Raw genomic sequence first — 284,468 nt, 5'->3', positions numbered from 1 at the left:
GGCCCCCACTCATGTCTCCCACCACCCCCACCCCCCAGCAGTGCAGGGGCACCCTCCACCAGGCCCCCACTCATGTCTCCCACCACCCCCACCACCCAGCAGTGCAGGGGCAGCCCCCACCAGGCCCCCACTCATGTCTCCCACCACCCCCACCACCAGGGGCACCCTCCACCAGGCCCCCACTCATGTCTCCCACCACCCCCACCATCCAGGGGCACCCTCCACCAGGCCCCCACTCATGTCTCCCACCACCCCCACCCCCCAGCCACCAGGGGCAGCCCCCACCAGGCCCCCACTCATGTCTCCCACCACCCCCACCCCCCAGCAGTGCAGGGGCAGCACCACCAGGCCCCCACTCATGTCTCCCACCACCTCCACCCCCAGCAGTGCTGGGGCAGCCTCCACCAGGCCCCCACTCATGTCTCCCACCACCCCCACCCCCCAGCAGTGCAGGGGCAGCACCACCAGGCCCCCACTCATGTCTCCCACCACCTCCACCCCCAGCAGTGCAGGGGCAGCCTCCACCAGGCCCCCACTCATGTCTCCCACCACCCCCACCCCCCAGCCACCAGGGGCAGCCCCCACCAGGCCCCCACTCATGTCTCCCACCACCCCCACCACCCAGCAGTGCAGGGGCAGCCCCCACCAGGCCCCCACTCATGTCTCCCACCACCCCCACCCCCCAGCAGTGCAGGGGCAGCACCACCACCCCCACCCCCCAGCAGTGCAGGGGCAGCCTCCACCAGGCCCCCACTCATGTCTCCCACCACCCCCACCCCCCAGCAGTGCAGGGGCAGCCTCCACCAGGCCCCCACTCATGTCTCCCACCACCCCCACCCCCCAGCAGTGCAGGGGCAGCACCACCAGGCCCCCACTCATGTCTCCCACCACCTCCACCCCCAGCAGTGCAGGGGCAGCCTCCACCAGGCCCCCACTCATGTCTCCCACCACCCCCACCCCCCAGCCACCAGGGGCAGCCCCCACCAGGCTCCACTCATGTCTCCCACCACCCCCACCACCCAGCAGTGCAGGGGCAGCCCCCACCAGGCCCCCACTCATGTCTCCCACCACCCCCACCCCCCAGCAGTGCAGGGGCAGCACCACCACCCCCACCCCCCAGCAATGCAGGGGCAGCCTCCACCAGGCCCCCACTCATGTCTCCCACCACCCCCACCCCCCAGCAGTGCAGGGGCAGCCTCCACCAGGCCCCCACTCATGTCTCCCACCACCCCACCCCCCACCATCCAGGGGCACCCTCCACCAGGCCCCCAGTCATGTCTCCCACCACCCCCACACCCCAGCAGTGCAGGGGCAGCCTCCACCAGGCCCCCACTCATGTCTCCCACCACCCCCACCCCCCATCAGTGCAGGGGCACCCTCCACCAGGCCCCCACTCATGTCTCCCACCACCCCCACCCCCCACCATCCAGGGGCACCCTCCACCAGGCCCCCACTCATGTCTCCCACCACCCCCCAGCCACAAGGGGCAGCCCCCACCAGGACCCCACTCATGTCTCCCACCACCCCCACCCCCCAGCCACAAGGGGCAGCCCCCACCAAGCCCCCACTCATGTCTCCCACCACCCCCACCACCCAGTCACCAGGGGCAGCCCCCACCAGGCCCCCAACTCATGTCTCCCACCACCCCCACCACCCATCCACCAGGGGCACCCTCCACCAGGCCCCCACTCATGTCTCCCACCACCCCCACCCCCCAGCCACCAGGGGCAGCCCCCACCAGGCCCCCACTCATGTCTCCCACCACCCCCACCACCCAGCCACCAGGGGCACCCTCCACCAGGCCCCCACTCATGTCTCCCACCACCCCCACCCCCCACCATCCAGGGGCACCCTCCACCAGGCCCCCACGCATGTCTCCCACCACCCCACCCCCCACCATCCAGGGGCACCCTCCACCAGGCTCCCACTCATGTCTCCCACCACCCCCACCCCCACCATCCAGGGGCAGCCTCCACCAGGCCCCCACTCATGTCTCCCACCACCCCCACCCCCCAGCAGTGCAGGGGAACCCTCCACCAGGCCCCCACTCATGTCTCCCACCCCCCCCACCCCCCACCATCCAGGGGCACCCTCCACCAGGCCCCCACTCATGTCTCCCACCACCCCCACCCCCCAGCCACAAGGGGCAGCCCCCACCCATGTCTCCCACCACCCCCACCGCCCAGCCACAAGGGGCAGCCCCCACCAGGCCCCCACTCATGTCTCCCACCACCCAGCCACCAGGGGCAGCCCCCACCAGGCCCCCACTCATGTCTCCCACCACCCCCACCCCCCAGCAGTGCAGGGGCACCCTCCGCCAGGCCCCCACTCATGTCTCCCACCACCCCCACCCCCCAGCAGTGCAGGGGCACCCTCCACCAGGCCCCCACTCATGTCTCCCACCACCCCCACCACCCAGCAGTGCAGGGGCAGCCCCCACCAGGCCCCCACTCATGTCTCCCACCACCCCCACCACCAGGGGCACCCTCCACCAGGCCCCCACTCATGTCTCCCACCACCCCCACCATCCAGGGGCACCCTCCACCAGGCCCCCACTCATGTCTCCCACCACCCCCACCCCCCAGCCACCAGGGGCAGCCCCCACCAGGCCCCCACTCATGTCTCCCACCACCCCCACCCCCCAGCAGTGCAGGGGCAGCACCACCAGGCCCCCACTCATGTCTCCCACCACCTCCACCCCCAGCAGTGCTGGGGCAGCCTCCACCAGGCCCCCACTCATGTCTCCCACCACCCCCACCCCCCAGCAGTGCAGGGGCAGCACCACCAGGCCCCCACTCATGTCTCCCACCACCTCCACCCCCAGCAGTGCAGGGGCAGCCTCCACCAGGCCCCCACTCATGTCTCCCACCACCCCCACCCCCCAGCCACCAGGGGCAGCCCCCACCAGGCCCCCACTCATGTCTCCCACCACCCCCACCACCCAGCAGTGCAGGGGCAGCCCCCACCAGGCCCCCACTCATGTCTCCCACCACCCCCACCCCCCAGCAGTGCAGGGGCAGCACCACCACCCCCACCCCCCAGCAGTGCAGGGGCAGCCTCCACCAGGCCCCCACTCATGTCTCCCACCACCCCCACCCCCCAGCAGTGCAGGGGCAGCCTCCACCAGGCCCCCACTCATGTCTCCCACCACCCCCACCCCCCACCATCCAGGGGCACCCTCCACCAGGCCCCCACTCATGTCTCCCACCACCCCCACCCCCCAGCAGTGCAGGGGCAGCCTCCACCAGGCCCCCACTCATGTCTCCCACCACCCCCACCCCCCATCAGTGCAGGGGCACCCTCCACCAGGCCCCCACTCATGTCTCCCACCACCCCCACCCCCCACCATCCAGGGGCACCCTCCACCAGGCCCCCACTCATGTCTCCCACCACCCCCCAGCCACAAGGGGCAGCCCCCACCAGGCCCCCACTCATGTCTCCCACCACCCCCACCCCCCAGCCACCAGGGGCAGCCCCCACCAGGCCCCCACTCATGTCTCCCACCACCCCCACCACCCAGTCACCAGGGGCAGCCCCCACCAGGCCCCCAACTCATGTCTCCCACCACCCCCACCACCCATCCACCAGGGGCACCCTCCACCAGGCCCCCACTCATGTCTCCCACCACCCCCACCCCCCAGCCACCAGGGGCAGCCCCCACCAGGCCCCCACTCATGTCTCCCACCACCCCCACCACCCAGCCACCAAGGGCACCCTCCACCAGGCCCCCACTCATGTCTCCCACCACCCCCACCCCCCACCATCCAGGGGCACCCTCCACCAGGCCCCCACTCATGTCTCCCTCCACCCCCACCCCCCACCATCCAGGGGCACCCTCCACCAGGCTCCCACTCACTGTCGGCGCGGGAACTTCCGAAGAGGGCATCATACTGCCCCAGGACTTGCTCCACCAGCACACCAACTTCGGTGGCACAGAAGCTGGTGCCCCTCTGCCTCTCTGGCCGGGGGTTGTCAGTGGTCACAGATGGTGTTTGCCCCGACATGACAACCCCAGAGGCAGGAGTGGGTGGGCAACTGGGTCCTGGGGCTGGGCTGTGGAGCGATGGAATACCAGTCGGGAGTCTTCGGTTCCAGCAGGGGTGGTCACAGCAACAGCACCTCTGGCTGAAGTGCAGGCAGCAAATGGCAGTGCACGTGGGCAGCAGGCAGACAGGCAGCAGCAGATGGCAGGTGGGAGCGTGCTCGGGGCTCTGGGGGGCAGTAGTTCGGCCTTCTGGGCAGGAGCGTGGTCTTCCATGTGCATACGCGTGGCCAGCTTGATACGGAGTGATTTGGCACGTGAAAAGTCTGCACGTCAGCGTGAAATACGAGGAAAGGCCCTTAGCGCGTAAGCGCGTCAGCACGCATACGCGATTCTATTGGACCAAAGGCCCTCAGCGCGTAAGTGACGTGACCCGCACGGGTGTTTCCCACACAGCACGTGATGACAGAGCACACGTGGAAAGACTGCACGTCAGAGTGTCATCGCGTGTAATTGGTGGGAATGGGCCTAGCGCGTACACGCGGCAGTGACAAAGCGTGTAATTGGTGGAAATGGCCCTAGCGCGTACACGCCGCGTAAGTGACGCTGGACGTGTGGGCCTGTATAAAAGGTACGTGTAGAACACCATTTCCTTATACGTGCTTTTCGTGGAGAGCGAGTGGGTGAATTCTGTACTTCTTGTCGTTTCACACGCGATTTACTTCACAGCGTTTCAAGTTCGTATTCCCTGTTACCTCTGACAGCTTTTTCTCTTTTTTCTCTTTTACTGGTTTACCTGGGCCTGTTCCCTCAAACAGTGTTCCCTTCTACTGTTGTCCTGTCTCCTCAGACAGCGTACAAATCTTCTTTTGGCGGGGGTGTTGCCAACCAAACGCGCTCCTTTTTCACGCTCTTTTACCTGGCAGACGGTGAGTCACGCACGTATCTAACATCTGTGCTTGCCCCGTGTGTAGCCTACCCCTTCAGAGGTCATTCTAGGCTGCGTGTGACACACATACGTTCTTTCTTGTGTTACTGGGTGCCACAGCGTAGTGCAGGTTTTTCTTTCTGCACACGTGGTCTAGGAGGGGTTGCGTGCACGTCATCTCCCTTTTTTGGGGCTCCTGTGCGTAGCGTGACCCGTCATCTTTCCCCAGGGGTTACATTCAGCCTTGCAAGAGCACTAGGGTACAATTACCATTTGGTACCCAACCCCTTTGACCCCCAATTGCCCAGGACAATAGTTTACAGCCACTCCCATACGCACATTTACATCAGTGCCATGGCTGGGAGGCGAGGATTCCGTAAGGGTGGCAAAGGTGGAAGAGCCACAAGTGGTGGCCGTGGTGGATCCGGTAGGGGACGTGGTCGTTACTTGCAGGGTGAGCCTGTCCCCCCATGTGTGGAGGACCAGTCAAGGGCACCCATAATCCCCCCCCTCCTCTCCCCCTCCCGTGAGGCTGATGTGGCTGACACCATCCATGCTCAGCCCTTGTTGGACCAGCCCATTGTGGCACCAGACCTGGCTGACTCCATGGCTGACTTCCAGGTCAGCAGGCCTATGACACGTGCGCTGGTGCACGTTGATGTCACCATGCCACGTGCATCTGGCCCAGCAAGGTCATCTGCTACCCCAAGTAGGCAGGGCGGAGAGGCTGCAGGGGCAGCTGCGGCTCCATCCACCCCAGCCCTCACACACCCAGCCAGGACAGTGTCAGTCCTAGTCCATCCTGCTGACATTCCCCCTGACACCATCACACTTGAGCCAATGCCTGCACCAACTCCCATGCTGAGTGTGCAATACCACACTCCTGATACAGAGTCCACCAGGGCTCCTGCCCCTAGTGTCCAGAGCGGCGCAGGACACTCAGGATCACCACCACCTTCCAAGTGGAAGAGGAAGAGTGCTCGTCCGGCACAGGCTGATGCCCCAGACACGGCTACACAGTCCGGCCCGTCCAGGAAGCCCAGCTTCACGGATGACGAACTGAATGCACTTGTCGAGTATGTGTCCGCACATGACAACGAGATGGTCATTGTTGCAGGATCCAAGACCACACCTGCACAACGCCAGGCACACTGGCAGACCGTTGCGGACATCGTAAGTGCCCTTGGAATCGTGAGGCGCACAGCCAATGATTGCTATAAGCGCTGGAATGACCTAAACCGCAGGGCAAAGAGTAAGCTGGCCTCAAGTCATGCCGCAACTCTAGTGACTGGAGGTGGGTCTCCAGTAGTAGACATGGAACTCACTCCACATGAGTCAGTCGCTGGGACCTACGTCACGGAGGAACAGATCCAAGGCGTGGGAGATCTGCCTGATTACGAGGCATTGTCCGGTGAGTGCAGATGCATGTGTGTGTCATCCATGTGCATGGTGTGTGTGAGGGCTTCTGTTTGTGTGCCAGGTGACAGTGTGTGCGCCTGAGTCGTATGGGTCAGCCATGTGCTTCATGCAATACATACTGCGCAGCTGCATTTGGCCATAGCAGTATCCCTTCTGCCAACAGTAGACATCTAGCCCAACTGCACGCCAGTTGCCCTTGAAGTGTCACCTTGCCACAACATTGTTGCTTATTTTTCACAGTTCATTCAGTCAGATTGTTTGCATTCCACCACTTTTACTAGGCATTTCGCAGTCCTCTAGTCACATGTCTGACATGGCTATGGTAAAGTGGAGTGACTTTGTTACCTGGATATCATTTGTTCACACATGTCCCTGTGCAATTGGACTATTTCGGACTGGCAGCTCCAGGTGAAAAATCTGACCTGTTTGAATTAGAAAAGCTATTACATGCGGGAACTGGACTGAATGAATAGGTGCTGCCCTCCTCTCCATCTTCACTCAATAGCAATGGTACATGCCATCTGTGTGATGGCATGTGTGTTTCACCTGGCAATCACAGGCCAATGTGTGATGCCATTGCCAGGCAGCATGCAGAAAATGTGTTCATCTTCCATCTTGGTGTCATCAGTGTGTGCCATTTGCCTGCCCTTCATATGCAGTGAGGGTGCATGCATGGGAGGGTTTTAGTCATGTGGGACATGTGTCAATCAAGTACTGGTTCTCTTGCTTCTCAGCCCTCATTGTGTGCCATGGTGCTAATGCCTGTTTCCATTTCTTTGTTTTTATGTCTTTGCAGGGGAAGACGCACCTGATACTGCTGGGGTTGTGGAGATGGTGCAGACCCAGGAGGGGTCCGAGGGCCGACCAACCACCAGTGAGGGACGTGGTGTGGTGGTGGGAGAGAACCCACAACTGCTGCAGGTCGTGCTCTCAAGGGGTGTCTCTGGCTGCACCTCCCCCGAGCTGTACTCAGGTGTTGATTCGGATGAGACCTACGTGCCGTCGCAGGTGAGTGTTCCAGGGAGGGATTCTGTTCTGTCCCACCCACCTGCACCAGGGTCAAAACCCTCAATGGGGATGTCAGTGTTGGCAGCTACGCCTTTGGTGGTTACGGATGCAGGGTCACACTCCGCGACATCTGATCCTGTTCCTGGGCCAGCAGATCAGAGGGGGAATGCAGTCCTGCAGCCTCAGGCAGTGCCGGCACAGCAAGGCGCAGTTCGCCTTGCCCCAGACAGGTGTGGTGCCTGCCGACGTGGTGGCCGTACGCCACCTGGCAATACCGCATGGGAGCAATCCATTTACGGAATGGCAACCCAACAGGCAGCATCATCCGAGATGATGGCTCAGGCCATGGATAGGGTGGCCACTTCCATTGTCCCCCCTGAAAGGCTGATGGAGCGACTACAGCAGGCAACCGACTCCATCTGCCAGTCACACAGGGAGGACATGTTGGCGTCCAACAGGGACAGGCGGGCGGCACTGGCGACTCTGCAGGAGGCCATCTCCATAGAGTCCCAGGGCCACACGGAAGCCCTGAGGCAGGAGCTCCTTCACCTCAGGACGACTCTTGTTGAGCTTGAGGCTTCAACACACCAAAGGACAGAACAGCAGCTGGAGCGTCTCACCCGTACGCTCTCAGCTGAGATGCAGGCAACAAGGGCGGAGGTCCGGGCATCCCGTGAGTTGTTGCATGGGGACCTCCGCACACTCATCCTCCAGAACCAGACCTACCACACCCGCATGCTTGCAGCCATGGAGGAGCAGACTAGGGCCTTGCGTGGGCTGCCTCTCATAGTGCAACCACCTCCCGATGCAGCTGCACAGGGTGATAATAGCGACAGCAGTGATACTCCCACAATAGGGTAGCCGTGTGGGCCATGAGTCCATGGAGGTGTTTTATTTTCCCAGGATCCACGCAGGTGGGTTCTGGTGTGCATCCTGTCCTCGGACCTCCTGGGTGGCCTCCCCAACCCCACCGGGCCCATCAATGGCCATTTTTTATTTTATTTTTATTTTTATTTTTTATTATTTTTTCCCAATTTTTTTGGGACAATTTGTTGGCTTCCGTGGTTCCTGTGGGCATACGCTGCATTGTGGCTGGGCACATGCAGGCTTGTCATGTATTTGGTTCAGATGCTTGGGTTAGAGTCACACACACCCCTCCTGCTTCCCGTTTCCATGGGCTTGCAAAGGGTGTGCCCAAGTGACATTGACGTACATGGTGACATTGGACTCCCACTACATGTGTGGGTAGTCTAGTCAATACTGTGTATACATTCCTAGTGCATATTGCTGTTGTGTTGTACACTGCATGTTGCATTGATGTGTAACTCATCATCTGTGTCTACCTCCCAATTTGCAGGTCCCGTCCTCATGTCTACACAAGGCCCTCTAGTTTGGAGATGGGGTCCATGTTGGCAGCAGTGCACCTACAACTCTACATGGCGCCAACACCGCACAGTTGGTAGTGGTGGGAGTGCAGGCATTTCCAGGTGGTGAGACTACTAATATATAACATTTGTGATGTCATGTTGATGGTAGTACCTGCTCAAGTTTGTTGTTGGTCCGGCATTACTGTGAGCATTACAGGTGTTGCAAGTTTCAATTAGGGACACTCTACATTGTGACACTAGTGTCATGTTGTGGGGATTAGTTTGTTTATCTGCAAATAGCATGACATGGCACGGTGTGTCGTGTGGCGGTGCTGGGGATGGGTTGGCTGACATGGCACTGTCCTCTTGTTGCATTTTGCAAGTGGGTATTCATTTTAGCTGCTTGAATGTGTTACTTCACAAAACTGCATTGGTGGTGTCTGTGTGGGTAGGGATGCACACATTGTGACACTTCCAGGTGAACAATCTCAGGCTGATATGGTTTTCACGGTTCATTCTCCAGACATTCAGGATCAGTGTCAGGTTGAGTCATCATTGATTGTCAGATGGAATGTGCCAGGGCAGTGTGCACTCCACAGGGGTGTGATTTCTATGTGAAGTAATTAGCCACTAGCTGTGTACGGGCTGCCTCCCCCCGTGCCCTTTCCCCTCCCATGCGCAGCGGCTGTGCATGTGGTTGGGGATGTGGGGCCACCACCATGTCCACGGCCAGGCCCCGGCGTGTTGCAACTTTGTGCAGGACACATGCTGCCACTATGATCCTGCACACTACTGGGGGAGCGTACAACAGCTGCCCGCCAGAACGGTCAAGGGAGCGAAAGCGTGACTTTAGCACTCCGAACGTGAGCTCCACTATGCCCCGGGTTGTAATGTGGGCTGTGTTATATCTTACCTGGGGTGGCGTGGTGGGGTTCCGAATTGGCGTCATCATGTGGGGGCTGAGAGGGTAGGCACTGTCCCCTGTGGAGGTGGTGATTGGTATCATTGGTGGGGTTGTGACCTTGCTCAGTATCTGACATGCATGCATGTGCAGTGGCATTCATACTCACCAAGCAGCCATGTATCGCCATGCCGCCCAGCTTCTAGGTCCCGGCTTAGGGTGGACATTCGGTAAATGAAGCTGTCGTGGGTTGACCCGGGATAGTTGGCAAATACTGAGGTGATGATTCCCTTGGCATTACATACTACCTGCACGTTGATGGAATGCCAGTGCTTGCGGTTCCTATAGATGTGCTCTGATGCCCTGGGGGGACGTAGAGCCACATGGGTGCAGTCAATGGCACCTAGCACTTTGGGGAATCGTGCCACACCGTAAAAATCCAGGGCGGCAGCATGCCTTTCTGCAGGTGTTCTGGGCAGGTATATGTGCCTGCGGACTGATGGGCGTGCAGTGATGATGTTCAAGACCTGGTGTAGGCAGCGTGACTGGGTGGCCTGTGATACCCCACCCACAATGGCACTTGTCCGCTGAAATTATCCTGTGGCCAAGAAGTGCAGTACATTGAGGACCTTCTCCAGGGGGCTGAGTCCTTGGGAGCACAGGGTGGGTGATGTGAGGTCATCCTCCCACTCACTCACCAGGTCCAGTATAATGTGTGGTGGAAACCTGTACCTCCCATGCACCTGGTCATCAGGCATCCCGAAAAGGCTGGTTCTGGGTGTGAATATTCTGGCCCTGACTATCCTCCTCCTCCTCCTTTGGTAGCCCACGCCCACTGCTGCTAGGAACGGTATGTTCATCCTGGGTCTGAGCTTGTTATTTTGTTAGCGCGCAAATTAATGCGTTGCGCGTGTTGTAGGCGAGCGTGTGACCCGCGCACCCCTGAAATCCAGTACCCAGTCCAATAGCGTGTGGAAATTCCCGCGCACCCCGGGATACAGTTGCGCTGACGTACTTGCGTGTGTAAGTGCCCGCGCACCCATGATATACACGTACATAGGCCAATCGCGTGTATGCGCACTTTTGTCCAATTACACGCGATGACACTCTGACGTGCTGTCCAATAACACGCGATGACACTCTTGACGTGCAGTCTTTCCACGTGTGCTCTGTCATCACGTGCTGTGTGGGAGACACCCGTGCGGGTCACGTCACTTACGCGCTGAGGGCCTTTGGTCCAATAGAATCGCGTATGCGTGCTGACGCGCTTACGCGCTAAGGGCCTTTCCTCGAATTTCACGCTGACGTGCAGACTTTTCACGTGCCAAATCACTCCGTATCAAGCTGGCCACGCGTATGCACACGGAAGACCACGCTCCTGCCCAGAAGGCCGAACTACTGCCCCCCAGAGCCCCGAGCACGCTCCCACCTGCCATCTGCTGCTGCCTGACTGCCTGCTGCCCACGTGCACTGCCATTTGCTGCCTGCACATCAGCCAGGGGTGCTGTTGCTGTGACCACCCCTGCTGGAACCGAAGACTCCCGACTGGTATTCCATCACTCCACAGCCCAGCCCCAGGACCCAGTTGCCCACCCACTCCTGCCTCTGGGGTTGTCATGTCGGGGCAAACACCATCTGTGACCACTGACAACCCCCGGCCAGAGAGGCAGAGGGGCACCAGCTTCAGTGCCACCGAAGTTGGTGTCCTGGTGGAGCAAGTCCTGGGGCAGTATGATGCCCTCTTCGGAAGTTCCCGCGCCGACAAGGAAGGACGGACTCGGATCTGGACTGACATCGTGACTGCCATCAACGCGGAGGGGGTGGCAGTCCGCGACTTCCAACATGTCAGGAAGCGCTGGGAGGACTTCAGACAAGGCCCGGCGCCTCTTGAAGGCAGCGGATGCCAAGGGGCGCCGGGGCCACTTGTCGGAAGAACAGATGAGGGTCCTGGAATGCATATCCCCAGCGCTCCACGTCCAGGTCCTGGAGAAGCAGACCCGTCTGGAGTCGAGCGGTGAGTGTACATGCATCCTGATTGTGAGCAGTGCATGTGGTGATTATTCGGTAGTGTGCAGGTTGCACATCTGTTTGTATGGGGTCGAGTATGGGTGGGGGTGTCCAGGGCCGTGGGGCTGACACATGCGAGGGCTGTAATGTGTGAGACATGGATGGTGCTTGTGTGTGTAGGCTTGCATGCCAAATGCAGTTGTGCGTGCACACATGTTTGGATGAATGTGTATTTAAGTAGACATGTCCGTGATGTCACGCATGTATGTTGTTTTCGGCTGCATGTATGAGCACTGTGTACATGTGCATGTGTGTGTATTTGACAAGGGTGCAACAGTGATGCACCATGGATGCATGTGACTGCGGTATGTGTAAGCCTGATTGGCAGATGTGACATGGATGCCCGTCTGAACAGTGCGAGACTTGGCAGAGGTGTACACATGCATGCAAGTGTGGTGGTGTGTGTACATGTGTGTTGCACTTCCTGTGTTGCATGTGATGTCTGGGTCACCTTTGGCTGCTCATGCTGTTGTATGTGTATGGATGGTGGTGGCAGTTGCGATATGGCTGTGGTATGGCTCATGTGTGCGAGTTGCAATGACACGTGTGTTGGGGATTGTGATGACATGTCTGAGGTTTGCCAATGCCACTCATGTGCAACTGTCATGTGTGTATGTGTCCATTGTACAGTGCCCTGATGCCTGTGTTTTGTTTCTCCCTGTCTGCAGCGTCAACTGATGAAGAGGGCGGAGAAGGTGCTGTGGAGCACAGCGGCGGGGATCCCACCGCCAGCCGGAGACGCAAGGCCCGGCTCCCCTCCCGTGTTGTCATCTCGTCGGGGAGTGAGGAGTCCGGTGCCGCGTCCCAGGCCGCAGCTGCCGGGGGGAGGTCCAAGAGGCGGAGGTTGGAGTTGGACTCCTCGGCAGCAGAAGGGGCAGCTGGGACCCCACAGGGCCCAACAGGGGAAGATGGCACGGAGTCATCCAGGTTGGTGGGGGGTTTGGTGGAGGAGGAGGCCGTGCAAGCACCAGAGACGGGGTCTGGAGGTGGGGATCCCACTGGTGCTAGTGGTGCAGTCCAGGACCAGGGACAGGAGGCAGCACAGGCCGCCGCGGAGGTGCCTGTGTGCAATCCTGTCCCCGATCCTGTCCCTGCATCATTTTGCACCAGCAGGGATGCCTACGTCCAGACCCGTTTTCAGGCAGGGGATGAGCTGACGTCAACTGGCCTTCCTCTGCCTGCGGACGTGGCTATCCAGGTCCGGGTTGAGCCTGTCCTGGCTGGTGTGGCATTGCGTCAACGGGCCCTGCGAGGTGACCTGCAGTCTTTTCATGGAGAGACTGCACGTCATCTCGAATGGCTCATTGACCACGTCAGCCTGCTGGGACAGGTCACCCAGACCGGATTCCTCCGTCTGATGGGGCTTGCTCCGACCCCCTCCTCATCTGGACCCCCTACGCGCCAGTCGTCCTCTGTGCCATCTTCCCACCCATCAGTCACCTGGGTGCCCTGTGGAGCTGCCTCTGACAGTGCGGCCAGGCTGGTGGAGGAGGCATCCCTGCCACAGTCGGGAGTCGGACGTCCAGCAGGGGTGGCCACATCAACAATTGCACCCCAGCCGGCGGAGGATGTGCAGGCAGCAGGAGGCAGTGCACGGGCAGAGGCAGAGCAGCAGCAGCAACATGGTGGGAGCCATGAAGGCTCGGGGCCTTCGACATCGGAGGGGCAGGCATCGGCCGGAGGACCCAGGACAGAGAGTGTCTTCCGTGTGGCAGCGGTTGGGCCACGCCATAGGTGCGGAGCGGCGGCGGGCGGAAGAGGCGCGGCTCACAATGGTCAGGGCGGAGAACTCCATGCGGAGGGCCCTGAGGCGGGCCGAGTGCCTCGAGGCAATCCGCAGGGGGTTGGAGGAGGACACGGCGTCATCCCTGTCGACCCTCGGGGCCATGGAACTGGACCGCCTCCGGGACATCGAACAGGAGTTCGATGATGCCCTGGCCGGAACACCACGGAGTGAGCCGCTGGACTTGCCCGCCGCCTTTGTATATAGTTCTTTAGTTTTAGGTTTCCTTTGTTTTTTCTTATGATTTGGAGTCGACGGACACTGCTCCACTTTTTGTATATAGTTGCTTTTTAGTTAGGTTTTCTTTTAGGTTTCCTTTGTTCAGTTGGGCTCATGGACCCTTTCGAGTTTTTTACATAGTTCTTGATTTGATAGATAATTTTTTTACATTTGACTTTGGGGGACATTTTTTTGGATTATGATTTGCAGTTATTTATTTTTATGCGGACATGCAGCTTGATTTTTTTTACTTCCCATTGTAGTTTGTTTCATTTCTTTAGCATTCTTTCTTTTTTTCAATACAAATTTGTTTTCATGCTTCACTGTGTGGTATCATCTCATTGGTTTCATGCATGTCATGCTGGGTGTTTTCCCATTCAATTGCAAACATTGTGTGTGACGGACATGGGTTCATTAGCTTCATGAACATTGGGGTGAATGGGTTACTTGGTAGGGCTTTTTGGCTGTGGAGGCTGACCATGACCATGACGCACATGATTGGGGATTGTGTGGACCTGGTGGAGGCTGCCCCTGGTGGCTGGGGGATGGTGGGAGACATGAGTGGGGGCCTGGTGGGGGCTACCCCTGCACTGCTGAGGGGTGGGGGTGGTGGGAGACATGAGTGGGGGCCTGGTGGAGGGTGCCCCTGCACGGCTGGGGGGTGGGGGTGGTGGGAGACATGAGTGGGGGCCTGGTGGAGGGTGCCCCTGGTGGCTGGGTGGTGGGGGTGGTGGGAGACATGAGTGGGGGCCTGGTGGGGGCTGCCCCTGCACTGCTGGGGGTGGGGGTGGTGGGAGACATGAGTGGGGGCCTGGTGGAGGCTGCCCCTGGTGGCTGGGGGGTGGGGGTGGTGGGAGACATGAGTGGGGGCCTGGTGGAGGCTGCCCCTGCACTGCTGGGGGTTGGGGGTGGTGGGAGACATGAGTGGGGGCCTGGTGGAGGGTGCCCCTGGTGGCTGGGGCTGGTGGGAGACATGAGTGGGGGCCTGGTGGAGGGTGCCCCTGCACGGCTGGGGGGTGGGGGTGGTGGGAGGCATGAGTGGGGGCCTGGTGGAGGCTGCCCCTGGATGCTGGGGGGTGGGGGTGCAGGGGGACATGAGTGGGGGTCTGGTGGTGCTGCCCCTGCACTGCTGGGGGGTGGGGGTGGTGGGAGACATGAGTGGGGGCCTGGTGGAGGCTGCCCCTGGTGGCTGGGGGGTGGGGGTGGTGGGAGACATGAGTGGGGGCCTGGTGGAGGGTGCCCCTGGTGGCTGGGGGGTGGGGGTGGTGGGAGACATGAGTGGGGGCCTAGTGGAGGGTGCCCCTGGATGCTGGGGGGTGGGGGTGGTGGGAGACATGAGTGGGGGCCTGGTGGAGGCTGCCCCTGCACTGCTAGGGGGTGGGGGTGGTGGGAGACATGAGTGGGGGCCTGGTGGAGGGTGCCCCTGGTGGCTGGGGGGTGGGGGTGGTGGGAGACATGAGTGGGGGGCTGGTGGAGGGTGCCCCTGGTGGCTGGGGGGTGGTGGGAGACATGAGTGGGGGCCTGGTGGGGGCTGCCCCTGCACTGCTGGGGGGTCGGGGGGGGTGGGAGACATGAGTGGGGGCCTGGTGGGGGCTGCCCCTGCACTGCTGGGGGGTGGGGGTGGTGGGAGACATGAGTGGGGGCCTGGTGGAGGCTGCCCCTGGTGGCTGGGGGGTGGGGGTGCAGGGGGACATGAGTGGGGGCCTGATGGTGGTGCCCCTGCACTGCTGGGGGGTGGGGGTGGTGGGAGACATGAGTGGGGGCCTGGTGGAGGGTGCCCCTGGTGGCTGGGTGGTGGGGGTGGTGGGAGACATGAGTGGGGGCCTGGTGGGGGCTGCCCCTGGTGGCTGGGTGGTGGGGGTGGTGGGGGACATGAGTGGGGGCCTGGTGGAGGCTGCCCCTGCACTGCTGGGGGGTGGGGGTGGTGGGAGACATGAGTGGGGGCCTGGTGGAGGGTGACCCCGGTGGCTGGGGGGTGGGGGTGGTGGGAGACATGAGTGGGGGCCTGGTGGAGGGTGCCCCTGGTGGCTGGGGGGTGGGGGTGGTGGGAGACATGAGTGGGGGCCTGGTGGGGGCTGGCCCTGCACTGCTGGGGGGTGGGGGGGTGGGAGACATGAGTGGGGGCCTGGTGGAGGGTGCCCCTGCACTGCTGGGGGGTGGGGGTGGTGGGAGACATGAGTGGGGGCCTGGTGGAGGCTGCCCCTGGTGGCTGGGGGTGGTGGGAGACATGCATTGTTGATCAGTAGTGCAAGGTGACATGTGGGTTGGCTGGGGGGCATGCCCATGGTGGATGGGCTGCCTGCGGGACATGAGCAGGGGTGCAGGGTAGTCCCCCGTGGTGTGGGCTGCCTGCAGGGGCCGTGGAGGTTGTGGAGCGTACACCTTGGAGGACCCACACGGCCAATTCACGTGTAGTACTCCCCGGAACCCCTGGAATTCACATACCCTGCTGAAATCGCGTGTGGTACTTCCCGCGCACCCCTGAAATGCACATACCCTGCTGAAATCGCTTGTGGAACTTCCCGCGCACCCCTGGAATTCACATACCCTGCTGAAATCGCGTGTGGTACTTCCCGCGCACCCCTGAAATGCACGTACCCTGCTGAAATCGCGTGTGGAACTTCCCGCACACCCATGTAATACACGTACCCTGCCGAAATCGCGTGTGAGACTTCCCGCGCACCCCGGTATACACGCACACGTAATTTTTTGTCAGCGGGTGTCCGTGTTTGTGGGTACCCCTTTGCACATCATTTGTCCTGGAGGGCCACAGTATAGGACATTCTTCATGGCTGTATATAGGTGCTATTTGTTGGCGCACCTTTTGGCGCACATTTCTTCCAGGCGCAGAGACGCTACCGCCTGCTTTCTTGTGGCGGTCGTGTTTGTGCCTGTGCGCTGGTTTGAGCGTGCGCTTTTTTGCCCTATTCTATTCCATGAATACGTGTTGTAGGCGAGCGTGTGGGCGTTCCGCGCACTTGTACCCTGTACTTCCCGCGTGACGCCCACGTTTTGGCAAGTTGTTCCCCATTCCGAGTGTTACGCCCCGTGTTCCGCCTACTTTTGTTGCGTGCGCCGCGCTATGTGCGATTTTCGCTGTGGCCTGTGCGATTTTCGCTGTGACCTGGCGCACGCTGTTAGATGGCCTGTGCGCCAACGTGCGCCGCGCACTTTTTTTTCGCACATCCGATGGTTTTCTCGCGCACGGCCTTCCATGAATCGGTGTGCGCTGCTTTTCGTGCGATTTTCGCACTTGCACTGCGATTTTCGCTATTCTACTGCGATTCGCACGTTTTTGCCCACTTGCGCCGCGCTAATTATTCCATGAATCGGCCTGAAAATCGGGTGTTTTCACCCACCTTTACAACACAAATGGTTGAGAGCTATGAGATTGTCTATGCCCCTTACCAATCTGCAAATGGAGGTACTATCTGCTCTCCCACACTGGCATATATGGGAACAGCATACTTGCCAACCCTACTGATTTAGGCAGTAGGCTACTGCTTTTTTTAAGCAGTCCTACCACCTACAAATTTGGGTGACAGATGCTACTGCTTTTTACAGTGGCAGGCAATTTATGTGACTCTAAGTCAATTCATTTGTCTGTCCACTGACCTGACAGCTACATGACTCTGCCCTGCACTCTTGCCGGTACAGACCTTGGGTGAACCACCAATGAAGGCAAGTGGCAGAGCGTACCACCATTACACAGCATCTGCCTATCAGACTGAGGAGGGTATCAGTCTCCATGTTGTTCAGTTATTCATCCTGCACTGCAGGAATAAATATGTACTGCCTGGGCTGCTGCTACAGAGCAGTGGCAAAGTTGCCTACGAGCCCTGTGTGATTATTTTCTGTGAAGTAAGGTAATTGAATTTGATGTTAACTTACCATTCACAATTATACATTTGAAACATTTGAGCATCTTTCCACGTTGTGCTGTTTAAGTTGTGCATTTTAGAATGCTCCAGTGGTGCGAGCAATATATGTTTTGTAATTTCCTGTGATGTCATGTTATGCTAGGTATTATTTTTGAAACTTGAAAAATCCTACATCTTTTTGGTTACAGAATATTGGCAAGTATGGAACAGTTTTGATCACATGTGTGGTGTGTCACCCCTCCTGGGAGCATGGCATCTCCCAGGGCTCTGCTCATGTCATGTGTCAGTGACCATGTGACTGAATCAATAAAAGTAAGGCAGACATTGCTAACATTCTTAAGCCTCTGAGTGGGACATTTTCCCACAGAAATCAGGAGAAGGTAATTTTCCCAATCGGGTTAAATTGGCGATACAGTTATTTTAGATGGGAGACAGTAACAGCGCTATTTTTAGTTGAAAAATCGCGAGTCTCCCGCCTGAATCAGGAGGGTTAGCATGTCTGGTAATGAGCAGCTTCCCACTCATCAGTCTTAGACCAATTGACTACTGTTAGCTGTGTCATTCTTGGCAGCATGTGGTGCTGCATAGCAGGCAGAGGGCCTATCGTGCAAGGCCCTACACCAGGACGGTGCCCCTGCTGGGCAGCGCTGTCCCAATGTCCCTCTGCAGTAGCAGAGCCCCTGCAGGGCAACTCTGTGAGTGTGGACTGGTGCCCCTGCTGGGCAACTCCAGCTCCGATAGCCTGGGTGCCCTCAGGCCATTGTCTGGGTCCGTGTGATCACAGCCCATCAGGGTGATCCCTGCAACTCAAGTATTGTGGGTGCCACCACCGCCCCATGAGCTGGCCAATTTGCCCGTGAGCCAGCCCAAAACTGGTGATGTCAACGTGTGTGGTGGGTGCCACCAGCGATGGTTAGACTGGCCTGCGTGACCGCAGGTCCAGTCATAAAAATGGCAACGAGGATGGGATGAGACCCTGTGCTCCGTGCTTTGAGGAGGCGGCGTCAGCCACCAGGAAGAAAGAAGACACTGAGCGGCCCCTGCCGCGTTATAGAGAGAAAGCGATGCCGGCAACCCTACCGCAATCTCACACCGGAAAGTGGAAGGAGTGGCCCTGCTGTTGGTTTGGCATTACTTTGTTTAATTGAAATGTTATCGTCACTGCCAACATATGTTCAAAGACATATTGGAATCTGTACTGCACAAAAAATAGTCACTCATTGTAAATTAGCATATGAAACATAACATGGAAATGCTGCATGAAAAATGCATGGAATACATAAAATATGGATCGGAACGTAGAAATCCAATACATAAATTAACATGAAACTCCTAGAGAAAAAAGCATAGAATTACGTTGTAAGCTACTAGCATGGCATCAAATGTCACTTGCCTGCTCCGTAACCACATGCACACAGTACACAATTTCTTACTCATCAAGAGTCAATTATCACTAGCGGTGAGTGCACTTTATGACTCCTGAAACAGAACATGGAAATGGTGGATAACAAATCCATGATATATCATGGTAAATGCAACTTTTGTACGCCTTTGAGTTTGTGCTCCCATGGGCCTTGTAATAGTCCCAAGCCACAGTTGTTGTCTTTACATTCTCAGGTGATGAATAGCTATAACAAGGTTCACTGTGAGGCCTTTTCATTTGGAACATTAGTATCGAAGGCAGAGTTCTATCAAGTGGCAGACATGGGTGACATTTTGTTTTATTTTTGGACATTCTTGAGTCTACCCATTCCTCATCTGCATTGCTCTTTGGCAATGTGAAGATTAATTTGTCCACTTTTGCCATAATTAAAAACTTGTTCCCTTGGCCTCTAATGATAACTCTCTCTAGTCCCAGTCATACTAAGTCTTTCCGTAAACCTTAAAATTGGTAGAAAATCTCTGGACCAAGAATATTACACGGTTGTTTTTTTTTTTTTTTAAGTTAAAGATGCTTGAGAACCTCAACCCTGATTGGCATACTTGCCTCCAGCCTGGTGAAAATTACACACTGCGGTATCAGGTAATAATATCGCCATATATATGGTCGCCGTAAATAATATCACCGGGAAAATGTTGTGGCGATATTATTTAGGTGACCATATATATGGGGACAGGGGCAAACATTTTTTTTAAAAAAAATGCGGGGTTTGCGGGGGTGTCCCCCGCATGTTCCATGCAATAATGTCGCCACAAAAAACGACCATTTTTCTGCAATATTTTTGCATGGCGAGATTTTTGTGGTGACATTATTACATGGAACCCACACTGCAGCATAGAGAGCACTGGATCAATATTTTCTCGTTCAAGCATGTTCTTTAACTTTCCATGCACAATTACTCCTATATAGTGTGAGAAACCAAATGGTGTCTCACCCGCTAGTCCTCAGGGATTTGTCATCCTGGTGGCCAGGACACGGCCATCGCTTTTGGATCCAGTTCCTGCGGTTGGACCGGTGGGGGAGGATCACCTCTGTGAGGGGTCTTCAGGCAGTGGGGGTTAGATAGCCCATGGTGAGATGTGGTATTTCCCCCTCTTTTGTTTATCTACCCCATCCTATTTTTTAGGATTCTAAATCCACCACCCCTTTTTTTCACAAACACTGGGCCGAGGAAGAAGGTGACTAAGAGTAACCAGACAAACTCTCACATCGTACTGGACATGTCCCGTTGATCGGGTCAGGCAAAGTCAGGCACTTTACCCTAAGTGCATACACCTGATACCAGTTAGCTCTCCTCACACGAATACAAGGCAACATCTAAAGACACACTCTGAGAAAGGCGGAACGTGAGAACGAGCAGAACTTCCGGGACGGAGGCCCACCTATGGGAGCAAAGCAACGGACTAAGGGACGAGAGCAGAGGGCCGAAAACCCCAAGGCTTCACTACTGGAGGTTATTGCCTTCGACAGACTGCGAAAGTCACATGGAGAAGGGCAAATCCCACAAGTGAAGATTGCATAGTGTTTCAAGGACGCCAGCAACCCTCCCATGTGATCGGCAGAGTTGGGGAGGTGAGGCCAAGCCTGTGGTACTAATCTTGACTCGAAAATTGGAAACCGCAAAATAAGAAAGAAGCACACACAGCCAGTGAGTTGGCAAGCAACCAGAGAGACTGGTGTCTGTTAAAGTGAATCCAAGTAGCAACATCATATCACAAGTAAAGGCTGCATGCATGTGAAGCGAGACAAGAAGAAAGGCAGATCTGTGAATTAACTTTAAAGTAAAATGCAGCTGCGAGATCAGTGATACTAAGTAACGGAGTGATCTGGCGAAAGGAAGTAACCCATTCGAAAGTCTCTGTAAAAGGTACATTGTTTGAAGCTAAAAGCAAGAATGAAAGTAAAATAAGTGAACGTTGAGTGGAAGTGGTCCTGCAGTGGTCTGCAAGAAAACCATGCACATTCAAAAGACTTCCAACATCCGAAAGGGGTCCGAGCCGATTGAGGGAGACCCGAAGTATACTAAGCTTGGGGAAGGGAGCCCCTCTTGCAACTTTGTGTTGAACTTTATCATGAGAGGTCTGAGCCCGGCAGAGGGCTACTTACGAGAACTGTGTTGTGAAAGGTCTGAGCCCGGCAGAGGGGGACTTACCAGAATTGTGAAGTGAAATGTCTGATCCCGGCAGAGAGGGACCTATGAGAATTGTGTGGTAAAAGGTCTGCACCTGGCAGATTTAGACCTCTGAACGTTTTGGTTGGAACATTAATTTTGAAGCAAGAGAAACCGAGCCAGTGTGTGCCATACTGCCTACAAGGATCGCCTTACCCTATGGCTCATCCACATTATCATTTTGAACACCGATCTTTCCTTTTGCATACATTTCACCTTTCTACACTTTTGTACTAGAGATTGGGAAGACATTAGGTGTTGTTAGCATAGGCCATTTTGATTTGGCGGACTTCACGAGGACTGTTTTGTTTATCGTTTGATGGTCAAGACTACTCCCATCTTAGTTATGGGGCAACATAGGAGTTTTTCCAACCCCGCCATTTTCAATAAATGTTTTACAAATTGTATCCATTGTGTCAGTGTCAATCAGAGACTGGCATCGGGGAATTGGCATTCATCTGACGACAGATCATTTAATGCAGCACTTAGGTTTCTTTTGAAAGATTGGACAACTTCAACATTAACCGTTCTACTCAAAAGTAAGGCAATAAGATCTATCGTTGAATCAAATAAAGATGAATGACTGGATCTTCCCATTGAAGCAAAAGTTTAAAATTAACACAGTCTGAAAAAATAAACAATAGATCTTAGTCATAGGGTCCTTAAAGCATTGAACAAATCTTCTGACTGTCACTATCAGGTGTCGACAGAAAAACACAAGGCGTCAAACTGAGGGATCAGTCTATCCAAACATGTCGACATACCAAGCCATCTAATAAAAATGAACTTTAGCATATTGGGATAATCAGAATCAATAAATTCATAAAATTCTGCATACATGTTCTTATATTTAGAGGAGTAATCAAACCAAAAGTAGACATCTACGAGTAATTCTACTTCATAAAAATCTTTAATGCAGGAGCAGCGCATGAAGCTGCATGGTGTGCATTATAGCACGGATAAGTCATAAACAGACGTGGGGATTTAAAGCATGCACTCTAGTTTTTATCGAGTTGTGCCGTTCAACATTAACTGAGGCACTGTCTACACCAAAGCCAAGACAATTTCCCTACGGCATGGAATGTTTTTCAATAGCATTTGAGACTGCAGAAAAATATATATTTGGCTGTGCTTTCCTTTCTTGAGCACATATCAAGAAATTTGCAGCATACCATATCCTGTTTCATGACAAAGATACGGTCTGTAATTGGATGCATTTTTTTCAGTGCCTTGGTCATTGCTACAAGCAATAGAGACTTAAGGTTGACAACTTCATGAGAGCAACTGCATTAAATAACGACTCCGGTGCAATTGCATGGTTTAAAATACATGTTGCTTTTATTCCACCACAAGCATAAGACTGTGCAATTTTAGAGTGTGGGAAAAATGTCTGTAAGAGGCTGCCCAAATGATTGGCATCAGCTAAAGGAACAATGTGCTCAGCCCAAAAAAACCCGTTGCCTTTATTATTTCTTCTCTAGCAACCCAATCTTCACAGGAATGTCCCTGTACTGGAAATGCAGCGATGTTCTTGTTTTTCCTCTTTGCCTCTTGCAGGGAAGTAGGGATTTTGCTAGTAAGATGGAGTCTTGCGTCACATTCTCCTTGGGGGCACTCTTCTCACATATCAAACAACGGAAGGCATAGGCATCATATTTTGCAGGAACAATGATAAATAGTTCTGAAGAATTTCTATAGATCCAATTTGTATGTAGTGGCTTTTTATTTTTTCAATGTCTTGCATTCTGAGAGATATTTGAGGAGCACCTGAGTTTGCAAGTGCTCTTACAAGCACACAACTCAGCAACAATACTGCTCACTTATTTTCAAGACATATGTTGAGTGCTACACCAAGCACTCCATGTTAATAAGCACATTTGGCAAATAAGGGAAGTGAACCTAGGGAGAGGGAGGTTTGTCAACGATCACAACGGATAACATTTTGGAGCCATATTAGTTATTTAGTTTCTTGGATCCACAATTCTTAAATTAGCTACAAGGCAGTATACAGCTCTCCTAAGTACTGCAGAATAATACACTTGTGAAAAATAATTAGAAAGAACACCAACGCTCTCTAATGAAATGCCAGAGGTGTAGGATCTATGGCCTGTAGACATATTTCACCAGAATTCCTACACATGTGTGAAATCAATGCTTAAACAGAACATAACTAAAAGGTAGCCCCGTTTGTAAGCAATGTATGTCACAGCAGGAGATATACAGTCAGTAAATGTATACATTTCAATACCTTTGTATGCCTCTGTTGGGATTCAGAACAGGTAAAATTTTCATCTGTAGCACAGTCCCCCACATTTCTTCACTTTATGGTTCCCTTGGCGGTGGAATCCCAGGTGATCGGGAGGGCTCACTGTCATCAGTATCTGACATGAATCTGCCAAAACAGTAGAGAAAATGACTAGACTTAGCCACCCCTGAACTCATGCCCTTAAAGCCTTTACCAGAGCCATCGTGAGGAAGAAAGAGCATGTGGTTGATACACAGCAGAGCCTGGCACTGGTTCCTCTCTGGCTATTAGGTGTAGCTAGAAGTGCTGCCTATAAGCCGAAACTATCATCATGGGAAGGGAAAATGGCGGACAAACGGGATGTGCGGCAGGACAGAGCCTGTGGGGATTACCACTTTTATCCACCTCTTGGCAGCCCAGGGCCATGCTAGTCCCTATAGCCATGCTGACCCACTACATGTCCCACATAAATCCCCCTGGAATGTCTTTCAACAAGCTTTGTGCTTTCTGAGCAGTCTTCCAAAAGTGAATGGCTTTCTTGCAGCTGAAAACCAAATTGACTGTGTAATAAAAATGTCTTAACCAAACCACTTGATTTACTTTGTGCTGAATTCCTGTTAAAAACAAGCACTGACAAAGGCAACCGTTTGGGCTCTAAATAATGTGCAAATAGGTGTACAATTTACCTTCGAACCTGATCATCCCACTGAGTTGCTCAGCAAAACTACAAGCTGGCTTCAAATCTGATCATATACAAGTAGATCGGCAGATTTTACTCAGGGCAACATACCACGCCTACTCCTTGGTGTGAAGGGGGTCATTTTCTGCCCTCTACCAATTGCAGAGAGAGGACCATTATCTCTAATGCTGGCATGTTAGCAGTCCCATCATGCAATTTTGACTGCGTGCACCATGAAACACAAATGCAAGGACGTTCAGGCAGACTTGTGTTTCAGTGCATTCTTTGAACTTCGTAGTGCAATCGTACATGCCTCCTGCCATTTATTTGCAGCGCTCTGCATCACTAAACACAGAAAGGGGACTGGCCACTACACATAACCAGCCTTCACATTTGTAAACGGACGCTGTCGGTTATCTCTGTCGGTTATCTGGAAACAACTTTACAAATACATTGTCCTCATAACTTCCAACACTATCTGGTGTCATCCCCAAACTCAACACTTTTTTGATTTGCCCCCTGGGAGGAGCACCAAATGGTGGGGGACCCGGACCTTACACCGCTGGCTCAGCTTGCCGTCATCCCACCAGGGAAGATGATGTTGGGAGGCTACGGCCCAGCGAGCTAAAGCAAGGTCAAAGATTCCTGGTGAGGATATTGACCCATAGTGAAGCTCCAGTGGCAAATTCATATGCCGACGAGTAGTATCAAGAGTGCTAGTGGTGAGACCCGTTAGGAAGGGAATCGAATAAGCCAGTTTAGCAACTCTCCTAGAAAGCCTGAAGTAGAAAGAGGAGTCCAAGAGGACAGCAAGTAAAGGGATAAGGAATACATCCAATCGGGGAGGAGGCATTGATAAACAGATTGAGGATACAGTCCATGGCGTGGGAACAGAGGGAAGCAGGATTAAAGAAGAAGAACAGCGCAACAAAGAGGAGATTGAAGATCATGAGGTAGGTCGTTTGACTCACACAGAAATTGAAGTAAAGTAAGGAGTAAGGCAAACATTGTTTCAAGTAAAAGACGAAACCAGTGAGAGCAAGCTTACGCCACCGGGGCTTGAGAGCCTGGAACACAGGGTATCTTGGGCTTTTCCACTTCACAATGGTGGCCTCCAGTGGTGGATCCCAATAGCATACCTCATTTATCTAGGAGGCTGAGGGATAAGGTGGTGGGACCTTTCCATGTTTACATTGCTACTCGAAGAGTGTGATGAAAGGAGCCTTGCAGTCACCAGAAGCATGGGTGGACCTTGAAGAAAAAGCCCCCAGGTGATGTGCGTCACACACCAAAAGAAATTAGCATAAAGGTTAGGCATCAGAAGGCTGATATGGGAAGCAGCTGTCCCTTACTTAAGGGAGTGCCTCAACCAATTCAAGGACCCGATTCTGAATTTTCAGCACAGGCACAGAGAGAACTGGTGATACATTTATGATAAACAGTTTAGGTGGCACAAAGAAAAGAGCCCAGGCATTAGCTGGACACATTTACACAATGATTACACGCTAGAAGTAAGGGCATTTTGGCTTAACAGCTCTTTGCAATCATCCCTGCTAGAGGTGCAAGTAAGGAGCAGTGGTAGAAGTGTATCAAAAAAAGTAGTGGAGGTGTGACCCCTGAAAGGGACAGAATAGGCAGTAAAGGTGCAACACATTTTTCAAGGATTGCAGCCATGCTGGTTGACAGCCAATTGAGTTGAAACAGATCTAATTTAAACTGGAACTGCTATCGGGTGTTAAAGTGGAGAAGTGTGAAAAAGGTAGTGGAGCTGTTAACAGGAAAAAATAAAACTAGTGGAACGCCACTCCTGTCCGTTCTGGCTCACTTTGACCACTGGTAAGGAGAGTAGGCCAGATGGGGAAGGGAAATAGGGAAAAAACAAGTTTTGCTGGGGATTTCAAGCATCTGTAACCTGAGGCAAAACTGTAGATATGCCGGTAATTTTGAGGAGGAACCATCCAACTGCATCCAACTGCGTGGGGGGGGGGGAGAATAGTGTCCTGAAAGGGAAAACTTCACACAACAGCAAATTGTTACCTCTTTTGTCGCTGATAAAGCAAAGAGGTGACCAGCAGTAGGTCACCTGTGAGAAAGTAGGGCTATAAGGAGGTGAGTGACCTACATAGATTGGTGGGGGGGGCACTAACTGGTACAATGCCACACTATACTATCAAGGCTGATAGATTGTGTTTACTGAAGCGGTTCATTGAAGCTTTTGTGATACCTTGCAGAGCCCAGAGGAGACTTGCAGGAAAAGAACTTGACGCCAGCAAGGGAATTACCATTTGTTTTACTGGGGAAGATATACAAGTTGGATAGAGTAGTGGGAGCATTTACAGGCCCACCATTGAAAGTGTGATCGTTGGAGACTGGTGACTACAGGCTGATACATCACCTTTCATTCCCAGATGTGAACCTGGAGTATCACCATCTTGTCAGGGAGAAATGTACAGTGTATCGTTTGAAGAGGCGGTATCATGGTGAAAGAAAATGGGGTTGGTGCCATGCTGACAAAGGCAGACATGAGGTCAGCATTCAGACAAGTACCTGATTGGGCCTGGCCAGGTCAGCTCAGACCCCTACTTACCAGCTTCAGGAAGAGCACCTCATCAGCTCATGGGAAATAATGTTGGTGGGGAGGGCAGTGAAGAGGGTGCAATGGAGAAAAACATGGTTACTTTGAGATCCAGGGGAAGCCACTTGGTAAGTGATGCGACCCCTGGAGATGGACCAAGTGGGATCTCCAAGAGTCCACCCATCCTTTCTTACCCCAATCTACAAGGAACCTCCAAACACCTTCACTGAGGGACACCCATCACATATGTTATTTACACAACGAATTGCAGTCCTCTATTCCAGGATCAGAGCTAAGGCATGCCGCAGAGATAAGGCCCATCCACAGCAACATGGTTTACAGTATGTCACAAACCTCGGGTTTCAAACTGTCCAACATTTATAAAATTGGGAAGCATGCAATGTTTGAGTCTAGAAAAATATACACACAATGGAATGTGTACACGGCCATCTGTTCCAATGCTGGTCATTGACTGTGATAAGCATGGGGTGTTTAATTCGACGTGGTTTTCAACTGATGATCATGTATACAGTAGCTCTAAAACTCTCAATTATTTGAAGCGTCCTCTTGTATTCATGTTTGTGCCACTTGCGAGCATAGAGTACAGGAGTGTGAATACAGCAGGTGGTTAAATTGTGTGAGCAATGTGATTGCATGGCAACCGCAAAGATAATGGCCAGTGCCGCGGATTAGGGCACTGACTGAGCTCGCAGGCACCGGGGAATAATCAGGGGGGCCAGGGCCAAGGGAATGTACCATACAAGCAAGGCTGCAGTGAGCAGCCATTGAAAATATAAGGAGGGCAGCTGGGTGCACAGATAGGCAATTCTTACAAACACTTGCCACACAGTAGGGAGGCAGCAACAGGAGGGCCGGGACCAGGTACCACCGCAGGACAGGAAGGGTAGGACAAAGGCCACACCCAGGTGTGAATGGCCGTCGGCGGCAGCCGGCCAGAGGGCAGAAAGCCCCTGGAAACAGACATGCCTGCAGGGAATGGCAAACCAAATGTAAGGAGAGAACTGGTGGGAAGAAATCCGTTCTCTGTGGTACCGAGCACCACCCGTCATACACATGCAGAAGACTTTTCTTTTCTATGATCCTCCATTCCCCTACTTCTGTTTCTATCTCAATCCCAAAGAAAATGATGTGTGTGTTAGGATATGTGGCTTTCTCCCTTGCTAGCGGGATTCCCCAGTGCTCTGCCATTGCTATCATTTTGCCCAGTGCCTGCTTGCAGTCCGTAGTTCCAGATTGTCCTATTAATAGAAAATCGTACAAATAATGAGCCACCTGTGCCCCTGGATTTTCTTTTAGCAAGGCCCACTGAAAGAATGAACTAAATTGCTCAAAGAATGCACATGATATGGCGCACCCCATGGGTAGTCACTTACCTGCGTAAAATGTACTGTCAAATGTGAGTGCCTCCTGGAATTGTGTGTATGACACTGCTGATTCCGTGGGCGGTATCCCATCGTTTGCTGAGTTGCCCCTTGGGTATGAGAGATGGTATATTAGTCTATGTTGTCCTGGCTCTTTTTTGGGTACCAACCCCAATGGTAAGCAGATCTACTCTACAAAAGGCATTTTAACCCATGGCCCTCCAATTCTTCCTAGTTTTGATTCTTTTTGTATTTTCTCTCTTTGTTACGCTCACCTGGTATCCATGGGGACGCCACTCAGCCCGGGTTGGTTGCCGGAATCTTCTCCCCAGTTTCCCTGGATGTCGTCTACCGAGGATATTCAGCCTTGTGGAATTAGGCGTGTTCTCCGTCCTGCCTTTTTAGCAGGGGCGCATTATCTTCAGTGGGCGACCAAGTTACTTCACTGGCGCGTGCCCGTTCAATGTCTCTAAGGTAGGTCTTATTGCAGCAGTTCCGCATAGCTCTGTTATCCTTTCATGCCTTTCTTTTGGTTAATAATGTCTTTCTTTCTCCCTAGGTGTGCACAGCTTCAGTGTGGCGAACTGGTCAAGTTGGCCCTCGCTGATAAATGATGCCGCGTGATGGGCGCTGTAATGTGGTAAGTAAGCGCTATGTGTGTGTGGAATTCCAGAGCGATGCCGGCCAGGAGGCATCCAGCCAGGTAAGCTTCTTGTGCTGTTCGTAGCTTAGCAATGCCAGAATATGCCTTTTCTAATATTGTTTTCTCCTTTTCTCTTTCAGGTCTTTTATCCGGAAGGTATGCAGTGTCCAGAAAAAGCCGTTCACTAGAGCTGGGAGCGTATGACAGGATGGAGATTGCAGGTAAGATGCTGCTAACGATGTCCCTTTTGTCTCCTCTGCAGGTTCTCTTCTCCGAGGCTTGTGGGTAACACAGCACACGGTGAGCATCACGTTGCAGTCAGCAAAGTAACGCGAAGCGTGCTTTGTTGCTTGGGTGTGGTTTAAATAGCCTCAGCAAAGTAGTCCAGGTAAAGTAGTCCCCATGCCACCACACCCAAAACACTATACCGCTTAGCTTGGTACCTAGTAACCAAGCTACGCGAATGCCTCCATCTTAGCTGCAGGCCCTAATAAAAAAGTAGTCCCCTTTTACACACGTTCTTCAAAGAGTGGCTCCAAGAGTGTCTTGGGAGTGGGTGCTAGGCCTTCCAGGCCTTAATGGAGCCCCAAGCCCTGATCCCACCTGGCTAGTGGACTTGCCAGTGGGGGTCTGGGGTAAGGGTCGTGACACTCTTACTCCATAGGTGCCCTACTCCGTGGCACTGGCCATAATCTATGGAGCCCAGAACCGGCTGACCGGTTACCCTGGTTTGTTGTTGTAAAATGACGACCCGAGGCATTGTCTTATTGTTGGAAATAAAAAGGCTGTGGTTTTTATTGAACAGTATAATCATACCACACATTTTGGTAAATGTATTTATCCAAAACGCACACCTGCACCTCTTCATATTCTCACTGTGTCAGCATACATCAAAGTGCTCCTCATTTCATCTATTTACACATCATTGCCTTGACCAGCCTGCTCCAACGTATCTTAGCTGCTTCCCAAATGGCCTGGCGGCCTCCTGCCATGTGAAGGGACAGCCCTTTAGTGAACCGATTGCGGGGTCTTCTCCCCCCCACACCCCCCCCGCACAACAGTCATCAAGAAAATAAGGGCGCCATGTCAATGAGCAATCATTATGTCTTCACTCTTACAAATAGGCATAAAGCCGGGGTTGCTTTTGTGTGTGATGGTGCTCGGATAATATATTTCCCATCAGAAAATGAATTGCAAAGTAGTACATTCATTTGTCTTTTTAAATAGTTGGGTTTCAACAATCAATTTGTCAAGACAAATTAACATAACATAATGGGAACAGAGGTCAAAGTGTGTGGGGGGGATAAAGGGTACGACGTTCCCTCACTTTTTGGGGCAACCGGTCATCGTTCCCTTACTTTATGCACCCATATTATCGTTCCAGCACGCCAACTTTAAAAAAAACACTTTTTTTTTTCAAAATTGTATTTCATCCCTATTGTGGACCCGAACCTGAGCCCTGCTGATATTGAGCCAATGCAACATTGCACTGCGCTATCTCTCATGTGCTGGAAGCGGATTATTTATTCCAATAGGCTGCTTGGGATACACAGCTCACTCCCAAGCCTCTAAAACCTATCTCTGCATGAATGGCTGTAGGCGCAGCCTTGTTTTCAGGCAATGGGAGGGTTCTGTCTATGGCTGGCCACGTTCTTTAAGAGGGGCGAACAGAGGATGAGGAAGGGGAGGCTGCATGAAGGTGCATGCTGAGTGTGACAATAACACACTAATGTTAAATGCATTTTGTTGCATTGTGTTTTCTTTAGTATAACTTGAACTCTTGTAAAATACAATGTTGCCGGGTGGAGTGGAGGAAAGGAAGGATCCAGGTATGGGGTTTGAATGGTGGGGCAGCGGGGACATAGTTCCACTACTATTTTTTTTACACTTTGACCACTGAACGGGGTCACTTTGTGATAGTCCCTTTATGCTGATCCTTTTTTAGAGATCAAAACACATACGCTCCCATCAGTGGCCTTGGTGTAATGGAACAAGCACAGAAGCAGGCTGGAAAGGAAGGCTTCGCAGTGGTAGGGCCCTGTGTGTCGTATCATTTGTTTGTATAAGTCACTGGCCACCAGGCCCTCTCCACTATATATGCCAATCCCAGGGTTAAGATGCCACGCAGGACAGCGAGATAGGGGGTGCCTATTTAGGAGTACAAGATTTACATCATTCATACGTGAGAAAGAGGACATCCTGCCGACTACTTATCCAGGGACCCCACGCAGATACACGAGAAGCCCTCAGCGAGCTTTACTTAAATGATGTCACATGCTAAGCTGGCGTCAATTGCGCTAAAAGACAGGGAAAAGGCAACACAGACTGATCCAACACAAACATAGATCAATAGAGTTTACACACACTTGTGTTATTGGGAAATGAGCACTCGATGTCCTGCTCAGGGGTCCTGCTTATGTACGATGAAGTAATAATTCTATTACCATCACAGACGGGCATCAGAGCACCCAGTGGTACAGCTCCTGCAGACCGCTGCACCACATGGATAGAACATTTGCTGTGTATGGTGTTACAACCATAAGAGAAGATTACAAATCTGTTACATAAAAAGTAAGCATTGGCAATGCCAACAGTTTGGGCTTTTGTGTAGGCATGTGAAGGCACTTGTCAGGCACTGCCGTAGTGGTATTGATTGGCCATCGATGGTAGCAGGTGCAAAATGGTATGAGCAACCCGGAATCTAATAGCAGTGCCTGGCAAATGCCTAATACTTATACACAAGCCAAAAGTGTTGGCTTTGCCAATGCTTGTTTTAACAGGGCTTCCATGAAGGACACACACAGTGCTTATAAATCGAGTGGCTGAAGGCAGACCTGGTAAGAAATTTTTATTATACCAGTAGCAGATTTACAACTCCAATTAAGTATTTAACTCTCAGAAGACTGCTTTGAAAAAACACTGCCAGACAGTTTGAGTGCAATGTTTGATGGTAAGCAGTGGCGGCTGGTGAACTTTCTAAGAGGAGGGCCGTGAATATATCTCCCAGATATGCCACAGTGACTGAGCGTAGCGAGGGAGCCCCAAATAATCAAGGGGAGTTCGGGTGGGTTCACCCAGAAGACATTGTTTTAAATAATGTGTTAAAATTGAATTGTACATTTTGGAGCACACTTTTAAAAAGAAAAAATGGGTAAGAAGCCAAACAGTTTCCAATTGGTTTTGTGGGGTAACTTATGAAAAAAATCCAATAGATGCAAGACACTAACATTGCACAGGAGCCTTTCTCCAACACATTTTCATGATGCTTTTGCCCACAATATGTGCCAGTATAAAACATTTGCATACTAGCTGTGTCTATACATTTCCATGCTGACTGCACCATTATACCCTAGTATTCCCATACAAGAACATACTCATGTTTGTTTTGCGCATAATACCAGTAATGATACTATAAGAAAACATGCCCATGTTTGTTCTGCCAATATCTGCAGTATCCGCACTACAGTTGGCTATAACATTAGAAATGCACACCACAATATGAAAAAATGCCCAAACTGGCTGCACCAATATGCCGGTCTAGCTACATAATAACACTTATCATGCTTGCTTTATCAAAAATGCCCAATACAAAATGTCATGCCACAGTATGAAATAGCTAGACTGGTTGCATAAAAATACCAGTATTGCTTCATAATAACATGTATTATGCTTGCTTTACCAACGATGCCTGATACAAAATGTCACATCACAATAAGAAATGGCTAGACTGGCTGCATTGAAATGTCAGTCTAGCTGCATAATACCACTGATCATGATTGCTTTACCAAAGATGCCTAATACTCGTCATACCACAATATGAAATGTATAGACTGGCATGCCTGCCCTGTTGGGCCCTGATCGCCTAATAGGCACACAATCAATTGTGTGCATGCAAGGTGCTAGAGGGTGGTCCAGGAATTAATTTATTTTACTGGGCAATGATATGCCCATTGATAAATGGAATGCCTTCCCACTGGGCTCTCCAGAACCTCACATGCACAGATTATCAATTGTGTTTGCATGCGAGGCGCTGCCGGGTTTAGAGGTCAGGCATGACATTGCATGTGAGGTGCTAGGAATCCCAGCAGACAGGGCTGGCATTCTTTACTGGGCATACCCAGCAAAACATGCCATGTCTGCCTCCTGGGCCCCAGTGCCTCACACGATGAATATGATTGTGTGTATGCGAGGCGCTGGGGGTCAATGGGCTTAGGCATGGGATTTGTATACTGGACATCTGTCCTAGATGCCCAGTAAAATAAATGACCTGCCTGCCCTCTGGGTCCCCAGCTCCTCACACGTGCACACAATCCATGTGATTATGTGTGCATGCCAGGCACGGGAGGTCCAGGGGGCAGGCATGGGATGTCCAGTAACAAAATGCCATTCCTGTCCGCTGCCCCCCCCAGCACTTCACACATGCACACAATCAATGTGATTATGTGTGTATGCGAAGCGCTGGGGGGGTAGGGGTCAGGCATGGTACTTTTTACTAGACATCTAACAGACGTCCAATAAAAAATACCTTCACTGCCCCCTCAGAAGGAGAGCTGAATTTTTGCTGGTGGGGAGGGGGATTTTGCAACAAAGGCCTTTTTAAAATGCCTTTTTTGTACAACCCTCCTCTCCCCTACTCGCCAAATCAGCTTCATGGACCAGCACAAACACACACAACAATCACTTGATCATTCACACAAGCACCAATCATCATACACTCAATCATAATACAAGCATACAGGCATCCATACACATATTTAAATAATAAATAAATGAACATACAAACACACACATTCACACAGCATGCACCAAATAAACAAACATAAACTTACCTTCTGCTCCGGTCCTGACATTCTCTCCCCAGTGCTCCAGCTCATGCAGCATGAACAGGAAGCAAGAGATTCCCGGTTCCTGCACATGTGTGCAGGGGCCGGAGCCTGGGTGACAGGGGCGTTGCTAGGGGGGGGCTAGGGGGCTATAGCCCCTGATCTGTTGGTTGTAGCCCCGGATAGAATCTCAGGAGCTACCGCCAAAAGACTAGCTAGCCCCCAGTCCCAACATTTCCGATATCAGCTTAGCCCCGGGTCTTTTCCAGACCTAACAACTCCCCTGCTGGGTGATGAAACGCCCAGCTCCAGCCTGCTCTATCTGAATGTGCAGGGAGGCGCAGAAGCACCCCCTCGCTCATACAGACATTCAGTTGAGCTATGCAAGGCTGGTAAAGCAAAACACTCCCAGCCTTGCATGGCTCCTTGAGCATGCACGGTTGAGGATCTGAACTGAACTGTCAAAGCCATTCCAGGAGTGCTGCCTCAGCTGGAAAAAGCAGAAGAGGGATTGCTCAATGTTTCACTGGGCTGGCTCCTACACTCACTGCTTCCCCTCATCCAAAGCGCAGGTTCTCAAGTCAGCCTTTCAAACAAGCAGGCTTCATTTCTGTGCACAACCTAGAGGCACCACGAAAAAGTAAGTGAGTCGCCCTTTTTTGAGGTAGAGAGTCTGTATTGAACTTGGATATGTGTTCCATCTCCAGGACTCAGTACAGTCCACTTGGCTGTGTTTCACTGTTATTCAGATCCCTTTTGTGTACGTCAACCTTTTGGGTAACAAATTCGTATTTATATATCCTTACACAATTTGGCATTACTCAGAATGTTCAGCAAGTGTTATTAAAACTGAGACATCTTTTGGGGAATCGACCATAGAGTAGTTCCTCCTCTCCTGTAAATTACACTGAAAACAACTGTAGAGTGTGCCCTTTTTTTGTCAGCCATGTACGGGCCACTACATACCCATAGATACATGCAAGTGCATACAAGTGAGAATTGAACACACAGAATCTCTTTAGTTGATTAATAAGATATGTATAACAAGATGTGTTTTTGTTTTTTTAAGAAAAATAAAAACTAATAAAATGCAATAACTCATTCTAGTTCCAGATTAAGCAAGGACCTGTCATTTGTTGAGTTAAGAAATAGTGATATCCACCTAAAGTAAAAACAGGTCACCGTACTTTGCCCTCCATACTGAAATAAAAGGGAAAATGTGTTTTTGTCGCGAGTATGTTTGATTTAGCCTCTCTGTTGCACTGTTTAACCTAAATTCCAAACTGTTAGTAATCTGAACCCTTTTAAATTTAAAATGTTTTTCTGATATATTGTCTTTGTAAAATTTACCACGTTGAATATCAAGTGGGGTATAGAGTCATTGACCAACCTTTGTGGAAGAAATTGTGTCCTGAAGATGGCCCAAAAGCATGAATGCAAGGCACTAGGGATAGTGTATAAACTATTATAAGGCCAAAAGATGTCGACATTTATCTGTAATACCCACACTAATTGTGTGTGGGATCACTGATGCAAACAAAGTAGTCACAAATGTACATCTTGTTTTGCTCATACCTGTCTGATTATGTTCATTATGTGTAACATACCCTGTCTGTTAAAAGGTTTGTAGAATATCCTTTGTAATATTGTTTGTGTTTTGTAGTTGTGGCACTTTCCCAAGTGTGCCATTATTACCCACGGTTCGCAATGCATTTTTGTGCATCTCGCATCTGGTTGCGGGTGCTTTACTGGAAGGTCTGTGCAGATTGCAATTGGGGCTGCGGGTTCTCAGCAGTGTCTTTGTGTGGACATTATATAATGAAAATGTAGCAAGAGCACTGAGAATATCGAGACTGGGCATGTGAAGTAGAGGAGCACAGTGTGTGCCAGTGTGCGCGCCATAACAGCGGTCAACGAGCAACAAGATATAATCCTTTAAAGCAGTGTCTTCTGCAGAAATGGAGCCACTTTGATGCCTCGAGTGCAGTGTGTCCCTTTCAGGGCAGAAGAAAGAAACAGGCTGAGCAAAAATCCTGCAAACGCATTAGTGACGGCTGGGGAAAGGAGGACAGCAGATTAGATCACAGAACCGACTGCTTCCCTCAGCGAAGCTGGGGGCTTGAGCTCGGGAATCCCTTGTCAGGGGCAAGTTACTCGCCAAGACCCCAATTGGAATTTCAACAATCGACGGCCGGTGATTTAGAAACACTTAGATTAACAGTGTTTCTACCATTACATATAATGGCATAACAAGGCATAAAAGCAGAAGAAAGGCAGTTTTTCAGTGAGGTAAGGAAATACCAACTGGGATGTTTCCAAATGGAAAAACGTTGTCCGCAGTTATTAGGTGGCCCGTTGAGCAAGATCTGGTAATACCGCCTGAAATCATTCTACATCCAACCTTAAATAACCACACTTGTCTACACACACAGCCCGCCCATCCAACCCCAAACCAGCAAAAGTTACACATTGAAATGCACACCACTCTAAACACACGTGCCCATACCAAATTTCCCTAAATAGCCCAGTAGCCCATCACAGATGCATCAACATGACTCTCCAGTTTCTAAACACCACTCCGGCAGCACACACAATCACAGAAACAATTTACCTAGAGCACACACTAACCATTGCTCCAGGCAACTCACAAAATGTATAAAACTAGATACCACAGAGATATGCACATATCAACTTTGCAACAAAATAATCTTATCCTGCTCCTAAATTAGCCACATACGCCACCTCTTGCAAATTCTAAAACTCCTAACCGTGAAAATTGGAGACATTATGCTATACCAGACTGAATAACATAGCATAACGGGGCATAGGATAGAGTTTCACTAATTCTCCTGTGGGGCAGTATTCTGGACAGCCCATGCCACTTCGGGGAATGGCAGCAGAAGGGGAAGAAAATTAATATTGGCTCTGCTGAGGCAAATCTTCTGAATTAGAAGAGATTACATTATTTTCCCAGGATCCCGCACTTTGGGTAAATAGTGAAGGTGGGATTTTAAAGCATTAAACAGTTTAGGCACTTGAACACATGCCTTCTAAGCTGCACCAGATCCAATCATTAACCTTTTAGATTTCAAGGCCTACAATAAGGTCTTGTTGAAAAGCGCTCTAAAGTTTCCCATGGCCACGTGTGAGAAAGCTATCTAGTCCTGATTTTGCTTGGGAATCTCATACTTGCAGTTTTTTCTTAACCATTTGAAATTTAGGAAAACTACAAGTTCCAGAATGAAAAGGGAAAGAAACAGGACTGGGTGATCTCACGCATAGCCACGGGAAACTTGACAGCTCTTTAGTTGCAAAATACACATCTTGCAGGAAAGCAAACTCACAATGTTTACATTCTTATAGAAACATGTTAAGCCAAAATAATGTCGTTTTAGGTTTAGTATCCACATGCTGATTGGCAAGCTAGAAGTCGCAAAATACAAAATAATGCATGCCGACTAATTGCTTTTTTAACACCACTGCTATTCTTTAAATACTTTGAGAATCACCCATAAAAATGTGTGGTAAATAATTTGGATACAGACCACCTTTGTGACAAACTGCCAGCTTGCTATCACTGTTAGGAACATTTGCTATCTATGCAATGGAATCCTTTTTTTGCATGTCAATCACAGACATGACCACTTTAGGAGGGGCCTTTCTCTTCTTTTGCTTATGTTTGGGCATTTGACACTAATGGGACCCCTTTTGGACAGGTACACATGTGTGAGGGGTATTTCATATGTAAAGGTCCCATCAGTGGTAAATGGCTAAACATATGCAAAAATAAGAGTGCACTCAGTTTGGGACTGGGAACAAAGGAGTAATTGTACTGCAGGCAGCTCTTTAACGACCTGCAATAATTGCAGGTCATTAAGGGCTGCCAGCAGCCCTTTTCAGGACGCTCTGTGGCTGTGTGTGATGGGCTTGGCTGCTTTGTAAACACGTCCAATTACACTTGGCAACACTGCAGACAGCACCACAGAGAGGAGGACAGGTAGGTGGGCGGGGGGCAAAATGGGGGCACCGGGTTTCAGAGGAGGGGCCAGCCTGCCCTGGCCCCATCCTACCGACGCCACTGCGCCCCCTCACCCATTATGGACGAGCCACCCCTGATATTAAGGCTTGATTAAAGTGAGCTCCAAGAGTTCCCAGGAGGCGGTGTTTTGGGGCAGAAGTGGCAGGCTCTGGGTGAGAATGGCCGTAGGGATTAGCATGGCCATGGGCAATCATTGGGTGGGCAAACAACTAAACACCACCTACAGACTGAGCGTCCCTCCTCATATGCCATTCCTCCCTCTCTGTACCTTACTGCAATAGTTTTGGCTTATAGTGTCACAAACAACACTGAATAGCCCAAACTAAGAAGACAGTCGAACAAACCATCTGCCAGCTTTTAAGGGGCTATCATCTAGTGCCAACAGGTCACACAACACGACTGAACAATGTACTTCTGAGCGAATCATCTTTGAGAGGAGAGCGCGAACACATCCGCAGATTCCGTGTGTGATGAGCGAGTCTACTGAAGCTCAAGACCTCAGAAGAAAAGACCTGTCACACAAGGAAAGCAGAAGGAGACAGCAGATCGAATGACAAGGGCTCAGAGATTGAACTTTGATGTCAGGGAGACAGTGCTGAGGAGACAGTCAATGACTCGGAAAACCATTCCTCCGTTTGACCGTGTGCCTTTAACTGTCACTAATGCAAAAAAGACTCCTTGATCACTGCCAAAAGCACTGGAAAACACCACCAGAAAGGCTTCACTTTTCAGGGCAACAAGCGCTTTTCCCATTGGCTAGTCCCATGATCTGACCAACAACAGAGCATCTTCAGTTTAGGGTGACCTGTCAGATGATGACTATGCCCCTGGGACTCAGGTGCAAACAGATGATGGAGTGACTTCTCAGCTTGCAGCCCGCTCTCTAAGAATGGTTAAACAACTCACAAGATGGATCGAAGAGATGGAATAATAACCAATGTCTCCTTTGTGATGTTGTGTCCTAGTCCTGTCCACATCGTTACGTGGGCTAGAAGAAGTGATGTGAGGGAAGGACTGAGGTTGAGGGGACAGCGAAGAAAGTGACAAAGCAAGCAGATAAAAAGTTATGGGTCGAGTTATGAGTAGGTGTCCGAAGTGAAAGCATTGCCCAGAGGTCAACCAGTTCAATAAGAACAGGCAGACCACCCCCATTGTGTCAGTGGAATACCGCTGATGCTTTTCAAGGGTCAGTGGTCCCTTAGGAACCATGAGGACCTCTGAATGCCGCCATCATGAGTGCAGCATGAGTCAGGCCCTGCATGTGTTGGAAGCACGAGGCACAAGATGGGTTCCTGTTAGGAGTACACTGTTATTTTTCATTTTATTTATGGATTTAGCTGAAATTAATCAACTTTTCAATAAGTATTAACAAAAAGATTTGTAACTATTATGTTGTACAGTTATCAAAACTAATACATTACATCTAAAACTAGACAAATTCATGATCAACATAGTAAAAACAATCAAAATGAAAATAAAAATAAAGATAACCTTGATACCTAAATATGCAATCATGTGTAGACCGATTATCATGTAATTGACAATTTGTTATAGTAAGGAACTCATGTTCTGCAATTAACTACTGTACAATGAGCAGGCAACATTTTGTTACATACATAAATGAAATGTGTGACACAAATCAGTTGTGCGTTGTCAATAAAGCCATCCTAAGCAATATGGTTTTATTTCTATACTTTTGATTATTATTGCAGAAATTGCGTTGCTTTAAATACCTCACAGCACTCCTCATTCTCATTTCGTTCATGCAAGTCTAAAGCATTTATAAAATTGCAAGTGGCAATCCAAATACTGATAGAAGGTGTGGACAGGATAGTTGGCAACCTGTTTTCAGTGAGCATATTTCTAAAATAAGCTAGATGTTTAGAAAAGTGCTTCCCTCTCAGTTGTATTAGAGTCGGACAATCCACTATGAGATGTTCCATCGTTTCTTTTGTTGTAATGTCCTTGCAGAAGCGATAAACGCGTTGTCTTGCTTCCAAGACAAACACCTTCCCCCTGAGCTATCCTCCCGGCCCCCCTCAGAGTATCAAGGGGACAATGCATGAAGGCTCTGTGTGCTGGGTACATATAACCATGTGATGGTCATCTGGGGGTCTGTCTCCATTGTCCCTCCTCGTCCTTGACAACACCTGCCTAAACCTGGCACTGCCCCAACTCGTAAAACAAGGGAGAGGCAAGGAGAATCGTCAGCTCCCCCACGAAGCCTGGGAGACAGGACACTACTGGTGTATGTATTTATTACAGTATATTATAGCCTGTTGGGGATTTTTATACAATCAATCTTAAATGTTGCACATGAGTTATCTACCCAAATGGATAACTGTATACATGTCAATACATAAACACTTTAAGAAAAGAACAAGTTAGTCATATGGGTCAAATTGCATGTCGATTACCTTCCAACATGCATTAGTATATGCATGTCAATACAATACATTAATCAATAAAAGATCACATTGTAGTCCCATGGTATATTATAACTACATCGTTCCCTTGATCAAACATTTCCCATCAGTTAGTTAATTCACCATTGTCTACTTGCCACCCACAGTCTAGTGGCATTTTGTTTCTCCTAGCTGGCCAAGTGACACATTCTAAAATTAAGTGTTTGGTGGTTTCCAAGGTACATTTTCCACATAATCTGCACCATTGTTGCTCCTTATGCACACCTCTGCGCCCTGCCATTACTTCCAACGAAGTTACAATATTAAATGCAAATGGCATATAGCATGCCGCTATCCTATTGTACGGATACTCATTAAGGTAACTCTGCATTCCACTATGAGGAGAATATTGACTAATATATGCCTAAGTGACTTGCCAGCTAAATCGGGCAGTGTCTGTTCCATGTGCATTTCTAGACACCTCTTCTTAGCAGTGATCTTAAATCCAAGAAGATAACTCTGAGTATTGTATCCAAACAGAGGCAATTGCACAATTGGAAAGCTTTTTTGCTTAGCACACTCAATATGGCACAAGCATAGCCAGGACATTCAGTTACCATAGCATAGTTTGCGTGTAATAACGTATGTGTAGAGGCGTTAACATGTTTCCAGTATAGCCATGTACTATTACGTCTATATGAACATTAAATGATAGTTAATAAGCTTAACCACATAATTAAATATTTAATCGCTGTGGAAAGCGGGAGTTTGGTTGTAGACTTCAAGCACCTGCTCTCTATCAAGACAATTTTATGTGGAAATGTACCACTCCATATTGCAGCTCTTTTACTGGAGGAATCGTTCCTTTATTCGGTCCACAACTGGTTGAAGTGAGGAACCAACCTTATTAAAGGCACATCGTACCCCTCATGGAATACTTCCTCTCTCTCACGGTCAGGGGGCGACCACAAATTTTTATCATATAAAGGAGAGAGAAATTACATTTCTAAAAACAATGCTGATCTATACATCCAGTATGGTGTGAAAGTCCCTCCCTGTACAATTGGTCTTGAAAAAATACACTTAGTACCTAATAATTTTCCACAGTATCAAAACAGTTTATTTTAATAAAGTATATCACAACAACCCTTTTAAAACAACTATTTAAACAGATTTTTCTTAAAAATGACACAACAACACAAGGTAGATGTAAATACAGTACAAATCACTAGTTACACACACATATATTCCCATAAAAATACAACACAGTACAAAAACATACAAAAATGATTTTGACACTTCTTCAACACACTGAGTGTCATTAGCTCAGGTAAAACGATCAGGTAAATAGTGCGCCTAAAGCCAACTGGCAACTGACTGGCAACCATGCAAAACTGAGCAACTTAGCCACTTACGGCGGGTGAAGCAGCGCAGGGCCTCCTTTTCGGAGGGACCTTTGGCAAGGAGATGGGGAGGTTCGTGGGGAACTATACCTCTCTCGAAAAAACACAAGCCTCAATCAGGAACATTTTCCCGAGCAGAGTTTTTGCCGGGAGCAGCCGCTACAGAGGTCGAGCCGCGGGTCGCTTTTAGGGAGTGAGGAGACCTCAGAACAACAGGGCCCACTACTGGGAAAACAAACAACAAGACTCCTTCTTCTCCACCACAGGACGGTTCCCGAGAGGCCGCAGAAGCAGAGGCACAGGAAGAGGCAAAGGCCCCTCCACAGGTGAGACCCTTTATGTACCGACCTGTACAGGGGAGGACACAATTTTGGCAGAACTTTCACGCGCTTTCCAGCGTTGCTTGGGTACTACAGACAGCCAGAGGGTTGTGATTAGATTTTGTTCAAGAGCCGAAACAAGAGCACATCCAACATGTAATACATATGGCACAGGCAGAGAAGGAGAGCCCGCACTACAAGCTAAAGCAGTTTGAACGGAAAGGGGCCATTGAGCAATGCGTAGCGGCTCCAAGATTCATAAGTAATATGTTCCTGGTGCACAGGAAAGAGAAAGTGAGGCCAGTTATAAACTTGAAAGAATGAAAGGCTGGGTGATATACCATCACTTCAAGATGGAGGGTATCCACCAGCTGAGAGACACCTTAAGGGAAGGGGACTGGTTAACGAGGATCGAACTGATAGACGCATATCTCACGGTACCCGTCTAGGCAGAGTTCCGACCCTTTCAGACGTTCATCTGGGACGAGCGGTTCTGGCATTTCAAGGCAATGCCCTTCAGACTAGCATCAGTTTTTTCACCAAGCTCATGAGACCAATAGCAGCAGCGATCAGGGAGAAAGGGATTGACATGGTCATATATTTAGACGACATGCTGTTAATAGCAGATGTCAGAGAAGCACTGATATATCAGACGGCATGGGTGAAAGAGATCCTCGCATCGCTAGGATTCCTTTCGTGCTAGACACCAAATCAGTAACTCTAGAGTTACCAGCCAGGAAGATCCGGGACATCAAGAGAGATATCAAAGTATGTCTCGACAAGCAAGTGCTATCTCCGATAGCCCTGGTGAGAACAGTAAGGTTATTGGCCATTACTGGGCCCTGCAAAGACTGGAAATCAGGCACCTGCAGCAGGGACTGAAATATCGTGAGATGGTCCCTCTAGACCATGAGTACATCACAGAACTGTAGTGGTGGTTGAAGAATATAGATGCTTGGAATGGGTGAGCCATCTTCAGAGACTGCCCCGACATAGTGATAGAGTCAGACGACAGCAGAGTAGGTTGGGGAGCACGATGCAGCTTGTTAGAGATAGGGGCAAATGGAGTGCAGATTCTGGAGGAGTGTTATGGGAGAACTGCCCTGAAATCTGGATTGTGCCATAAATATTCCATAGGTGCAGCAGCTGGTATTGTCAATGGAGTTTATCGTGGAAAAGTTAAAGTGGACCTCTTCAACCTTGGGAGCCAACCCTACATTATCTGCCACGTCCAACCAATAGCACAGCTGATTTGTGAGAAGATCCTCATACCAGAGATAGAGGAGGTAGAAATATCAAATTAGACAGAACAAGCTGCTGCCTGGCTTAGAGAGAAGACAGATTCACAAGAAGGTAGCACTTCACCCAGGGAAACAGATCACTTCTAGAACAATCTCAGGAAAACTTTGTGTTAGAAGCTGAGAGTGTACTCTGAAGACACTGCGCTTTATTGACAGGAGGGGACTTCTATATTGATTTGATGTGAATGCATAAGGTGAAGAAACAAGCTTCTCCCAACTGTTGATCCTGAAGCAATTCTAAAGGGTGGTTTTGTAGTTGGCTCGCTCCAAGTTAAAGACGGGACACCTCGGGTTAGAAAAAAAAGCATTCTTCTCAGAAGGTTCTATTAGCCAGGGTGTATGCCGAATTCAAGTAATTCTGTGCCAGCTGTCAAATCTGCCAAGATGTGTCCCCAGATGATGTACCCCTAGCTCCACTGAAGCCACTAACGGTCATAAAGGTGCCCTTCTTCTGAATAGTCATGGTCATAGTCAGAACCTGTGAGCCTTCACAGTTTGCAACCAGTACATCTTGGCAATCCTAGATTGTGCAATTCAATATACTAATGTTTTTCCCTTGAAGAGCAAAACCAGCAATCCTTACGTTTCTTATACCTTAATTCACTCAGGTATGCTTCCAGGGCAAACCCCTGACCGACCAAGGAAGTAGTTTCATGTCAAAGTTGATGGGGTCACGAAAGCCTTGATGTACATAAACACCCTCCAGATCTAGATCTACCACCCCCAGACTGATGGCCTCATGTAACGGTTTAACCAAACACTAAAATGTACCCTGAGACGGCTGGTCACCAAAAATGGGAGAAACTGGGATGATTGATTTCCGTGCGCTCTATTCGCCATTTGGAAGACGCCACAATCCTCTACTGATTTCCCTCCATAAGAACTGGTGAATGGCTGGAACCCCCATGATGTACTGGATATCATGCGAGAGTAGTGGGGATGTCCAGGCAGCCACTGACTACCAACCAGCCCAATAAAACGAATATGCATGAATATAGGGAGAAAGTGAGGTATCTGGTCAGAACCCACCTGAAGGATGCCCAAAACCAGCAAGTAAAGGCATATAGTAAAGTTGGTAAACTATGTACATTCCAGGTTGGGGACAAAGTGATGGTGTTGCTTCCCACCACACAAAACAAACTACTAGCTAGTTTGCACAGGTCCGTAAATCATTGCAAAGGTTGTATCTCATCTCACCAACTAGTTACAGAAAGCCAATGAATGAAAGCCATCTCAGTTATATCATGTGAAAAAAATGAAAGCGGGGAGGGAGAGTGAATAGTCATCTCCAACTCCTGCTTCTGCAAGCCAATGACAACTGGAACAATATCAAAGTTCATTGGTACCACCATGGCAGTTGGCCTCTCCACATCCAGTCACCAAGAACTAATCCAATTGCTAGAGAGATACCCAGACATCTTCTCCACGAAGTCAGGATGAGTGAAGGGAGTCATCCACAAAATCCAGACACCTCCACGAGGGGTTATACCACTAAAACCTTACTGGGCACCGGAGGTGAGGAACAAATCATTAAAGAAATACTGAAGAAAAGGTTAGACCTTGATGTAATCGAGCTGTCCTTTAGCAAATGGTCTTAAACAATAGTCCTTGTCCCCATCCCAATAATATGTAGAAATGCTGCACTGACTTGCAAAATCTCAGTGAAATTTCAAAATGTTATACATGTCCAGTGCCTCATATAGATGAAATGGTAGAGACTCTAAAAAAAAGCAAAATTAATTGCCACGATAGACCTAACTAAGGGCTACTAGTATGTGCCCCTGTAGGCGGAAGCCAAACTAAAAACTGCCTTCTCAACTCCTGAAGGCCGTTTACAGTTCAGAGTTCTTTTCTTTTGATATTTACGGGGCACCTGCTACCTTCCAGAGACTAATGGCCCTTTTAGTAGCCCCATGTCTGATATTTGTTAGAACATCTCTTGACAACATCTTTGTGTACAGTACAACCTGAGAAGGCCATACTGTTAATCCGTAGAGTGCTCTTCCACCACGAAAGAAACTACCCAGTGGTTGAACTGGAATGCCTTGCAATAAATTGTGCCATATTAAGCTTGAGATAGATACTACCTAACGGGGCACCAGTATAAGCCCCCCACCGATCACACCCCATTGGTCTGGATGGTGAGAAATAAAGACACCAACTCCAGCATTCTGAGATGGTTCTTGGCCTTACAGCCATACTCCTTCTGAGTTGAACAAAGGGCTGGCACTAAACAAGTGAATGTCAACTTCCTAACAGGCAGCTAGTGGCCCAGGGGAAGAGAAAGGCTGAAGGTGCGTGACAAGATCAGTAAACTGACCTTGTCAAGAGGTGATTGTGACCCCTCTCAGCATGGGGTGAGAGGACTACCAGGGTGGAGGATAGAGCCATCCCTACCCAGAGTTGGAAAGTGGCAGTTGAGAGGGCCCTGTTCCTGTCCCCTCTCTGAGTGCAGTGAGAAACCTAGGAGTATTCTCCCATGTAGACCCTGAGAATCCTCTATTCAGGTGGCCAAGGAAGGGCCATCGCTTTTAGAGCCCAACCCTAGACGAGTGAGGGAGGATCACCTGGGTAGGGGAGTTTGGGGTTGTGATCATGGAGATACCGCAGGAGGGGCGCGGTATCCCAACAGGATAATAGGCAAGGAGGAAGAAGTCCTTGCAGCCTTTATGGGGTAGGCAGGCCCCGTGGTGCCTGATCCAAGAGAGAGGCGGGAAAACTGTGTTAGAACAAAAGCAGGTAGGGAGTTCGGTCAGAAGAATAATCAATATGACTTTAAACATAGCGCCTATTTATCTCCTCAACCTTCAGACCCAAGCGGAGGCCATCAAGATCAGTACCTTTATGGCAGGGGACCAGGAGTAGGAGACAATATAACAAAAAGGGAATCACCCCAGTGGTATAAGAACAGAGCCAGGGGATTCCCCTATTTCCTCTGTCAGTCATCCTATAATTGTTCCACCCATAAAGGGTATCTCTAATCTCACCCCATTTCCCGCGCTCCATTTCTAACAAATACTGAGATGAGAAAGATGCAACTAAGATCAATACAGATTACCCTTAGGAATAACAGGGGGAAAGTAAGGGTTACCTACCATAGAAAGAACTTGATTTGTCCCACTAATAGAGTCAGGCAGGGGCAGGCAGTTAATAGTGGGCATTTACACCTAGCTCCACTTGACTGTTTTTTTCACTATAAAAGTTGTGGTTCAAGACCGATGGAAGAGCGAGCTGGAGAAGCATTTTGGACCAGAGAAGCCACGAAGCTAGGATCTGCAGGAAGGAGGATCCGGAGGAGAGTGGCTGGCCCGGTGTGTGAGGAGGGCTGCAGTGTGACTCGGGAGCTGTGTTTCCTTAGAGCCAGAGCAAGGCCGCTGGGAACCTGCTTTCAGAGTCTGTGCAAGTGCTTGTTCCCTTGGGCTGTGTGCCGGGCCTCAGGGAGTCTGAGGGGAAGGTGGTGAGACCCTGACCTCGACCCAAAGCATTCCGGAGAGAGCGTTTACCAGCGCTACGCTACCCGGTGAGATTCACATGACAAAGAGAGAGAGAAGCTTGGGCGAGAGCGGGTAGCTGGAACGGGAAAGGGAAAACAAGGCAAGGTTAAGAAAACAGCACGAAGCGGACAGCAAGAAGCAGAAAGTAGAAAGAAAGCAAGCAGAAGTAAGAGGACAGAAAGTAAGCAGATTTAAAAGAAAGGTGCAGTGCTTGAATCAGAAAAGAGGGGATTGTAGCTATTACGTGGTAGGGTGCTTTTATATCTGATTTTGTCCATTCTATTCTGTGTTTCTAAATGATAAATATTCATTTGTCCAACTTTCTTCAGCTTCCTCCCGGTTATTGGCACCTCGCACATCTATCTTCTGAATAGATTCAGGATATCACAGATAGAAGGGATGCATCCCGTGGGCAACGAATCCAAACAGAATACAGGGGAATGAAGAAGAAATCATATGTCCGAGGTCAGTGAGAGAAAACTGGGTGGCAGGGGGATTTTGTCAGGTGCCTGTCTCGAGAGGCAGATGTGTAAACACTGAGTCGAGGAAGAGCAGGACTGGGAGTAATGAAGATTACCAGTAAGTAATCAGATGATTATACTGTATACTTCTGTGATTGTGTCATGTGGTCATGTAAGGAAACGGACAGGAACCTGCTTGTCTAGAAAATAAAGCGAATACGGGTAAGCAAGGACAGGGCGCGTTTCCAGTGGAACGCTGCTGCGCTCTTTCGACTGCCAGAATTCTCAAAAACAGGCTGGACGAGTTTGTGAGAGGAGCTGCGAGACCTGGGCTGATACCGGGTTATTTCTGTGTGGCATTTGGGCACGGAAAGAAATTAGTTTTGCACTTACCTGTAGAAGAAAACAAAACAAGAAAGTGCTGCCTTCCCTGGACCACTTCCAATAGAATTCCTAGAGATGCAATTACCCACTGTACGACCTTACTTACCATTCCCCTGCAGAGGAGAGCCCAGATCACATGAGTCACCTTCAGAAAGGCCTGGATAATTCTGGCCTACTTAACTCTGGGTAATGGGAATTGTAGTGGGCACAGTTTTGGATTAAGAGTGAAATTACAAGACCAGGAATCCAACATGTGCGCATCTAAAAACCGGGACAGGGCAACTGACATAAAAGTAGGACTAACCTGTGAACGTGGCTGTCAAGGCACTACACTTCAGAAGCGGTTGGAGATGGAGAAGGGGTTAAGTGTTACTGGTCAAAAACATAATTAATGTATCACTAATTTATCACAAAATGCCAATATCTTAAATTATAAAATACAGCCTTTCTTCTGTGCGAGCTGTGTCTGCCAGCTATGAAGACCTACTACCAAAAACCAGCACAACTACAGTTTCCAATGGAAACATTTTCTTTACAAATGGGCACAGAGCACCAAATTCCAAAACAGACCCGGCAAAACCGGGACGTCTGGTCACCCTAGCTGGTGTTCGGCTCCGTCTCGTGAATGGAGCGCGGGGAATCTCAGTGGGGGGCGGCGCAGCAGCGGCGGCGGGCGAGGAGGTGCGTGGCTTCATTCATGCAGAGAATGGGCGTGGAGTTACCAGGGACGCCCAGTGAAAAGCAGGTGGAGCAGTGACTCGGGACTTGCTCGCCCAGGGAGCTGCCGGCGCAGCGGTCCGGATGCGTCTTCCTCTGTAGAACCTTCGGGTGGATAGAGCCTATATACGCGTCCATGAGCCCGAGTTCTTGGGCGCACTACACTCCGTCTTCTAGGAGCCTCGTTCTTCAGATTCTATGCGCTATGTCCTCCAGCGTCTAGGAGCCTGGAGCTTCACCTTTTTGCACACTATGAACCTAAACTACTAAGAGCCAGGCGACTCCGCTACCCCCCCACCCCCCCCCCAAAGTGCTTCCGTTGTATATTAGCCAGAGGGTACTGTCAGATTCGGGGTCATACAGGCTACTTTCCCAAAGGCAGAAACTCTTTGGGCCGTGCAGTATATCCCCGCCTTCTAGACCCTGTACCCTCCAGCCTGTAGGTGCTATACCATTCATCTAGCTCCTCACAGCTACACCTGCCAGATGCTCTGCGCTGCAACTTCTGGCTGTGGGTGCCATGTGTGAGCGCAGCGTCATGGACACGGAGTCTGGGGTCGTGGGAACCTCGCCGGAGATCCTTCTGTGCGGGTGCTTCACGCAAGCCCCCAGTCATCGCGATGTGTACACCTTGGCCCTCACTACCAGCGAGCTGCGCGTCCAGCTCCTAGAAAGCCCGTCAAGGGCCCCTGCAGCGCTACAGCTGGCCGACTGCCTAGGGAGTCGCGCCTTCCGGGGACTTTCTACCGACCCTGGGGGTCACTACTTCTCCGTCACTGCCTACCCGACCCTGGAGCGGCGAGGGAGACGGAGGGAGGTGAGCTGGACCTTCCGAGTTGGGGCCTCGCCGGATCCCGAGGAAGACCGCAGGACGGCCGAAACGTGGGCTGCGAGCATTTGCCAGCTTGCGACACCCGTTGTGCCCGGGCAGGCCGGTAAGTGTTCATATGTGTGGGGGCTATGGCGCAAAAAACACGCCTTGCGAGACCTCCGCTAATAAGCGCTTCAGCTGGCCCTGGGCAGCCACGAGTATAGTTTGGTCAAATTTGTAGTAGGTACGTTTTGAGTAACTGGTATATATAGCACCGCTTAATTAGCAAGCTCCAAAGTAGACTCTTACAGCACCTGTTTTATAACTTAATCCTCTTTAGACCCTTTAGGCGAAGGGTCCGACAATGTACACGGGCTTCGAAAATAGGAGCTCCCATGGGGGTCCGATTGGGTAGCTAAACTCGACATTAATCAGTGTTATTAAGAACAAAAAACAGGTCCCTGCAAGGTAGATTATATCCATAATAGCGCAGGGTAGTCAGTCAGTCGATATCACAAAATCCTTAATTAGTAAACAAAAACGGGTTTGCCAGGGCCATCTTAAGCAATTATGGGGCCCTGGGCACGGACAACTTTGGGGCCCCCCTACACCAAACCAATAGAATGAAGTGATCAAGAATATCTGCCCCCTCCAAGCCCCCTGCCGCGATCACAACCCATAGGTTGATGTACTGCCTCACCGCTTAAAAATAAGCATGTTTACTCCCTTTTAAATTCCCTTACCCTCTTCATTCATCTTCTAATCAGAATGATAAACACCATTTGAAGGCCAACATTAGCTGTCTACGAAGAGGTTACTTCTGTTCTAGCATAGATACAGGAGACTTTTTCAGGGACGTCATTTCAACAAAATGCCAGGGGTAGCGGAAGTGACATCACATGACCCTTGACCCCTGATGACATCATAGGAAGTGATGTCATTTGACATCACCCCGAAGTGATATTGCGGGAAGCGATGGAACACGACCTTTCAACCGTTGACAAAACAGGAAGTGACATCACATAGCATTGTACACTATGAAAAATATGGTTACGATATCACTATAATGTGATGTACATTTCATGCAAGAATGGATCGCCATATGTAGCGTTAAGATCAGTGTGTATAGGCCCATGTATCAAATTACTGTGAATGCAAGCAGACGTCCATGACCAAATGATAATGAAATGATGTGTTACTATATAGCACTTGCGCTTAAGCGCTTTATATAGAAAAAATATACACCCGATATCATCCAACCTGTGTCGGTACTCATTTATCGACCTCAGAAGGAAGGCTGAGTTGAGGTGTTTAAGAAGAGACTAAATCAGTGACTCACCCCCTGAAGTGCGCCTGAAATAAACCTTTAATGAGTCTAGCAATTATTGTACAGAATTCCAGAAAGACACATTATTTGGTTTCCTATTCTTTCTTATTTAGGGTCAGTGCTGAAAGTGTTAGACTTGTGGCACTCCTGTTCTTATTTTTCTTATTTTTTTTTAAAGGGCCTGAACATGAAAGCCAGCTACTCCAGGAGCTTGCATTACAAAAAACGAAAAAAAAAAAAAAAAAATTTTAAAACATTTTTTTTTACAGAGGTCGCAAGGGAGACCACAGAGGTCGCAAGGGAAACCTCAGAGGTCGCAGTTGCGACCTCTGGCGACCCCCCAAATGACGTCCCTGGACTTTTTATCAATAGCATCCAGGAAGGTGTGCAGCCTGTGGTATTAATGCAGGACTGTATGTAAAAGGTACATGTAACCCAGAATAGACAGAGAACTCACATTTGCTGCCTCACAGAACGCAAATATGCTCAACCATGGATAGAGCAGACCAATTGGGAGGAAGGAGAAAGCTACACATATCATAGCATGGCTAGTGGATGAATTAATTAATTATATTTTATTTATATCACGCTCGTACACAAGTGTTAATGTGATGCAGATTAGAAGCCACCAGGAAGGTGTCAGTATCCAGACAGACTGAGATTATAAGTGGGACATGGTTTTCAAATTGCGTTGCCATTAGAGATCAAAAGAATAAGTGCCTGTGGTGTGCAATATATCAATGCTCACTATTACAGTGGAAGCAACACTATAGCCAGTGAAACCATGAGCGAGGCTGTTTTGAAGATCATACCCTGAGAAGGAAATCTCTCTAAGGGCTGACAATTTTGAAAGGTTTAGGGACTGGTAATTTCGTGAGGCTAGGCAATACAAGATTACATTAGATGCCCACCATTAAACACACTGGTTAAGGGGTGAATCTGGGATTTGTGCCAACTCTGCAATTTCTGAATTTGAACACTTTCATTACCAGTTCTTACCATGAACTAAAATAATCTCATTTTATAAAACTGACTTGGAAAGTACACCAATCACATTACCAAACATGACAATTTTTTAAAACAAAATAATATAGAAGGGTGTAACACAAAATGATTCTAACTTCATTCTCTCCATCATCAAGGGTATATAAGTACCAGCATACCAATCGGTGTGATTTAACAGATTGAATCTGGGTATGTCTTTTGTATTTTAAAGCTTTACATACTTCCAAAACACTGGCCTGTAAAATTGTCATTTATAAACGTTCAGAAATACTTTGACTTTTACAAACATGCAAAGTGTTTTTTTTGTGTCAAATGAGCAGACTTTAAAATATGCTTGCCCGAGTCCTGCACCATCTGGTCCACTCCCTTCTGTCTACCACCCCTTCCACTCAAATGGCCTACATAAGAAGAAAGATCAAGTAATGGGCCAAACGATGCCACCAGCACGCGAGAAGGCAAACTTCACAGAAGACAGTACAGTAATGTATGAGATATTTGATGATTTGACCAGGATCACTGTATTTTCTGCTGGCAAATCAGAATACAAGCATGAATGCTTTGTTTCCAAATTTGGATACTTATTCATCTCTTGGACTAGGTTTTACAACACCCCATCTGAACAAACCAGTTTCTAGACCTTCACCTTGAGGATGACATGTTCGTTCTGGTTCAGGTGCATTGCTGATAATAGCACCTGTTGTGCTGCAAGGCAAAATACATATGCAGACAGGTTTATGAACGTCAGGCATAGGAAAGGCTCAGCCAGCCTTACAGGAATGTGCTATTCTAATCTTGCATAGGAACACATATCTCTGCAATGTGTGCTTAACTGACTAAACTAACTTCTGAACCATTGTGGCAGTGCATTTACCAATATGCATTTCAAATTTGGCTATTACACATGATCAACATAATTCCCACAGGAAGGAAAAATGCTACAGGAGTTGAGCCACAAGGAACACACAAACTATACATACCACAGTGAACACAAAAAGCATTACATGAGGAATTGATCGAGGCAGAATGTACTTGCCAAAACAGATGGGCAATGGGTTTAGAGCCTCAACACCATGCCATAAAATATCATGATGTATGCTATTTAAGTCTTGTGAACAAAGGAGTCTTACTTCTTTAGATAAGGCAGCCTTGTGGGGGGCCCCTTCCAAGGTGAGGGCCCTGGGCAAGTGCCCCTTTGGCCCTCCCATAAAAACATCTCTGGGGTTTGCACGGGTGAAGTGAAGTCCTGCCCTGTTAGGACTACTCTGGCAAAGCTAGACATGTGTGTCACTGGCAATGGATTAATCAATTTAAGACCTTTATGGTGCCATGTGTATGTGTCCTGCTGCTGAATAGACAGGTGGGCGGCCCTGCAAGCCATCCCAAATCGATGCTTACATTATGTGTGACATCACGGTGGACTATAACACCTATTGCTTGAAATGCATTGGGAATGCACACGGGCCCGGTTGTTTTTGCGAGGTGTATATTAAACCATTGTGGGGGCAGTCTGGAGGGGCCCCACGGCCAGGCTGTACCATCATCCCCAGTGCCAATCTCCACGCATGAAGAAATGTAGAGGCAAAAAGACTCTAAAACGAGTCTTGGCTTTACAGTAGGATGCAACCACCCTGTTATTTAAGTTCGAGGGTTACACTATAGCTATTTGACTCAAAGACGATTCCCACCTAAAGGGACACCTTGGCCCATATCAGGGGCGCCGGGTACGGGGGGATGCGGGGCCCGGGCCCTCCCCCCCCCCCCTGGCAGAATGAAGTCAGAGCTGAGCAACCGCCCCCCCACCCCCGGCCGGAGAGAAGAGAAGCAGTATGGATGGCCCTTTGTTCCATCCATACTGTCTCTCTCTCTGGCGGCCCGGGTAAAAGCCGGGGAAAAACTATGTTTAGAAATTGTGGGACAGATGCAAAGCAAGAGGCTCTTGCTTTGCATCTGTCCCTCAATTTCTAAAAATCGTTTTGGGTTAGGTATACTTCTACATCTGTGCACCTGGGTGAACAGATGTAGAGGTACACCCAACCCTAAACGATTTTTAGAAATGGAGGCACAGATGCAAAACAAGTCTGTCCCTCAATTTCTAAAAATCGTTTGTACATCTGTGCACCCTTCTTGGCAAGAGGGGTGAACAGATTTAGAGGTGCAACCAACCCAGAAGGATTTTTAGAAATGGAGGTACAGATGCAAAGCGAGGGAGGGGGCAGGGGCCAAGGAGAGGGCAAATGAGACTGTTTGCATATCTCTGAGTGTGCACGTGGTGAGGGTGAATGCTATGGGCGGGGAGCGGAGGCGTATGAGCCAGCACTTTCTAGTAGAGCTGCCATATTTGAAATGGGGCAATGCTGGTACTCCTTAGTTAGCTCACTATACTCTATACTCTTGATGGGATAGTACTGCTGTAACAGGGCTTCTATAATTGTTGAATCTTCTCAGCGATAATACTATGCTTTTGTTGAGGCAATGCTAGTTCATCTTAGTGGGGCTGCTATACTTTTGATGGAACAACATCAGCACCTCTCAGTTGAGCTGCTACACTCTTATTGACAAGGCCCCAGCACTTCTCAACAGATGTATTTCTTTTTATTTTAATTGGTTATTTATAATGCGTGTAATACCCAGAGGTTTCTAAGCACGGACTGAGGGAGCAAACCTGTGTTGCGCGGACCGAGGGAGCGAACCTGTGTTGTGCGGATCAAGGGAATGAAACTGTGTTGCGTGGACCGAGGGATCAAACCTGTGTTGCTCTGTGTCGTCTTGCTTCCAAGGCGAGCACGTTGCCCCTGAGCTATCCTTCCGATACTCTAAAGATCTGAAGTACATTTAATGATACAGAACCAGAACTATTGAGCAAGTCTGTCCTCACCAGAATAACTCAACACTGTCGTGGTTATACAAGAGCTCATATATTTAAAGGGATGGAATTACTCAGAATGTAGCAGCACTATTCAATAACCCAAAGTTCCTAAGCATAGTTAATGTGAAAATACTACACTTCTCACCGTTGGGACAGTACTGCCACTTATCATAGAGGCTTCTACACCTTTTATGGGGCAGCACTGATCCAGCCTACTGCTCACATGCTCAGAATTCTTATTTCTCAGCATGACTGCAACACTATACCATTGTGTTCTGTATGTTGAGTGCTTCTTCACCACCAATGTGGATTCATGGCTCTCACCCAGTGTCTAAATAGTAGATCTGTCTACATTCATTTGGCAACAGACATGTCCAGAGCTGCCTGCTGTTCATAAGCTGCCGCTCAGGATGTTGGGAGCCGTGATGGGGAAAGGGATAGAAGGCTCGAGCCTGTAAGATATCAGAATCAGCAGGGTCTGTTACTCCTTTATCTCTCCTGAATGAAAGAATTAGCTCTCTCAGACACAAGTTATCACCCCTGCACACACATTGAATGAATATGGTATGGATCTATAGATCGTGAACACTGGAGTGACAATTCAGACTGAACAGAAATATAATTGTCTTCCCAGATGGCAGGCTGACTCCATTAACATACATGCGGTCACTGAGATGACCAAGAGTGAAACTGTACATTCAGTTGTGTGATTACCAGCAACGGTTGATACTATGCTCCAAGGAGTGAGGTGCCCACTCGATATATCACACTGTTTATAGGTGTGAGACCCATCCTGAATGCTTGCCCAAAGAGCCTTGGACAGAGTTTCACACTGAAGAAGTGAGCATGTGATCTGGGGTCTGCAGCCCATACACACACGCAGGGGATTCCCATGCTCCCACTTGCGAGATTTGCACCAAATTAGTGAGATTGTGCTCCAAGGTAGAAGGCACACGCACAGTCTTTGCTCTGACGTTTGACACACCCACAGGATGGGACGGCATTTCGTTCTCCCATCCTAGTTGTGTTGCTCTGCCTTTTGAGGGCTACTACAACCAGGATTATTATAGAGGGGTGGAGTAGGGGCAGTGATGGCCTACTGGAATGCAACTCGAAGGCTTAAATCTCCTTCTTACTTGACTTTAGTATATGCAGTACATGCTAGCCAATGTTTCCACTGTTCTGCGCTGCGTGCGCCTTCACCCTCTTGCGCCATTGCACCAAGTTGGCGACTACATGCAAATTTGTGGTCCTATAACTGCCAGTGATGTAACTTCTTGTATTTGCCCCCCCCCCCGGGAAATTCATAAGTTGGCTCCCCTGGCCCATATCATATTTGTGAGAGCTTCTGCGTTTCTTTCTGGGTGCGGTTCGGCCCCTCTTTACCAGCCGGCCAAGGGTGCCGCTTTTCTTTCCCCTAGATTGTCTAGGTTCGCTTAACGGGTCCAAAAGCTGTGGAAACGCTCGCCCAATGGGACATACACTCTATACAGTAAATACATAAAACAATACGCTGAAACTTGTGTCGGCAATAAAAGCTCTGTGGCTTTTTATTAAATAAAATACTAATACAAACATAACTTAGTATTATGGGTGTTCTCTAGCAAATAGGTCTGGAGTGTTTTCTTAGTTCTGTACTTTTGGGCACTTGGGCCAGGAGCTGGAAGTTGCCCTTCTTTGCTCACAGGGTGCCGCCAACGTGGGCTTCCGGGTCTGTGTGGCTGGAACCTGTAAATTGTCTGGTGAGCACTCTTGTGCCTGATGGCAGTTTCCTTCCAGGCCCATGCCGCCACACCGGAGTGTGTCCACGGCCACCCCAAAAGACCCTTGGCTTCCCCTGCTGCTAAAAGTGTTCAGAGTCCCTGTGTGTAATAAATCCATCCCTTTTACTGCAGGTGGATTCCGTCTCTGTGGAGTAGGTCCGGGTCAAAAAGACTGTACTCCGTTGCCCGCTGAACTTCAGGCCCCTGCTTGTGCAGAATTATTCTATGCTTTTGCTCAGCTTTCTCCCACTTATGTCCACGGTTCTGTTTGATGAGCCCTGTTTTAGCACTGACCCCCTGGGTGGCAAGAAAATCATTTAAATGATGAATAAATAGCAGGTATGCCCCCATCTTCAATGCCATCTAGGTTGATCAATCTGTCTTTTCCTATTCTTGTTTTCCTTATCCTTATCTGTCATGTAGACCTGTCTCTTGCATGCATGTAACATGGCCAAATCATCATTGGCTCTTTGTATTAGAGGCTATCGGCTCGCTGACCCTGAGGGCCCTAAAGTAGGCCAGCGCATAGCTGCCCAAAATACTTGTTCTCATATGTGTGAGCATGTTCTACCAAGTTTTAATATTGTTTTTAGCTTTTCAAACTTACAGGGACTGTCTTTTGTCTTTCGCCGGCCCCTCTATTTCGCCCCACCCCTTAAAAGCATAATCCATCAGTTGCTGGTCCAAAAGCTATTTTCTTTTTACAAAATATGCGGGGGCTGATGGGTACGTCCTGGCCCATGCTTTCTGTTTATTCTGGCAGTAAGCCCCTGCAACACATTTGTTGACCTCTATCTTATTTATGTCTTCTGTGATTGTGACATTTGTACCTTCTTTCACCATGGCCAGGCACTTATTGTATTGTTTGGCCAATGCCTTGTTGGCAGCTCCATCAAGACCCTTGTGGGGGACTTCAGGGGGTGTCTGACAGGGAGTGGGCCTCGGTACGCACCTAGCTCTGAGGTGCGTTTGTTACCCGCTGATTTATTCTCCTGACCTCGGCCGTTCAGCGTGTACCAATCAGCTGTTTTCATGAGTTCCCTGTCAGAACCTCCCAAACCTCTTTTGGCACTTCGGTCCTCATCTGGTAAGGGAGATAAAGCATCAGCAACATCGTTCTCTGCTCCTGCATTGTGTTCATTCCAATGCTGTTGTTGAGAGGCATTGTGTTCCTTGCCCGTAGTTCTTTCAGCACCCATTGGCATGACGTTGTTCTTTTGTTGCTGATGCTAACTCCTGCCATATTAGCCGGGCAGACTACTAGCTCTTTATTGCTCAACTCTGCGACCCCTAGCTTTAAGGCAGACCATGTGAGCAAGGTTTCCAGCAACATTCCGCTCCCGGTCAACCCGTGCTTGTGCCATGCCTTTGGCCAAGGGGCCACAAGCCAACTCTTCTTCAACATTTTTGTGGTCCCTAGTTTTTTTAGGGTGTTTCCTGTGGGGAAGTTTTCCAGTATTGCCATGGCACTAGCCCACCTGTGTTTGTGCCAAGCCTTTGGCCAAAGGTCAGCCTCAATGTTTACAGGCTTTTGCTGCTTCACTGTGTGACCCATAGCTTTAAGGCCATGTATGTGGGGAAGGTTTGCAGTATTGCAATTTTATGTTCCCACCCGTATTTATCGATTTTACTGACGTGCGCCATATGCCGCACCCACTGTAATTCTTCTTCACCTCTACTCTTAATCTTGTGTTTTAGTTATGATTTTCTAACCCTTAGCCCCTAAACTCTGATCTTCTGGAAGAAAACTTTCTTTGGGGTATGACCCTTGCTGCCAAGTTGGGCCTGGCAGTCACTGTAATTCTCAGACTGTCCCTTCTCTTTCTGCTTTGAAACTTGACTGTTTTTCGGTAGTCCTTCTATTTTGACTTTTGGAAATCCTTTATTCCCCTAAGTTCCCGCTTGCCTGGCACGTTCCACCATTCACTTGTGTTTAGTTATGTAACTTACTCTGCTAGATGGGGTGCCTGGGACAGGGCCTTTAGACGCCACAAACGTGAAACCATGTGAGAAGGGCACCCATCTGAGCCCATCAGCACCCCTGCCGGTCTGCCCTATTTCTACCTCTATCCTATTGTTACTGTTGGTGTCCCCTATATTACCCTTGTAGCCAGGGTTTGGGGTTGAGGGGCGTGCTGGGAGCTATTCAGCTCCTGCTTGTGGTTTACCTGAGCCTGGTTTGCTTGATGCCCACATACCAGAGTGGCGTCCCACTTGTGCCCCCATATGCTGGGCTTGAAACATGGGGGGGGCACTGTATAATACTTGCAAGTAAGAGAGACTGGGCCCTAGAAGTGGAACACTCCTGCGCTTGGCTTTAGCTATTTGGTGCTGTTGCCGGACTTGCTGCAAGGTCACAGGTTTGTGTTGAGTTGAAGCCCACACCTCTTTGTATGTGTAGAAAAAGGGGGTTCCTGGCTACCTTGCAATTTTGATTTGGTTGGAAAAATTGGATTTTCCATGCTTGTTACGGTTTGTTACAAATGCAAATGAAATAAATTTGCAATTGTAACAAACCGCAACAAGCGTGGAAAATCCAATTTTTCAAACCAAATCAAAATTGCAAGGTAGCCAGGAACCTCCTTTTTCTATTGTATAATACTTTGCTTTTTCCTAGCAGCTCCTGGTTGGTTTTGTCCCGACACCTATCGGGAGCTGCTTTTGGCCACCTGCATTTCCCTACATTGCTGTCCATTTCTATCCCAAAGCACGAAAACACTAACTTTTAAATGAGGCGCAGGTAATTGCGCACACACGGACTGAGCCAAGCCAATCAGATGTTGAAAGCTTACCAATTTGATGCTGGAATGGCGTGACCCGTATGCCCCTGTGCCTCTTTTTATGGGATTATGCATTTGAAGATGACCCATCATATGTCAATAAAATGGACGAAATATAAATGAATAAACTATATTGAACAGTGTACATAAGGTGGCTCTCCTGCTATTTACACCAGGGGCGTCTGCCTACCCAAACTACTACGTGACAGCATAGGTCTGTATGTCTTACTACTTGCGCGCCCCAACTTTGCCCTCCCAGCATCATCCAGCAATGCCCCGTGGCAAGCTTTTACCTGTACCCTTATTTGCTAGGATAGTTTAGGTGAAGGATGAAACACTGTTCACCCGTATCGATGAGTGGTATGCCGAGGGTTTATTTACCATCATGTGGTGAGAGTACTAATCTATTTTATGTAGCACTTTAATCTAAAGCGCTTTAAATGATGGGACCTTTTTAGATATAGAACTATATTACATTACCCAATCTAAACTGGTACTCATTTCTTGACCTCAAAAGGACGAAACTGTTGAGCTGGCCTTGCTGGGATCTAAAGCCTGCACCCTGCAGATCTAAAATGCAAAATCTACTAAATGCAAAACTACTCCCCCTTGCCATCAGAAATTGCACTGCCCTCCATGCGGATGCCTTAACCAGCCATGCGTTCCCCTCTAGCTGAAAAAAGGAAAGATTGCCTCCTGCATGGCCCATCTCAACTGAACAGTGCTCCTGCTTGGACTCCGCCCCCCTGGAGTGGTAGGAGCTAGACCGATGCCTGGTGGATCAAGAAGGCTCTCATTGGCTGCCGACCTGCTACCGAGGAGAAACCCTGTCCTTCTGCTCCAAATACTACCATCAAAACAGCATGTAGCAGGGCACTACTCTAGCGTGCATCTAAATTGTATTTCGGCCACTGTCAGAAATTTCGTTTAATCTTCCCAAGCCATGTGGCAGCACCATGAGTGCTTTTCTACCAAAAGCGCAGACCAAAGGGTGTTGTGATGAGCGCTCCAACTTCGTTCTCGAACTGCGAGGTTCGAGAATGATGCCGGAGTCAGTTAAATTGAGACCTTGTACAGAGCGCACCACTTGGTGGCTCTCGCAATAAAAATACTTAAATATAAATCTATAGTCTGCAGTATCATTAAACCTAACAAGTGGAAACAACAAGAGTCTCTAGAGAGCAGATGGTTGCCTGACGCTGTGCAGGCAGAGCAAGCGAGAAGCTGCCAATAGAGGTTCAGAGCAGAGGAGTCGGCGGGCCAGCTGGACCAAATAAGGAGTGGCAGAGGCAGTACTCCGCAGGTCTCTTCCCCCTACCAATATCAAAACGAACTATCAGCAGGCTAGTAAACCGAGCCATACTAGGCCACCATTGCCACCCCATACAACCAATTCCGATGCCTGCCCAATTCATAATAACAAGCTTAAGCTACCTACATCTACTACTAAAGACCCCACCCATCGCAGGAGCACTCCTCAATGTGAGATCGCTCGTCGCCCATGCCCTTGACATAGCCGACCTAATCACAGAAGGTAACCTTGATTTTCTCGTGATTACTGAGACTTGGCTACATAATGCCGCAGGACCGTCGCTTATGCTAGCCATCCCTGATGGTTACACGATAGTCCAACAAGACCGAGAAGGTGCAAGAGGTGGTGGTATCGCCATAATTTCCAAAACAAACCTCTCCCTCAGACTAGTCCCTACCCAATTGTTTCAATCCTGTGAAACCTTATCTGCCAAATTCCAGATAAATAATAACCAATCACTCACTATTCACCTATTATATAGACCTCCAGGCCCTTTAGGCACCTTTGAAGAGGATCTCCATAACCTACTTACCAACAACCTCAAACCCTGCTCTCAACTAATCCTTGGGGACTTCAACCTAGGTTTCCATGACACTGCGGATACTAATGCCTCAGTGGTAGCTAACATGATTCACGCACTAGGCCTAACTCAAAAAGTTGACAAACCCACACACCTGAAGGGGAGATCGCTAGATTGGATAGCAGACTGCAACTGCTCAGCCACTATTTCTTCCATAATGCCCTTACCATGGACAGACCACTCATTGGTGTCCTTTAACTTAGCCACTTCCAGACCTAACCCTATGGCCCCCCTACTAGCACCCACAATAAACTTAAAAGAGACTAGAGGTAATATTTCCTATGACCGATAGTGAACAGCCCTCTATAAACAGAACTCTTAAACAATACACAATGTTCACTCGGTCCCTTGCTTCCCCAAGTCCATATTTGGTTGAACCTTACGGTATGAGGTTAGTAGCCATTAAATTCACATACTACACAACATTGTATCAAAAAATAGTATTTTATTTTTCATATTTCAACAGTAAAAAAACTTTTTTTTCTTTTATCTTTTCTTCTTCACAGTTCCAATTTTTAAATCTTTTTTAAAAAATGTTTTTCAGATAGTATGCAAATCACAATATCTGCACCATTGCCATACAATATTGTTGTGTACATTTAATCTCATGTAACAGTTGACCATTTTACAATTAACAAAATTCATCTCTTAACCTGGATCTACAAGTTGCTCATGCCTATCGTCGAGACAAGCAACCCAGTCCGTAAAAACCTTTCACTTATTCTTCCTAAAACTCATGCTTACTTTCATACCACATCCATACCATACCCTCGCACTTTTCTTTAAGGTCCAACCTTCAAAACGAATACACTGTGAGAAGCAAGTGTGGGATAATCGAAATTTAATATTCGATATAGTATCCCGGTCGACATTTATATTATGCACAACCTGCTATGTGTCAATCATCAGCGGAAGGGTGCCATTACTTAGACCATCACCTTCTTTACATCTGTTATATCTTCACACCTCAACCCCTGTCTGCATCTTGGTCCTTCAAGACCAAACCCATGCTGTTATCACTTCAGGTCTAATCTTTAACTACGGAACTGAGTATTTCACAACTTTATGCCTACCAGTGATCGCAGATAGTGTTATCCAGTTGAGAGCCAAGTATACCCCAACATCAGACAGACTTGGACTTGGAAGAGGATTGTAAATCTAGGGGGACCCCCTAAGACGACACATAAGAAGAAGTCAGCCTGTAGAAGGTAAAGCAAATTCATAGACATACTTGGACAACTTAACTGTACCTCGTGATTGGGTTAATTGATTATAAAGTTGTGAAATACTCAGTTCTCTCAGACCGACCAGAGCTGTCAATTCTAACTGTTTGATAATACCTAACTTCAGACTCCCCACGATCGGAGGAAATAGTTTCCCTGTAAAGGCTGCAAAATCTTGGAATTCACTGCCACAAGATTTGAGAGTGGACTTGCCCTACCTTCGCTTTAGAAAAAATGTCATTAACTTCTAACTTCTACTGACCTTAGCTGACCTGAGTCACCTACCTCCCACTGTATTCATTCGCCTCAAACTCTACTGTATATTTCTGTAATTCCGATTGACCATACCTTGAACATTGGATATTTTGTAATTATCTGTGATCTAGAGACCTTTATTGTACACTGTACATCATTCTATGTTGTAACCCATGTAAGTTTTGCATTTTCTTACTGTTGCGCCCTGCTACCCTTGGGTCTGACGCGCATAAAAAGTGAATAAAACAAAAAAACAAACAAACAAACTCCAAATATAAAACTAGATAGAAGCGCGAAGGAAGGCACTTACCACACATCAAGAAGCAGCATTTTTCAATAGCAGGACCCTGTGCACGCGCCCAACACCTATCCCTACAAAGATTAGAAAAAAGGACCTAAAGACGTTCAGCAACTTTTTGTTGATGCATCACTTTTGTTGATACATCACCATGACAACGCAACATGGAGCGCAATGATCGTTTTGTTGTTTAAAAGGCAACCAACTTTGTTACAAAGTGCGGCAACACACTGACTCATCACGCTGAACTATGAAAACCACACAGTAACCAGGTCCCACAACGTGTTATGTGATTAAGAACACAATATATGCTTCATAAAGTCAATGAGATCTCAACGTTTGCACAGTGTGTTATGCTAAGTAAATAAACACACCTGCGCACAAAAAAGGGGGAAGAACAGCAAACAGAACTAGAACAATGCAGATCATTCCTGCTCGTTGCCCCTTCCTCGCAAATCCTGGCAGCCCCACCACACCTTGGGAACAGTGGGTAGACACATTCCAGGTATATTTACCAGCCATCGGTGGAGCAAAATTCAACAAGTATTTTAGAAGCCACTCTATTAAATTGCATAGGAGCTGAAGCGCTCAGGATTTTCTGCACACTACCCAACCAGAGTAATAGTGACGAGGGGGCAGGAGATTCCGCTAGTGCTAGTAGCAATAATCGCTACGAAACTGCACTCCATAAACTATCCATGCCTTTTGTGAAGAAGACGAATGTGGTCCTAGAGAGGTATCATTTCTTCTCCTGAAAACAGAATAAGGGAGAATCGGGATACTTACATTAAAGCTTTAAGGGGGTTGCTGGCAACGTGTACGCTCACTGGCATTGCAGATGAATACCTAAGAGATCAATTAGTACTGCACACTGCCGATCCCCACATTCAACAAAGGTTGTGGCAGACAAAGGACCCCCACACTGGACCAGGCAGTAGAGATTCCCAGGACAATGGAATTAGGAGATCGAAGCACGAAGACTGTACAGGTTGAATAAGATATAATGGAAATTAAGAGTGTGCAATTAGAACGGGATGAAGATGGAGAAGATTCCATTGTAACATTGTTAAAAAATACATCCACAGTGGCTTCCAAAATGAGACCTATTGAGAAACCTAGAAAAGAAAGATACTTTTAATAGAATGCAATGGAGATGCTACAAATGTTGTCGGAGCAATCACCCTAATGGCGACAGAGAATGGCCAGCATATGCAGCAGAGTGTTTCAAGTGCGGAAATATTGGACATTTTGGAAAGGTGTGCAGGAATAACAGGAAGGGGAAGAATAGCCTCAAGTAGCAAAACATACAAGGACGGTAACCAAACCAGTAATGTCCATATCAGAGCCTTGGAAGAAAAAGGCAACCCAAGCAGCCTGTTATCCGTATCAAATTACAGAGAAGAACAGGAGGTACACATATTGACAATCTCCTCAGAAGGAAAGAGTGGTCCATGGGTGTGCATGAATATCAATAAGATAGCTATACAAGTGATGGTGGGCACAGGTTCACCCTACACAATGGTGGATGTCCAAACATTCACAAAAGAGTTGAATGGGTGATCTGAAGAGTTGAGGACAACCAATATCAGAGCCACAGGGTATGGCACAAGTCCCATTAACATCATGGGTTATAAATGGGTCCACCTCAATTTTAAAAGGTAGAGAGACTTGCTGTAAGTTATATGTGGCAGAAAATGGATAATCGGCGGGAGAAACAGGCAGCCCTCCGGATAAAGGTACACCCAGGAGAGGCGACCCCAATATTGTGTGTCCAGTGAAGATTATAATGCCAATGAAGGGCTTGCGAAGATGTTTCTTTTAGTAGTCAATAAAACCATTGGGATGCTTAAAGGTTTCAAACATAGGATTGTAATGAAGAGAGGTGCCAAACCCATCGCATACAGAGTGAGCAACATTGCAGCTGGGACAAAAGAAGAATTACAGAAGGAGTTGAAGAAACTTTGTGAACAGAAGATCATAGAATCAATCCCGCTCAGTGGTTATCCCTGATTGTAATTGTATGCAAACCGGATAATTCTACAAGGATGTGCGTCGACAGTGTATACTACTTCCAGGACGACATTCTGACGCAACCATGACAGAAGAGGAACACAAACCCAAACTGTTACGAGTTCTGCAGGTCATACAAGAAAAAGGACTCGCAATAAAGATTTATAAGTGCAAGATCAAAGGGAGGCAAGTAACGTATTTGGGACACATCATAAATTCTGAAGGAATCCATCCGAAGAGGAGTCTGGTTGAAACAATATCAGACATGCCTGCTCCTTCAAATAAAGATCAATTGCACCGTTTTGGGGGGTTTGCGGAATACTATTCAAAATTTGTATCACATTTTATGGACAGAACACAGCACATGAGAGCCCTCATGAAAAACTCAACAGAATTTGTGTGGCCTGAGAAGTGCCAAGAGGAACTAGAAAACATAGGAGACCATAAATATTGCACCAACCCTCCGTATGTTCAGCAGCACAGCCGCTAACGTAATCACAGTTGATGCTAGTAATGTTGGCCTGGGTGGAGTGTTGGAGCAGGTTCAGGAGAATGGTATGGAACCAATTGCTTTTGCTTCGTGTGTACTGAAGGCGGAAGAGCTAAATTATTCAACTATAGAAAAGGAAGCCCTTGTAGTGAAATGGATTCTGGAGCATTTTAGAGGATTGATATGGTGTTTTCCAGTAACTTTTCAGACTGACCTCAAGCCGTTGATACCCATCTTAAATTCTAAGAATCCACACTTAGTCTCCCTTACAATTCGCAGGTGGATCCTTGACATAATGCCATTTAATGTAAGGGTAATGTACACACCTGGTAAAATGAATGTCATCGCGGATCGCTTCTCCAGACTACCATGGGAGAATAGAGAACAGAATCAAGATCAAGTTGATGAAAAGGACATGGAATGCATTATTGCACATATCGAACCAGGAATATTGAAGGGTGGGCCCGGCATCTTCTGAGGACCCTGAACAAGATTACTACGCTTGGTTGTCCAGGAGGGATGGGAGAAGATAAACTATGCTCTAAAAACATACGCACAAATTCAGAATGAGATTGCAGAATATTCTGTATGTGTTTTTAGGAGTGACCAAGTGATTCCAGCTGCAACCTTAAGGAAGAGGATCATGGATTTGGTACATTTATTGTATTTATTTATTTGCATTTTTAAAGCGCTCACACAGCCCGGGGGCATTGAGGCGCTGTTACGGCAATATGTTTTAGTTGTGTATTTATAACGCGCTTAATACCCATAGGTTTCTAAGCGCGGACCCGGGGATTGAACTTGTGTTGCTTTGTGTCGTCTTGTTTCCAAGGCGAGCACGTTGCACGCTGAGCTATCCTCCCGGGACATGAAGGCCATCTTGGAAGTAACCTTACGAAAAGAAGAATCAGAGAATGTTATTGGTGGCCAGGGATGTGGAATGAAGTTGAAGAGTTGGTAAGGAATTGCAAGGCGTGTGCAGCAAGTGACAAGAGCAAGAAGACGCAAGTGACTCCATTACAACCTGTTGATATTCCAAGCATGGTGTGGAAGAACTTGGCCTTAGACATTACAGGGCCCTTTGAGACATTGGATACACAAAAAAAAGATATCGTATTGTTGTTGGATTACACTTCAAAGTGGGTTGAATGGGGAGTATTGGAGGGCACAATTACGACAGAGAAGATTGTGAGATTCTTGGACGAGGTGTTCAGCAGGGAAGGAGATCCCCAGGAAATTGTATCCAACAATGGGGCCCAATTCATGTCAGAGGAAATGCAGGCATTTTTCAAAGGATCGAGCTATTTAACATAAATCCATCCCATGGCCAATGGACTAGTGGAACACATGAATGGATTTGTAAAGAATATTATACAACTGGCTGTGGCTAATACTTTACCATGGAGAGATACACTCAAGGAGGCACTAAATGCATATATAATGACCCCTCATTCTACAACAGAAGAACTGTCTATGATGAGAGGGAGAGTAGCATCTAACAGGTTGAGGCCACCATGGTTACCAACAAAAAAACAGTAAAAGAATAGACATTGAGGATATTGTACAGAGAGTGAAAGAGAACAAAAGAAATACAAAGCATATTATGATCATACCATGCATGCAAGGAGATTGGGTTTGTGTAAAGGAACCTAGGAACATTTTAAAAGGATTGTCCAAATTCAAGAAGGCACAGATAATGGTGACCGTGTCTGTGATTTTGGATGATGGAAGAAGGTGGTTGTGTGATGTCGTGCATAACAGAGAAGAACAAATGATTTGTCACATGCTTTTAGATGTCAAGAGCAGATTCATGATCAAGGGCTGTCGATGGAGACTATGACGGAGAGGCAGGGTGATGACCCTGTCAATCTGATGCCGTTCAGGAACAGGAGAGTTGCTCCCAATTTTAAGAGTGGCAATGTTTATTACGAACTGTATCCTTTTTATATGTATTTCCCGCCTCTCTTTCAACCCCTCTTCCATTTTTCATTCCTTTGAGGGGAGATGTAATCTTTTGCTTCCCACCCAATTATCCCAACATATTTCATTGCTCATGCCGTCTGCCACTCTGTCTTTGAACTTGCCCTTGCAAAGAATCTTTGCTCCCGAGAATATATTGGAGTACGGGCACACGCTTATCACAGGTCCGGTCTGCATGCCCAACTCTATTTCCATCCATGGCTCACATAACAGAAGACCGTATTTCGGCCTGTTTTACAGTATTTCATTGTATTAAATGAACAAACTTGGCACCCATGATGTTCTTTCTTTGCACATTCACAAGAGATGATTCAGCGCCTCACGCCTACTGGTCTTCAAGGATAGATAACCAGTTCTTGTCCGATCGATTCTTTGACACCAGGCCAGACAGCTCTTCCAGGCCTTTCCATACTCTTAGCTTCATGTTGCTGTGACACAGCTTTCTGATCCTTCTTTCTCCGTGGGTCTGAGCTTACTAAATGTGACACCGATGTCCAGTATCTATATAATGGCGGCACCGCCTGCAGTCTATTCACTATGTATAGCTAGCCTTTAAGATTACTAAGTCTACTTGCTATGCTGCGTCTGTGCAGTTATTAAATGGCTTGCATTTTCTGCAGTGCTCTTCACACATGCAATCTTCATTCCGCATATGAAAGCTTACTCGATTCTTTATTTCGTCATCAGATTCCATACAGTCTCTACATCCTCTCCTTCAGCCATACTTCTCAGTGCACCACGCTCGCTTGTCACCAACTTCTCCTTCTTTCATCTTCATATTCCTTTGCGGATCTCCTCTAAGAGATTGTCATTTCTACGGGGATACATCATATAGGGTCTTCTCAATGGATACCTTTTCTCGAAGGCTCTCTGTGGAATAGGCACAATCACTGGTGTCATGCATGACGCGACTTCTGGTTTACAGTAAATAGGAAGTATAGGGGAGGGACTTCCTAAAGAGGCATTCAGCTGCTCCTCTAGAATTGGTTGGTACAACTAATCACAGACACTTACACTCAGACATTTACAACCATAACACATATTGAGGTGACGGCCAGGGTTTGGTGGATTACTGGTGGCACGTTTGTAGTTCCATCACACATTAGAGACCCTTTATTAAACTGGGGCGAGTGGAACTTCAGCCACTGAATGACACCATTGCCAGCTACTGGCACCATTTAGAGCAGGTCAACAAAATGCATGAGCACAGCTTCACACTAAAATGTAAACAGGGCCCCCTTTGAGCATATCCATGACAAGCAGGCGCTTTGCATCAAAACACATGTTACTGAGTCCACGTTAAGCATTATCAGAGCAGCAGGAGACCAGTTCGCAGCTGCACAAGCATCGGTTCCGGACATTCAAATTCACAGTTCAAGGGCCGGTAAAGCCACACCTGGGGGCACCAAGGGCCACATAGGCCTAGTCAATGGGGAGTGGTGGTGGCAGGGTGTCTTAAGAGCTACAACCATCCTGTGTTTCTGCATTAGGGCACGTGCCAGTCCAGTTCTTCCCTTCTTTCCCAAAACTCTTGTGGTCAGGCACATACCTTTTCCCAAATGCTCCACTGAGCGAACACTCACCTTTTTTCTTGTACAGCACTCTGGCACCCGGCCCGGGGTTGGACAGGGGGCGGGGGAGGGGCGAAGGCCGTAACAACTGTCGACGAGGCTACTGCAAGGGTACCAAGTTCCTCCTCCTCCTTCAGCACGCGAGTGATCCTGCTGCGCTGTGCATATCCAGAGCGGTCCGCATACTGGCCGCGTCCTCCGCTGTGGCCTACACCGGCAATGAAAGCCCCGATTCCCGGCCCCTGCCTCCTCCTCCTGCTCCTGTTGAAGCTGCATACACTGGTAGGACGAAGCATTTGAGAAGAGCTCCATCCCCTCACTACGCAGCAATCCATCAGCAGTTCCTGGGCCTGCATACAAGGACCACGTGTGCCCACAGGTGGGCGGCCCATTCCCCCACCGTTCTCGACAGGCTGCCACGCTCATCCAGCCCATCACCTCAGCTGAACCCAACCAGCCTTCCCTCCCAGAGCCTCTAGAGGTGATCCTGCCACTCCAGTTCCCTCGCCTGGGCCCTCACTGCACTGTGCAGGATCACACAGGTGTCAATACCCTCTAACAGCCACCAGGAGCAAGTTGCCTCCACTAACTTTGCAGGAATTTCTTTATTTTTATTTTTAATTAAGGCGCCAAATACACAGCCCAGTTGAGGTCATCACCTCAGTAGTTCATCCAGGCGCCACCACCCGCCTGCAGCTATTCGGAGGGCGGGTTGCCCACTACTGACTTTGAAGAGGCGCAAAGCAAGTGGCACAGGTGACATCACATACCCAGTGGCATATTCATCGCTTGCCACCAACAGCCAACATGAGCTCGCCCCTTGGTCAAGCTGTACAACCCCAGGCAATCCCAGTCCCTACCATGAGGTCCACAGCCACTGCGTGGTGCTTGCTGCCCCCATTCTCAATGACCCCGCAAGGTGACAAGGGCCTGCGGTGGGTAGAATGGTTTGAGGACTTTAATAACTTTATTGCAGCACCGGGGGAAGAAAACTCCCCGAAACTACGCAGCATGTTCCTCAAAATTGCCGGCAATGAAGTCAATACACTAATCAAGACCATTCTGGCGGCCGAACCCCCGGATTTTGCATCCCTACTCACAGCCCTCAATAAGCGACTTGTTATTGAGCCCAATCGAGACTACGAACGGTACATGTTCAATCATTGTACACAGAGGATTGAAGAGACAGTGGACAAATTCATCACATGTCTGCTAATTAAAAGGAGCCCACTGCCAGTTTCACGCCTTCTCGTTGGACGAAGGCATTCGCCTGCAGATGATTGAAGGGTGCGTATCACAGACACTCAAAAAACAACTGCTCAAGAAACCACTCACCATTGATGAGGTCAGTGAAATGGCCAGGATCTTTGAAAGAGTTGACATACAAGCAACCTAGATGGCAGGTACCACCACGTCCAAACAAGATGAAGGTGAGCTGATTGCGGCGATCCAACCCAGCAGCGCAAGAGCAGCGGACAAGAGCGCTGGTGGTGGATTTCTGATGAACCTGAGGATGCAGCGGCAGTGCTACCGATGCGGGATGGCATTTCCCCATTCTGGAACATGCCCCGCACTCACCCAGAGGTGTGGGAACTGCGGCAGAGAGGGCCACTTCCAGGCGGTCTGCAGAAGGGCAGACCCTTCCCCACACCGCACATACCATCATCGTCACAGTACAGGACATACAACCGGACTCCGCAGAACCAGACATTTCCAGATGTGCCCATACCAGCAAGGGCTGAGACAGTATGTGAGGTTTGTGGAGGACCACTATCCTGACGACGACACCCAAGAATATGAGACATGTGACCAGATTCCTCGGATTCGAGGTGAGTACGATGGACCACCACCATCACATCAAGGGTACTACGTGATGGCACCTCGCGGGTTGGAACACGAGAGTGACCAGTACACTCAGGATGAATATGTGAACCTCATCATGGATGAGAAAGAGGCCAAAGAAGCACCCAGAATACCAATGGAGATATGTGGCAGACAGTTCTGCTTTCTAGTTTATTCAGGGGGTATCGTGAATATCATGGGAGAGAAGGAATTTCACCAGATCCCAGACAAACCAATGTTGGCCCAGGCAACATCCAGGATCTTCCAGTGGGGAGCCGATATTCCCCTACACTCCAGGGGATCCTTCAGATGCCGGCTCCTCTGCGGTGATCGATCGACAACTACAATTCACGTGATCCGAAGCCCGACCAAAGGAAGGTGCCTTCTGAGCTATCGGACAGCGTCCATGCTTGAGCCTAATTGACATCCACATTGAGGAAGGCGACACCATTCACTCGACTGCCCCAACGAATGAGGCGGCAGAACAGATCTGCAATGTGTGGGATGGAAAGTCTGCTGTAAATGCCATCACGAAAGACGCAATCGTGAATGAATTCCCGCTCCTATGCAAAGGACTAGGCAAGATGAGAGGTCCGCCTGTCAGCTTGCACATAGACTTATCTGTCCGGCCTGTCCCCCTACACCTTGGAGAGTTAGGTTTCCTCATCAGGCAGCCCTGTCGGAGGAGCTTAATCAGCTGCTGGAAGATGGCATCATTGAGCCAGCCACAGGCCCGACCCCATGGGTCTCTCCACTGGTGATTGTGCCAAAGGAAGGGGGTTGTCTGAGACTCTGCATGGACAGGAGGATGGCCACCAAGCCCATCCAGAGGGAGCGCCACCCCGGACCACGAATCGAGGACATGACCGTTCAGCTCAACAAAACTGTCCTATTCTCCAAGCTTGACCTCAACCAGGGGTATCATCAGAAGGAGCTTCATCCTGAATCCCGGGGCATCACCACCTTTGCTACCCACGATGGCCTTTTCCGCTACAAGCGCCTACATTTTGGCATCTCATCGGCAGCCAATATTTTCCACGAGGCCATCTGACAAGTTATCAGACCCATGAGAGGGGCGCTAAACTACAGCGATGACATCCTTGTGTTTGGAAAGACGTGTGAGGAGCATGACATGGCCGTGCGCCAACCTGCGCTGCTGTCCAGGGAGCTGGGCTGACCCTCAATATTGACAAGTGCCGATTCAGCAAGACAAAACTTACGTTTTTCAGACATATCTTCTCCGCTGAAGGAATAACCCCCAACCAAGTCTCCACGATATGTCACCTTCAAGAGCCAGGTCAGACAGACGTCAGATCATTTCTGGGTATGGCAGACTATTGTGCCAGATATATCCCACACTACGCCACAATCACAGAGCCGCTAAGGAGTTTGCTACAGAAGGATGTCCAATTTGCATGGTCAACAGAGCGCCAAATGGCGTTTGACACCATCAAAAAGGTCCTAGACGAAGCCAGGAGGCTTGCGGATTTTGACCCAGACTGGCACACTGAAATCCTTGTGGATGCAAGTCCAGTGGGACTAGGAGGCCATGCTAGTACAGACAAACGGGACAGATGCCCACCCAACACACATCGTAGCCTATGCCAGCAGGGCGTTGGCCCCACCAGAGTCTGCCTACTCACAAGCTGAGAAAGTCTGGTGGCTGTGTCGGCATGCAAACACTTCCAGAACTTTGTAATAGGGAAAAGGTTCTCTGTTGAAATTGGAGGAAATGCTTGTAGGAGACCGACTGTTAGCGCTGGGCTCAATTCTCATGCATTGCTGGCAGCAAACTGGTTGTGACTATTGTATTCTGTTGGAATTGATTTTCCCCTTCTTTCACAGTGTTGCTTCTCTGTCCCTGAATGATTAGGTGTTTTGGTGGTTTTCCCCCGTAGCCCTATTTTAAAATGTTGTTTCTTATCAAAACGTTTGTTTTTGTGCAATCAATGTAGCCCCCCAGGTGCTTTTTACAAGTAGGTTCGTGCTTGTGTAGGTATCGAAAGTTTTGCTTTTCTCTGCTTCAACGCTTTGTGCTCATATCTTGTAAATAGAATCTTGTGTGGCCCTCTCTCTCTTGCACCAGTTTTTGAACTTTGCTAAAATCCTTACGGTGCTCTGTTGTTACGTTTCCCCGGCACGGTTACTATGGCGACCTGATCTTCCCTGGCACCCAACTTCGATACATTTACCCGAGCCTATACACTTTGTGCACCTTTCCTTTGTTCTGCTGATCCTTACGGGACTCTGAGCTGGGGACGAGCTGGTCCCTCTATGTTCCAGCTAACCGCGATAAGTCTATGGGTGCGGGTGGGGCTGGATTGGTGCAGAAACATTGCTTTTCAGGCTGTCCACTTACCCTTATTTCCAGATTCCGCTGCGCCCCTCCGGTCTCGCTTTCCCTGCTCCTCCCCCTCTTGTTTTTGGTTACCTTAGCCGGTACGCGGCTTTCTGCTATGCCAGAATTTGATTCTTCTGTGGGATTACATCGGCAAATCTCTGTTTGCGCTCCCCTAGGACAGGGTGTAAAGCGTTCTCAGAGTCTAGCCCACGGATAAACCACATCTGGCAACATTTATTTAAATGGTTTTATACCGTAACCGTGCACAAACCAAAAAAGAAGCTTGGCCTGTGTCCAGTACATACAGGCCAGAGTGTTTCTTCTGCAGAGGTGTCTTTATAGGGAAAATATGCCCTGAGGCCATCACATGCCCCTGCCCTTAGGCACTAGGAAGGCCGGCATATGCCGACAGCCACTTAGCACATAGTTGCCTGGCTTCCTGTTTTCCCCCTAATTTTTGTTTTATTGTTCTCTTCCCCCCCTTTGAAGTAAAGGGGGAGAGAACACTACTGCCAAATGTGCTTGTGCCTACGGCCAGTTTGCACCTTTGCTGTCTGGGTCCCCTCCCTGTCAGGCTCTCCGTTGGGATGCCTTTATTATGCCAGAGTACTACCAACGGATGGGGGTATAACCAGAGGGGAATCGCCCCTTATGGCTGCCTTTCTTTCCCTCCTTTTGCCCTTTGGCTCCGTAGGGGCGCCCCCTCATTTTGCGGCCTCAGATGAGTACCCAGACACTGGATATCCGCGTTGGTTGACTTTTTGGTTATGGTAGCTCCAGTGGTTTAAGTGGGATAAGAAATGGAGGGGGTAAGGGGAATAAAGATTTAAAAGAGGAGTTGCCTGTGTAATTAAAGGAGTGACCTAACAGATCCAATCAAGTTTACATATATGCAATGAAAGGGCAAATCTCCTATAGTGCATGTGTGTAAAAATATTTGACCAAAATAAATATATTCAAATATGAAACAAAACATCAAATCAAAAGGGGTCACTGGAAAGCATTTTCTGGAAATCAATACTAAAATTGCCCAGAAACACACCAATGGTAGCTATAAGAGAGGAGCTAGGTCTTGGGTCACTTGAGTCAATAATGAAATGGAAATCCTTAGCACTATTAAGAAAAATAAACGAAGAGTTTCCAGCAGAAGGAAACAAAATTCTCACATACAACGCAGTAGGAAAATCTGCAGCAATACTAAAGTCTTGGAAAGAAGAATGGGACAAAATACTCCAAGAGTCTGATTCTTCATTAGAGGGGTTGATCACCAATCCAAATCGATTAAAGGAAAAAGTACACGGAGCCTAGAAAAAGAAATGTGCTGCCGGAGTACCTGAAGCAATTCCCATCAAGATTTCATAGATGGAGACTCATGAAAATACGACTGGGAATATTTCCAACAAACGAATATAAGAATTGGATGGGAAACGGAGGCACCAATGGAGGGACATGCAGATTCTGCCAGATTAAAAATCAGATGGAAACGACTTTTCACCTTCTGGTGGAATGGGTGGCAATCGAAGATCAAAGATATAATAACCTACACAGCTATACTGGGCCTCATTACGAGTCCGGCTGTAACCTCCGGACTCGTATTACCATTCCGCCTCTGTGATTCCCGGAATTACTGGGGCATTACAACCCCGGTAGGCGGAATTCGGTAAATCCCCATTCCCATTGAGTCCCATAGGATCAATGGGAATCGGGAAGTGGAAACACCGGCACCATCTTTTGATGGTGCCGGTGTTTCCACATCCGCCTGCAGGCGTGCGGTGTTAAACCCGGCAGGTCAGACCTGGCGGGAACGCCACCTCCCACCTGCAGGACTCGAGATCGGGCGGTCCGGAAATAAACCGTGGTGGCGGGTTTACCGCCACTGTTATTTCCGGACCGCCCAACCCGTAATGAGGCCCACTGACTTATTTAAAACAAAGAGCGTAGAGGAATGGTGGGATCATTTTGCTTTGGGGAGAGACCATAGATTCACATGCGCTGGTATACATTTTTTTAGAAAATGTGCTTAAAGTTAAGGACTCGGAAAAGGAGTTTGAGGCTGCAGCGCGTGTGTGAAAGACATTTGGTGAAACTGTGAACTTTAATCGTAGACGGAGAGTCTCTTCCTTATTTAGCCTGGCAATAACTTTGGCCCTTATGTTTGGACGTTTGCTCTTACGTCTTGGGCCTTTTTATGTTTGATGTCAATTGATGTTGTCGTTTTTTTATATGAAAGAATATGGATGTAATTGTGACAAGAGTTTTCTACGAATTGTAAAACTAAAGTTTCACATAAAAAAATGAAAAAAAGGGGTCACTGCACCATGCAATCCTACTGTTCTTCTGACGGAAACCCATTATTCATACTAATTAAAGGCATTCTAATGCGTGGCAAAAACAATGTATTATATTTTACAATGTCCCTTTCCTCTTTGAAAAGTACCATCATTTCTTTCACTAATGTTGTGATTCTAAAAATTACTGAAGGTGTGGTCAAAGATCAGTATTGCCTCACATATTTTTTTTTAAAAGAAATTGTTAGCAAGGTCAGTTCGTAGAGCCCTGGCTCAAGGGGTACTATTTGGTGACTGCCAGGCTGAGCCCTGGCTAGCCCTGGCCCACTTAAAGCCCAGGGTAGCTCAGCATGCCTACCCTGGTATCAGATTAAATAGAGCCTAATGAGGTGTTGGCATCGCTGGGTGCCTCAAATGGTGCTGCCAAGTCATTCAACTCTCAAGCTGGGCTACAGCCCGACCAACTAACCAGACAATCCTCAGTAGACTATCCTAATATTAGGAGTCCTAACAAACCTATACATGCATCCACATACCGCATGCATACAGCCTCACTCGCTTCCCTCACTCCCTACTTCGTGCAACAAGGTCGAACTCTTGGTGGTCTATTTTTAGCACACTACGGTAGGAGGAAAATCCTCTGCTTCAAACTTTTTTGGACCTGACGGCACTGCTTTTCCGTACCATGCTCAACTGAAACATAGCGGTGTCACATCCTTGTGTATCAGAAGGCATCATCTTCCTGGCAGCCCCACCCGTTATATGATCTCTTGTTGCCACCCCTGGGCAGGCACCATCTTCTGTATTGGCTTTTAGAGGGACCCATGACCCCATTCCACTCATTGCGTTCTGAAAATTCATCTTGCCTTTTCTACCAAGCAATCCCCCTTTGCCTTATCTTGATGCACCTAATGGGGCCCAATCTCAAAAGAATCCATGTAAATTTCCTGTGTCCTCTGCCAAGGGGGACCGGATCCTCTAGTTGACAAGGGTGGGAGATCGGAGCAGGTTAATATTCCAGCAGGTAGAGCGGAAAAGAAAAGGAAGGGGCAAGTCAAAAAGGAGGTGGTTATGAGGGGTCGGTGCCCCTTGGGTTAATTTTAAAGAGCCGTGGGTCATAGAGGGGTTCCCCCACGCACCCCACAGGACCATCAAATGATGAAAAGTGGCAGAGGGAGAATGGATGCGGCCCGCCAAGTCAAGCCAAAAATGGGTCGCAAGAAAACTGAAAGTAGACTTTGGCAGGGGTGGACTGGCCTATAGGGAACTCTGCAGATGTCCTGGTAGACCTCTGCACCCTGGGCATCTAGTGTGGTTAACCTGTTTATTTCCACATTTTCTTATAGGAAAGAGGCCACGGTTGCTCATAAAGTGTAATATGGGGCCACTTTGAAAATTAATTCCAGGTCCTTTTTTGGTTCCCAGTCCACCCCTGGACATTGGGACAAAGGAAAAGGGGCGGGGAGGACCAGAGGTGAGCGGGGTGTCGGCAGAGCAGCAAAAACGACCAGCAGAATGATGAACCCAGTCCTTGCATAGTAGCAGATTAAATCCTCTGCCCTTGTCCTTCTTCCTTCGCTGTCTTACCCTAACTAGCCACGGTCTTCTGCATGGCCATGGGGTCCTTATCCGCTACACTGTGGAGTGGGAACTGGTCTTGTGCATGCAGCTGCTTGCCACCTGCCACACATTGGTTTTTAGTTCTCTCCTCTCTCACTCCATCCTGCGCATGCGTGTACCTGCTGCTCCGCCCATCCACTGACAAGGGAGCAGTATCCAACTCATTGTTGATTGTTTTACCTGCATCAGAATGACTGAATGCTTTCCGGGCTCACCCAGGATACAGGTGCATGAGCCAAAAAAGGAGGTACTATACAAATACTATCCAAATGACTTATTCTGTTGGTGTACCTCCTTAAGGAGGAGTGAAAAAACAAAGGCTGGTAGAAGAGACATGTCATTAAAGACTTCAACAGGAGAACAAAGCAAGCCCAGATATTGTGCTTGCAATCTTCCATTGACAAGTGAGTGATGTAATAAGGGTTTGAGAGCCTGTCTACTGTTCATGAACACGGGTTCTATACCGTGCTCTTTGGAATATCTCCCACTTGGGAGGGTCTATAACCACGTTTTAGCTCAGTGCACCCTTCACAGAGGAGAAATATCCGTTTGTGTATCAGTCTGGTCACATCCAGAAAGGCAATTCTCCTCTGAACACGAGTACCATCAGCAACCCAAGACACGTGTTTCCGCCTTGTTGGGATTCCTCCATTTGGTAGAACAGCATTATGGGTAGATGAGATGTTCAGGCACTCAATTCAATTAGCACAATGTTGGTGTTCAAGAAAATGTCTTATTAGAACAAGCAGAGAAGGAAGACTTAAAAGTTACTGTGGTCCCAAAAGAGGAGGGGGGCTTGGCCTTTTCACAGTGCATTATTTCTTGGACTTGAAGCTGAGCTTCTTTTGTTTTCCTGGAGTCAAGCCGGTGTCGTGGAGTCAAATCACGATGATCCAACGGCAAGTCGGAATTCGAGACAATGCAGTTTGTTGTGTTCAACAGATTTGCGACAAACCGATGCTCCTGGTTGGTGAGTTATACGAGGACTTCAGTAGTTTGGGTCGAGGTGAGGTTCCGTTGGATAAATGCGGTGCTCAACAGTATCGCAAGTCAGATGCTTCCACAATGGGGAACTGGCGCTCAAGTAGAGGCAGCAGTCCTCTTTGCTGGTGCGAGATAGCCAGCGAGTAAGCAGTACAAAGGTTTTGGAGTGCAAAATGCAACACTGTGGGCCCTGTGCCGACTTAAAGAAGCAGTTCGAAGTTGTGATTCCAACCATTCTTGGACTTCTGGTTCGCTAGGGGAGTCCTGCTCCAGGACAAAGTGTGTCCTTCTTACTCTGCACTCCAAGTCTAGGGAGTGTGCTTGCCACCTACAGGGGTTCCAGCACTTCCAGTGAGGAGCCTTGTTCCAATGTAGAATGGCAGGCCTTTGTCCACAGCAGTTCATCCTCACTGCTCTCATGGGGATGGCTAGTGGACAGAACTTTCCGGTCTTTGCCTTCTGTTTTCAACTCTATGGCCAAGGACTCTGGCATGGACTGCACTCCCCAAAGAGGTCAAAGTGTCTCAAGAAGAATCAAAGAATGAGCGGGAGCCCCTCTCCTTTTGGAGGAAAAAATGCCACATGGGATCATTCCAAAGCAAGCCTGCTGCAAGGGGTCCAAACACTATTGTTGTAAATATTGCCATTTGCATTATGACATCGCACCCAGTGTGCCTTGCTTGCAGGAAATGGAGGGGACAGTGAGAACCCTAACAGAAAGCAAAACGGTGGGATCCTTCTCCGGGCCTACATTCCCTGGCTACTCTACCCTGCACACTATTGCAGTGATCAGCACCATGGTGTGAGTTTGGCTTTGTCATATCCGCTCTGCCTTTTGAAGCACTGTTCCCAGAAGATGGCTTATGGGATTTATTGTTTCCCCCCTGGGAAAGGTGTTCCTCCCTACTGGGGAATCCATGGAGGCTGCATCCTGGCCACTGGTTCCAAAAGCAGCTATGGAGATGTTCAGCCTAGACACAAATGCACATCTGTTTAGGCATAGCACAACCAGGCCTGACTTGTATTTAGAAATGTACCTGCCACAAGACCGATTAAGGCAGACAGTTATTATATTTCTGGTCAGAGGTGGAGACAGTAAATTGATTCGCAGACCACCCTTTCCGAACCCAGATTACCCCCCATCATTTTATTTTAATAAAAAATGGCAGGGCTTTCACCCCCTTGCAGATGGCAATCCACCATAGAACCCCGTTGGTACTTTGGTGGATTAATGCACTGGGGGCTGGGGTGGGGTGCTCCCCAGTGGGCCCAACTCTGCATGAAAAGCATGATAAAACAGTGCCAGTGAGTTTGATAATATCATCCGCTAGTATTGAGTGGAGCACGAGCTCACTTTATGACACGTGCCATGATCCAACAGTGCTCAATGTGGTAACACACATAAATAGGTCAGCCCTCCCATCCCAGGGCCCGGTTCCAGTGCCACGCTTTATCAGCGTCCCTGAATGGTTTGGAATGTGATTACCCGTTTGTCACACAGCTTTTTATAGCAATCCGCTGGTAATGATCATGCTGGACGCTATTTTTCTGTATCTTGTAGTCATCGTAAAAAAAAAACAATGTTTAACTGCGCCCAGGGGGAGGTCAAATGCGGAGCGAGAGAGTCCAATTGCTAGTCCCTCCCAGGGGCACATGCAGCTGGGCCCAGCTCTAGGTCTGTTCTATAAGCACGAGATGTCCGCTCAAAGCACTATGTAAATGGAGTGGTTTGCAACCCCGTATCATAACTTCACAGCTCACCCAGTCCTCCCCCCTTTTTCTTTCAGATACTTGTGGTCCTAGATGTCGAGGGATCGCTCTTATAACCGCAGTGACTTGTGCATGACTCTTCCAAGCAGTGGTAGCCCAAGCGGGGTTGCGGTGCTGGTCTAAAGATGGGTGGGATCCCATTCAAAATGAAGTTTGGGGGCTAACCAATCCTGCCCTCCTTTCTCAAAGCCATGCGCAGCAAGGCTGACTCTATTGGCAGAAAGGTGCCATATAAGACCACGCTACATCACCTCTAAGAGAACCCACTCGAATATGTTATTAACAGAAAAGCCTTGTCCTGGTCTGGTTTTAGATTTTCAAATGCAAAAGGGCAGTGGAAAAACGTCACTGTTTTGGGGGGTACAATCAGTTTCAGTTGGTGCACTTCTGTATCCAAGAAGCACACTTATCACACGATCAAGATGTCTAGCGCGTAAGGGGCAGAATGAACTCAGTGCAACATGGACTTGGAGGCAGCTGAGTGGTGCATACATGTTAGTGGAGAATGTCTCTGAATAACCGTTTCAAGTGGTCCTTTTCCTGGTTTTACCATTAAGGTTGCAGAACATGTGCCCCATCTTGAACTTCAGTGATACCCCCTCTTCCACACAGACCACTTTCAGGCTTCATTTTGTGGTAAAGTCCTATATAAAGCAAAGGAGGGAGGGGGTGAGTAGCTGCAGATTATCACAGGCTAGGTGTATTTGCCTCTAAACAGCAGACCAGAAAAAGCAGCCGCCAGTGGAGAAGCTACAACCCTGAATTACCAATTGAAAGCTATTCGTCCTTCTTTGTCTGAATCATAGGCTTGGGGCTGATTTCAATTGCAATGGTTGAAAGGCCCGACACCGAGTCTGCTGTGTTGTGTACAGATACAAGCTGGGCAAAATAGCTAGCTGTCCACCATGAGTGGCATAACAGCTAAATGGTCCATACTGTTAGGAGGGTGGAGATGGCCATGGGACATCGTACCAGTTCCCTGTTGGATGCTATGGGACACCAGCATCAGGAGGCACAGGGCCTCGGAGGTTGGAAGGGTGGGGGCTGGCCTGCGCCTTGCTTGGCGGCCAGGCTGATAATGCCACAGCATACGGCCCCGTCCTGCCTGCTTTGCAGGGGGGGGGGGCATGGTAACGTGGCCTGCAGGCCCTGTGTATCCAGGGCGGGCCTGCAGGCCACAATAAAGGACACACACACCGCTCAGTTAGTCATGGTGTCCGCAGCCGTTGTCCTGCACGTGCCTGCAGGACTCCCTTTTATTAGTTTGGGCCATGACGACATCATGGCCCATCTTAAAAGGGCAATACAGGGGGGGGAGACCCAACCCCTTAAAGGGGCGATACACACTGGAGGTTTCACTACACAACACATACCACTTGCCACACCCTCTGCCAGTCCTACCGTCTAACTCTGCATCATTTTGCATTTGGTGCCTCCTGGTTTCAGCTGGTAAAATAGCTCAGTGGGTTGAGTGCTCGCTGCTGCCGCAGGTTCGAATCTTGGCAAGGCCAGGTCAGCCTTTCATCCCCCCGAGGTTGATAAATGACTTCCAACTTTGCTTGGGTGATATTGTATGTAAATATGTTCCATGTAAAGCGCTATATAAAGGACATCATTGTAAGAGCCATAAAACACACAATATAATTTCACGCATCTGAAAAGCCAAGATCGGCTGAAGTGGTTTCGATCATACGTGTTCCCCCCTCCCGCCCCCCCAAATGTTTAAGAAAACGAGCTAAATCTCCCATTACGAAATCAATAAGGAGTTCAGGATTGGAGTAGTAGAGTGGGAAAATGCAGGCTACTGATGGCCCCCATGAGTAAAAGGTAAACATTTTAAGCACACAATGCAAATTCCTGATCCCGACCTTCTTGAACATTTTCTTTGGCAGGGCAACGGACCGTGCTTTGGTAACGGCGGCCATTTGACCGGTATCGTATCAATGTGACGTGCGAGAACTTGATCCATTCCTGGAATTATTTTCATACCACTATTTAGTTTCTCGTTTCCAATTATTATTAATCCCGGCACAAAGGGGGCGGGGACTAAATTGAAACCCGGATGCGACAGCCATCCTTGATACCGAAAGCTCTGTGACAACGGTGCCAGGCGAGCAACGCCTTTCTCCCCTCCCCGGCGCCCACCTGCTGTTTCCAGCAGGATAGAAGCTGCCAGGCTATGCCTCGGTGCCGCCCCGCCTCCTTGCACGCCGCCCCCTCACCAGGATGCCGCCGCGTTCCCGCACAGGTTGATCCGGAGTGCTGACCTGGAACAGGCCTGCTCCCTGCGCGTGCGCGGGACGCTACGGCCTAAGTTGTTTTGAATTCCCCCAAGGAGACTGCAGGGTCGATATCTAACATTGGGAGATCTGGGGCTGCCTCTATCGGTATTGTAGACAAAAAACAAGAGGTGCTTTTTGAGACCCCCGTTTCTATTTGTCAGCCTCGGACAGGTAGGAGAAGCCTGTCCTGTCGCGTTAAGAGCTAACTTCCCCGCGAAGCGCTAGTGGGCATTTGAACCCTTTCCTTGGTGGTGATAGACTGATGATTATTGGGGAACGTGGTATCCGGAATAAACCTAGGGATGTAGTTACAAGCTCCCCAATAGGTGCATTTGCCACTGGAACCTAGTTTAAGCTTTGCTCTTTTTCAGAGTTTTTGTGCAGGCTCGGCTTCCCAGAGTTTGGGAACTGCCCATGCCTGACCTATAACTGATACGGCTGCATATCCGGCGGGAGGTGACTGGCTAAGTAAACGAGTGAACACCCGCCTGTAATCCTGTTCGTTCGCCTGGGGCCTCCCACTTCCCTTGCACCCTTCCTTCAGTGTAACTCCCTAGTCCCCTTTCACTGTAAGGTGTGGTAACGTCTGTGTGTGACTGATCTTGTTATGGCTGGTCAACTAGAACCATCGCCGGTGGACCAGCTGCAGGCAGTGATCACGGTGCGCCACGTTCAGGCTCCCCAGGCGGGAATACTTCAGGGGTGGGCCCAGAGTGGCAGCAGGGCAGCATGCCATCACCAATCCAGTGGGTCTGGGCCCTTCAATGGGGAAAAGGGCAGCAAGCAGTGACATGGGCTTATGAGACGCACACAATCTGGGGGTGGGGGGAACAGGGGTCCTCTTTAATGAGTCTCGCCTCTTCACACCTAAGCCGTCACCTTGCCCCGTGCCACCAAAAGTGCTCCGTTATGCATCTGTTCTGTTGTATACCTCTGTAAAGTGCTCCATTGCTTCTCGAATCTAAGTCCACTCTCAATGAATAGCATAATAATACAAAAATGTAATATTAAGCATATGTTGAATAGGTTGGCAAGAAACAAAAGCGGAAAAAAGATTATCGGAAGAACCAGGTCTGCACTATGTGTAAACCAGTAGTTCATTCCTGAAAAAAACAAGACATTTTATGTTACTGTGCTAAAAAGTGCTGGCGGCGCTGTCGTACAAATAAAGACTTTCAAATTAATTTCTTTATTCAAATTTATGATATACTTTAGGTACTGATATCTTATATAACAGTACAAAATATCATGTTAAGAAAGTCCCTGTGTAGTGTGTAATGCGTTCATGGGGCATACATCTGTGCATATCATTTAACCATCGCCTTTCCCCAAACTGCAGTACAATTAGTTAAATTAAGGTAAGAATGAATGGTTGTGGGCTGTCTGGGATTATTCGTGTTACAGAAGTTGGTTTTAGTATGCTGAGGCTTTTGACTTTAATTGTAGGAAATGCTATACTGTACGTTGGAATCATATTTTTAGAGCTCTTAGTTTGCCATGCTTGAAAGTCACCCATCTGATCCCTGTTTTTGTTCTTGGAAGCCTGAGATGTGTAGTCTTTTCTTCTCTTTAAATGGAGAACTGCAAATTCACGGATTTAATAAAAAAACATAGGACTGGATGACTGCAACGCGTGGTATGGGGACACTTGATCGCTCTGCATTTACCCTACCTCTCAGTTTGTGCATCACCTGCTGTCACCAGTGCCACTGCGAGCAGAGAGTGTGAGGAGGGGGAATGGAGCTTTGGCCACTGGGCCTCTTTCTCTGCATTCCTTGCAGGAAGGAGAGAGAACAACATTTGAAAAGGTGACTCATTTTCACACATCTAATGCCTGCGGTATTTGCACCGCACTGAGCGCACAGACCAGTCCTGTGGCAACCAATCGCCCTTTGTGTAATTGCCTGAGGTGCGAATATTGCCCCAAAGTATAACGTGGGAAGCAAAGCGCCTGGGTGAGTTCACAGGCAGCTGCCTACCGAGAACACCCACCGACCGCGGTGTCAGGTGCGTACGTGCCAGATGCTGCCACCAGGCCTTGTGCAATTTTACCTTTCAGTACCAGTCAAGACAGCCCATGCTGCCAAATTAATTTATAAGTAGTCAGGAGAGAGCGAGGACGGAGTGGTCATTTTTCGTCTCCCACACACACCTTGCAATATCAAAATTAGAATGCCAGCCAACCGCACGTCCTTTCATGGTTAAAACATGCATGAAAGGCGCGGGTGTTCAAAATGCATTACAGGGCTTTTTTTACATAGTCTGTTGATCTGGAAATCAGGCAATTTGGCAAAAAAGAGTAAAAGGGGCATTGTGAAAGTTATTTGGAGAGGTAAGTTTTGGTTTATGGAAATAGGCTGTTCTCATCTGAAATCAAAAGTGAATCAAAATCAATCGCAGCGCCGCCCCGACTCGAGCGCTGACCGGAGAAGAGCACGCGTTACTGCCTGCTTGTACTCCCCAACTCCTTGTCAACACGTCAGCTCAGCAGAAGACTCAGCACCGGTCGCCCCTCTCCCCACCGGTCTTCGCTGCAGTGCACTGCGCATCAAGTGATGCAAGCATGGTGCACGGGGCACAGCAGTTACTCAGTGGAGGGCACGTGCAGTTACTTCCCTGGGCAGTGCCCCCCCAAATGCGCAAGCCCAGCCTAGGCAGAAAAGAATATCACTAGTCTGGCAGGCAGGCTGCAGACAGCGCCAGCCACAGCCTCGAAACGGAAGCCAGTGTGATGAGCAAATCACTCATGCGCTGGCTTGGATCATGTTGCACGCTCATAATACAGTCCAGTGAGTGAGTCCAGGCTCTTCAACCATGATTTTAGTTAACACTGGCTGACCCTGCTACTTCAGATTGTGGGGGGGATATATGGCATTATATCCCCCTGCTTACAAATATGGGGGGCGGATTTGTCCCCCCTGTTTCCTAAGTCCTTGAGCAGTGGACAGGGCAGGGCCATGTTCACGCTCTCCTCTCGGTGGGAGTATTTCGGGGTGTGGTTCCCAGTTTGTGCTTTCCCTCCAGGCTGGATCAAGTGGCGGCAGCGGCACACGGGCTGCGTCACATGCAGGCTCTCACCCCCTTATCCCCCCTTTTGGCAGGAGTGCATTTGAATGTTGGTGGGGCAGGCAGGGTTGTGGCAGAGTGTTTTTCACCCCATATAGGCCCAGCTGCACAAACCCCAGCACACCCCACCCCACCCACCCCAAGGCCACAGTCTACCCCCGAACCCCTTGGAAAGGAGGCCATGGCAGAGGGACCTGAGTGAATATGGGTGTGGGGGTGGATTTCACTCTAAACGTGATGCTGCAACCTCAGAGATCTTTCTGAGAGGCCAACCTGCAGGAAGTCAGCCAGGACTTGTTTGCTTGCCCTAGACAATGATGTATGCCCCACAGCCATGAAATGACCAGGGAGATGAAAGGCTATTCACCTTTAACGGAGGTAGCACACTTACTCAAGCTGGCTGCCAACAACTATTTTCTCAAACCTAAAAAACGTTTTGCTTTATTTAAGGTACATTTATATTTTGTGGGAATATAGGGGTTTTTCACATCGTGCTTAATAAAATGGTTAACTATATCAAACAATAAATTACAGGTGATGTTGCTTGAACACAGATTTCTGAAGAAGGTGCATCATCTGACTGGGAGACTGTGACGAATCAACTCATCAATCAGCCCCACACCCCTTGTACACCAGAAGGGATCTGAACAGATTGGAAACACAAGTAAATTATAAACCTCCTTGTCCAATTTTGGTAACGTGGATGGAACAGCAGGCTTATCTCGGCATGGTCGTGGATGGTTGTTTAGTTGCAACACAGCGAAAATACAATTGCCCAATGATAAAAGGGACCCAGTCAAGGTTGTATACAAATATCTACTTTTTTTTTATCATTCAACAGAAAGTTCTAGCACACTTCAAAATACAACCCACCCTGTAAAGGAATGCAGATGACTGACAGTTTCAAGAAGGAAAAGGGATGCACTCTGGATACTGACAGGAGGATAGTCAGTAAAGTAATTAATTGTAATAGTTCAAGGATACTTGGATTCAGCACAAAGGCAGCAATGGGTTGTAAAATGTCACTAGGGAAGGACCAGTGGGACAGAACCACAATGTACCTTGTACTTGTAGAAGTTCTTGGTGCTTGACAGGGACAGTTGTGGGTATCAGGCGGCAGGCAGTTCGGCGAGCGAAGCTGCACGGACGGCTGCAGGCTGGCCTACATGGCGGATCTGGGGCAGGAATTGTTGGCGGGTCTGAAGCACTGGTCCAGGTGTCTCGGACAGCGTGAGCGTCTGTGGTGTGATAACAGTCAGCGGTGCAGTCGGTGGCAGCTCGAGGGGCTCGACTGCCTCAAATGTCCTTTAAGGTGGACGCTGGTTGATGCTCGTCGGTGCACTCCTAGCTTCTTCACTGGGCTTGTCGTCCTTTAAGGCGGACAGCCCAAAGCTGAGGAGAGTGTTGCAGACAAAGGCCTTGTCCTTGGTTTGGTTCAGAGACTCTCTGGCACTTCCCACCCAGGAAGTTTGCTTGCAGAGCCTAGCAGGGCATGCTGTGTGCTGGCTGGGTACCGGTTTCGGAGCTGCTGGAAGGGTCCTCTGGGTTCAGTATCTCCCTCTGTTCCCTGGGAGATGTGTAGAGGAGGGATCTTGCTTCCCTCTTTGGAAATTCTGGCCGAAGCTGTAAGGCAGACTGTACCTTCAGCCAGGGTCCAAATGAGTCCTTCTTGTTAGTCCTTGCAAAATTTTCAGATGATCTGCCAAAAGAGGGGCTCAAGCCTCTTTTAAAGCCAAATGGGCCCCAGTGATTGGTGTAGGCTAAGCCTACCTTAATGATCCAATCCTGGCTCCCAACCCACAATCTTCTATTATGTGTGAGCTCATAATCCGAGTGCTTTGCAACAGGAAATGTAAATTGGTGAAAACATGTGTGAAGGGGTGAAAACATCTCTGACGTCTCTAAGAAGACAAACTATCAGCTGCACATACCAGAGGTATTCTCCATTTTCTCACTTCCCCCAGACGCTCGCTGTCTCCAGAGCCCTGGACCACTGCAACAGCCTCTTTCTAAATCTGTCTGCATCTACTCTTCACCCTTTACAACTACTCCACAACAGGACTGTAAGACTTGCATGACCAGTTTCCCTTGCACTGCATCTGGGCCTCCCAACCACGGAGGGACTGTATCTGCAACCCTATAGTCCCTGACTCCCTGCACGTATGAGCCACCTCCCTGGCAGTGCTTCTATTCCTTTGCACTCTCCCCTCCCCCTGGCACTTCTACCCCTCTATCCCCCCCGCACTTGCACGATCAGACGACACCAGGTTTAGTAAGATCATTGTTTTGTCCTGCTTCTGTCTTCCCTTCCTTGTCTTGTCGTGCCTAGAAACACTTGTGTACAGGCCTGTTATAAATGACTTATCAAAGCCACCCATCTTTCTGTCTGTTGTGGATCAAGGGGTCTCTGGTTAATTGAGCTTTCTGTGGTTCCTGATTAAGGCAGGTCTCCCTTGAAGTTGTGACTGATAACATGCGGCAGATTGCAAGGGGTGGGGCCATAAATTCTACAAACACGGGCTGGGTGGTGAAACACGTAAGCAAAGTCTACCTGATCAGAGGGCACAGTGGCGAGTGAACAAGGCCCAGGACTAAGCCGGCTATAGTGATAGCGCCACCTGGGAAACACCGGAGGTCTGCTCCCAGCAAAATGCCAGCAGAGGAGCACAATACAAAGCGGAAGGACAGGAAAATTAAAATGTATATATAAAAAAAGAAACGAGTAAGGCTGCAATATAAGGGGGAGCAGATAAGAGTAATGGCTCCCAGCTTGCAGTGACTGCCCTGCATGTTGAAAACAGCAAGAAGCCCACAGCACACAATTGCAACACCCAACACTGAGCCCAAAGGCATTGGTTGTAGCGCATTGGGATTGCAATATTTGCAGCCTGCTGCAAGAAAGGGTACACATGTTGGATGCCTCACATGCTAGCTAGAATGAAGGCGAGCCAATCGAAGCTAGACGCCTTTGCCAAGACCTCACAACACGCCTCTGGAGGATAGTCGGAACCCTTGCAGGCAAAAGGAGGAGATGCTATGGAATTACACAATTAAGTGATGCAAGCTACCGCAGATCTAAAAAGCCACATTGGGGACTCAAATTGAAGCAGTGAAAATAGATGTAAGACTGCTGCATCAAGATGTTCGCAAACTGGCAGAGCACCACTAGACTGGAAGCCCAAGTTAAGGAGAGCACTGAAGCTACAGGAGACGCACATTAATGTACATGTCCTGCAGCGGTTGTATACTAATTGACCTTTTCACAATTGACCATCGGAGAATTGACCTTGGGAGAATTGACCTAATTTAGAAGGTCAGTTAGGACAAATATGTGGGGGAAACCCCCCCCGCAAACTCCCACCCAATCCGAAACCCCCTGCAACCCCCAACTCAATACCCTTATATTATTTATAATCCAAAACCAACCCAATACATATATAAAATAACTAAAATGATATAAAGGTCAATTGTGCAGAAGGTCAATTTAGGACCACTATAATTAGGTCAATTGTACAAAAGGTCAATTGTAAAAGGTCAATTTGGGTAATACCCCTGCAGCAGAAGGTCAGCCTGCTGGAAAACAGAGTAGGAGAAGTGGAAGTTTGCGCCTGCCGAAACAATATACGCATAGTAGGCCTGCCTGAAGGAGAAGGCACAGACCCCACAACATATATAGAGAAAATGTTACTCCAAGAAATTTGGCCCGGAAACCTCACACGGTTTCACAATTGAGTGAGCACACAGGGCGTTAACTAGGCTAAAGCCAGGCTTCGAGAGGCGGCCTTAAAATGCATGATCTACCCTGCACGACTGAAAGTCGGACATAAAAACAAGTCTTGTTCTTTGACCTACCCGAGGAGGCACATGCCTAGATGGGCAGAGAGAAGATAAACCCCTGTGAGGGAGACGAAACTGTCAAAAAATAAGAGGCACAAGATAAGTTCAACATAAGCAGTGGCCACCAAAGTCTGAGGAACATTTTACCACTCTCACCGTTCTACCGGTGTTGTGACAGCAAAACCAAAGTGCTGAGGGACATCCCAAGACTGATGGGCACTTGGCAAGCGAATAGGTTTTTTCAAACGTGGTGCTCAGAGCATATACTACTTTAACATGGTGGGATGCACCACTTGTCAGTAACACGCACTACATGATATGATATGTTAATTATAACACGCTTAATACCCAGAGGTTTCTAAGCGCGGACCCGGGGATCGAACCTGTGTTGCTCTTTGTCGTCTTGCTTCCAAGGTGAGCATGTTGCCCATGAGCTACCCTCCCGAGACAGAAAATAAGGATCTTACTAGGCCTTGTGTCATTCAGAGAAGAACAGACTTGCGGGCGCAACGCTTTCAGAGTTCTATTTTTTTTGTTGGGCCACTTGTTTTTGTGCCCTCCCGCTGCGCACCAGCCTCAATTATGTACACTAAGGGTGAATGCGGGAAGCGGATATGCCTGAGCACGAGTAACAATGCTGGGCTGTTGCTGCTAGTTGGGGAAGTTGGGATAGTTAATGGAGATAAAGTTTGGCCTGCACAAGTGTCAATGAGGAATAAACAATATTCTTGACTGGATTACCGTATTGGGAAAGGGGAGTGCAACATCAGCAAACGGAGACAGACGGCTGTTTAGAACAGAACATTAGTTTATGGCTGGAGCTGTAAATGTACTCACCTGGAATGTAAAGGGGTTGAATGCCTATGTAAAGCGCAACAGTGTTTATTCGTATCTAAGGAGATGTAAAATAGATATTGCCTTGTTGCAAGAAACACAGCTGAAATGCAGACATTGTTAGCAAGCAAATGGAAGGGGCAAGTAATTGGCTCCATGTCTTCCGCCTAGGTCTTGATATGGATATCGCCAACAGTGCCTTTTAAGGTCACTCATATCAAAATGGACAATGAGCCTTGCATTGCCTTGTAAACAGATATGCTCCCAACCACAGCGCTGCCGCTTTCTTGAAATCATTGTATCCGCGCCTCGCACCCTTTAGGAGCAGTAACATCATATGGGGGTGACTTTAATTGCACACTGAACCTTGTCCTGGATAGATCATATGCAAAATATATTAAACCAGCTCTGCCAGCTAGAACGTTACATACGCTTTTAAGATCCTTTGATCTTATTGATATTTGGAGAGTACTCCACTCGGACGGCAGACACTATTCACATTACTCAGCGCCACATGCAGTGCATACTAGGATAGATTATTTCTTTGTAGGTCAAGAGCTAGCGCATCTCATCACATTTGCACAGTATAAAGGTAGGGTCCTGGCAGATCACGCCCCGCTCAGTCTGCGGTGGTAGTATGTGTCACCTAGAGCTCTGATGCCTATGTTGAGGCTTAGAAGCAAATCTGTAGAAGACCCCCCTTCCGCGATCACATCCGATATAGCATTATTGACTACATTACGTATAACGCAGGCAGTGTACCCAGCGCAGGCACTTTTTGGGAACGCTGAAGGTGGTAATTAGAGGTGCCGCCATTTCCGGGTCTAACAGCATCCAAGCAACCATCCATAAGGAATTGTGTTCAGCGGAGGAACAATTAAGGAAACCAGAGCAATCCCCCACTTACTAAAAGGGTAAGGACTCAGAGGTCTTGAGGTTAAGACAAACATGCATAGAGGACTGGGTGAGACTGGGCAAACATAACTATTCTAAATGCATTGAGAGGTAGCACAAAGAGGGGGATAAACCAGGCATGGTTATATATAAAGGATGAGAATAGGGGTCCCATCCATTTGATATGTACACGCTAGGGAGACCTTTGCCATACCCAAAATGGCATCAATGAGACCTTCCAAGAATTTTATAGATCCCTTCAAGAGGGTCACCCAACACCCATGGCCCATCTATAAGATGTGTTAAATGAGATAGGACTTCCTAGACTGAGCCAAGAGACGCATGATAGCTTAGAGGCGCCTATTACCCTAGAAGTAATTCAAAGTACAATCAAAGCCTTGCCTACAAAAAGACTCCAGGCTCGGACGGGACGCCTAGCAAATTTTATAAAGCATACGCTCAGGAGCTGGCTGCGCATTTGCTTAACACCTTCACTGCCTCTTACGAGGCAGGTGTCCTTCTACACAGCCTGAGGGAATCCATCATACCTCTCCTCAAGCCTCTCAAATCACAGACGGAGTGTGGCTCATAAAGGCCCCTGTCAATGTTTAACCAAGATAATTAGATATTGACGGCCATATTTTGGCAGATAGGTTGAAAATGGTGATACACACCCTAGTTCAGCCAGACCAAACAGGCTATGTGCCAGGCCGAAGTATGTCTTGGAATTTGATGCAGCTACACCATGTGATAGCCAGCACAACATCCTGGGAGACCCCGTGTGCCATAGCTACACTGGACTCTGTGAAAGCTTTTAATTCAGTGAAATGGGAATGGCTATACACAACACTGCATAGATTTGGGTTTGGACAGGTGCATAGCAAATGGGTCCAGCTGGTGTACACCAGTCCAATTGCAAGAGTTAAAACGGGAAGATGTATCTCGGAGGAAAGGGAACTAGAAAGGGAACTAGAGAGGGCTGCCCGCTATCCCCACTGCTCTACGTCCCCGCCATGGAACCGATTGCACAGTACCTTGGAGAGGAATATATGGAGGCAGGTATAGTAATTAATGTGGCCAGGCACCTGATCTCGTTGTATGCTGATGACATGCTGTTATACATCCAGAACCTTGAAGACAACTTAGAACTGTTGCTGGAGGTTCTAGTGCTATTTGTAAAATGTTCATGGATCACTATTAGTATTGATAAATCAACCTTGTTCCAGATAGCTGGATTGCATAAGATAGAGCATAATGCACTGCCAGTTCTAGCGTTGCAATGGAAAAAGCCTATGTTTAGATATCTAGGGGTAAATATTTACCAAGACCCTGAGACAGAACACATAAATAATTTGCTGAAAGCCCTGCAAGGTATTAAGGGCCCCATGACATTCTGGGCTAAACTGCCCCTTTCGCGATTGGGGAGCGCTACATTGTTGAAGATGGTGGTATTGCCTAGATTGCTGCATTTCTTTGTGAATGTCCCATTTTATATACCTAAATCCTTTTTTCAGGAACCTAGATGGCATTTGTAGAGGATTTTTGTGGCAAAATGGTAGAAATAGAGTAGCGCTATCCACGCTACAAAGGACGTACGAAGAAGGTGGTATCAGGGCCCCAAAATTCGAGCTATACTACATATAAGGACAATTACAATTTGTGGTGGATTGGCTCGCAGATGACCCAACCCTGGACACACTAGGGATACAACCTACTAGGTTTCAATATTACCGGAAGGATTTGGTATGGAATAAGAAACCCGGGGGGACCAAGGATTGTGACTTTGCGGGTGAGAATGTGGGATAGGGCACTTGCAGTGATAGGGCTCGCAGATCCATTTTCGACACAGATCCCCTTGCTCTTGGAAGTGGCACCCACAGGAAGAGTGAGGCGGGATACGCACAAATTGGGAATCACACATGTATATTCCCAATAGCGGGGCTAAGAGGGAGGGATGCCAACGTGCTATCAGCGGTGGGACTCAACTGGCAGGTGGACTCGTTCAAATACCTAGGGGTCAGCATAAAACGCACGCCAGAACAAATGCACAAACACAACATGGCAAAGGTGGTGCAGGGTTTTAAGAAGTCCATGAAATTCTGGTCTAAGTTACCACTATCATTATTCGGCAGGGTGGCCATCACCAAAATGATCGAGATTCTTGTACTTCTTCAACAACATGCACTGCTACATCAAAGTGTCCTTTTTTCGATCGCTGGAAATGCTGATCCGGGAGTTTTGTGCGGCACTCCCCGCCACAGACTTTCACTAACAAAACTATACTTACCGTACGACAAAGGGGATGTGAAACTGCCAAACCTGGAGCGATATTACCTAGCAGCCCAACTCATCCATGTGGCCAAATGGTTGGCGCCACTTCAGAAACTGGCTTGTTGCAACACTTGGTGGCTCCCATTAAGCTAAAAGAAATACTGTGGCTCACACAGTGGCGTGGAGCACACCCCAATGGTGGTAACACTAGGAAGGAAAATATGGAAGAGGGCACAAGCCCTGCTGAAACTCGCACACCCTTACTCCCCAGAAGTGCCAATAGCTGCGGACACATGCCGAGACAGCACAGACATGGCGGTGATGAGAAGATGGGAGGGGAAGGGAATATACACGTGGGGTGACGTATACTAAGAGGGGACCTTCAGGGAGTTTAACTCAATGCAAGAAAGAGAAGGGGTGCCGGGTGGGCAGTTTCTCTGGTACCAACGAGTCCGAAAGGTGGCCAAAGAGAGGTGGGAGGGCTGGGCGGAAGAACCGCCGGCTGAACCGCTACTTACCCTGATGTATAATCTGAGCGATGGCTGGCAGCCAGTTTCTAGGCTGTGCAGCATGCTAATAGACACACCCAACCCCAAGAGCACAACTTTGAAAGAGCAATGGGAGACAGACATGGGTACAGAAATAAAGGAGATGCTCCACCCATCTGATGATAAACCCCCCTGAATGAGTTACATAGTGAGACACACTTATGTTTGCACAGTTATCTACCCACACCCAACTGACAATGGCCACTAATGACATCAAGAGAGTGGGAGAAAGAATTGAGCCCCGGGCACCAAGATGCCTGCTCCGGCGAACACTGTAACGCACCACATGACCCGTTTAGGAAACTGTTCATTTGTTGTTAAATGTTATTATTAAACTTTGGTATAATTGTATGACTTGAACAGAAAGCGAAACACTATAATGCATGGTTGTACTTAAACAAATGCCAATAAAAACATTTAAAAATAAACAAAAATGTAATTCTGGACGGGAGAGTGTAGTAAAATAAAGTGATAGATGCAAGGCTTTGAATTAAACATTACCACTACCGTTGCTCAGCGCATCATTTCATGGCAAAATTCTATAGTATGTCTGTACCATTACAGAAGGGGACAAGCCATTAGCAAATTACTCTTGGTGCTGCCACCAAAAGGTGAAGTTCAATCTCAAATGTTAGGCCATGACCCCTATGTACTGGAACACAAGCAACCACATGCATATTTAGGCATTGTGGTCTAGCAGTTTGGGAAGGGCTTCTCACATTAGTGACTGGGCCATGGCTGGTTTGCAAACAATGGTATAGATGGCTGGCCAAAGCAATATCGGTGGATATAATTGATTCAGAGACTTTTTCCTATTAGATGAAAGCCAGAACTCCTGCAATGGAACACAGATAGAATGGAGATGGAATGTGAGGAGAAACACACATCCTACGGGTGTATTTGGTCATTTACCCACCCAATAACTAGCCAGGGCTATGTTAAACCCTGTGGCATTGCCACCAACTACCTGCCCCTCACTACCAAAACATAACCTATCTGGGACTCTTTGAACAAGCTCTATCACAAAGTAACACCATACATGTTGCTTTATAGGGCCTGCCAGTGTTATATCTAAGCCTTTTTTAGTGTTTAATTACAATTGCCACTGTCCATGAGCTCCTGGTATGATACAAATCTCTAATATGTGTCTTCAGCCAGTTGATTTTATATGCAATATCTTTGCCAATGCCTTTGTCACTTGCACTGAAGTGCTGTCTTAAGCAATCGCAAAGCCAACAGTGTTGGCTTGCGTACATGTATTAGACAATTGCCAGGCGATGCCATAAATGCCCAGGTACTTACGCCGTTTTTCAGCTGTTCCCATATAATGGCCAGGTGTACCCTTATGGCAGTTCCTGGCAAATGCCTATCCTCGCTGTCATGGTTTTAGAACACGGCACACTCCAGCCAGGGACTCATTCCCCTGACAATGAACGTGGTGCACAATAAAAACGCTTTTTATCTTTAATAAACCAGGGATTCATTTTGAGAAAGCCCCAACCCGTCTTGCACCCACCTTTACCAACACTCCGTGTCACAATGGACTAGGAACCAGGCTGGTGTGTATCAATAAGATATTTATTTAATTTATGATTTCATGAAAAAGGAAACATATTCAAAATACAATTTTACAATAGCCACCAATGTTGTGGCACATAATGGAATGTTTTCTACAGAACAATGGGTTCAAAAATCCTAAACACAGTTCGCATGAATCTTTAATGGCAAACAGGAAAAACAGTTTTAAAGCATGTGATTGCACTAAGATTAAGCGCTCCCCTCCAGCACTCACACCCAAACATCAGCTAACTTATTTCCCTTTGAATGGGAGGCAGTGGCAAGGAGAAAGGATAAAGAGAGAAGAATTGAATTTAGAATACAACTTACCACCCCAAAATGGGAAGTCAGAAAAGAAAATGCAAACCTGATTTTTGAGCAAAACGGCAGAATCGGATTTGCTTGTTACTCGCACAGCAGCTAACAACCGTTGTGGGACAGCTAGAAAGGACATTTGTGATGCTACGCTTGAGGAGATAAGGAAGCCCAAAGACTACTACTCAGCACACCGTGAAAATAAGGTAGGAAAATCAATTTTGGGGAAGAAAGTAAATGCAAAAGAAAAACACATACGGCAAAATGGAAATTCGCTTTACGCAGGATTTGTGATGACGGGCAGCTAAGGATAAAGGGATGAGCTGTGAGTATCGGAAATCGGTTTTAAGGACAAGAACAGAGGCACATAACAGATAGGATTCTAGAAAAAAAGCGATTGCTCTCATTGGAACTATGGTTTGGGTTTTTCAATGGGACAGATGCATATTGGAATTTGTGTGGTAAGGCACACAAGACCCGGGCACATTCGGTTTTCAGTGACAATAACCAATTCTATTGACTATATCTTAAAGACTATAGTTATTAAAGAAAGACGCTAGCCACGAGGGGGTTAATTTTGAATTTTAACCAGCATGCACCATGAATTTTCTTATAGGGGAATTCATTGATTTACTTCAAAATGAGACTAAGGACTTATACAGAAAACTGAAAGATGTATCAAAGGAATTCACTAACATAAACAAGCTAATACAGATTCTTCTATGGAAAGGTGAAAGAATGATGCTGGCAATTTGGGACTTTCAATAGGATTTTAAGGGATTTCCTGTGGGATTTTCTATGTGATTGACGTTGCAAAGAGAGGTGTATGCAATTTGGGACTGGGGTTGTTTGCTATTTACAAAGTAAGCCTTGGTGTAGGATTCCGGAAAGTCAGCAGGATTTCAGGACCCTCAGGACAGCTAGGCAAGGGTCTGGTCTCTGCGCTGTACTGGATGGGATTCTGGACAGCCAGACTGGATCTCAGGACTCTCTGGACAGCTAGGCAAGGGCCTGGTCTCTGCACTGTCTTGGATGGGATCAGTCCCCTCTAATATAGCCCAAATGACATCATTTATTTTACAATCTGGGGAAAGTACCCTAGAATTACTCCTATCATGGGATAGGACAGCCTACCATTCTTCCCTCCACCTGTGGCATCATTGGTTCAAGGGGGGAGAGCATCATCAGTCTGTTTGGCATTTACAACAGTTGTTTGTTTTCTTGACCAACTTTTAAGCAAAACTGAGTTATGCATCACAACGTCAAATTTATACTAGTCACCACCATAAGAAGTAGATAGGCGGTTTCAGTGGGCCACAGGGAATTAGACAGTCTGATCGCCAACTCTGTGCGAGGTAGCATAGCCCTTTGGTGCATTTCTGTCTTCTTCATGAAATACATAAGTTACAATTCTGCAAAAAAGTAAGCATATTCCAACTCCATCTTCCCACCGATTGTCATATTTCTCCCATTTGAAAATCACCCAGAAATGAGTCTTGACTGGCTATTTCAGTTCACAAAGCCCTATAAACATGCACTTAGTCTCTGGAAATCCGCCTGGAAATCAAATGGAAAAATATCATAAAGCAACATTATTTCCTATTCTGAGTGCTGTGGAAAAATGCCTAAAATGCATACATCCTTTAATGTCAATTTGGAGGATCAGCCACATATGGGAAGGTGGTGGTTCAACCCCCATAGCCAAACTGTCTCCCCCCCCCTAGCTCAGCTTGCAACAAATGACTTTTATTGTGCCATTTGAAGTTTGTCTGTTTGTCCTTCATAGTGGGTGCTTGAGGAACTCACACTTCTTGGTCAATCACTAGCCACACTTGCATTCTTTGTCCCTTCTGCTAGGACTACCTTCTACTATGTCAGTACAGGTAATTATCACGCCCTCAGCCTCCTCATACGTCATTGCCAAATAGTTCACTTTTTGTGTGACTTCCAGGGAGGCCAGGCTGCCAATTGAGCCCAAAAACTAGTTTTCACTAGTATTCTGAGTCTCACGATGCTTGAAGTCTTGTGGGGGAAAACGTACTGTACATGTCAACCCCCAACCACACACTGACATTTCTGTGCAGGCAAAAGTTACTGTTTCACATTTGTCTTTTAAACGTCATTTATTTCTTCATGTTCTTTCACACACATGCAGCCTTATTTCATCTAAAGTGGGAAATGCTGTTCTGTAAGACATGGGGTATTTTTTAATTTGTCCTTCTCAAATGGGTCTGCATTTATAGTCGATCCATAGACACGAATGGGAGACCCTCTGCACAGGGTTCTTTGATTTGACACGGGAGAAAAGAACAAAGAGATTCCGCTGTAAAAACTGTGAATGCCACTTGTGATGAGTTCCCGGCTTTGTTCTAATTAGTTTTCTCTTTGTTTCTTTTTGTTTTCTGTCTTTTGGTGTTTTTTTTATTTGCACTGTTCTTTGGTAATAAGTTTGTAGACTATAGATTACAATAAACAAATTTAAAAAAGAACAAACTAAGCCGTTTTCTTTCATTTGCAGTGTTTCAGAGTGCTGCCGTTCACATGAAAGGGAAAACAAAAGCTGTGTCGGTTGCAATCTGAAATCCTTGCCCCTCACATGAATGAACTGCTTTTGCAGAAACTGCTGCTTCCTGATGTATTGTGTAACTTTTTGGCATTCAGATGAAAAAAAACAAACACGGGGCTGTTTTTCAAGCAGCGCATAACCTTGTGGTATTTCTGATAAAAGAACAGCAAATGCAGGGCCATCTTGAATGTAGTGCACAACTTTGATCTTCAGATGAAAGAAACAACAATTGTAGGGCTGTTTTCTGGGATGCAGTGTTCACATGCTTGCCACACATGTGACAGGGAGAACACAACACATCCGTTTCTGGTGGCAATGTTTAAATGTGGTTTTTAGGTGAAGGATATCTTTTATGGCCTGTAAATGTACCCTACAGATTCTAAGCAAAAGCCCACGCTGTTGGCTTTGTCAATGTATGTTGGCTTCAGTTTGTCTCCTGAAGTGAACGTGTATATTCCCAGATGTGGGTGCCTTGCTTGCTATGCCTATGGAATCAAGTTGCACCTCACTGAGTTGGTCCAACAAGAGCCTGCCTGAAAATGATAAGGCTAGGATGGCAAGTATGACCAGTTTCATATCTTCTTATCCATACTTAACAGTGGGGCTCCAACCTAAATAGAATGTATCTTTGTCTTTATGGAAGCCTATGCTACTCTGCCACAATGTTTCATGATTCAACCTAAGTACTGATTTGATAAGCTCATTCTGTTTGAGTAATTTAACTGAGCTTGCATTCAAACACAATAAATCATGTGTATTGTGGGTCTTGTTTGGAAAGTAAGATGTAAATCTTGGGTGCTTGGTTGGCAGTGCCGGAAATGAAACTTGCATACCTTTAAAATAATACAAGAGAAGAGTATTTTCTATAATTTTGCGCACAAGTATACAAGGGGTACATCTATTAAAACTAAAAATCAGTATTTGAATATTTTTTAAAAGAGTTTAATAAGAGGTGGATTTAATATTTGGACCAGGGACAAATGCCCATGCCCCCCCCGCTCTGCCTCCACTCCACCCACCTCCCCAATACAAACAGCCAGAGCTGCACAGGCCCTCCCACTAAGGTTGTATCTTTTTAATGTGTCTCAGATGCAACTTGTTTACAACAGGAAGTGATTAACAGAAGGTGATTACAGTTGAGAAAAGTTACAGACCGTGACCATTGCTGTGGCACTTTTTACTTTAAATTATATACGGTTTTAACAAGCTATTTCAGTGTGATAGTTGGGTGATTCAAAATTAAGGGGATACAGAACAAGCTGTATGAAACAATGACATTGTCATGCATTTCATTTCACATTGTGTCTGTAAGAGATTTTTCGTAAATTCTCATTATTGTCTATGCTGGCACCCATAGGTTTCCATTCAGGATGGGAAAATAAAGCTACAATCATAGGGGGTCATTTTCCAAATTAAGCTGTGTGGAAGAAGTGGTGATAAATGCATTTATCTCTACTTTTTATGACCTGCAGGATTTTTTATGATTTGGCAGGTTAAGTTGGAAGGCAGAGGTCCTCTTGCCAAATCCGATTGGTCTTTCACCACCATGTATTTTTATGTTGGCAGAAAACCAATGGATTCCTATGGGATCCGTCTGACATTTACACCTGGTAAAAGCATGCATATTCCAAAAGAATTCATTGTGGATGGCTCCAACAATCGTTAATTGTGGAAGTGAGTTACAGTTTCCTAGACACGTAGTGGAGATGTAAAGAGAAAAGGCGATCATTGCCTATATTTTACAGATTACTTTTCTAGTACTTGGTCGAAAAAATTACAATTAATGAATTGCCCCTTTTGCAAAAAGTGCAAACAGGAGTGGTCCCTCCCTGTGCAATTTAGGATTCAAAACAAAATGTCCCCTTATTCTTTTCATCAACAGGTTTCTGCAATGATGATTACATGGTCAGGTTGAAGTATCAAGCGACTTCTGCATTAAAGTAAGTAATCTGTATAAATAACATTGAGTATTATTTTAGGTATTCAAAACCAAACTTCAACCAAGTTGAGCTTGGAATACGCATGGTCAAGTATCTAAATTTCAGGCTAGGATCAAATTCTGGCTTTACCACTTAACCAAAGTGTGTGATCCTGGACACATTTAATTTCTTTACACCCTACCTGCTAAAATTAGGTGCCCTAGAAGTGATTCAGTTCGAATTATAAGCTATCCCAAAAGCCCCACTCATTGTTTAATAGATGGGTAGCACAGGCATTAGGACCTGCCAAGTAAACACACACACACACTTCTTTCTTTGAAAATATCAGGCTGCATTTATTGAACAAAATTGTGTTATTCAATAGCAAATCAAGATAAACACATCAAACAAAAAGTAATCATGAACAATTGCATGTTATAACCAGTATGTACCAGACAATGATGTACATGGTCATGGCAGGGGAACAAGGTCATCTCTTCCCTGCAACGCCCCAACAGGAGTGATACCAGGAGATTGGCAAGCCCTCAGCCTGCACAGTCTGCCTCCTGGTGCAGCTCTCCCATCCTAGCACTCTCCTACATGCTAGCACTCCCTCACACACTCCCTCAACTCAGTTAAAATGTGCTGCAAAAATGCAACTGAATGTTCTAAGAAACAAAATCTCCTATTCCTTGCATCAGTATTCTGGGAGCGGGGACATCTTTCAAATAAGATGGAGGGCCACACACACACACCTCCTCTTGGGCCCACTGGGAGAATCCACGGTGTTCAGGAAGGCATTATTGGGTGAACACCATCTGGGATGGTACAACGACTAGGGGCCTCACTGCTCAGCCCTCTCAGATGAGGTGGAGGAGGCATAATCCTCGAATTTTATTATTTTTCCTATTTTTCCCCAGCCAATCTAAGAAAGACCTGCTGAGGGCTGGCCGGAGTAGGTGGGAGTGGTGGTAAATGTGAATGGTGGTAAGGAGAGCTGAAGGATAGTGACTGGAGGGTGAAAGGTGAAAGAGGATAGGCTATAATAGGAAGGGGAAAGCAGACGGATGGGAAGATAGGTAGATTGATGTTGCAACACTATTTACCTTGCTTCTGCTTTTTCTCTGTACTAGCAGGGTGCAGATGTATTTTTTTTCGAGATTTGTGAAGACATTGTTTGCTGGATCACAGATCTGGGAAATCTGAATCCATGCCAGCACTTTCTTTGGGATACCCCTAGACCCACACCCAATGGAATTTGGGCCCCCCTGATCACAAAACTGGCCCACCCAGATGAATATTCCTGGTACCAGGCCTGACGAGCCCCCTCTCGGTGGAGGGCCACAGCGAGGTCTACGCTAGTATGTTAGTGGGCCGGGCGGCAGGATGGGTGGCCTCCCCTAGTCAGAAGGCACCTTCCCCTTTGTGGTGGCTATCGGGGTGTGCCACGCCATCTCTCCCTCAGGCAGGAGTTATTCATATAACTATTGAAGCAGCACCTTTTCTCTCCCCAGATTGGAGTTATTTATCTAATTATATTGGCAGGGATCGGGCCGCTTCTTTTCTTCCCTCATGCAGTAGATAATCATATTGACATGGCGGGGGCAGAGCCTCACAATTTCTCCGCTCAGGCGGGAGTTGTTGAGATCCCTGCAGCAGTTGGAGACGCACCGATAGTGGTGGAGGCCACGCCATGTCCTTGACCCTCCCACAGTCGGGAGACATCAATTTCAACAGCAGTCCTTACCATGCCGCCATATGGCATCCCCGGGTGGGAGTTATATTTAATACATGCGGCAGCGGAGGCTCCACCACTTCCTCTCAAACCAGGCAGGAGGTCCTTGTACAACTTCAGCAGCAGCAGTCCACACCCCTCTCAGGATCTCCCAGGCGGGAGTAGACACAGGCAGCGTTTCTGGGCTGCGCCACATGCTCTCTTCCCCCCCAGACGGGAATCTGCTCACTCAATGCAGCGGCGGACGCCATGCCCACTCTTCCCCCAGGCGAGAGGTGCAAGAGTTTCAATTTACAGGGGGCTGTGCATACCATGACTCCCCAATCATGAAGCCGCCTTCCACTTAGGCAGCAGGATGTCGCGCCTACATCTTTCCCATGTCTGGCTCCCCATGTGGGAGCAGATCATGGCTGGTTGGGAAAGGCCGGCACAGTAGCAGGTCACCACTGCCCCAGTGCTGGGCTCGAGCTCACCCATTTGGGAGCGAGCTTCGCCGTGCCTCAGCGGCATGGAAGGAGCATGGTGTGCCCCTGATGCAGGACAGTTGGGGGCCAGGTCCCATCCTCCTCATCAGTTATGATGGCAGCCAGTCCTGCCCCACAGTGATGAGCGTCTTTGCAGGCAGGCCCAAGAGTTGCGTGTAGGCACTTGCGCAGCGCCACACAACACAAGTCAGGCAGGGTCAGTTGGTATTGACTGCCGAGCGGGAAGCTGCTAGCAGATTTTATTTACGTTGTCACATGGTCACGCACCATGTAACACAGCATGATCCCCGTGGCACAGGTTTCAAGTTACAACATCTGTGATCCACTGAAGGGGGACACAGAGGCCATATAATGTTGTATATAGTGGGGAAAGGCCCAATCAGCACTGAGGGCGCTGCCAGTGTGACTCTCCAATGCACACCCATAACCATGGACTCGTCTTTGACCCCACTGTCTGCTCAGTGGTTAGATTTAGCACTCAGACAAGGCCAAATGCCCATGGGCTCCCCTGCTCTGCCTTTCTCACCTCAAAAGTAAAACGTCCCAGGCTGCACAGGGCCTCCCACTGAGACAAAATACTTTTAACAGGATCAGCAAGCACACCATTTACAATGGGAGGCGATTAGTGATGTTAACAGTTTACAATACATGGAACATTTGTCCCGAAAAAACAATTATTATTAATGCCGCAGTTGTAATGGCCATTAACTTCTCTCATCTAAAATCCTGTCTTGCCTACAGGGCCGTTTGCCTTAAATCTGCCACTGGCCTCGGCCCGAGACTGCTTACCTACCCCTATTGGTAGGATGGGCACCTTTACAAAAATGGTTACACCGGTCGCTGTAGACGCAGAGGCTCATCGGAAGCAGTTGAGGTACGCGCAGAGACGTTTTTATGGGAGGGCAAAAGGGGCACTTGCCCAGGGCCCCCACCTTGGAGGGGAGCCCCACAGGGCTGCCTGATCTGAAGAAGTAAGATTTGATTATTCACCAGTGTTCAATAGCACAAGTCAGCCTTGATCAATTCATCATATATTGTTTTCTGTGTTCACTGTGGTATGCATAGTTTGTGTATTCCTTACAGCACAACTCTGTAGCATTCTTTCCTTCCTGTGGGAATTATGTTGATCATGTGCAATAGTCAAAGGTGAAATGCATATTGGAAAATTGAGTGCCACAAAGGTTCAGAAGTTAGCTCATTGTGTGAATCGCCCATTGCAGACATGTGTTCATATGCAAAATTAGAATATCACATTCCAGCAATGCTGGCTGAGCCTTTCCTATGTCTGAAGTTTATAAACCTGCCTGCATATGTACTTGATTTTGCAGAACAACATCTGCTATTATAAGCAATGTACCTGCACCAGATAGGGTTTGCTATAAAAACTAACATATCCGTATGGTGAAAGTCTAGAAATTGGTTTGTTCAGATGGGCTGTTGTAAAACCTAGGCAATCAACTCCAACGATGGCATAAACTGTTAGTCCTAGAGGCGAATAAGTATCCAAATTCAAGACTATGGAACGAAAGCGTTCATGGTTGTATCCTGGATTGGCCAGCAGACGATACAGGGATCCTGATCAAATCATCTGACTAATGTATCTTACATTACTGTGTTGTCTTCTGTGAGGTTTGCCTTCTTGCATGCTGCTGGTATCGTTTAGCCCATTACTTGATCTTTCTTCTTATGTAGGCCATTTGGATGAAAGGGTTGGTAGACGGAAGAGAGTGGACCAGATGCAGGCCTCAGACAAGCATGTTTTAAAGTCTGCTTGTTTGACACAAAAAACGGTTTACTTTTTGGTAAAAGTCAAGGGTTTTTATGCACGTTTTATAAATGAAAATGTCAAGCCATTGTTTTGAAAGGATTTACAGCTTTAAAATACAAAAGGCAAACCCAGATTAAATGTGTTAAATCGCATCGATTGGTATGCTGGTAATTATATACTTCCCTTGATGATGGAGGGAATGAAGCTAGAATCATTCCCATTTTGCATAACACCCTTCTATAATATTTTGTTTAAAAATGGTTGTGTTTGGTAATGTGATTTGTGTACTTTCCAAGTGTGTTTTTATAAAATTATATTGTTTTAGTTCATGGTAAGAACTGGAAAATAATGTGTTCAAATGCAGAAATTGCAGAGTTGACACAAATCCGAGCTTAACCAATTTGTGTTCCTGGGCATCTCATTTAATCTTGTATTGCCTAACCTTTCAATATTGCCAGTCCCTAAACCTTTCAAAATTGTCAGCCCTTCAGAGTGATTTCCTTCTCATGGTCTGATCTTCATAAAAATCTTATTCATGGTTTCACTGGCTAAAGTGTGCATAGTTATATCGCGCAACACTTTTTAAAACCATAGCCCACTTCTAATCTCAGTCTGTCTGGATAAAGACACCTTCCTGGTATCTTCTTATCTGCATCCACTATCCATGCTACAGTATGTGTATCTTTCGCCTTCCTTCCAATTGGTCTCCTCCATCCACGCATAAGAACTTTTGCATTCTGTGAGGCAGCTAATGTGTGTTCTGTCTATTATGGGTTACATGTACCGTTTACATAGGTTCTGCATTAATACTACAGGCTGCATAACTTCCTGGATGCTATTGATAAAAAGTATCCTTTATGTACTAGAACAGTAACCTCTTCGTAGACAGCTAATGTTGGTCTTCAAATGTTACTTAATGAAGAGGGCAAGGGGACTTAAAGGGAGTAAACATGCTTATTATGCTGCGAGACAGCATATTAACCTATAGGTTGTGAGCACGACGGGTGGGGGGCGCGACCAGTATTCTTGATTCCTTTGGTTTGGTGGAGCCCCAAAGATGTCTGTGCCCAGGGTCCCAAAAGTGCTTAAGATGGCCCTGCATGCACGCAGTTCTGTACTACTTCTTCTGCAGCTCTTTTCCCCAGTATCCACGTTTATGCTTACATTAGTGGCAAAACCGTCTTAGCACATAAGTAACAAGCTCACTGGACTGTTATGCATACAGGGCACTGACCTGTTAGGTTTTTCTCCAGTGCCTGTCCTAGCATTTCTGATGCAGTGTGCAGCAAAATCCCTATGATCCCACCCCCCCTAATTTGCATGCGTAGTGACATCATCCAAAGTAGCATCCTAGGAAATAACAATACATTTATTTATTTGCATTTTTAAAGCGCTCACACAGCCCGGGGGCATCGAGGCGCTGTTACGGGAATATGTCTCTTAGTTTCTAAGCGCGGACCCGGGGATCGAACCTGTGTTGCTTCCTGTCGTCATCCTCCCGGGACATGGAGTGCTACCATTCTTTGAGTCTCAGGAGCATCACTGAAAGAAGTGTGCATGTGCCTAAGCCAAAAGCCAGCTTTGTGGCGTGCGACTAGTTGCTGTTGCTGTACTTGTAGCGACTCTAGTTTAGCAAGTCATGAGAGAGGGTTTTGTTTTTTAAAAGCTGCAACTGAATCCATTCTAGGGTCTTAAGGTTTTAGTGGATAAGACACAGTGAGATGAAAGATTTGCCCAGGAACACACTCCTTGGTTAAGTGGCCCAGTATGCGATAGGAGTACTTTAGCAGACATTTTCCCAGCTTTGGTTCCTATAAGTGCATTGGGGTTCACAAGCCTAAATGGCCTGAGACTCTACATATACATTATAATAAAAACATGTTACGCAAAAAGGCTATAGCTTTATTTAACTCCTCCCGAATGGAAGGTTGCAACTCTCATTTGTGCTTTTAAACCAGTTTTCGGACTGAAATTTAATGCAACGCAATATGAGGTCATCTGCTTGAGTCATTATTTCATTATTTCTCTCAGCATGCAGTGCTATTGTGTTACGCCCCTCCTCCACCATTTTATTATCTCCCACCGATTGCATCTCCTAAGGGAAAAAGCACCCTTCCCGCGCTCCGCCAGGCACTGGAGACCTTGGCCATCAACCTCTAATCTCTTATTCGCACATAGGCCGTGCATCCAATGACCATGAGTAACCTTGGAGAAAGTGTCCAGTCTGCCCTGGGAAGGCTTTGAACAGCTTACCGTGGTGCAGAGGAGCAAAGCTGGGACTTTTAACCCTCCCCAAACAGACTTCAGGGGTACCTGGGACACCGGCCATGAAAAACGGCTAGCCTGCTCGCAATGGGCATAGGTGCAGGGGCGGAGCCATCAACAATGTTGGGGGGGAGGGCTGAGTGGCAGTTTTGAAAGCTGGCAGCGAGTGGGGTCATTAAACCTATTTTTGCTGTTGATCCCCAGCTGGAGCCCAGTAGGCTGAGTAGATATTGTGCCTTAATTTAGCCCATTAAATGCATCTTTCACCCCCAACTCACCACAGGTGTATCAAGCATTGTGTAACAAGTGGGGCCCGGAGTTCATGTAGTAGGGCTCACCGTAAGGGGAGTGCCCGAAGAGGGAACTGGGCTTGTGCTGCCACCAACCAAATCTGTAGCAGCTACCAAGCGTGGCAAGGGAGACCGAACCAACCCAGGTGGGTTCAGAGGGGGTCAGTCCCAGAGAAAAATGTTTAAATAAAGGGTTGAAATTGAGACTTTCTGTGATACATTAGCTAAAAATGTTACAGTTTACAATCGGTTTTGTAGGGTAAGACATGAAAAAAGTCCATTAGATGACAAGTCCTCAACAACGCAAAGGAGCGTTTTCCAACACATTTTCATAATGTCTTTGCCCACTGTATGCCAGCAAGTGTAAAAAACATTTTCATACCGATTGTGCCCAACACATCCATTCTGTTGCTCCTATCTATGCCAGTATTCGCCACATCAGAAAATACTCATGTTTGCTTTACCCATAATGCCAGTAATGATACCATAACAAAACATGTTCATGCTGGCACTGCCAATATATGACGTATCCCTACATAAGAACATGCTCTTGTGGGCTTTGCCATAATGCCAGTTTAAAAAAAAAAGCCATACATCATTAAGAAAACATTCCTTTGCTGGTTAGCTGGTACAATAGCTCAGCTGGTAGGACCTTGGCTGCTGCAATCTGTGTGTGATCTGCAGGTCACAAGTTCAAATCCCAGCAAGGCCCCCTCAGCCTTTCATCCTTCTGAGGTCAATAAATGAGTACCAACTTTGGTTGGGTGATCATTTGATATAAAGGTGTTCTATGTACAGTGCTTTGGGGAAAGCGCTATACAAATAACACATCGATATTACACAAATCCCTCATATAAGAACACTCACCATGTTGTATTTGCCCCCTATGCCAGTAGGACATGTCATGCAATAGTAAGAAAACATTGCTTTATGGGATGCACAAAGGCTTCCCCCAACCCATGCCTCTGTAAGAACACTCATCATGTTGACTTTGACCTTTGCACCAGTAATACAATGCCATGCCACAGTAAGGAAACATGCCCTTCCCAATGTAAGAACTCTCACAAAGCTGGCTTTATCCTTAATTCGAGTACAGTGCCACAGTAGGACCCTGCCAGCCCCACTGCAGTACCCTTCCCCTACTGCAACCCTTCCCCCACATACCGCTCAAGTTGGCTTTGCTTTGCCCAGAAATGGCAGTAAAACATGCCATCCTCCTGGCAAAAAATATTCATGTTCCAATGCGCGCACCAGGCTCGGACTGGCCTCTAGGGAAATGCCCGAACCAAAAACACAAAATGCTAGTTTTATGGGTCAAATGGGGCCATCAAATGCATAACTTCACTCTGCAGCAAATAGTTTTGACCAGTGTTGCCGGATAAATATTATTTAAAATGCACAATTTGCATCACACTTTATCAGAAAACTCCCCCTTGGGCACTACTTCAACAGTCTATGAATTGCCATTTGCAACTGTGGCCCACTTTTTCATCGGTGCCCAAGAAAATATTATACTCCAGTCTGAGCCGGGTGTGTGTGTGTGTGTGTGTATGTATATGTGTATATATTTATATGTATATATATATAACAAAGACTGCTTGTCAGTCGAAAACACAGCCGCACTCATACAATAATTCCCAAAAATCGAGACCGACTCCCATAGAGCTGAATGTATTCCTACGCATGCACACTTGCACCCATGTACATGATTCACATTGCATTTATTCACCCCATGCACTTAGACACCCCCTCACATACAGACAGACAGACTTACATTCACACACTTGCACACACCTTCACATGGATGCATACACATATACATGCATACAATCCACAAATACTCACAAAGAAAAACACTTTGTCTTACCTGCTTCCCTCTGGACCCTCTCAAGCGGTCTACGCAGGCTATTTAGTTAAACAAAGGAACAGTAATCATTGGGGGCATGGATCAACTAAAAATTGGGCCCAGCAGTTAAGCCTTCAGTTTCCACATAGGGGCGTCTATGGATATCATCCCCTGGGCAGGCTTTTGTCCCCAGCACGTTTGCTGAGGCCGCAGTTACGGTAAAAGACTATTGTTTTCTTCTCACCTTGGAGAGCGGTGTATGTACTTACTTTTAAAGTTTACAAGTAAATACACTGCTCTCCGAGGTGACAGCTGAGCTCGGGCTGGGCCTCACAGCATATTGATGAGTGCTGCATCAAAGTGGGAGGGCTTCAGCCGTCCCAAGCCCATGCATAGGCGCCAGGTTATATGAAACCAAGGTGTTTGAGCCCCACTAATAAATGGTGCTCAGGCACTCAAAGAGCTGGGCGGCTATGCGTGAAGCCTCTGTTGGAAATTGCGTTGGACCCATACTAAGGAAAACTGTACTTTTAAAAAGTGTAAATTGCAGATTTCCAAATTGGGGGCTTTTTTCCCCCATGCCAGGGCGTCACTAATCAAGAGAGGGCTTTAACAGAATGTTAAAGTCATGTCCCCGGAGGGCATCACACATGGCAGGTAATAAACCTCCCTCTCCCTCCCAGGCTTTGCTCCTTTTTAAACCTCACATTTGGCAAGTCATTTCTTGCAAGCTGAAGCAGACACCAGAGAAACACCCAAACCACCAGTACTCCATAACCTCCCCCCTCTCATACTGATCCTTTCTCTGTCCCCTGCCGCCTCCCTGTACCCTGCAGCGTCAATTCCGTCCCTCTAACACAGGTCCGAACCGTCGCTGCAGGGTCCCCTTTTTCGTTTTTCCTTTTTGGTTCCCCTGCTTCCCATGTCGAGGAAGCAGGGGACACCCCTGCAACCCACTGCTCTGTATGATCAGTATTTTGGGCAACAATCGAATGGCACTGGCTAAAATCGGTCAAATGTACCATTCAATCTGTTTTCTACAAACAAATTGGGTATTTTGATCCCTTCAGGGCATAGGCCTCCATTTTAGTATAATGCACACTGTGCTGTGACTGCTTTGTTGAACACAGTGTTCACCATGTATGCAGGATTACATATTCTAGCACCTATAGGCCCGGCTTCATGATGTGAAAAACTATACATAAACAAGAACGCAAAATTACATGGTCTAAAGAAAATACGACTAAGTACAGGACTTAAGAGCTCTATTATTTATTTTGGTGAAGTGCTGATACCACCCAAAGGCAGAGATGGCAGTGTAATATAAAGGATTGGTGTGCTGTACCACTAGTCCTTTTTACGGAGCATACCTTTAGATCAAAGGCTCAAACGCGTCCTTGACGCCTTTTCTGTCTCCTGTGCCAACCAAAGAATCGGCTCAGGCCGGACATTCAAGCATTGCCGGTTTCCCAGGTGCCAGCTGGGAGCCCCACACACATGGCGTCAGTGGCTCTACAGGTCGTTGAGGTGCTCAGGTTGCAAACACATTTCTTTTATCAGTGGCAGAGCCTTTCAGGTGCATGATGCAACATTTCCAACTCCAAGAGCTCGCAAAACACCTTGCAAGTCTGTGATGGTTAAAGTGATCAACACAAAGCACCCATTTAAAGATGTGTTTATTTCCATGATGGCTAATATCTTGATATGCAAAACAATAAAGTTGCTTTAAGTCACTAATCCAAAGTTTTCAACATCATGAGTAAGAAAGAGCTTGGAGTTTGTGACAAAGAATCTGCACATCTATCTTTGTTTATTACACGACTTCTTTTATTACAGGTCTTAAATCACTGAAAGTACAGTGGGGTTAACTGGATTTTTCAGGTTGGCATTATCTTGCATTCTGGGACTTATAGTTTACCATTCAGGATGTGAAAATGAAAGCTACAATGACCTTTTTTTTTGCGTAACATGTTCCAATAAGGTGATGTGATGTGGCTTTATTATGCAATTAGTTTTTTTGTAAGTAAACTCTAGAAGACAATATTACTGTAGACCTTGAACTCCAACTATTTGCGCCAAGTTCATGATTTCCCCTCCATCCCCACCTACATCCCACCGCTCCCGTCCTACTGCTTCCCACCAACCCACTCCCACCTTTTTGGGGATACAGTAAGAGTACCACTAGTTCCTTTTTCCACTTCCATCCCTGCCCAAAGGTATATTAGCACTGATAGTCTGCTGTGTGTTCAAATTGATATGCTCAATTCTGACAGGAAAGGTGAGATTTCTGTTTCCCAAATTTTATCAGGTTTGTTTGACTCTGAAATGCTGGTGGTAGGGCATCCACATCTTTGCTGCCAACCCCGAGCAGGCGCGTCCGCCTTTCCTTTCCCTCTTATTCATTGGGAGGGGTAGTCTGTTACATAAGGGAGTGGCGAGCTGTGTAAGCTTTAGGTTGTTCGAGAAGGGGGGGTATCTGGCCAGAGTAGGGTCTTTAAGCCAATACACATGCTCTTAAGAGATTTCCGTTTTCTTACCGGAAGCCAGTGTAAGGATTTCAACGCAGGGGCGGTGTTGTCAAATTTCTTCCATTTCAGAAGCCTTCCAGCTGCTGCATTCTGTACTCTTTGGACACGATGGTGTGACAACTATAGGTGCTGTTGATGAAGTCTAATCTGGAAAGAATCAGGGTGTTTATTAGGGTTACTTGCTGGGGAAAAGGGAGTAATTGGGGCAGAGGTCTTATTTTCGTTAACACAAAGAAATAAGATTTGGTCACAATATGTATTTGTCCTTTTAAAGTAAGGGAGCTGTCAAGAACAACTCCTAAGTTCTATTTTGGGATAGGACAGATTCCAAATTCTTCTGGCCAGAAATCAAAAGCTGGAGTGCTGAGGAAATGGTTAATGAACATGATCTCCATTTTTATCTGTACCTGTCCACCCGGTCCTTGATTGCAGCTAAGCAGTTTTTAATTTGCTGTGGCAGTGAGCAGTTGGCTGCCTGTATTACCAGCTTTACGATGTGTTAAAGGGCTGACTGAAAGGCCCTCTTTCATTCCCCCCTCCCAGAGCTCATTGGGAGAGCAGGCTAAGGAGACCCCACCGAAAGGCTTGCTTCCAAAGAAAGGGACCACAAAACAGATTTACCTAACATTTTATAGGAAAGGAGAATGAGTCTGCAGAAGGAGTTTGCATTTTCAAGCATAATGTTGCGATGAACTTTACTGACTCCTTGCGTTTTGAATATAAGGGGGAGGCGGATAAAATGAATGTCCGAAACAAGGAAAAGGGGTGCATTAAAAAAATGAATGAGAATTAGACTAAAAGTGCCACCACTGGCCAAACACCCCAGAATCCACTGGCCTCGAGGAGAGGCGATTCTATGCAAGCACATCTCCCTAGCACTACAAATACCAACAAAAGCCAGTGCAGGCTATTAAAAAACAATCCTCCTGCATGGTTTACTTCAAGGCCGAAATTATACAGCTTGTGGACAGTACCAATGGGTCCTTGGTTGGAACATATTCACCATACAAAGAACTAATGGTGGTTGTTTTGAAATATGTTGGTTTCTCTTATGATCTTGGTACAAGTTGCTGTTGCTGATTGCGGACAGGAGTTTCGGTAAATTAAACTGAGGCACATCAGCAATAAGCCCCTTTGCAGGTGCACGTTTTAGGAGGGCAGTCTAGCCAAATAAGAAATGCATGCGATAATGGAAAGTGAATTCTTCTTTGCTGTGTCCACATAATACATTTAAGTATTTAATTCTAAGTTAATAAAACAGCTTTTGTTTTTATTGCAATTGATTTGGTCATTTTTGGGCAGGTGTAGTGTTTTGAAGCCCCCGTCAGAGGACCCTACCAAGCGGTAAATTGTAATGACCAACATCCCAAATTAATAGACCAGAGAGGAATGAGGGCCTTGAACAGAGGGCACACCCAGTAGAGCCTGAAGAACAGGGCATTCTAGCAATTAACACAATCGAGCAAATGCCCCGGGCGCTAATGGGGAGTGGATTCTGTTTATGTGGAAAACATAAACATTGCCTCCATGGAAATAGAATTCAGGCGTCAGAGCAAAGCCTTCGTCCATTTCAATGGCATAAGCATCAAGGTACCAGAAGGAGGGAGGGGCCGAACATCGAAGGCGTAGGGGGTCATTACAAGTACAGCAGTCCAGAAATAAGGGTGCCGTAGCAATGTAAAGGCACCCTTGCCGGACTGCCGTACTACTACTGTGCCTGCCGGCGCCTTTGCGTGCGACAGGTATGACCTGCTGGGTGCATTGGCCCCGGTAGGCACAGTTACTCACGTGCCAGTGCTTTCGAGTCCCCTTTCCCATGGCGTCATTGGAATGGGGACTAACATTTTCCGCCATCTGATATCCTGGGCTGCAGGGACTTGTAAGGTGGCCCTGGGATCTCAGGCGGGGGAAAGGGTGTTACAGTCCGGACTTGTAATGACCCCCGTACACTTGGAGTGCGGCAACGGGAACAGATGAGGGGATGCAGGGTGTAGTGGTAAAGTAAAGTGGGCAGCAAGGTCCGGGGGCCAAGCCAACAAATGGGCACATGGGGATGAGGCAAGGACCCGCAGCTTCGAGCACGGCCTTGCTTCTCTGAATAAAGCCTGTGCTCCGCGTGAAGCCGGTTACCTAGCACAGATTACCTGGGTGTTTATAGCACCTGAGGTCTACCTTCCAGGCACTGCCTTGCCCCGGCCCTCACCAATACATTTGTGAATCTGGTACTCCTGGGCAGAGGGTGTGCGTAGCTATTCCGTGGAAGAGGCATTCAGCCCTCGGCGCCGCTGAGGTGTTGCAAACCCCACATTCTCACACGTGGGTCCTTTTACAATTCATGAGTGATCAGGGCCTGCTTCTCTCAACTCGTGCTGTGCTTTTGCGAGCTCTCAAAGAGGAGTGGGTTTGTGAAGGCGACGGCTCTGATGTGTCAACGCTCAGTGTTTATTTACAATGTAGTCATTGGGCAGTAATTACCGACTTTCAAAACGGTATGGGCAGCCAAATGTTTTGTTGATCGCTGAAATCCTGGCTCTTTTATATTGTTTATTTTTTGTAGCTCTCGGCCCATTATCATCTCCCCCTCCCCCGCGTTCCTGCGGAAACAGCAATGTTTCAGCTCGTCCCACAAAAACATTATTATGGCAAGGACACGCGCTGCTACACTGTTCCATCAAGCGGCCTTCACCAGCCACCTCGAACTGTGGTGCCACGGTCTTTAGTGTCACCCTGTTCCTGGCACGCCAGCATGGGAGTTTTCATACTGAACCAATCCAAGATAAACCCTGCTGTAGCTGCAGACAATGGAAACATCCCGATCTTGCTTTGCACAGGTGGTTGAATAAACCAATCCAAAATGGACCATTTAGCTTCACAGGGTACATACAAAGGGTACAGTGAAACCACCCAATGGTAGAGACTCGTAGTAGTAAACAGAAGTGGGCCTGGGCTAGAGAAGCCTCCAGCTATCACCCTGGCAACTGCACCAACCAGGAGAAAGAGGACCTGGAAATACTTTGTCCCGTGGATAAGAACATGAAGTCCAATCACAGGCACACATTGTCGCTGTCACTAGACCGGGAGGCGGGGGCAAAAACGCTTCACAGTTCACACTCAGCAAAGGACACCGAAGTTAAGTAGCAGGGTCTTCGCTCTGACCCTACCTTTGGTTTGAGCACACTAGACTAGCTTAAAATGACGTAGACAACCCAAATCCAGGGGTCCCTCCCTTTCATAATGCCTGGCTCGCTCTTGAGCCTCCCCGCTGCGAGCATCAGGAAGCCTGGCTCTGGCCCACGCAGCAGCACACAGGCTGAGGAGCTTCACTTTGTGAGGCGCCCTCTTCTTGTGGGTCCTAGTCAGCTAAAGTATGCGCACACACTGCAGTTAATGCGAGCTGCACTATGACGTGTCTTCCATAACAGCCCCTGCCAGAAGCCTTCCTCATTTCATGTGTGTTTTGCTCACCTAGCTAGCACACTAGAGCAAGCCAAGGTCCTTGGTGGGGAATAGGGTGCGTCTGTTATAGGCAAGGCAGATTGGATTCCCTAGAGCCAGAGCTGTGGCTCTATAGTCCATTTGATTGTGTTATATTTCTGCGGCCTTCATTTTGTGCATGCAAAAGTACTCCACGTTTTGGCGCAACCGTGGCCTAGACTTTCCGCTATCCAGCTAGAATAGTTCATGCCAAATCCCATTTTTCTGTATGCAATTCATGCCCAGTTCCTCCTGCTCCCAGGTGCTGCAGCAATAGGTGATATTAGTACACAATGTAATGGTGCACCGTTTATCAGTCTCAGGAGGATGAAGGGCTGGTTCGGCCCTGCTGACATCTGAACTTGGAAAGTAGGCTGGAACATTTCAAAGTTGAGCGCTTAACTCGCTGAGCTACCCACTCAAACTTCAGTATGTTTCAGCAAGTATACAGTTAAAAGAAACCTTTTTTTTAACACGTTACCAAGTGTGTCATGACCCATTCCACTGCCTCTAAGCACGGTAGTAATGTGTTATATTAATAAGCAAAAAGCTGTCAGTATGCACGTTCAAGGACAAATAGCTGGTAAAATAGCTCAGCAGGTTATTTGCTGTGATCTATGTGATTTGAACATCATGCCTGGCAATGACAATTCTGCCTATCATCCTTCAGAGGTCCTCAAATGAGCACTCATTTCAGTTGGCTTATAATTGTATACGTGTTCTGTGTAATGCACTTTGGCAAAAGTGCTACAAAAGTAACAGAGTAGAAGTGCCACAATGTTAGCATCAATAATTCTATTTAAAGGCTCAGTCCATCTTAAATCAACTTCAGACCTGCCCATATACATATCATATCATAGCCAAGCGTTTCTTTGCCTCCATGAGTTGTATGAATCTCATGTTTATACTGACTTGTCGAAGCTGGACAAGAGTGGCTTATACATGGATTGGCAGTAAAATGAGGGTGTTTTCACGCAAATTAATAAGTTTCCAATCTGTAGATTATTTGTTGTAAATATTGGAGTTGTGGGTGCGACTCTATAGCTAAGATTACAATGCACGTTCTACGTTGAAATTGAAAAAATACTTTCCCCTATAACTTTTAAACCTGTGCATGGATCTTCATCAAACTTTGTAAAATATCGACCCTGACGGATCTGGTTGATCACACCGGAGTCCATGCGCTCAATCAAATGTTTTGACATTTTAACATTTCCTTAGAATGCATCTTCTTTTTTTTTTTTTTTAACTTTTATTTTTGACGGCAGAGGTGCACAAGGCGCATACACAAGGCAACAGGTGTATATAACAGTTATAACATGGAGCAACACCATGATCAAAGTACAGCAATCCCAGCATTTGCAACAGAGCGTCACATGAAAAGAGAGGGTATAGGTTTCATGAAGTAGGATTAGATCCTGATGGGGGAGGGGACAATCCACACTCGGGTGTACCCTCGCTTTGTCTGTTAAGATAAGTGTTGAAAATGTTCTTGGGGCGAGAGTGGGCGGGAAGTGTAGTCAGGTATTCCTCTTCACAATTTCGTGACCAAGTGAGCAGGCGCAGCCATTTTTAAAAGGCCGGGGGGGAGGAGCTTTTCCAACACTGGAGTATACACTTTTTGGCAATCATACAGCTTATGTTTAGAAATTTAGCCAGGTGTCTAGTTTCAACCGTTTTCCAAGCCCCAAACAGAACTGCTAAGGGATCAGGGTCAACCACAGTTTCAATTATTTCAGTGAGTGTTTTCAAAATACTTTCCCAAAAATCAGATAGCCCATTGCAGGTCCAGAACATATGTAGGTGATCAGCTTCTTCTGAACCACAACGAGGGCATAGGTGCACCGTGGTGCGGGTAAACCTCGAGGTCCTGTGTGGGGTGTAATAGAGCCTGTTCAGAAGTTTGTACTGCATGGGGCGGTGGCGGAAATTGAGGGAGACTTTTTGGTTGTGTAGACACATTTCCCCCCAGGTCTCGTCGGATATTTCTAGGCCCAGTTCATTTGCCCATTCATCGCGTGCCCTGAGAGCTGGGATCGTGGAAGTGTCCTGTAGGATCTTATATAGTGAAGAGACGACGCCACGGGCGCCGCCAGAGTTAGCAAAATATGCGTTCGCCGGGTTATCTGGGGGCTCATCTGGAAATGAGGGCCATTTAGGGCGGAACGCGGCCCGGAGTCTGTAATATTGGAGGGTCTCTAAGGCGGATCTGGTCTGCCCTTGTTTCCATGTTTGGGGATCAATGAACCTGCCCTCGGGGTAGAAGTCGGATAATGCCTGGTATCCCAGTGCCTCTCAATGTCGGGCCAGAGCAGTGTCATGTGTGGGTTCCAGGGTGGGGAAGGCCCATACAGGGAGCCACTTATAGTATGGGAAGGGCTTGGTTGTTAGGTATAGCACACGTGTCCAGGCATGTATGGACGCGTTGATTGGGTCGATAGGAGAGTCAGGTGCATAATGACGATGCAGAATAAGAGACATGATGTTGGTACTAGCGGCTGCAAGTCGCTCTAATTTGACGTGCGGTCGCGCTGGAGAACCAGGGTACCAGTGAGTGGCGTGTTGGGCCTGGGCCGCAGTCCAGTAGAGTGTCAGATCCGGAGCTGTGAATCCACCTTGTTTGTATGGAAGCATCATGACCGTTCACTTCTTGCGCACTGCACTGGAATGCCATAGGAACTGTGCGCAAAGTGTGTGTAGTTAGAATGCAGATTTCTAGAGGGAAATTCAATATTTAAACTCAAATTTCTCAAAATTGACCATTTCGATGCTTTAGAGGTTTGGCACACATGTGCTCTTTACTATGACATTGTGTATGCCTGCAATTGAGAATTGCATCAAGATATTAAGCTGTACAAAATGGGAATTTATCTAAATTTGATATGTGCAGAACGCTTGTAATTTGTACAGTTACGAACCAGGAAGAAACCATGCACTCATAATTTATAATCTTACAACCACGCAGCAGCATATGACTTAAACGATGGACAGATAGCGGTCATGTGTGTATTTATAGATAGACCGGCCCAAATACGGATAGGTAGATGGATAATATTACGAACAAGCAGAATCTCGTCCCTATTTACACCTGCAAGTTTGTCAGTCCTTTATTTACTGCTGTAACCATTAGTCTCAGTTACCCCCCCATCCTTCATCATCCCCTTTCTACTCCTCCATCCCTTATCTTTGCCACGCTCTCTCAGTACCATTTAGTCACGCATTCCAGCTGGCCCCTTACCACCATTACCACATGAATACTGCCCCCCCTTAGTACCATTACTTTGAACATCCTTATCCCTGTCCCTCATTACCGCATTCACCTACTTCCCAGTCCTTCACTATTGGGCATGAACTCATTCTGGCCAAAAGTGGGATAGGCAGGTTCGACTCTCGCTGTTTTTGGCATTCACACACACTTTACTAAGAAGTTGTTTGTGATTTAAATATTTTTTTTAATTATCTCAGCCAAACTCATCTCATTAAATTGTAATGAAATTCCCAGAGATGTATTTTTTTGCATATGCAGAGACTATTCCTAGAGTGCAATATTGTGAATAAGCATATGGGTACACAGAACCTTTGCTGTGTATTGTTACAAATAAATAATCGGAACACTTGTAATATTGTGAACGTGTACACGCACACCATGGATAGGAGAAATGGATACATAGAGCGGCCTAAAGAAAGCTAGTTGCTATTCTGAAACACATATGGTTGTGCTATAACATCCAAACACACAGCCAATACGACCTAAGGAAAATTTTCCATAATGCAACATTAACAGTCGTGACCTGACTACAAATGGCAAGGTAGAGTTCCAAAGTTATTCGCCTGTACCTAAGCCAAAAAGTGGCCAGGCCATGTTGCATCCTTTGTACAGTCAGCACAAAGACACAACCTTAAAGAAAAAGGGGAAAAAATAAAAGACTTCCGTTAAAAAAAACATTAACATTGTTTTCTTAAAGTTTGTTTCTACCGATAAAATTTAAACCTAAAAACATTGGAAATAGCCATGTTAAGGTTGCAAGAAGCTTCTGACAAAAAACAGTATAATGCAATACGAACAAAAAAATCTACTTTATAATGACCAATGTTGTGACCTTAACTTGCCCTCTAAAGAATTCACACACAATTCCCCTTTGAACAATAAATCTCACATGTTGCTATCATTCACATTTGAAAAAACTCATTATAATCAATTATAGATGTAACATTCATTTAGCATTTACATTAAAAAAATGCACTGCAGTTGTACTATTCTAACATCCTTTTAACCATCTTGGGGATCGTTAACCTTCCAACCATCACTAAAATAAAACGAAACCCAAATCATCACTCCATCCACAATTGAGAAACCTCCATATTTAAACAAAACGAGAACATTCAATGACATTTTTTATTATAATAAATGTTAAAGATAACCATTAAATTCATATAGGCACAAAATCAAAACCTAAAATGAGAACTAACTAAGCACACTTCAAATGACCAGTAATGGGGTGGGGGGGATCAACATTTAAATGTAGGATGACTTAAGGTGGTGTCATTGTTTGTACTCTGTTCTACTTGTTTTTCTGTGAGAAGCTCCTTTAAACCATAACATTAATATTTCTAATGCTTATAGGTTTTAATTTTTTTGTCAGTAGTAATTTTAACTGTTTGAAAATATTATATATCATAATGGTTTATTGGGATGCAAGCCTCCACAGAGGGAGTTCCTTCCGGCCCCAAGCCAGGTGTCGCACAATAAACAGTTAATGTCAGTTCTTTTATTGTGCCCTATCTCAGCCTCATATCATGCCCCTTCGATTCCTCCCCCTATGCTACCAATGAGCCAATAACCAGGCAGCTGTGCAGGAAATGTATTTTTATTTATTCAAATAATATGTCTCTGCAGTACCTTCTACGTTCCTATGGCTGCTGTGGTGATTTTGTGAAGTCTTTCTACTGTTTTCCTGCAAAGAGGGCTGGACTCTGTTAAGAACCCCCTCCTCTCATCCCGCGGAGTGGCCGCGGAGCAGCTGCAGAGTAGCAGTCTCTTCAGTCTGTGGCAGCGCGGGCAGCCAAAAGCAGAAGGGATATTGTCTGCTCTTCACTGACTCTGCTGATTGAACCAACTGAGCTAGAGGCGGAGGGCCGCTGCCTCCGGAGCTCTAAAAAGAGTATGGCATCCTCGCTGACACAACCCTTTGCCCCAGGCCTGGAGGTAGGGCACTCAGCAGCGAGGCTGGAGCCTCGCACCCCTAACATCGAACTTGAGATCTCCCCGACAGCTGAAGATTTGGATTGTGCCCGTGGAATCTGCCAGCTTCCCCCGACACCGCCCTCTCCACCCGCCTGCAGTCTCTCGCCGTCTGAGACGGGTTCGGCGGCGCCCCTCAGAGGAGAGAAAACGCCGGCCGTCCCAGGTGAGGAGGTGGACGTGGGAGGGGTGGGGAGTGCATCGGCGCTCGCACCGACTGTACTGCTACCATTTGCGAGTGCGGCTACTGGGACGGCGCTTATCTCCCCCACGCCGGTAACTCCATTGTCTTGCTTGGAGGGTCTGGAGGGTGCGGGCTTGGAGGGGGCGCTAAGGGACCTGACAAGCACTTGTTCAAACGGCCTGGGGCCCTCTAATATAACTGTGGTCCCCATTTTGCACCATCCTCGCCCGCCGTCGGTGGCAGAGCCGGCACTGCTGGTTTTGTCTCCAAGGCGGCTGCTGGATGCGGACGCTCTGCGGGCAGTACCTGATGAGCCGATAACGGCCGAGCCTGTTTTTCCAACTGTTTCAAAAGATTTGCCTTTGGGCAGCAATGCCAAACCACAATATGCTTCTGTCAACTACTGTCATCAAAAGAAAATGGGGGCGCCGGCGCGCAGAAAACGCTGCGCTCACCTACGGCTAAACACTAGCATTAAAGCACAGCCAAGTTCACGCCTCAGACCTTCCAACTTGTCTACTAATGCCCCTAAATCTCCTTCAGAAGGGGACCTGTCACTGCCGGCATCCACCTTGTCTAACAATACATTTTTTGCTAACTTTCTAAAGAGGAAATCAATCGTCCCAGAGGAACATTCCGATGCTGAGATTTTGAAAGCAGTCCTGGACCAACTCCCTTCAAGCAAGACTCCTGGGTGGCCCTCCTGTGTGGGGGGACCCCCTTTTGTTGGACTCTGCCGGAGGTTCTAATAGCTGTGCTCTGCCGGACGCCGGAGTTCGATGGCATTTTGGCTCACCCTGCTCTGGTTTCTTGTCTTCGTCAAGGCAGTCCACTTCTACCATTCGGGAGGAGGAGGTGGGCAGCCCACTTCAGACTTTGGGGTGTCCCGTGGTGCCTATGTGGGCCCAATGGACATATGGACAATATGATTCTAATGGCCATGACCCCGATAGGCCTACAGCGCCAACTAGATAACCTGGCCTCCTATACCCGTGCCAACGATCTCCAAATCAACATATCAAAAACTAAGATACTAGTGATGGAAAAAGCAAAACGGCCAAAAGAAAAACTGACCTGGTATTTGGAGGGGTCGCTCTTGAAAAGGTACAGCATTTTAAATACTTGGGAGTCACTCTTGATTGCTCAAGTATTAATGCAACCTTGCAGCGCACTCTAATGGAAAAAGCAAAAAAACTGGCAGCCCAAGCCCGTTCATTGGACAAGAAATTTGGCCGCTTCTCTTTGTTGCCGATGATAAGATTCTATCGTGCAAAAGTGGTCCCCACTCTTACCTACGCGGCGGAAGCACTTCCACATACACAGGCGCATCTCTGGCCTAAACTAGAGGGTTACTTTTGGCGTACGGTTTTGGTCTTGCCGAAATCAACATCCATGCTATTAATTAGAAGAGAGCTAGGCCTACTTTCCCTTGAAGGGATAACGGAGATAAAAAAACATGATTTTTTTCCGGAAAACGCTGCTCCCAGACTGTTCGCATTTACTAGCCATAATTCGATCGGAAACCTTGGGCTCGCGTTGCAGCGTGTTAAAATCCTGGGAAACATCCTGCAAATCGAAATTGTTGGAAATTCACTCGTTGGAGGAGGAGTTCATCCGAAATCCAAAGAAAATAAAAGAAAATGGGTGAGCTTGATTGGATTAAGTCTTTGGACAGCGCAGCAAAGGCTAAATCAGTTCTTCCGCCTCATCTAAGTAAACTAAACATGGTTCCAAATTACCTGAGCAAATTTCCCAGAAAATCAGCTAGAAACGTGTTCTTGAGGGCGCACCTAAACCTTTTGGAAACTCAGGAGATCTTAGCAGTTAGAGGGCTAAGCAACTCAGATAAATGCAGTTTCTGCACAAACAAAGACCAGGTCGAAACCATACGCCACCTGCTACTTAACTGTCCGGGGACAAAGGCAATTGGTGAAAAGTACTTGTTACCGCACCTATCGGCTTCTTACACCAGAGAGGAGGAGCTATGGTGGGGCCGGTTAATGGGTGGCGAAAGGACTACTTGGACAATTGCCACTACACAGACTCTGAAACAAATCTTGGCCCTCTGAAACAAAGCTTGGCCCTCTAATTAATTAATTAACTAATCTACTAATGTGATGTAAATTGGATTTTCTTTTCTGCATTCACGTTCTCCTTTTCTGCATCTATGTCTTCTTCTTCTCTTTTGTAAAAATCATTAATTTGATTAAATCGAATAAATAAATAAATAAAACACAAATTACAATACTTCTCTTTCTACAAAGTTCACTTCAAGAAATAATTGCCACTGGTCAATGTCTCAGGTTCTTGCTGTTTAGTGTCTACAATTGTACCCGTATCACTCTCCCACTCCTCACCTGCGGTTTCTGAGTTGGCTTCCGAAGGCTCGTCTGAAGAAGTCTCCACAGGTTTCTCTCTCCAGGCTCTTGGGTTCTTCTTTTTCACCGTCTTGCCCTTTTGTTTGAAGAGATAGGGCCGAGCTCCCCCGGAGGCCACTTTGCCAGTAAGGCTAAGCCCACCCCAAATCAGGGAAAAGCCGCAGCAGAAAAACCCTGGGTAGTTTCAGGTGAGTTGGTCTGTTCAAATAAGTATTCACAATCCTTCTTGGAATACTGCTCAGCGAATGGGTAATTCGCAATCCTTCTTGGAATCCCACTTCTTTAGAGTACTACATTTATCAGAATGCACTTGGGTGCAATGTCTAAGCTTTGGAAAAGATTCCAAGAACTCTGTGAGCAAGGTTAAGTAAAATAAACAGAAGGAGAGGTTACACAGGTCAGAGGAAGCTCACAACTCAGAGAGCACGAGTTGAAGTGACAGCTGCTTGGAAAAGCATGTGTTGAAAAGAACTGCAGATAGCAAGTCCACGCTTGCTGAGTAAAAAAGCCCCAGAGCGAATGCAGGTGTCTGCTGACTCCAGCAAAATAACAAACACACACGCTGGGAAATTAACAAGAAAGTGCGGGCAGGGAAAGGTCCAAAATAAAGAAGAAATATTCCCCACAGGAAGCGTGGTGGCAAAATGTACGATAAAAGGCAGGCAGACAAACAATGGAAAGGCAAATGGGTAGAAAAACAAGGAGTAGCACGAGACAGGAGCACTGTCAACTAGCGTTGGGAAAGAAATCAGTTGCAACGCACCGGTTGCCACACCTGACAGTTAATTATAGCCTCTGTTCCAGCGAGGCTAGAACGTAACATCCAGGTAAAGGAGGAGCTCGGTCCTTCTTCCATTGTTTCCATCTCTTCCACAGGCTCCATGGGTGTTTCATGACACAATGACCAAATTCTGCTTACATATGCAATGCTGTGCAATTTTGATTTTTCCTGTGTGGTTAAAAGGCTAGCAGTTTAGTTTTACAAATCTGTGCAAATTCATATGGCAATTATTATTTCACCACACTTTTGCTTTAAAATAAACACAGGGTGATTTAGCAGTTTGTTTTTCAACACCCCTTCACCCCCTACACACACACCATCTTTGGTTTGTGTCGGGGAAGTCAGGCAAAACAATTGGAATTAATTGGGAATTTTGGATTTCAGACACCCAACCACTTAAGCTGGCAGTTTAGAGAATCTTTTAATTTAGGGACAAATGCACCCTCTTCCTAAAGAAGTCTGGGTCAACAGGACAAATATGATCACCCAATTAAATTAGTCTATAGTTTACAGCACACACCGGGAATGAGCTTTGTTGATTTCAAATTTTAACAAAAATCACCTATGATGTTCTGCCAAAGGCAATTCATTAAATTAATCATTTTAGTTAATTTATAATGGGAAAGGATTTAAGGGAAGCAGATTTCCCCCACCCTTTGGTCTCCCTGGGCTCAGTTCTACTTGCATAGAAAGCCTCTGTTTAAAGTTCTGGAAAATGCAGCTGCATTTCAGGACCCTCTTGCAGGAATGGGGAGCGGACTGATCATTCCAATCTCAAGGATGGCCCCCAGCTCTTCACCATAGAATCCAGTCAGCTTTTAGGCCTCTCCAGCAAGAGAAAGCAGCAATAGACAGCTCCACCCAGAGGCAATTACAGCAAAATCTCTTTTTAGTGTTTCCTGGCAGCTGTCAGATGGTACATTTCAGCAGCTCTCTTCCTTCCCTCATAGTGCATCCACTTTATATAGCAGTGATGACCCCATCAAGTTTGCAGTGTTGGGGAGTACCATGCACGAGTTCTCACAACAAGGATTGGCCAGTTACCCATTTCCCTCCTCCCAAATCCAGCCTCTCTCTATGGATTGGTTTAGGAGTCTGAAGCAAACATATGGCAATTTCCATTTGCAATCCCCTAGTTTTGTGTCAAAGTTTGATTTACCAGTAACTGCCATAATATATATATATATTTCTGATTCAGTTAATCATGGGGAAAACAGCCAGATCCGCACCATTTTGCATGCCCGTTCAGCAATTTTCCACCGTTTTTACAAAAAGCATAATATTTTGGAACACGTCATTTATTACCCATATTCCTAATTTTATCCTGCGCCAACTCTAAAATCTGGTGTTGGGTAGAAGTGGAGCCCCCAGGAAGGTTCAGGGCTTCTGGAGGTTCCGGGGTACAGAACTCATGGGAGGCCCAACACCTCCCTTCTTGCTAATAGAAGTGCAGCTGGGGCCAGCAAGCAGCAATTTCCAAAACTGTGAATTTATTCCGGCCAGAAGAAAAAACACACAGATCTGCGCCGGCAACAAATCCAAAGCAATCTCCCCACCCCCAGGACATGGCTCCCCCTTATTGGATGCTGAGTGACTGGCCACATACAGCTCCCATGTAGAAATCATTTTAATTGGCTTACATTGTCGGTGGGACTGGCTTGGCTGTTCTCCCCATTAGCTAATTCTAAAAATGTTACATTGTGAATGTTTTCCCATCGGTTCAGTGTTCAAAAGCTCCCCATTCCTGGGGCCGCGAGTGGTGATTGGCTAGAGCTGAAGTCTCCAAGCCTGAGCCAAAATCTGTTGTTGCAAATCATGCCTGGGCTTTTGCAAGCTTGTCTTTTCGTTCTCATAGATGGGTCCTTGGGTGTCTGGCAGATCCACTGAGTCACGTGTTCTATCTCCATACTCTGGATTGAATTAGCTGCATTTTATAAGAATTATTAAGGCTGTCTGTGCTTCAGTTCACTGTCGTTCAAAGAAAAAGAATTTTATTTTGCTGCACGACCTTGAGCTAGGGGTTTGCGAGGTGCATTCCTGTGGCCCACACAAACATTGCTAAGACAAGTGTACTTACTGTAATTTTCTTGAAGCCAGTCATGTCTTCCACTGTGCCATGTTAAACTGCATGAATTATTGAAATATAGCGCTATTAGGTGGATCAAATACCTTTTGCTTTTCCATGGGGTTGATTCATGTGAATATCTGCAAGCCTTTAAACAGGAATCTGGTGGTTTGTGGATTATGCATGGCAGTATTGCTGCATTGAGGCTAATGTAGCATGTCTTCTTAGCGCTTTTAGTCAATACTGTCAATTGAAGTGTTTCTGCTGGCACCCAGAAGCTCTTCATTCACTCTGGGCAAGGTTTGTGTTCCTTTTAGGGTGCAATGTTGGTGAAGTGAGTATCTTTCAGCATATTTGTCATCCATGGGTGCACTGGGGACTGGTGCAAAATGGTGAGTGCGCTCATTATTCTTTCTGCTCTTCTTCCCAGTTCATGCATCTGGGGTGAGGGGTGGGGGGAGGCAGGAGTAGATTTCAGATTTTCTTCTTCACTGGGACATGTTCAGAGCAGCCAGGAACCCCTTTTAGCCTGCCATTACAATCCCCTAAATCGCAGATGGAGGAATTGTGCATCAACTCAATCGCCTGGAAATTATCTAAAAAATGAAACCTACATGCAATCAGTGCGACTTGTGGTTTCTGGAAAAATGCAACAATGTGACACTCGATTTAAACAAAATTTTAACGATTTTGTGCAAATATGAGCTTCCCTCCCTGAGGGCCATTTGTCTATCTCGGCCAGCCTGTGACCATAGGTTTTATGCGTCTTTGTTGTTTGAAGTTGGTGGTTGCCGGTCGTAAAAACCTGGGGCCTTGGCAACACAGAGATCCCCTTCCCCACATTCCTGTCATGCACTAGCTACAACATTTGCCTGCTCAGAACTGCCTTCAGAGACAGTTGGTCTAGGGAGACTTGGTTTTCAACACGCTGTGGGCCACATTTTATTGCAGTTGTAAACAGTTGGGGTGCTAGCCCGGCTGGCAGTGGGGAAGCCATTTGTGAATTTTGCCCAGAGGCCCACCATTTCTTCTTAGCTGAAAGGAACTCACATACTTAATTTTCTAACATCAGCCTTGATCCTTTGACATGTTTTCAGGGTTGCGCTGAAAGTACACGGCTGTTTCTTTAAGTCATTAATAAAAGACACTTTTACTTATCTGCTGAAACGTGAGTCAGAATTGTCACAGTGCTTCACCTTTGATGGGTGGCAGTTTCAGTGTAAATGCTGCGTTTATTTCTCAGCCGGCAATGTGTTGTGCTTTTCCAATATGCATTTGGATTACATTTTTGTTTTAGCTTTCTCTGGATTTCCACTGCAGAAAGAGACCTACATAATCTGCCTCGGGCCTACAGGAACTTTTCATGGCAATAAAGTGGGCTTTTCTTTTCAAATGTTTTCCGGTATTTTGCATGTGAAGCGTAATATACGTTAAATTTTGTCAACACGTCTTTTCGCTGTCCTCTTTATGTTTGAAGGGTAACATTTTTTTTCATTTCTTGCTTTAACTTTAAAACACACATGCAAAGCCATTTTGTTGTCTGTGTTTATAAAATCAGTTTGTTCATGTGAAAGGGACCTTTGAATTTCTTCTGCGTTTGTGAAATAAAATACTGCTTTTCCTTTGGTAATGACAGGAAGGCCTTTATCACATGGCCCTTCAGTTCCATGAATTACCGGCAATTATAGGTGACCCCCGCCACCTGAATTTTGCCTCTAAACATCTGTGTGCCCCACTTACATACAATTCCTAGAGATGGCACTGCCCAGAACCCACTTTGAGGTGAGATATGAACATAAAACTCACCCACAGGTGCGTTTTCCTAATGCACTATAAAGGCAAAAAGCTTAACAAGAACCATCCATTCCCCAAGCAAAGCACCAAAAAAAAACAATGCCTGACTCTGGCACACCAAGGCAGGCAGTAGAAAACCCTGCTTTCAAAGAGCCACTGTATCTGGTGGTCCACATAGGTTCTTCCACACTTGGCACAGCTGATATTTATTCCCTATCAGACTGATTAGGAGCAGATGTCCTTTGGTAAAGATGATGCCTTTCTTTCTGCTTCAAAGACAGCACCACAGCCCTCACTATATAAAAAGTAAAAGTCTACCCCGGGTACCAGAAGTCGGGGTGAACTTACCGGCTTCAGGGGGCCAGGATACAGACGTGTGAGCCCCCTTTAACCAAATACTCTGAGTGCACCCCCACCCTTAGTTTCATTTGCAACCCATATCTCGACATGCACCCCTGGCTTTGATTTAAAACAAGCATTGAATTGTTTTGTCTCCTGATCCCCTTCATTTGTTCTGGAATATAACAATGTTGTCTTGGGGGACAACATTGGCCGTGCAGAGTGGGTTGTGGCCTAGCTACACGACCCATTTTAACATCAGTCAGAAGAAAGTTCTATAGTCAGTAGTATAGACGTGATGGCACACGAGTAGCCATATGAAAATTCACATACAGCTCAGTTTTGACACAGAAATCAGATTAGTAGTCTCACTGAAAGTACTCAAGCATGGACGAATTGGAAATAACTAGGAAGGGTTAGAAATGTACCATATAGGGAGGCTAGGAATTAGAAGTTATCAGGGAGGTGCAACTATCCGCAAATCGACATTTAGTGGGCCGTGGATTTCAAGTGGTGTTGCCTTGAGTGAACCACGAAACCATGGCTTTGTGGTGTGCAAAATATCAATGGTCACAATTATAAATTAAGCACTATATATCTAATTAAACCAAGAGTGAGTCTTCTTTTTTAAGAGCATACCCAAATAACTAAATCGCTCTTTGGGGCTGAGAAATCACATGATAAACCAACATTAAAGTATTTAAAAATGATCATGATCTAGTTTTATTTTCTCTCTCATGAATGGGAATCTTCAAGTAATTGAGGAGAAAACAAAGCAATTTGTTTGCGTCACATGAGCTAGCCTGAAAATAAGCTCTGATGTTGGATGTCTGTTGGGAGGGATTTTCAATTGCCATGTGTGGATGGTTTACTTGGTAGGCATATTTTGTAGTGGAACATAGGTTTTGAGCGTGGGAGGGTGGGAGTGGTTGGTGAGGTGTGCAGACACACCTGTAAACCACACAGCTGATCCTAGCAAGGCATGAGCATGCTATTAAAGTCCCCAATGTATTGGAAGTCACAGCTGCACATGGAAAGTCCTTACAAGGCACCATGTGGTGCCGTCCCTTTCCCTACCACTGGTTCATGGCCCACCAGCTCCATTTCATTTCTCACATTGTTACTGGGCCGTCTTCTCCCCTCCTCCTTCCCCACACCTTCTTCCTTACCTTCCCGGGGTATGGGAGGTAATCATTTTGGTTAAGAGAGAAGCTGTTTGAGATGCGAAGATCCCAGGCACCCATTTAAACTTGCTTGTATGTATTTAGTAGTCTGATTACCGTCTCAAACCTCACTAACTTGCTCATGTAATGTCAGTGGCCAGCTGGGTACCATTAGGTGATTGGGTCAGGGGCCACCATCTTTGGTCGTTTCTCCTAAAAATCTACTGCCGTGTCGGCCTTAAAACTCCTCACACTGCACACAGCCGCAGGCCAAAATAAAATTCCCATCAGTGGCGGAGCCAAGACAGGGGGGCGAGCAGGGGTGGCCACCCCCTTTGGGTCCCTCCTGGTGCCCAGTGCGCCCCACAGACGCCCACTGGTGCCCTATTATCCGCTCCTCAATCCCACGGGCACCAAAAGCTGCCCCTGCTCCCCCTCACCTGGTGTTGCGTCTTAGCCATATGCATTTACACTTTGGCTATTGCATGTGATCAACAGAGTCCTTTTAAAAAGGCGGAAAGCTTACACAAATTGTGCCTACAGTGACCAAACAGTTTGCACTACAGATGATACAGAATGCAATGTATTACGGGATTAATCCGAGTGGACTTTGTCAGCAGCAAGGCAGCAGGCTCTCAACGCAGCAACCTACTTGCCACCTTTTTTGCTTCATAAAATAATTGCAATGACCTGCTAGATGGGCTGGAAGGTGGGGCCCCCGGACCGCCACAAAGAAATCTCTGCCTGCGGTGCTTATTGCACACCATCGCAAAATCACTGAAAAGCAACAACCATGCAGCAACTTCCACCTAAACAAAAGGGGATGCAAGCATTTGCCAGGAGAGTCCTGTATGGAGAGCCCCGGAAACAAACCAACAAGGAACACCCAATGCCCGTACCCCAAAGAATCAACACGAAGGTAGACAAGCTTGCAGCAACCCCATGGAGCGTAGCAGCATGGGTGTAATTCTAGGTGGGGTGGGCAAGGGTGTGCCTCCCCGGCAACTTTTGTGGCACCCCACTTGTCCCATGCAGTTGCTGGGGCCCCTTTCATTTAGATGTCATGGCCCCGCACCCCCAACATTTTCAGCAAAGTTACTCCACTGCGCAGTAGCGTCTCCGCTACACAGACTTAGCCCACCCACCTCAAACCATAAGCAGCAGAGAGTCTTATGCCGGCCCATCCACAGAGTGGGATTGACTTATCCTAGAGACCAAGGCATGTCCCCCATCCCCCGCAGCAATAGGATGTCCCGGAGGGAATCCATCACACGCAAACTACAGGAACACTCCAAGAACTGACACTACAAATAACAATAGGGTCCAAAAGGCATCCACAACACGTAGCGCTTTTTCCTGAGCATAGGAGCCCTGGGTACCACGAGATTCAGCATCTAAAGACCGTGACTCGAGGACAATCGGGTCCTTATTCAAGTTTGTTGTGGAAAACCTACTCCGCTTCCATGACTTGAACCGGCAGGGATATGTAAATAATTTCACTAACCAGTAAATCAGATTTATAACCATTATAAGTGAATGTATGACTCACTGCTCACAATAGCAAGTTTGTGTCTGGCAAGCCATGCATACGTGTGTATGTATATATAGCCACGTGCGGAAATGTTTATCCATCTGCCTATTGTCCCATATCTATGTGTGTAAATGCATGTATAATATGACAGATTGCCTTATGTGACATTAACCATAGGTGCCCAGAATCCGCCTCTTCATAGCCCTAGAACTAGGGAACACTTAAGATGGTAATTATATGTCACCGCTCTACTGGGATGCATCTATTCTTACCACCACCGTCGGCCACTAGCCTTTTACTCAAACCTCCAAACATGATATATTTTAGTTAGGTTGGAAATACCCGATGCAGCGTCGTCTCTATTTGGCTAGAAGTGCAAAAATGCTGATTGTCTGTGAAATGTAAGGAGCCATGCTATGATTCTACAGCTAACTGCCCACAGGGGAACAACAGTGAGTTACTTGTACCAGTTATAAACCCAAGTGGGGAAGGTGGACTGACAGTTTCAGGGAATCTTAGTACGGCAAAAGAAAAAAAGAAATAGCAGAATTGTTCCGCCACACGATCTGGCTAAATGTAATGCAGCTGTAGTATGGTTGCAAAGGGGCCTAATATCCAGACTGTTTAAGGCTCAATCTCTCAGTGTCAAAGGCCGTTGCCACATCTGGCTGTGTGCAATGTACCTGATGCCCTTCACCCCTTTCAACTTAATCCACTTTGACCCAAATAATTATACTAGGATTGAATCTGAATTTGGACTAACAGAAAAAAAAACAGCAGGTGGAAATCCTCATGTATGGGGGGGATATGGGTAGGCATACAGGTTGAGATCTTGGCTTTTTCCCAGGAGGAAAAACACGTATTCATAGGACATATATCCAACTAACAAAGAGAAATGGCTTTGATAACATCACTAACTCATGGCATGGGTATGAAACCTACATAAAAGTGTAACTCTGCAAATCTTGAAAGGAAGGATGAAAGGTGATGCCTGTGGACAAATTACTTTTGAGATAATCTTAAGGCAGCAACATAATCGATTGTGTTCTTTGATTTGTCTGCCTGCGATCAATGGCTTAGTTGTCAAAAGAGCGATTTCCCCACTGTGGGGTTCAACTGCTGCCCCAAAATGAAAGCAAACTGCATTCGACTGACCGTGGCCTAATAATGCAGAAATACTGTCTTAGAATTTGAAAACACACAGAGATGATTGCCAAACTGAATGCAGTATTTCATTCTCAACTGCCATATCAAAATGCTGTTTCCAGACAAATAAAATGAAAGGAGTCCTCTATATGAATGACAAAGAACTAAAATCAGAGGCCTTCAATTGTTTTCATAATGTAGTGAACAGAAGGCCTCTGATTTTAGTTCTTTGTCATTCATATAGAGGACTCGCTTCATTTTATTTGTCTGGAAACAGCGTTTTGATATGGCAGTGCACTACATTATGAAAACAATTGAAGGCTCTTTCGCAAAAAGAAAGTTGCAATGTAAAAAAAGATAGCAATGAACAATTTTGTAGCTGAGATGGAATGTGCATTTTGCTGCTTAGAACAATAAACCCATGAAAGCCGAATCTGCATTGCCAGAGTCAATTTAATATATATCGGGATGTAAAGATGAAGAGTGATGGCAAAAGGCAATTACGTTCTCTAAAAGATCTAATTTGTGAAGAAATTGTAGCATTAAAAACACAATTTTCTGTGCATAAAGAAATGCTGGGTTCAGTGCATAACACATTCTTCCATGATATTCAAAGGCCAAGCACTGGCCCTCTTCCCTCACACTTACTATGCAATGTATCTTTATTTGAAAGAAGATCTCCTTGAAGCTTACAGCCATGACACGTGAACAGGGTTTATGATGAGGTGGACCGATGACTGTTTAGATAAACATCAGCTAATCGGAGTACGTACTTAAAAATGCATGGTTCAAAATCTGTTTAATGGTGTTTCCCAGGACCTAACTGACAAGTGGTGGGTTAAAGAAAACGACCTATGAGCATGGAGGTGGAGCTTGCCCCACTGCTCTTAAAGATAAGCAACAGATGATCCATTAGCTCTGGGAGAAGAATGTTAATGGTTTTGTACGAGCCTAGGTCAACAAAGGAAATCAGACTGAGGCTACATGTGGGGTTTCTTAAAGAAAATAAATAGGATGATGTTAGCTCAAATTGTGCCCTAAACCTATATATGATCAGATTTTGATGATTTTATCCATCCAATGGTTTAACTCTCTCATGGAAATCCAACCTTAGGAACTAAAGCTACAACCTAAAATGTGTTACTAGCGCCCCCAAAAAAGTAATCAAGCAGAGATTCGGGGAGATGATGGATTAATAAATTAGATATCTGTATAGGAAATTTTATGTTAACTTATATTTTGTTAATCATGAAAATCGACCAATCGAACCTCCAACCTCGTGCTGAGACAGGACTCATTTCAATAATTCAGACATGAGAAGAAGTAAAACATATGTATTGTTAGGTTTATTTAGAAATTTAAGTTTTTCTCCACATTGAGGTTTTTAGGTGCACAACTGACGGATGAAAAGGCTGATGGCTGGAGGCAGAAATTCATAGGGATGATGTCTTGTAACTTCAGGAACCAAGCATTGCATTGGGTGTCACAATAGAGGTCCAATCCAAATCAAGAGCCAATAAGCTGGCACATCCTCATTTTAATACCTGGGGTGTGATTATCACTTTATATGGGAGTCGCGCAATAGGAATAGGGGAAGAGTGGGCTAATATAATCTGAGTTGGAACTACTGATTGCTGGAGGAAACTAGGGGACTACAATCTGGCTGGGATCTATATGAGTAGAAGCAGATAAAGTGATTAATGCTGGAGGACATTCTTGAATGAACTTGGAGAGGCATCTAACCAAGTCCTGATGTTTTCCCTGCGTATCCAGAAGCTTTCAGAATTTGCCCTGAGCACAAAGGCCCGACAGATTTTATGTAATTAAACAGTCCAACCAAACCAAGTCTTGTGGGGATTTGATTTATATCTTCCCTTATTGATTGGAGGTGCGAGGGAGGGGGGGCAGACTAAGCAGAACCTTAGTATTTTTACTATATAATAGTTTTCTTAATTCCACTTTAGCCAACTAACACCTGGTGATTTTATTGAATTTTATTGAAATTCGAACTCGACAACATGGCTTCCATTGTGAATAAAGATACCGTACCGCCCTTATCCCAGGCAGGTACAACAGGACATGGAGACAATCTAAGCTGATGGCAAAAGCAGCCTAGCTAACTTTTGTAGGCGCATGCGTTAGACCCGAAGCAAATCCGCACTCCACACAAAGAACACTCGCTCTAGGTCAAATATGCATTTATACATGAAAAACATTAACATAGCAATCACAAGACACGAAGAACACTAACAAAACCAATGTATATGCTGAATGCAACACGAACGACACGCGAGTATAGCTCACTAACATAGAAACCCGAGTGCAACAAGGCAGCCCATCTGCTTTAAAATGGATGCCACGGCCTTAAGACTTCATAAGAACTGGAAACGCTTAATCCACAGAAATGCAGCTCTGTGCAGAGCTCTGGAGTAGGTGACAAGCATTACCACGGTTAGAACGAGAGAGAGCAGATGGGAATCGCAGAGAAAAAGCATGAGATAGCAGTTCCCAGAACGCGAGCAGGATACTACCCATTAATTGAAGGTTTAAAGAATACAACCCGTCTTTGTTAGCCAAGGAGAATGGCACAATGAGGATAAAGACTCGATAGAGGATAACTCGTGTGTCCCTAGAGGAAACAGAAAACACTGCACACACGTTAACTAAAATCCCAATAAATAGGAGTTAATTCCAGTTCATACAAAATCCCCTACCATGTGATTTATAATTGGAGAACTCTGTCTATTCACTATGAGCCAACAGATAAGGACACCTGTGTTACTCCCTAAAAGCACACAGACACAAGCTGCCACACAGGCCAAATACAAAGCGGTCGCCTGGTCTCGGGACGAGGAATGAGGGATGGTATCTTCTTTAATGAATAGAAGTCAGCCCATAGAACTCCTCCTCTCCCATCCCCCCAAACCCCACCTACTTGCAGTCTGGCGCATATCTTGATGACCAATCAAATGTCCATAGTTGGTTAGCAAGAAGCCAACCAATAAAATCCCTTAGTGTCATGCCGCCCACCACGTAGTATGCCAGCCAAATCTGCTTTTTAAAAATGATGTACTTTATCAATATTTGGGTTGTCTCTGGAGGACCCATCGGATTTAGTTAACCCAGTCAAATTTTTAACCCATATACTATCTATATGTAGTCAATCGCTGTAGGATTTGTAAAATTGTGATGAAGTATGACGCCATATATGACACGTCCATGGTACTGAAAGTGTTTTGCATGTAGTAGCCTCAAGACGTGTATGCTTGTATGCTGTTCCTGCTTTATGTGGATGATAATAAAGCTCCACCTTGCCTTGTACTTTGTTTGCTTCATCATAGAGATTGGTTTGGAGTAATTCCAGTACCTCTGGCATACCTGGGACTGCTGGTCCCATTTAACAACATTTAAACTGGCCTGCCAAATAAACATTGCAATCTCCTCTCACGCACTTGTGCATTTCGATTGACGGAAGCGAGTGAAGATACAATCATGTCTACTCTCCACGCCAATGAACTTGGGAACTAGACTAGTTCCTACGTCAATCAAGTCTATACCCAGATGCGAGCCCACACTAAACAAACTGTCAGAGATGTAAATAAAATCCTCATCAGGACAGTAACACTCACTTAAGTAGCAAACCCTTCCCAACCCTGAAAAATGGGAAATGCAGTGTTCAACTGGATAAGTGTTTGAAAAAGTCTCTTCCAAAACCTAGCCATTTGTTTAACCTAAAACACAAGGACGCAGTTAACCCTGATCTGTGTTGACTTGAGGAGATGTTGCAATCAAAAACAACTTTCTGGTAACTGTGGGGAAAAGCCTAAAACATAAAGTAAACTGGCTATTAACAGACGTCAGATATGGTTTGGCAGCTTTGGAAACCTCTTCAAAGGACCTCCACTGAAAATCTGACAGCCAGAAAATGTCCTGACAAATCAATCTCCTGCAGGCAACCCTATTGGGGGTAATTTCCGAGAAGGTCTTCAAAAACTAAAAGCCCAGATAAAATACTAAATGACCTGCTCACACATAGCTCCTATCCAATTCAAAAAAGCAATAGTGAGTTCAATATCCTCATACTGTACTTGGGTCTCTTCACGGACGTTTGGTCAGAACGGTCCACCACCCCCTTTATAAAGATGATGTCCTGGTCCCAAACAATTAAAGGCTAATATTTAAGAACCTCAATAAACTATTCAACTGCCTTATGAAACAAAACTTACTGACCTTCCTAAACAGAGTAACTTTTTTCTACAAAAGTCAGATTCCTCCATACACACTGAAACACAAACCATCTTAACCTTGAAGGTACTGATTAGCTAATATGACGTGGTAGTGGGGGGAGGGGGGCAGTGGGAGTATATTTGCTTGCTGTGCTCAGTCAGGAGACAGACTAGTTTTTGTCATATTCAACAAGTGATTTATTGAAATAATAAGAATGTGACTATCATTCCATGGGTTTCCCTACCTAACTTAACTCACTAGTGTGCTTGTCGTCAGCATTGAAGTCCAAAAAGTAAACGGTCTATCATCTGTCTCAAAACTAATCTATTCTGGCCCCAGCACTCAAGAAAGAAACTACAAAAGTCCAGGAGAATGACTCTCTTCTTCTGGGTGGGCTGTCCAGCCCTAACAGATGATTTTCAAATAGTTCTTGGCTCTCTCTTGGATTAATTCCCTTAGTTCCTCTTGGGGACTCTTGCACCCTCCTGATGTCCCCTTTTTTTTGGAGATGACCCTATTCTCCTTGCAATATTTGCATGTTCATCCCTTTGGGCTATGTCCTCCTTCAAGTGTCTCTATAAGGTTGCCTTTCCCCAACAGTTTTAAGGAACCCAATGTCTCTTCTATTGTTCTTGACTTTATGTATTCCGTTGCTTCCTTTTTCCTCCCAAAACAATGTGCTTTACACCAATCTTCTCTGGATCTTTAGAAATGCTTGTGTCACTGGTCACTGGGACGAGTAGGCAGAGTCCCGTAGTTATTCTCACACTTATGAACACTTCTTATGTCACTGGGATGAGTAGGCTGAGTGTATCCCTGCATCTCTCTCTGGGTCTCCTGCCTCTCCTGTTACCTTTTTCCTCATAGGCTAGAGTTGCTGCATCTCTCTTTGGGAACGGAACAACTGTCGGAACGACTTTGGAGCATCTTGGTTCTTCGGTTTGGCTCTGCATAACCACTGCTGCAGCGGTATCAGAGTTGTTTCTGGACTGAACAGTCAACCTTTCCCCAGTCACGCCACTGCTCACTTGGTCCTTCTCCTTACCTTGGAGTTCTCTTCCACAGCACAACATGGATCTCTGGTTTCCCTGTGCCTCGTTGGTGTGCCCATGTCATGGCCACGGGCCGTAGAACACAAAAACCACACCATCTAGTGACTGGGGCAATGGGTCACTTAACTCACTTATGTCCCTTTGGGACTTGTAAACACAGGGGCCCTGGCTGGACTCAGTCCTGGCGCCTTTGGCACTAGGCTCATATAGAGATGTGAGCAGGAACACTTCATTTCAGTGCAGGAGTGCTTTTATTTTACTTCAGTGCTGGAGTGCTTTTATTTTACAAGAACTTTCCAGGTGCAGGAAGCCTTTATTCCAGAGAACATCCCCATGTGCTGACACATCGGGCATGGCTCCCTAGGCCTAGTCTTCAGGTGCTGACTCATCGGGTGTGGCAGGGCGTGGCAGCAGGCAGGCCAGAGCTATTGGGCGTGGCCGGGTACAAGACTATATAAATCCACCGATCCCTCAAGCAAACACTTTGCGTTACTTTTCACCCGGTGCAACGTGACGCTCACCGCCGCCTGAACCAGCTACTTACCTTGTGATCCTGCAAAAACAGCATCCTTACCTGGACCCTGGCTCGCATCTCACGGAAATGCTCCATCTTCTTGGTAGATCCCGAATTGACTCCGCAGAACCTGCGCTCTCTGTCCCACAAAGCCGAAGTCCTGAAACTAGAAAAGAAGACAAGACAAGGTTTGAACTCCAAAAACGCCCAACCCTGGGTCACGCCGCATTTAAAACCCAACGCGCACCCTAAGGCAGCATTAAAGGCTACTTACCAGCTGTTGGACCACCTCAGCCAGCTCCTCCGTACGGCCGGCTCCGCTTCTTCTACCGCAGCTACCGCCGGCACCGCTACACCACCTGCAAGGGGAGAGAGCAGAGAAAAGATATGTTACCGACAAAAGAACAGAGAACAAACTTTACAAATACAATTACAACAGTCGGAAGACAAGCGGGCAAGTGGAAACAAGGGAAACACTTACCCACAAGAGAAGTGGACTAGTCGCAGCTGGCCTGGACTTCCACGACAAGGGACCAATGAAGGGACTCGGTTCCCTTCAACAAGTGCCCCTGCCAGAAGTAGCAGGATGGAGAGCTCATCATCATCATTCAGCAGGTGAGCCTCAAGAGTAGTGCAACCCCAGGTAAACCACATCCAGGGAGAAGAGGTCTGGAGAAGGGGTCAGGGACCACAGGCTGCATACTCATACGACCCCCTTTATATTCACCGCAGTTCCCCACACAGACGCAGAGGGGGGAACAGACAAGAGGAGTTTCATCACTGGGAGGGCTGTGACCGTGCCCCAATGCCTTCGCAGGGACCAGGTGAGCATAACAGTCCACTAGCCAGGCACTCATGACCAGGTCTCTCCCGGTCCTCAGCAGCTCACAGCTCTACCCAGCTCTTCCCAGGTTCGAACTTACTGTGATTCAGTCCTTCTATTTTTGTATCTCAGTGCTGGGTCTACATCTTTTCTCTCTTTGAGTAATCTCTTACTCATCTGGACTCCTTCATCACAGTATAATAACTTTAGAGCACAGAGTAATCTGTATTACTCGCCCACCTCTCTTTGTCTCAGTGGTTTTGTCAGGCATTTCTTCAATATGAATGTTAGGACTTGATCCCCTGCTCACCTCTAACTTCTGTCCTATCTCACTTCTCCCATTCCTCTCTAAACTTCTTGAGTGCCTCGCCTACTCGCAGCTCTCAACCTTTGTCACTAATCTCTCTCTCCTTCCCCCTTCTCAATCTGGCTTTCGCCCCAAACACTCTCCTGAAACAGCCCTCACTTACACCCTTAACTCCCTCCTCTCTGCCCGACACTCTAAGCAATCCTCTGTCTTTATTCTTCTTGACCTCTCTGCTGCCTTCGACACTGTCGATCACCCCCTTCTTCTCAACACTCTCTCTTCCATTTGGATTCAAAGGTTCTGTACTCAACTGGCTATCCTCTTACCTCTCCTCCCGCTCATTTACTGTTTCCTGGGGAGGCCGCTCCTCTCCCACCCAGCCTCTCGAATATGGAGTACCCCAAGGCTCGGCGCTTGGTCCTTTCCTAGTCTCACTCTACACCTCCCTCCTTGCCCCTGTTATCTCCTCATTTAGCATCTCTCACCATTTCTATGCCGACGACACGCAGCTCTTTCTTTCCTTCTCTTCCTTCTCTTCCTTCTCTTCCTTCTCTCCTGATCTCCACCTTAAACTTTCCTCCTGTCTTACTGCCATTAAAAACTGGATGTCTTCTCGCTTTCTTTCCCTTAAATCTGACAAAACTGAAGTAGTTTTCTTCCCTTCCAACTCCCTTCCCCCTCCCTCTCCTCCTCCTTTCATTCATTTTCCTCCCTCTAATCTTACTTTGTCCCCCCACGCTCGCAACTTAGGCATTCACTTCGACTCTTCTCTCACTTTTTCCCACCATATCTCACTCACCTCTGGTGCCTCTCGCTACCACCTCTATAACATTTGCAAAGTCCGCCCCTCCCTTACTTTCCATGCTACTAAACTTTTAATCTCCTCCCTTATCTTCTCTCGCCTCTTCTACTGCTCCTCTTTACTCTTTGGTCTACCTACTTCACATCCCGCCACCCTCAAATCTATCTACCACTCTGCCATCCGTAACCTCTGTCTCCTCTCCCCCCGAGACTCCATCTCTGTTTCCCTATCCTCCATTGGCTGACTTCCCTTTCACTCCCAACTTAAATTTCATTTTCTCTGCCTAGTCTTCAAATCTCTCCATGATCTTGCTCCCCCTTATCTCTCTTCCCTTCTCTCTTTCTACACTCCCACTCGCTCCCTTTGTTCCGCTGACCACTTCCTCCTCACTGTTCCTCCCTCCCCTTGTGCCTCCTCCCATTTCGGCTCCTTCCAACTCCTATCCCACCTCCACTGGAACTCCTTACCTCTCTCAATCCGCTCTATTCCTACATTTTCCTCATTCCGCACGTCCCTTAAATCTCTCCTTCTCCATTCCCCACCATGATACCCCTCCCCCTTCTCGCTCCCCTCTCCCACCCTTTCCCTCTTCCCCTTAAGCCTCTCCCTCCATTTTCCCCTCCACCCCATCCTCACCCTTCACCCCTTCCGTTTCCCTCCTCCTCCTCCTACCCTTCCTCCCTCTTCATCCTAGCTCTACTCCACTTCTTTCCCCCTTCCCTTCTGTCTAATTTCTGTACATACTGTTTTGTTGGCTGATTCAAAATTGTAATTTGATTCTTCTATTACTGTTATTTTGTTATGTTAAATGTATCCAGTTGTTGTTAAATGTGCAGCGCTTTGGTGTAAAGCGCTATATAAACCTAATAAATACAAATACAAATACAAATAACAAGCAGGTATCCCTACATATTATCCCCACTAAAAATATCGCCGTACATATGGTCGTTTGTCTCGCCATAGGCAATATTTTTGGGGGAGATTATTTGTGGGAGCGGGGGTTGCGGCAGTGTGCCCCGCACATTTAAAAATAATGCAGAGGTTACGGGGGTCTCCCCCGCAGGGTCCATGGCTCAATATAGCCGCAAAAATATTATATTTTTGTATCACGATATTTTTGCAGGGACATTAACACATGGAAACAACAAGCAGTAGTGTGTTCTTATGGACTTCTCTGAAGCATGGATGTTATTGATGGTTCAACATGGAGGGTTTTAGTGAGTTCCTTAATGGAATGGGAGCCATTATCCCCCAGAAGGGGAGTTTCTCCCTGTGAGGTCCCGCTGACCACCATCCCTAGGGGGGGGATGTTGCGTAGCGGGCTCGCCTCAATAGGAAAGGAGAGAAGTGACGAAACCCTGTGATTCATCCCATTGCTTTATAGATTTCCGAAAAGGCAATTGATTGGATCTGGCAGCTAGCACTAAACCTTGTATTCCCGCATGATGGAATGAAGGGGGGTGCGGGGGGTAGTGTATGACATAATAAAATCTATGTACAACTCAGTCGGATACAAGGTGTAGATTCCCAATATGTAAACTTGGGCCTTCAAACTGGAAGAAGTGTGACAAGGATGCAGCCCTGTTCAGTCTCTATCAATGACCTCCTTACCTTTCTACAGGAAGCCCAAGACACTGAGGAGCATGCCTCATAAATAAAATGCTGCTAAATGCAGCGGATCTGGTCATACGGGCACCCAACCACAGAAGGCTTCTAACACGATCTTAACCTCCTCAAAGAATATTGTGAGAACGGAGCCCTCGAGGTGAACCTAAACAAGACCACAATACAGTGGAGAACTGCAACAATGTATTGCTTAATGGCACATAAACTCAGCACATTATACTACACCTCTCTACTAGTGCATCTGGAAGTTTTAAACTGGCACACATTTCAAGAAAAAGCCCTCTGTCCATTTTATGCCATCATTACTGAGGAAGTTAACAGTGTGGGGGGTACTCAGATGTCAGTTGTTTAGGGGTGAATATAGTATTATGTAATGGGTTTTCAATATTATTTAGGTGCGGCGGATGCTGATCTTGGGCTACAAGATCAATTTATAATGGAGAAGAGAAATGGGCTCCACAAAATAAGTGGAACTTTGGCTCTATGCACACTTTGGTAGCAAACAACAAATGCTAAATGGATTCTGATGATATTAAAAATGTAGTTTTAATGGTAAAAAAATTAAATGAAGATCAAAGTTAAATAAAGTAAATGCTAAATTTCCAATAATGACAATGTTGAACAAATAGATTTGATAATTATTACAATTTTTTTCAATTTCACAAAAATACAACAAATGTTGAGTAAGAAATCTAAACACATGGATTCATAATTGACCAAATAAATTGATTCAAATAAGAACAGGATAGTTCAAAAGTCCATAGTTGAAATACTTTTTCATATACATTGAGATGACATCAACTGCACATTGTGTCTCTATACGATGCGTTTTGGGCTAGGATGCCCATCATCTGGTATTCAGGAATTCAACAAATTCCTATAAATTAAAAATAAAAATATATAGTGTCGGTCTGTTTTATGATATTTCAGTTCACATTTAATCTACAATTTTATGTTCAGATTATATGCTGAAACCAATTGACCTTGTCGTGCTGGCGCTGTGGCCTGACTATTGAAAGTAAGGATTCGTATTGGCTGCTGTAAAAATCTTCTCTCGCATTGAGAGTTAGATCTGTTAAAAAAATAAATGGATCCTTCATGGGCATAATCATGTAGGAGGGTCTGAAACTGGGACAAGTCGATGTGTCATAGCACTGTGTCCCAATTCCAGGCCCTGCAATTAAGTGTAGCACAATTGTTTTTAACTGCGAGTAAAAATAGCTCACCTCAGTGTGAATACACGCAGTGTGTCAGAGAAATGATCTTGAGTCATATGTGCTGAATTTATGTGCCATTAAGCAATACATTGAATGTGTTGCAGTTCTTCACTGTATTATGTAATGCCATGATTCTGGTCTTGTTTAGGTTCACCTTTGCATTTACTTTATTCAACTTTGATCTACATTTAATTTAGTTACCATTAAAACTCAATTTTTAATATTATCTGAATCCATTTAGCATTTGTTGTTTGCTACCAAAGTGTGCACAGAGCCAAAGTTCCACTTATTTTGTGGAACCTATTTCTCTTCTCCATTTTATGCCATCAGAAATCAATTAGCACATTTCATTCCACTTATAAAACTAATGCAAAAACAATTGGATAGCCGCATCTTCCCCATCCCATTTTATAGGATTGAGTTGTGGGGTCCAAAAGTGCAGAGTAATGCAAACTAGTTCTTTGTGTGCTTTAAAACTGCCCATATTAAGGCCAGAGCAGAAATAGAAAGTTTCCAGGAACCCCTGCCCCCAAACCCTCTCCACTGACTGCTCAACAACACCCCAAAGCACTTTTTAAAATTTCTGGTGCCACATGAACAGTAACCCAAACACCCTCTCCTACCAGGCACTGCAAGACGAAACCATAAAACCTTGAAAGCAATACCTTCAACAATGAATTGCAAAAGAGCAGCCTTGCTACCAGGGCCCAGCAGAATCCCAGTGCAGGAAACCGAAGACTGAAAATGGCTAGAGGTTTCGAACCAGCCCTCAAGAAGCAATACACAACACACTGGAACGCAAAACTAAGACAACACAAGCTAGACAGTTTCTGATTGATGAACTTAACTTAAAAGTGCAGGAAAATGTCCTTCAAATACAGACTGAGTGACCACAAACTGAACGTAGAAACTGCCTGAAACAAGAGGGACAAAAATCTGTCAAGAGTGTGACCTAGGAGAAGTAGACAGCAAGGCACAATTTCTCTTGCACTGTCCTGTATAAAAAGTAATTCAGGACACTTCTTTCACCACATTCCGTAAGAATAAGGAAATAATTACAAGTAAAACCGGTCTGGTGGTGGCACTTTCAGTTTAAAGTTGTATCCATGCTCATCTCAATTATTTTTAAAACACCCTGTTTCCTTGTTTTCAACTTTCATTAAAAAAAAATCCTTATTCTCGAAATCAAGGGGTCCGCAAACAAGTACAACACCCGGAAACTTGAAAGTCTTACCTGCACAAGACAACGAGGCATCCCTGTGTATTGCCCTACTTGTCTTCACATCACAGAAGTGCAAGCACTTTCTGAATAAAATGTGCAAGTGTGCATGAATCACACTGATTCAGGCTTATGGGGTGCAGCGATTTACTGTGGAGAATAGTAATAATGCTTATGGCCCCTTCCCAGTGGCTTGTCAGGGAAAGGGGCCAGTAGTAATTTCCAAATCCCATGAGTCTGCCGGAGCCCAATAATAAAAGATAAGACATCAAAGAAACAGACTGGGGGAATGACCTGGCCTGTGAAGCCCAGCTATGGCTTATACCATAGCTGGGCTTTGTTAATTCAAAGCACTCTAGTGCCAACCTGCAGTATTAAAAAAAAAAAAAAAAAAAAACCTTTTTCTTTTTTTATTTTATTTACTTGATTTAATCAAATTAATGATTTTTACAAGGAAGAAGACGTCATAAAGTAATACAATAGAAAAAATCAGATAGAAAAATAAAAAAAAATTAAAAGATCAAGAAATCGGGGAACCAGTCCGGTGCTGAAGTTATGTACAGGTTGGTAAAGAGTGAAGAGACCCAAGGATCTGTTTCAGAGACTGTGCTGTGGCAATGGTCCAGGCGGTTTTTTCACCACTAATTAGTCTACTCCACCACAGCTCTTCCTCTTGGATATAGGATGCCGACAAGTGTGGCAGCAGGTATTTTGCGCTGATTGACTGGGTTCCCGGACTAATTCAGGAGCAGGTGCCGGATTGTTTCGATCTCCTTGTTGTTGCAAAAGCGACACATATTGGAGCTGGATTGACCTCTTACAGCCATAATCTCATGGGTATCAAGGAGGTTTAGACATGCCCTCAAGAAGAGGTTTCTTACTGGTTTGCTGGGGAATTTTGCTAGGTAGTTCGGAATGAGGTTCAGTTTACACAGTTGTGGGGGAAGATGGTTGGTTGATTTCAGCTCAGCTGCACAATCCAGAGTCTTAATCCAGTCGAGCTCCTTGATTTTCTTTTTTGTTTTCATCAGGTTTTGTATTAACTCCTCTTCCGATACCGAAATTCAATTCAGCTTTGATCTACATGCTGTTTACCAGATGTTTAGCGTATTGCGTCGCCTTTTGTTAGGATTTCAAGGAGGCAGACCTCCGTGTTTTACACATCAAAAAAAGCACCCTTTTCCTTGCTTTTTTGGGGGTGAGGATGCATACCACACAGAAGTTTAAGTGCCACCACTTGGTAAGCGTGACCAGACCAGACCAGCTCTGCATCCTTCTCAGACAACCACCAGAATTAGCTGAGGGAACAGCAGCACTACCACATCACCCAAGAAGGCGCCGTGAATGAAGCAATATGCAATTTTAGAAAGTTGAAAGCCATCACAAGAGGAGTGAATGTAATGGCTGATATTCTCCTTGCCAGCGGGCCGACCCTGCCGGTAATGGCCCGTCACTTAAGTTAAGAGCCCGAGCAAGGCGAGGATACTTTCATGCAGATGGTGGTGTCGTTGCCTGCCGGCTCAGTCTGATAATGAGGGGGAAATACCCCCCACCACCCTTCAAGCTGTGCTGCCCATGTCAAGTCTTTCTTTGATGACCATGATGCCATCAAGAAGTACGGCCCCCCCCAGTTTGAGAGATCACTGTGTAAAGTTTGTTTTGTTCCTTTTTAATTTGAAAGAGAACTTAATACCTGCGTGTGCTTTCGGAGCAGTTGATTGGGTGAGTCGGTAGGGGATGGGCTTGTAGGCCGGGCTGCACTCTGGCTACTGTGAACGTGGGCTTACATACTGTGAATACACACCATGTTCGGTCCATTCCAAGTGGCCAAGGTGTTAAGTTTATGTATCTTATGTGTTTACCATGGAAATATGTGTCTAACTTGTCATGCCAATAAAGTACACTGTGTTGTATGGATAGACCAAGCCAGCATCCCCCACAACAACCTCTGTGCACCTTGGAACAGAGCGGTCCGCTTGCATAGAGTTCTAAGAAAAAGAAAATTCAATCTCTCACAACGTAGAGACCTGGCCTTAATAACAATGGACACCAGGTCCAAAGGGTCAGAAATGGTCGGTCGTCTTTTGCCTCATGGTGGCCAGAGACAGTCGGTCAGCCAGGGCTTGATAAACTTGGACCCCCTGTCCATTCTTTGGTGCAAATCGCGTAAAGGGCAGCTAGTAAACGGCTCATCCTCCCACAACTGACAAAGACAACTTCATTCCGAAAGGCCTGGTGCAGAAACGCAGGAGAAGGTAAATCTGGAGACCATGCAGGCTCAGTGGGAAGAACAAGCATGGAAGGCCCGCTGACAGGATGCACATTGCCAGCCTTTCACTGCTGTGAGTGGTGATCTGCCTCCATCCCTGCATCTTGTTTGCTGCAATGCCAGCTGTTCATGCGTCAAAGGGGCCTGTGTGCTCCTGAAGGCTAATGTACAATGCCATCTTTGTGGCTTTTGTATTTTAATTGGTCGGGTAAAAAGCATCACAGCCTGCATCATATTCTGTCTTGAACCAGCGACCTGGCCAACAGATCCCTTTTTGGCCGATCCCTTGAAGGGCCGATTTACTTCAGCATCTACTCGGGGACACAAGGTGATCACAAAAAGGATTTAGAAAACAGAGGGCTGTGGAATTGTCAAAGGGCAGGAGGAGTTCCGTGGATGGTGTGAATGTGTGATTGGACAAGCAAGCTAGGATTGGGGAGTGATTGGATATCAAAGAAGGCTAAGATCGGAGGTGGAACATCAGAATCGGTGATGGAGTTGGAGGAGGTGGCACGGAAGCATGGTAAGCTGTCTGGCCCTTTGGCAAAGAGCGCTTATCCCTGCTGGTGATATTACATTACAAATGACTATGTGGTCTTCTTCTTTTGTGGTTTTGTTGACCTGACTGCAGGCAAATTATTTTTTGTGCAGTTATATGTGAAATGATAAATGCGTTCACTTATGTTATTTGGTGTCGCACCATATCCTGGTGTCCGGATCCAATTTATAGAATTGATATCTTTTTATAGTGATGCTGTTTTGTGAAGGTTGGTTGTTTGAGTGTGTGGTATGAATATGGAGAGTGTGTCTAGGACGGTAATGTTTGACGGTTATGCATTGACACAACAATGAGCAATGTGCTCTTTGTTAAATGTATGTTATGATGTAGATTTGTTTATTTTGATGACTATAGAGTTTGCGACCCAAGGGGCGGATAGTCCTTTCAAGGCATGACCACACCATGGTTTGTGGTACAGTGTGCCACGTGGTCGTACAGAAAGGTCGGGCCGGGGCACCAGTCCGTCACATGCCCTGTACCAAAAGTGTATTGAATTGGCCGTTTAAGTGATCCTTGGACCTGTGGCAAGTGACTAATGCTGCCGCTCTCATCCTTCAGGTGGCGCACTGCGCGTCCTGCCCAGGCCCAGCCAGCTGCTGATATTCCTGAATCCCCGAGGGGGCAAGGGGACTGCCTACTCCCTCTTCACCACCCATGTGCTGCCCATGCTGAGCAAGGCGGATATTGGCTTCAACCTGGTTGTGACAGGTAAGATACCTGCAGATGGGGTCCGGACCCTGTGGGTGGTAGGCCCTGTTGTCGCTCAGTGCCCCAGATAGAACTGGGTCCCCTCATGTTGGGTACACACTCTTGGAACTCACCCGGCTTGTTTGTAGCTTATAAATGATTTAAGGGAGCACTTTTTGTGCCAAGCCAACACATAAGTGTGGCTTGAGGTGTTACATTGCTGTAAGTTGTTCTTACTACACACTACGTATTTTAAAAGAAAAGGTAATTCTCTTCTTTGTATTATTCTGGTTGCTTTGTTTGCCTTGGGCTTTTTACTTTGACTTTGCTCAAAAAATATTGAACTGTTTGTTGCATTTTTTTGTTACAATTGAATATTATTCGCTTCATGATGTTTGTTTCACTAATTGTACAATTTTTATGTAAAAAGAATACACATGTGTATGTCTTTTTAATTCTCAATGAACATGGGGTTAAATGTTTTTTTTTCATTAAGTGTTTAATCATGCGCCTGTACGTTATTTTTCTTTTTTTGTCTTTTTTGTTTTGTTTTTGTTTTTTTCTTTTTCTTTATTTTTTTTTCTTCGCTTTTTTGGTTCATTCCACTTATATATACAGGTCCATTAGGAATAACTTTGTGGCTGCCTTCCTTCGTGGTACACACTTTGGGTTGGCCAAACCAACCACGTGGAATGAAGGGGAACTGCATAGTGGATTGGCCACGCACAGGTATCGATCTACTCTGCAAATGTAATCGAGTGCTCTGACCTATAGCCCAAGAGGCTGTGCGTTTTCCTATTCATGGGCATGTCATGCAGAAAGAACCGCAGCCCTGCCTAATGACATTCACCATAAAAGGTCGGCGGACTACCTGTTCGCCAACTGATAAGTCTGCCATGCCAAAAGAGCATCCTTGCTCAAGAACGACATGAGGTTGGGGTAATTGCTTTAAACGATCACTGCAAAAGATCAGGTCCCGGACTCGCCAATTCCCGAGTAATCAGTCTTGTTAGAAAACACTAACCTCTCAAGCAAATGCTGCAGCAACTCCTCCCAGGAGCGTGGAGAGGGTCTTAAGGCTGGAATGCCACCTCTTGGGACCCTGGGAAGGAAGGCAGGACACTGCGGCATAAGGCAGAATCTGTAAACAAAACCGGCCAATGGCATACCTTCTACACAAGTCATCTAGTTGAAATAATGTCCTCAAGCACGCCCTTCAAAGACCAGACCTCCAAGAACTCAAAGGTGGTGAAGGAAGAGAAGAAAAAACCTTAGGCCAATCCCTGCAGATGGTGCCAAATGCTAGCACACATTTGAGGGACGAGGGATGGCTGAAATTCGCATCACCCTAGGAGATCCGAAATTAACGGGTACCCAAATGTCATGTGCTGGGATGAAGAGAGGATTGTAGACTTGTTAAAGGAAATTCTTAATTCTCCCTTTTTTGCTGTAGCCCCACCGTCTCAACTTTCCAATGAAAGTTGTCCTGCTCCGTGCAGCAGGAAGCATCAGAGCTGCCCGTCGTGGCACAACCCACTTCAGAGTCCCGGGAGGATAGTTCAGCGGCAACGTGCTCCCAAGACGACACGAAGCAACGCAGGTTTGATCCCCGGGTCCGCGCTTCGAAACCACTGGGTATTTAAGCGTGTCATAAATACGCAACTAAGACAAAAAACAATTACTCAACTAGAAAACAAACAATTCCTGTAACAGCGCCTCGATGCAAATAAAATAAGAAATAAAGAGCTACTTGCACCTCCTGCCGGACGAGGCACATACTCCCATGTTCACCATTTTGGAAGACGAACATCCCCAGCCAAGGTTATCATCTGAAAGTGTGAGATGGAGACAAAAAAGCCGGAATTAAAGAGCCCACCAGTGCAAGCCTCTGTGGATCCACACTCTTGCAGGTGGAAGATCTCTAAAGAATCCTACCAGGCTGCATCCTTTGCAGCTCTTGGAGACAAAGTAGCCCAGTCGGAGTTTCTCCGTTTCCAGCCAGTTTCTTATCTTGGTTACTCACACCCCAAGAAGGCCAAGCTCTGGCCCACACAATGAGCACATGGTCTTGAGAAGGAGTTGGGGTGCTTCCATTACTCGCCCAGGAATTCATGCAGTTGGGGAACATGTAGTCCAGGACAATATCCTGCTGCCTATCTCACTTGAAAGGGTGCATAGAGTAGCTGGTGTTGACCCGGTAGAAAGAGACGTGTGTCCTTCTTTTGAAGGAGCAGCACACCTGCTATACAGAACCAGAACTTTGATAGCACCATGCAATGACGACTGTGTACAGAAGGAGAGTCCTGAGAATGGGAGATTCTCCAATGGCCTAGTCACCTGGAGACCTTTATCGGATGGAAAGCTTTCATGCCCACCAAAAACGAATAGAAATGGGAGATCAGTATTCAGGAGTCTGGGCAGGGGCTGGAGAGCTTTCACCACACATCCACTGTGGGAGAGCTTCAATATCTATGGAAATATAATGAAGTCCAGTCGGCTGCCCTGTGGAAATTACAGGTGTCATGTGGTTTGGGATGCACGCAGCACAGACCACAATCTCGATAACTCTGTTACTGGAAATGGCACTCAATAAATGTACTGCCAAATGATGATGTCATCCCGTAGGCCTGCTTTACACCTGTAAGCTCGAAGAAAGCTGATTGGGTGACAAACAAAGCTGAATGCTGCATAAATGGGGGTAGACCCCACTTGCCTGGTCTCCAGAGATATCTTGGCACTTTGCCAGCTCCTGTGACTGTGAAGAACGTCAGTGCACCAACTGATGCAACCCGTACTCGAGTTGTAGCAGTGACCAAGGTGCTGAGAAGTCTATTGCTGCTTGTGACTAGCAGTAGGCATGCATAGCATGGCCACTGTTTGTACCCTACGGGCCCAGCCTTGCAAAATGCCTCTGATGGCTCCAGAATACTGATGCTTGGATACTACTACACCGTAATCGGAAGCCACATGACCCCAGCACTGGGCTCCTGGGCCAGGCTCTGTAGAACATCCTCAAATTGCTTTGTGTCACTGTGCATGCTATATTGGGATTGCTGGGGCCGGAGTCGTCCTTTAAGGACTACAGTTTCCTATTCTGACCATCCAGAATATTACATTATGCTTTTTTTTGCCAACTGTCCTCCTGTGTCCCCTCCCCCAAAATAAAAGCTGACCTGGAGGGGCTGGGGCAAAGCTCTTTATAGTCCAGACAACTGGATTCAGAAACTAGCTACCACCATCAATCAGGGTCCTTCAATATCATCTTACCTTCAGAATAGGTTTGACACCCTGCTCTCTCGCATAAGAGTACCTATCCAAACTGGTGGCCAAAATTGCTGCCAGCTGTTTAGCTCTCCCTCCCTTCTAAAATCATTTGGCATGACTTAATTACCAGGAGCTCATTTTAAGGTCCGCACCCCCACTGCAACTGATGCCATACAAACATACCTAATGCAATATTAACCCTGACCGCCACCTGGTTGGCTCTTGGAGGGTCATGTGACACACTCCCTCCCCATTCAGTTTCTCCCGGGCATCCAGCCCCGCGTCCAGGCATCTGTAATCGATGCCCAACAACAAAGGTTTTATTTTCTGGCCAGTTATGCCTAGAAGGGGCCTTCAGCAGAACCTCTTGATTTAGACAAGGTATTGTAGTCCTGTGTTCACCTCCCCCCAAAACTCTGGAGTGCAGACCGTAGAAATGGTCCCCTTTCCCTGTTCCCTCCTGCTCTGCCCCACTTTGGTAAAGGTCAGACCCACCCTCTGCGTCTGACCGGAGTCTGCCTACCAAGGCATACCAGTCTGTGCCCTCTCTGCCACTATCATGCTGCCCATATCCACCTCCTAACTAACCTCTCGCTAACCTTTACCTGATGACTCCATGCACTTCACTGCATAATCGCCCCTCCCGCCAACATTGATTATCTCCTCCCTCTTCATCCCAATCCCTCTTCATTCAACAATGACCATTGTCCCTCAAGGAGCACTGCCATTTTCCGTTCCGCCTCCCGGCACCCTCACTAAACTCACTATGAATCTTGAATGCCTATTCTCTCTGTAACATTTCCTTCCTTCCTGATCACTTTAAATACCATCACCCCCATTTTACTTATATCGCTGTCACTGAACCATGGATCTCCCCCCCATTCCATGACCAAACCAATCTTGCAGTCTTGTACCCTGACTCTGCTACCCTTCTTCACTCCTCTTACCTATCTAGATAAGGTGGTGGTGTTGGCTTCAATCAACAAATCCAGCCCATCCGCTCCCATTCATTTTAAATATGTTACAATTAAACATTTTGCACCAATGCGCTTACTGTGAGCCTCCTCTCCTGATCTCGGAAACCTCAACTGTCTCAACCTCTTCCATGGTCCCGACCTCCTCCTTAAATAAAATCCTATTGACATTCCAATCATACCACCTGCCCCCCCCCCCCCAACATGATGCAGGACCACAATCTCCAGCTGAATCGTAGTGTGACAGCCCTTCTTACCTTGCCAGTCCACCATCCTGAAGCCTCTTGAACCTATCTACCTCGTCACCTTACTTACTTTTGGTGCACCCTTTCACTCATTACCCTCAGACCACTTTCTTCTTCATTTCACTGTCCCTCCACTCTCCCTCCCTCCATTCTTAAAATCACTAAATGAATTGGCATTTCTGTTGTTCACATCAGCACTGGTATCTCACCACCAGAACCCCCACTTGCTTCTTTCCTCAGGCTCGCCAATGCATAAAGCTTGGGTCTCACCAACCATCCAATGGATGAGGGCAACTGTGTGCCTCAAGGTGTGCTACAGGCGCAAAACCCAATTTGTCGTTCTTTGATGCCTTCAAGGATTCCCTCCTCTCACCTCTACTCTATAGTCAGCCAAGACCAACTATTACCCCAAATTCCCTTTCTTTCTTCGCTCTCATCCTTCAGGTGGTAACGGCCACGCATTATCATCAATGCTTGCCCGCTGAGCATTGACGCAGCTCCTTCTCATTTGCAATCTTTGAGATATGGGCCACGTTGCATGCGAACCTCTTGCCTCACTTCCCCTCTCATCCTTTCTTCTCTCCGCCCCCTCACAACGACAGTCTCCTAATGATTGGACCACCCACCAACTGGCTCAGTTAAGTTGGCCCCTACTTTGTGTGGCCAACCATTCCTGGGCCACTGTGGAACCCTTTTGCAGCGCATACAGTCAAGAAGTTGGCCTGTCCTTCAGTTACCGCTCACCTGTCCAAGCTTTGACCTTACTTTTGTATTTGTCCACCCCGTGTTAAGGTGCCAACTGTAATTCACTTAAAGAAACACACCACTGGGTCCTGTGAAATATGTCCATGGAGAGTGCATCTCTCCTGCCCTTGCCCTCCTGTTAGAGGTCCTACAAGAGTCTTTCCTTGGCTTTCTCCTCTTCACACACCACACAGCTCTACTCCAAAACTCACTCCACTCTTCCTAGGCTTCAACCTAGGGCAGGACACCATACTGTAATGGGTGTTAATTTTCTTGAACTCAAGAACCACCTCTACCAGCTCCCCACCCATGACTACAGGGACCTGCCTTGGTGGAACCCTCTGCACTCCGTGCACCACCTCCCTGGGTAAACATTTCTCATCGTTTGGTTTCTATTACCGTCTTCCTGCTGACACGCCCTGATCTTTTCCTCGTCACCTCTGAATTCTGGGCGGATTGCCAGCTGCCTTTTTGCCATCCTTAATTGTGTGGTGTTAAATATGCCTTTTACAAAACTCCTATAAGAGGAGAGAAACTCCTCTTTCCCCAACGTCCATGGCCAACCCCTCTTCCGCCCCCAGTCTTACTTCCTGCTAACCTCACTCCATCAGCCAAGGCGCGTACCCTATGGGATCCCTGACCTGCGGCCTGAAAATGAATCCATTCACCGCCCCTGTGGTCGCCGGAGTCCACCTTCTAAACCCAGGTTTCAAGTCGAGGGTACACGCGGGGGGACGGAGACCACCCACTTAATTCAGACGGTGGACCTAGTCCCCTCCCACCGTCAGGTTTGTAGGTCGGACACTTCACCACTGCACTATATACACTGAGAAAAAATTAACAAGTAACTAAAAGTGAAATGTCGCATTTCAGTACTGCAAGTTCCAGGGAAAACATTTGTATTGGTCCTTGGAGTTTAAAGCATGCACACCTTCTAAGGTTTTCAAAAGCACTTTTAGAAGAAAATATCCTGTCTTGGTTTTTTGTGTGTTGATTTTATGAAAGGCAAATGCCATTCGTCCTGTTCAGTTGGGTTGATTATGCAAAACCAATTTAATGAAATGTGCATATTCCACCTTGATATGCTAATTTCTGGCGGTGTCACATCCATTGCGTTTGTTGATGAGTCCCCCCACTTTAATTTTTAGGACTTAACCTCTGCGAGATCTGCACACACCTCACTCGCTGCTCTGCCGAAACTGTGATCTCTAAACTAGACTATTTCTCCAGCCTACCACCACCTGGCCTGCCTCTCACTTCAGCGTGCAGCAGGACAGTGTCGATGGTTTTATACAAAATCGGTTCCTTTTCAAGTTCCTACTCCCTAGTCATTGCTTAGTCTCGGTCCCTAATCAGACTGCAACGACCTCTACTCGGGCTCTGCGCTCCACCACTCTAAACAGCCAGCCTCACGCTGACCCAGGACACCGCCCGCTTTTTCTCCTTTTCTCTACTCGCACCTCCTCAATGGAAAGCTCCCTTCCCCTCGTCCCTCAACATTAATGCAGTTCAACTTGTGAACGTTTTAACCCCTTAAGTGCCAGGCTATTATGCAACTCTATGCAAAAAGGACGAGCATACTCGTCCTTGGCTAAAGAGCGGTCTCCGGCTTCACCACAGGCCAAATGGACATAGTTTATGCATGTATGTTCAAGTCCTTATGCACCACCCTCTCGCGGCTTGGCAGACATAATCCAGCTGATTAAAAAGATGTAAAGGCACTGCGAATAGGGCCTGGATCTTCGCCTTCGCTTTTGGTAGAAGTGCCTGACCAATCATATACCTTCTTTCTCCTCTTTTGTATGGTCGTGTCCTCTATTTTCAGATGACACCGGTAGCTCCTTTCCCTCTTTCACACTGGTCCTCATATATTGCTCCTTGCCTACCTGCTACCCGCCAGTGATCTCTCTCAGGGTGGGGGAGGGACAGGGGGGTGCTCTGCACTTGCTGGGCAGAATGTGACACACTGGTTTTAGACCGGAGGAATGTTTGCCTAGACTGGAGGCCTGCTTCCCTTTGGTTTAGCCTTTCTCCCACCATCCTTCACATCTGAGTGCCCACTGCCACTCCCACTTGCAGACTGGATAAAGCCCTCTTAGGGTATAAACTTCCTAGCAGCCCCGTTTCTTGGCTCGGGCGGAGCGGGCGACGGCCCAGGGCGCAGAGCTACACAGCTCAGGCGGTGGGCGCAGTAAGGGGCCCACCCAGAAAGCTGCTGGATGTGCGACTGGCTGCTCTCTGCCGACTTGTGGATGCGTTCGGAATATGCAAACAAAGGAATGCATATTCCAAATGCAGCGTGTGAGGTGCTCTGGAGTCTCACACCCCTGTGCCCCTCATTCTTTGTGCTGATAGCCTTTGAAGTGGGGCAATTTAAAAGTGATGGCTCACATAACAAGCCATTCTTTTTACACAGTATGTGCTTAACATTTCAGTGTTAAGAGCTGAACATGGGGAATTTTTATTCACCAGGCCAGCAAAAGTATCAGTTAGCTGCCCAAACCCATGCATTCTTCAAAGAGAATTAACGTGCCACGCAGAAAGGTTTTAAACTATTTATTTTGATGTCTCTTTGTTTGACACACCAACACTTTTTTTTACATAGATTACTTTTTAGTAACATATGGCGCATCCCTGGGAAGGTTAACTATAATTGTCTGAAGTATTCTAGTAGCTGCTTTGGGACATGGACTAAATGCATCCATCCGCTCAGCATAAAAGGTCTTTCAATTGTCTAAACAAGCCAACCACTGCCTAGTGCGCACACAAGATGGCAACTCAATGTTACCTGGCACCTTGATTAGGAAAGTAGAGTTCATTGTGTGTCACCGTGCAGACAGTAGTCCGTGGCAAATTAGTGCAGTGATATGTTTGCGCTGCACAAGTCACCACCCTCTTGGTTAACCGTGTCTTATGTGGTGCTCCCTTATGTAACAGAACATATACCTGTTTTTGTCTGATGCGTCCAATACAAAGCACACTGGGATATTTTGTGTATGTGGCTTTGATGAGCATGCCTTACTGTGCCCACAATGAAACACATAAAGCAATCAAAGAAGTTGCCTAAAATGTGTAAATCCACGAGGCCAAACGCCCTTTCTACACTGCCACACCATGATTTTCACTAGCTGCAGGCCAGCACTAATAAGAGATGCTAATGCCAGCTCTGTTAGATAAAGCATGGGCTTGCTCTTTTTTGCCGAAATAACCCCTGAGGCGTGCGTAATAGTGAGGAGGCAGTGGCTGAGGAACTGTGGACCCTTTACCATGCATCAGAAGCCGGTTTTGTTTAAAACGCGTCATAAGCTTATTACTGGTCAGGCTAAAGTTTGAAAGAGGTACAATCCTTTCTGTGTAGCCTTTCTATGCATTGTTTGTTGGGCCTCTCTTGTGCGGTATCATGCCCTACCTGTAGATATCATTCCCTAAGGAAGTTTCTGTATTGGGGTTGGACATGCCCACACTGAGACCCAGCCCTCCCTCCTCTAAAATTTTTCAGAAAAAGGAAGCAAAAGAGCCCTTGTACCCCATTTGAGTGGCTGATGGTGCAGCCATTGTATACTCTCATCCAAAAATGTAAGCTGTCGAAATGAGCATGTATGGTTCATGGTTAGAAACATTTTAAAGTTAGGGTGAGTATTGTGAACAGTGATGTGAGCACCAAGCCATGCGTCAGTTATGAATTTAGAGATTCACATATACAATCCTTTTATCACAGACTTGTTTTCAAATGTATAGATCTCTGATCACTGTTTAAAGTCCTGAAATGCTCTGTGATTTAATGCAAAGCATACCGGAATCCTCATTGGTGCTATTGTCCCCTTTCCCACTCTCAGAGAGGTATTTTGAAAGAGTACAATAAGAGTGTACCAGACTGTCCATCTTGGAATGATAACCTTCTATCAGAAAATAATTCATATGGTTAGTCTAGTATTGCCCCTTGCGAAATACAAGTGAGGTGGTACGAACAGAACACCTGCAACACAGGGTAAGGTCAGTGGGCCCTTAGACCCAGGTAGACTGTTCAACCACAGTGTTCCTGTACGGACAGTATTAAACTGCATTCAGGCAAGGCCATCCCTAAGAGCAGGTGACAGAAAAAACATTTACTTGGGCAGCAACACCTGTATTTTCACATTAGAATTCTTCTATAAAGTACTTGAATTACAATGTAATGAAATCATCTTCATTTATATAGCAATTATTTATTCATATTGAGGAGGGTTTTTGTCACACGACAGAGGTGTAGTTTGGGAATGCCAGTCGGGGGAGGGGGGGGCATTCTGATGTTTAACCTTGGGCACCAAGCTGGCACATGAGTCCAGTCCATGTTACTCCTTAAATCACTGAGGGGTGAAATGCATTGCTGGATCACCCCAGATAAACACCTATGATCCGCATCAGGTGCATTAACCAGCTGAGGTACTTTTCAAATTATCTATTGTTTGTATTTACCTACGTGGAGATGGATGGAAAAATGATGTTTGTATATGAGAAACCTATTTTTCTGGCAGAGAAAGTGGAGTAAGATTCAAGGCTTTCAATTAATTGCTACTACCGAAAGCCTTCCATAGCATATGTGTTTCCACTCGTTTGTGCCATTACAGCCGCATCGGCTATATGCAAATGCTTCTTTATCCTGCCAGCTGAAGCTGGGGACCTGCCTGAACTGCTGGGCCATGCTACCCCCCCCTTCACGGAAACACAAGCAACCCCAGCCATGTTTCCGCCATGTGGTCTAGCACCCAGCCCCGTCAGACTGCTTCGGGTTAACCGAGACTGATTGTATGAAATGGCTCCCTAGGGCAGTGCCACTGGTTGAGAATGATTCCAAGCCTTCCTTCCACTTTTTTGATGTTAGCTTGTCTCCTTAAATATGAGTATGCTCCGGCCAGCAAGGATACCTCGCTTTTTGCAACTAGGGAATGGCGCTGCGTCTCGCTGATTGGGTCCAGCAAGGCTGTCCGCTGCTGAGGGTCGTTGGTGGGGTCCTGTGTAGAAGGGCGTTGTTCAGCAGTTCAGGGCTGGCTGCTTGCAGTGGTGTTACAGGACAGACAGCGCACATGGGAGTGAGAGAAGAGAAAGGGGTGGGGTTAGCTGAGGAAAAGTCAGTATGCAGTTGATTTGAGAATAAAGTAGATGATTGGAACTCTTCCGGTGTCGCATCCTTATTTCCAGAGGCCAGCGCAGCCTAACAGCTGGTGACGAGGCCATCTCCAGCGACCCAGAGCATTCCCAACTGGCGGGTGATCCCACCTTGCCAGCCTGCGTTTCCAGCTCTTGATCCATACGCTGTCCGCGTACGTGCTGCATGCCAGCGATCCCGTGGCACGTGGATGGTACTATGCCCAATCCTGGGCTTATGAGAAGTGAGACCGAGCGCTCCCCTTGCAATGCCCCTCCTCCTGGGGCTAGATACCATGGGTGTGACGACACACGTGTGCATATGTCCCTGCTGATCTCCCTCTCTCCATTACCAGCGATCCCACTATTATTACGACCCGTTTCCTCCCCATGACAGTAGTTCTACACTATCCAGACTTTTGAACACCCGGCCGATCAGATTCTCTGGGAGCACATGCAATACCCTGCACTCACGCACCAGCCACGGAAAGGGGGACATAAAAGTGCCACATGCACGCCATCAAGACGAAGCCACCCGGACATGGTCCTTTTCTTCTTTTTTTGCATTAACCCTTGAGGAGTCCTGGACAGTGAGACACCCTAAAATGAAAGCAAAGAGAAAAGAGTGGGTGGCAAAACACCCTGTCTGCCACAAAAGTAAAGGAAGGGTGCCAAAGCAGTCGGTCAGCAGTACACCCACAGATACCCGTGTCCATGTCCAACGCACAGGTCGCACGTGCACAGGTACAACATTCTTAGCTAGAGGGAACCTGCGCAGAAGGGCGCCCATACCTCAACTGCCACACCTGCCACAATGCGCAATCAGGGGTCACCGACCCAGACACCCAGGTCCAAATCGACCCTGTTTCGCATGCCACTTCCCTTTCACCATAACCCCGCAGGTGGACAAAGGCCTGCAGTGGGTCGAGTGGATGGAGGACTTTAATCATTTCGTGAAACCGGAGAGGAGGAAAAGTCACCCAACCTCTACGACATGTTTATCAACCTGGCCGGCAGTGAAATCAAGACCATTGTCAAGACAATTCCCCCAGAGGATCAACCGGATTACACTAATAAATGCCCTAAATAAGAAGCTTGTGATTGAAGCAAATCGAGACTATGAACGTTACATGTTCAATCAGTGTACACAGAGAGTGGAAGAGACGGTGGATGAGTTCATCACCCACTTGAGAGTAAAGGGCATGTATTGTCAGTTTCATGCATTCTCTCTGGATGAGGCAATATGACTACATATGATAGAGGGATGCCTGTCCCCCAACCTCAAGAAACAATTGCTAAAGAAACCTCTCTCGATCGAAGTGAGCGAGCTGGCGACAATTTTTTGAGGGAGTGGATGCACTAGCAGCTTCCATGACTGCCACCCCTAGCACAAAGCCAGACAAAAGTGAACTCATTGTGGTGATTCAACCAACATCCCAACGACCGGGAGAGAGAGGGGCTGCACCCTACAGAGGGGCCAGCCAGACAGGGCCCAGACCACAGAGGCAGTGCTACCGCTGCAGCATGGCCTTCCCACACTCAGGAAGCTGCCCTGCACTCTCGCAAAGATGCGCCAATTGCAGAAGAGAGGGACATTTCCAGTCCGTCTGCAGGAAGACTGTTCCCTACCCCGAGAATGAGTCAACAACCACAAAATAGGATGTATGGTTGAGCCCCTCAAAACCCGACATACCAAAACAGATTTTACCAATCAGGACCACTCCGATATGTCAGAGCTGTGGAAGAATACCATCCAGCGGACCACGCCCTGAGCTAGAAATACTGTGACCAGCCTCCACAATTTGAAAATGTATACGACGGACCCCCTCAACCATTTCATAACTATAATGACCAAGAATTTGCACCCTCGTATGGAAGAGACGAGTATGATCAATCATACTAGGATGAATATGTCAACCTCATCCTAGATGACCGAGAGGCCAGGGAGGCACCCAGGATAGCAATCAACATCGGTAACAGACAATTTATTTTTCTGGTCGACTCTAGCGCCATCGTCAACCTTATGGGTGAGCAAGAATTCCTACAGATTATAGGGAAACCGACGCTGGCCAACGTCAAGAATTTTCCAATGGGGTGCGACACTACCCCTACTTCAAGCACCAACTCTTGCACAGGGGTCTGACTGTAGCCACAATCATCCATGTTATTCGGAGCCTGATGAAAGGGCGATGCCTCCTTAGCTATCATGCTGCATCCTGCCTGGGCCTCATTGATATTAGCTATCATACTGCATCCTGCCTGGGCCTCATTGATATCCACTGTCTAGAGGGTGAAGTGATCCAGTCAGTCGCACTACCGGGAGACAGGGAGGAAGGTGTGTACATGATGAACGCCATCCCCGCACGTCAGAACCTCATCACAAAGGTGCCGATCAAGGCCGAATTCCCACGTTTGTTCACAGGACTCAAAGGAGCTCCCATAAAATTGCACATTGGCAATGCCGTCCGGCCCGTTCCCCAGCACCCCAGAAGGTTTGGGTTCCAGCTACAGGAGGCTGTTTCAAAAGAACTCAACCAGTTGCTCAGCAACAGCATCATCGAGCCGGCGACAGGCCCGACCTTGTGGGTGTCGCTGTTGGTCATCGTGCCCAAGGATGGTGGCTGTGCGTAGATGAGGATGGCAAACACTGCCATACAAACGGAACGTCGCCCTTTCCCGTGTATATAAGACATGGATGTCCAGCTCAACAGATCTGTGATGTTCTCGAAACGGGACCTGAATCAAGGGTATCACCAGTTGGAACTGTACCCTTATTCTAGGGGAATCGCCATGTTTGCCACCCATGGCGGTCTGTTTCGCTACAGACGCCTCAATTTCGGCATCTCTTTGGCAGCTGAACATTTTCAGGAAGCAATTAGGCAGGTGATTAGAACGATTTAAGGAGTGCTGAACTACAGTGACGATATACTTGTTTTCGGCACATAAAGAGAAGACCACGACACTGCCCTACTTGCAACATGCTGAGCATTTCAGGAGGCCGGGTTGACATTCAACATCGCAAAGTGTTGTTTCAGAAAGACAAAACTGAACTTCTTCTGACACATTTTCTCTGCAGAAGGCATGGCCCCAGACCCCGACAAGGTTAGCACCATCTCTAACCTACAAGAACCGAAGCAAGTGGCAGACGTCCAATCTTTTCTAGGGATGGCCGGCTACTGTGCACGCTATATCCCTCACTATGCGTCCCTCACCGAGCCTTTACGACGCCTGCTGCAGAAAGAAATATTGTTCGCCTGGTCGGCTGAGTGTCAAGAGGCATTTGATTCCATCAAGACGGCCCTGACGGAAGCCTGACGCCTGGCATACTTTGACCCCAGCTGGCATACAGAAATGATTGTAGACGTAAGCCCTGTAGGGCTAGGAGCCATCCTTGCGCAGACAAGTGGGCCAGATACGCACCCCAGACACATAGTCGCGTATGCAAGCAGGGCTTTGTCTGCCCCAGAGTCTGCATACTCGCAGGCTGAGAAAGAGAGCCTAGCGGCAGTCTGGGCTTGTGAACATTTCCATAATTTCATCATCGGAAAGAGGTTCACGCTCATCACGGACCACCAGGCACTGTTATCCCTGTTTGGGAACCCGCGCACAAAGATGCCGCCCAGGATAGAGCGAAGGGGCATCAGATTGCAAGAATATGACTATGACATCATTCACAGGCCTGGTGGGGATCACAATCCAGCCGACTATCTGTCTCGTCATCCAGCGGGTAGGTCGGTCACCAGGGAGGGTGACACAGAATATATCAATTATGTAGCCACTAATGCGCATCCACCGGCAATCCCGCTCGAGACGGTTGTGAACGCATCTGCGGCCAACCCATCCAGGGCACTTGCCATCCGTCTGATGTGCAACAACAAATGGAAGGACTATCGGCACGCAGTTCTAAACCACCCGGGGGTGTGCATAGAAGAACTGGACAGAGTAGCAAGGATACACCCTGAACTTGCTGTCAAGGACCATGTCATACTGCTAAGGGGGTGTTGACTCGTCATCCCTGCCACACTATGAGCGTAAGTGATCAAAACGGCGCATGAAGGGCATCGGGTGCCGACAATATGAAAAGACAGCTGCGGTGCCATGTTTGGTTCCCCTTCATGGACTCACTGGTTGACACCTGGGTCAAGAACTGTCTAGCATGTCAGTGCACGGCGAGGGCAGAAGCCCCCATCCCACTACAACCGAAGCACACGCCAGACCAGCCGTGGGATAGAGTAGCGGTCGACTTTTTTGGGCCATTGGAGTCAGGAGAATATCTTCTGTTGTTCATCGATGAATATTCGAGATTCCCCATTGTCAAGAAAGTGGTGACTACTGCATATGCCTAGGTGGTTGCAGCGTTCGATAAGGTACTCAGCAAGTGGGGCATCCCTAGGACCGTCATGTCAGACAGACAATGGACCCCCATTCAATGGCCACGAGTTTGCGGCATTTGCCAATCACATGGGGTTTGCCCACCAAATGTTTACCCCCAGATGGCCACAAGCCAATGGAATGGCAGAGCGATTCATGGCCTCTCTCAAAAATACAATCCAGAGAGCCCGCATGGAAGGCTCCAACCCCCACTAAGCTCTGTGCAGTGTATTTCAGTAATCTCATAGCAATCTGCATAAAGCCACCAATAAGACGCCAGCAGAGCTAATGATACGGTATGAGGTTCACACCTGCATCGTGAGACACCCGTGGACACAGAGATTATAAGAAGGGACACTGAAAGGGAAGAAAGGGCAAAGATGGATACAGATCTAAGAAGAGGAGCAGTGCCCAAAGACTTCCAAGTAGGAGACGAGGTCCTTGTGCAACAAGCAATGATGAAGGAAATGGATGCACTGTATGCCCAGATGCCACTCAACATTGTTGCCATCAAAGGTACCATGGTGACTGCCCAAAATGCAGATCGTGAAGTCACGAGGAATAGTTTGCAATTCAAACACCTCATTAAAAGGGAGGACAGCAAACTACCTCCCCCTGAGCCAGATTCTGTGCCAAGGGAGCCACAGGACGACCCGTGGGTTCCCCCTGAGGAGGCCCGCCAATGGGTGTCGGAGCCAGTCGAGCCGACAGGTGAGACCATGCCCGGCGAAAGAAGTGCGAGACCCCAACGCATGATCAGGAGACCACCTCTCCTTGTAGAAGAGTGTTAAGCCGGACGTTTGAACATTTGTCTGGGGTGATGTTACCGGCCTCTGTCCCTTTAAGGGACAGAAAGCTCACGTGGGAGGGAGAGAAGAGAAAGGGGAGGAGTTGGCTGTGGAAAAGTCAGTACGCAGTTGATGATGCATGATGATGATGATCTAGCCAAAGATACATCTCAAATACTATTACTAGGTGACCTGAATCTTGGTCTGAATGACCCTGATGACAAACCAGCACAAGCTATAGCTAACATGCTAACAGAACATGGCCTAATCCAAAAAGTGCTTATCCCTACCCATAATAAAGGTAGGACCTTGGCTTGGAATGCCGCCTTGAACTGCAATACCACCACCACCAAAACCACTCCTCAGCACTGGACAGACCGCTACCTCATTGACTTCATATTATCACTCAATAAAGAAGTCAGTAAAGAAAAAATCATGGCACCACCACTGCCCACTAGAGCGAAAAAAAATATAACTCCTGACAACCTCCTACCACTTCTACTATCAACCCTCAATGCTCTCCCCGACAACCTAAATCCAGAGTGCCTGGTAGAAAGCTACAACAATGCCATGAAGAAAGGACTAGACATCATTGCCCCACTAAAAATGCAAAACAGCAAACAAGCTCACCTGAACACCTGGTTTACCCCCCATTTGAAAGAACTAAGAATGCGTAAAAGGAAACTAGAAACCCAATGGCGCAATACCCCCACAGAAGAGAACAAACTACAACTTAAACTTTTCCCAAATAACTACAAAAAAGAACCTATTTAATGAAAGAATCGAAAAATCCAGCTCCAATACCAGGGAACTATTTGCTATACTAAGGGAACTAGAATCCCCCCATGCCCACAGCAGACGATATAACTAAAGACAAACAATGGTGTACTAGCATCCAAAACGCTCTAACCAACAAAATCAAAACTCTCCAAACTAAAATCGCACTGAAAAAAGACTCCCTAACCACTAACGAATCATCTCCTAGCAATAATGCCAAAATAACCAACCCATCATGCCCAAATCTTTTCAGATTCGCTAAAATCTCCATCCTAGAAACAGAAAGAGGTATCGCTTTACTTAAACCATCCAATTGCAGAGGCAACAACTGCCCACCCCAGATAATCAAGGATGCTGCCAGGGACTTAGCTCCCTTCATAACCGAACTGATCAACGCATCCTTCTCTTCCAACACCATACCAAGCAATCTCAAAGAATCTTGGGTTCTGCCTCTCCTCAAGAAGCAAACCTTAGACCACGCTATTCCCACTAATTACAGGCCCATCACCACAGTGCCTTTCCTGTTAAAGATAATAGACAGAGTAGCATACCTACAAATCCAGCAGTATCTAGAAACTCCCAAACTACTAGGCGCCCACCAATCTGGATTCAGACCACAGCACGGCACTGAGACGGCCTTAATTGATCTTAAAACCCAAATCGGTGAGATTAATGACAAAGGAAACATCGCCATGCTAGTCCTCCTTGACCTGTCAGCGGCCTTCGACCTGGTAGATCACACAGTCCTGTGCGAACACCTGGCCTCGGCTGCCCACTTCTCAAAAGAGGCCATAGCCTGGATCCAATCATTCTTGGACAATCGAACTATGAGAGTCTTCTCTTCACTAGCCTCAGCAGACCCCATCAAAATAACCTGTGGTGTACCCTAGGGCTCCTGCGTCTCCCATACCCTCTACAACATCTTTACCAAGCCCTATTTGACAAGTTGGACAGACTGGGTGTCACATACACCAATTACGCAGATGACACCCAGATCCTCATACCCCTTTCGGGCAACTTCGATTCAGATACGGCCTTGGTAAACAAAATATATCTCATCATTCAGGCATGGATGGCCACATGATGATAAAACCGAAATCCTGCTACTTAGTTCCAACGCCAATCTAAAAAAACTCCCCTCCAACTACAAGGCATTCAACATTGATGGCAACACCATCACAGTCGCCAACACAGTGAAAACTCTAGGCTTTCAACTTGACTCAGCCTTGTCACTAAAAAAACAAGTAAACTCACTAGCATCCTCCACCGCCTACACGGGCCAGCTAATCAGGGCAAATAGAGCATTCCTCTCCCAAGCTACCTGTATCATCATCGCTAATGCCCTAATACTCTCCAGACTTGACTATTATAATGCCATGTACCTAGGAGCCAACAAATACATAACCGACAAACTTCAAACACTGCAAAACAATACACTCAGAACAGCCCTTAACTTAACTTACCCTCCAAGGAACACATCTCCAACAAAAGAAGAGAACACAAATGGCTCAAAATCTGTGACCGCATCTCACTCAAAACGGCATCCCTCACCTTCAAATGCTTAAACAATGGAGCGCCCCCCTATCTCGCAGCCAGAATAGCAAAAAGAACTTCCACCCGCCCCACCAGAATGATTAACTCTCACTGCCTTCAGGTACCCAAATTCAGACAAAAGAAAACAGGTGGCAGTAGCTTCCCTGTCATGGCTGCTCAACATTGGAACGCTCTCCCACTCAACATCAGAACAGACCAATCCTACCACAGCTTTAGGCGAAACACTCTCACCTGGTTACGATCTAATGACCCTCATGACTGAACCGTGCCCTCTCACACTAACAGACCCTAACCAACCTGACTGTATATATGTACATTCCTTAACTGACCTGCTGAAATGTAATTAACTATATATATATGTCCTTTCACCAGATTCTACGAAATGTAATACTATGCTTTATACTCACTTGTGCCTTATCCTGCAACTAAGTTTTTATGTAATCTTATCTTCCTGTTCTCTGTTGTGGCCTGTTACGTCTGGGTTTTGGGCGCCATTCTAAATAAATAAACAAACAAACAAACAAACATGATTCGAGAATAAAGTGTCCTTATTTCCACAGGCCAGAGCGGCCTAACATGTGGCAGGACCTAGACTTGCGTGCACATGGTAGATTCCCATCTGCTGCAATAGCACAGATGGCCTAAAATAATGTTGGTATGGAAAGGCTGCCCAGAGGAATGACAGTGATTATAACTAATTTAAATCCTTGTATCTTTTGTGTGTGTGATGAGGGGCCTACCTAGTGTTGCCCACACGCGCATGCCGCAGCCCACTCCCCATGATGTGACCTCACAATGGTCAAAAGTCAGTCCATAATGCTCATCCACCCACAGTGTAATTTGAAAAGTTGTCTCCCTGACGCAGCAGGGTGGATAGCAGGTGGGTGGGGTGGGGGGGGTCCGCAGGTTGGTGTGAAACTCATGTGTGGCCGTCTTTCATTGTCCTTCTTTGTCCCTTCCATTGCTCACAGAGAGACCAAACCATGCCCGAGAGCTGGCACACGACTACGCCCTCGAGCGCTGGGATGCCTTGGTGGTGGTATCTGGAGACGGCCTGATGTACGAGGTAAACCAGGCGCACGCGCGAAAGGGCTCAGGGTGGCTTATAAATAGACCTGGTTACTAAAGTCAGTGTTTTAAAAAAAAATGTATTGCTTCTCCTCAAGAGGTCGGGATTGTCATGTGATAAATGTTGTGGTAAAATTCAAATACTGCGTTTTGCATAACTTGGCTGGGTCCCAAGGTTCGCATTGTGGTTTAGGGTATACTACTTTTGTTCCTATTGTGACTTTGTTCTCGGGGGCACTTTCTCGTTATTCTGCATCGTGATTTGCATGTCCCGGGCGGCGCAGCCTCATTGTGATTTTGTTCGTAGGTAAATTCCACTGTCAGACCTGCCCATTGTGTATATTCATAGGCACAGCCGACTGGGTGTATGTGGTTCTCCTTGCTGCAATATCTACTGCTTGCCGTGACACTTGCCCTCTGCCATATTGCTCTGCGGTACCTGTTACTCCACTGCCCCCATGATTTTTGCTCCCTGCTATGCGAACTGTAGGGCCTGTTCCCCTACTGCTTGTTATTTGCTCCCAGCCTATATCTTCTATTGAGTACACTGCGCTGTCTGGCCCTTGCCAATTTGTAAGGCAAATACACCTTCAATGCTTTCACCCTCCCTACTTATTTTCAGAGCCGCCCAGCAAACCAAGAACTCTCAGGTTTCCCATAGCTATGCTAGATAAGACTAGTCCTGATTTGTTTCTCCCTTTTGATTCTGGGACGTGTATTTTTTTTCACATTTGAAATGTAGGAAAGCCAGGTCCCGGAATTTCCAGCAAAACCATGCCTGGCTGTCTCACCCATGGCCATGGAAAACTTGAGAGCTCAGCAAACGGTCATGGCATCCCCACCAGCAGCCCTTAACGCCCTAGCCAAGCCAACAGAACCTAAGCAGCAGAGGCTCAAGTCAACCCTCAAACTAAAGCCTTGGAATCCTCATGAAATACTGACCATCTGTATATGGGAATCCTCAGTTGCATTCCCGACGACCTGCATAAACGCGGCCTAGCACCACTTCCTTGCATCGTTTCACCCATGTCACGTCTAACTCCTGCCCCACGTAGAAAACCTGGTTAAAGAGGAGAAACCCCCACTGTCAAAAATCATCTTACGCAGAATCTCGAATAAAACTCGAACTAAACAATCAACTAGCAACCAAACACCGGCAAGAGGAGGTGGAATTCCACTGGTACATAATTCCATTGCACAAAAGTATCTCCTTCGGATTCCATCCCGGATTGCAAACCGATCCTACTACACTGTGCTGCCTCCCTCTCCTTCGTCTTAAGCTACAACCCCCGTACTTTATAAAACTCCTAATTTCTGGACAGCCTCGCTGATGCAGTAGCCAACCCCACGATCGACTGCCATTACCTTACGTTACTGGGAGGTTTCAATCTTTTGTCTGGAGGAAAAGCACCACACTGCCACCAGTTCCGGTTCAGCTGATATGGACGCCCTACACTTGTAGTTGGAGAATCCAGACACAACTGGACTCCTGTATGGCAGTTTCTGTAATTAAAATGTGACCATGTGGCGGAGTAGGTGACGAGTAGGTGCAGTCCTGCAGTCTACTCTGGAGCAGTCTTTCTACAGTCTCTTCAGTGGGTGGAGCAAAGTGGTGCAAAGTGAACAATCAAAACCCCACTTCCCAGCGGAGCGGAGCGGAGTAGGTGACGAGTAGGTGGAGTCCTGCAGTCATGGCGGCCAGGGCGGCCAGGCTCGCCAGGAGCAAAACATCGTCTCCACCACGCCATAGCCAGGAGGAAGACGGCGAGGACTGCGGCGGCCGGCTGAAAAGTCTGAGATCACGAGCGGGCACAGAGAGTGCCATTATTGGACAGCCGTTCGCCCTCAAAGCTGCTACAGAAAAAAAAAGGTGAGCGCAAAGGAATCCCCTACAGAGACAGCAAAGTTACTCCTAGCCCCCTAAGTATACATGGAGGGGCTGAGGAGCGATGCGCAGGGCTACCGAGTGGGGAGGAAATCACTCCGTGTCCCACTCAGTGTCCCAAACCAAAAACTGCCCCAGCCGCTAGCACCCGCCATGAGCCAGCTTGGGGCACAGCAGTTAACATTTCACTAAGCAGCCACAACTCGCAGCCCCCAACCCGCCTTACGACCACCCGCCCGCATAGCACCTCTCTGGGTCCTAGGTCGCCGACCCTGGTCCTCGTTGAGGCCGTGGCGGTGCGGCGGTTGCCCGGGGAGGAGCTCGCGGGGAAGCTGACGCCTGGCCGTCAGAGCATGGGAGAGGAAAGCGTCTGCAGCCCAGCAGAGGTCCGGGATCATGAGGAAGACCTGTCAGGCGGGCCGAGCACGCCAGCCGAGGACGGCGTCGGGCTCGGGCTTGAATTCCGAGCAGGGGAGGGGGTGGGAGAGGGAGAAGGAGAGGGGAGAGACTTCAAAGCGGTTGGCTTGCTGGCAGCTGAGGAGCGCCCGAGCGACACGCAGGGAGTGCCATCTGCAGGCACCGAAGAGAGCAGGCAGCCAGCACTGTCGGTGCTGGCGATGGTGCACGCCCCTGTCCAATGGACTAACAGTGACTTTCTGCCTGGCTCCCAGGAAGGAGGAGATGGGACAGCTGATTCCACAGAACTGGGAGTGGGCACATCCAAACCAACCAGATTCAAAGCCAAGAGAAAAAGAAATGAGAATGTACGCTCTTGGGCCTCTAAAACAAGGATGAAGGAAGGAACGGGTAACCGCAGACGGCCCCGAGCGAAGCCATACAAAAACCAAGAGGCAGCGGAGGGGGATCAACCTCCACAAATGACACCCGAGATTAAAACTATAAGAAAACCACCAGTAACTCATAGTCTAAAATACTACTTTAAGCCGTCTTCAGCACACAGAAGTAGAAATACTGTGGAACTGTCAAACACGGAAATCCTCCAAGCATTGCAGGATTGCTAGCCGCAGGCGAAATGCCAGAGACTAGATGACACATCAAGATTGCCCACTAAGGCGCAGCTTGTCGCACATATGAGTCCTCCCTCAGAAGGGACTGCAGGAAAGACGGGGCATCCTGGTGGCCCCGGGCCAACGCAGGAAGACAAGCATAGAAAAGGAAGGGCCCGGGAGACACAAGCTAACGAAGAGGAAGACCTAGGAAAGGTCTCCTCTCTAGAGGCGATCGTACTAGACCCTGAAGAGACGAGAAATGGAGAGTACCCGAGCCCAGTGGTGGAAGACACATGTAGGGACGGGGAAGCGGTGGAAACCCCACCTAACACTTATGGGTCACATGAAATCGATCCTGCATCAGAGTCAACAGACGCGAGCATGGATGCAGAACGAGACAAAGGTGAACCCACACTCCAACAAGCAGAATTCAGATGGACAGCCACAGGATCCATTGGTGAAAAGAGCCCTTGTAAGGGTGAGGGTCTCTCAACCCCGAGGAGCCCGCGGCCGCCTGCCCCTCCACCTGAGAGAGTCCATTTGCACCCGGGCGGCGACACAATTGATCAGGGGAGCAAGGAAACATGGAACAGTCCAATAACAGGACCCTCAACTAGCAACATCCCCAGGTATACTGGATCGGCAAGAGCCTCTGCAGTGAACGAAAATCAAAGAAGGCCAACGGACTCTCCTTGCTCAGAGACCCGGGTAGGGCCAAAAAGCAGCACACAGTGCTAGAAACCCCTGCAAAAACAAGAACGTCGACTTCGTCAAATTATATAGGTGCTGAAACCCCCTCGAAAAAAGCAGACATTCTGGCAATTATGTCATCAACAACAATCGCTTTGGCGCCTTTTATGAAGCTATACGAGGCCATGAGTGACAACCTAAAAGACCTTAGCACAACACAAGCTATGATGTACAGCAAACTGATATTCCTAGAGGCTTATACCATGGCCAGAGATAAAGGCTCTCCCAATCTACCTACCGAGACAAGTATACCAATCCTGACAACGGAGCAGAACACAACTACAACAGTCTAAAAGAGGTATACAGCAAACGGACATAACTATAGATCTAACCAGTGACATCGGTCAGGACCAAGAGAAAGAACCGCACTTAAGGAGACCTCAGACAGGCCTCGATAAGCCGGCGCAGGGGCAGGGCGGGAAAACCTCCAAACAGAATAGTCAAGCCCAAGAAGCCCCAAGTAAACCCCATAAGAAGCAAACTCAACTTCCTAAACAGTCAATCGGAAAAGCAAAAGGCTCAACTGTGCTCAGTTATCTGATCGAGAAAGAACCCCCCCTCATCAACAACGGCTATGAAAGCCAAGCCTACCACTAAGCAAAATAAAAAACAGCAGGGGGCAGAAACGAGACAGAAGCCTCCAGCCCAACAACTGTTCATTATAAGTGGGAGCCCCAAACCCGGAACAGCGGCGAGCTCGCCCAAATCTGCAGAAGACTTCCTTGAAGATGACTCAATGATGAACATGAGCCAACATCTGGACGAAGAGCCAACCCAAGTACAAAACGGGTGTGCTCCGCTCATGGCAATAAGAGACGTCCATAGGGAGGCACACACGGGCACGGGGACCAACCTAGAGGATGAACCATTTAGCTCACAATTCTTGAGGATTGCTGTAAGAAATTGAATAAAGGGGTGCAGTGGAAAGCAAAGAGCCCGAGGGGATCAGCGAGCAAGGGCAACCAGGAGTCCACAAATCCTCCACACGAGAAAGAAAATCGACACTCGTCCAAGCTCCCAAGTCATACTTCTGCCTTTGCGGAGCCGCACTACACAAGCAAAATAAGCCTTCGACCTAGCACAGAATCTTGGAAACAGAAAGCACCGCACTCCACCTCCAAGACGGAAAAATACTGCAAGGATGAAAAAAACACAGAAAGGAAGAAATGGATACTAAAGCTGGAGCAGATCCATGGAAATGATGACGAGGTAGTACTAAATAGAGGTGCGGTGCTAGAACTACTGAGCTTCGTGCCAAAATCTCAGATCTATAAACACGAAAGACCTGCTGATAGTGGACCCCAGCCAGAGCCAGCACAAATCCATCTCACACCTCTACGTGGCTTCTAAATCTGTGTTTCGTCTCCTGATAGCCGAGACGAAAGCATTGCTGAAACTTGGATATGACAACATAGAATCAACTAGATCAACACGGTTCAACCGACCAAGCCCAAAACGCGATCATTCAGCTGCTCTGGAAATGAGAAGCCCCTCGTCAAAACATCGTCAGTACACAAAAAACCATCGGCACGAGACAAGAGGGGAAAAATCAAATCACAGACACGAGTCACAAACTATTACTAAGGAGAAGGCCTACAAGGACCAGGGAGGCGAGAAAGCACCGTCAAGAATAAGCCAAGAACAAAATAACAGGAAAATGGACCTCACGATTACAAAAACGATCTTGGCAGACCAAATACAACCATCGCTGAGGTGCAACTCGAGACTCAACCTAGTCCTGGCTCCTGAGTCGTGGTTATCCAAAGCACCGACTGGTGCACCAAGGAAATAGCAATCCAAGCACCATGAGTCCGGTTCAGCCTTCACGACCGTCAAGAAAGCTGAGAGATTCTGCATCCGACTAGGCTCATGGAACACCAGGGGACACTCGCATCTAATGCGTCCAGGAGCCATTGAACTAAGAGATTATGATTTTCTATGTCTACAGGAAACCTGGCTCACAGAGGTCCCGACACTTGAGGGATACGAAATCATCCTCTCACCGGCCACAAAAGGACAAACAGGACGCCCATCCTCTGGAATATTGACAGTATGTCGTCAAGGATGTGGTTTTTCACTCGACTCCACGCTATTTAGCAGTCCTTCCATCCTGATGACCAAAGCAGTTCAGACTGATCGTGAAGAACACCCAGCCAACCAACTACGTGAGCCACTGATCATTATAAATACATATTGGAATCCAGCTGAAATCAGTGACACATCCTATCTGGAACAAATGGAAAGAGCGATCGATGAGGCACTGTCGGCCCAGTTAACCCCTAACCTCTTGATTTGTGGAGACATCAACGCCACATGCCAGTCCTCAGACAAACTCACTTCCCATACGGACAAGAACAGACCGGGAGCGAAGAGAGGAGCCCAGTGGTCGAATTTGATGAACTCTCGTGAACTCCATAACCTGGACGCAGCCTTTCCAGACCCAAAACGGCTGCCGACTTGGGCAAGGCAAGAAGCGAACGCCACAATAGACCACATATTTGTGTCCACGCCGTTGTTAGCAGTGATAAGTTCTTTTGACGTGATCAATGCGCCGGCTAGTGACCATAACTTGCTGGTGACAGTTTGGTCAACAACGCAGGTGGAAAGAGATTACGCGTTGCCACAGCTCTCCACGAATAACCAACGAACAAGAGTGAAAATATCGGCTAAAGCAATAAAAGAACTAGGACACAAATACCGGGCACAGGCAGAACGGGGGACAAGTGAGCAGATCGACTACTTACCTTTACTGGTCACATACAAAGTCAAGGCCACCAACAGAGCCAATCACAACTGCTCGCACCACAGATTTGACAACTTTGTGGTGTTAAAACGCAAGGAGATGAGAAGGCTAAAACGACAAGCTAAAGTGAGAGGAACTGCGGCAGCAATAATTGAGGCAGCAGAGGGGTGCCGACAGTACAAAAACTGTCTCAAAAACTATTGCTTGACCCTATATCAACAGGACTCAGAAGCAATTCTGAAAACAATAGTATCCAACAACAGCAGAGAGTTCTGGAGCCTCCTGATTTCGACGCACTCCGATGGAAAAACTGCTTTTATTTCAAACATCGGCGAAGCTACCTGGGTCAAATTCTTCAGCGCATTGTTTCAGAAGTCTGAAGAAGAGCAAACAGAGAAGCTGGCGGAGCGATCATTACCATGTATCAGAGTGGATGACTTTGAGGACATCACAACACAAATTAAGAGACTTAAAAACTCCCGAGCCCCAGGCCCGGACGGCATCTCGAACGTTGACCTGAAGTCCTTCGAGGAAGAATGGGCCCCTCTTCTTAGCAAAATCTTTCAAAGATGTGCTCAACTACAATCTATACCTCCATCATGGAAAACGGCCACAGTCGTACCAATTTACAAGAAGGGCGATAAAGAAGATCCAAAAAACTATAGGCCGATCGCCCTTCTGGATTGTATTGGAAAAGTGTTTGGTTCTCTCGTTCTGAGAGAATTCAACAACTGGGCCAAAACGGCTGGCTGCCATGACTATCTACAAACAGGCTTCAAAAAAGGACTGGGCACAGCAGCCAACATCCTGATGCTCAGCGCGCTCAAAGGGAGAGTGTTGGAGGGTGGACCGCGACTTTACCTAATCTTCATCGACCTGACCCAGGCGTTCGATAAAGTAGAGCGCCCGCGGCTCTGGCAGAAACTCGAAACTTGGGGTTGCCCCACCCCGATCCTGGAGCCGATCAAAGCACTGTACACCGGCACCACCATGCGAGTAAGATTAAACCAACACGGCCTCCTGTCCCCAGCGATTCCAACCGCCAGAGGGGTGAAACAGGGGTGCCCTCTGGCCCTATTTATCTCCTTCCTGGGGGACCTGCAAACAACGTTCGAAGAAGTCTGCTGCTTCCCACCAAAGTTGGGCGACACCCATGTGAATAGAATCCTATACGCAGACGACCTGGTCCTCCTGGACCACACTCTCGTGGGCCTGCAGCGTCAACTGAAGAAACTCTCGGAATACATGGCTGACAACAAATTGGAGATAAACGAAAAAAAGACAAAATGTATGATCCTGTCTACAAAACCAAAGAAGGTGGAAGGAACCGCTCTGTTCTTGGAAAAGCAGCGGGTCGAAAAAGTCTCCGAATTTAGATACCTTGGACTGACAATTGATGGCTCAAGAAATGAACTGGCAATGCAAGTCCACCTCAAAAGAACAACGAAAAAGCTGATTGCACAAGCCAAAGCAATCAACAGAAAATTCGGTCTAATTCCTGTTGTAGATTTCTACAAAAAAAAGGTTATTTCCACCTTGACCTACGGCGCCAACGCCCTTCCGAATTTACCCACTGTTGTGTGGCCGAGACTGGAAGCGATGTTTTGGAGAGGGACACTGGGTCTCCCTAATTCCACCTCGGTGACCGTCATAAGGAAGGAACTTAGCCTGCTATCACTCGGGGGAACAGTGAAATCTAGTATGCTCATGCTTTAGCGCAAATCCAGAATTTCGCCTGATCCATCAATTTACAATCTAATCAAGAAAGAATGTGAAAACGGCCAAAGCAACATGCTAAACCGTTGGACAAAAATAAACCAGGCTCTGTTGGCTACTACAGAGTGTGACGAAGAGACACTCGTCAGAAACCCTACAAAAATTAAAAAAAAACTGAAAGAAATCGACTGGATCCAAACCAACGAGGCAGCTCTAAAGAATAAACTGACACAGCACCTCCCGCCAAACATCAGAAGATTCAACGACTTACAACCGTACATCAAAAAGTTCCCTTCTAGACACGCTCGCGATTTAATAATGAGAGCGCGGCTAAATCTCCTGTTAACCAACGAAATCTTAGCAATCAGAGGACTTTCCCCATCGAACGAGTAGCGATTCTGCAAAACGCCGGGAGTAACGGAATCGATCAGGCATTTGCTCTTAGCATGTCCTCGCACAGCCAGGATCCGAACAGTCTACCTGACGAAGATCTTTTCGGAGCACATTTTAAGTGACCAGGACATTTGTTGGTCCAGATTGATGGCCGGAGACAGACCTTCATGGCTGCTGGCCACCTACAAAAGGTTGGTCTATGTAAACACTGAACTTCTCAGCCGACCGTCCTCAGGTTGATCGGTCCGTCCAACGACCTTCGATGAGTTCCGGCCTCAATACTTCTCCCGTTCTTATCATCACTGATGCTACTACAGCTTCGCACTGAAAATGAAAAGTCTTCTATTGTAAAAATCTTATTGATTAAAACAATTTACAAAAAAAAAAAATGTGACCAGTGTCTCGCAAGGTAAAGCATGCGCTCAATTAATACCCTAATAATACTCTACTGCCTCCACAAATGAATCTTAAAGTTCCCCCTTGTCCCAACATTGCCAAATGAAGCAAGCCGAAGATGGTTCACCACCAACCTCAACAGGCTTCAGCAAATCTGGGGCCAAAGCTACCTGGCAAATCTGTGTATAACCAACAGCTCAGATGTAACGGTTTATTGAGACGCCACCCTCAACACGAGGAGTTCCTTCCCTCCCCACTTAAGTGGTTATGCAACAACCTGTTTAACAGATTCTTTTTTTTTTTGCCCTATATCACATATCATGCCCCTTGGTCCCCTCTCCCCTGAGCTAACAATGAGCCAAGAACCAGGCCGGTGTACGGGAAATATATTGGTATTTATTTCAATTAAAAGAAATAGAAATTAGCACGAAAAGGTCAAAATAGCTGTGGCACAACACAATCAACTTCTCTCAGCATAAACAATGCACAAAAGCGAGTTAAAAAGAACACCACCACAATTCTTCCCTTTCTGTAAATTTCACTTCAGAAAATAACTACACTGATCAATAAAGAATGCACTTATGTAATGTTTGCGATTTTGATCTTCCTGCTATCTTAATACGCTAGCAGTAGGATTTAAAAACTGGTTCAAATACATATGGCATATATGATTTTTCCCACACTTTGGTTTAAAATAAACACAGGGCTATTTCTCGTTTTGTTTTTCAGACCCCCACTTGCTTTGGTTATGTTGGGAAGTCGGACAGAAAAATTGGAATGCTTTGAGGAATTTTGCATTCCAGACGCCCCCTTACTGAAAGGCCTGTGTTGGGTAAACTGGATAAAAGGTTGGACTGATTTAAGAACAAAAATACCCCTCTTCCTTAATGAAGTTGGGGTCAGCTAGACAACGTGGATTACCCAATTAATTAATAGGCTATAGTTTTCAGCGCACACTAGGCAGTGAGCTTTGTTGATTTAGAATGTTAACAACATTCACCCTGTAGAGTTCTGCCAAATGGGGAATTCATTAAATTAATATTTTTAGTTAGATAGGCTAAGGATCTACACAGTTCTGCCCTGCCCCCCACACCCACTATAAAGGGAAAGTATTCAAGGCAAGAAGACTCCCCCACTTTTTGGTTTCCCAGGGCTCAGTTCTATTTTCATAGCAAGTCTCTGTTTAAGTTTCAGGAAAGCCAGCTGCATCTCAGGACACTCTGGAAAGATAGGGCAGGGGTCTGGTCACTCCACTCTCAAAGATGGCCTCCCGCTCTCCACCATAGGACCCAGTCAGCTTTGAGGCCTTCCTAGAAATAGCTCCACCCAGATGCACTCTCAGCAATCTCCTCTGGTGTCTCCTTAAAAGCTGTCAAATGGTAATTTTCAGCCTTCCAGACGGTCTGACCCTTGTCTGTCTTTCTCCTTTTTCTCTGACTCCCTGTCCTAGTTCAGTCCCCCATGTATAGCAGCGATGATGCCACCAATTTTACAAACTTGGCGAAGTACCCTGCAATAATCCCTGCCACTAGGATTGGACAGTTACCCTTCTCTCTCCTCCCAAATCCAGACTCCAAGTCAGGATTGGTTTAGGGGTTCGGAGCAACATATGGCAATTCCCATTCGTCATCATCCTTTGTTCTCCTTTCAACATTTTGGCAAAAATGAGTTATGTATCACAACTTCATAATTTTACAAGCAACTGCCAGACTAAACATATTTTCTGTTTCCGCTAATAATGGGAAATTAGATAAGCCGACCACCAAATCTGTATCATGTAGCACTGCCATGTGGCACCTTTCTGCCATTTCCATAAAAAGCACAACAGTTATGAATATGTAAGTTATTAAGCATATCCCTAATTTCAATTTCCACCCGCTCACCAACTGTCACATTTGGAACATGTTCAGATCAGCCAGAAACCTAGTTTAATTGGCCCTTACACTTCCCAGAGTCACAGGACGATGAATTTTATATCACCAAAATCATCTGAAAATTACATGAAAAAATGGTACATAGATTAAATCCATCCACCTTATGATGGCTGAGAAAAAGCCCTACATGATAATTCCTTTTAAACAAACTGTGAATCTTCATGTGGGACAAATGGTGCTGCTCCTGCTTCCGAACATTTGTTTTCAGTGGGTCAGCCTGTACCTTTATCAGTCTCCTTTGTGTTGGAAGCTTGCTCTTTGAAGTGGCTGCCCCATTTTCACACGTTAGTTGTACTCCAGCCAAGGATGACTTTTCTTGAAGTCCCTGCTTTCAGAGCCAGCAGGTCTGGAGAACACTGAATTTTGACCCCTTTCGCAGCACATATTTACTGCGGTTGTTCATTAGATGGGAGATGTCACATCCAGGCTGGAAGTGGGAGATGTCCTTGTGAAGTTTTGCCCACTGCCAGCAAAAGGGTCTGCCTTGAGCTGAAATGTCTTTCATAAAGACAAAGTGGCTCTTCAAATGTCACTGTAGTTTTGTGGGTGAAACATACTATACATTGATCTGTGTCAAACCCACACATGTTTTGTTTTCCTGTGAGCAGTGATATTTGTTTCACTTTTACTTTTTCAAAAAACGTTTTTATTTGTGCAGGCAGTTTTCTGTTTTCAATGTTTAAAAGTCCTGTTTTCCATGTGACGGGGATCTTTGATTCCTCCTTCTTTTGTACATTAAAATGCTGCTTATCCATTGGTAATGACAAGTAGGCCCCTTCCCACATGGCTCTTTAATTTTACTTGAACAACAAAAACAAATGCTAGGCAGTTTTTGTTTCTGTTTAAAATCTTGCTTTTCATGTGAATGGGACTTCTGTTTGGGGCCTTTACATGCACCCCACGCAGAGAAGCATATTATGCAAAGCGTATAGATGGTGGTATCACCACAATTTCACTATAGCGTGAACCTGCTCACTACATGTGGGCATAAGGAGATGACCTTGTAAACTGAGGGGAACATTTTATTTATTTGGGGTATTTAAATGCATGCTCCTGTGACCAATTAAATGTTTTTGATTATTAATATTGCCTAACAAAATGGTGCTCATTTTATTGACACTGTATATTGGTCCAGCCATAATTCGAACATTTGAATACTGGTTTTGCGAATCCATCTAGCGATCTATACAGTTTATGAACCTGTCCCTCTCGGGTGTGGCCTCTCTCCTCTGGCACCCTGCCCTTGTCTCTCTCTGTGTTCTCCTCCGTTTTGGTTGTGTGCTTCACTGCTTGGTAGTTAGGTCTGCCTTTTATACATCTCACACAGACTTACATGGGTAAATGTTTACACTTCTGTTCCACAACAGTGTCATGCAGGCAAAATAGCTGCCGCGTGTGAATCCCTAAATCTCTTATTAATGCAGGAAAACCACTGTCCACTCTTCTCATCCAACTACTTCACTCAGACACACGTTCCCTAAAAATGTACTGAAACAAAGCTCTGTGTTCTGTAAATCCTGCCATTTTTAATGCATGTCCTTTTGCATTCCGGCGCTGGCAATAAGCACAGAAATGCACGTGCGAATTCAATATGATGTGAGCCGGAAAGGTAACCCAGAAGAGCCTGTGTGAGATGTCACATGCTTGTAGTCACTTTTGACACAGACATGAAGCTGGCTTTTATGCATACCATTCACAGTTCCACGCAAAGCTTTTAATTTTGTTTGCACACTGAACAAGTAAATATGCATCCTCATCTGTCGGGGACAATAGTGGTAGCCACTTGCTCCCTGAAAAGGGACTTCCATTTGGTTACCGGTCCAAGTCCTCTGTGTCGGTGGGGAGGGGGCCATCCTCCTGGGCAAACTAAATGAGGCAATGCCTGCACCTGGAATTTGACTCCAGCTCTGTAACCTTCCTCTCAAGGGCCGCTGGTCATCTGAATCTCGGTGGTTTCCGCCTTTGCTGTCAGCCTGAAGGTTTCCTCTGCGACAGCTTAACTTTTACTTTGCCCCAATATTCCGATGGAAAAGCTTTACCCAAAGTGAATGACTATTTTTATATAACTTTAAAAAAAATGTTTTATTACGAGTATATAATCACCGAAGTAATTTTTACAAGAAGATGAAAGAAAACTTCAGTTTCTTAAAACTTTACAAAATATTACGCAGTGTAGCGTTGAAGTTAAAATCATATCGAAAACAAAAGAAGCAGCAGAACGAAGGGAAAAATCAATAGTTTCAACACTCTGCTTATTAGCAAAAGGGAGAAAAAGCAGGAACTAAGGGAAAAAAGAGATCAAACTCAACCCATGCCTGGCGAATCCACCACACAACAAGCAGTGGCACCCCCCGTTGCTAATGTCCAGTGGGTCCACTCTGTCGGGACTCCGAAGCAGTATGTTCGAAGAATAGATCCAGGATTTTGGTGGCTGCTATTGTCCATGATGGTCTAAGGCCCCCTATTAAGCGGTCCCACCAAAGTGCTTGATCAGTCAGATAAGCTTGCTCTAAATGGTGTAGCAGGTACGGCGATCTATGCTTAGCTGTTCCTGGACACAGTAAAAGAAGGTGACGTAATGTTTCGCTTTGTTGAGTGTCATTACAGAAGCGGCAGATATTAGTTGCAGAGAGTCCTCTTATGTGTAAAATTTTGTTCGTTGGTAATAAGTTCAACCTAGCGCGCAGTAGAGTATTCCAAGTTTTTCTGTTTGGATGTTTTATCAAAAACGGTTGGACTGCATTTAGTTTTCTACTTGTTGGAGGTAGATGACTAGTTAGTTTGTACGCAGAAGCTTTTTCGAGTGTACTTATCCAGTCCATTTCCTCTATGCGAGTTTTGGTTTTTGTTGGATTACCTAACAGCTCTATATAACTTTAAATTGTTTGCCTTGTTGAGGCAATTTATGTTTCTTTTCTCAATTACTCCTTTCTGTTTTTAAAGTAATTATCTGTTTTGTAGATGTGGCTTCCGAGTATATTTATAGTAATCTACTATTGTGTGCTGATGTATGTGGAAGCCGCCCCTTGCTGCTCCTCCACTGCCCTCCTAGGGGTGAACCCAGGCTGTGCTGCCATGCTGTCTTTGTGAGAGTCAGTAATGACAGAAGTGGACCCCCCCCGCCTAACCCTGCAAGGTGATCTACGCAGATCCTCCCCAGAGAGCTTTTCCGCTCTTCTCATTACAAGAACCCGTGTCACTGCATGAGCTCTGCCAATCGCCATACGACACATTCCCCAACTAAGCTTTACAATGCCATAACCTAGCACCCCGGACTCATACCCCAACCCCTCCTGATAAATCATGATTTCGTCAATTGTGTACATTTTTGCCATGGAGATGGTCAAAACAACCCATGTAAAACCATAATGAAATAAAACCACAGCTAACTAGGGAGGCTATTGCCCTATTTACAGCATACAATTTATGGCAAAAAACCACCATGTGGTTACCAACCGCTCCAGGACGACGATGAAACCAATGCCAACATGCACAATTGACCGGACTAATTCAGGCCACTGGGCATCATGCCATACATGACAGGATTATGCCAATGTCCTCTGCCTGGGCCTCCCAGAATAGTCTCTAAACTTCTACAAGGAGCTCAAACTCTTCCGAACACAGGAAAGGTGAAGCCCATGGTACTACGACTCGGAGCACTCCACTGTGTCTGTCAAACACAGAATTAAATCCAAAACTCTTTGTATCGTCCACTTTGCCATCGATGGCAGGAGTCCAGAATCCACAACATGCCCATTGGAACACTTTGATCTACCAATAAGGCCCGAGTAGCAGTAACTCACTTTTGGAAACACCAAGGAGGATGGTTATTCTCTATGGAGCACTGAGCCCAAGGGAGACTTAACGGAAAACCAACAGGCCTTCGGAAAATGGCATAGTCTGGCAGTTCACGAACCTTCCTCAGACTAACTATCTCGGAGGGTTGATCAAGATGGCTGTCTGGAAGTTATAGGACCGACCGACCGACCGGTGTGGTTTCAAACAGGTCTCAAGAAGATCCCCGATCTTCCACCTCCTGTCCACCTCCTCACCGGGCCTAGCTAACCTAATTTCCTTTTAAATCTCCCATCCTTTCTACACGATATGCACAGATCCCCCTGCCCCTGCCACCAAACACACACTACAGCCTTATATACCTTTTAGCATCTCCTCCTTTACCTTAGCCCCTGAGGATCCACTTGCGGCTAAGTTGTGTGCAGACAGCCATCTTTCAAATCCCCACCACCCCCAAACATCCTTCCCACCGAACACACTTTTTTCAGGCCAGGAACTCTTAAGTTATCTTAGTCATGGCAGCTAATAGATCTTGAGTTTATGTTAGAGGAGAACCCAAGTGGCACTGCCAAGTAGAATCCTCCCATCACACAGGACTGAGTACTTCAGGTTTTGTGCCTGACTCTCCTAACTCAGTCCATGAACCATGCACCATGAGGCCACCAAATTGACAGAAGTGTGTTATACAAGGCCATGTTAGAATTCCATCTCATAAAGGTATTGGGGGGTAAGGTTTGCAATAATTCCATAATTCCACTTTGTATAGGTTTTTTTCCCTTCTGTGTTACATAAAAGTTGTGTCCTAAGTAGAGCATTACCTGCTGAGCATACTTGCGGCCGAGCAGGTACCTTTGTGGAAATGTGTGTGTGTATATGTTCCTCATCGCAAAGGTAATAGTAAACTGCAGACACAGCCATCCGGCTCTTGACCATTTTAAGAGGGAAGTGGGATCTCTCATTGGCCAGGTTGCCATCACCCCATAAATGGGTCATGTGGTAAATCATGAGAAACCAGTGCCTTTCTCACGCCTACATTTTGAATATATTTTGAATTGAAATCCTTGTACAACAAAGTTACACAAATCACACAATAGCATAGAATAATGAAAGCATGATGGTGTCAAAAAGATTACATCATACAATAGCATGACTAAATCTTATGAAGGACATCCAGTTAAAACCAATTTAACACCGGATATTTCAAATGTCTAACCAGCTACTTTATTTATTTATTTATTTATTTATTGCATTTGTTAATACGCCCAAACCTGGAGGTATCACAGCATAGGTTACAGGAATATGGCAAAACTTGCTGGTTACAGAAACAGCATGAAGATACTTAGAGTATTATAAAACGACACTGTGGTTACAGGGAAATCAGATTAACATGATTTGACTTACAGTTACATTGTAATACAGGTGAATTTACAAGCAGAAGAACAATTACTTCGGCCCTATGGTAGTGGGCAGGTCTAGAGCGTATAGGTTAGAATTTATTAAACAACCATGTTTTTAAAAGTTTTCAAAAATGGGTGTGGGACGGTTCATTGCTTATGTTAGTAGGGAGTTGAGTTCCATAATCTGGGGGCAGCTACAGGGAAGCTGGACACTCCTGTTCTAGAATTCTTAAAACGGGCGATGATTACTGGTGTTTGATCTAAGGAGTCTGGTTGAAGTTTTTGGGGTGAGGCAATCATTCAGGTAGGTAGGGGCATTTTGGGTGATGCATTATTTAATATAAAACAACAACCTCTGATAAACACAAAAAAGACAAAACAATGTACAAACACGAGGTAGATGCAAAACGGGAGGATGACTGAAGTGACCAACTCATTAAAAGCTGGTCACACAGGAGCCAACACGCCCAGTATTTGCCTTCTGCAGTTGGGGCAGCGGTCTTTCTATGTTGGCGGCACTATAGTTTGAGCAGACGTTTTTTAATCGTCTTATCCGCGACATGTTTTAGAGACCAACTAGTTTTTTTCAACCGAAGTGAGAAAATGGACCCCACCAAAAATTGATGGATGTTATTTTTCCAATAATCGCTTAACTGTCTTTTGAATTGACGTCCCTCTCACGTAAAATGGGAAATCCAGCCGTGCTTTTAGGTTTGCAGGCTCGGTTTGGCGCAGTTATGGGGATATCTTCAAAATATGCAGCCCCCTCAAAAGCAAAATTCGTCATTAGTGCAATTCTAACCTGAACATGAAAACAATACTATGGAACGGTAACTGCACTCTAAACACATACTGTGACATTTGTAGCATTTATGACTTCTGTTGTGGTGAACCATTCAGAGCCAACTTAGTTTTTTCCCGGTTTTTTTCTCCCCCACCCCCCTTTTTTCGTTTTTTTCCGTTCTTTCCCAGCGTGCTGAATGGTCTAAATGTCTGCAGCACTAGCCAGGTTTCTCAGATACAGTAAAAGGAACACAGATTGGCTAGTCCTGAAAAAATCCATTCGGTTGGTTGGGCGGGAGCACACAAAGGGAAGGCGGCCATTGTGGCCCGTGTACATGGCCTGCATGGACTTGGCTGTTGGTCCACATGGCTACTCGTCACAATTGGACCCACAATTGCCAAAGGCCATTGTAATATTTAAAGATGCATCCTGGGACTTCAGGTAGGTGACACACAGAGCAGGAACACCAGGATACACAGTGAGTACGAAAGTAACTTCTTGATTAAGTTACAGAGGCAAGATAAGGAGTTTGGCAGGAGAGTATAGGTGTATTCAGTTCAAGTTCCTATCCTGAAGTTCCTTCCAACGGACTTCACTGGAAACTGGGGCTTCCTGGATTCTACAATCCAGTGCACCTTCTAAGGAATGATCTGTACAGCACGGATGCTGCACGCCTCCCTTCTTTCCAGCAAACAATACCGACATAACTTATCATACCATGTACAGTGAGGATGCTACAGCCATCGGCTGGGGGAAGGGAGTAAGGAAATGGAACAGAACACGTGGCTTGGGGGAGGGGGATAAACTATAACCAGAAAAGACTTGGGTGGAAGGTTTTGAAATAAACTGAACCACTGTCACTGCTCTGGGCACCTTCCATACAACCGGTTTTTCGCCAGTCGGCGCCATTCCAAATGTAGTCTAGCCATATGCAAATCAGTCGGGTACTGTCACCAACAGGGGTGGACTGGGAACCAAAATAGGCCCTGGAAATAATTTTCAAAGTGGCCCGATATTAGACATTTTCAGCATGCCCAACCCTTTTCCTATGGTAACATTTGGAAAGACCACACAAAAAAGGCCCAGGGTGCAGAGGCCTACCGGGAAACTTACAGAGTTCCCTATAGGCCAGCCCACCCCTGGTCACCAATGGGAGCAGCCCATCCTGAACTGCTCGGACAGGTCCCCTCTGCACAGAAACCCAAGCAGCTCCAGGCATGTTTTGGCCTTGTTGGGCCTCATCAGTGAAGTGCAACTTGGTTCCCTTTGGCGCGTGGGAGGGGGAACAAGCATACCCACGGGTTGCTATGGGGTCAGAGGACCCTGTATGAATCTGGCATAGTTGCTCGTGCCCAATACGGCCGGCTCGAAAGGTTGGTATGATATATTGTATAATTGTAACTATGAATTGAAAAATGATGGTTAAAGTAATTTAACATTTAAACTTCCCCAAAACAACAGAAAATCTTTGAAATTCCATGAAAACATTTTACTAGAGCAATGTTCTGGTTCCAGTGCAAAAAATAAAGTGAACAATTTACCATTTATGCTTTCTGCCATCATAAAACGTACTTGGCCACCATCATGCATAGCTCATGAACCCCCAATTGCCAACGCAAAGGCCATGCACATAACCTCACTGAGTACAAGACTAACCAACGAAGGGCCAAGGAAAAGAGTAACCTAACTGGATAAGACCATTTAAAGATTTAAATACCAAAAACATATAAAAGTTGCATGATGTGCCAGGGCTAACCACACCACGAATCGCCATGGGTAGTGAATGGCAGTGGCTGAATCACGAGTCGCCATGGGAAGTGAATGGCAGTGAGCGAGTCACGAGTCACCATGGGAAGTGAATGGCAGTGAGCGAGTCACGAGTCACCATGGGAAGTGAATGGCAGTGAGCGAGTCACGAGTCACCATGGGAAGTGAATGGCAGTGGCTGAATCACGAGTCGCCATGGGAAGTGAATGACAGTGGCCGCACTACAAGTCGCCATGGGAAGTGAATGGCAGTGATCGAGTCACGAGTCACCATGGGAAGTGAATGGCAGTGGCGGCACCACGAGCCGCCATGGGAAGTGAATGGCAGTGGCCGAGTCACGAGTCACCATGGGAAGTGAATGGCAGTGGCCGCACCACGAGTCGCCATGGGTAGTGAATGGCAGTGGCCGCACCACGAGTCGCCATGGGTAGTGAATGGCAGTGGCTGAGTCACGAGTCACCAAGGGAAGTGAATGGCAGTGGCTGAGTCACGAGTCGCCAAGGGAAGTGAGTGGCAGTGGCTGAGTCACGAATCGCCATGGAAAGTGAATGGCAGTGGCTGAGTCACGAGTCGCCAAGGGAAGTGAGTGGCAGTGGCTGAGTCACGAGTCGCCATGGGAAGTGAATGGCAGTGGCTGAGTCACGAGTCGCCAGGAGAAGTGAATGGCAGTGACCGAGTCACGAGTTGCCATGGGAAGTGAATGGCAGTGGCGGCACCACGAGTTGCCATGGGAAGTTAATGGCAGTGGCCGAGTCACGAGTCACCATGGGAAGTGAATGGCAGTGGCCGAGTCACGAGTCGCCATGGGAAGTGAATGGCGGTGGCCGAGTCACAAGTCACCATGGGAAGGGAATGGCAGTGACCACACCACGAGTCGCCATGGGAAGTGAATGGCAGTGGCCGAGTTATGGTTTTTACGGTGACAAAACAGATCCTTTTTTGGGGGGATGGGGAAGGGGCGGGTTTATTGGTTTGCGTTGGAGTAATCACTTCCCTTTACCACCCTTTTCATGTACTATATCCACCTTCTATAAATATTTTAAGAAAAAATGAGTAAGGCATTATATAACACATACTACATGGAAGATTGCAATGACGGGGATGTCTCCCACCCTCCTGAAGGTTATTGTATTGTACTTTAAAGATTAATAGACAGGCTCGGACTGGAATTCTTGTGTTAAACCCTGTATTGATTATCATTTTTTAATTGACGTGGATCAGTTGCAATGCTACTCAGTAACCAAATATGCTTCAAAATGAACGAATTGCAGAACTCCCCGCGCGTCGGTCTGTCCTTGAAAAGTAGTGCGTTGCAATTTGCGATGTTCCGGCCCGACTCTGCAATAGATACACAAAGCACACAAAGCATGCGCGATGACGCTCTTGCGCTCGCTCGCCCTCGTTGGACACAGGCATTTGCACCATGTTGCTCATGAGCTGAGGAAGTCGATGGTGTGGGGGCGGGTGAGAGGGGGTATTGTTGCACGCAAAAGGAATGCTGGTCATGGAAATGACTAGACCTAAACGTTGTTTTGTGATTTCGTTGTACTGAAAGGTCAGCATTTGCAGCTAATTGCAGTTATGCCGAGCAATTCTTTTCACGTGCACGTTGGCACTGGGTTTGAGGACTTGTCATAGACAATGGCCGCTCAGATCCACTCGGACACGTTAAAACACGTTTACTGGGGCAGCTTGAGGTGCTTGGAGGAGTCGGGTGTCACATGTCAATGCTCTGGAGGTGTGTGTGTGTGTTTGCGCCTTCCCCTTGCTCAAAACCCATCAGCATAACATAGCCCTCTCCTCTGCCTGCCACTCCTGGTGTGTGCCACCTCGGTCCCCATAGCCTGGCAGTGGCAGGCTGGTGAGTAAAGCTTCGCAGTGGTACCCCACACCCCACACCTCACCATTGTTCCCAACGAACGCTTCTGACCTCAACCAGTGGCGCAACACCATTGGGCAGAGGGCGGTGGTTGGACAGAACAGGACACAGATGTTAAACGGCGCCTGGCCGTCTCTGTCAACAAAGGCCTGGCAATAACTAACCTAAAGCATCTCATTGCTACCACCACCTGCATTCATATCCATACATTTTTAGGCAATTGAAATCGTGATGTGGGCTTAGTATTTGCATTTCTGGGGAGTGATGGGAAGTTTATTGGGACATGAGACAGCTCATTCTCACAACACTTATTGTGTGGTTTCAGACGTGAATGAGAGAGTTAACTGCTTGTAACATTGAATCTTTACGAAAATAGTCTGTTAGATGCCCCCGCACAAGTACATTTGCCCCTCCCCACAGTCTCAGACGTTAGCGCCGCTACCAACATTTGAAGGTTTAGCCCCGGTGCACCCCTGACCTTACATTGGAGACTCAAGGAGGCAAAGTCATTCTGCAAACCTTGTGCAGATTCAAGTTGCCACCAGGATAGACCAGCCCAAACCAACCCCAACAGTGTGTCTTTGCTATAGCCATCACCCCACCACCTTATATGTGGGCCCTCGATGACTATTCCAGTGTTTACTCCCTGCATTGGATACATCTGCAGCATCATCTGTCGCCTTTCCAATGATTTCCCCTGCAGTCTCTTTCTAGGGCAGTCTTTTTTGGGGCATTCTTTCCCCCCTGCAGGATTGGCCTTTCCCTCTTCCTGCAGCCTTGTTCTTTCTTCTGCAGTCATTTCATCCGGCAGATCGACTCCCTGCAATTATCCAAATTCAGCATTAGCACTTTTACTAACTTTGACCTCTTATTTTTAGGATGGACTCTACTCTTAAATTGCACTATTTAACTCCCTCAGCCAAAAGTGACTTACAGATGCCCAGAGACCCACGTTAAACCTCACAGGCGATGCCCAATGAGTCTGAAAAATGCCTGGGGTGGCTTGTGATCTAGTGCAGGAGGAATTAGACGTTGCAGTACAAACTGCCACCAACAACGATTTGAGTATTGTCCTTCCCCTTTTAAAGAATGTCGGGCTGTAAAACATTGGTCTGAAGAGCAGCCCAGAGCAAAAAACAGGAATCCTTCAAAACTTTCCAGCTAACATGCTTTCGTTTTTCACAGAAAAGGAGTCTGCTGCGCCCAACAGTCAGGCTGGGGAAGCGGAGAAATAGAGGGTGTGAACATGTTGGCAGTAACAGCTGCTGTTTAATGGGAGGTGGTGCATTGTAATGGCCACCAAAGTTAAGTTTGTCTAGGATTGAAGTCCACCGTCATGTGTCACAACCTACAATACAACCTATATCCCTTATAATACAACTAAAGAATAATATAGTCCAATAGAAAGTTCCTTCCCCCAGGAGAATGACTCCCTTCTCCTGGTATATGGGTGGTGTTGCCACCATGTCCTCTTGTAAACGGATGTCAGGGGGAATGAATCCCTTCCCCTGGCGTCTCTTCCATGTACTTAAAAGGATTCACTTTCCTCACCAGGAGATTGACTCCCTTCTCCTGGTGTTTCAGAGTTCTCTTCATCTTTGGTTTTATCTTGGCTCTCTTCTGTTAGGTCCCAGACCCTTCTCTGGTGGTTAGTGGACCTATCTCCACCACTGGTACGAGCAAGATTTCCTCGGATGCACTCTTCGGCGTGTGTAGGGTCCCCGAACCTTGGTGGCATTTTGATCGGCTTTATGCTTGCCCCATAATGAAGCAGAGACCTCTCCTTTTCCCTCACGTCCCTACCGGTCTGCCCGTGCTTCCTGTTACCTTCTGGGACTTGCTTGAACCGTGCCGGTCTCTCCAGGGACTGAGGTCAGTCTCCTTCAAGCCTCCTGCAGCTGTCTGCTTTGTTACTGTGTCTGCGGCACCATTGCGAGTTTTGGCACCGTTAAGGGACCGCAAAGTCCACCTTGTCCTGGAGGTTGTGCCACTGCTTCGTGTGCTTTCTGCTGAGCTCTGTCCTGCTGATGCAGGATCTGCCACGGGATCCCTCAGCCACTGGCTGGCTTTTTGGGTCAAGTGCTGACTTCAAATCTCCCAGACTCTACGAGGGGGAAAGAAGACCTAGAATCCTTCTTCTCTTTCCCTTTATAGGGCTTACTCTACCCCAGCGTTACGTCAACACCTGTTGTCAATGGATCCTTGATATTCCTCATGCTTTCTGTGAGCCATCTCCTCTCAGTACTAGTACATTCAGTATTTCTCATGCTTTCTGTGCTCTTCTTTGTCCTAGTATTTTCTGTCTTGGCTGTATCCCAGACACTACAGAAGTACATTGGCTTACTCTCAATATAGTGGTTTGAAATGGAAGGGGCGCTAAGGCATGTGGGAGTGTGATGTTGTACAACAGGTTGTACCCAAGGTGGTTGTCCTTATCCCCAGAGGGGGAGTCCCTCCCCATGAGGTCCTCCCACATTAAACCCCCCTAGGGGAACTATTGGGTAGCGACCGCACCTCCCTACCCTAATGCGAAAGGGATCACCCATGGGGAGAAGTGGCCATACCTGGCGAATCGTCAAGTACCTACCCAGGTACAGCATCTAACATTAACACTGTAAGATGAAGGTTTAACTGTCATCCGTAAATTCATCTAGGCATGCAGTATGTTCAACCCGTGCGTCTATGAACTCCATAAGAGCTCCTCACTTGCCCCTTTCTACTATCATGCAAAGACTGCCACATATCTACTCAACTATCTGCCTCTTCATCGGTGTGGGCCTTTGTTTGCTGTCTGATCTAATCACATCTGTGCCAAAAGCACTGGAGATGATCTGTCAGACTTCATGAACCTAAAACCGGTATCAAAGCACATCCTCCTCCAAGGTCTTCTCTGAATCTCACCTCGTAAAATGCTTCAACCTGATCCCGCTTGCCTGGAGGACCAAGCGGACATCCTATCGTCCTTATGCATAATCTCCCGACTTAAGGGACATGGGAAGCCCCCTATGTTTTCCTACTTTTCCTTTAAAAACTTCCTCTTGCAAGCACTAAAGCAGTCCTGCAATACTAGGCAGCCCATCCAGAATCAATGTCTTATTGTCATCTTCAGCCCAACCATGAGGTAACTCGTTGACCAATGTGCATGCCAGCCCTGAAACAATGTACACTAGGGTTAAACCCTCATCCCTCACCCAAGAACTGACTGAAAATAAGCTCACTATCGGAACCCTTGAAATATGCTGGTGTCCAAAGGTATCTTGGTCACTAAAACCTGCAACACATAAGGACAGCATCCTTTTCTGTGCCATCATGACCCCCTTCTCCATATAATCAATGCTTCTTTCATTCAGGACATTTTCCAAGCACCTTAAAAACGGGCTTTTTTGGAAGTGGGTGGCTTAATCCACCCACTTCCAAAAAAAACCTCTAGCTCCTGACATCATTGTCAACTACTTGCCAATGACTTGCCTTCCCTTCATTGCTAAAACTGAGAAGTTAGTTGCCAACCAACTACGCAATTGAATTAACCTGTCCTGCTCTGTGAGTACCACTCTGGATTTAGACCCAGATGCAGTATGGAAACTTCCACCATCCATGTCATGAATGATGCTCTCCAAATCATGGATGTAGGTGACTTCTATCTCTTGGCCGTCCTTGACATCTCTGCTGCGTTTGACATGGTTGACCACTTCACATTTGCAAGCCTAGTCACATATAAAATGTGGTTCACTAGGGCAGTTCTTAGCTAGTTCGCCCCTTACCTCTCAGATAGGTACCAAGCATTCCAGATGGGTGACTTCAGATCCGACCATAGCCTGGTCACATGTGGAGTCCTACACTGATCAATACTCTACCGAGTGATTTATAATCTCTTTATGGAACCACTCTCATCACTTCTCAGTAACTCTAATACTTCACCAATGATAATCCGATATACCTAAAGTGAATAGTACTCAAGACATCAGGGAATGCCTCACCTTCCACCCAAGCTTGGCAGATGAGCACAAAACTGAATTTGGCCTAGTAGACTGGTTATCCAAATAGGAGGCCATCCATGAGTGGCTGACTGGCATGTGCTTGATGGATTCTCACCTTCGTTGAGCCCCATGTGTCAAATACCTCTGGTTCATTGACTGGTTTGTTATTGACCACAATCTCTCCTTCTGCCAGCATGTCAACAAATCACCTTGACCTCCTTCCTCCCACCTGAGTATTTCAGAACCACGGGCCAGGTATCTCACACCTAGATGGAGATGATGCCCTCCTTACTGGTGCCCCGGCCACACACCTGTTCCCACTTTGGGTGGCTTAACATGCTGATGCATCCGTCATAACAGGAACTAAGACATTTGACCACATCTCCTGCATCCTAAGATAATTACACAGGTTATCCATGTCAGTAAAGACCATTTCGAGGCTGTTGATATGAAAGGAGAACCGGGAATCCTTAAATGTAATATTGGGGAAAGACTTGTCAGCTTGATGTTAGTAAATAATCGTCCAAGTATATTTTGAAGACCTTTCTAAGGGCCTGTTATTCATTTGTGAGTCTCAAAGTCTTAGTCAGGTGGTGCACATACAGGAATTTGTAATGTTCCGCCTTTAATCTTGAACAGCCTGTTAACTTTGGAATTGAGCTACAAAAAGCAGTGTTTGATAGCATAGCTGAGAGACCATGTCAAGTGATGACAAAAACCATTGTTAAAGGAAATAATCATCAAGGTAATTTACAATGACACTCTAACACCCTGAAGAAGCTCACCATAAGTGAGAAACATGTGTAGGCCTATGTTTATAGAAAAAAGGGTTAATTTCAAAACCTGCAGCATCACCCATCATTCATACTACAGAGTGGGTGCTTTCTCCTTCAGAAGTATGTTTCAATACTGCACTCCTTCCCGAACACTTGGGCTCTGCAATGCTGTACTAGTCCCCAACTTCAACAAGAAATAGCAAGGGGGATATTCTTTTTCAGTCCTGGCCTCAAAACTGTGGAACACCCTACCCAAACATCTCCACCTGATGAAGCACCTGACTTTCCGTAAACAACTGAAGGCTTGGCTTTCAAGCAACCACTTTGAAAGGAAAAAAATAGTAGCAACTGACTCAAAACTGTGCACCAGAAACGTGGGCTAATTTACGACAAGCATTTTCCGAACTCTTGGCACTACCATCTGCGGGAAACTAAGCAGGCTCATGAAACCTCTCCCACGTGGCACTGGGGGTAACCTGTAATCTCTGAAATGTACCAACAAGAGCCAGGAGGTGACGAGACCTCCACCCCCTCCTCTACCTCCTCATTACTGAATCTTGCTTCCTAACACCCCCACGCCCCACTCCTCAGACCACTGTCAGACCACTGCCTTGGTCTAGTGTACTTAGCAGATGCAGACCCTACCCTTGTCCTATCAACAACCATGCTGTTAATTTTTTCACATCACAATCCGGGGCCTGCCCAGAAAGCTAACCTGCCCGGTCAGTAACAACCAAAAACAGCATAGAGATGTTCATATCAATACACATGTACTGGGTGCTTCTGACCTGCATCCTTTAACACCAAAGGTTTCTGCATCTGCCTTCCTGCTACCGACTAAGACACACGGCCCTCCTTTCTTACAGAGCCATGTAGAAAGCCGAACACATTCACGAAGGCCATTCTGCGCATACATTCAGATGCAGCCGCAGTGAAGCATGCTGTCCAGATAGAGGTGGAAGGATCTATACTGGTAGCTTTGCTGTGTGTTGGGGTGCCAGATATCTGTTTTCTCTGTGTTTGTGTTGGAAGAGATTCGGAAGAGCAGGGCTGGCCAGAGTGTGGGACAGGTGGGTGTGGCTTCAAATGGTCTTGTCCTGGAGAGGGGGAGGGGGGCTTCCTTGCTGAGGGCTGCCTCATCTGAAGTGTGCCTTTGGGCGAGTTATACCTGGAAGTGATATGCTTGTGAGGATGGGTTTTGTGACAGTAGGGTTCTTGTGGGTGCGAGGGTGATTTGTGTGTGATGTGGGAGGCAATGCTGGGGGTTGAACTGGTGAGTCTTGGATGGTGCAGGGCATGTGCACATGTTGTGTACTAAGGGGTTGAAAGCCTACTGGAGGAGCATGCGTGCCTTACCTAGGAGGATGATTGTGGAAGGACCTTGCCTGCTGTGTGGGGGGGGGGAGAGTAGGGGTCGGTCTTTTTGTCTTTTTGGTGGTGTGGTTTCTAAAGATTGTTCATGCAAAGATATGAACGCAGCTGTTTGTGGGAGTATGTGAGGCACGGTGTTCAATGGCCTATGTTGGTTTGCTGGAGTTCAGACTGTATGGTCTTGGCCGGTCCGGCAAATTAAACCACGCAGCATACGGTTGCCAATAGGTGTTCCGAATTGGTACCTTGTGCCTTGTTTGGAATTAGAAGGGAATTAGAAGGGATGGGGGAGTTTGTGGTACAGTGAGGAAAGGAGGGAAGGTGTGTGTTTTTATGGGGAGATTGTGTGGGAGTCAACCAAGGTGAGGGAGCAGTGAGATGAGTGAGGCACATTGCACAGTCTGTAGTGTTTGCATGTGTCGGTGGATGAAAGTGGGTTTATGGATGTTGGGTGTAGGGATGGGATTAGGTGACAGTGGTGGGGGACAGAGGATGGAATTGTGGAAGATGTGGAGGTAAGTGGGATATGTAGGGGAGGTCAGTGAATGATGGGAGTATTGTAAAGGATGTGGAGAAGGGGTATGTCCGTAGGGGTACGGTGGAGGAACGTGTAAGCAGGCGGAAGGGAGAGAGCGAGATAGAAGCCTGGGTAAGATGTGAGTGGGTGGCACTGTGAGGGGTTTTAATGGTTGAGCCTAGGGTTGCAGACCTGGGTGAGCAGGAGGGCCAGTCGGAGAGGCGTGTGTGGTTGGTGATGAGGGTAAGCAGATGGCTGAGGTAGGAGGGCAGGAAAACTTGGATGGACGCGCTATATCGTTCAAAGCCTTGCTGGCCAAACAGTTAATTTGTTTAAAAAAAGCCAAATACCGTTTGCTTTCTCCAAAGGAAAATGCCCTATTTTCTTGAGGCAGTTCTTGGACAACAGTAACTGATCTTCCTTAAAGGGATCGCCTGTCCAAGTCCACGTCGTCTTAAGGAAGCGTGTGAAATATCACACTTGGTGAAGGAGTGTTCAGCGAACGTCCCCTCTGGCGAAGAGGCGTTCAATGCAGATTGCAGTAGCGCGCGCAGACTTGCTTTCCCACGGCATTTCCTTATTTTCAGTGTTCAGCATTAAAGGCGATTTCACATCAGAATTGGAATTTAAAGTTGTCTTTACAGGCATGGGTTTGCTTCTTTTCACGTGCCTTCAACTAGTCTCCAGCTTTTCATAGCAAATGAATTCGAAATGACATCATTTCTTTACTAGAAACTTAGTTGACAGTTGATGTTGAAGGACTAGGGTGTTCATGCAAGAGCAGAACGCTCATTAAAAGGGCAGGTAATTAGCTGCACATGCACGTGTTTAGCTCCGGCCGCGGCCAAGCTGCACTCCTAGTTCTGAATGACATCAGCCAGTTAGGTTGAAAGTTTCTGCTGAACAAGACTTCTACTCCACCAAATGAGAGAGGCCTAACTATCCTCTGCCTCAACAGTGGTTAGGACACCTTGATTGAGAACGGCCACCAACAGGGCAGATGATAGGCATGCAACATTGGGGCTTAGCAAGAGAAAGGTTAGATGGGGAGGCCTTTTGGAGGAAATTCTTCCTAATCGAAAGGCAAAAAGCCTGCTTGTTGAGGTTGTGCTTTAGCACTTTTCCACACCGAAAAGCTCTAGGTGAGCTTATTGGGATAGGCCAAGATGACCCTTCTGCCAGGCCCACTTACAAATCTGCTGTTCGATCGCGGTCTAAAAGTGACCATAATTGCGGTGCCACACTCCTCTACAGTTTTGAGCTTGTGACTTGCAGGTGATCAATTGATCTTTTTATTGTCTTTGCCTACATTAGAGACCGCTATCAATGCTACTCCGAACCCCTAGAGTATCGGATCCACTGAAACTGGAAGCAATGCTGCAAAGGGGGTGATAAGTGTAGCGGGGTGATCGTCTATTGCACCTTATTGGGGGACAGGTGTAGGCGGGCGCACAGTATATCTCCTAAACCTTATTTATAACTTGACCCACCTCGTACATGTCTCCAAACCCCGGTCTCCTGGGTACAAGGTCATCCCCGTGTAGCTCGCTACGAAGTTAGTAAGGGTAGGGAACATCAAGAGGTTTGAGCAGGCAGGTTCCCCAGATAGGAGAAGACACAAGGTCAAAGTAACTGGAGCACAAAAGGAAAGGTGGACAAAGGAATGCTGGTGTACCAGATTCTTTAGTTGTTTAAAGCTTTCTTGTATACTTTTCCGGTACACCAGCAGGGTTTTCAGTTTTTGTAGAAAAGGGGCAAATGCAAGACGATATATACAGATTACACGAAACCAAGCAGAAGCATAACTAAAGAATAAAAAGTGAAAAATATAAGTCCTTTTAAATATAAGTCTTTCAATATCTATACAAAGTCTATACATTGTACTGTATTAAAAACTATTTATTAAAGACGTTACTTGCAAGTCAACTTGCCAGGGCTGTCTTGAGGTCTCTGTTCTCTTGATCTTCTTTCTTCCTGCGCTCTTCTGTGGTGGGTTTCATAGCAGCAGCAGCAGCAGCAGCAAGACGTGTGGGGGGACCCCTAAAGGCTGCCAGTAGGACGTGGCAGGCGGCAACCGTGTGGGGCCCCAAAATTATTTACATGGGCTGGGCTGTGTATGTCAGATGCAGCCTACCACACAGAGGCAGCTTGGGGAGTTCCCACACAACTCACTCCACCTGGGCCACGTCTGCTAGGTGCGGCCCAGGGAGTTCTGATGGGCCACCTGACAGGAGGTGGCCCCTTGATTTAAAATCAGCTCCAAGAGAGCTTAAACAGTGGGCACTCCACAGCAATTAGAGGTGCCGGGGCCCTGCAGTGATGGGAAAACCACCTTGGGGTTTGGGGGTTGGCAATGCTTACAGGCACTCATGCTAATCAGGGGTGTGCCAGCATAAAGGCCTGGGACACGGCGGTGTCGGGGTGCAGAGCGGAGTGCCTGAAACCCTGTTGAAGGGTTTTACCAACTGTCAATGGGCGCTCTGCTCGTGCTGGTGGTGACTGTTTTATTTTCACATCAAAGAGTAAAGGGACCCTTGCGTGTCCACGCATGAGGGTCCCTTGATGTAGCTTTATTTTCCCCTGGTCCACAGCGTGGCTCTCGTGCCGGGGCTCCGATTTCTTTCTTTTCCGTTTTTTTTCTCTGGGATCCCGGCATGGCTTCACGCACCGGGCATCCTTTCTTCAATCCCCTGACTGGGAGGTTATATGCCCCACCCCCTTAAACTATCCTCGGCCCAGAGGATAGCCTTGACCTGGTCAATTAATTTATACAGCCATGATTTAGGACAGGCGATCGGTTCCCACCCAGTACCTTGAATCTCTGGCACCTCCCACAGTACCCCTGAACTCCCAGGAACCTGCTCTAGAGAAGGAGGGATGGAAGATTGAGAGGAATGGACTGAAACGTGACACTGGGACCCCTGGTGTTATCATATGTCAACTTCATAACAGGTCTGTTCTCCCTGGTGGTACGACGGAGAGCAGCAAGGGTTTCTTGTAGGTTTTCCCCTGCGCTTGGCAGAGTATTCTGCACCAAGTCGGGGACCCTATATTCCAGCGGAGGAATGGGTAAGGGTTCTTCTGCCATGTCCACCGTAGCAGGGGTGATGGGAGCAGGATCGGGAACAACCTCTGAAGGAATACTCTCAGGATGTGGTTCAAGTTTGCTAGGAGTGGGATCTGGCTCTGTGGCTGTAGGGAACCACACAAGTGTCTGATCTAACCATTGGTCTGGGTGGACGTCAAACTGATCGGCCTCAGCGTCGACGTCTTCACTGGCTTCTAGCTGACCTTCTGATGTTCTCTAAGCCTTGGTAGCTGGAGAAGCTTCTGGGTATTGAGCCTGCGAAGGATCTTCTTGGGGCATTTCAGCGTGGAGTCGCTACTGTCTCGTGACTGGTCCCTTTGCCAGTTCTTCATCCGTCGCCTCCAGTGTCAGCTCAACCTCATCCCCGACTGGGAACAGGTGGTTTCGGTGCACGGTCTTGCTATTCCTTGGCCGTTCTTCCTCTTGCAGTCGGTAAACAGGGAGCTCTCCCAGCTGAAGCTCTATATGAAAGGCTAAGACTCCCACTTGTCGCAAGCTTGTTGCGTCCTCTCTTTCCCAGGCTGCGGCTCTACACACGATGGCGAGGCTGAAGAGCGTGAAACCTGACCTTGGCATCGTAGCAGCATTTCTTCCCTTCCTCCGTCTTCTCCGTGGCAGCCTGGGCACGCAGATATGATTGCTCCAGTTGACGCTTGAGCTATTGAACATAGCTGGCGTAGTTCTCGCTGCCTGTTCCATCTGCAGACACCCCAAAACACAGGTCTACAGAAAGCCTGGCATTCCTTACAAAAGTCAAGAAATATGGTGAAAAGCCGGTGGCATAATTCTTTGTACAGTTGTTCGCATGGTTCAGGGTGGCCACATGCTGTCTCCATCTGTTCTTCTCCTCTGGACAGGGTGCCCTGCATAGCCAACATGGTCTGATTAAAACTCTCTACTTGAGCATCCCCCTGAGGGTGATACAGAGTTGTACGGGTCTTCTTGATGCCAACCAGCTCCAGCATCTGCTTGATAAATGTCGATTCAAAGTCTGGTGCCTGGTCAGAATGAATCCTGGCCAGCCAGCCGCAGTGCACAAAGTATTTTTCCCACAACACGCGGGCAACAGTGGTGGTATGTTGATCTTTGGTGGGAAATGCCTGGACGTACCGAATGAAGTGGTCTGTAACCACCAGGATGTTCTGTACTCCTCGTCTGTCCATCTCCAGCTCGAGGAAGTCGATGCAGACGAGGTCCATGGGCCCGGAACTGTGCAGATCATGAAGAAAGGCTGAAGGAGGAGCCACGCTCTTCCTGGTGACACACCTGACACAGTGCTGGCAATAATACTCAACATCTGCTGCTAGTTGGGCCAGAAAAGCCTTGAATGGACCAACTCGAAGGTTCTGTCGGTGCCAAGAAGTCTGTGCTGGTCGTTAAGTGCATACAATACAGCTCAGCGGAATCTCAGTGGCTAAACCAGGCAATGTAGTAGCCAGTCTCCAACTTTGCTTTCCTTGTACAGGATTCCACCCTTCTGCACAAGCATCTTCAACTCCTTCAGCATTGCAGCTTGCTGTGGGTCATTAAGGATGTCTCTGGTCATATCTGTTCTAGTGGTCTTGCAGGAATGGAGCAATGCCAGGATCCGCTAGCTGTGACATAGGGGTCTCATCTCGGGTCAGACGCGGTAACTCAGATACTTCCAGCTGAGGATCCCAAGCAATCCACGCTCCTGGCTCTGTCTGGCTTGTGCTGACTTTCAGCCTGGCAGATAGCTCCGAGGCCTGCTAGACCACTCCTTCCACAATGTGGATCTAGCTGTATCATTCAGCTGAGCATGAGGCCTCAGAGAGGGCATCAGTATTGATGTTAGTGCTCCCACGTCTGTACTGCAGACTGAAGTTGTATGTGGACAGTGTGGCGAGCCGATGATGGGAGGTAGCATTCAGCTTTGCTGACTTCAACACATACATAAGGGGGTTGTTGGCCATCCTCACCATGAAGGTGGCGCCGTAGAGGTAATCCTGGAACTTCTTTGTTATGGCCCACTTCAATGCCAAACATTTCAACTTGTGGACTAGGTAATTCTTCTCCACAGCATGCAGGCCTCGGCTGGTGAAAGCTACTGGTAGGCCAGGACTGGCACTGTGGCAAGGGTCCACTTGAGCTCCTCGAAGGCCTGCTGGCATTGGTCAGTCCAACACTCATCAATGGGCTCCCGTGGATAATATGGTTAATATGGATGGCCTGCAGAGTTGACGAGGTTCTTCTGGCTCCTCTGGGTAGGTGGGTACACTTTGATGAGGTCCACAAGTGGTCGGGAGATGTTGGCAAATCCCATGACAAACCTCCTGTAGTGATTACAGAATCCCAGGAAACTCTAACTCCTTGGGGGTTTGAGGTCTTGGCCAGGTGAGGAGGGCATCGATCTTTGCCTGATCCACAGCGCTGCCATCCGCGAAGACTGTATGTATATACTTGACACTTGTCTGGCAAAACTGGCACTTGTCCACACTGACTTTTAGCCCTTGCTCCTGCACCTTCATGAGCCCTCTGTGGTGCTCCTCAAGGGTCCTCCTGAACACATTGATGTCATCCAGGTACACCAGTACCTCCATGTCACCGACAGTCTTTTCCATAAGGAGCTGGAAAGTCGCTGGCGCACCAGAGATCCCCCGAGGCATCCTGACAAACTCATAAAATCTAAAGGGACAGATGAAAGTTGTCTTCTCACAATCCGCTGGATGCATCGGAATCTAGTTGTAGCCACTCTGCAAGTCCAGGACCGAAAACTACTTACTCCCAGTCAGGCAGTCCAATGCCTCTTCCACCCGGAGTGTGCTGTACTGGTCCGGGATAGTGCAGGTGTTGAGTCAACAGTAGTCGATGCACCTCCTGACATCCTAATTTTTCTTCCGAGAGACGACCATGGGAGAAGTGCATGGGCTCCTGGATTCCTGGATAATCCCTGCCTGCAAAAGATCATCCAGGTGGCGGCATACATCCTCCAAGTCTCCTGGGACCAGGCGTGCCAACCTCTCCCTGAAGGGGGTGTAATCAGACACCCGGATCCGATGTTTGACTCCATGGGCCTTGCCAATGTCCCGGTCGCTTGTGGAGAATGCTTCAGTGCACAGGGCAAGCTGCTCACTCAGGTGGACCTTGTCCCTCTCTGAGATCGGGGAGTCTCCAAGGTCTTCAGATCCACTGCGGTCTCGAATGAGCTTGTGGCGACACTCGCTGGGGCTACAGATGCAGTCAGGTGAAACTGTGCGATGATGGTGCATCCTGGTACACGATTGGTCCTATTAGTCACATTAATGACCGGTACCTTGATGTTCTTCAGGTCCATTCCATCCCTTGTCACCAGGGTCCGCTGCACCACTAAACCCCCTGGGAGTTCTCCTCGTTCTGGTGCCTCTATCACCAGATGTCTTGGTCATTGCTCCCCTCTGAGTTGCACTCTTCCAGGAACCATCCGTGGTGTGTGCCGGGATTGTGATCTGCCCGACCCGCATGGTGCGAACCTCTCCAATGAGTCCATCAGGTGGAGCTCTGGACCTGATCTCTTTCTGCAAGTATGCATGCCTGTTGGCACATGGGGTGCATGGACAACGTGCTGACATATCGTGGTCCAGCCATCTCCCGACATAATGCCACCAGGGCATTGAACATCGAGGAAGTGGTTCCAAACACCACCGATGTTGCAAGATCTTCACTCCGACTGCTGCAGACCAGAGCCAGGGTGTCGATAGGAGTGCTGACTCCAGCTACATTGCGTGGAAACTGCAGTCTGACCCGGAAGTACCCCAGCTATTTGCAAGGGTTGTCTCCCACGCCAAGAAGGTGCAGCCCAGCCAAGGCCTCCAATGGAATATGCACCTGGTGTTTTCTGTACAACGGCTCATAAACAATGGTCACCTGTGATCCACTATCCAGAAGCGCTTGTGCCTGTCGACCAGTGATGGCAATTGTCACGGTGGCTGGTGGTCTTATGAGCCCATCAGGTATTGCCCATGTTGTTTGGGTGCTGCGGTTGCAGGTAGTTTGACTACAGGTGATCTTCCTCTCGGGTGGATTAGCCGATCTGGGTAGATGCTGGTTCCCAGATGACTTAACCACCGGTGGTGTCACTACAGCCTTGGGCCCGACTGGTTGCGCAGACTTGTTGATTGTTGCCTCTACTAGGTTGGAGCATAGTAGTATTGAGGATTCAGGTGGTACATTTCCAGGTCCTCGCTGGCGTTTCCCACCATCGCATGTGTTGGAGTATTCAAGGCCTGGAACCCCACCACAACTTGGATGCAATCCCGTGGGTTCATGCACATACGGAAAGGTGTGGCCCTCCTACCCACACCTATGGTAGAACTGTAAAGGCTGGAGTGGTGCGGGACGCCGTTGGTTCACTTGGGGCTGCTGTGGCTCTTGAGCGCACCAGAAGAGCTGACGTTCTCTTTCTCTCTCTCTTGGGATGGCGGTGTAGAGCCACTTCTGCGTTCTGGTTGCGTGGGTGTATTACAGATGGTGGCTTGGCCGGCACCCTCTGCAGCTGCATCGGCTGGATGCTTTGGCGCAACTCCTCCACTTGATGTCTCAGATCATACGCCAGGGCAGCATATGGAGACACTAGTTGACTTGGTAAGCTGTACACTGCATCCTCCAGAGTACGCACCTCTCAGACCAGTTCATCAAAGGCTGGTGGTTTCTCGGTCTGGTCACAAAGTCGTAACTACATAAGTAACAGCGACAGTGTTTTGGCTCTGTGCATGACCTGTTGCAGCCTGACCAGGTTTAGGCTGTTTGGCTCACTCCCCTTCCTTTGCAAAGCCAGCTGAAGAATCAGCTCAGTCCTCGCCAAATATTCGAAGAGACGCTCGCTCTGTTAAAGATGGGTGGCATATCACCATCAGTTCTGCACTGGACTCTGTAGCCCCAAACACTCCATCCAGCGTGTACATGATGTCCTTCGCTGTGGTGTCTGGATGCTTGGCACGGAGTGCCTGGATGACTCTCAATGCAGGACCGCGCAGACTCTCAATGACGCAACGCCTCTTCTCCTGGTCTGTAGCTCTCCAGTCGTATCATCTGGTTGGTCTGGTCTGCCCAAAGTTGGTATTCTTCTTCACCCCTCAGGGTTGCTTTCTCCTCAGAGAAGGATCTCAGGCGAACATGGGGGCCATGCTCAGATGGTGTTGTGATGGCCTCAAGTAGAGCGTCCTTGAAAGCAGCCGCCATGGAGGAAGCAATTAGTCGGGAGCCTCTATCCTCTAGTGTAATGTAGCACTCGCACATGCTAGAGGGCGCACAGCTGAGTAAAGAGAGATCAAACAAAGATTTCAATTTGTCTATTGTTTCTTCCTTTGTTTTTTCAATTCGGGTGAGGTAATTTCAAAACGTCCTGTGAAGACCTTCCTGTTCCTGTCGACACGTCTGGTTAGTGTGTTGAGAACCTCTACGTGTGAGCAGTTATTCGAATAACTGCTCACGCGTAGCGGTTCTCAACACACTCAGCTGTGCACCCAGAAGGGTGTGGCGTGATGCACAGCGAAGATTCTCTATTTTCATGTATACAGCACTGCTATTATGCTGTAGCCCTGAAGAAAGTGGGTTCCCCCTTTTTCATACCACTGAAACCGGCAGGCTTTTCCAAACCTCTTGACAATTTAGGACACTCTGTGCCCTCTAGAGGCATCAGCAGTAAGTGGCAGGACAACTGCATGATAGGGACATACTGGGCCTCATTACGAGATTTGCGGTAAAAACCAAACCTTACCGTCATGGAGGCAATACTGTCTGGGTAGCACTGACGCCGCTAACAGCGGCTGAAAACGAGAATGCGTGCATGTGCATAGCGGCATGCCGGTAACATCTGTACCGGCATGCCGTTAATTACCCTAAAACCCCCGTTAGCGGCATCATGCAAAGTGCTAACACCTCCTCCGCCTTTGCCCATCCCTAAATAACGGGCACCGGCAATAACGGGTCTGACAATACCGGGCCCGGCAATACCAGAACTGGAACCGGAAGTAACGTCATCGCGCCGGAACGGGAAATGCAACGGCGGCCATCTTGAAAAACACAATCCATTGCAATCCTCCAGACACAGGACCTGGATCCACAAACCACCACTACATCTCCAGCACAATGCCTAAGGCCATCAAGAAAGGTGCCTCCCGTCAGTGCAAGGTGCGCTTCTCGGAGGATGAATTGAATATGTTGGCAGACACTCTGGCCCAGAATGGTGATGTGGTCTTCGCAGCAGACCTCAGGTGACCTGCTCAGATTTAAAAAAAGAAATATGGGTGGGAGTGGCTAGAAAGGTCAGTGTGGTCGGCACCACCCCCCGCACCGTCAAAGACGTGAAAAAGAGGTGGGATGACCTGTGCCTCCGTGTGCGGAACATTCAATTGGCCAATCGGAGCCAGGGTCTGGCAACAGACGGCGGGGCCAACTCCCCCATCAAGCTCACCAGATGGGAGGAAACATGTGCCAGTACTATTGCCGTGGAGGCCATTGAAGGAGTCAGAGACATGGAGCGTGGAGTACTGTCATCGGCAGATAGAGGTGAGTGTCCACACAAACCACTGGAATCCAAAGCATGATGATGGGCCACAAATGTGACAGTGACATAAGCCAATACATGGGGCATCACACACACATGGCCCCTCCCTGTCTAGATGCTATCCCCATCACCGTCACATCAACATGCATGCAGCATGCCAATGCCATGCCTGAGACACACCCCACAAACAGCTAAACGGCATGTGTCACACCGCACACAGTCCACAACACAAAGGCATGTCACACAGCATACACCACCTTATACATGTGAGAACCTGACATATGCCTGAATAACCCCCCATATAGCAAACAACCTGTTTGTCACAACTCCAAGACAGCAAATCATCACATGCGTACAACTGCACTAATACCAATGTATGCATGATGCATGTACAACCATCACTGATGCCGTGCCTCTCTCGGTCCCTCACAGGCACAGAGTCCGACAGCGATGGTGAGGACACAGCGGCACAGGCCAGGACACCATCCAAAAATGCCAGGGCCAGGGATGACGCCACCAGGCCATCCACATCAAAGGCACTGGCAAGCAACAACAGCCACCCAAGCCAATACCAACACAAGATGCCAAGGCACAGGGGCGGCAAAGAACTGCTGCAAAACCAACAGAAGCTAAACGGGTGGAATCCACTGATCCTGAGGCAGTGGCAGATGGGACCCTGTCTGCCGCAAACAGCTCCACAGGGGAGTCAGCTGCCACAGCGCCCCAGAGTGGAGACGAAGGACAGTGCCAGGCTGAGGATTGTCTACCTGATGACGACAACCTGTCCATGGATGTGGTCCACACACCAGGCCACCAGAAAACCCCCCCAGCACACCCCACTGAGCACCCCCAATAGCACCCCACTGGACCAGTCATGAGGGGAGGCAATCCAAGAGGCCTGGAGCCCCCCAGAGGACACACCTGCATTGGGCCCCTCGACAGATGTCCCATCCACCTCAACAGGCATCCCGGACGGAGAGTGGCGCATGGCTCAAATGGAGGGGTGGCAGCAGGAGCTCACAGGGCTCGTGAAGCACTATGTTTCCGATGGGGCCTTGACAAGACAGGAGGCAAGAGAAAACACTGCGGCCATGACAGGGGCCATGGAGTCAACTACCAGGCAGATTTCCGAGGAGCTGTCAGCGGTGACGCAGGTCCTGGCCAGGATTGCCCAGGCCTTGGAGGCTCAGCGTCCTACCCCAACATTGGAAAATGCGGGCACGGCTTCATCCACGAGCTCTACCCAAACGAGCCCCTGCGTAGGTCTTCACGCACCATGCGGCGCTCTGACATGCAGCCCCCAGAGGCTGACAGAGGCTGCCAGTAGCAGGGGCAGCCTGCATGTGTGGACTCATATTGACTCATTTTGCATAGCATGACTATGATTGCACACCATGTGTGGGGGAGTTGTGGGGGGAGGGGGTGTGTGGGGGAGTTGTGGGGGAGGGAGTTGGGGGGTGTGTGGACGAGTTGTGGGGAGAGGGGGAGGGGGCGTGTGGGGGAGTTGTGGGGGGAGGGGGAGGGGGAGGCAGGAGGGGGTGTGGGGGGGAGGGGGCGTGTGGGGGAGTTATGGGGGGATGATCAATGCACTTTGTATATATCACCTGTTCAATACACCCGTTGTGTACAAAAAACACATGACTGGACATTGCTTATTGTGTATGTGTGCTTTATTGGTTTACAGTACACCGTGTCCATGTACCCTCACACCCAGTGCCCAGAGTCCCACATCCATGGCACACTCTGCATCCATGTGTCGTAGAAATGTTGGCCTATCACAGACTGGCACTCAGCATGTCCCTCATGTGCATCGCCACCTGGCTGATGTGCACCCCTTCTTCTTCATCATCTTTATCCTCATCTGGTGGTTGCTGGTCAATGTCAGGCGGCAGAGGCATGTTCCGTCGGATGCACATGTTGTACAGCATGGCACATACCATGATGATCTTGGCAACCTTCTCATGCCCGTACAGCAGTGCCCCACCCGACCTGCTGAGGCAGCGAAACCATGCCTTCAGCAGGCCAAAGTTCTGCTCGATCACCACACGGGTACGGGTATGAGTCCGATTGTAGTCCTCTTCATGCCTGTTCTGCGGGTTCCGGACAGAGGTGAGGAGCCACGGGTTCAAGGGATTGCCAGCACCACCTGCATGGGAGCAAAATTAGGTATATGTGAGTCAATTCCTACCATGACACCTGTACTTATCACTCTCATGCCTGCAGATATTTATTGTTCGCATGCACATGTCTCTGGATGTCTGCACACATGTTTATTTGCCACAATGTGTGCTGTTCCATGGTCTACAGGTGTAGGTTGCATCGTCCAGATGATGCAGAGTGTCCACTTCCTTGCTGGTGTTCATGCACTGTGGATGCATACCGCTGTATTTGCAATCATATAGGTGATGTGGAGTGATTTGTATGCATATTTACTAGCAGCATTGGCACAAGTTTCATCATGGTTTGTCATTCATCGGTTATTATTCCCATGGTGACATGCAGTGCTATTGTGGTGGTGGGCCAGTGACAATCGGTGCATTACCTTGGTGGGATTGGTTTGTGCGCACTCATGGATGCGTGTCCTGTGTTATGTTTTGGTGCGGTCATGTACATTGTGCATACTCACAGCATGTTGCTGCATTGTGTTACACAGGGTACGGTCTGATGATGTGCAGTGGACGTGTTTAGGGATGTGGGCTGGTTGCAAGTCTGGCATATTGGCATTGGTGTGCAGCTTCCATCATTTCTATGACGTTTAGGTGTCATGTTCAGTTTGGGATGTTTTGGGACAGAGTGTTTAGCAGTATGGGAATTGTACAGTCACCACCCCAATCTCACCCGGGGGGTGTGTGCATCTCCCCCCCCCCCCATTAGACTGCCATGTGCCTGTCATGCAACTTACCAAGCAGCCAGGCACGTCGTCCAGCATGTCGCTCCATGTAGCGTGGTATCGCAGAGTTCTGCAGGACCATTGAATCATGAGTTGATCCGGTATATCGGGCACTACAATGTGTGATGAACTTGCTGCAGTCACATAGCATCTGCACATTGACGGAGTAGTATAGCTTACGATTGCGGTACGCCACCTCCATGGCGTGTGGGACCACCAATTCCACATAGGTGCAGTCGGGGGCTCTGATACAATTTGGCATGCCTGCCAGTGCATGGAAGCCAATTTTAGTGTCAAAGATCTCCTGGGCAGTCCGTGGTATGGATATGTAGTCGCTTGCGTAATTCAGGAGGGCATCCAGCACTTGGTTCAGCATGCGTGAAAAACAAGGTTGTGATATGCCATGCATCTGCCCCACTGTGTGCTGGTAGGTGCCTGTGGCCAGGAAGTGGAGAACAGACATTAGCTTCAGTAGAGGGGGGATGGTGGTGCGGATTTCAATCAGGCAGACAATGTCGTCGTGTGTCATGTCCACAATGGTGTTGATGGTGTCCCGGTCCAGGCGGTACAGGGTGTGGATCTGCACAGGAGTTAGGTTGAAAGGACTGGCTCTCATGTGAGGGATTGGTGGCTGCACTGGTGGGACTTGCTGGGCCTTTCTCACCCTCCTTCTCCTCCTGCGTCTTCTCTGTAGTACCTGTTGTAGTTGTTGCTCATGGAGTAGCAATGCAAGCATGTCCTCCAGCACTAATATCGCAACTGCAAGTGGGATCATTTTGGTGTGGGAAGTGGTGTGGTGTGTGGGTGTGCTCCTTTTGTGCTGGGCCAGACTCCATTGCCTCCACCTGTGCTGATTGTGTGCACCTGTGGCAGTTGGGAACACAGCACATTGCTATTAGCGGGTGATCCGCCATGCTGGTGATGCCGGCATCGCGGTATCCCTAATTACCACCATCGAGATGCCGGTAGGTGCATGTCCGCGTGACTTGTGATATCCTCCTGTTAGCGGCATCCTGGTATTGCCGGCCCAGAGGGGCGCGTGCCCGCGCACATGCCGGTATGGAGGAGCAGGGTCTCAGCGGTGGCGCTGATACCGGGATGTCTACTCGTAATGGGCCGAAGCGGTAAGCGGTGCCGGTATTCCCTTACCAGCATTTTTTTTCCATTACTGCGAATCTCGTAATGAGGCCCACTGTCTGGGTAATATCCTTTTATAGTAATCATTTAGGATATTCCAAAACAACCTTAAGACATTATAATTTTTAACTTCATACTTTGATTTTAGTAAGCCAAAACGGGGAAGAGGAATAAATCAAGGTACTTCACCTGCTCGGCTGGATGCAGGCAGATTGTGCTTTTTATATAAAATAAAATGACAAATGAATACTAATGCAGCTCAGTTAGGTGTAGGGCAAGTTTCTCTTTCTATCCCCTGACCCTAGATAAGCAGCCCACCAGCGCAATCTAGGGAGAGACATTGGAGTAGGGAATAGTTTGAATGGTGGAGGGCACTTAGTTACATATTTCTTTGGGAGAAACCATCCATCCCACCGTGGGATTGGATGGAATGTGAAAAAAAGTTAAGAAAAGAACAATGGAAAAAACTCCCCTCGCCAAGAATGGGCTGGGCAGGCAAGTGGGAAAGCATACTGAAGGATTTAAAAAAAAGAACAGTTGAAAAAGAAGTTGGAGAAGAGTGGGACTTACTTGGGGGTGTCGCTGCATCAAGCGGCCCCCTGGGCCCTTAATCCTCTGATTAGTGCCAGGCGGCGCATGGGGAGCCCCACAAAGACTGTTTGCATGGGGGCTGAGCTGCTATGCCCGGGGCAGCGTGGCCATCCCTAGGCCGTGGCACCTGTCGGCGCATCTGGGGGCCAGACTGGACTGGACCCAGATACATTATCAGTCCAGGTGGCGTGGCAAGGACCAACTGGGCTCACAAATAACAGCCTGGACCACGTGTGGGGGATGGCCCGACCAGGCTGCCTGACCAAGCCGCCAAAGGCCCCACTCATGGCCAGTGATGCGGGTATGCCATCAATGAAGTTTTCCTGGGCTGCGTATGCCAGGAGCAGCCCGGGAGGGAAAGCAGCAGCATGCAGCGGAAGCCCTCTCCACCCGGTGAAGGTGCAAGTTCCAGGGTTGGCCTTGTCAGCCAACCAGGGTGCAGAGGCGGCGAAGTCCTGAGTCGCTCCATTGAGTGGCCCGGTTGAAGACACAGCCCACCCCATGCGTTCAACAACGCAATGCTGAGGTGGCGGGCCAGGAAGAGGCTGTGGTGCAGGACTGTGAGCATGGCAGCATCCCCATAGCAATGAGGACGCTGCTGAAAATAGAAAATGGTGTCCAGGCGCAGCAATGATATCGGATGGGCCCCTCAGCCAACTGGGCCCACCCTGAACATTTCTAGTACTGCGGGGGTGCAGCGGTGAGCATGGGTGGTCCCCCATGTGCGCAGGGGGGTGCCCAGATCAGTCAGGCTGTGTGTTGGCCCCACATGGTAGACAGGGCCACCCTGGAAGAAGAGGGGCCAATCCCCATCTGTTCTCTGTGCGGCAAGGCCCCGGAATCGGCAAGATTCTATCAGGAGCAGCCCTTCACCAATTCCTCCAGCACCCAGGACAGACCTAGAGGTATTGTGAAGGAGTTGCTGTCTGCAGCAGTCACCCTATTGTGGCATAGCGTTTTATGTTGTGTATATATGTCGTGAGACTATGTATATATGTGTGAGTAGTTATGTGTATATGTAATTAATGCTATGCAGCGTAAATGTTAAGTAGGGGGAATGTTAAGTAGGGTAACTGTTAAGTAGGAATAGGGCGTTTGATGTCCATTGGTTTAAGAAGGGGGTAGAGGGGAGGTACCGTGGCGTGAGGTAGTGGGATAGGTTGGCGCCCTGCCCGAGGCTGCCTTGCTAGACGAGACCACAAATAGAGGCCATCCCTTAGCCTCACACTCCATGTGGGTGGTACCTGAGGTTAGGAAGGGGATTGGTTGTGGCAAGCTCTTCCTAAGGGTCCCTGAAACCTCTCCAAGGGAGGGTGAGCTGATATAGCTGGTTCCTGCTGTGAAAAACCAGAGGGCGATTCACATCCCAGTTCCCGGGGTTCCCTTGTTCAGGTGGCCAGGGAAGGGCCATCGCTTTGGATCCAAACCCTGGGGGTGGACAAGCGAGGGAGGATCACCTGGGTAGAAGGTCCTCATGGGGATAAAGACACCCAATTGCGAGACATGTTATCCACTTTTCCAAGTACCCCAAAAATCACTGTCCCTACCATATTTATAGGAAGCTACATCTCCCAGAATTCCTCCCGACTTCACATTCCCAAAACCGCGGAGACGAGGAAGAGGCGTAATAACAGGATGAGGATAACCTCCTATGTTGTATCAGAGCCATGCCACACTAATGAGGTCAGGCAGTGTCAGCCATGTAATCTCAATCACACACACCTGAGACTTATTAATGTTTGGCAGAGTGATAAAAGGTGGCAGCACAAGCAGACGGAGGGCGAGACTGGGAGCCGAGAGAAGCAGAGCCAACGAAGTGGAAGGGGCGAGTTGCTGCCACTTCTCTCCAGGACTGCTCGAGAGAAGAGGTGAGTCCCGAAATTGCAAATAGCTGTGAGCGACTGGAACAGAACAGCGTGTGCACGAGAGAAGCACACCTTGCAGGTGCTCGAGGACAACCGGCTCCCCTCCCGAACACGAAGCGAGATCGGGGAAGAAACACAAGGTTGCGGCCGAAAGCCTTGGAAGCAGGCCGGAAGGCGATGATGAAGAAATCCCCAAGTACACACACGACCGTTGAGTGATCGGAAGGCCGGCTCATGTTAGAAGTAAGCGGGGAAGCAGCGTTAACAAAAGGTTGCGTTAGAACTGCAGAATGCTTAATGAAACAGAACTATTATAGTGAGTCAAGAAAGGATACAGATTAACAAGAGGGGTTTTGCAAGGAGTCAGCGGCCCTTGTAAAGACTGTTATTCTGCATAAAGGTAACATGCCATTAACGAGGGAATGCAAGATATGGCAAGTAATTGAGAACCGCCATTAAGCAAAGCAAAAACAGGAAAAATAACTGCAACCTAGGAAGCTGAATTTTTGTGGAAGATTGAAAGTAAACAGTTGATAAAGATTGTCAGTCAGTCAAAAAAGTTTATTCGGATGCAAAGATCCATTAAACATACAAATACAAATACAGAACACATCACATTTTCACAATATTCAATTTCAGATTTTTAAGATATTCGACTTAAAAACAAATACAAAAAAATCCATAAAAATACAATAGTATATCTATTCACAATAAAACCTAATATCCATAAAAGCCACTGTTCCAATAACCCTTTATTCCATCATTACATTAAGACATTCCACCTCCCTGTAACCTCATCAGCCCCTTTCTAAAATACATTGCTCTTTTCAAAAAGGAGAGCAATGCCCAGGCAGTAAAAATAGTATCTGCACTCAAAAGAAAGATGAGTGCTGCCGTATGATTGTGGATCTCTGTCTTCTTTAGAGCCACTAACAATGTTGCTCTATGTATCCCAGCATAGCCAGTACAAAACAATAATACGTGTGCCAGATCTTCACGCCGGTAACCACACACCGGACAACTAGTAGAGTCTGGGAACCCTTTCCATTCTGCTGTATTTCCTTGCAGTAGGAGACAGTCAAACCTTGCCCTTGTGATTAGCCACCGGTCTTTTTTCGGGACCCCCAAACTAAGTATGGTTGAATCACAGAGGGCCTACTGATCGCAGAGTGTAGTTGACCAGATTTAATCCCATACTCCAATAAAATTCTCTTCCTTGTGACAGCCTCCCTCAACACCATTTTATGGCTTTTTCCCCTCTACCTCTGTTATTAGCACCTTAGGCAGAAAGAGAGTACTTAGGTTGCCTCCTCAAGGGCTATAGAAATAAAGTCCAGCCAGGGAATCTTTTGCCAGCCCCCCTTTCCCAATACAGATTGAATAATAAAATGGCAGAGGGAGGCAAATTTGTTTGCCCATAGCCGGATCCAACACAGAATCGGGGCCAATGCCCACAGGTCTTCCTAAAACGCCATTCCCAATTCACGATGAATTGCAATGCTTGCAGCCGAGTTTGGGAGGCCCAACAGTCTCCTGATGAATTTGTTCTCTTTTGTTTGCATTTCGTCAGCCCTCTGGAAGCCCCATATTGGGGCACCATACATGGTGACGGCCATTGCATGGGCACTGTACATTTTAGATATCACTTCTAATGGTTCTCCCTCACACCGTGACATAAAGCGGAAAATGCCCCCAGTTTGCTGGCTCATTTTCATAGATTGTTTAGCCAAATGTGCCTTTACAGATAGGGCTTCCGAGAAGCTTAACCCCAGGTAGTGAAATACCTTTACCCTGGGTATCACCTCTCCCGTACATAACATTGGTCTCAGAGCCGCAGGGCGTTTCCTGCCAACACACGCCATCACAGCAGATTTTGTGGTGTTGATTTTTAGACCCAATTCACACATAAATGTTGTGTATGCATTAATCAGGGTCTGAAGAGCTCTTGGTGTTCTAGCAATCAATACTGTGTCATCTGCGTATGCAAGAACAGGGAAAGCCCTTCCCTCCAAAACCAAAAAGTCGGCAAAAATGTTAATGAGAAATCCAGAAAGACCATTTATATACAAACAAAAACATATGGGGTCCAGCACACAGCCCTGCCGCAGACCACATCCGACACTGAAGCAGGCCGTGCAGTGACCACCCGCTCCTCTGCGCACGCATGCCTCATTATCCGTGTGGATGTCGACCAACACCCTCAAAATATCCCCCGGACAACCCAGCGACCCGAGCACGGCCCAGAGCTTTTCCCTGTCTACCTTGTCAAAGGCCGTGCTCGGGTCCATAAATGCCAAATACACCGGCTCACCCTTACAAAAGACCAAGTTGGCCACTAACAGGTACAAATTTAAACTCTGTTCCATGGTCCCTACTCCTGGCCGAAACCCAAACTGAATATCAGAAAGCAGCGGCGTCGCCAGGAATCAAATTTAGGAGGGGCACAGCGGGGGCCCAAGACAAAAGTAGGGGGGGCACAGACAAAAGTAGGGGGAGAACATGGTGTTGGGGGTTTGGATGGCCTCAAATCAAACACTGACACCAGGTGTAATTGTAACGCCTTCTTTAGTCAGATTCCCAAATTAACTGCCTCTCCCCGGCACTTCCCCCGGTCACCCTATGTCACTTCCTGCCGTGACGTATCCCCCTGCAGTGGCTGCCCTAAAGGGGATCTCACCCATAACAACACCCCCGGACAAATGTCCTTGCAACAACTTGAACTTGGCCATGTGGCAATGCTGTCAACATTCCTCCACTAACCTGGGAGGCTTCCTGATGCTTCTCTGGGGTCGTCCTCGCGGCTCCAGGCGTGAGCCGCCATCAGCGTCTCCCTCAGGGTTGAACCTGTGGTCCGAGGGGGACGCAAGTTTCATCCTAAGTGTCTATGCATTCTGGGTCTGGATCATCGGGGGGTGGCTTGTATTCGGTTTCTCTCGTGATGTGTTTGAACCTGGAACTGTTCCGAGTCACTTCTTTTTCTCCATTTGCAGCTGTTATCATAGTTCCTTTTACTGCAACTACTTGTAGTGGCTCAGGTGAGAACTGCGGGTCTGTCTTTTTTGTTACAATTTTTTGTACCCACACTCCGTCTCCTGTTTGGAACTCTTTTTCCTGCACCCTCCTCCTTCTGTCAGTCTGTTCCCGTGTTCTTTCTTTTGTTTCTTCATCTCGCCTGATGACTTCCTGGTCTGCCTCGGGCCGTGCTGTTGGGTTAGTGGCTAACCTGGTCCTGACCTGGTACTTCATCATGAGTTCTGATGGGGTTCTGTTGGTGGCCTCATGAGGTGTGTTTCTGTTGTCCCTCAACATCCTGCATAGTGCTTGATGTGGGTCGGTCCCTTCTATGCGTGCCCTTTGTATGGTCTTTTTGATGGATGCCATAAACCTTTCTGCCATCCCGTTCGCCTGTGGCCATCTTGGTGTTACTCTTTGGTGTCGGAATCCCATATGTTTTGCGAACACTCCAAATTCATGTCCACTGAAAGGTGCTCCGTTATCTGATTTTATTGTGTCCGGTATTCCCCACTCGCTGAAGACCTCATTGAATGTGGCAGCGACATGGGCAAAATCTGTAGATTTGACACGTTTTACTATGGAGAACCTGGAGTGTTCATCAATGAATAATAGTAGGTAGTCACCTTCCTCCCGTGGTTTGTAGAAATCGACCGCAACTCTTTCCCACGGATGTTCAGGAATTGTGGTTACTCTGAGCGGCACTGGGGGTTCTGGTTTTGCTGTGCACTGGCATGCCGTGCAGTTCTTGACCCACCAGTTGACCATATTGTCCATGAAGGGGAACCAGACATTGCATCTTAACTGTCTTTTCGTGTTCTCCGCCCCACAATGACTTTCATGTGCAGTTTTGATGACCTCTGAGCACAGTGTAGAGGGAATGACTATCTTGCAACCCCGTAGCAGAATGGACTTGTCCTGGACCGCTAGTTCCGCATGTACTCTGGCCAGTCTCTCGATCTCGTCTCTGCACGCCCCTGGGTGTCTTTGGACTGCTCTGCGGAAATCTTTCCATTTTCCATTTTCCATAAGGCTAATTGCCAAAGCCATGGATGGGTCTATGGCTGACGCAAGAGCGATAGCTTCAATGGATATGTCAGGCGGAAGTGCATTCGCAGTGACGTAGCTGATATATTCCGAATCACCTTGCCTTGGTGTTGGACTGCCGACCGGGTGCCTTGAGAGGTAATCCGCAGGGTTATTCTCACCACCTGGCTGGTTGATGATGTCAAAGTCGTACTATTGTTTAGTTTAGTTTTAGTTTAGTTTATTATTTATAAGGCGCACCAGACCCAGGAGCATCAGGGCGCAGCAGAAAGGATATGTTCAACTTAGTTACATGGCCGACCAGGCCGACATATATAGTAGCACATCGGTATATACAGAGTAAATTACATAATCACAAGCAAATGCATTGAAATCACATGGGTACATGAGGTACAGGACAGAGTAGACAGTGGCATATCAATATGTACAATGTAGGTTACATGGTTTGGGTGGCAACGAGTAGGAATAGACTAAGGTAGATGCAGTACCTTGGGAGAGTTGTCCAAGTGGACTGGTGCAGAGTAGGTGAATCCATAGGTAAAGGATAGGAAGCAAAACGAGGGTGTTGTGTTAGTTTGGATTTATTTGTCGTTTTCTTTTAGCCAGTTGGTCAAAATATGTCTGAATTTGGCATAAGGCTGGGGGGCTCTGATACTTAGAGGTAGGGAATTCCATAGTTGCGCAGCCTTGACTGGGAAGCTATGTCCTCCAATAGTGGAAAGTCTAAATCGTGGAACTTGGAGGCAGTTAGAGTTAGCTGTTCTCGTTGGTCTGGAGGATGTTTTTTTTGCAGATTCTGTCTGTGAGGTAGGGTGGTGCATTATTATTGAGGCACCTGTGGGTGAGGGAGGCAGTCTTGAGTTTCACTTTATCAGAGGTAGACAACCATTTGTATGCTCTTCTTGTAGAGGAGAAATGCTCACTTCTATTAATCTTCAATGCTGCTCCCAAGGCATTGTTCTGGAGAATCTGTATTTTATGGATGGTTTGTTTGTTCGCTCTGATGTAGAGTGCGTTACAATAATCAAGTTTGGAAAGTATGAGGGCTCTAGCCAGCGTGAGGCAACTGTCTGTGGAGAGGAATTGTTTACTGGCTCTGATGAGTTTGCAAGTATATGCAGTAGCCGATGCAAGGGAGTTAACTTGTTTAGTGAAGTTCACAGTAGCATCTAGGTAAAAGCCTAGGGTCTTCACTTCCTTTTGATACTTTTATGTTGTTACCATCAATAGCGAAGTTGGCATAATCTGGGCTAAATTTTGCTAGGCGGGTCGGGCTGCCTAGAATTATGAGCTCAGTTTTGTCATCGTTCAGGCATAGACCATGAGTGGCCATCCATGCCTGAACGATACTGTAAATTCTATTCACCAAAGCCAGATCAATGGCGTAATCTCCTGAAAGCGGGAGGAGGATTTGGGTATCATCTGCATAGTTAGTGTAGGCGATACCCAAATGGTCCATTTCGTCAAAGAGGGGCTTGATGAATACGTTATAGAGTGTGGGTGACACACAGGATCCTTGTGGAACGCCGCAGGTTATGGGTATAGGGTCTGCTGAGGCCGAGGGAGAGAAGACTCTCATGGTCCGGTTACTCAGGAAAGACTCGATCCAAGTTATGGCCTCCTTGGAGAAATGGGCTGCGGTGTCTAGGTGACTGCATAGGACTTTGTGGTCGACCAAGTCAAATGAAGCCGAGAGGTCTAGAAGGAGGAGTAGGGCTGCTTGGCCTTTGTCTCTAAACTCATCTATTTGGGCCTTAAGGTCAATTAGAGCCGTCTCGGTGCCATGTCGAGGGCGGAATCCAGATTGACGAGATCCTAAGAGGAGGTTAGATTCCAGGAAATTCTGTATTTGAATATAGGCCACTCTATCTAAGATTTTTAGAAGAAATGGCACCGTCGTGATAGGTCTGAAGTTCATGGGAATGGCAGGGTCAAGCCATTGAGGAGGATGTAGGCGGATGCCCCACCTTTCAATTCTAGGGGGCATTTTTGTGCATGGATTGCCAAAGAGTGATAGAAGGGCTTGATGATCGGTGATCAAGGTGAATTTCTTTCCAATAATAAAATTATGGAAATGCTTGCATGCCCAGTCGGCTGCTAGACGTTCTTTCTCCGCCTGGGAGTAGGCAGATTCTGGTGGAGCTAGGGCTCTGCTGGCATACGCAACCACATGCCTCGGATGAGTGTCTTGTCCACTGGTTTGGGCAAGGATGGCCCCCAGACCCACTGGACTGACATCGACCACTATTTCGGTGTGCCACTCGGGGTCAAAGTAGGCTAGTTTTCTAGCTTCTGTGAGGGAATGTTTGATCGTGTCGAACACCGATTGGCACTCATCAGTCCAGGTGAACGTGACATCCTTTTGTAGTAGGTGCCTGAGGGGTTCAGTAATGGAGGCAAAGTGTGGAATGTACCGAGCGCAGTACCCGGCCATTCCTAGGAATGATCTGACGTCAGCAACTTGAGTCGGTTTTCCTAGGTGAAAGATGGTTGAAACTTTGTCTGGGCCACGGGTCATTCCGTCTGCTGAAAAGATGTGGCCAAAAAACTTTAGCTTGGCCTTACTAAACCAACATTTCTCAAAGTTGAGAGTTAGTCCGGCTTCTTGTACTGCCCTGTATGGGTTTCGGAGAGCTTCATCATGTGCACTGTGTGACTTTCCAAAGACTAGGATGTCGTCACTATAGTTGAGGGTTCCCTTGATCGGACTTATTATCTGTCGGATTGTTTCATGAAAAATTTCAGCGGCGGAGGAAATCCCGAAGTGTAACCGCTTGTAGCGGAACTGTCCATCATGTTATGCGAATGTAGTGATGGGTTGTGATTTAGGGTGAAGCACGAGTTGGTGGTATCCTTGATTCAGATCCAATTTAGAGAAGAGGACCGACTTGTTTAGTTGGACTATCATGTCCTCGATTTTAGGACTGGGATGACGTTCCCTCTGTATGGCTGTATTTGGGACGATTACGAGAGGGGAAACCCATGGCGTCGGAACAGTGGCTGGCTCAATGATGTCATCGCATAACAGTTGATCCAGCTCCTTCGAGACTGCCTCTTGTAGATGGAACCCTACTCTGCGTGGATGTTGTGGGACTGGTCGGATAGCTGGGTCAATGTGTAGCTTGATCGGCAGGCCTTTCACCCTGCCTAGGCTATGACACAGTTGTGGAAATTCTCTAATAATGTCTTCCTTCATGGTGGCGGTGGTGCCAGGAGATTCCAGGTCCACGTTGTATACTTGTCCATGTTTCCTGATATGTGTCTCTGATGACTTGATGACATCACAGTCTCGGACGGGTATGTTGATTAGGCCTAGACATGACGCCGTTTTGTAGCTCAGCAGATATCGCCCTTTGGTGGGGCTCCAGACGGTGTTGGTAGCTTTTTCACCAAATGTGAGCCTTCTCTTGAACAAACCTACACTGTGCAATGGGGCATCTGCTCCCCATTGATATATCTTTGAGGTTGATGGGGTTAGTGTGGGTTTGCTCTGAAGTAGTTGAAATTCCTTCTTCCCCATTAAGTTTACTGTTGATCCTGAGTCAATCAGAAAACACAATTGTTTATTGCCAATGTCTATCTGTATTCTGGGTGCCTCCTGAGCTTCCTCCTCATCCTTAATGAGATTGACAAACTCATCCTGGGCATACAGCTCGTAGTGGCCACCTTCATAATCGAGGTTTCCTTGTGTTTCGAACTGAGGTCCATATCGCGCCTGAGGTGGGCTGTCATATTCATCACGCAATTGCTATGTTGTGTTCTTGTGTCCCATATTCCTGACTGTCATCCTCAGGATATACTTCCTCTACCACTCGCACGTATCTTCTCGGCCCCTGCTGGTAGGAACGTGCCTGGTGAGATTGACTTGGGAATATTCTTTAAATTGTTCTGTATTGCGGGGCTGCACTCATGCATGGTGTGGGAAACGGTTATCCTTCCCTACACACAGATTGAAAATGTCCTTCCCTTTCGCAGTTGCCACATTTTTGGGAGAGAGCAGGGCAAGCCCCGGCATGCAGAAAAGCCATCCCACATCTGTAACATTGTCTTTGCATTCGTGGGGTTAATGTGTTACTTGGGTTAGTGCTTCTTTGGTTTCCTTTGAAGTTGCCTGTGTGGATAGCTGCTATGATGTCACTTTTGTCATGTTTGGTGGCTGTGTTGCTTGTCATGTGTGTGGCTTGTTTCACCACTCTCTCCAGTATTCGTGCCATCTCGCTCACTTCCTCAATAGTGACTGGTTTTTTAGAAGTTGTTTCTGTAGTGTAGCTGACACACACCCTTCAATTACTCTGAGTCGAATCGCTTCATCTAGCGAGAACGCATCAAACTGACAGTGTGCACTTTTGACGCAAAGTCTTGTGATGAACTCATCCGCCGTTTTGTCATTGCGCTATGTGCACTGGTTGAAGACATAGCTTTCATAATCCCTGTTGGGGGCGATGACAAGCCGTTTGTTTAGTGCTGTTATGAGGCTTGCAAAGTCAGTGATTTCTGTTGGTGGAATAATTTTGATCAATGTCTTTATTTCAGTACCCGCCGTGTTAATAAACATGCTGCGTAGGCGTGGGGAGGTTTCTTCCCCTGCGGCATCTATGAAATTATTAAAATCCTCCAGCCATTCCACCCACCTTGCTCCTTTATCAGCTTGAGGTGTCATGGAGAAGGGGGGGCATGCGCCATGCCGTGGCAGTGGACCTCGTGACTGTCCGTGCCGGTTGTGGGCTGGACGTCGCTTGGTGTCCTCCAGTACTCATGATTTTGTTGACTGATGCTTCACGTGGTACTCGCTTTGTGCTGATCTTGTTGGCGTCCCACTTTGTCTTGTTGTTGGCCTAGAGATGTCTGGGAGGCCTGCACCCTGTTTGTCTTTGGTGTGATTGCTTGCTCTCGCTTTCCGATGGTGTCTGGTGGTGGGATCACCCCAGTTATTCCTTGTGAGGGTGGGTTATAGGCACGTGCTGGTGGTGGTGTCGCCACAGTATGTTTGTGGGTCCCAAAGGGGGGTACTGGGACGAAGAAGATGATGACCGTGGAGGAATGAGGATTAATAAAAATAAAAATTTCCCGGCGCAGCAGGTAGGAAGCGGGACACAGCAGGATCGCCGTGTATACTCGGATGCAGGAGTGTCCACACGGCGGGATCGCGCGTGGGTATGGAGAATCAGAAACCGGGTGCGTCACACGCGTGTGCGCATAGCCAGCTGCAGGAGCAGAGGACCGATGGCTAGTAGGATCACTAGCGTTCACCAAAGAACACACGCAGAGGGATCGCCGGCATATGGAGGAGGAGGACCGCTGGTGGGACGTACCTCGTCGCCAGTTGTTGGGGATTTGGATGTCCCCAAATCAAACACGGACACCAGCGTGTAATTGTAACACCTTCTTTATTCAGATTCCCAAATTAATTTCCGAAACTCAGGGCATAGCTTCTCCGGTCACCCTACGTCACTTCCTGCCGTGACGTATCCCCCAGCAGTGGCTGCCTTAAAGGGGCAGTCACCCAGAACACATGGTCACTGCACGTCTTAGGTAGGGGGGGCACAAGGGGTGGCACAGGGTTTCACAGGGGGGGCCCCGGCCCACCCAGGCCCCCCTCTAGCGACACCACTGTCAGAAAGGATAGATTGTTCTGTCAGCCAGGATTCAATACGGGCCAACAACACTCTTCCAAATATTTTAAAGGAGGAGTCCAACAGTGAAATTGGCCTATAGGCCCCAGGGTCCGCCATGTCCCCCTTTTTAAAAATGGGGAAAATGATGGCCCTTTTCCATGAGCTGGGGTAATTACCGGATTTCATGCAGGCATTGAACACTAACGTTAGAAGTGGTGCCCACAAATCCACGGGGTCCTGAAACATATCCATGGGAATCATATCCGGGCCTGTTGAAGTATGGCCTTCCTGACTTCCTCCACTACAAAATTTAGGGGGGGTGCCGCTATTTCTACAGGCCCCTCAGTTGGAGTAACCCCAAAGAGACTCCCAAAATGCTTTATCCAGGCTCCTTCCTCCACATAGGTCCCACTACCCGCAAGGGTTCCACACCCATTTGGGCCACCCTTCACAAACTTCCAGAATGCCTTCTGATCCCTTCTTTTAGCGGCATCCAGAAAGCCTTCCCAGGCCAACCCTTCAATTTCCTTTTTCCTCTGACTGAGCTCACTCTTATACTGAGCTCTCGCCTGAGTTAATGCTCTTCTACTGGAAGACGAGTCCTTAAGGATCAATAATAATGCTCGCTTAGCTTCTTTATATGCCTCGTCAAACCAGCCCTTCTGAGAAGATCTCCCCTTAGCCTTAATTGCTTTTGTAAACTTAGTTGTTAGAGCCCCCTCTAGTTCTACAAATCTGTCTACAACCAACTTTGCAGATAGGGTATCCCCCTGAATATTCCCCGATAAGGGGTGCATTCTCCATGATCGATTCATAGTGCAATTTCTCCTCTACAATAGTCCCCCATTTGATTCTTCTGGATCCATTGATCACCCCTTTTATTGGGCAGGGTGCCACATTCCGTGAGACCCTTGCCCCCAACAGACCCACAAAAGACAGACAAATAGGGTGATGATCACTATTCACATTAGGGATCATCTCAAACCTTGTGGCACGTTCCCATAAACCCACCGAGATGCAAAAAAAATCTATTGTCGAGGAGCCCATATGGTCAACTTACCCGGAATATCCGGGGCTAGGCGGCCATTAACTGTGCGCAACCCCCATTCCAACAGCCACAAATACATCTGCAATCCCTTAGAGCACCCTCTCTCGTCTATCATACATGGAGCCGGGATATTCACAGACATGTCCTCTAGGGGATCCAGAGCATCCTTATCCACTCCCATCCCCATTTTAATATTGAAATCACCTCCCCAAATATAATATTCATTTTTATGCATACCCGCAGACAGTAGGTCCTCCATGTACCCCTTCACTTTAGTCAGTCTATCCGCCTCCGAAATATGAGGACTATTGTAAAAATTAATGATGCAGATCGAGTTCTCCTTTGCTGTAAATAAAACCACTACCTGCAGGAAATCCATCCCTGTATCGATCACCCTAATTCCACAGTCTAGTGAGGTCTTAATCATAATGCACAAACCCCCATAGCATCTACCTCTCATCTTCTTTTTGGCTGGGATCCCAAAGGAGACAAACCCATCAAGATGTGGGGTATCCAGTGCCCAGGTTTCCTGTAAGAGTACTACCTCATTCCCTTGGAGTAATTCAGCAATGGGGCCATTGCTCAATTTTCCCAATGAACCTGCAATGTTCCATGAGAGTAGACGGAACTCAACCGGTTTGTCTGCCAAATCTCCACCGGATCGAGTTAGGACATTCTGTTGCTCTAACACACCACTTTCCAAGACTTGGGGCCCAACCGGTGCAACCGTCTGTCAGCCCAGATCCTCACAGGAAGTTAGGATCTCGAACTGATTTGCCAGTTCCAATGTGCCTGAAGTGCCCCTTGCCCTGTCAGTGGGGTTCCCTCTCTTGTATGGAATCCTACTCCAACCGCTCACAAGCTGACAATCTGGTTCCGGGCGGGCAGAAGGATTTCCTTTCCCCTTGTCCTCCTCCCTAACCCTACTCCCATGGAAATGACCCCCCGTCCCCTGCCCCCCTACCCTCATATAAAAATAGTCCAGGGGGAGAAGCTTACTATATAATTGGCTTCCGTTAGGCTTAAGTCCTCGAGCTAGGTTAGAGTTTAAAAGGTGATTGGTCACCATTGCATCAGAAATGGTCACCACTACACAATCACCTGGCAGATTTTTAGGCCTACTACCAACCCAGCCCACTCTTCTGGCCATATGAATAAAGGCAGGATCTATCTTGGGCCCCATCAGATTAGTATTAAGCCAATGCGAAGCCTTATTAATTAGGGAGAGAGTTGATTCATATCCGCCTTTTGGTAGAGCGGGCAAACCAGTAATTATCCCCACAAATGGAACCGCCTCAGGCGGAAGATTTAAAATTGTATGAGCCCCTATGCCTTGTGGTTGCATTGTGGCTTTCAGGGTTATGCCCAACTCGGCATTACAGTTGAGTCCCCTCCCCACCTTTGTGGCTATTGGCCCTTCTTCCACATCCACTATCACTGCTGCCGGTGTTTGCTGCTGATCCTGCTTTTCCAAAGCTGCCACAGTAAGAAAACCTGATGAGAGCATCACAAACCTTTTGAACTTGAGCAAACTGTTCGAATAGGATGTCGGAGCGGTCAAGCAAAGATCTGAGTGAAATTCTTGCAGTTTCGAAAGTATTCGATAGTAATAGTCCAAGGAACAAGAAGTTGAAACAAGAGAAGACTTGGGGGTGGGTGGGGGGGCGGTCAAGGAAACTCCAAGGTGAAAGGAAAAGGCAGGCTTGCAGGCTCAAGCCCGGCAGAGGGAAGCCTGTAATAAAATGTTGGTGAACAGAAAGTGCATATTGGAACATTGTGAAGTAAAGGGAACATTGAAACCGGTTTAAGTCCGGCAGAGCAAGGCCTATGTAGGACGGTGGTCCTGTGGTTGTTTCAGAACTGAACTATACATGGAACACGGGACCAAGAGAGCTTAAATGAGCTGTTGAACTGTGCAGGTCTCTCAGTAGGCCAGAGTGGGCTGAACTTGATGATTATCCATCTGAACTCTCTAAACCCCCATGCTAGTAAACACGGGGAAGGAAACTGCTATACAAGCCATTCTGACGCTTCTTTTGCTAACCCTCTTTGTTTCTTTATTTCCCTTGTACACATTTGTTGTTAGAGAAAGAGGGCTAGGTTAGGTTTCTTTAGTATAGGCATTTATAATCTGACTTGGACTGACGAGGACTGTTTTTCTTTTGTTTCATGGTCGAGACTACTCCCATGTTAGTTAGGATTAGCTAGGAATTAGTCCAACCCTGCTGATTTTCTAAATAAGGGTTTTTGAAACTTGTATCTGTTGTCGTGAATATCTGCTGTTGATACCATGCCCTCTTTACACTGCATGGAACTCACGGCAGGGGAATCCTAGGGTAAAGTTTTAAGATTTGGAGGTGTTTAATAAAGTCCCTGTTGGGATCCCTATAAAAAATGAGCTCTGGTGTCTGTGTCCATTAGTCATCAACGAACTCAGGGCATAGCCCATCTACTGTTAACTGCAATTTTATTTGTCAGGTGCTGCGCCCCTCCCTATCCAGGTGGACTGGTGGTTGTTTGTGGTGGTATCCATAGGAACTGTCCCTGCTCTGGGGAAGGGAAGAGTACACCCTTGCACGGACTAGGGCCGGGAAACAATGGGCTACATAAGTCTATTTGAGCTCCTATTTCAAGGACTATGTAATACTGTAATGCTATGTTATTCACTTGCCTAGAGGAATATAAAGTAATAAGGACATGCCTTGGTTTGACTGGTAAAGCAGGACTTTAAATAAACATTTAAAAGAGGCAGGAAGGAACTGGCAATAAACACTCCGTTCAGATATTTTGCTTAAAACAGAATTTTAGAAATGTACTAAAAAATAAGCACACCGTTCTGTACATAGACAAGGAGATCGTTTGATTTTTTTTGTTTTTGCAGTAAACGCAAACATAGCTAATTTAGTGGTAAAGGTAACAGATTTATTCAGGCGGGGATAGGTAGGTAAAAAATCCTTAATTGCAATTTTGAGCCATATCAAGGTACTGCCAGATTCTATCACGTAGGTTTTAAAATGTGTACAATCCGTTAAATCCAGTGAAATGGCTAGACCGCAGGGTCAGACGTCACATGGTAATGGTATGGTATGGTAATGTTTATTTATAAAGTGCCTATACACAGGCAAGTGTTTCAAAGCACTCAAGGATCGCTCAGAGCCCTTGAATTTCTGAAGCAATAACCGTCGGCGCAGGCAGATTAAGTGAATAAGGTACATTTAACAGTTTAGATACAGCAAATAGGCTTGACAGTGATTCTGTAGTTTATTTCAAGTGCAGACTAGGGGGAGAGACAAGGAAGAACAGACGGAATGATCGCCAGGCAGAGCTGTCTACAGATCGTGCAAGTGCAGACAGGACAAGGAGGGGCAGGGGGACCAAGTGCACCCAGTCGGTAGAGAATGGGGAAGTGCTGAGAGAGAACCTCTCAAGGATTTAATTGCAAGTGCAGTGAGTGGGTGGGGTACAGGGCCCTGAGGCAAGTGCAGAAAGGACTGTCCGGGTGCCTGGGACCTGTGGGACTCTGAGGTACACCAGGCGGCCAGTCAGTAAGCTGTGTGGAAGGGAGGGAGAGAAGGAAAAGCATAGAGCTAGGTTAGCAGGGTAGGTTGATAGAGAAGGAAGAGAAGAGGAAGGTCTTGAGGAGTTTCCGGAACTTAAGAATATCAGGCTCAAAACGGAGTGTGGCAGGGAGGCTGTTCCAGAGGGAGGCGCCTGCCGAGGAAAGGGATCTCCTTCCAAATCTCTTCTTGGAGAACCTGCTCACTCGCAGAAGGTTGGAGGTAGATGAGCGGAGGGCTGGGGAGGGACAGTATTTAGGAAGGCAACGTTGAAGGCAAGTAGGTCCCAGGCCCCAGAAAGCCTTGTGTATAATGCAGAGGGTCTTGAATTTGATCATTGCAGCCACACGGAGCCAGCGAAGGGATTTCAGCGCTGGAGAGATGCGCTCCTTGGGCTTGAGGTCAATAAGTCTTGCGGTTCTGTTCTGGATGAGTTGTAGAGGGCACCGGGCGGAAACAGAGAGGTTGAGGAAGAGGCTGTTGCAGTAGTCCAGCCTAGAGAGAACCAGGGCTCTGGAGACAGAGAGCTGCTGGGGGAAAGTAAGAAAAGGTAGAATACCTCTGAGGAGGTATAGTTGATGGTTAGACTTTTTTGAGATGTCAGAGATGTAAGCGGAGAAGGAGAGAGTGGAGTCAAAGATGACCTCACAGTGACCTATATTCTCTTGGTTTCCAGAATGTGGGGCAAAGCGGCTAGAGCAGGCTTTCAAAGCTAAAGCGAATGAGGGATCTGTTCCAAAATCTTGACATCATAGCCAGCCACTCTATTTAAAAATAAAAGCTTCCGCAATAGACCTGCCCATTTCAGTCCTAGATGTAGTTTGCTAGATTCTTAGCAGATGTCTGCTTCAGGCCTGAAGATTCTGATGAATCAAACCGCGTGATTCCAAAAAACCAGTTGTATTCCGACAAGGCTTTGTTATGATTGATCACTGTCATGTTTAAAATGCAATCCAATCCTCAGTGCTCAAAATGGGAAACATTTACTCTGGGGGCCCGCCCCCATTCGTGCGGGTGGGCTCCCTGCCTTTTCATGTGTCTTAATACTCACCCTCACAAAATAGGTACGCAAATTCCAAGACTTCTATATCTAGCTGGTCAGCTTATCCGAAAGATGAGGCCTGTGCTGTTTATACACAAACTGTGTAACAAGTTAAACAATGCTTCAGCTTTCCCACGTCTTCTGAAGTCTGAAGACCGCAGGGTGGGTGAGAGCTGCCTCTCAGTACTACAGTGAGGTAAGCGTAATAGCGTGAGCTGCTGCTTGGGAGTCTGCATTGCTGGTGAACTGCTGGGCTGGTCTGTTTATTTATTTATTTATTCGTAGGGCGCTGAAAGCTGCGGGCATTGGGGCACCAACATAACGACAGGACGAGCGGGGCGTGGCCTGGAGCTCATGGCGAGTAGAGGTTGAGCTACGGAGCTCTGACCGAGGCGCCGCTTCTTGATCCTTTTCGCCGCATCTAATCCTCACCCCCAGCGCTGGAAAGCAGCTACGAGGGTAGCAGAAACAATTCCCCGCAGACTTCTGCAAACCCACAGAAGAATCAGACCCGTGGGACTTGTGAAGGTCCAAAAGAAAGGGGACCCCCCCAGCCTTCACCCGCATCCAAGATGGCGCCTGCACAGCGACACTGGAGTTGCCGGCAACAATAACCCCACCCGACTCCTCTGCGCGATTCAACCACGGCGACGCTTCTGGAGAAACCGCGGCTAAGGAGAGCTTCTCCCTCCTGCCCAGAAACACGCAGTCCTCTCAAGGGACACCCATCGACAGCGACCCAGCAGACGCGAATCGGCAGGGAGGTGCCTGCGCCGGAGGCAGCAAACCCCCCTCCTGCCTGAGGAAGCGGAGAGGCACGGCCAACCGACACTGGGAACGCAATTCCATGCGATCCTCTTTATCCCTGCCGAACAAGTGAACTAGCAGATGGTCGATGAGAACGGGGTCCCCCCCAGCCTCCACACGCATCCAAGATGGCGCCTGCCCAGTGACTTTGGGGGCGCCGGCACCAACAACGCCTCTCGTCTCCGCTGTGCGATATACACACGGCGAAGTCCTCGAAGAAGTCGCGGCCAGGGACTGCCTCTCCCTCCCGACCAGGGACACACAAAGCCGTGAGCCGACATCCACTGGCAGTGACCCAGCTGAACCCACAAATCGGTAAAAAAGCGCCCGGAGGCAGCAATCCCGCCTCCCGCTCGAGGAAGGAGGACGGAACAACTTCTAGGACCACCAGGAACGGCCATCCTAATAAACCGCTCGCCGCTGCGGAGAACGCCTGCTGGCACGCTTGCGGCTGGAGCGGTATGGGGAGAGACTGAGCGAGAGACAACGCGCGGAGCCACCGGCTGAGGGCCCCTTACCCCCGCTCAGCTCCAGCACCTGGCGGTTAGGCGCAACCAGAGGTGAGGAGATCCGTGGGGAGGGTGCACCAACGGTAACACGCCACACATTCCATGGGATGTAAAGCAGGGGCTTGAACCACCCACATGGTCAAAGGCCCCCCCCTAGGAACTGACTGCCAAGTCGCGGCAATACGCCCGATATCCAGGGTGACATTACACAATATAGTAATGCGCAGGCAACACACCTGGCATCACCCAAACAATTAACCGCATCCCAGGGAAAATACGGAACGGACCCCTTCCCACACAGAAGGGCACAACAAACAACTACTGGAATACCCCGTTGGCTCAGAAACACCCCAACCAGAACATCTGAGCAACGCCCTAACAACACCACAGTATGGCTAACAGAAGCAAAAGGAAACCAACAACCCTGGACAATTATGTCTCTGCTAAGACAAGAAACCCTGCACAACCATGCCTTTCCACCCCAGAACCGCCACATACAAGGGCAGGTGAGCCCGCCGACAACCAATCACAGGTGTTAGAGGCTATTGCATCACTACGGACGTTCATAGATATAAGGATTGATGAATTTAAATCTGAACTCCAACTAATGCGTCAGGATGCCCGAAACCTAACAGGGAGAGTAGCAAACACTGAGATGGCCATAAAAGAAACATCTGAAGATACAGGAGTCCTGAAGGCGAAGGTGTTGGACTTAGAAAGGAAAGTGGCGATGCTAGAGACACGATCCGAAGAAGCCGAAGGACGGGCTAGGAGAGGTAATGTCCGAATACTTGGGGTGCCAGAAGGGAGTGAAGGCCCGAACCCAACTGCCTATATAGAGTCCCTGATACAGCAAGAGGTAGGCGCCGGGAACTAACACAAGGATTCTCAGTTGAAAGGGCACATAGATCCCTACAAAAGAGGCCCCCGCCTGGCTCACACTCTCGCCCCATAATTGCCAAAATACTCAACTTCCAAGATAGAGAAATCATCCTGAGGCACTCCAGGGAAGAAGGGCCGATAGAACGAGACAACTCCAAAATATCCATTTACCCTGACTACACCCAAAAAGTCCAAAGGGAGAGGAACTCCTTTGTACCAGTAAAAGCTAGGCTCCGTCAGCTCAACCTGAAATATATGCTCCTCTACCCCTCGAGACTGAAAATCATCTTCAAAGGCCGAGCGATATTTTTGGAAAACCCAGAAGCCGCCAACATGTGGCTTGAGGACAATAACCTCGCAGAAGGCAAAGATGCCCACCCAACAGAACCCAGAGACACACCCAGCCTAGGTAAGTGAGGGACACAACTACCCAAGCACCAGCACGACCGAAGCAAAATATAGGGCAACCCGAAAATAAGTAGGTAATCCATACAACAGTTGGCTAAATAGAAGCGGCCCTCGCTCGGCCTCCCACCAGGCAAAGGACGCTACCCCCACAGACAGTTCGGCCCCGCTCGTGCCTGATACCCGGATGGGTCTGGAGGACATGAGAGAGCCCGAGCGCCGCAGGATGAATGCAGCCGCTGGGCGCACCAGTTCCAGTTTTGTTAAATGTAATGTTAGTTATAAAGTCTTCGAACCACTAAAACCAAAGAGGCACAGGATAGGACGAATTCAGGACCCAGGGATAAAGAGACTCCTGAACCAACACCCGAAAACCCGCAGCTGGAGGGGGAATCAGCCCGAGAAATCAGGGGGCACCCGAGGGGACAGAACCCAGATACCAACTGAATGGCATCCCAACTTAAAGTTATGACATGGAATGTGAGGGGAATGGGCTCATACTTAAGGAGAAACCGGATCCTATCCTACCTCCGCAGAAAAAAGATCTCAATTGCAATGCTACAAGAGACCCACCTCACAGAAGAATCCACGTCCAAAATATCGGAGCGTTGGGGTGGCACCGGAAGGGGAGCACACTATTCCAAATATGCTAGAGGGGTATTCACCTGGGTGAACCCGAACGTGCCATTTCAACTACTGGGCTTTGAAGCTGATAAAGAAGGCAGGTACCTAATTATGTGGGGAACTATTGAACACATGACCATTTGCCTGGTAAACTTCTACTTCCCACAACACGGTATACCCGCACATCTCAAGGCCCTGTGCAAAAAAATGGCACACCACAGGGACAGAACTTTTATATGGGGAGGAGACTTCAACTGCGTCAGGGACGAAACCATGGATAGGTCCGAACCCCCACACCAATTGCGAAACGCCACAGCCCAGTCGCTGAACAGTGCACTCGATCATCTAAACTTGGTGGATGTTTGGAGAGAACAACATCCCACAGACCGGAGCTACTCCTATTACTCAGCCCCACACAAGATCCACACTAGGATTGACTACTTGTTCATAGACTGGGAACAAATTTCGAAGGCAGACTCAGCGACATACCTTGGCAGAACGATTTCGGACCACTCATGAAGTGGAAGGTTAGGGGACCTAGACCACCGATCCCAACGTGGAGAATGCCCACCGCAGCACTCACTGATCATGAATTCAGAGAAGACCTGAACACCGCGCTGGAGGAATACATTAACAACAACAAAGGCTCAGTGGCAAGTTGGGGCACACTATGGGAAGCCATGAAGGTGGTAACACGCGGAGAAGCCATAGCAAAAGCGGGAGGTATCCGCAAACGACTGAAGGCTGAACTAGAAGGACTCGAAGAGGAAATAACGAAACTGGAAACAAACTCCAAAGCCGGTCCGGAGGGGGAAGTTAAACTGAAGGAAGTCCGAGAAGAATGTGCCTCAGCCTGGGACAGGCTCGCTAAGTTTGACTTCGCAACCCACACTGCTAGAACGCATAAAGAAGCCGACAAACATGGAAGATTGCTGGCCTGGCTCTGCAAACGAGAACACCCAAGACACCTCCCAACCGAAATCACAGACTACAATGGGACAACACATAGAACGCAACAAGACATAAACGAGGCATTTGCGGAATTCTACGCCAAACTGTACGCCCACGACAAACAGGTGCCCAGGGATGAAATCAGAGACACCTTAGAAGAAATAGGACTCCCAAAACTCTCCGATGAACAAAGAGAATCCCTAGAAATGGAGATCACCCCGGAAGATGTGGCTGAAGCAATTAGATCCCTAGCAACATGCAAGACCCCCGGAAGTGACGGCCTCCCACCCGAATTTTACAAAACATATGAAGCGACCCTCACCCCTATACTCCACGAGGTCTACCGAGAATCATATGAGAACGGGATCCTGCCTAACTCTATGAAGGAAACGATAATAACCCCAATCCTCAAACCGAACAAACCCCACTCTGAATGTGACTCCTACCGCCCGATAGCGATGTTAAATTATGACAGTAAGATCCTCACCACTATCCTGGCCAAGAGGCTAGCAAGAGTGGTGGGTTCTATAGTCCATAACGACCAAAATGGCTTTGTCCCGGGACGCAATACAACAGCTAACCTCAGAAGGCTACAACACACCATGGCTGAGACATACACGAGAGATGAAGACCTGGCAGTGTTGTCGCTCAACGCCATCAAGGCCTTCAACTCCATATTCTGGGAGTGGCTGATCGAAGTGCTGAGAGGATTTGGATTCGGAGAGGGCTTTGTGAAATGGATCAAGGTACTTTACAATTCACTAGTGGCAAGAGTCCGGACCGGAAGTATGATATCCGAACCCTGGGACATACAAAGGGGTACCAGACAGGGATGCCCACTGTCACCAATGCTGTACATCTTGGGACTAGAGCCGATAGCCATATATTTCAGGAGACAGCTTTTTGATGCGGCATAAGGATGGGAAATAAGTACTCCATAATATCGCTATACGCTGATGATGTGCTCCTTTACATAAAAGACCCCCAACTTAATGCACAAGTGGCACTGGATGTTCTGGACAACTACGCACGCTACTCCGGAATCAAATTCAGCAGGCAGAAATCCTGTGCGTTTCCCCTGGCTAGGCTCAGGGGCCGGAAAGAAACGGACCTGCCAAGTGTGGGGATGAAATGGCAACCGGAAACATTTAGATACTTAGGTGTCAATGTGAGACACACCCCGGAACTAACGCATGAACACAACACTGAAGCAGTAATAAAAGGCCTCCGAAACTCTATGAAATTTTGGTCCAAATTGCCACTAGCAATGATGGGAAGAACAGCAATTGTCAAAATGATAATCCTGCCCCGGTTCTTGTATTACTTTATTAACATCAGTTACTATATCAGACCTCCCTTCTTCAAAAAGCTGGAAGCAATAATCAGAGACTTTTTGTGGGGACCATCAAGACATAAACTGTCACTATCTACTCTCACACTACCGTACAAAGAAGGTGGGATACAGCTACCTGATCTACAAATATACTACCTATCCGCACAGCTCACCCATGTCACGAGGTGGCTCTCAGATGACCCAACCCCCGAATCAGAGATGCTGGAACAAACACCCTCCAAGCTGTTCCCCAAAGAGACACTCTGGAACCCACTGAAGCAGACACAGAATGACCCAATGATCGCAAAACTGGGTAGGCAGATATGGTCTAGAACCTGCTTGATCCGACAAACGAAACACCCCTATTCCCCCAACATCCCCATCCTGGTGGACGCATGTAGAACCCAAACAGACCTCACGGTAGCAAGGAGCTGGGAAAGAGCCGGACTCTATGCCTGGGGAGATATGTTCGATGAAGACGAATTTAGGGAGTTCGAAACGCTTCAAATAAGGGAAGGTCTCACTAGCGGTCAGTTCCTGTGGTATCACCGACTCAGACAAATCGCCAAGAAGAAATGGGACAGCTGGCCGGAAGAACCCACCTCGGACCCCCTCCTACAGGAGATGTATGATCTCACAGATGGCTGGAAACCAATAACTAGAATCTACAGTCGGTTAATGGACAAGCCCAACCCGAAGAGTGCATCACTGAAAGAAAAGTGGGAGGCAGATCTAAGAATCACACTAACAGACAACGAATGGGAAAGAGCGTTAGCCTACCCTAAAGAGGTGTCAAGAAACGCCAGATTTAGACAAATACAGCTATATGTATTGTATCGTACGTACATGACCCAACAGAGAGTGGCTGGTTTCAGCAATAACACATCTTCAAAGTGTCCCTGGTGCGGTTCGGAAGATGCGGACTTAATGCACATGTTTTGGACTTGCGCCAGAACGAGAAAACTCTGGTCTAAAACACAACAGACCTGCACGGATGCTGGGATGTCCAGATATGAATGGAGCCCGAAAGAATGCTTGTTAGGTACATATCCCAGGATAAGCAAATACAAACACATAACCAAGCTGATGGACATTGCCTGTATTTTAGCCAAAAGAACAATAGCAATGGCATGGAAGGTGCCAGGAGGGCCCAGGCAAGAGCGATGGATCAAAGAGTTGGAGAGATGGACAGAAGCGGAAACCAGAGCATGGCAGGACAGAACTAGTGCAGAAGATGATGGCGGGAATGACACTCTTGAATCATGGAAAGCGCTCCTCCGAGACATAAACTTTGCCGCCGACCACAAGCCCCCCTAGGCAGACCACCTATGCCAGCGAGAAAGAGCAAAAGACCACCCTAACGTCAAGGGTTCCTTGGCTGGGTCTCCCCTGGCGTCCCGGAGCTCCAGCCCTTTAGATCACCTGCCCAAAGTGAACTTGAAAATCATATAGCAAAAATCGAAGACTGTTTAGGTTATTAGTTTAATTTGTTCTCATGGTTTTGTTTCTCTTTTCCTTTGTCACCATTTGTATGTAATGGAACAAAAGTCAATAAAATACGTTTAAAAAAAAAAATAACGACAGGACGACAATGACAATACAAAGAAACAGGATACTTGGTCAGTGGAGGAAGACCAAACAATGGAGTGTTCAGTATATATTGCTAACTGTCTTATAGACCAATTTATTTACACAGGAGTGTTTTCAGCTTTTTTCTGAAAACAAGGTGATTTGTCTCTAATCTTAGGTTCAGGGGCAGGCCATTCCAGTTTGTGGCTGAACGGATCGGAAAGGCTCTGACTGAGCCGTTTGCTTTCATGTGTTGTTTTACTTTGATGAGTCCTAGTGTTTCTGACCTGAGTGATTGTGCTGGCAAGTATTGGGTAATCTTTGATTTCAGGTATGCTGGAGCTTTCCCATGTAGGCACTTGTAAATTAGTGTCATGGATTTAAACAGCACTCGATCTTCAATCTTCAGCCAATGTAGCTCTTTCTGTGCTTCGCTGATCTGTTCCGTTCTCCGTTGCTGTTTGATTATTCTGACTGCGTTGTTTTGTACAAGCTGATATTTGTTCACTTTTTGCTTGTTGGCTCCAGGTAGTAGTGCATTAACATAGTCTAAATGGGACAGCATGGTTGCTCTCACGATAGTAGTGCAGTTTGCTTCGTTAAGAAGGGTCTTGATTGCTCTGAGCAGTCTAAGATAGTATGCACAGTTTTTAATCACATAGGATGCTTGAGCTTCGGAGCTTAAGGAGGCCTCTAGTGTCATGCCCAGGATCTTAACCTTGTTCACTACCTGTATCTGGATGTCTTTGATTTTGGAGGAGTTGTATTTCAAAGATAGTTTGCCCCTAGCCTGATTGGAACCAAAAATCATTAGCTCAGTCTTTTTGCTGTTTAGACACATCCAGTTGTCCCCCAAGACAGCCGGAGTTTGTGCACGTGCACAGGTTATCCAGCCCGTTTCCAGCAGGGTTAGAAGTCTGGAGCACAGAACAGCAATGAATTAGTCCGTGGAGCATCCCAAGCCCCCCCCGCAGTGATCACGGGGCCCAAAGGCTCCAAGAGGGCCCAGCATGCGGAGTCCAACAATTAGGGAGGCAGTCGGGGAGATGAGCTGGCGCCCGACTCCCCCCGCCCCATAAATTGCCCAAGCAGGGGTCTGGCAGTCAGGGCTCAGAGGGGCCCGCTCAACAAGCTAACCCCAGCGCGGCCCCCAGGTACGCCCGTCATTCCCCAGCTCCTGGCTCACCTCGTGGCAGCCCGGGTCGCCCCCGGTGCAGCACTGGAGTGCGGGCGGCCCGGCTCACAACATGCAGCGGCCCTCGCAGCAGGCATGCAGACGGGTGAAGGGCCCGCGCTCCCCTCGATCCAGGCCGGCACAGGCGCAGGTCCAGCGTCCTCCCCTGCAGGTGCCGCTCAGCATCTCCGGGCTGCCCGGGGGCCGGCGCACCCCACCAAGCCGCTTCTCCACCACATTGTGAGACTCCGCCACGGCCGCACTCCCCTCCTTGGCTCTCGGCGGCTGGGCAGCCCGCTCAGCCCGTAATCCACACCGCTCTCCCTAACGAGGAGAAGTGGCCCGTGACACCACAGTTGTAGCAGCGGGGAACCAGTGCAGGAGAAGGTCGGTCGCAGCCCGCCCCAACCCACAGCGCCACCACCTCGGTTGGCCCCAGGAAAACGTTTTTATGGCCGCTATTTGGCTATGGGGCTCCGGTTTCAGTCTGGGTTGAAGACACAGCTGCCTGATGTGGACCCAAGCCGATAGGGGCAAGTAAGCAGGGAAAATATGAACAATTGCCGCTGATGAAACAAGATGTTGTATGGTGCCGCACGGAGCTCGTAGGCTAGGCAGCCATTTTCCCGGCTGCTCAACAGGACCCCCCAATGATACATTTCTATTTCGATTTAGATCCAATGTCAAATGTTTGTGTAGCTTTGAAGGTAGTTTCATATGTTTTTACCTTGTCGGCTCCTTTTGATTGCCCGCTCCTTTCCCCTTAATCTTAAATTAGCTTAAAATAATGACTAGTTCTAGGAGAAGCCATGTCTTGTTCCTCTTGGTCAGGTTTACCCAATGCAAAAAATGTCACAGGTTGAAAGTCAGGCCTTCGGTTTGTATTTCGCCACATCAGACAAATGCCATATATGCAGTTTACCTCTGCCCCATGACATGCAAGGGCAATGTAGTTTGTCTTTTTGGACTCTGAGTCAAATTCCCTATAAGAATATAGTTTTGTCTGACCTGTTTGGGGGAAGCAGAGATTTTCTTTGTTTTTTTAAATTACCCTCCTTGTTTAATATGTGAATTTCAAACTTTTAAGGTATCAATCCTTGCCAGTATACTTTGCTCATAGAGAGGGACTCATGCTTCCTGCCTTATCCTCAGTTGTGTGGGAGGGGTTATGTCTTTCCTCCTGGACTTTGATATGGACTTGTCAGGCATATCGTCCTCCTTTGAGGCCTCTAAAATATTTTGCAGACAAATGGGAGATTATGCGGCAGAACACAAGTAAGTACAATAAATTGGATTTATATTATAAGAAGTAGGCTTGAGGGGCCTGAAGGACCGGCTGGTAATTGTCTCAAAACCTGTAAAGCACTTAGTGCCAGTTTCCACAAGACAAAACCATTTGCTGCTTCTCCCCTTGTTGCAAAGGGCTGCCTGTTCACAGGAGGTATTTAAGTTCTGATTAGGAACCAGGTTGTTTGTGAATATGTAGTGCCTGTTCAGACCTGCCACACCTCACATCTATACTTGCTTGAATCCAAGTTAAATTGACAAGCAGCCCCCCATTCAAATATGTCATACTCCTACTTCCACATTCCCTCTCATCAACCCCCTCCTAGCTCTGTTCTTCTTGCCTTCCAGCCTTATTCCCCCATGCCCCTTGTTCACTCCCTTCTAAGGACATCTTTCTTGCTTTCCATCCCTTAGCACAAGGATTATTACAATTGCTAATAGCCCAATGTTCTCAAGCAGGGCCCCCTGCTGACCCTTGTTGACCAGTATTATTTCAAGCTCTCCTTGAGATCTCAAGATCCCACCCATTGCTGAAGTGGTGAGATCTATTATCAGAGCATCATTCTGCTCCAGGACAGTCCCTCCAGAATCTAAGAAGGTACGCTGAAAGCCTTAACTAATTAGTGGCATAGACCACTAGACCATCATCTTACAAATGACAGGTTTCAACTCATTAGGATGGAACCTTTCCAATCAGTATTCAATACATGCGTGTTTATGGTCCCTCAGGGGTCCTCTCTAACCTGGGAGAAACCAGAAGGTGTCTCACCCACTAGTCCCCGTGGATCTGTCATTCAGGTGGCCAGGACACGGCAATCGCTTTTGGATCCAGTTCCTGTGGTCAGACCAGTGCGGGAGGATCACCTGGATGAGGGGTCTTCAGGGAGTGGGAGCACAACACTGGATGTTGTGCCGCGGTATCCCTTCCCTGTAACACCTTTACTCCATCTTACCAGGTAGGATATTTAGGAACTCAACTCCCATCCCCTTTTACAACACAAACACTTTCTCACAGACTGCCCGCTATGAGAGAAAACGGACTAACACCCGAGCGGTATACCTGGCGCATCCCAATACAATGGTTAGGAAATTAGTGACCATCAAACACACACCTGACTTTCATTACACTTCGCCAAACAGATAAAAGGTGTAGCACGAGAGCACACTTTGAGTGAGGCAAAGCACATGAGGAAACATCAGTTCCAAGATGGCAGTTTAACAAGAGGAGAAAGACGGCGAAACAAAAGGGGATCGGAAGGCGGGACGTTTCCATGACCTTTTTGACAAAGATCTGTTACTTTCACAAAGCCTCACAAATAGAAAGCGTAAGACCAGGAAACCAGGCTTTGGAATCCTGCATTGTGTGTCGGAGGTACTCGGGGGCCCTCCCGAGTCGTTAATGAAGATAGGGAGAATCGCCAGCTGCCGTGGTGCTGTCTGTGGCTACAACAACAAAGCAATGTCAGTGAAATCAACACAGCCGGTGAGTTGGGGAGACCGATACAAGACCGGTCTGTGTTGAAGTTAAGATTGCAAGCGGCAACATTGTATGGCGAGCACTGGGATGAACATTGTATGAAACGCGTGTTATTACCAACATGAGTAAAGTTGAAGTTGAACTGCAGATGAGTGATTGAACTTTGAAACCAAGATACGATACCTTTGACAGAGTGGTCCGGCACCACATGTGTGCTCAATCTAAGGTCTCTGTAAGGTATCCATCTGAGAGTTGACAAAAGTGAAAGAGTGGCAAAGGATTGTGAATCGAAGTGGTCCTGGGACGGGTCAAGCAAAATCCTGCATCCAATCGAAAGTCTTCGATGTTGAGACAGTAAAGAAAGTTTATAACAAAGTAGATAAAGTTGGTCCGAGCCCGGCAGAGGGAGATCAATTGCAAGCTTTGTGTTAAAGCAGATCTTTGCCCAGCGGAGGGGCATCCGGGGTGAACAGTGAATCACCCTGAGAAATTGGATACGTGAAAATCCTGAGAACATTGTGTTAAAATGGATCTGAGCCCGACAGCGGGGTAGCCAAGATGAATAATAAATCACCTAAGAAAATTGGGTATATGTGAAATACCAAATAGAAAAGGAACTTTGTTTGTTGCATTAGGTCCTCTGAAAGAAGAGACTTTGAATGACAAGGACTTTGGCACAGAAGGCCGTGATGTTGAAATTTTGAACTGCACCCTCGGGCTAGAGAAGCCAGAGACTCTGCTAAATTCGAGTGTGCTGCCTTGTCCTATGCTGAAAGCGTGGGGAAGGAAAGCCAACTGCTTGAATATCCTGACATATCATTTCTTGAACACTTTTCTTTTGCATAACATTATTTCCCACACTATTTGTATTTAGAGGTAAGGATTGTCAATAGGTTTACGAGTATAGGCCCTTTTATTTTGACACGACACCACTAGGATGTAGCTTGCTTGCATCTTTAGATTTAGGATTAGATAGCCATTTTTCAAACCCAATTGAAGTTCAATAAACACCCTTGAACTGTGGTCACTTGTGCCTAGTAAGATCGTTGTTTTTGTTCTCCCCTGTTTCTCTCCCTTGGCCTGGTCGTGCTCTGAAACACCTGTGTACGAGCGCGATATAAATAAAATATTTAATTTCTGTCTTACTGTTGATACCATGCCTTCCTTACACACCCCTCTTTTTTAACCTCTATCTTTTCCCTGTCCTGCCTTTATACGTTTTCTTCCATGTCCAATGCACAACTACGCTGATTATAAACAAATAATGAAAATATGTAAAGAATAACCTCACTAAGATCATCTTTGCTGACTTGCAACCAACTGCGTGTGAATCTGGAGTAACATAAACCCTACTTTCTGGGAAACAATCTCTCCTGCCCAACTTATTTGAAGGCACTAATGATCACACCCTCTCACTATCCCTTTCACCTCCAGTCAGAAATATGGGCTACACAATGGTACAATCCCTGTCATTTGGGCCATCAAACCCCAGCTCTAGCCAACCAAGGGTTTAGACACCTAAAAGCCTCCAGAATTGTCCTCCTTTTCCCCCAGACATTTACAGCATTCCTTATCAAAGTTTTCTTTAGATTTGACTATGCTGACAAGCTATACCTTGGAACCCCAGCCTATCAAATTGACAGTCTCCAATGACAGTCGAAACGCAGCTGCCCAATTACTGCTGCATCCAGGACACAGAAAGCATACCTCTCCAGCCCTGATCTTGCTACACTGGATGCCAAAGGGGTAGAAGAATCACTTTATAGATGTTTTGGGGAGTAGAACTAAGAATACATTTTCAATCGCCCTTTACGTAGGTTATTTGTCATGAACCACACAAACACTTGGCAGATATTAAGCTCAGATTTACCATGGATTACGTGTCACTCAAGATTCCATAGAAACTAAGCCACCTTTTCACAACAGCCCAGTGTACTATTTGCAAGGCTATCCTATTTCTCAACTGGCTTCCCTGGCATTCTAAATTAAATTCTTCTGCATCTTGGCAAGAGCTAATCCTTTGAAATCATGCATAATCTTTTATAGACGCCTACTGATAATCGGCTCATGCCCATGAAATTGGCCAAAACTCAAAATATGTGCACTTCGGCTTCTCACTGGATTAGTCTAGAACACTAGCATTTGCTTTACAGAGTTCAGTGGAAGTTTCTGATGGGAGGGATCCTCCCCCTTAACTCCACTGGAACAAGCTGTCTCTGCCAAAGCTCACCTTTGTGAGCAAGGCTTAATTGCCTCTCGTATGATCAGCCCTTTATCTGATCCTCTTACAAGACTAATAAATAAACTTGCCAAAGGTGGGAAAGGAAAAATGGGGATGGGGTGAGGGCACGAGTTGGATGTTGCTGTGCTAGTAGGAGTGCATGTTTCTTCTCTTCCCCCTCTAATCCCTTCCTTCACAGACCATGGTCTGGATCACTAGTGGGAACACAATACAGCATCTCTTTGCCAGGCTTAGCTATGGTAACACCACTGAAGTGTTGATGGGTACCGTATAAATGGAAAAGAACATACAATTCTGAAATTCACTTATTTATAAGTACTGTCTGTAACAGCACCACTGCCTGCGTTAGGAACCCTTCCTCCGCTCGGGCTCTTAACTCGGGTGTCAGGTCGTTACAGACCGTGTCTGATCACCGACTCGAGTAATATCACCCTGTTACTGTCCTTCAACTGCTCTTTCTTTATCCTTTCTTCCTTCATGTCTGTCTATCCCTTCTTTCCTTTCTTCATGTTATTTCTATGTCTTTCCCTCACTTTTGAACAGTTTCATTCTATGTACCCCCTTTTTTATCTGTCTGTCCTGGTATCACTCTTTCCTATTTGTCTGACTTTGTTGTTACCATTTTTATCCATGTATACATTTCCTTTTTTGCTATTGCTTTCTTTCTATTCATATGTATTGCTCTTTCTTTTTCTTTCCTTTCCTTTTTCTTTCAACTAACAAACATCACAAGCACTACCATGTTCAACGTTCTTACAGGTGCCACCTGTACCGTTATCTAATGGATGATGCATTAAAAGGGCTCCCAGCACCGCCACTGCTGCCGGTCGGGCTTCCATCATAAAAATATAAATGGGATTTGGTCCCCTTTCTATGGTGGTGGCAATCTTGTTTTTGTTATTTTCTACCGGCGACTGGGCATGCGCAATATGTGCAGATTCCAGCTCCCATTTAAAATAAATTAAAAATATCTACATATCAAATTCCCATCTCGGATGAAACCCTGGGGTGCGAATAGCTATCGCCCCCTTGTCGGCGGGTGTATATGGCAGGCCCTTTTGCACGGTCTTTGCTTATATAGGGCCTGCAGGTCATTACCGGCACTGTACACCCTCTTGACGTGGGGGTGAATGCTACATTCTGCCTTTTTTCGAGTCCAGCCTCAGTGGATAGACCTATGTTGTCTGTATTTTTTGGCTAGGTAAGTCCTATTCTATATCACCATATACTACTAGCCAGTGATGATGTGAGAACAATAGAATAATCTGAACGAATATCAACACCGTTATTGCTATCCAAGACACCAGGTTGCGGTTGTATGAACGACTTCACAGGTAAAGATGTTTAGCTAAAACTAAAGTGGAAATACCTAAGCTCAATGTGTGTGTCAGGATGGACAACTGATCTGGCAAAAGGTCCTATCTAAGTGGGCGCCTCATCTGGGTCTGTGTTTGCCTGCAGTTGAGATATAACCCCAAGTGCGCTTGTTGCCTTCTAAGTCCCAGTGCTACAGTGCACGTCACACATCTCGAGTGCCAGGTGGATGTGGAACCCCATTGATGCAGATATTGTCACCCTTTGGCTGCAGGGTCTCTTTCCCAAGCTTCTTGATATGATATGATCAGTTATTTATAACACGCTTAATACCCAGAGGTTTCTAAGCATGGATCGAACCTGTGTTGCTCCATGACGTCTTACTTCCAAGGCAAGCACGTTCCTGCTGAGCTATCCTCCCGGGTCAATGTGATGTGATGTCTGCGAATGCCTACTACTGAGCACTTATTTCCCCCTATTCCTTTTGGGGATACCTTACCAGTGGGAACTTCTCCACCCCCTACTCTTGCCAGGGCATTATTGTTCGCTTGCCAGTAAGTTCTTCTTCCCCCTTGTCTGATTTGTTGTCAGGCTGAAGTTTTCACCCACCATTAGGTGCCACATTCCTCGACTTGAGACCACAACATACTCTGATCTGTACACTTTCACCTGCCAGGACCTTCATGGGCTAGTGCTGATAATTAAATGGGGACAGATACAATTGCCACAATAGTGCCCATGGTCCCCAAGTCTAATTAGGCAGTCCTGGCCAATGCAACGGCGGCCATGAATCCTCAATTAAGATAGGAAGGCATGGCCAACCTTATGAGGGTTCAGCTGGGGAGACAGGGCCAACCATCAGAAAATGCCTCAGAATCCAAAAATGGGCGCCAAAACCAGCAGAGAAACAATTCAAGAGAACGTCTACGAAATATGCACATGCAAGATATGCCTGAAACAGACATTGATCATGGGAAATCTTAGTTTGAGAAAGAAAAACATGTAATATTGGAGGTACCATCTTTAAAACAACCCGAGATAGCTTCTCAAACAGAAACAATCTGTGATGATTTAACTAATTTGGAAAACAGTGGAACGAACTGTGCCCCTAAAAAGAAGCCGGGGAATAATACCCAGCTCACGGGAAGGTTCCTGATGAGGGATGAAAGTAATGAAGGAATTAAATATCAGTCCAGTGCTATGCAAAAAGCATGTAGTAGAACAGGTGACACAGTAAATCAGCTACTGGCTAGGGCAGGTAACAGTTTTAGCACATCTTCAGTTTACACAAATGGTCCTGTGATTGTTGTTACCAGTCCAGACCCTGAGGAAGAACAGCGAAAGAAAGAGGCTCTATGAAGTCAGAGTGAAGCAATCCGATCTTCTCTGATGTTTAATGATGGAGAAAATGAACAAATTAGTGAAGGTAAAAAAGATCTAAAAGACATTAGAAACAGTAAATACATCTCAGTGGCAATAGAACATGGGACATATAATGGTAATACACTAAAAGGTCTAGTTGAGAAAGGAGAGAGTTCTGGGCAGACGCCAGTGAAAGATCAATGGACTGCCGTTGGTAATTATCCCAAATGTAAGAGGACTCCTAGTTTGGAAGATAGGCCAGAGGCTATAAATTCTATGGAGAATAAAAATGCCAATTCTAACATGTGGCACCATAGCCTAGCTGAACCAAGTACTAGGGAATTAATTAACGAAGGCAATGCAGATCCTTCGAATTGCGAAATGGGAGACGGAGATCGTCTGTCCAGGATATTTTAGCTCGATGATAGGGGAGTGAGTAAACATAAGAAAGCGAATGTGACCCAAATGGAGAGATGTTCCACTATTAATGAACCCAGATAGGATACTTCTCATATATCCCAAGAGAAAGAAGTAGGAAAGATATATTATATTTTGAACTTCGCCCATATCTTCAGCTCGATATTGTATTAAATAGAACAAATCTATTAAGATTACTGAGTGAAATAACTGCCCTAGAGAGAATCACTACAGCAGATAGAGTTCATTAGTTTCCCCTTCCAAGCCCATACTGATCTTGGGGAAGTGCACATGAAATCCTTGTTTGTGGTAAAAACCATATTCAAAGAAAAACAAGAAATTGTAAAGCATGGTTGGCTTGTCTATTTAGACAGGGCAGACTTCAAACCCCTCTTACAAACAAAAGACAGCAGTTCCAATAGGTCTATAAAGGGTAAAATCAGGGAAGAGGTGCTTGGAAATAGTGAAACTGAGGATAGCTCTGCAAGGATGGGCCCAGCCTCTGATTACATTGATACCAGAGCACACTGGAGCAACCAATCAAATTGGATGTGCCTATTAGGCATGCTGAGGCAAGAATTGACAAGGCCTGTCGGTGGAAATAATAGGCTTTGACAGTTTGCAGCTTCTAGCATTGAACACCAGAGGATGTCATCGTTTTATGGTAAATGATGAGCAAGCTCCTCTTTTTGAAAAATCAGATATAATCATGCTTCAAGAAACATGGCTCACCACGAAAATCTGGAGGGATGGTTTTACAACATTCCAGCAGAAGGCCTTCAAGTAAATGGTGGAAGTCCCATCAGGAGGCCTATTAATAGTGATTAGAAATGCAAGTACAAAATTCCCTAATATAATTTCAGAAGATTTCCCTGGTATTCTGGCAGTAGAAGTCCGGATACATTATCTGGAATATATCTAACGCGCACTGCTAGTGAATTTGTATAGGAACTCGGCGACAAGTAAACTGTATTCTTTTCTGGATGCCCTGTCTGATTTGTTGGTAAATTGGCTAGCCTTACATAACACCCATGTAATTCTTGTTGGTGATTTAAATTCATACTGTCTGGATGGTCGTAAAAATCATCATGTCCTTCAGGGGAAAAGTGGTGAGCCGTGTTTAAGGAATGGTGTCTGTCAATAGCAAATAATATTGTAGCGGGTGATTTGCCACCTAAAGTCACCTGTAAGAGAGGCGGGCAATCCTCAGTTATTGATTTATATAGTCCTATCGAAAGAGTTATTTGACAAATGCATCTCATTACGATTTGAGTGATCATAATTTTCTATGTGCCACATTTAAATGGGCACCCAATAAAAGGAAATTGAAAACCCACAGAGACCTGACAATTGATTGTGCAGGAACTAGAATTAAAAGGTTTTACAAAGGTGGTATAACCCTGGCGAAAGAAATTGAAGAGGTTGATGTTCTTACCTCAATGAGTGAATTAAGCACAGCCTGTTCAAGGTCCAATTTTAAGAATTTGTTGTGGGAACAAGAGATGTCTGAAGATCTGCAGCCATCTAGATTTACCCCAAAACATAGATTTGACCGAGAATTATGGACAAGGAAGAAAATCTATCGGCAACAATTGAGACAACTTTCCCTAACTCATATGGACGTTTGCAAGCTATACAAAAGAAAAGGTGAAGTCATTAGAAGTTATAAAAACCTGATGCGAAAACATAAGTACATGATGGTACAAAAAAAATGTGAATTGATATTGAATAAGCTATGTAAAAATGTTACACGTAACCTTTGGGCTTTTATCAATAATTTATGTAATCCTCAAATCAACCTGAAAGGGTGCAGGGCCATTGAGGCAGACTGGCACTTACATTGGCAAAAAATGAATGGGGAAATTAATCCACCCAAAGGCTGCTGTAAGCAGGTAGCTTGGGAACTCCAATTTGATAAAGCGAACATAGAGCAAGTGATTACAAATGCATCATCCTCTAGGGCTGTGGGCCAAATGGGTTGGCGAAAGCCACTTGGAAATTAAATAAAGAAATGTGTGCAACTTTGCTGGATATGTTGTTTAAGAATATATTCGAACAACGGTTAATGTCTGAAACATGGAAAGAATCATAGTACCGATTTTTTAAATGGGGAATCATGGGGATCCTTCAAATTATAGGCAGATAGCCTTGCTGGACTCTGATAGTAAAGTGCTTGCTTCTCTGGTTCTCAAAAAATTGGAAGCCTGGGTTCATGAAACAAACATATTAGAAAGGTTCCAGACTGGCTTTAGAAATGGGATGGCTACTACTTTGCATGGCCTAGCAATCACAGTTCTGAGAGAAAAGGTGTGGTCTTCCAATTTGGTCCCCAGTTCGATTTTTCTATGATTGATTTCTCAAAGGCTTTTGACACAGTCAATCGACACTTTCTGTGGCACAAATTGAAGAATTGGAAAATAATTATCAATTCTGGAATTTATCCACGAAGATGCTAGGATAAAATCAGACTAGACATTGAGGGAAATTTAACATATTCCATATGTACTACGAAGGGTTTATGCCAAGGATGTGTACTTGCTCCATGCCTTTTTAACCTACACCGATCTGGCCTGCAGGAAGCACTGCTAGTAGTATCATTAGTCAGCCCAAAAATTGGTAGTCGATCTACAAATTGGCTAGCTTATGCAGACGACTTGGCCCTCTTAGATATGACATTGATTGGGCTACAACATTTAACTAGGGGCCTTGAGCGTGTATGCTAAGAAAAATGAATTGATAATTACAAAAAAAGCTGCATAATTCAGTTCAGTAAAAATGGGAGGAAGAAAATTGGCTTTTGAAGGGAATTTATATGTAAGTAATGAGCATGGTTATTTATCTTGGTTTTTATCTGGTAGCCCATTCAAGTAAGGAGGATTGAAAAGAAAATTGACCAGTTGATTGATAGATAAAATGAAGAGAATCTATTGTATGTTTTGTAAATTCTATATAAAACCATTGATTGGAGTCTATATAGGAAAGGTTCTCCCAACATATTATATGGGATGGAGATTGATGTTTTATCGCATGGAATGCCGTGGGAGAGACTTGAGGACAGGATCTGGAAGGTCTTAGCCCTGCCACCTTCATTCCCCATGGCATAGTTGAGATATGAGTTAGGACGTTCATCGCTCAAATTTTGGTTCCAGTGGCAAATTGTGTTACTAATAAGTAAACTATACTCATCTATTGTAAACTCATTAAATGCATTCTTTAAGAATGACAATTAAACCCAGGCCACACAAACTGAATCCGATCATAATACATAACACAAAGCGGACTTATAACGGTGAAATCCATGTCCCTGCGAAACTGGTTTCAGCGTGCGCTCTCTAATGGGAGAAAAAGCTGGACAAAACAATACAAAAATGTGGCAGATCTTCACTGGGAGCATCACATAAGATAAATGATTGGTTCTCATTCATATTAGGCCAACACAGCTCTCAAATGAATACAATTAAACTGCGCCCTGGTAATAATAAACCCAGCGAAGGATTCTGGGCACACTGTAAATATTTCTGGAGGCCTGGGCCCGCAATAATCATGCATTTCCTATTGGCAGGCCTCATGATCTCAGATGACTCTCTTTTTTCCAGGTATGTTGAAGTAGCCTCACGGTCCCAGACTTAAAATCCCTGAAAGACATAACAGCTGTCATGTAAAAACATTGAGGCTCTTCCACTTGCCTCATGTAACTTTTACATGCCTAAACCAGGGGATCTTCAAATGGGGTGCCTCAGCACCAGATATCTAATTAGCTCATGAGTCAGAACAGCTCTATTGTTTCCCCAAACTCTGAGCCAATGGCTTACATGCTTGGCTGTGATAAGATCACTTAGAAACCTGCAGCCCAGTATCTGGTGCACTACAACGTTTTGAGCAGATTGGCGAAGCCCCAGTATTCTTTAATAAAAGGTGTTCTCTACCACCTGTATGGGTTCAATCTTGCCGTGTTCCCACAGCTCCATGCCATAAATAGCAACAGAGGTAGCTTTGCCATTGTAAGCATTCAGCAGCAGCTGAACCGTTTCTGCATTAAACATGGCCATGGCTCTGGGCACCCGCACAATAGCCAGTTGTAGTTTGCTTATTGATATGGGCCTCAGCCCTAAAGTTCAATGAAAATCTGACCCCCAAGTAGTCGGAACTATGCACCCTGGGGATTAAACCAACCTTGCTAAACATGGCCCGGAAATTGGGTTGGCGCTTCCCCCTACCAGGGCCGGCCTTAGGCATGGTAAGCCGGGCAACCGCTTGGGGTGCCATGCCCCCCCAGGGTGCCACTAGTACCCCCCCCCGCCGCGCCAGCCCCGAGGAGTCTTTCAAGGGCTCCCCCGAACTGGCGTAGTGGGAGAAGGCGCAGCAGGCGCCCTTTTGTTATTAAATGTGTCTGCGGTGGCAGGCGCATTTAATAAAAATAGGGCGCTTATGCTTTGCATCAGCACCCTATTCACATGATTACCTCCTCACTCCGACGCGGGAGCCAGGCGGTTTGCATTGGAATAGGGCGCTCATGCGAGGCGCCGGAGCGAGGAGGGTAACAAAATAAAATATGCACCACATCCTTGCCTACATTAACGCTGCCAGAAAGAAGCACTTGTCCCTTCGGGAGGACTTCACTGTGGTCACTGTGCGAAACTGACTGGGCAAAGCTCATTCGTCCATGGCTCCGACTGTGTGAATGTCCTTGGTGTCAGCTCTGCACTACATTTTATTGAATGACAAAGCAAAGCGTTCCTTCAAATAGTTTTTGTTTTCCGTTCCTTCTTGCTGGCCGCCCCTAAGCACTTTCTAGGTGGCGTGAGTAAAGCTGTTTGTTTATAAATGTCAGAGAGTTTACTGACTGGTAGCATGGGTTACTATCTGTGAGACCCTCTCCTTTTCTTTAGGGTGCTTTGCAGTTGTCACCTGCCCTGGGCTCATTTCAGGCTCATGGCATAATTATAATTTTTTTTTTGTTGTTATTTTTTTTAGAATGAATGGGCTCTCGACGGCCAAATTAAAATAGCACCGAAGTTCACCCACTTTGGCGTCCCAATAGATTAAGCGGTATGAAAACACTGCACTGCGTTTTGAATGCCTGTTTTCCCACTTTTCATTTTGATGGCTCTGTGGCCACCCTGGCGGTGTTTAGTGGTTAATAAATCTTTACGACTTGATTCCATCTGGGGAAGGACAGGCAGGCAGACCCCAACCCCGCCCCCTGTTGAAGAAGGGGCGCGTGGGGAGGGCGGGCTACCGCTAATTCGCCCAGGGCGCTGCTGCCGATGAGGCCGGCCTTGGCCCCTGCTACAGACCATGACAGCCGATTTTGGGGCATTAACTTTTAGGTCCAGTGAGCCCATAAATAAAGAATATTCCTCAATAAGACGCTGCAAGGATCTTGGGGTGCAGGCCAGCAAGACGCTGTCATCGGCATAGGCCAATATTGGTGCCTACAACCACTTGTGTATATGCGCGTTATAAATGACTTATCATATCAGACACCTATTGCCCAACCTAGGAGTATCTGGAGTGGATTTAAGTAAATGCTCATATAGACCATTTATATAAAGACAAAAGAACAGGGGGGGCAGCACACAGCATTGGCGCTCCCTATGCCCCCACCTGAAAATAGGCAGTACACCGTCCATATACCCCGCTCCTCACACAGTCCACCGTTGACGGGTGCAATCTTTTAAGAACACCTACCAAGGCACTTGAACAATTCATGGATCTGAGCACACAGCAGAGCTCATCACAATTGACCTTGTCAAATGCGGTGCTCAGGTCCATGAAGGCAAGGCAAATGGGCTCCTCCTTAATATACAGCGAGTGGGCCACCACCAGATAGAGGTTCAAGGCCTGCTCTGCAGTTCCAAAGCCTGGATTAGGGAAAGTTTTCTGCTGCCCTCCGCCCAAGACTCCAATCTCCCCAAAATGGCCCTCCCCAAGATCTTAAACACGGAGTCGCACGGGGAGATAGGTCTATATGACGCTGATAGTGCCCTCGGACCCTTTTTATAAATTGGATGAATGACTGCATGAGACCAAGTGGCGGGGTACATGCACCCTGCGCAAATAACATTAAACCCTGCAGCCAACATACATGTTAACTCCGATCATGATATTTAGTGACAGGAAGTAAGGCTGGTATTTTTTTTTTTTTTTAACCAATCTGGTTACGATTCTTGCTTAATCCAACCTTCTAATGCCTCATTCGCTAGATAATTGCAGAGATGGCAAGACTTGGAAGAATGTGGAACTCTGCGCAATTTGTGTTCTTCAGTCGATAGAAAAAAAGCAGGCAATGTGGAAAGACACATTTAAAACCAGGCCGGAAAAAGAGCAAGAATGAAATATGGAAGAGAGTATAAATGAAAACTCGAAGAATGATCGAGGCATACAAAAGAATGTATAGATGGACTGGAAGATAGAAAGAGGACGAAAAGGGAGAAATACCAAAGAAATGGAAGCTGGAAAGAGGAGCGAGATGGATAGAGCGAAAGAAAGACTGAAAGGAAGAGACACGGTAACGTCAAAGAAGGCGAGACAGAGTCGGAGAAGAAAGTGGGAGCAGGATATGAACAGTTAGATGCATGGACAGGAGGGTGGGGGAGCCAGGGCCTTGTGAATAAGTGTGCTCGGGGCAGTAGAAGGACAGTTGGTTGAGAATGAATGAAGGTCAACGTGGAGTACGTGTTAAATGGCACAGCATGGAGAGCTGCTGGTCATGAGGGCAAGCCTAGAGAAATAAATGGTGAAAAGTGGATTTAAGGATGAGTGCAGTGGGGGGGCGGGGCGGGGGGGGGCACAGGGGTCTGTTGCCCATATCTCGTCAGGTGGTGGGCTTGCGAAGAACAGGTACAGAGCATAGATGTGAAGGAGGCCTGTGCCAAAGAGGAGAGAAGCCGGCCGGTATAGACTGCTCTTTGGACAGGTGTAGCTAAGACTAGGAGAGGAGCAGTCCAGAGAGAGAGAGAGAGAGAAACGGGTAGGTATCGATTCCTATGTGAACAGGTATAGCTAAGACTAGCAGAGGACCCTTCCAAGGAGAGAAACCGGCAGGTATAGGTTCCTCCATGGACAAGTGTAGCTGAGAATGTAGTGGAGAGGAGCAGTCTAGGGAGAGAAGCCGGCAGGTACAGACTGCTATGTGGACAGGTGAAGCTAAGACTAGGAAAGGAGCAGAATAGGGAGAGAAACCAGCGGGTATAGACTCCTCTGTGGACAAGTGTACCTGAGACTACAGTGGCTATAGTGGAGAGGAGCAGTCTAGGGAGAGAAACTGGCAGGTACAGACTGCTCTGTGGGCAGGTGTAGCGGAGACTAGGAGAGGAGCAGTCCAGGGAGAGAAACTGGCAGGTACAGACTGCTCTGTGGGCAGGTGTAGCTGAGACTAGGAGAGGAGCAGTCTAGGGAGAGAAACTGGCAGCTACAGACTTCTCTGTGGGCAGGTGTAGCTGGGACTAGGAGAGGAGCCGTCTAGGGAGAGAAACTGGTGGGTACAGACTGCTCTGTGGGCAGGTGCAGCTAAGACTATAGTGGAGAAGAGTCTTCTAGGGAGAGAAACCGGCAGGTACAGACTGCCCTGTGGACAGGTGTAGCTGAGACTAGGAGAGGAGCAGTCTAGAGAGAGAAACCGGCAGGTATAGACTGCTCTGTGGGTAGGTGTAGCTAAGACTATTAGAGGACCAGTCTAGGGAGAGCACCGGCAGGTATAGACTCCTATGTGGACAGGTGTAGCTAAGACTAGGAAAGGAGCAGTCTAGGGAGAGAAACCAGCGGGTATAGACTCCTCTGTGGACAAGTGTACCTGAGACTACAGTGACTATAGTGGAGAGGAGCAGTCTAGGTAGAGAAACTGGCAGGTACAGACTGCTCTGTGGGCAGGTGTAGCTGAGTCTAGGAGAGGAGCAGTCTAGGGCGAGAAACTGGCAGGTACAGACTGCAACTCTGTGGGCAGGTGTAGCTGAGACTAGGAGAGGAGCAGTCTAGGGAGAGAAACTGGCAGGTACAGACTGCTCTGTGGGCAGGTGTAGCTGAGACTAGGAGAGGAGCAGTCTAGGGAGAGAAACTGGCAGGTACAGACTGCACAGTGGACAGGTGTAGCTGAGACTAGGAGAGGAGCAGTCTAGGGAGAGAAACTGGCAGGTACAGACTGCTCTGTGGGCAGGTGTAGCGGAGACTAGTAGAGGAGCAGTCTAGGGAGAGAAACTGGCGGGTACAGACTGCTCTGTGGGCAGGTGCAGCTAAGACTATAGTGGAGAGGAGCCTTGTAGGGAGAGAAACCGGCAGGTACAGACTGCTCTGTGGGCAGGTGTAGCTTAGACCAGGAGAGGAGCAGTCTAGGGAGAGCACTGGCAGGTATAGACTCCTATGTGGACAGGTGTAGCTAAGACTAGGAAAGGAGCAGTTTAGGGAGAGAAACTGGCAGGTACAGACTGCTATGTGGGCAGGGGTAGCTGAGACTAGGAGAGGAGCAGTTTAGGGAGAGAAACTGGCAGGTACAGACTGCTCTGTGGGCAGGTGTAGCTGAGACTAGGAGAGGAGCAGTCTAGGGAGAGAAACTGACAGGTACAGACTGCTCTGTGGGCAGGTGCAGCTAAGACTACAGTGGAGAGGAGCAGTCTAGGGAGAGAAACTGGCAGGTACAGACTGCTCTGTGGGCAGGTGCAGCTAAGACTACAGAGGAGAGGAGCAGTCTAGGGAGAGAAACTGGCAGGTACAGACTGCTCTGTGGGCAGGTGCAGCTAAGACTACAGTGGAGAGGAACAGTCTAGGGAGAGAAACTGGCAGGTAATGAGGAGGTTGGGAACCAGTTGGTATAGTGAGAGCATATTTGCTGCTCTAGTGCATTCATATGTAAGGTACATAGGGGGGGGGGCTTAGACACAATGGTTCTAAAGGGGGCCTTGGACCCCATCAAAGAAGCACCTCAGGATATCATATCACCAAAAGGCAAGGTACCTCCCCAGTGTCACGAAGAAAGGGACCCAGCAGTAGCCCCAGGCTGCCCCTCCCAGCCCCTCGTTCAGTACAATGCCCATCAGAGCACTGCATTGGCCCTCCACCATACCCCTAAATATCCCACCCTCTCTCACCTCGGCCATGCCACATCCAGCAGGTGGACAAGGTAACCAGAAGGATTCTAGCAGCAGCCGGGAGTGCCTTGGAATTGCGGGGCCCTGGGCGGCAAATGTGTGGCCCTCCTACTCTGAATATGTCCTGACATCAAAGTAAGAGTCTTTCATACTCGAGGGCATCTTGGAAAATACATTAAAAGGAGTTGCCAAGAAGTAAACCAAGAGACCAATAAGTATTTAAAAAAGATCTGGGAGCCCCTCTAGTGAGAACGACCAAATAACCTGTTCTATGGGTAGGCTCCCACTTGCGAGGGTCTGCAACCACGTACCTGTCGCAGATGCTGAATATCAATTTGCACATCTGGGCACTCCTGACCCGAAATCCTAGCAAATTCTCCTCTGAACAAGAGTCCAAACAGCAACCCCACTTAGACACATGAGCGTTGTGATTTCCGGTATATGAATTGTCCCATTATTATTAAATATGGGGCAATAGCGTGTGAGGCTTTTTTGGAGTAGCACACACTGAGCTGAATCACCTCATTTCGGTAGACAAGGCATAGTCCTATGGCTTGTTTTGCCCAGGAGCACACACTTTGGTTAAGTGGCAAAGCGGGGATTTGAGACCAGACTGCAGATCACATCTTCCCAGCTGTAGATGGTTGAAATATTGTTTGTGATTTGTCTTTTTGCAACTTTGCTTTGAAAACATCATAAGACTGGAACGCAGAGGAAAACGATTGTGTGTTGCTAACTGAATTCAAGTCTTGTTTTTGCAGCAGTTTCATGATTGCTTTAATTTTTATGGTGTATATAGATTTTGCTCTGTTGTCCGAACTAGTAACATGCAGTTCGTTTCGAAAGGAGAAGAGGATTTTTTTGAATGTCAAAAGAAATGTTACTCAAACATTGTTTTTAAGAGTTATTTTTAAAATTCAAATCAAGGAGCATACCTAGCGGATGTCTCCTGCTGTGACTGCCCCATCTGCCCTAGACAGAATCCATGACCAGGCGCCCTTGGAACCTGCAAAGTGCCACACTGCAGGATTGCCATATAGTGGCATCTAAGCAGAACCTAAGTACTTAATGCATGTGTGCAGGTCTTCCAATCTTAACATCAGTGCAGTGCAGTGCCAAAACAAGAGAAAACAACCTTTTCACTCTCCAGGCCATCAGCATCTCGTCCCACACCCTGCACCTAGCCATGACACACTTGCCCTCTCCACCTTTCTTCCGTCACCCCAATGTTTGGCTTCCAACAATACCCATTACAGAAGGGGGGAAAAAGCATGTGCAAATCAGGCTTGGTTCCACCCCAAAGAGGCAGTCCAGCCCGAACTGATAGGTCACATCCCTTCTGTAGGAGAGCGCAAGCTTCCCCAGACATGTTTCGGCAGCATCATCAGTGAGAAGTAGCTTGGGTCTCTAGGCCCGGCAGGCTCGGGACCCACATCTGGGCATACCCGTTCCACTCGGGGTGACCTATGCAAAACAAAGGAGACGATGGCTGGAAGGTTTGGACTTAATCCTAACCTTTGGCAGTGCTCTGGGTAACCCTCCAGGCCATAGTTCTTCACCAGCCAAGCCATTACAGAAGGGGGAAAACCATATCCATACTCCACTGTAAAAAATGTACTTGAAACGTATACACAAGTATTCAGACAAATATGTGCATATTTTGGGGAATATGTTAAGCAAAAAGCCTGCAGAGTTAGCTTCCTCCATCTTGAATGGAACGCTGCAAGTACCAGAATGCAATTCAGCACTCTGTGGGCTTTGTGAATGCAATGTTCAAAACTTAAAGGTTGACATGAGATAATGTGCAAAAAGGTAACCTGGTTGTTTTCATTATTTGACAAAGGCATGTTTCATATGGAACGTCAGGAAAATGTGACATTCTACCAACCAAAAAATAACGCTTTTTGATGTGCCAAATAAGAGCATATGAAAATAAGGGAGGTGGTAGATAGTATAAAAAAAGTTTGTCTAACATATTTTGACTTGATAGAAGACGGCCAACTGCTGCCTTGTTCTATGAGAAAATAATGTCCCTTTTTGTGCAGCTCTTATGCATCTTGTCCAAAACAATGGTTACATAAAAGAGCCATCTCTTGTATAAATAACTTCCACTTTAAATGCTGTTACTTATCAATCTGTTTCGGCAAAGTATTCTCGAGGTCCTAGTGGGTGTTGGGTATTTGTCTCCAGAGCACCACCCAATGTTGAGAGGTGACAGCACAGCCTCGTTGTCTCAGGCAGAAAAGAGCCACCTCCCTGGAAGGAACACAACTCCTCTAGAAAACAATCTGTATTACGTGGCAGCTGGTGCCTGCACCCCATGAGGGCAGAACCCTGGGCGACTGCACAGACTGTCCATGTCTAGGGCCGGCCTGGAGCAGCAGCAAGGAATGGCAAGAACGCAAGTAGATGCTTGTAGCACAGGAGCGAGGGTGTAGGACTCGGCAGGCAGTTATGAGCTCCCCTCTAGATAGACAAGGTGCAATAAATGGAGAGAAGTAGGGACGGGAGAGTGGTAAGGCCTGTGGAAATGGGGGAAGAAGCAAGCACCCTAATATGTGTCCCAAACTGGCTACCATTTTACAATTCAAACTTGCTCTTCTGTGTATGGTACACGTGAGTGGACTAGCAGTGCTTGACCGCACCAACAGAAAGTGGAATGTGGAGACTAGTGCACAGCAGAGGCTGTGGGTGCGAGGGCCACCCCTTTAGAGTTGGGGTTTAGGACAGGGATGCCTCCCTTCGTGATTGGCTTCTGGCTGCATGTTTTCCCCACTGGTAAACTGAGTATCAGATGGCTAGGGGAGGGGTGCTAAGCCACACGAGCAGAAGACAGTGGTATTGGGGGAGGTCCAGCAGGGAGTGGCAAGGGGGGAAAAGCATTTGTGTCTGCAATGGGATGGGGACTAAACAGTTGATTGCCGCCGGCACTCAAATGCACGCAAAAGGCCTGAATTGGGGATCACCAAGCACCCCACTAGGTAGGCATGACTGAGCACACAAGGCTTTCTCCTGGGAGCTCCAGGTTGCGAATGGGTGTGGAGGGAGTGTTGTGGCTGTTGTCTGTGTCCTGAATAATGACCCGGGTGATGCACTGCAATCAATCTCCACTCCGAATTCTGCAGCCATGATTGTCTCATTGACTCCACAGGGGACTGTTCTCCCTGGCTACGTGCGTCACAAAACGAAGGCATTGTCCTAGGCAATCGCAATCGATACAACCTGGAGATCATGTGATGCAGAGAAAGCACTGGGAACAGGATCGGGGCATCAGCCCCCCTCCAGATGGGCAAGCTACTGAGTAAAGCGCTGGAAAGCCCCAGTGGTAACAGTGGCACTTGAAACACAAACGGGAGTGCCAAGGAAAACCATTTGGTTCAGAATGAAGACGCAGGGGCGCCAGTCATGGGCTCGTCTTCTAAGGCGCCTCAAGGCTCGTGCTTTTCGAGTTTGGTTTTGAGGTTGACTGATTGATGGGCCAAATTCTGAAGGTACAGTGTTTAGTCCCGCTCCTTGTTCAAGACCAGGAAATGTGGTTGGACGTCTCTGGAATTGCCACCAGAAAATGCCCGGCTAATTGTTCCTCCTCTATGGCATTTTCAGTGACATTTAACCAATTGGGCCTCCAGTGCAAGGAAGAGCGAAAAATGAAATGGCTGAAGTTCTGTTGAAAACTAGCTTTGGCAAAGCAAGGGGTTGTTGGCTGTTGTACAGGTATTTTGGCATTTGTCAGGCACTTCTATCACATGACCTGGTACTCGCACCATTTTCCAGATATTGCATATTTATAGTCGGGCAGTACGATTATGGCAGTACAGGGCAAAATGCCCATCTGATGCCTAGACAAAAATGGATAGTCTTGCCAATGCTTGTTTTGAAATATACGGATGATACCTAGTTATGGTCAGGGTTTCTGGATCAGATATCACACCGCAGAGAAACTAAGACACTGCCCTGCACTGCAAAAAGAAATTGGTTGGTGGAAAATACCTAAAAAGATGAAGCTAGTGACACTGTGGTGTCGACCGTAGATGTCAACGTGAATTCATAGAATCCTGATATTGGTTTTATTACTGTACACATATTTTGTACCTAACGATTTTAAGATATCAAGATCAATGTGGATATTAATGTACATTTTGTTTTAATGTTTTGTATTGTGAAAATTGTACTGTAATGGAGATTTATCTTCCGAATAAAGTTAATGATGATGATGAGAATCCTACAGTTTGACCTTCCTCCTCGGCCATTCCCCAACCCCACTTCCAGGAGTCCAGAATATTGTTATCTTGTTGGACACACAAATCTCCATGGATGCATAGGTCTCTTCAGTTGTCAAAACCTGACTTTTCAACTTTAGAAATTGAGACGTGTTGTCACGTGTATTGCCACTTCTTAATTTCTCTTACAGGGGCACAGTGTTAATGCACTCGTTTCCTCCCACCTGGATTTTGTCATTATCATGTATCTTGCACACTCTGGACTGCAGGCACAATAACCATCCATCAGAGTACAGTGGCTAGGCTGCCGTTGAAACTACACACATTTGAATACGCGACCCCAGGCTTTGACTCTTTATTAGCTACTGATATCCCGTTGCGTTGCCTTCTTGTTCAATCGTCATCAACCAAGTGCTCTCACTTGTTGGGAATGGGACGAGAAAGATACAGATGTAAAGTAATGAAGATTACGGGTAGGTAATCGGGGCATTACTTTAGTCCTTGTGTTTGGTACAGAGGGCCTTGTACTCAGAAAAACCCACACTCCTTTCACATTTATTGAAGCATTGTAATCCCACCAGATAATTAAAATCTGAAGTTACTCTTTCCCTGGCAGTACCTACATTTTTGAAAATAATCCTAGGTGGTTGGCAGTTTCGCAGTGCCCACCGCAAAGAAACGGAGCAATCTTCTGGCTCAGCTGAGGAATCACATGGCCTCTACCATTTTAAACTAGTTCCGGAAAAGCAGCATTGTCAGTTGCAACTTCCATCTTGATTTATCCTTTGTTTTGTTTACTTGCACTGTCTATAATCATCACCTCACTAACGCCATGATGCCCTCTTCTAAGCTCTATAAATCCCAAATCAAACATTGGAAATGGCTCTTGCCATGGGTATTGGCTTCCCCATTAGATCTAGAGTTGAGAGCATGAGGAGGCAGCCATGCCAATCTTACATGGCTGGACTGGAAGGTGTTAGCAACCTGGAGACAAGCAGGGCGAAGGTACATGCACAGGCAGTACATGTATTACAATTCATTGTTGATACTGTACAGGGAGCAGAGGCTGAGGGGTGTTGTAGCGAGACACTGTCCCTTTTAGAACATGTGAAAGGGCACGGGGTGGAACAAGTGGGGGAAAATGAGGGAAGTAGAAAAGAAGGGGCAGAATTAGGAAGAAGTAGAAGAAGCTACTGTTTAATCAAGGCTGATGATCCACACGTTCCAGGTAAGCATCCGTTATTCCATTCCAATGGGTAGCAACTGGCGATGAGTGACGAATCCGCACTACACTGCACTTCGCATTGATCCTCCACGCAGCAGCCGCTGACCTGTGGCCAGGGAGGCCCAGCAGATCCCGATGAAGTGGGCCTCCAACAACCTGTGCTATACGCCGAGATGCACCTGTATGCAGGAGACACTGCCCTGTGGTCCTGAGATCCAGCAAATTGTGCTGCAGCGGTCCTACAGCAAAACGCGTACCCCAACGAGGATGCACACAAAACTGCAACCACCCAGCGGCCCAACTCATCCGGCTGTCACAGACCGCCAGCAGTTACACATATCCCGGCAACATGACCGCACCTACACCTGGAGGCATAGCGCATCCTCAACTATCCCACGAGTCCGTGCCCTACATACTCACGAAGTAAGAAGTCATGGGCATGACACCATGCCCCTTCCTACAATATAAGTGCCTTCAAAGTACAGCTCCCTACAAATTAAGTGCCTCCACCACACCATGCCCATCAGTAAGGCCAAGGCAGTTACGCCCCCAACACTAGGCCTGGTGCTTTTCCCAGCATGCAAGGTTCGTCCATAATCAGGCCTGTGGCCCAACGAGGACAGGCCGCCCCAGGATGTCACCCACAACAAGAGGCCCAGTCATCAATCCAATACACACCATCCACCCACAAGGAGCATTCCTGTGACACGTGCCTCCAGCTGCGACAAGCGTAACTCGCCCCCTGAAAACCCAGGGTCTCTCCTTAGACGCCACTGCAGCGCATTGCCCGCCCAGCCACCAGATCATGATGGAAGGAATTGATGTTGGCCTCCAACCTCTGCAAACCTCAGGAGCCAGGACTGCATTCCTCAGGAAGCCACAACAACTATTCCAATTACAGCTGCAACATGATAATGAAACACAACTGGTGTATTTGTAGAGCAAATGTTCACTCCTGGAGGGTCATTTTGGTGCTATTGACAGATAGCAGATGTTTAGTGTTAACCAACTTAATGGAACTCATTTTATCGTCCTTGGAAGAATGAAGGGCTGAGTGGACCTGCTGGGATTCGAACCTGTGACCATGAGGACAAACACAGGCCCCTATGGGGGATGCATTAACCTACTGAGCCACAGAACAGACTCATAAAGGGCCCCAGTGGGCAGAATGGATAGCGGAATTCAGTGACTTCATCCAAGTTGTGGGTGATGATCAGACACTGCCATTTCCAATATCTTCACGAATCTGGCAGGTAAAGAGATCAAAGCAATACAAAAGGCAATTCCAGAAGGGGAAGGGGCAACATGTGATGCGCTTGGCTAGGTGCTCAACAAAACAATCAATCATACAGCCAAATGGAGACTACAAGAAATTTGTATTCAACCAATGAACACAACAACCCCATGAACCCAACAAATTCATAACAAGATTGCGACAGAAACTGTTTCACTGTCAATTTGCAAACTTCTCCAATGAGGCCATCCGACTCCGGATCATCGAGGGATGCACCTCGTCCACTTTCAGGAAACAACGGCTGAAGAGGCCCCTACCACTGGATGACAAAGGAAAAGTGATTGTTCAGTGCAAGCGTCCAGGACCTTTGACAACTCGCAGATGACAGTGAGACCACCCCTATCGACCATACGCTCAACAAGCTCGACAGTCCATCAGGACATCAAGAATGTGCTACAGATGCAGGTTTGCTTTCCCACACACAGCAGTCTGTCTGGCAATCAACCAACAATGCACCAACTGTGGCAGAGAGGGACATTTTCAGACAGTTGCGGAGAAGGCAGGCCATTGCCTGCCACAAAATCAAACCCCACAACCACGTGGAGAACTCCTGGGAGGACTCCACAGAACACCCAATGGAAGACGGCCCATGTTCCATCTCAAGGGTCATGTAGATTCAGAAGAACAATGGAAGACATACCTGACTACGAAGCCGATCAATGTGAGGAACAATTCATCCCATACACAGGACACATGGACCAATATGAAAGAGCTTTCAAGGGCAAGGTAAGCTGAAGGGATTGATTGTGAAATTACACAACAATTAAATAGTATGTCCCGTACCCCAACACCCCCGGAGAGTTGGGTTCCACCTACAACGTACGGTCTCACAGGAGATATGCCAGCTACTGCAACATGATATCATAGAGCGAGCTGGCGGCCTGACTCCCTAGATTTCATCTGTGGGGGTTGTGCCCAAGGAGGGCGGTCGAATTAGACTGTGCGTAGACATGAGAGTAGCCAACACTGCGATCCAATGAGAAAGGCATCCAGGACCAAACTTGGAGGACATGATTGTCCAACTGAACAGGGCCACAAGGTTCTCTCGCTACACCCCCACCTCAAAGGAGATAACCTTCGCCACGAAGGATGGGCTGTTCAGATACAAACACCTAAATTCTGGGATTTCCTCAGGGGGTGAAATTTTCATGGAGGCCATCTGGTAAGTAATCCTAATAAAGTCAGCGTTGAACAATAGTGACGATCTCCTAGTTTACAGCACATCCCAAGAGGAACATTAACGGGCATTAACAGCAGTCTGCACAGCCCTCCAGAAAACAGGACTGACTCTCAATTTGACAAGTGTGATATCAACAAGCAGGACCTCTGGTTCTTTGGTCACATCTTCTCGGATGAAGGAATAAGGCTGGACCCAGAAAATGTCTGCATCGTTAACAAGCTGGCAGCTCCCACCTAAATCTCTGAAGTCAGGTCATTCCTGGGCATGGCTGGTTATTGAGCCAGATACCTCTGATGAAACAAGAATGGAACCACTATGATGTCTACTAAAAAAAAGACTTGGTAATCCAGTGGTGAGAGAAATGCCATACGGAGTTTGATGACATCGAGAGTGCTCTTGCTACAGCCAAGCAGCTAGCATACTTGCAAGATTATCCTTGGCCTCAAGCCCAGGGACCGTATATCTCCAGCCCTAAATCTCTCCACTGGCTCCCATTGGCCACGAGGATGAAATTCAAGACCCACTGCATCATCCACAATGCTTTCTGGGGCCTGGGACCACGCTATCTCCAACTTTCTTTCCCTAAATACTTCTCTGCTAGAGCCCTCTGCTCCTCTAACTCCAACTCTGCTTTGTTCTCTTGCTGTGATTTCAGTGATATTACTGTCATGTGATTGACTCCCACAGTCTGTTTGATGACACACTTCATCTGCGCCAGGATTCGATTTGGTTTGTTGTGTGCACGCTTATAACTGCTTCAATGAATCAACTCTCTGCTTGTGAGACACTTCTCCAAGTAGAGAGTGGGGGACAGGTCCATTTCCTCGGCTGGTGCCTCTCTTTGGAACAGCCTCCCTGCCCCTCTCAGACTTGAGTCGGTCCTCCTTAAGTTCTGGAAACCTCTCAAAACTCTCCTTATCTTTACCGCTTTCCCTTCCCTGCTGAGATTGTTCTCCCCCTGATCTGCTGTGCCAGGAGGCAGGGACATGTGTAACGTGGGACCAAGCTAGGTCCCTGACCCGGGAACCCATACCACAGCTAAGAAATTAGAGACTCAGTAAGGGGGAGCCTGAAGGCCTGAAGGCCTGATTGTTATCTGCTGGACCATCTGTTGTACTCATCTGCCAAGTAGGTCAAATTTCATTTATTGTAGACCACTTTGTCTTTTAAGTTACCGTTGCTCCCCACCCCTTGAATCATCTGAGACCAAAACAATTGTAACCCTTCTCGCCCGGTGCCCTTCTGACACTGCGCTATCCACACTTTGAACTTTTTGTTTTATTTAAGGGGCGGATGCTGGGGATGGGACACTTGAGACTTGAGGTTATAAAGGTGGGGGAAATATGCACCTAGACAATGTTTTTGTGCATATATGTTTATTTATTTATTCAATTAAATGTCCGTGTCCTATGTTGTCAGAACCCCATTTACATTACCCCCAATCGCTGGTGGCATGTTTTATGCATGTCATCCCTCTACGCCCCAACATCCACCTTTCGGCGTGTCTATGGCATAATACTTCAAATCGCAAGGCAGCATCCAACACGTACCTGCATTTCAGCACACCCTGCAAGCAGGGTTACTAAAGGGCAGGCACAGTTGTGTGCAGACACCAGAAGCATGTCCCAGGGACCTGGGATTCAGTTGTGTTTCAGGCTTGGCTATGTCCAGTGTTGTATCACTTTTGGGTGGCTGTGGCAGGCTGCCTCTCGGTGGATCATGATTCGGGGTGTCTGTGGGTATACAGAGTCCCCAGCAGACTGGCATGTGTGGGCATTTTAGAAAAGGGAATGTATAGTGATATTTCAGCGAAAGACGGTGCGTGATCAATCATGCTACCCAAATTCCTTTCCTTGGTGGCACCTGTTCTGTTTTACATCTGAATAGAGCGGGTGGGGGGAGTACTGATTCATTACAAGTCTGCAAGGTTTCTGTTTGTGCATGATATCTGGAGGTTGCACAATGCTATCTGGTTGTGTATGCGTTGGACATATGTAATGTGTGTACATTGATGTAGCAGGTAATGTGTTACATGCATAGCACAACTGTTTTAAATGCCATGTAACTTACCAAGGCGCCAGGTGAGACGAGGCACCCGGCTCGCCAGGATTCTTGTAATATGTGTCATTTCAAGAAACTTGGAACAGACGTTGTGATCTGAAGATTGGCATCGCATGCCATGTAAATGATTATGCTGTGCTTCACGTCACGATTGCCAAACAGGTGTTCTGGGCCGTGGGTGGGACAAAGGCCACCTGGATGCAATCCAGTGATACAATCATGTTGGATAAGGCTGGTAAAGCAAAACAAAGAGGTGATGGCTGGAAGGTTTAGAATGAATCTTAAACCTCTGGCAAAAGCTCTGGGTAACCCTCCAGACCATCGTTCTTCATTCTTCACTTGCCAAGCCATTACACAAAGGGGAAAGACCATATGCAAATCAGGCTTGGTCCCACCCCCAAAACAGCAGTCTGGCCAGAACTGCTGGGTCACATCCTTTCTGCACAAGACCACAAGGTCTTAAATTAAGAGGCAGTTTTAAAAAAAAACAACCTCATAAAAAATCGATTTAGAAAAACCGCTCTGTGACCGCACGGAGAAGTCTTTCTAAATTTTACTGTTGGGCCCTTGCGATGCACACGAGTGCGCGCAGGGGCTGACAGGGAGAAGAGCCAAGTGTATTTGTGTGTTGGGTGTTTGAGTAGGTTTTAAAATTGGCAGCGTCTTGGGTGAGGAGGGGATTTTGAGATAATCCCATCAGACGGGGGACAGGGGGTGGGCGAGGGAATGTGTTTTTCTTTTCGTTTTATGTAGGGCACATAAAATCTACAAATTAACAAGGGGGTCCTGGGAGTCCCTCTGCCAGACATTAGTCCTGGTTGCGAGAGACATACCCAGAGTCTTTAGCTCACTATCTTTCATAGAGAAGAAATATCCCAAACATATCAGTCTTTGTCCTGCCCTGGGGCAGTCCAGCACCGAAATGCTAGTCAATTCTCCTCTGAACAAGAGTACCAACAGAAACCCCAGACACGTGTTTCGGTCTGGTTGGACCTCATCAGTAGGGTGGATCTGTGCCTCTCTAAGAATAGTGAGCAAGGGGTCCACGTCTGGATTCCCCTAGTAACTTAGGGTGAGACCCAAAGTTACTTAAATATGCAAATTAACAAGGGGGTCCTGGGAGTCCCACTGCCAGACATTAGTCCTGGTTGCGAGAGACATACCCAGATCCACCCTACTGATGAGGTCCAACCAGACCGAAAAACGTGTCTGGGGTTTCTGTTGGTACTCTTGTTCAGAGGAGAATTGCCTTGCATTTCGGTGCTGAACTGCCCCAGGGCAGGACAAAGACTGATATGTTTGGGATATTTCTTCTCTGTGAAAGATAGTGAGCTAAAGACTCTGGGTAAGTCTCTCGTAACCAGGACTAATGTCTGGCAGAGGGACTCCCAGGACCCCCCTTGTTAAATCTGCATATTTAAGTAACTTTGGGTCTCACCCTAAGTTACTAGGGGAATCCAGACGTGGACCCCTTGCTCACTATTCTTAGAGAGGCACAGATCCACCCTACTGATGAGGTCCAACCAGACCGAAACACGTTTCTGGGGTTTCTGTTGGTACTCTTGTTCAGAGGAGAATTGCCTTGCATTTCGGTGCTGGACTGCCCCAGGGCAGGACAAAGACTGATATGTTTGGGATATTTCTTCTCTGTGAAAGGTAGTGAGCTAAAGACTCTGGGTAGTAACCAGGACTAATGTCTGGCAGAGGGACTCCCAGGACCCCCCTTGTTAAATCTGCATATTTAAGTAACTTTGGGTCTCACCCTAAGTTACTAGGGGAATCCAGACGTGGACCCCTTGCTCACTATTCTTAGAGAGGCACAGATCCACCCTACTGATGAGGTCCAACCAGACCGAAACACGTGTCCCACGTGTCTGGGGTTTCTGTTGGTACTCTTGTTCAGAGGAGAATTGCCTTGCATTTAGGTGCTGGACTGCCCCAGGGCAGGACAAAGACTGATATGTTTGGGATATTTCTTCTCTGTAAAAGATAGTGAGCTAAAGACTCTGGGTAAGTCTCTCGTAACCAGGACTAATGTCTGGCAGAGGGACTCCCAGGACCCCCCCTTGTTAAATCTGCATATTTAAGTAACTTTGGGTCTCACCCTAAGTTACTAGGGGAATCCAGACGTGGACCCCTTGCTCACTATTCTTAGAGAGGCACAGATCCACCCTACTGATGAGGTCCAACCAGACCGAAACACGTGTCTGGGGTTTCTGTTGGTACTCTTGTTCAGAGGAGAATTGCCTTGCATTTCGGTGCTGGACTGCCCCAGGGCAGGACAAAGACTGATATGTTTGGGATATTTCTTCTCTGTGAAAGATAGTGAGCTAAAGACTCTGGGTAAGTCTCTCGTAACCAGGACTAATGTCTGGCAGAGGGACTTCCAGGACCCCCCTTGTTAAATCTGCATATTTAAGTAACTTTGGGTCTCACCCTAAGTTACTAGGGGAATCCAGACGTGGACCCCTTGCTCACTATTTTTAGAGAGGCACAGATCCACCCTACTGATGAGGTGCAACCAGACCGAAACACGTGTCTGGGGTTTCTGTTGGTACTCTTGTTCAGAGGAGAATTGACGTGGACCCCTTGCTCACTATTTTTAGAGAGGCACAGATCCACCCTACTGATGAGGTGCAACCAGACCGAAACACGTGTCTGGGGTTTCTGTTGGTACTCTTGTTCAGAGGAGAATTGCCTTGCATTTCGGTGCTGGACTGCCCCAGGGCAGGACAAAGACTGATATGTTTGCGATATTTCTTCTCTGTGAAAGATAGTGAGCTAAAGACTCTGGGTAAGTCTCTCGTAACCAGGACTAATGTCTGGCAGAGGGACTCCCAGGACCCCCCTTGTTAAAACGGCCACATAAAATCGGCTGACAAAAATCTGTATTTTGTTGGGAGACCTACAAAGAGCAAAAAAATCACATAGAACTGATCACAAGCACACCCGGGATAATGCTGGTAAGGTATAAAACAGCCCACTGATCCATGTCCTTTCCCCTTGAAAAGGGGATGTAGCCCTCAACCCATCATAGAACCGACCACAAGCATCCCCACTGCTGGTAATACCGGCAAATCTCGGCATCCTATGGGACTCCATGGAATGGGGATTTACCGGCATTTCCGCCACCTGGAATCTACCAGTAATTCTGGCAGACCTAGTGGCGGAAAGGGTTTTACAGTTTGCCGGTATACCGCTGGTAATACCAGCAAACTTGTAATGAGGACCATTGACCGCATACAAGGACCACCAGACCTATCTAGTGTGCCTATTTATACTGTGCGGGCGTACTGCAAAACTTGGCTCGTGTTCTCGGCATGGTCATTGCTCCTACATGTCAAATGTTGGGACTGCCTCTGAAAACCATTTAATCATTATAATTCTAAACTGTACCTTGGCCCAACTGTTAACAAGGCACAAGTGCCCATGGCTTCTGGGGCGTACACAAGGCCTCTTTTATAATACATGTACTACTCTTGGCAAAGATGGCCTCAAGCAATTGCAATATCGCACACAAACCTTTTACACCAAGCCCAGACCTATTATTTTTTTTATGTTTCTCATGGAATGGCACTTACAAAAGAGAAAATATAATTTAATTTATAAAAATGTCATTCAAAAAGTGGTGCTTGTGTATAGAATGAGAAATAGTAAAAACATGTCTGTGTGAAAGGAAAAATCAAACTTAATTGTGGGCGATGCTTCTCTGGTGACATCCTTTCATATTTAGTGGGGTGTACTACTGAACCCTCCGTTGTGAATGGCTGACATAGCTGACAGTGTTGCTAGTGAGTGGAAGCAAACCGACAGGTTTGCAGTGTAAGCGGTAGAAATCAGTGTGGTAATCCAGCACCTTGCTCCATGTGGCAGTGGGAGATGTAATCATTGTGGGCGCTGTGCCAAGATGCTACCTCTTGTAACTCCTTTGGTCTTTGCAGGTGGTTAATGGGCTGATGGAGCGTCCAGACTGGAGTTCGGCCATCAAGAAACCCCTCTGCATTCTGCCTGCAGGCTCTGGGAATGCCCTGGCTGCCTCGGTCAACCACTACTCTGGGTAAGGAGCAGAAGACCTCTGGTCCATGAGCATACGTTTGGGCAGTGTGGGTATGCCGAATGTGGGTACACCCGAGGAAGGTATGGGGTAGTAATAAGACAGAGCAAGGGGAAAGCTTGAAGCCCATCTAAGGGCTTTGTGTCCAGAGTAGCATGGACATGTGCAGACTGGATTTGTCTAGCGGGTCGTTTTCGATGGTTAAACCTCATGGATCCGATCCACAGAAAAGTTACTATAAGTAACAATGGCCTATCCTTAATTCGTCCTCATCCTGGAAAGGGCTATTCTGTTGACCAAGACGTCACTACGAGCAACTCTTACTCTTAGAAGGTCCATCAGAATGACCATATTAAGGTCTTTGTGAAACAGCCTCTTTGTCTCCATGTCTCTGGACTCACTCATGAATGGGATTCATACATCTAACTACCCACTATCTAACTGCCTTTGACACGGTCAACCATGCCATCCTGCTCAACCATCTCTGTGATAACCTGGGTATCAGGCCCTGGCTTGGCTGACCTCTTTCCTCTCCGATCGACCCTCCTAGGTCCAACCAGGGTCCTTCCTCTCCTCTATCTCTCTCTCTCTACCTGTGGTGTTCCAGAGGGGTCTACCCTCTCTACATGGCTGTTCAACCAATACCTGGCACTTCTTGCCAACCGCATTGCTGCTCTCTGCCCCAACTTTCAGTGTTATGCGGATGACACTCAGCTAATTTTCAGGCTCCCTTCTGCCACCTCTTCTCCTTCTCTCATTTCTGACTGTCTGTCTGCTATGCAGGAGTGGTGTGCCGCCAACGCTCTCTGCCTTAATGCCAGTAAGACTGAGATTCTCCTCATCGGCACACCTGCTCCGTTCTTTCCTGTCACTCTCTGGCCAACCTCTCTTGGCCCTCTTCCTGCTCCCACCTGTGAGGCTAAAAAAACCTCAGGTTCATCTTCGACTCCACACTTTCCTTCTCTCCTCACATCTCTAATTTCTGTAAGAAGTCACACTGCCAACTGCACCTCCTCAGAGGTATTCTTCCTTTCCTCTCCTTCCCCCAGAAGCTCATCGTCTCCAGAGCTTTCGTTCTCTCTATGCTGGACTACTGCAACAACTTCTTTCTAAATCTGCCTGCTTCTACTCTCAGCCCTCTGCAACTCATCCAAAACAGGACTGCAAGACTTATCCTTGGCCTCAAGCCCAGGGAATCGTATCTCTGAAGGACTGAAATCTCTGCACTGGCTCCCAGTGGCTGCAAGGATTAAATTCAAAACCCTCTGCATTGTCCACAAGGCCTTCTGGGGCCCGGGGCCTCAATACTTTCAACTCTCTCTTCGTAAATATCTTCTTTCTCAAGCTCTTCACTCCTCCGCCTCCAACTCCATCAGAGCCAGTCGCTTCTCCAAGCAACAAGTTGTTGGTAGATCTCTTTCTTTGGCTGGGGCCTCCCTCTGGAAAAGCCTCCATGCATCTCTGAAACTTGAGGAGAACCATCTCCTGTTCCGGAAGCACCTCAAGACCTTCCTCTTTGCTTCTGCTTTCTCTATTACTCTCCCCTGCTGAACTCCTGGCTGAAACTGCACTGGTCACCTGGCTACCCTCTGATCTCGGCCCTGGGTCCCCTTCCCGAGAGTTACACACCTGCACTGTCCCCCTGGCAACCCTTGCACTTGGGGTCTGTTTCCGTACACCTAAAGTCCCCCTACCAGCACTTGCACACTTGATGTCTGCGTTAACTTTTCACTTTCCACCAACTGGCCACGCGTTCTTATTGTTTCTACTGTTTGATCCCATTTACTGCACTGCCCCTTCCCCTGCACTTGCGCAATCTCAATGTCACTTTGCCTAGTAAGATCGTTGCCTCTGTCTTCCCTTTGTTTCCCTCCCTTGCCTCATCGCGCCCTGGAACACTTATGTATAGGCGCGTTATAAATGTCATATCATACCATATATCAACATCCAGTCACAGGCATCTTTGGACTTCAGCCTGTGCATGTTTCAATCATGTGTAGTCGTGAGTCATTGAGTAACATCCACATGTTAGTCCTGCAGTTTTGGCTCGGTCCGTCATACTCTCAAAGCCAAAGAATGTGTCAATTGAGTTTACAGTGCTATTCAACTTTGACCCTTTACAGCGGGCTTAGTAAGTTATAATCAAATAATAACATGTTTGTGCCAACAATATATACATGATCCGCAACATAATAACTTTAGTGCTTTTAGCCAAATATTTCCCCACCCTCTTCTAGTTGACAAAATCCTGGTAAGTGTGAACTTTGGTCTAGATATGCTTATCCAACTACAGCCGGATTTTAGTGGTCTGTTTTCTCTATCTAATTTTATCAGATTTTGGAAATCTTTTCTTGCACAATCGAGGCTTTCCCTGAAGTTCAAACAAGTCATGACATTTTTTTAAATTATTATTTTTAAGAAAAATGCCAAGTCACCTGGGTAGGAGTTTGAACTTTGTATGGACATGCAGGTGTGGTGCCCAGTTTTGCTTTTTTGCTTGGTTGGGCTGGTGTTGGCAAACCTAAATGTTCTATTTGTTTGGTACACGTCCCTTGGCCTCATTTGACAAAAGCAGTTGATAAAATGCAATGAAGCCAAAAGAAAAGATGCTTCCTACACAATTTAAGTCACCCTTTTGGTGTATGTTGTTTGGTTGTAAGAATGAGGTGCCTGGAATTTACTTGAAGGTATACTCTAACACCTCTTCACCATGCCTTATTCTGCAGAAAGAAGTTTTCCGAGATTTCAGCATGTGCTGTTGTGTTTTAGAGGGCAACAGCTTCAACATACATTTTTGTGGTTATTTACTCATAAGTGGAGTTGTAACACCTGTGACGAAATGACTACTGCTCTGCTGGAGCACAGGGAAGAGTAGTGGAGAAAACTCATACTCAGCCCCGCACTGCTACTAAAGCAGCAGTGATCCCAATCACAAAGGTGAAACCGTCCCAGTCAGGTAGGTATACCTCCTTCACCTCTTTATGGTAGCATGGGCCGACTTCCGGCTGTACAGCAGCAGATGCAGATGTAGGAATCCGTCGCTCTCTGAGACCGAATTTATCCTGATAAAATCTTGGGCAAGGGTTGCTTGTAATCGTCTCAAACTTGGCATGATTGCAGAGGAAGGTGCCGCCAGCCGCACTCCTGTTATCGGAGACGGGAAGCGGTGGACTGAGTCGTCTGCTGTTGGTAAAGGCCTTGGCATACTGTTGGAGGAGCAGAGGTGCTGTGAGCCAGTCAGCTGCTCTGCGGCCCCTTGTAGTAAACCACTGGTGCAGGTGGCGGCATGGAGATTGCGGAGGCCCAGCGGGCCACAGTGCGGTGGTGAGTGCCGACCACTACAGGAGGAGCGCCTGGGAGACAAGCGGGTGCCTTTGGCGTGGACTCCTTTGCCACCTTGGATCGGCATGGTGGCGGGACCGGTGGCTATAAAAAAAGTGGTGGCACAGCCGCGTGAAGCACAGCATTGATTTTATGGACTCCTTCGCTCTTCCTTAAGGATCAAGCTCTCAGACCCGGGGGAACCCAAATGCTGTGAGCGCAATTCCCCCAGGCGGCACCGAGGAGGAGGAAGTGTGAAGCCGGGGCTACGAGACCAGCCCAATCAACAGAGGCGAACCTGGCAAAGAGCAGGGGCACACTCGGGTAGTGGTGGGGGCCGCGTGACAATGGGGGTCCTTGCAGTTCAATCTTGGACTGGTAAAACTTCCGCAGGGAAGTGATCCACTGCCTGCTGGGTGGGCTGAGCACCCCCAGAGTTGGAATGGCTTGCCCACGGGTACTCATAATCAACATTGAGGCAGGGCCCCCTCTACCAAGGACCACGGACAAGTGTACGGTCAGCGGAGGGGCAGAGGTGAGGGGCTGTAAGCCCTGGTGCAGAGAATAGTAGTGGTGCGGCGAGAGACTCCCGAGAGGCCAACAGGCAGGAGTGAGGAAGGCATCAGTGGGGAGTACTCTCCCGGCTTGGACGGTGGGTGCAGAAGGGAGGCCTGGTGAAAGAGGTCTGACAGCGGGGGCGAGAGGTGCAGGCTTATAGACTGCTACCCCGCCCCTCCAGCAGTTGGGAAAACCCAGTGTGGGATAAGAAGTGCAAGGGGAACCATACACGTAAAGCAGGCATCAGAGACCGCTGCTAGTGGGTGGGGAGGCCGATAGGCAAGTGTTCTACTTGGGAAAGACACCACCTCATCACACCATGGTGAAGGAGAAGAGCGAAAAGGCCAAGCAACAAAGCAAGATTGAGCAATTTGTGGTCTCTAATCCATTCGCAGCGCAGTCCACCATACAGTGCTCTTGTAACATAGAAAATCTGGCCCAGTTCCTGGTCATTTTGCTTGGTGACATCATCAGGGCCATTGTCTCGGACCTCGATTGGGGAGAATATTGATGGGTTGGCTTCTGAGTCTACTTTCTATGGCAGGATGTCTGTAAGCTGTCTTCGACGGTGGGTGAGGCAGAGCAACGGATATCGGACACGGACGACGCATTGAAGAAAATGGAGAAAAAATTGACAGTAGTCTCCCAGAATCTCAGAGTCCTGGAGAGCAGAGCAAAGGATAGTGAAGGGAGGTTGAAGAGAAACAACCTCTGCATCCTGTGCCCTCAAGAAAGGGTGGCACCTTTCCTTGAGAACTGGCTAGTGGACAAAATGGCACCTAAGAAACTCTCCAATTATTTTCTTAGTGGAGCGGGCCCACAGGGTGCCATGTGGAGGCCAGTGCCGGGGGCTCATCCTCGTACCGTTATTGCAAGACTCTTGAATTTCAGAGACAGGGATGCCCTGTTACAGATGGCTAGGGGGACCAGCACGATTACTTACAATGTTTCCTCTATCAGATTCTTCCCTGACTGTAAGGGAGGTGCAACAAGCGCGAGAATCCTTTAATTCCATCAAACGAAAGCTGCTCTCCAGCGGCATCAAGTATGCCCTCTTCTCTTCACAACTGAAAGTGTATCAGAGGCCGAAAGCACTCCTCTTGAACACACCACAAGAGGTGTTGGATTGGTATGAAACCAACATTCAGCAGACGGTGGTCTGCATGCCGCAGGAGGGGGCACGGCGACCAGTGCCAGAACCTGAACCAGTGCTCGTCGGCCCACTGTATTCACAGGATCTGAAGTCCCCGGAGGATGTCAACGGCACCATGGACCGAGGGAAAGAGGGACGAACTTGGGGCATGAGGTGGCGCCGGAAACGAGAATAGCTGCAAAGTTTTATTCTGATGATCTGGATTGTTGGATGTCTGGGAACAGGCCCGGTTGGAGAAGGTCTGGGGCAGGCCCAGTTTGGGTTTCTTGCTGTTTCTCACTTCTGTGTTCATGGTTGATTCAGTTGGCTTGTGCAGGTTCTGCACGGGCCAGGGGTGACGGGTACTTCAGTTGGGGGAGAAGTGCATGGTGGGGGGTGTTGGTGAGGTTTTTCATGGTTTCTATTGTTATTGGGGTCATATTGCTTGGCTATCACGGGCGGATCTCAGCGCAATGGGTTGCATGGCGGGTCCATATGAGAGGATGACTATGACTACGAGTGGGGAGTCCCCGGGAAAGCCACCTTATATTTGGTATTTACGGGGGTGGCACAGGATAAGGGAGTCACGTTGCTAACGTGGAATGTAAATGGGATGTGCTCGGGCATTAAGCAAAGGTTAATACTGCAGTTTAATAGACACTCAACAGACTTTGCCCTACTCACTGAAACCCACCTGGCAGGGATGCATTGCAAGTTCTTCATGCGCAGAAATTATATTGTTGCCTATCATGCTGGCTTCGCCAGAGGTGTAAGGGGCACTTTGATCCTGATACATAAGAGAGTGCCATTCTTGGTAATGGAGGTGAGGACAGACCCTGGTGGAAGGTTTGAATTGTGGTGGTTTATACACCTCTTCCCCTCACACGGGAATTACTTAATGATCTTTAGAAGGTTATATTGCTGGGAGACGCAGAGAGATGGATCTTGTGTGGAGATTTTAACGATGTGATGCACACAGGCCTCGGCAGATCACATACAGTTTTTAGGAGTCTTTGGCATCCCACTATTTTATGCACCTTTGCTGGGGTAATGGGTTGGCTGGATACATGGAGAGCCATGCATGCAGGAGAGACGGGGCACTCCTTTTTCTCTGGGGTTCATTCTTCTCTCTCTAGGTTGGACTATCTCTTCATCCCATTAGACGAAAGCCATTGACTGCTCACTGCAAAATGTCTTGCCTGGGGAATCTTAGATCACTCTCCATTATTAGCTCTGCTTAAGAGCGGGCATGAGTCACCTACACCCACCTGGAGGCTAAACTCCTACTATCTGCGCTTCCCTGAGTTCACTGAGGATTTAGAACGCACCATGCAGGAATATTTCTTGGTTTATGAGGGATCAGTGGACAGCCCGATCACAGTCTGGGAGGGTTTATAAAATGGTTATCCAGGGGGAGGCGATCTCTCTCTCGTGGCGGCGGGGTGAAAGCAACATACACTGGTGGTAAGAGAGGCTGAAGTGGCCTCACGGAGAGCGGAAGTGGCCTTGGCCACTACGGACTCCCCAGAGGTGCAGCTGAAGTTACGGAGTGCTTAGGAAGAGCTCCGGAATGTAGCACTGGGCAACATGAAACAGGCATAGCCAAATTCATGAAGCCGGGGACAAGGCGGTTAAGATGATTGCATGGATAGAGCGTAGACCGAGGTTGCGGGCAGGTTCGAGCCCTACTTAGTGATGCCGGAGAGACTCTGACGAGGGACGCGGACATGGTGCAGGTGTTCGTGGGATATTACGTATCTCTATACAGTGCCCTGTTGGGGGAACCAGGGAGGGATGCAGACAGGACGGCGGACCCTGTGGTCTTCGCATGGCTGTCTATACAGCAGCGGGGGTGGGAGGGCTAGAGGCAGAGATCTCGGAGTAAGAGGTGAAGGCAGCCATTGCCCAATTGCAGTCAGGAAAGTCCCCGGGCCTGAATGGCTTCCCAGTGTAGGTCTGAAAGAGAGTGGGGGAGACAGTGTAGGGCCGCTCCACCGGCTGTTCCTGCAGGGTATGAGGGATGGTATATTGCCAGAAGATTTGAGGAAATCATGCATAGTGGTCCTCCCTAAAGGGAAAGCCACCAGAATATTGTGCCACTTAGAGGCCAATATCATTAATAAATGGTGAGGTGAAGATCCTGGCTAGGATCTTGGCAAATCGTTTGCAGAAAGTTATAAGCCACCTGGTCCACCCCGACCTGTGTGGGTTTATGCCATTTAAGGCTACCTGCATGAACTTGCGTAGGCTTCAGCTGGCATTTGGCCAGACCTCCACTATCCCGGGCCCCTGGCGCTATTGTCAGTGAATTTTGAGAAAGCCTTCGATTTGGTGCTTTGGGACTCACTGTGGGGGACTACGGAAAAAATGGGCTTCGGGGAGTATTTCCTGAGTTGGATGCGCTTGTTATATAAATCGCCACTAGCTGATGTGTGTGTTAACAGGGTTTGCTGCCGGACTTTTCCTCTGGAATGGGAATGCAACAGAGTTGCATCCTTTCCCACCTGCTCTTCACCCTAGCGGTTTTACCACTGGCGATGAAGCTTAGGTCACGCACGGAGTGGGTGGGCTTCAAGTGGCCCTGGGGTGGAGAAGAAAAGGTATCTCTGTATGCGGATGACCTGCTGATTTACATGGGTGACCCGGCCGGCTCCTGACGGGTGGTATCAAGTATACTACGCGATTATCATGGCGCCAGTGGTCTTAAGGTTGATTGGGAGAAGTCAGTTCTTTTTCCCGTCCAGGGTGGGGATGTAGCGCTCCCACGGGACTGCCCATGTCGGTTATCTCTGACTTGTTTCCAGTATTTGGGCATTCAACTGGGAGAGCATCTCTCGAAATTTATGGACCTAAACCTACACCCGGCAATTGGAAAAGTCAAAGCAGACGTCATATATTGGCAATGCCTTCCCGGATCACCCTTAAGACTCCAACGGTCAGTTTGGGAAGGGGGCGGGATAAGTCTACCTTGTTTACAACAATACTATTGGGCAGCACAGCTGGGATTTGTTAACAACTGGCTACTCAGAGACCTGGGGTTACCCCGCATAGTCAGAACGGGGTTGTATGGGGGAGAGGACCCCGGTAAAGGTCTTATATGCTAGGCAGAAGGGAGGCAGGGCACTACCACTCATGACACAGAGTGTGCAGTGGACATGGGACGAGGCACACACGCATATCGGCTGGAAGGGGGGGCCGAATGGGCTAATGCACTCCTTCCGGAGCTTCTTAAGATGGGTCACTTCAGGCAGTGGAAGAGGCGCAGGATTCTGGACTTGGCGGATGTGATCCAGGGAGACAGTCTTCTTCCATTTGAATCCTTGCATGGAAGGTTCCATCTCGGGAGGGGTGAGAGCTTCAGGTACATTCAGCTGTCGCATGCGGTTGGAGCCCATTTCCCAGTTCTGAATGAGATCCCACAGTGCTCCCCGTTGGAGGCTAATCTACTAGTAGCACGAATTGAGTCAACGGTCACATCAGCGTTGTATCAAGTAATATCGGCTTTTGGCGCTCGGGAACTTTCCGGCCTCAAGGATATAAGGGGAAAAGACATAGGCCCCACAGAACACAAAGAATGGGTGAAAGTGCTGATGTCTCAGAGGGAAACTGGCATACATGCCAAACTCCGCCTTTGATTGTTGCCTATGGTGTGGGATGTCCAGAGGCTTGTTCTATCCTATCTTGCGGGAATGTTCATTGGCTCAACTAATGTGGAGGAAATGCGTCCATAGGCTGTCCAATGTATTGAAGGTGGAGGTCCCCTTTGACCCGAAAATGTATGCTACTCCGGGTATGGGGAGGTGGGGCTTACAAAGCATGAGAAAACATTCCTGCCGGTGGCCTTTGGACTGATTAAGAGAGTCATCGCCTCGCTGTGGGAATCTCCGGATCACCCCCGACTGGCTAACTGGATGGGCGAAATGGACATGCACTGTTTGGGATGATATGGGGCAAATGGGAGGACAGGGCAATGGGTAGGGGAGGTTTTTGCAATGGATGGCAATGTCAAGTAATGTGGTGAGTGATAGGCTTGCCGGACTCCCACAGGATGCCCTGAAAATACACATTATTCAATGTGTGTTTGTCCGTGCTGCAATGTCAAGAAATGTTCTTTATGGTTATTGTGCTCTTTTCTCTTCATGTACTGCTGAGAAAACTAATAAAAAATGTATTTTTTAATAAAAAAACAAGTAGCATGAGCTATACTCTCCAGGAAGCATGTGAGCTAGCCTAGACCATTCTAAAGGACATTGGCAATGTGGTACCAAAATAAAACAATGTCCAACCAAAGTTACATAAACGTAGTATACTTTAAACTAAAAATACAAATACACGAATTCACACCATTATAATCCACCCCTGTAAAGGAAGAGACAGAGAATGCTGACGTCAGAATAAAAGGGGCACTCTGGGTTTGAAGACAAGAATGCACAGGCAACACTTGCAGCAGCAAGATCTGTTTACTGAAGATATCTCTTGAAATAGTGGAAAATTGGGTCTTAGTTGTCCCTTGGGACAGACCCACTTCAAATGACTATAATTGCTTTTTCTTGGGGCTCAACGAGTTGAACTAAGCCTCTAGGTGCTTTTCCGCCATTCGAGTCATCACCAATGGGCTCCAGGGGATCAAGTCGGCAGAGAGATGATTGCTTCCATGAGATCAAATTAGCGTCAAGACTGGTGAAGTCAATGGCTTATAGTGGGTTGAATCGACATAGAGATGATTGCAGCCAACAGGTCGAGTCAGCGTCTAGATGGGTAAGTCAATGGTTGCCAGCAAGTCGAGTCAGTGTTGAGAGATTGCTTCCAGCAGGTCGAGTTAGGTTTGAGACGGATCAACATGATGGCTTACAGAGGGTTGAGTCCGCATTAAGACAATCGCTTGTGCAGGTCAAGAAGATTGCTTCCAGCTGGTCGAGTTGATGGCTTCCACTGGGTTTTGTCAGCATCAAGATTGATTTATGCTATTGCTTTCAGTAGGTTGAGAGGGGCAAGTTAATAGCTTTGAGTTAGTGAGGAGACAGTGGTGAGTGTCCGAGGCAGCCCCATTTGCTTGAAGTGGCTCAACGTGACTTGAGGCAGTAGAGCAGACACAAAATCAGATCAAAGCAGGCAAACCGTGCAGATAGCATTTTCTTGACTTCTGGTTGCAGTGGGGACCCTGTCCAGGGGCAAGGTAAGTCCTTTTGTTCTGCACTTCCTAGCATGGGGGAGGTCTTAAAGACCACTGGCAGGGATCTGTCACTTCTTGTGAGCAGATTCCTTGTTTGCAAGTGATCTCCACTGCATTAGGCCTTGTTCAGCCAACAGATCACCCAAAAGTTGATCAGGGATGGTTAAGGAAAGTGTCTTCTCTTTCTTGGAGCCTTTACATTCATCTCTATGGCGGATGGCTTTGGAGCAGACTAATCTCTGTGAAGGTCGAGAGGTAAACCACCTTCTTCAGATGCCTAATGCTAATTCAGCTAAGGGGTGAGCTCACCCCCCTTCAATAGGCAATCTGCTACAGCAGATTGGTTCCCTTCTAGTCTACTGTAAGGGGTCCAATCCTAGCTGCTGTTTTAGAATCTTTTGCCTGGTGCTGTCACACCCCTAGTGCCTTGTCTGCAGGAATTGGCACAGGGTACAGGATGTTTGGGAGCCCTAGGAATTCCCAAGAGGGTGGAACTCTTCTCTTACTGAAAAGTCCTCTCCTGAGTTACTCTATTCTGCTCCTTTCCCTTTCTGCCTACATCAAAGCCTCTGTTAATTACCACCTTGGCATGATTTCCTTTGATCTGGTAGAGCCTGTCCTTTCAAGCACTGGACCTATCCCTGCCCCCTACGTGCAGTTCCTGTCTTCCTGGGAGGTGTCAACCCTTTCCCAGGGAAGACTAAGGGCCAAAGTCTTCTGTAAGGGGTCCCACCATGGGGTTACACACTAAATGCTATGTTTTGGGCCATGTTTCCAAACTTCAAGGTAGCTGCTTGGAGGTGTCGGTAGACTGGCTCAGCAGAGTTACATTGAGTTACATGATTGCACTAGGCTTTTCAGCATTGATAATTATGAAAAAGGGCATCTGATTAGCAGACCTGACTTGACTTTCAGAGAAAGTCACCCATATCATTACATAACTAAAATTCAAAAAGCTCTAGTATTCTGTCGTCTCAGATGGCATTCTGTCACATCTCTGCTAGATCTTGTGGACAATTGGCATTTGTAGAGCTAGGCAATTACTGCCTATTCACTGTGGTAGGAAAACATGACAAAGGAAATACTAGCTAAAATTATCTGTTGGCAGATAATATGAAAGAAATTCAAGTAGATAACCCACTGAAATGTTCCATTTGGGAGGACAATTTTCTAGTACTAAATATCATTTTCGGCACACCGCCACATGCTTTTCCTTGACAAAAGATAATCTGAAGATCTGACTCCGATCTGGAAAGGGATACCCTTCTTAAGAAAGGTGTGATTTATTATTTCTCTCCTGGTTTTTTGTAGGACCAAACAACAGTATGCATGCTCTTCCTGTAATGCCCTGTCAATTTTGTATTTTTCATCAATGATTTTAGTCACTTCTCTTACGTTGAGTATCATAAGCAAAAGATGAGGGTTTCTGCAATGTCACCAGGGGTAGCATTGGTCCATGAACATCTTTTGCTCTTGACTAAAAAGTTTATTGTGGCCCCATTAATTCAAAGGTATTGTGAATTTATGGCGTTGACCATTCAAATGAATGTCCTTCCTATGAGGTGTAAAGAGCTTGTGGGAATGGTTGGATTTCCTACCAGGGCCATGAAGGACGCCTTTGGTCAAGCAATCAAGCAAAGTTTCCACATAGGGCCATTGTATCAAGTGTTGGCTACTAGTGATCCCGTTCTTTTACACCAAGGAAATCAGTACGTGGATATGAAGGAATATTCTGAAGAGCACAGTTATTCTGTGAACCTGCCACTCACTTGGTGTACATTCTGGGAAAATAATGATCCAGAATTAACTTGGGTGTAGTTATTGCATTTGTTATTTATTGAAGCATAGCACTGAAGAAGAGCAAAGCTCGAAACACATGTTAGCTGGCTACTTGTTTTTCAAATTGTTGTATCAACCTGAATCTTTTCAATACACTAGGACATTTATAGCACAAGCACACAACTACTGTTTCTTTGGTGTGTGGAGCATCTTGAGACTTTCTTGAGACTTGGTGTGTGTTAGTGATGTAATTCTACACTACATATGGGAGAGTAACAGAAGCCAAACTCACGTGCCCTTAAATAGAGCAGTGGAACCTAACATACTCCACAAATGAAACCACGTTGACACCATCCTTCTCTCCCCACTGTGGTGACCATAGTGGTTGTGGTCCTTCCTCCCACTCCTAGGAGAAAGGAGAGGTAGGCCTCCTACTTGCCACATTTACAAGCAGGGGAACTTGGAGGCTAGTCTACTTTTCTGCATCCACACCCAGGTAAGAGAAGTGGGAGCCATCCAACTCACTATCGTAAAAAGCCTTCTTGCTCTCCCCCATAAGGAAGTCGCAGGGTAAGGCCACCCTACCCTCTGCCATCCAGTATAGAGTAATGGAAGCCACCCCATCCTATCTGATGGATCATTCTTACTTGATGACCTTGGCCAGTACTCTTTCTTCACCAGCCCCCTCTTTTACAGTGTACCTCAAGGGCCTGTGCTCGGTCCACTGCTCCTTTCTCTCTACACTATCCATTTGTCTTGACTCATCTTGTCCTATAATCTATCCTGTCATTTCTATTCAGATGACTCTCAAATGGTCTTTTCTTTTTCTGAATTTACTTATTCGCTTCATTATAAAGAATCTGCCTGTCTTACCGCTATACAATCATGGATGTCTTCAAATTTCCTCCATCTCAATCCATCTGAAACAGAGGTACTCTCCACTTCTCCCATCTTCTCCTCCTCTGTCTCCCCCTCCATCTTTTCTTTTATTTCATCCATCTACGCTTTCTTTCTGCCAGTAATATTGGTGTTCTATTTGACTCTTCGCTTTATTTTTCTTCTCACATTTCATCCATGGCTCGCAACTGTCGTTTTCTCCTTTTCAACCTTTGTCGTGCAGGCCCATTTCTGTCATTTTATGCCTTTAAACTTGTTACCACTGCACTAATCTTCTCCAGACTTGACTACTGCTCGGCACTTCTTGTTGGCCTCACTGCATCTTGTCTTACTCCCCCTTCACTCTATTTCAAACTCCTCTATCCATCTCATTTTTTTCTCTTTCCCCTGTGCATCCATTACCTCCTCCCTCCTTTCCGCCTCTATTTTACCATTTGAATCCCAACTTATTTTTTTAAGTGCCTCCATGGCTTAGCTCCTTCTTATCTCTCGTCCTTAGTTTCCTCTGTACTCCTGCTCGTTCTCTCCGTTTTCTAAACACTGTTTGTCTTGTTGTCCCTAAACCTCCGTGTGCTTCCTCCCGCTTTCGATCTTTCCCTCTTTTTGCACCTCTTCAATGGAACTCTCTTCGGCTGTCTCTGTTCCCCATCTACCCATCACATTTTCTGGACCCTATACTCTCATGATCTTCCTTTTTTTGTACTGTTTAATGTATGTACAACATTTCAGCGAAAGTGTTTAGTAAATTGCAACAAATACAATACATTCTTTCCCCATGTCATTGAGTAGGTAAGATTGGAAGCTACCCTACTCTGCATAACTATGAGAATTTAGTGAAAGCAATCCTGGGGATAATGGTGGAATCTATCAAACCGGCTGCTACCTAGGGGGGAGCAGTGATTGCTATCCTCATCTCGCCTACTTCCAATACTCATATACTATGGACACTACAGCTAGGACTATTCTCTGACATGGTCTTCCATTTTGGGAATTCCTGAAGTGAAAATGGAAATCTCAGACTTTGCCCCAGGTCACACATGATTTTGGTGGCGAGTTGGGGGCAAATTGTCTAATATTCGGTTAATTCCAGGCATGAGCGGTCTAAAGGAATTATTAACACACCAATGCCACAAAGCAGGTATTTTAAGAGCATCATTGGAGGACCAACATGTATAATCTGAAGGGAGGATCATGGATACAGACCCTGGTGGACTAAACAGGAAGGAGATCAGTCAGCATAAAATCTGTTGATATGCTGGACACCGTATGGAGCATGTTACCAATATTCCAGAAAACAGTAAATTGTGCTGTAGAAACTAGGAGTGTTCAGTGGAAAAGACTGTGTTGGCTTTTCAGCTGAACTCTAGGATGCGGCATGGCCATTCCCACAGTTTGCTGCCTTGTCTGGGTCTATCTGTGTCAGCTTATACAGGGTATATAAACAACGAGAAGGGGCACCGCACAGCCAGTATTCTATACAACCAAATAAAGAGGGTCATTCCGAGAGTTAATATTATCACAAAAGGAGATGAGCAGAGCTAAGTGTTGTGATGTACTTTCTTCCTGCCTTGTCTTCTCTGGATGGATGTGATGTCATGAGTGTTCTGAGAGTATAATGTGGTGTGAGTGCTGCCTGCTGAATGTTCCTTGGATGACAGTTGGAGAGAGGCTGCCTGAGAGAGCGGGTGTGCCGGTAGATATGCCCCTTACCTTACCCAAGTCTTGTGTCCAGTGAGCTTTGGGGCTGACCTATCCTGCATCTGTAACCAATAAAGAAGCTTCCTTTTCTACCTGCGACTCCTGGTCATCTGTGGACAAAGCCACCCTGCAATAATAAGCCAGAAGTCTTTAATGCTAAAACAAGAGGGCAGGGGCAATAGTTCAGATATCAAGAGTAGGCTCAGGGCCATGACAGCAGTCTATATGAACAGTGAGGGAATGTCCATTTAATGAGGGTAAGATGGCCAGAGGAGAGTCTCCTTTATCTATCCAAAGGTACATGGGGAACATGAGGAAAGTGGGGCAAAGGAGCAGTCTTCATAACTGGGGGAATTAAGGCCATGCTCGCAGTTTGCATAATCCTTTTAAAAAATAGCCATCCACACAACACTTTACCATTAGAACATATTTTTAAAGTAGGATAGGTGCAACCTGCCCAGGTTGAATCCTAGAATAACTACCGCCATAAGTGATAAAACCATGCAGTCTCTTCCCTTTGCCCTTATATCTTAAGTACCTACCCTGCAGTTTCTTATCAAGTTCATCTCAATGAGATAACATGTATGTGCACCCATTTCTTATTTAAAACAATGTTGAATTGAAATGTAAGCTTGATCAACAGAGTTTGCCTTAACTGCGTGTGGTTGGCACAGTCGTAGGTCAATTTAACCCCTGCAGGGGGCAAGAGCATGACTGCAGTATCTGACTAAAGAATGGTGGGTGGAAAGCACTGCAATGATGGCTGTTTTATTGGGGAGGAGTAGAGCCATGTTAGAAGTCAATGAAATCAAATGGAGCTAGCAGTTCATGTAGCCGGGGAGGCCAGAAGAGATCAGAGATATGCCAACAGTGTATATGCAATCCCTGAGCCAATCAAATGATAGTAGAGGGAGCAGCTCCATGGCCTGGCTCTATATACCCAAAGAGAAAGGTGTATGTCAGCAGTCTGTGGGAAGAAATGAGGTGTGGGGGTATCTATGATGTACAACCAAGGTGGTAGTGCCATGCTACCGGCCCTTATGAATGAAGAGCAGGAACCTGGCAATGCCAGCTCTACCTTTATTCATAGGGAAGACTGCGTATCTGTATTGTCAACACGAAGTGGAATGCCATGAATGTTATAGAGCTATAAAACAGTCCAGGCAGGGCAACAGGTGCTATTTCTGTCTTCATTTAAAAATCTTATGCTCTTCTTGTGGTTCTGTTCCAGGCAAAAGCAAGTCACAAATCCAGAGCTGCTGGTCAACTGCACCTTCCATCTCTGTAAGGGTCTTGTGTCTCCGATGGACCTTGTCTCTATCACCACAAGCTCTGGAAAACGGATCTTCTCGTTCTTGAGTGTAGCCTGGGGGTTTGTCTCAGATGTAGACATTGAGAGTGAGAAATACCGCATGCTGGGTGCCATGCGCTTCTCTATTGGCACAGCGATCCGCCTGGCAGCCCTCCGTATCTACAAGGGCCGCTTGGCCTACCTCCCTGCAGAGGAGCCTAGTGCCTCAGTATCAGCAAGGACACCCGATCAGCTGATACCAGCCGCAGCCAAAGGTGAGATCACCAGCACTCCTGTCCAGAGTCACCAATACACTCCTTACAATTTCTGCAACTCCAACAATGTGGAGACGTTGGAAGGTAATGAAGAGCATCGGAGCAGTCAGAGCAGAAGTGGCAGTCCAGGGTTGCTGGACTCTCTGCTTGTGCCCCTAGATCAGCCAGTACCAACAACTTGGAAGGTGGTGAAGGAGGATAAATTTGTCATGGTCCTTGCCCTCTATCAGTCGCATCTTGGAGCCGATCTCTTCTCTGCCCCCATGGTCACCAGTCTCAACGACCATCTTATCCAACTCTTTTACATCTCAGCTGGGATCTCCAGGGCCTCCTTGATCAAGATATTCGTGGCCATGGAGAAGGGAACCCACATGGAGTACGATTGCCCCTACTTCGTTCATATGCCAGTCAAGGCCTTCCGCATTGAGCCTTTTGGCAGCAGGGACATAATGACAGTGGACGGTGAGGTCATAGAGTGCGAGTCACTTCAGGGCCAGGTTCACAGTGGGCTGGGCCGACTCATCAGTGGCGGTCGGTAAAAGTCAAGTGTTTTCATAGATGTGAAGATTCGCTTGAGCACCAGCAACTTTGAGGTATTGGGAGCTTAAAAAGCTAGTTGGTTGTCCTCACAAGTTATGGTTAGATCCATGCTAGAGTCCGGCGCCATTCTGAGCTTAATTTCTAGGTTCAATCTGAGTTGGTCCTTGGGCAAGCCTGTAGGTGACTGAGTCTTTGGGGCTGCTTTCAGTGAACCCAAATCCCTGCTCCCCTAACTTCTTCTTTCAGGTAAAACAGGGTTGTAATGAGAATTGGGGTGTGGAGAATTGAGAGTATTCTTTAAATGAGGGGGGCCTTCATACAAAATGAAGTTCTGAAGCTGTCCAAACAGTCAGAATTTTGTAAAGAACTATGCTACATGAGGTGGGGCCACTGCCCTCCTAGAAAACGAGGCATACAAGAGAAATGTGCAGTGCCACCCACTCCCTACATCACAAGCTGCTAGAAATGCCTGTATTTTGTGGTTAGTCTCTGTTTAATGGTCTGATGTGTTTTAGGAGTTTCACCACAACAGGCCTTATGCTGCTAAACACTATGGGAGGCTGGAAGCTGTCCTCTATTAATGTATGGGAGGTTCTAAAAGGCAGTCATTATGCGCTATGCAGTTTCGTTTGTACAGAAACTTTGATATTTTTGATGAAATAAAATGGTTAATGTTTGCAGTTTCCATTTCTGCCCTTAAATTCACATACTTGATCATCATATCACAGCTTGGACTGGACTGCACAACCTATTCCGGAAATATGAGAAATAATATTGTTTGATCTATTGTTTGATATAGCACCCGTTCCAAGACCTTTTCATTATTTAAATGTTTTTCTTGTTAAATGTTTTAAAACCATTTTCAGATTATTTGGATAAAATGTTCAAATGTGTTAATCTATTTGTGCCGTACCACCAGTGATAGCTCTTCTGTTACAATGCAGCCAATTCCACTATCTGCTCATCCCTCCTATTGTTTATTAGCCTTATCTTGAATTTGTTAAAAATCTCTCTACTAATAAATTGTGATTGTTTCCACAGAGCTAACTCTAGCAAATCCACTCATCCCATGCTAATCCTTAACTAAAGCAAATGTCTAGCCTGTCCCTTTGTCAGAACATGCTTTCTGCTTAAAGGGGTACTTTGATCAGAGATGTTATTGGGCCAATCGATCGGGCATGTATTTTAGAGCAAACATTGCTCGTTCTTAAAAACAGTTCCAAAGCAACTTATAGAGTTCTTCTCAATTTAAAACATGCGAAAAAGACAGGTTAGGTACTGCCTTATTCTCTGTTGATCCATCACCCTAAGTTCAAGTGCCCTCGCACCACTAATTCAGATCACCCGTCCCTCAAGCTGACTACTAGACGCTCACCATGAGCTCCACCTATTTTAATGACATTAGTGGGCAGCGTAGCCAAACGTACCCTGTCATCACCAATGTCAGAACTTTATCTAATGCAGAGCCAGGAACATAAACCTGCATATCCACAAACAGATGCAAAACTTTTGTTTCTTTTAAAACTGTTTATTTTTAATAAAACGGCAATAGTCAATTGTGTATCAAGTACATTTAAATTTGACATAACACATGAAAAGTGGTAATAAGTCCACAAAAACATGGGGCACTTTTTCCAATAAAGGCTATAGCTAGCGAACGTCGCATGGTTCCCATTTACAGAGATCTTATAATGATGGTTCCGTTCATTGATCGATTAATCCCAGTCTTTGCATTCTTAACATAAAGTTTTCATCTTCCACTGCCGATTTCTGACAACACACATGGCATTCCATTACAGAAAATAGATGAGTGGCCTAAATTTCAAATGCAACACTTTCACATCCGCACATTTCCAGAACCTACAGGCTGCCATGTTGCTCTTTATAACTACAACCGCAAAAGGAAAGATTGGTGTCTGGCAATCATCCCAGATAATGGTTATCACAGATGCGTTGCTGATGATTATTGTCCAATTGCGTTTAAAGAAGCCGTCGACCGGGAAACTATACCCATGACAGGCACACATCGGTATAATATAACTATGGAAATTTGAGAATGCAAAAATATATTTCAGTACCCAATTCATAATTGTATATACACAGTACATATTTATGTTAACTATCAATTTAAGTTACAATTAACATTTACATTGTCTATTATTTGAGTCAAATTGAACATTCACCTCTTACAACGTAAATCATGTAGCATGCAGCACACTTGCCATCCACTCTTGCATAAATATTATTTCAAATGTTGCTTGTCTTGTGTTTCCATTCTCCCTTTGTGACAGATGGCCAACCACTTTGAAAAACAGATCTCAGTAATAGAAACATAACATTCCTACGTAAGCTTTCAATATGCTGAATCTTATAATTTATTTGTGGATATTTAACACATTTTGGCCTTAAAATTGTTAGTACAGTGGATTCAAGGACACATAACAATGTGACCCGTCTTGCTGCATTTACAGCGTGGCCGAGGGAGTTTTCGTTTTGGGAACACATGCCACAAAATTGAACAATATTAATGACAAGCTGTGCAGTGAAAGCCTGATCCCACAAGATTTATGTGTTGTTTCAAAGATGACCCGAGGCTTGGTTCAGACAGGCACACTTATTTCGCTATACTTCAAAAGGGCAATGCCCAAAAAAATTTACAATAGTGTGGTGCCATTTTTTGGGCTGAAGTGGGCCACTTTCTTTCCTGAAATAAGCCGAATTCAAATACAAAAGTGGTGGGTTAATATATAGAGATGGCACAGAGGGACTGGGAAGGGAGTTGGGAGGCAGGTCGATTTCGCACCAGGCTGGGTGAACTCTTGCAGCCAGGGCAACCCATGCAATTAGCAACAATAAAAAGAAAAAAAGTTTACATAACTAAAATTCCAGCATGCCTCGAATGAGTGCAATTTTGAAAGGCTTACAGGCTTCTGTGTATATCTATTCCGGCACTCATATTGATTTCTGCATTCATTGATGCATGTGCGCCTGGTTGTCCTCCACATGTGTGCCTCCACAGCAAGATGTAAATGTGCAAAGGCCACAGGGGCATGTTCATAGTGCACATTGGCAAGACGTATTCCTTTGCTCGTTATTTCAATGTTGGAAAACACTGTGGCACATAAACCTTTTGTCTATTGCTATCTGCAGCCACTTATCATGATTCTTACTTTCCAGTGAGTTTAGACTTCATTTATTTCATTTATTTATTGGTTATTTGTAAAGTGCCTATACATAAAACAGTGTTTCAAAGTAACAAGACAAAAAAGGGGGCGCAGGGAAGAAAAAAACAATAACGATCCTACTAGGCCTTGTGTAATTCGGATCATGCAAGAGCAGTAACAAGAAGTGCAGGGGGAGGGAGTGGAGAGGAGGGAGGTGTAGGTCGGGACAGAAGGGAAAATGCTATGGTATACTAGGCGTGGAAGGCCTGGTGCCCTGTGGAGCTCACAAGGGACCAGGTAGTCAGTCAATGCGACAGAGGGGAGCATTAGTAAGGGGGAGGGAATAAAGAAGAGAAAGGTTGGGTCTTGATAATGTACAGGAACTTAAGGAGATCAGGAATAAGCATGATAGGGGCAGGGAGGCCATTACAGAGGGATGCTCCTGCCGAGGAAAGAGATCTTCCCGAAATCTATGCTTGGAATAGCTTCTGATATGCAGACAATTGCAGCTAGATGACCGAAGGTCTCTAAGAGGGAGGTATTTAGAGAAAGAGTTGGATGTAGTGGGGCCCCGGCCCCAGAAAGCCTTGTGGATGATGCAAAGGGTCTTGTACTTGATCCCTGCAGCCACCAGGAGCTAGTGGAGACATTTTTGGGCTTGAGAGATGCGTTCCCTGGGTTTGAGGCCAAGGATAAGTCTTGCAGTCCTATTCTGGATTAGTTGAAGGGGGTGAAGGAAGGATTTCGGCAGATTGAGGAAGAGGCTGTTGCAGTAGTCCAGCATGGAAAGGAACAGAGCTCTGGAGATATTGAGTTTCTGTATGTCTGCTGCTCCAATTTTCTTATTAGATTCTTCAACTATTATGAGTTCATTACAAACGGGGCTTGAAATTAGGATTGGAAAAGCTGGAATTACAAGCAGTGCCTGGGTATCCAGCAGTAACTATACACCAAGAGCTACCATTATGCAACAACAAGCTATTTTATAGTGTTACATTAGTTGGCCTGGGGGAGCCAAAAGTAGTTCCTAGTGACTTTTGGTTTTTAAGCTCAATGTCTCTTCTACGTTTGATTTGAGTCACATACTTGAAATAATCAGACTGGAATGTATTATGTCTAATATAAATCAATTATATTATAAATACACAGATAAAAGAAAAACAGACATTTTAAGGCCTATCTAGTGACATTACTTCACAAACAGTAATTAAAAATACATTATTCAACAATTACATCTAAAGTGATATACTATTCCTTTTATCGTACAATTAAAACCATTTCTAAACACTGTTCAAAAGCTTGTTACTGGCTTCATTAAACATTGTTTGAATCTTGAAGTCAACCTTTCAAAAAGGCAAACCTCTTTTGCGATGTTCTGTGGCATAGACTGGCCTGGAAAAATATCTGGAGCTATTCCACGCATTTGCATGGCCAGCACATTCAATGTAAGATCTTTCACAAATTCAAAATCCATCTGCTGGAAGATTGGCTTTGCCACCCACTGTTTGCTTTGTTTGGTAAACTCCATGAGTGTATGTTAGAACAATGGTGCATCAATGAACACCATTTTCCAAGCAGAATATCTACAGATCCATCACAAGTTTTTAAATTCCACCAAAGATGGTTGCTGATAGACTGTGACCAATTTAAAATGTTTTCTGTAGCCTTTTTCTTCCAGCAGCTGTAATCTTTTTCAAAATGGATTTTGCAATGTGCGATACATCATATTGATGCTTCAAATCTGGAAACTGCTCTCGCATGGCCTTCGCTATTGAAACGTGCCTGCCCGTGGCTATAAGGACTATTTGGATTCCTCTGGATTGCAGAAGTTGAATAGATTTAATGAAACCATATTTTTCCAGGGCGACAGATGATGTACGTTCAGATACGCGCACTACGACTGAACTCACTTTTCTTTTGGTTCTCATGTCTAGGAAGTGGTAAGTGCATTATTTAGCAGAAAAACCTGGACTGTCACACTGTTCATCACCAACAAGCCATAGCCTTTTGCCAGCTAGAGCATTGTCCATTGACAACTGTTTGAGTATCCACGCTTGGCTAATAGCGGGGAACGAGAAACCCTTCTGATATTTGTAATATTGTGTTTTGAAAGGAACTAGAGTCCCACAAATTTTGTAAAACTTGAAATTGTACTGTACGTTGATAAGCTAAACAACAAATCAGATGAGCAAAGTACATTTCCAGCAGGTACTCTT

The 284,468-nt window shown here is 47.4% G+C and overlaps 1 protein-coding gene across 1 annotated transcript; it reads left to right on the top strand.

Annotated features, from left to right (window-relative positions):
• The first annotated feature begins 48,079 nt into the window (after positions 1 to 48,079).
• Positions 48,080 to 279,773, top strand: SPHK1 (sphingosine kinase 1). The gene is made up of 5 exons (XM_069654682.1): positions 48,080 to 48,972; positions 145,430 to 145,579; positions 164,371 to 164,465; positions 262,312 to 262,427; positions 278,214 to 279,773. Exons 1-5 carry the CDS (start codon positions 48,558 to 48,560, stop codon positions 279,085 to 279,087), a joined length of 1,650 nt encoding a protein of 549 aa, XP_069510783.1. The 5' UTR covers positions 48,080 to 48,557; the 3' UTR covers positions 279,088 to 279,773.
• Positions 279,774 to 284,468: the final 4,695 nt, after the last annotated feature.

The sequence above is a fragment of the Ambystoma mexicanum genome, chromosome 3q (genome assembly GCF_040938575.1).
Source record: "Ambystoma mexicanum isolate Mex_15411 chromosome 3q, UKY_AmexF1_1, whole genome shotgun sequence".
NCBI classification, from domain to species: Eukaryota; Metazoa; Chordata; class Amphibia; order Caudata; family Ambystomatidae; genus Ambystoma; species Ambystoma mexicanum.
This window is presented reverse-complemented; position numbering and strand designations above follow the sequence as displayed.

Bases quoted from the DNA above. Each gene is read 5' to 3' on its own strand.
- SPHK1 (XM_069654682.1), top strand. From the start codon at position 48,558: ATGTGTGAGCGCAGCGTCATGGACACGGAGTCTGGGGTCGTGGGAACC. The intron at 48,973-145,429 runs GTAAGTGTTCAT...CTCATCCTTCAG, and splicing joins CGTTGTGCCCGGGCAGGCCG to GTGGCGCACTGCGCGTCCTG. The intron at 164,466-262,311 runs GTAAACCAGGCG...TGGTCTTTGCAG, and splicing joins GAGACGGCCTGATGTACGAG to GTGGTTAATGGGCTGATGGA.